The sequence below is a fragment of the Arvicola amphibius genome, chromosome 10 (genome assembly GCF_903992535.2).
Source record: "Arvicola amphibius chromosome 10, mArvAmp1.2, whole genome shotgun sequence".
Lineage (NCBI taxonomy): Eukaryota > Metazoa > Chordata > Mammalia > Rodentia > Cricetidae > Arvicola > Arvicola amphibius.
The window spans coordinates 98064769-98348698 of NC_052056.1; the positions used below are offsets into that span (position 1 = coordinate 98064769).

Below are 283930 nucleotides of genomic sequence, written 5' to 3' on the forward strand. Positions count from 1 at the left end.
TCTAGGAGCATGGGAAGGACCACAGTGGGGAATTGGGGAGGTGACTCGTTGATAAGGTGCTTGTTTAGTGTTCCTGAAGCCTGTAGATCAGGCTCAGCACCGAATAAACTGGGTGTGGTCGTGTGTACCTGTAGTCCTAGCACTGCAGAGTTGGAGGTAGGGAAATCAGAGGCCCGATGTCATCCTTAGCTACATAGTGAGTTTGAGGCCAGACTGGGCTACACAAGCTCCTGTCTAAACAAACAAAAACCAAAGTAATAAAAAAATTCTTAAAAATTTAGCCGGGCGGTGGTGGCGCACGCCTTTAATCCCAGCACTCGGGAGGCAGAGGCAGGCGAATCTCTGAGTTCGAGGCCAGCCTGGTCTACAAGAGCTAGGTCCAGGACAGGCTCTAGAAACTACAGGGAAACCCTGTCTCAAAAAACCAAAAAAAAAAATAATTTAAAAAAGAACACAGCATATTTTTATTTGCTTGTCGAAACAGGGTCTCACTATGTAGTCCTGGCTGGCTTGAAACTCGCTCTGTAAACCAGGCTGGCCTTGAACTCACAGAGATCTTCCTGCTTCTGCCTCCCAAGTGCTGGGATTAAAGGTGTGTCCCATCACCGCCCGGCTCCAATTCTTTTTTTTCCCTTCTTTTTAAATGGAAATACATAGAGACTATCTATAAATGTCCCATCAGGAAGCCATTCTCAGAGGAAGGGACAGAACATTCCAGAAGGCCCTTGGTTTTTCCTCCCCACGGTGTACTCTAAAAAGGATAGAAGTGTTCCAACTTCTATCCCAGGGTCTCATTAGGTAGCTCAAGCTGGCCTTGAACTCATGGCAACCCTCCTGTCTCGCCCTTCTGAGTACTGGGTTGTACCAGATACTCAGCTATTACTTTATTTCATTGTTTTTTTTTAAGACTGAGGATGGACCCAGGACCTCATCATGACAGACACAAGCTCCCCTTCTAAGCCCCACCCCCAGCCTTACCACTCAGCCCTGGGCTCTGTCTGCTCCGAATATAGCCCTGGTCTTCTTTGGCTTGGATTAGATGACTGGATGTTGAGTCTACGAGACTCCTGTATTCTGTATGATGTTGCAGCCAGTCCATGCTCACGGCTGTGTGGCCCACTCTGTCACGGTTCTGAACCGAAGTCTACCTCCCTCCGCCCTTGCTGCTCTCGGTCTGAAGCTATGATGGGTAAGTCTGTTGCTTGCAGAAGGTCTTCCGAGACTTGGCAGTGATTTTGCTCTCTGCTCTCTCTCCCCAATTCCTCCATCTCTGTCCACAGAGCTGACCTCTTTGCCCTTCCGCTCTATCCTCCCCTTCTCTTTTTGTCTCCCTTCTCTCCTCTCTTTTTCCCTCCTCCTCTTCCTCTTTCTCCCTCTTCTCTTTGCCCCTTCTCTCATTCACTTGTCCCCCCTTTCCTCCTTTTTCCCCTCCTTCTTGCCCGCAAGATCGAACAGGAAATTCTACAACACCATGAAGATGGACAGGCAGGAGGTGGGTCTTCCCTTGCAGGACACTGAGACACTTTAGGAGTTCCTACGACAGAGCCACACTATGACATCAGCACAGCAGACCATCAGGAGACCCCAGAGAGTCATCCCACATAGTGGCCACTGTCTCCTGTGGCCACAGAGCCCTGAGCCATGGAAAGTGGCCTTGAGGATGTGGATTGCATGTAAAATACATATAAGGCCACTTTGTATGTAGAAGTGTGGCCAACTGGGTTGATATTTTGACATGAATTGTATCTTCAAATAATCATATTTTGGATTCATTGTGATAAATTATTATTAAAATATTTGAATCAACTTCACCTACTTATTTGTAAATATTTATTTTATGTGTGGGAGTGTTTGCCTGCATGTATGTATGTGCACCAAATGTGTGCAGTGCCCACAGAGGCCAGAAGAGGGCATCAGGTCTCTGGGAACTGGAGTTATAGACATGTGGGTGCTGAGAACCAAACCCCATTCTTCTGCAAAAGCAAGTACTCCTAACCACTGAGCCATAGCTCTAACCCCTATTTATTTATTTATTTATTTATTTATTTATAATATGTTTGTGTAGTTCATGCCTATGAATATGGATGCACAGTTGTATGCATGTAGATATGGAGGTGAGAGGCTGTCATTGGGTCTCATCCTCAACTTCCCACCTTAGTGTTTGAGACAGGGTCTCTCAGCTAGGCTGGCTGACCAGTGAGCCCCATGGTTCTGACTGCTCTCGTCTGCTCCAGTACTGGGGTTATAAGAGAGTACTGCCTCTCTGAGATTTTTGCATTGTACTGAGGATCCAAGCTGAGGTCCTCATACTTGTGTGGAAAGTGCTTTACCCACTGGTCTGTCTCCATAGCACCCAAAAGGTGTTTTAATTAAAAAAAAAAACTAAAATAAGGTACTCTTCACATAAAATTTGGAATCTTAAAGTGCATTCTGTGACTTGGGGCATGAGTCTGCAGTAAGAGGCTTGCCTAGAATCCCCCAGTGAGGGTCTGGGATGTGGCTCAGTGGTAGAGCACCTGACTAGAATCCCCCAGTGAGGGGCTGGGGTGTGGCTCCATGGTAGAGTGTTTGCCTAGTTTGCAATAAGCCTTAGGTTCAATCCCCAGTATTTGTGATATCACAAATAATAAATAAATGAATGAATAAATAAATGTATAAACAAATAAATGAGTAGAATAAAAATAGAGAGCACAATATCAATATACAAAACACCAGCAGTATGTGCGCATACTACCTCTGTCAAGTTCTAGAACATTCTCACACTCCCCAAAAGTGGCCTTGTGACCATCCACCATCATTCCTCATTCCTCCTCCTTGGTCCCTCTGTCCTTTGGCGGCTACATCCTTAGAAAGGTAAAGAGTCAGGGAGGGCTTAGTGCAGAGAGATGGCAAGTCACCAGCTCTATGAAGGACTGGGTTTGCTCTATGAAGGACTGAGACTGTGTGGGAGCGGAACAGTGTTGGCATGGGACAGACTGTTCAGTCTCAGGCAGCTCATAGGAGGGATTGAGCTTGGTGTATCTGGTATTCAGCTGTGTTTTCTTGGGACTTTCTTACACTGCCCTCAACCTGCCTTGTGTCGACCAGCACTCAGAAGCCAAACCTAGGGAGAACAGCTGCCAGGGTTGCCTGAAGACGGCCAGGAACCACCTCTGGGAAGGAGAGACACTCTTATGCCCTGTCTGGGTCCCAGTTTATCTGTTGGAGAGGGTCCCAGAGCCCTAGGATGAGCTAGATGGTAACCCAGAGATGGGGGACCTGGCCACATGTCCTCCACGGTTACACTCACCTGTCGGGGCTTCAGGGCCTTCACATACTTTCCAGGCTTGGGCAGTCAACCCTGAAATACACCAAAGTTATGACGCTCAGGGAGGGGTGTCAGGACATGACAGGACACAGGCTACTTAGAGGCCACCTCAGCCTGGGTCACCTAGTTTGGGCAGATCTGTGCCTGGTCATCAAGTGAGTGCCAGCTGAGATGTTTGCAGCCAGCATGTTCTGGGCTCAGGGCCCCTCTTTGATCGTCATTGAACAACTGTCCGGCTTTAGCTCTGTGGTCAGGGTGATGGGGGTGTCTTGCTGGATGAAAGGGGAGAATAATCAGGGAGGGGTCTCCCAGGGTCTGTGGGGCCGGGATGGGCAACATGGTGCACGATGGGGGAGGGGAGGCCCCAGAGGACCTTTAGAACCGGCTCTTTTACCCACTCCTTTGTTTCTATGTCTCTGAGAAGTTCAGAATGGATATTTATGGTGGGAAGAAAGAACTGGATTAGGGTTCTGGCAAGCTGGGGAGGGAACTGTATTTCCCATTGAAGGGAAGCTCAGAGCTCTTAACAGATCGATAAGTGCATTTAGTTGATGGCTGTAGGGCTTTAGAGGGAGGCAGGACCCCCCACTGCCCCACCTTTTTCTTTCTTTTCAAGACAGGGTTTCTCTGTGTGAATTTTGGAGCCTGTCCTGGACTCGCTCTGTAGATGAGGCTACCCTCAAAGTCATAGAGATTCGCCTGCTTCTGCTTCCTGAAGTGCTGGAATTAAAGGCACGTGCCACTACCATTCGGCCTGCCCTGTCTTTTGGGGGTACCTCTCTGGAGACAGCAGGAGCTTGGGTCCTGGCTGCCTGGGACTTTTCAGTGGCGTGGGGTCTCAAGCTCTCTGCACCCACTGAGGAGAGAGTCTTCCAAGGTGGATGCAAGGTAGCTGAGATGTGCCCAGAGCCTGTATCCAGCTAGAGATGCCTGGAATGGTCACCCCCACCATGGCTCCACATCAGTTGTGGACAAAGATGGGCCGTGGACGGTCGACCACATGACAAATTGGTTCTTTTGGTAGAAAGAGGATTGTGTCCAGGGCCTCTTCCAGTTGACCTTCTAAGTCACGTCCACAACTTTTCCAGACAATGCTAAGCAGGTGCTCTACCACAGAGTCACACCCCAGCCCCTCACTGGGGGATTCTAGGCAGGTGCTCTAACACTGAGCCACAGCCCAGCCCCTCACTGTGGATTCTAGGCAGGTGCTCTACCACTGAGCCACACCCCAGCCCCTCACTGGGGGATTCTAGGCAGGGGCTCTACCACTGAGCCACACCCCAGCCCCTCACTGGGGGATTCTAGGCAGGGGCTCTACCACTGAGCCACACCCCAGCCCCTCACTGGGGGATTCTAGGCAGGGGCTCTATCCTGATCCACATCCCAGTCTCTCACTGGGGGATTCTAGGCTGGTGTTCTGTCACTGAGTATGCCCCCAGCCCTGTGTTTCCCTTTTATTTTGAGGTAGGGTCTCAGTGGATTCACTTTGTTACCTATGCATGGCCTTGAACCTTCTTGATCCTCCTGCCTCAGCCTCCTGAGGAGGTGGAATGACAGACCTATTTCTCAGAGGAAGTCCGAGGGCACCCATTCCAGACAGGACAAACAGAGACAACCCTAGACACACCTGTGCCATCTTGTCCACTAATCCACTTGGGGCTGCAGAATTCTCTGAATCCAGAGATAGAAGAATGCTCCCTTAGAGTTCATATCTTTAAGTTTAGTTTTAAAAACTGGGGTTAAAAACTTCTAGCCAGGCATAGTGGCACTCGCTTTTTTTTCTTTTCTTTTCTTTTTTTTTCTTTTTGGTTTTTCGAGACAGGGTTTCTCTGCAGCTTTTTTAGAGCCTGTCCTGGACCTAGCTCTTGTAGACCAGGCTAGCCTCGAACTCACAGAGATCCGCCTGCCTCTGCCTCCCGAGTGCTGGGATTAAAGGCATGCACCACCACCGCCCGGCGTGGCACTCGCTTTTAATCCCAGCACTAGGGAGGTAGAGCCCTGCAGGAGGATCTCTGAGTTGGAGGTCAGCCTGGTCTACAGAGTGAGTTCCACGACAGTCAGAGCTACATAGTAAGTAAGACCAAAACAAAACAAATAGCAATAACAACAACAAAAACTTCAAACAAACAAATAATAACTTCTCCATGACATACTGTCATGCCAAATGACAGTTCCCCATACCGTGTGAGGGCTATGTTTGCATCCAGCCGGGCTGAGGGGAACATGCCATCCCAGCTTTGAACCCCTCACACAAGAAAGATGTCAGATCCAGGAAGTGGGCTGGTTCACACCAGTACTTGAGAGATTGAGGCAGGAGAATTACTGTAAGTTTGAGGCCATCCTGGGCTACAGCATGAGACCTTTACCCCAAAAAGTAAAAATTGGGTTGATAAAAAAATAAGACTAGGGGCTTGGCTCAGTAGTAGAGCACCTGCCTAGAATCCCCCAGTGAGGGGCTTGGGTGTGGCTCAGTGGTAGAGCCCCTGCCTAGAATCCCCCAGTGAGGGGCTGGGGTGTGGCTCAGTGGTAGAGCACCTGCCTAGAATCCCCCAGTGAGGGGCTGGGACAGAGCGGCCAGGGATGACTATTAACATTACAGCATAGGTGTCACTGGTCACTGGTATGAGGAGCCTTGGGCTGGGAATGGGAGGCAGCAATGACACTGCCCTCTGAAGGGTACACAGAAGAGCAGAGCCAAGCATCAAGTGACCCTCTAGGGTCTCCCCTGCTGTGACACTGGCTCAACTGACTTCTTCCCACTTCTCTAAGTTGAGCAGGGGGGTTGACAATGTGCTGGAGGCAGATGAGCTCTGGCTAGCCCATGATCCGAGTGGGGTTCAGTTTCCTCTTCAGTCTAGGGGTACCAACCGACGTGAGAAAAGAAGTCACTGTCATAGACGTTGCTTGTCCTTTGTCAAACTATGAAGCACGGGGCAGTACCTGTGAAGGGATAAGCGGTTTCTCCACATGCAGGGTTGCCCCATCTTCTACTCTGAAGTTGGTTGAAGATATGGGCTGCCTGCCCAGCCGGCCTCTCAGGAGGACATGTGTCCCTGGCTCTGCTTCCCACAGCACTCAGAACTCTGTCTCTTTGGATGGTCCCACCATGCTGAGTCTTGCCCCTATCCCAGGGCTGGTCTATGTGCTGCCTGAGGGGTCAGTAGCCAGTAAAATCTGAGCAGAGCTGGATTCAGCAGGATGCATGAATGCGTGAATCGAGGTCTATCTCAACCACATAGTTGGTTGCCCTCCATAGACGAGTGGGGCTGACAACAGTGGGCAGTGGCCTTCTCCAGTGGACAGGGATCTAGCCCGCATTCTCACATGGCCCGAGTCCTCTGGGTGGGTGAGAATAACATGTACAGGCATCTATTGAGCAGTGGCGGGGAAGTCAGGCATAGAGAGACACACACAACTGCCATACTAGCACAGGGGTGGGGTGGAGGACTGAAACAGGGGAGGGTCCTGAGTTCAAAGCCAGCCTGGGCTACCCACTTAGACTATGTGTCAAAGTATTGATGGCTTGATGGTACAGTTTTTTTTTTTAACATTTTATTTATTTATTATGTATACAGTATTCTCAGTGCTCTGCCTGCAGGCCAGAAGAGGGCACCAGACCCCATTACAGATGGCTGTGAGCCACCATGTGGTTGCTGGAATTGAACTCAGGACCTTTGGAAGAGCAGGCGGTGCTCTTAACCACTGAGCCATCTCTCCGATGGTACAGTTTTGTAAACCTTGTACTTGAGAACCTGGGACAGGAGGATAGAAAAGTGGAGTCCAACTTGGACCTTATTTCAAATCACCGAGGGCCAGAGGTGATGTTCAACCAGGGAGCACTTGTCTAGCATGCCCAAGGCCCTGGATTTTAATCTCTAATACCATTTTAAAAAAATAAGGGATGGAGAAAAGGGGAAAAATAAGGAAATGCATGGAAGAGTGCAAATCTGGCTTACTAGGGTCATCAGCAGGTGTCTGAGGTGTTTAGGGCTTAGCAGCCTGCATTGCCTGGCCGCTAGCAAGAGCTCATGCCCAAGTGACATATGAGTGGCCCTCACTCCCATGTGCCTGCCGTGTGGGGCTGCCCCAATTAACACCTACTGTGTGTTGGCTACTCATTTTGATCTTGAGATAGACAATTCCCTTGTCCCCACTTCTCATGTGGGCAAACTGAGGCTTGACGGGTTCCATGTGCTAAGCAGACTCTTCTTCCAGGTCTCTGATGGGGCAAACATCCCTAGTCATGTTCTCTCTCTCTCTCTCTCTCTCTCTCTCTCTCTCTCTCTCTCTCTCTCTCTCTCTCTCTCTCTCTCTCTCCCACCTCTTTATTCTGTCCCACAGAAGCAGCATGCTTGGCCACAGGGAAACCAGTAGCCCTTGCCCAGCAACCTCATGCCCAGGAGCCTGGCTTCCTAGAAGCCCAGAGGAGCCAGACAGTGTGTTGATTGCTTGCCCTGGAGATGCCCACAGAAGCTGCCCCACCGTCCTGCTGCCAGGACAGCATGGACATGGGGGTGGTGGGGCTCGGGGAGCTTCTATTACTATATCGGGCCAGACTGGTTGTCATAATTAAATACCTCCCACTGTGGTTACACACAGGGCCGTACAGGAAGGTGAGAAGCTGTGGATCCTGTAGGCACAGCCAAGGTCTAGGTGTCTGTTCAGAGGTCGAGGGCATGCCTCTGAGAAGCCCCGCATCCTACACACTGTACTGGCCAGAGATCTTCCCATCTTTGAGTTGTGGCAGATCTTGCAGGAAGGATGACACAACCCTACCCTGGCAGGGCTGGTGGTATGTCCTCCTTCCTCACTCTAGGTCTTCTGTGCCCTTAGGATGCCCAGCCTCCAGGCAGCTTCCAGCTCCATTCAAAGCCAAATGTCCCCAAAGATGCCCCCCCCCCCATGTCAGCATCACCCATGCTTGTGAAGACACCAAACTGGCAGATTGGTTAAGAACAGGCCAGGGCTAGAACACAAGCCCCATTAATTCCATCTCTGGTCTAATTAGCCCTAATATCACCCTGATTCTCTCTGACACCTGGAAGTCCTCAGGCCAGCACCTGGATGAACAGCATCCTGCCTGCCCCTTCCGGTGGCCCCCCAACGCACCACCCACCAACACAGCCATGACTTCCCCATTGAAACGGGCAGTCCATGCAGCTAGCTCCGTGTCTTCTGCTTTTTTTTTTTCTGTTTTGAATTCTGGTAACTGACAATTTAACCTAAAAATCTTCTGTGTTTCCAGCTTGTACAGTGGTAAATAGAGATTGACAGTTTATTTTCGCGTTCCCCCGGCTGGAGGGGAGGGCAGCCAGGCGGAGGGGGAAACCCATTTGAAAGAAATACTTGCGGGTCCCTGACAGACTCCAGACCGGGCCGTCGTCGCCCGCCTTGGCAATCTGAGGGACCTGTCACACTGCGTGATCGGTCTTTTTACAAACACAAACGCCGCTGATTCCTTATCAAATGTAAAAGCGGCCCGGCTCTTTCTTAAACGGTTACCGCGAGCATGAAATTGACATTGTGAATCACGAGTGACAAGGGGCTGTCTGGGCTGTAATTGATCCGTGCTTAGGAGGAGGCTGGGCTGGCCCTGAGCCCTCCCCAGACCCCTGAGCCCCCCAGGCTGAGCCCCAACCTCAGATCTCTGTCAATGGAAGAAAACCTGTGATGATTCATATCCCGGACTTTTTTTTTTTTTTTCCATGTCTGCGATCCTCCGGAGGTGTCAATTCCAATTTCCACGGCCTCATCATTACCTACATCAAACGGCTGTAATTGGTGGCTACAGAAATTTATCCTCCAAAAGGAGAGTGAGAGAGAGAGAGAGAGAGAGAGAGAGAGAGAGAGAGAGAGAGAGAGAGAGAGAGAGAGAGAGCTATCTAGATCAGGAAAGGATATTTCAAATGAGATTTCAGAGGTTACAGTACTACCCTTGAGGTTGGCAGGGAAGAGAGGAAGATGAGGTGGGGGTCTGTCAAGGTGTGAGTGTCACAGAACAGCCAAACCCTGCTCTGGGGCAGCATTGCCATCACAGTGAAGGCTGACGACCCTGGAGATCTTCTTCTCCCTGCCAGGTTGCAGTTTGCACGGCTGGAGAGCATGGATTTCTGTTCCAGACAGACGGAGTCATTCTGCAGTCATGACTGCTTTATAGAAGGGGAAACTGAGGCCCAGAGAACGGCCTCCCAGAAGTTTAGGATCTCTTCCTTTAGGACATTGCCACTGCCTCTGGATTCCCCAAAGTCCCCCACCTGCTCAGTCTGCTGAGAGGGCTGTGCTGCGCTGGCTATACAACCTGAATTTGTTTCTCAAGTTGTAGAGGAGGGCTTGGGCACCAGCCTCAACCTGTCTCCCTCAGCCCTGTCACCCTGGCCTGGAGGGACAGACAGGAGGTCAGGCTCACCCTCCAACCTGGCCCAGCCTGCTTTGACTGCAATTCCCAGTGCCAAGCAGTGCCCACGCTCACCTCCCCTGGGTCCCATGCCCCGTCCAGCAGCTCCCTAGACGAGTGTATTTATGTCTGTTTTTTTTTTTCCATTTGAATTTTTCTGACTGATGAAACGATGATGGGAAATTACACACGCAGCGACCGTGCCCGCAGCAACCCGCAGCAACCTCCACGGCTCACAAGGCAACCCATACCACCGGGCACTATGCCAGCACTCCAAGCTCCTCACAGACACTGCAGGAAGTCACCCGAGCACTCCTACTTCTCCAGGTGGGGAACCAAGGCCACCCACAACCCTGCACCTCTTTACAGCACTGCGAAGCCTGAGACTGCCTGATGCACCCCTGGAAATCTATTCTGAAGGCAGAGCTTTGGCCAGAAGTTCCTCAGTCCTCTGAGACAGATTGTCTCGTTTCTCCAGATAGCCCGACTTTCTCTACCATTCATGTTGCCATGGATATACTAAAATGGTGCTTATCCTTTTTACCTTGGCCCCTTGGAAGCTCAGAGCTTGTAGGTTTTTTGTTTGCTTGTTTTGTTTGTTTGTTTGTTTGTTTGTTTCTTTGAAACAGGATCTGGCTGTCCTGGAACCTGCTATGGAGACCAGGCTTGTTTTCAAACTCTGGGATTTTCCTACTTGTGCCTCCCCAGTGCTGGGATTAAAGGCATGCGCCACACACCTGGTGTTTTTGTTTTGCTTTGCTTCGTTTTCTTTTTAAACATTTTTTTTTGTACATTGGTGTTTTGCTTGCATGCATATCAGTGTGAGGGTACCAGATTCCCTGCAACTGAGTTTCAGGCAGTGTGGGTGCTGGGAACTGAACTCCGATCCTCTGGAAGAGCAGTCAGTGCTCTTAACCTCTGAGCCATCTTTCCAGCCCTTTGCTTTGTTTTTTAATTGAGACAACCTCTCGTGTATCCTAGGTTAGCCTCAAACTTGTTATGTAGTCACGGATGACCACAGACTCCTCACTTTCTTGCCTGCCCCTCCCAAGTGCTGGGATTACATTCGTTTATGGTGCTGGGGACGGACTCCAGGGTTTCATGCATGCACTCTACCAATTCAGCTACACTCCCAGCCTCCGTTGTCTTTTTTACAATTTTGTAGGCCTCCCTTCCTCAGTGCTGGTTCACTAAGTGTCCTAAATCCTTTAGAAACTTGCATGAGGTCTGGGTAGGTGATGTTTTGTCTAGGGTGGTAGCATCACTAGGGGAGGTGACACCCAGCCATCTTCTTAGTGTTTGCTCAGCGTCCTGCCCAGGGATTCTGTGGTGATCCCTGCAGGGTGGGTGGGACGTTTTATGCTGGTGATGGGTGATGATGTGGGAGGTTCTGGGAAGGGTGACAAGGTGGCATGAGTCAGGGCAGCTCTCAAGAGACTGTCACAGGAACGGAGCGAGGGATTATTTTGCTCAGGGTCAGCAAATGTCTTTCATCTCTTTTGCCAGGTTTGATTGACAGCAGCTTTCTGGAGTATTGTGTTAAGAAGGATTCTGAGGGCTGGAGAGATGGCTCAGTTGGGTAAGAGCGCTTGCTATGCAAGCATGAGGACCTGAGTTCAAATCCCCAACAACAACAACAACAACAACAGCAACAAAGCCAGTTGTAGCCATGCACACATCTGTAACCCCAGATCTATCAATGGGGTTGGGGACCCACGACAGTCACTGGGATTTTCTGGCTGCCAGCCTAGCTTCAGGTTTAGTGAGAGACCCCTGTCTCAAGGGATAAAGGAGGACCCCTGTTATCCCACTCTGGCCTCTACTGTCTGTGAAAGAGGGGCATGACAGACAGGAGCTGCCATGGCTGCCATTGGCATTGCAGCCCTGGGGTCAGGAGTCGGGCTGCACCAAAGCTAGGCCATCAGAATGTCCACCATGTTGTCTTTTGTAGGTAGAGGGTCACCCAAGGGTGATCTCCGGGGACTCTGGGTTCCTCTGCAGGCTTGGAATGGGAACCCAACAGGCTCAGAGAGGGTAGCTGAGGACACCTGTGGTCCTGAAGCAGCACAGAGAGACACCAAACTTAGCCACCTGTGTTAGGCTAAAGCCAGGCAGAGTTAAGAGTTGGGGGATCCTGGGTAGAGCAGACATCTTTTACAGAGCTTCGGGTGAGGCACCTGGAGGCAGCTTCAACTCCCAGGTTCACAGGAATGAAGCGGTTTTTGTTGTCTGTCTCATCCCCGGGGCGGAGATAGTGTGCAGGGTGGGGAAACTGAGTCATAGGGAGGAGCTAGAGTCAGCATTCTCTGGAATCAGTCGAATTGTATCCTCTGTGGATAGCTCCACCCCCTGGAAGCCCCTCCCCTCCAGAGGTTCAAAGGTGCTCAGATGCCCTGGGTAGTGAGTACTTCCCTAGCCCAGACCGTGAACTGAGGGTCTCCTCATCCCACCACAGAGCTCCCTGGGGTGGGCCAGGCTGGGCTGGCATCTCTGAGTGAGTGGGAAAAAGGAGGGGGGGGCAGCCAAAACTTTAAGGTATATGAACTGTGAAATTAAATGGAAATACTCAAATAAGGAACGGCATAGCAACATAAGCAAAGATGTTTACCAGGCCTTGAAGTTAAATACAGATTTTTTTCATAAACCCCAAACACAAGAGGCAATAAAGTTCTGTGGAATGTTAAATATAATTTACAGTGGAAAAAAATGTTCCTTGCTGTCATAAACCCTCCCGAGGCATGTCACTTTGGGTCCCTGGGAAGCTGGGTTCTGCTGCCCTACCCCCTGCCTGGCACAGGTTTGCTGGACATCCTTAGCCCCCATAATGCTGTAGCCATCTGAGGACCCAGAATAGGTTGGCCTCGGGCAACTGTCATCATCACCTCCTCCCTGAGTGGCAGGTATTACTTGGTAAGGCAGCAGACTAGGATGGCAAGGACTGCCGAGTCCTAGAGTCCCGGTCCCTTCTAGTCTTGGCCTTGGGTCGACGTGGACATTATGGTGAGAACGAGCTTCTCCATTGCAATCCTGGGACAGTAGCCTTCCCTCTGTCAGGGCTGTGGATAGGATGGGAGACAAAGGGAGCTGCTTAGAGTAGAACCCTCCTCCAGGCTACATGTGGATAGAGATGGCTTTCCAACCTTCCAGGGCTCTGTGAGGAGCAATCAAGGTGAAGGTTCTCATGGGGGGGAAATCCCTCTGGGGCAGAAGCCCCACAGTCCAGAGGCATGGCCTCGTGTGTGTGTGTGTGTGTGTGTGTGTGTGTGCAGAGGGTTAGGTATCTGACTAGTACTGGGCCAGGAACCTATAGATTAATATGTGCCAATGTTAATATGTGGGACTATAAGTATATTCGTGTGTCTCTTGTGGGGGATCCATGTGAGGTCAGGGCATGTCCCCAGGCAGTCTCTGACTACTTGCCTGACCTATATGGTAGACCCTGATGTCCTAGAAAGTCTCATAGACAAAGGATCTCATTTTCACCATATTGTAAATGAATACCCATGTCTTTCTTCTTTTGGCAGAGCTGGAGTGGAGAAGGGTATTGGGGTGCCTAGCCTAAGGAACCCTAATCTGGGCCACCCTGAAGTTTTGTCCCCTGCCACCCAGACACTGGGGCTACAGAAGAGGGGATGTGGCACATGAGCCTTGCAGAGCCGGCCAGGCCCAGGCCTCTAAGCCACCTCCACATGCGTGCAGGTGGGTGTCCACTCTCTCTTCCCATTTGGTGTTGAGTTTCAGACCCTGCTGCTGGGAATTGGGGACCTCCAAGTACCAGGTGAGGCCCCTTCTTGGGGATGGGGTGGTGGGGCATGACACTTCCATCTTGCGGGATAGCAGGGAAGCAGCTACAGCAGCCAGGGCTGTGTGGCCAATCGATTTCTGTCTTCATCAGCTGGGCATCAAGGGAGGCCTGGCCTAAGATGGGCCACCTGGGTCCCAGGGCCTCAGGGTTCTCTTGGGACAGTGCTGTTGTGGGCAATGGGGAGGTGGTTCCCCTGCCTCTCCTGCTGCGACTCCCAGGGCCCTTGTCACCCGGTGGCTCCTTAGCAAGTACATTTCCACATCCCCAGCCTTCCTAATTTATGCACCTCGGTGGTGAGGAGCGTGTGTGTGAGGGGTTATTTTCTTTAAAAACAAGATGGCTGTGAGAAAAGCGACAGTGGCCGGAACCACTGGCTAGTTAGCTCTGAAGACTTGAGCTGTAGGCACGCAGCTGCAGAACAAAAAACAAACAAGCCACACGCAGTGGGGGCTCGGTGAGGGGCCCTCATGCTTGGGCAGGGGAGTTCCTGGCGACATAGCGTCCCACGGAGTCTCCTACAGCAGGCAACCTTCACACCCTCTGAGGGTGTGCGTGAGGACTCCTCCCTCTGGCAACCCTGGGAAAAGGTCCCTGGAAGGAGCCGGGGGTCGGAAGGCTTGTGGGAACCCAAATCCTGCCTAGTAATTTAAGCTTGCTGTCTCCCGTCCTGTCCCCTGGAAAGATGGGGAACAGCTGGTCACCCACGGCTTCTAATAAATCCCAGCAGTAGAGAAGGAGGGACATCATCTGGCTCAGGGATGGCCGCCCTACTGTCCCTAGACACAGACCAAAGAGCAAAAGCTGTGGACCTTTGGGTCTGCCCGGAACCCCTGGAGTTCTGTTCCCCAGAAAAAGAGGTCGCTGGCTCAGCAGCCTTTGTTTGGGGTGCACCGGGCTGTGCCAGGTGGGGAGGTCGGGGGTCTGGAGGTTGGGGGGGGGGCTTGACTCCTTTGTGCAGACAAGTTCTATGCGCTTTGTGTAGCACCGGGCGAACTTGCGCCTCCAGCCCGGGATTAGAGAAATCCGAGAGTGTTTTTTTCTGCATGCCTGCCCGCTCCCGGGCGCCCACGGCCTGCTGGGTAACTGCCTATTATCCTCTGGTTCCACTCCAGTGCCCTCCCCAATAAAACTTTTCATATCCTTATAAACGAACTCGATTGCCGTGTTATAAACATTTACACTGCTCTAACAGATCATCTCCGTACATCGGAATTGGCTAAATTCCCTTTTCCAGATGAATATATTGAAGGAGATTACAGATATGATAGCTTTTCAGGCTGCTGAACCCAGAGAAATTAGTTTAGTGAGCACTTACAGGGGCTAAATTGGAACCATTAAATAGTGGATTAAATTGATGGCGTTTTCATTGTCTGTCCTTCGGTACTGCTGTAAAATCAATTAGCCGGCACCAGCCCATTCTCCCTGCACAGCGATGGTCTCCCCCTCAGGACCCTGATGCGAAACCTACCAGCAGCGGAGGAGTTCGGGGACACACCTGTGAGGGGGGGGGGGAGGAACAAGATAGGACCACTTAGCCTGGATGGTGAGCTCGCCTGTCTCCACCTCACTTCGGTTGCAGGGGGCACCAGCAGTTGTCTCTGCGGGGTGCTTGGCGTGGTTGGGGTTAAGACTCTGCTTCTGTTCCTGGGAGACCCAGTGAGTAAGGATTTGGAGGGAAGTACAAATCTTGAAGGGCAGGGGGAGGGCATTGCAAAGGGTACCCCGGGGGAAGCAGGCTTTTTGGTGTTTGTTTTGTTGCTTTGTATGTTTGGAGACAGGGTCTTAGCCTCAAATTCATTACTTAGCTGGAAACACCTGATCTTCCTGCCTCCTCCTCCTCCTGAGTATTGGAATTACAGGCACCACCACACCTGGCTCTTTTAAACATTTTAAAAAATTAAATAAAGCCGGCTGGTGGCGGCACACACTTTTAAGGCATCCTCCTTTAATCCCAGCACTCGGGAGGCAGAGGCAGACGAATCTCTGTGATTTGGAGACCAGCCTGGTCTGTAGAGCTAGTTCCAGGACAACCAAGGCTACACAGAAAAACTGTGTCTCAAAATAAACAAATAAATAAAATTAAAACAAAAACAAAAAGAAAACAACACCCACCCCAAGAAACAAAAAAACAAAAAAACTAAATTAAAAAAATTAAGGTAAGATCTTTTGTAACTAAGCTGGCCTTGAACTCCCTACGCACCAGAATTTAGTAAGAATTTGGTCAAAACTAACAGCAGGGGCTGAGGATGTAGCTGCATTGGTAGAGGGCTTGCCTTGCATGCCGGAAGTCCTGGGTTCCATCCATAGCACTGCATAAACAGAGCACACAATGCTGCAGATTGGGGAACTGAACTCCTAACCTTTCCGTCCCCAACGCCTGAGTATTGGGATTATAGGTGCCACCATACTGACTCTTTTAAGTGTGCCAAAAATGATTTTTAAAATTAAGGCAATTTCTAAAACCACATTTATTTTTTGTTCGTGTGCACATGAGTCATGAGTTCATGTGCCACACTGCACTTGTGGAGGTCTGAGGACAGCTCGCCTCAGACTGGGGAGACTGAGGAGGACAACTTGACAGGTCTCTCCTTCCATCATGTGGGTCCCAAGGACAGAACTCAGGTTGTCAGAACCGACAGCAAGCACCTTTACCTGTTGAGCTATCTTGCCGACTCAAGTTAAAAAATTTTTTGGTCTCAGGTTGCTCAGGCTGGCCTTGAACTCACAATAAATCTCCCAGTCCTCCTGCCTCCACCCATGGAGTGCTAGGGTTACAGTCACATACACCACCCTGCCTGGCTTCTGCATTGCTGCAAATGGACCCTGGAGCTTTTTTGTATGGCTGGGCAAGTGTTCTATCCACTGAGCCACATCTCCAGACTTTGGTATTAGTTTTGACGGAACTCAACTTGTGACTCCTGGCTCCCCAAACAAAGCTGCCCAAAGGACCTGGGAATATACCTTATCCATGCAGGAGAAAGCTGGGGTTTCAGGATTCTGCCCTACAGGCTTCTGTGCCCCCTTTTACAATCACTTCCCAGGCTTGGGCAGTCCTGTGGGGAACCATGCTGGGGCCTGGAAGAAACCCAGCTCTCAACTTCAGGATAGAGAGGTAGAGATGAGAGATGGGGTGGGTGTGGATCTTGTGGGGTGGCTGCTGGGTAGCCCTCAGTGGTTTACAGGGTGCCAAGGGTGGGGTGGGGGTGGGCACATAGAGACGGGCATTTTCTTATCCACAAGCCTTTTGTAAGAACAGAGGATCTTCTACGAAAGCATACCTCTGTGGCAGAAGTTCTAGAACCTCTGTGGAGACCCAGCTCAGCCAGCAACTGCTCATCCAGGGGTCTCTGGGCTGGGGCTTCCATCTGAAGCTCCTGGCAGGCCTGTGCATATGTGCCATGCCTTTGCCCTCACTCTCAACAGCCCGGGTCATCAACTCCATTCACAGGAGAGAGTGACAGCTGTCTTCGTCTGCTGTGATTAACATCACGATCAAAAGCAACTTGGACAGGAAACGGTTTATTTCACCTAGCATCTTACAGCTCACCACTGAAGGAAGTCAGGGCAGGAACTCAGGCAGGAATCTGGAGGCAGAGACCATGGAGGAATGCTGCTGACTGGCTCGCTCCTTGTGGTTTGCTCAGCCTGCTTTCTTATAGAACCCAGAGCCACTTGCCCAGGGGTGGCACCATCCTCCGTGGACTGGGCCCGCCCACTGGGTCAGTCATCAGGGAAATGCCCCTCAGACTTCTCCTCAGGCCAATTTGATGAAGGCAACCCCTCAGTTGAGGAGGTTCCCTTTCTCAGATGACTCAAGTTTGTTCCAAGTTGACAAAAATGAGTCAGCTCGATGGTCAAGTTCACCCTGATACCCCCAGAGTATGCCAATAACAGAGCCACTGTCTCTGCGACCTGGATGGGCTCTCCCCTGGAGGCCTGGGGTGGGTCCTGGGGTTCTGAAGAGGAGGGTGGACAGGTAGGAAGGAGCACAGGGAAATTCTACTGTGTGTACATGCCCGGGCCTTCCTCAAGTCTGTGAGCAAGGATACTTGGGTACTTGCTACAGTCCCAGAGATATGGGACTAGGTCCTTTGTCCTGAGGAGTCCTGTGGGTATAATGTCTGGGTGTCACGGGGGGGTGTCATGGATGGGGCCTGGGGTGACTGGATTCCTGCTGTGACCTTTCCTCTACTGCAGTCCCCTATTCCCTCCTCCCCTTTCCTGCCTCACACCAACCTGTCTCTAGTTCAGCTGCTCCTGTCCCCGGGCGGGTCAGTCAATCCAATGGATTTCAGCCAGATGTACCTGTTTGAAATGGAAGACGGCAATGTGGACCAAGATGCAGCCCCTGGAAACGGGGACTCTGGTTCTGTGGACTCAGACTGAGCTGATGCTGGGCGCAAGCTGGGTCTTCCTCATGGTCTAGAACATCTGCCACAGAGACCAGGCGAGAAAACAGGATTGAGGGAACTCAACTGTAGTCGCTGTCAGGGTACTGGAGTGGCAGGGCGTGTGCGCGTGTGTGTGAATGTGTGTGTGCGCGTGTGTGTGTGCGTGTGTGCGTGTGTGTGTGCATATGTGTGTGTGTGTATGTGTGTGTGTGTACAATTCAGGGTAGATCTTTCCATGGGAGACTCATGCGGATGGCAGTCCCCAGGGCGTGTGTTTCACTTCAGGCCCTGCTGCCAAACTGGGACACCTTAAGTGCCATTCAGAGCCCCCACCCCGGCCACGTGCCCCATATTGATTTTGTTTTTAGGGCAATGGTGACAGCTGTGCACGAGGTGCTGTGCTGCACATCCCAGGCAGAAATGCGAAACCCCTGGGAGTAAGGAGGGGGCAGACAGAGCCCAGCTGAGGCTTAACGGGAAGGTTCGGGGCTCCCTCCTGCCGCTCCCCCTTCCTGTTCATGGGACTGGGATGCCAGGCAGATTATCAGGGGTCAGCCCCCCTAGATCCTGGCTCCTGGTCCCCCCACAGGCTCCCAGCACCTCCCTGTCTTCACCTTTCCTGACCCCTGACCCCTAATTGCTCTGAGAACCACAAGGCCCCAGGCCAGCCTGAGAGGTCCTTGTTATGGTGGATTAACGCCTTTGCCAAAATAAAAACACATGGCAGTTTCATGGGAGCCCAGCTGCTGGACAGTGGTCCTTAGAAGCAGAGGAGGGGACAGGACACAGAGGACAGGGGAAGGGAGCTGGGCTCAGTGCTGGTCAGGTGACAGGTACACAAAAGGGGCTTTCTGGGTACCCAGTAAGGGGCACAGGACCCAGGCCAGGGCAGGGCAGGACATCTGACTTGGGATTTCCCAGGTCCCCCACTGCCTTTTGTATCTTAGCTTCTTTGAGGCTTAGGACTTAAGACCCCATTCTATAGATGGGGAAACTGAGGCCCAGTGATGGTAGAGAAGGACCCAGGGTCCCAGGTGACGACTATACCGTCGTCTGGTTGTATTCACATCCTTCAGGCAGAAGAGTTGTGACTCAGAGATGGGGAGTTACCTACCCGAGGTCACACAGGAAACTTGGTGGCAAAAAAAGCCAGAATATGGGTGAGTTTCCCATCCTCCTGTCTGCCAGGCTCCTGGAGTGTCCTCCCACCCCATCCCTTCCTCTTGGCCAGGTTGTGGCCTGCTTGTTTGCCTATTCCCTGGGCTATGTGGATACGATTTCTAGCCAGCTGGGCGTGGGTTCTATGAGGTCAGGTGTAGGGGAGGGGCACGGCGGCAGGTGAGAAGACCGGCCATGGGAAGTTCCCATGGAGGATATGAAGGGGACAGAGTGACCTGGCCCACCCTTGGCCCTCCTCGTTGGGTCACTCGCCATGACGGCTAAGTCAGGCACTCAGCTGGGCATGTGTGGCCCAGATGCTAAAGCTGAGGCCTCCCCAGGAAGAAGTGGGGCCTCCTCTTCAGTAGGAGACTTGCAGCCAAGGCTCATGCTTCTGACTTCTGCTGCAGTTAGGTCTCTGGACACTCTATTTTCCGGGGACACAGTTGTCAGTGCAGCTGCGGAGCCCCCCAAGTCAAGGAGCAGTGAGGTCACTGAATGACTCCGAGCCTCAGTTTCTTCTCCGTGCAATGGGTTACGGCCCCACCCCCCACCCCTTCTCCAAGTTCTTGGGAAGCGGAGACAGGGCTGTAACCCAGGCTGGCAGAAGATGAGAAAACAAGGTGTCGCCCCTGCCACGCTTGTCACAGATGGAGTCTCATGCTCGGCCTCAGGGAACATCAGTGGCCCCCAGGGAGGGGCTGGGAGGGCCTCAGATCTTTTCATCACCCAGTCCCGATGTGTTCACTGGCCATGATGAATGGCTGTGGCTTTGAAAGCCAGAGGAACAGGCACAGGCCAGAGACAGGAGAATTCACACAGTGCTTCCGACTCAGCCACCGGACTATCTGGCAGCTCGTCCCCTGTCCCGATCACTCTCCCCTGCTACTAAATAAAGGCGGTGGTGGCTGGGGCTGGGATTCAGTTGGTGGAGTGCTTGCCTGGCGTGGGTAAGGCTCGAGATTCCGTTCCTAGCACTGCTTAAACAAGCCGTGGTGGCACACGACTGGAATCCCAGCGCTTGGGAGCTGGAGGCCAGAGGATCAGGCGTTCATTTCCACCCTTAGCTACTTAGTAAGTTTGGGACTAGACTGTGAAATGTGACCCTGTGTTGGGGTGGGGCACTCCACAGCGAAGAGTGTCTGCTGAGGGACTAGTGGTTAAGAGCACTGGCTGCTCTTCCACAGGACCCTGGTTTGATCCCTGCCACCCACGTGGCAGCTAACAACCATCTTTAACTCCAGTCCCAGGGGATCCAATGTCTTCTTCTGACCTCTGTGGGCACGAGGCATACACATGGTGCACAGACATACATACATGCAAGCAAAACATCCAGGCATATAAAATAAAAATATAAATTAAAAACAATATTGCCAAGTGCTCTTGCAGAGGACCCAAATTTGGTTCCTAGCACTCATGCCAGATGGCTCACAACTGCCTGTGATTCCAGCTCCAGGGAACCCAGTGCCCTTCTGTGGGACTCTGCAGGCACCTGTGCTATCCTGCACATACCACCCTACAGCCCCATGCACATAAATAAAAATATATCCCTTTAAAAAGAGGAAACGCTGCTGGAGAAATACAGCTGAAACCATTTGAGCTGACAGGAAGGAGCAAAGTCAGACTGGGCAGGTCCTGCTGCCTGCCTCAGACACACTCAGCAACAGGTCACAAAATCTAAACCCAGAGTAGGGTACTGGCCTGGAGTGCGCTAAGTCTCCCGACAGCCCCCCCAACTCCCCCCCCCCCCCGCTCCGCAAGGCGGCTGTGTGTTTGGTGGAGCAGGAATCACAGGGCAACGGATCCTGAGGGACTTGCTTCCACAATCTCTTTTTCAGGCCTGTTCCTTCTTCAAGCAAGAGGACTGTGATGACATACCTGTCCTTCCAGCTACTCAGGAGTCTAAGATAAGAGGACTGGGTTTAAGGTTATAGAGGAGTTCAAGGTCAGCCTACCCAGAATCCCCCAGTGAGGGGGAAAGGATGTAGCTTAGTGGTAGAGCCCCTGCCTAGAATCCCCCAGTGAGGGGGGCTGGGGTGTGGTTCAAAGGTGCTGTATTCCAACTTCATCACTGAAAGAGAGAGAGAGAGAGAGAGAGAGAGAGAGAGAGAGAGAGAGAAAGAGAGAGAGAGACACTAAAAAGAATCCCCCACATCGTGTTGGTGCTGGAAGCCAGGCTAGCCTTTCTAGAAAGTGATTTGGCAGTGTGTAATGGGCAGTGCTGAACTGCTCAGTGCCTTTGACCCAATAGTGCCCCCACTGGGATGCTCTTCTGGAGAAATCATCCAAAATATGGGGAGAGCTACATGCCTGAAGACAGACATTGCCACAGCATTTTTAATGACCAGGAAAAAATGATGCAGTTGAAATGTCCAACAATCAGGGAGTAGTTCAGTAAATTATGTTACACACACTCAAAGGAATACTAGACGGTCATTAAAAGTGATAATTACAAAGACTGGGTAGCGATATATATATATATATGTATATATATATATATACACATATATATATATGCACATCATCAATGTAATGTAGAGGGAAATGTAGAATTATGTGTACATTAAGGATGTAATGATGTAAAAAGCATATGCGTCAGGAAAAAGATGAGAACAGGAACAAGGGTTGAGATAATTTGTTTTCATGTTTTCTGACTTTTACAGAAAGGACTGCACTGTCTGGTAATTTCAAATGTTTTTTTTTTTTTTTTTAAATTGTCTATTGCCAGGCTGTGGATTAGGGGTGAATTTTGTTTTTCTTTTGTATCTCTCTGGTTTTTTTTTTTTTAAATACTCTCTAGTGAATATTTGAAACTTCTCCTACCCCAGGACGGATGGCAAGGTGGAGAGGCGTGGAGCTGGGCCCTTTGTGAGCTGCTCTACAGGAGAGCGCAGCCTCCGTGTCCCTAGGAGGGGGCAGGTGGGTGGTGAGAGGGCTGCTAGGTGCCCTGTGAAGTGTGTGTGGGGTGACAGTGGCCCTCGGGATGAGGCGTGGTGACGGCAGTGACGGTGGTGGTAGTAGTGACGGTGCTGGCGGTCACAGTGGTGATGGCAATGGCACCAACAGTAATGACCGCAGGGATGACGACGGTGGTTGCAAGAGAAGTGTTGGTGGTGATGAAGGTGGTGGTGGGAATGACGACAGCGACATTTTGACAGTGATGGTGGCGGTGGCGGCAACGATGCTGACGGCGGTTGTGTGGTGGGGATCATCACAGTGATGAAGGCGATAGTGGTAATGACGGTGATGGTGGTGGTAATGCTGGTGACGACAACGGCGGTGGTGATGAAGAAGATGAGGATGATGGAGGTGACGATGCTGACGGTGGTAGTAATTTGTCCAGGCTCTCTGTACCAGGCACTGGGCTCTTTGAAGATAAACCTTGCAGTGCTTGGTCCTGTTGTGCTCATTCTGAGGATTGGATGAACTTGCCCGGTTGACAGGACTGACATTTGGCCTCCAGCCTGTGAGATTCAGCACTAGGGGCAGGCTCAGTGTCTGTGCAGATGGACCTGTTCGCCCTCTGTGGAAGGAAAGCAAGTATGCTTGGTGCAGAGCTGGTGCACAGGGTGACATCCTGGGACCAGCGGCGAGGCATCAGTCTACCACTGGGGGACAAAAGACATGAAGTCCTGGGTGGAGGTGATGGGACCTGGTAAGGGGGTCCTTCCCAGATGGGAAGCTGGGGCCTCTAGAGGGTCAGACACGGGCCTGATGTTTTTATCGTCTGTATTTTATGTTGTGTGACACCTTGGAACCTTGCCACCACTGTCCTTCCCGTGCCAGTCAGTTCCTAGAGATGGCTATGACTGTGTCCACGTGAGAACCACTAGTTCAACTCTGTCTCTCCAGCCACCTCTTTTATAGGATTTATTCTTAAGTCAATGTTGTCCCTGCCCCAGACTCCCAGGACCAGGAACTGGGGACACATCAACATGGCAGAACCACCACCATCACTCAGTCCTCAGCCTGCTCAGTATGGTCTCCACCTCACTGGTATCTGCCCTCTGCCTGGGCAGTCCCTATGAGACCCAGTGGGGTGTGGCCCAGCTCCATTCTGAGGGCATCTCTACCTGTCACCTCATTGCTGTGTGGTTCCCCCCACCCCAGTAAGGAAACAATCCATCCCAGAAGGAGAGGAAGCCAGCAGGTCAAAGGAGAATTCCATCCAAGTTCAACTGGTTGAGTGCCAGGTGAGTGGATGAGTCTACCGGGTTCCTGACAGAAGTATAGAAGTCTCAGGAACCACCAGGAAGCCCCAGGCTAGTCAACTGGTGTGTGTGTGTGTGTGTGTGTATGTGTGTGTGTGGTATGTGTGGTGTGTATGTGGGGTGTGTGGGGTGTGTATGTGGGGTGTGTGTGGGGTGTGTATATGGTGTGTGTGGTATGTGGTGTGTGTGGTGTGTACGTGGTATGTGTGTGTGTGGTGTGTGTGTGTGTGTGTGTGTGTGTGTGTGTGTAGGCCAGAGGACAAATACCAGTGTTTCAGGAGCCATCCACCTTGTTTTTGTGACAGGTTCTCTCTCTTGTTTTAAATCTTAGTTAAGTATCTTTCTTTTTTATTGTTTTTATTGAGCTATATATTTTTCTCCACTCCCTTCCCTCCCCCCCACCTTCTACCCTCTCCCATTGCTGGTACCAGCATTGGAGGAGTGTTCCCCTTACTCCACATCCTCTCCAACCTAAGTTGTCATCAGTGTTTTTGATCTTGGCCATTCTTACAGTGTAAGATGGAATCTCAGAGTTGTTTTGATTTGCATTTCTCTGATGACTAAGGATGTTGAACATTTCCTTAAGTGTCTTTCAGCCATTTTAGATTCGTCTGTTGAGAATTCTCTGTTTAGGTCTGTACCCCATGTTTTTATTGGGTTATTTTTTTCTTTTGATGACTGGTTTCTTGAGTTCTTTGTATATTTTGGAGATCAGACCTCTGTCTGATGTGGGGTTGGTGAAGATCTTTTCCTATCTTATTGACTGTGTCCTTTGCTTTCCTGAAGCTTCTCAGTTTCAGGAGATACCACCATTTATTAATTGTTGCTCTCAGTGTCTGTGCTACGAGGGTTATATTCAGGAAGTGGTCTCCTGTTCCATTTTCTCTTCTATGAATCTCAGTGTGACTGGCTTTAGGTTGAGGTCTTTGATCTATTTGCACTTGAGGGGTTTTTTTTTTTTTTTTTTGGTTTTTTGAGACAGGGTTTCTCTGCAGCTTTAGAGCCTGTCCTGGAGCTAGCTCTTGTAGACCAGGCTGGTCTTGAACTCACAGAGATCCGCCTACCTCTGCCTCCCGAGTGCTGGGATTAAAGGCATGCACCACCACCACCCGGCTGCACTTGAGTTTTGTGCATGGTGATAGATATAGATATATTTTTATTCTTCTGCATGTTGATATCCCGTTATGCCAGTACCATTTGTTGAATATGCTTTCTTTTTTCCATTTTGTATTTTTTGCTTCTTTGTCAAAAATCAGGTGTTTATAGGTATGTGGATTGATATCTTGGTCTTTGATTCAATCCCATTGGTCCTCCATGACAGGATCTCTTGATGGTCCCAGGGATCCTCCTGTCTCCACTTCCTCTGGGATCATGTGCATGTACCTGACATTTAAAGAGTACTACATTTATGTATTTGTTTCTGTGGGGGTGTTGTGGTGAGTAATATGAACACCATGGCACACATATGGAGGTCAGAGGACAACTTGTGAGAGCTAGTTCTCTTCTGACTGAACTCACGTCATTAGGCTTGGCGGCAAGTACCTCTACTTACTGAGCCACCTCACCAGCCCCACGCTAGGCATTTTCATATGGGAGCAGGGGCTTGAACTCAGGTCCTCATGCTTTTGAGGCAAGTACTCTACTGACTGAACCATCTCTCCACTCACCACCACCCCGAGGTCCTCTCCCCTAATGACTTTCTCAAGTCCTATAGTGACAATTGAAATCCTGGGGATGGGACAAAGCCTTGAGTCTTAAGAACTCCCGTGACCCCTCCACAAGGGGACACAAGCTCATGATGATCTCATGCAGGTGATCGGAATTGCTCTGCTTCACAATGCCAACAATCATACCCACCCTGGAGGGAATAGCCATGCTAAGTGTATCAGCCCAGATTTCAACCCATCCTGGATGTGAATTTCAAGATGGCAGGGAACTCTTCCCACCGCCTGCATAAACTTGAAACAGGGGTAACCAAGCAATCAGAGATCACACGGAGGGCCTTTGAGGTTCCTGTGGACATGTTGAAGGACATGAGTTTGTTTGTCTGTGCGGCTTCTGCCCCCGTTGGGGAGCCAGGTAGGTGCCTGCCCACCTGAGGGGCCTCTTCCCTCTGTGACTAGAGAGAGGTTGTGCCACCTGATGCTGGATGCTGCTGGCTGGAAGCACTGGCTAAGAATGCTGGGTAGGGCTGGGGAACAATAGTGTAATACACTCGCTGTTCTTCTAGAGGACCAGAGTTCAGTTCCCAGCATCCATGTCTGGTGACTTACAATGGTCTGTGACTCCAGCTCCAGGGAGATCTGATGCCCTCTACTGGCCTCTGTGGGCACTGCATTCACAGGTGCAAGCACACACACACATACACACACACATAAATAAATAAATAAATAAGTAAACAAATAAAAAATTTAAAGCCAGACATGGTGATTTCAGTTTGTAATATGCTAGGAAAGACAGCCAGGAGGATCCCCGGGTCTCCGGCCTAGCCTAGATGATGAACCCCAGGCCACTGAGAGATTCTGTCTCAAACAACACAAGTTGGACAGTGCCTGAGGTATGACCTTTAGGTTGTCCTTCACATGCATGTGCACACATGTGTACCAGCATGTACACAAACATGTATACAACAGATATGCACACACATGCCCAAGCATGCTGAACTTCAGAGCTGACACAGGCCTGGTATCCCCACTCGCACCTGCCCCATCTTCATGAAGCCACCTAGGAACACTGAGTCTTGGTGTGTGTCCAAGAGCAGAAGCCAGAGCTGGGCCATGGGCAGTGGGTCCCTCTGCCAGGCTGGCAGGGTGCCTGGCCTTGGCAGTTTGTCCCCGGGCCTGCTGGCATAGCACATGGCCCCAGCCCAACCACCCCCCTTCATCTGGACCAGGCTCTCTCTGTCCGCTGGGCCATCCCCCTGATGGTGCTGGCCCCTGAGTGTGCTGCCATAGCCAGCCTGGCCTAAGCGACATTGAGGCCTCCCTCTGTAATTGGCAATTTTGTCATATTTATTCACAACAGATCGGATTGTCAGGAGTGCGCTGAGGCTCTCCGGAGGCCCGCCGTGAAATCGGTTTGAAATGGCGTGTCAGGTTTTTCTCTCCCTGCTGAAGCGACCATCTGGTTGATAGACCAGAGGCTGGGCTCATACGCTGACCCGGGGAATTGCAGCTAAGCCGCTCCCGGGGGTCCACACACAGGCTCTGCAGCCCCTCACGCCACTCCCAACCTGTCTCGTGGGTTCTGGGAGCTGGGCAGCTGGGAGAGGCCAAAGCAGGCAAAACTGGAGGCGTTGGACTGGCCTTGGGCTCTACCAGGGGCTGGTGCCTTCCAACCAGCCTGGTCCAGCTGGGAGGCAGCAGGATGAAGGACAAGAGGCGGCTCCTGCCAAACAGGTCCTTGGCCTGGCTATTGTTGGGTTCCTGTGGGTTTGGGCACATATGGTCCTGAGCTGTGGTCACATGTGTGTACATGCATGCTTAGGCCATGTCACCCAGAGCTACTTGAGCACCAGATCATGAGGCTAAGAGATGGAAGCAGCTGTAACCTCCATCTCCAGATCTCCAGATGAGCAGAGTCAGAATGTAACTTCTTTTGCAGTGCTAGGGAAGGAATTGAGGGCTTTGCACAGTCTAAGTAGGTACTCTATGCTGAGCCACACCCCAGCCCCTCACTGGGAGATTCTAGGCAGATGCTCTACCACTGAGCCATACCCCAGCCCCTCACTGGGAGATTCTAGGCAGATGCTCTACCACTGAGCCATACCCCAGCCCCTCACTGGGGGATTCTAGGCAGCGACTCTACTACTGAGCTACAATTCCATTCCTTGGATTTTTGAGACGTGACCTGGTTATATAGTTCAAGCTTGCCTTGAACTCACAATCCTCCTGCCTCAGCCCCTCTAATACTGGAACTACAGGGGCACTTCCTCTACCCACTTAAAGTCCAGTTTCTGAGTTACTTGCCTGTAGCCTCTCAGGTTGCTCTACTCCCCTCTCCTTCATCCAGGCCTCGGGCTCCTTCCCAGTTAGCCTGCCCACTCTAGTGTATAGAGTACCAAGGTAGGGGTGTGGAAAAGGTGAAGGAGGAGTGGGGGCTTGGAGGGGGAAGAATAGGAGAAATAAAAGGAAATGCCTTTGGCACACTATAGCTGATTGACTGTAGCTGGTCACATATCTCCCCTCCACATGTGGTGTGCCTCCTCATGTCCCTGTGAGAAAAGGCAGCTGGGATCTTGCTGAACAGCACAGACATGTGGGCCATCTCACCAAAGCAACCCAGAGTGCTTTTGGGTGGGCATGATAGAGACCCAGGCTGAGGGTTCACACTGGCCAGCGTTTGGTGTTTGGAATGGACCTGAGGAGGGGTGGTCAGTGGAGGACCCTGGGCCGTCTTTTCCCACTGGGCCATTTTTAACCCTGACAGCCACATTGAGAAGGTCCTGCTAGGCCACAACAGCAAGAAATCGATTGGTCTTGGAGCAAAGACCAAAAGTTACAGCTCAGAAAGGTTGTGGGAACCACAGGGAGACGTTTTGGTTCAGGGACCTCTTCCCACCTGTCCACTTGTTTGACTGTGGTGGGGGTGGGGGCTGGAGCAGAGGGGAGAGGAGGGAGGGTACAGGTGGCTTGTCCTGTCCCTTAAGGCTACTGCTCACTGTCCAGGGGAGCACTCGGAGTTCAGGGTCTCATGGGAGGTTCTGGTGAGGGTCTACCTCAAGATACCCAGGGGCAGAGGCTGGGGAGATGGCTCAGTGGATAAGTATGTGTTAAACAAGCATAAGGACCCAGGTTCGACTCCCTAGCTCTTACATAAGAAGCTGGGCATAGAGACTTTATGCCTTTGACTCCAGAGGTGTAAAAGCTGAAGGTAAAAGGATCACTGGGGCTTGCCAGACGTCAGCATAGCTCCAGGGTCAGTAAGTGATAGACCAGGCACCAGGTAGCCTTCTCTGACCTGTGCACGCACTCACGTGCGCGCGCGCGCGCGCACACACACACACAAGCTAGGTGGACCAGCTGAGGGTTCACCTCCCTTCTTCCGCATTTCCCCCCACTGGCTTTTGACCCAACTTTTGTTGCTTGTACATTTTTCAGACAAGGTCTCATAGTGTAGCCCAGGCTGCCTTTGAACTCACAATCCTCCTGATTTAGTCTCTTGAGTTCTGGGATTAAAAAGGCATGTGCCACCACGCCCAGCTTGGCCTGGCTTCTGACAGGCTGAGATATAGTTGTCCACACCTGGCTTCTACTATCTCTTTGAGGACCACATGACCCTAGGCCATGAAGCATCTCTTTGTGACCCTTGGTTTTGGTCCCCCCCCTCTCTTTCTGTAAAGTCTGGGAATGGAGAAAGCCTCTGGGGTATCTTGTTCATGTCGCTATCTCTTCTTGAGCAAGCTGGCCATCTGTTCCGAGGCACTGGGATGGGCCGAGAGCCCTAGCCACTGCTTGGGTGGGGACATGAGGAGAGGCCCCGCTGGCTTCTACCCACTGCCCGCCTGCCGTGTCTGTCTGGCACCTGCCCCAGCTGCCTGGGTGCGCTGTGGGTGAGGCTCCAGCTAGATCCTGGGGACCTGGTGGCAAGGGAGGGCTGGGCTCTGGCTCTGCCTGCTAAGAGGGGTTTGCGTGTCTGGGGCTCTGAGCCGGCCTTGCTATTTTTCTAAGGATTAAATGCATCCATAGCTCTTTACTTTGTGCTGGCCCTGGCTGGGACTCCTGTGCTCACTCAGCTTGCATCATGGAGGCTGCTAGCAGCGGGGCACGTGGGGACAGCACTCTGGTACCTTACCTGGTCAAAAGGGCTGTGGGTGGGGGCCTGGAGCAGATCAAAAAGAGACCCCTGGCCTATAGGTTGTGGGGCTGAGTTTTTAGGCAGAATCCTCTCCCAGATCAGCCCTGCTTTCCCCATCTGTATTCTCATCTCTGAAGTAGAGCCACCACTCTGGAGGGCTGAGAGAACGAGTGGAACACATAGCCAGGGGCTTCCCATCACCTGCCTATCCTTGGGGGTCCTTATTCACCCACACACAGGTGCATGGAGTAAGCAGGGCTGAGAGCTCTGGGTTGTGCATCTGAATGGGACCGCACTGTGCGCCAGAAGCACATGCCAATCACAGAGGGTAGGAGGAGAGAGGCAGTGCAAGGCATCCCAGCAACAACTCCGCTACCTTGACGACATGTTGACATGACAACACGCTGGACATTTGGAGCAAAATCAAATACAATGATTAAATTGTTGTCTGTTTTCTCCTTCCTCTATCTTTGTTGCTGTTTTTGTTTTGTTTTGGTTTGGTTTTTGTTTTGTGTTGGTTTTTTGTTTTTGTTTTTTTTGGGGGGGAGGCTGCTGTTGCCTTTTTAGGTGGTTTTGAAAAAAATTGTGTGTATGTGTGTGTGCACCTGTGTGAGTTTATATGCACCATGTGCATGCAGGTGCCTGAGAACATCAAACTCCCTGGAGCTGAAGATACAGGTAGTTGTGAGCTATCTGATGTGGATGCTTGGAACTAAACCCAGGTTCTCTGCAAGAACAGTGGGTCCTTTTTTTTTTCAAGACAGGGTTTGGAATCTGTCCTGGAACTAGCTCTTGTAGACCAGGCTGGCCTCGAACTCACAGAGATCTGCCTGCCTCTGCCTCCCGAGTGCTGGGATTAAAGGCTTGCACCACCACTTCTCAGCAAACAGTGTGTGCTTTTAACTGCACCTCAGTCCCTTGGTAATGTTTCTCTTTCTTCCCCACCCCACCTATTTTTCTTTTTTGTTCCTTTCTTTTCCTTCCTCCCATCTTTTCTTCCTTTTCTTTTTGAGACGGGATCTCATTAAATAGTGCTGACTTTTCTGGAATTCTCTATGTAGACCAGGCTGGCCTCAAAATCACAGGGATCTGCCTGCTTCTGCCTCCTGAGTTCTGGGGTTAAAGGCATGCGCCACCACCATCCAGTTCTTTTTGTTTTTTTTAAAGACAGGTCTGAAACTTATAGACCAGCCTGGCCTAGAACTCAGAGATACTCTTGCTTCTAGCTCCCAAGTGTCCCACACCTCACTGAGACTGCCACAGAGATTGTCACGTTGACATAAAGCCTCATCTTTCCCAAGGCCTTGTTGGTGATATATTATTTTATTAATTCTTAGAGAATTCCTTTCATACAACATATTTGATCTCATTCACTCCCCCACTCCTCCTCCTCCTCCTCTTAGATCCACTGCGTCCGGCCCCACCCCATAAAAACTTCAGGTCCTTTGTTTTCTGACACCCCACCAAGTCCAATCCATCTGTACTGCTCATACACTCCTGAGTGTGAGGCCATCCGCTGGATTGGGGACACATTCTAAAGAAAACTGACTCACCTTCTCCCAGTAGCTAGGGGTGGAAGAGGCTCATGGCTCCCCCACCCCCATGCTGGAATATTGCTTGACTTGAGCTTCTGCAGGCCTTGTTCAGACAACCACAGCTGCTGAGCTCACAAGTACGGTGGTCCTTGCCCCCGATTCACTGTCTAACTCTGGTCTGCCTCAACTTCTGGCCCTTACAATCTCTCTGGCATCCTTTCCAAGATGTTCCCTGTATGTATGTATGTATGGTGTATGTATGGTGTAGTGTGAGTGTGTGTTTTGTGGTGTTTGTGTGCATGGCATGTGTATGGTGTGTTGTGTGGCATGTGTATAATGTATGTGTGGTGTTTGTGTGTGTGGTGTGTAGTATGTATATGTATGTGGATGGTGTGGATGATATATGTGGTGTTTGTGTGTGATATGTTTGGATGTGGTGTGATGTAGTGTGGGGTGTGTGTGTGTGTGTGTGATATGGATGTCCATTTTGTGGCTTATTACTCCAAACACTTATTCTCTGTATTTTGACCAGTTCTAAGCTTCCGGTTAACCACTGTGCACTTTTTCAAGTTCTTGATGCAAATGGCCTATACATAAGCAAGGCTGTCATCCTATAAAACCAAGGACCACACATGCCCTTGTGGCTCTCCGTGGACAGCCAGGGACCACACATGCCCTTGTGACTCCCTGTGGACAGCCAGGGACCACACGTGCCTTGTGACTCCCTGTGGACAGCCAGGGTTTGAGCCTCCTCCCCTGCATCTGGAAACTGGCTCCACCCTTAGGACATAGTGAAGTGAAGCTTCTGGAACACTGAAAAGACTTTAGCCTCTTGGTTTCTGGGACTCCTTCACGGGCACCTGGAGGGTCCATTAACGGACTCTTGACTCCTCCACTAAATCTTATCTGGGACAAGGATTTCTCTTCATTTTAAATCTGAGCCTCTGTGTGTAGGTGTGTGCGGATGAGTGCAGGTGCCTGTGGAGGTCAGAGATATCCAATGCCCTGGGGCTGCAGCTGCAGGAGGTTGTGAGCCACCCAGCCTGGGTGCTGGAAATAGAACTCTGATCCTTTGCAAGAGCAGTGCGTGGTCTTCTTCACTGAGCCATCCCTCTAGCTCTTCTTTTTTCATTTTTTTTTAGAATTGCATTGCATAAATGAGGATTTGCCTGAATACATATCTGTGCATCGTGTGCATGCAGTGCCCATGGAGGCCAGAAGAGGGCATCAGTTCCTCTGGGACTGGAGTTGCAGATGGTAAACCACCATGTGGGTGCTGGGAATTGAACCCAGGTCCTCTTGAGAAACAGCCAGTGCTCTTAACCACTGAGCCATTGCTCCAGCCCTCTTTTTTCATTTTTAAGAATAATATTTTTTATTATTTTTATTTATGTGCATGTGTATGAATGTGTTGGTGTGAGTGAACGCCTTGTGTTTGCAGTGCCAAAAGAGGCCAGAAGAGGGCATAAGATCTCTCAGAACTGGAGTTACAGGCTGTTGTGTGTTGGAAACTGAATTTGGGTCCTCAGCAAGAGCAGTAACGGCTGAGCCATCTTTTCAGACCCCTTTTATTATTTTTTAAAGTGAATTTCTATTTAACCTTTGATGGTTTCACACACACACATACATGCACACACACATATACATACCTGCACACACACATACACACACACATACACACACACACACATGCACGTACACACAGTGTATTTTGATCATATTCACCCTATTTCCTTCTCTCATCTACCTCCATCCTCCTCCCTCTGGACCTCTTTTCCCCAACATGTCCCCCTTCTAGTGTGTGTGTGTGTCCCACTGAGTTTAACTAGGGTGGCTGGCAGGAGCACGGGCGGGATCACTTGCTGGAACACCAACAACTCACCAGTGTTTACATGAAGAAAATGGTACCTTCTCCCCTAGCAACCACTAACTGCCAACCACTCCCAAGTTGAGGAGAGGCTGGGTTTCACAAGCTCGCCCTGTTCCAAGATAGACTGTCGACTGGCTCCATCTCACGTCGGTCTTGTGCAGCCAACACAGCTGTTGAGCTCCTGAGTCCAGCTGTCAGCACTTCACAGCTCCTCTCCCCACCCTCCAGCTCTCCTTCCTTTCTGCCTTCTTGTAGAAGGAGCAGCGGGGCTGCATCCCGCCACCCGGCAAGCTTTCTACCCGAAATAATTACACAGAAACTGTATTCTTTTAAACACTGCCTGGCCCATTAGTTTCAGCCTCTTATTGGCTAATTAATGCATATTTAGTAATCCGTGTAGCACCAAGAGGTGGTCGCTTACCAGGAGAGATCTTAGCCTGCGTCCATCTCGGAGAGGAGAGGCATGGCGACTGACTATGGCGACTGCCTGAAGCGTCTGCCTTCTCTCTCCCAGAATTCTGTTCTGTCTACTCCGCCTACCTAATTTTCTGTCCTATTAAAGGGCCAAGGCCTTTATTAACCAATGAAAGTAACACATAGACACTCCTCTATCACCTTCTCTTCTGTGATGCTGCCTGACCCTTGAGGCCAAGAGTGTACTACAGATAGCCTATTTAGTGGTTTCATTTGTCCCCTGACCCATCCTGGGGCCATCAGGGACTGCTGGGTGAACTGAGCAGATGCCATGTGGAACTGAGCCATCAGGGGCTGAGGTTGGGATCAGGAGGGACTGTGGAATGGCTGCTCTCACAGCTGCTGAATCTGAGGGCAGCCCTTAGGGCAGTGGTGGGTAGCTGCGGCATGTTGGTACATCAACCCCACTTACTCTTCTTCTCCAATGTCCAGCAGTGTCCTTCCTGGTCAGATACACTTCCAGCCCCAGACTAGACTGATCATGTTAGTTCCACATCCTTCCATCTGGAGAGAGACTTCCTCTTGACCCTGGTACTCTTGAAGAAAGTGGGCTCACATTACCTGCTGATTTAATAGTTTGGCCGGAGTAGAGCGGATGTTTGGGAAGAGTGACAGCATGAACCCCAGTTCTGCCCCCCCAGCCACATCTCAGGGTTCAGAACACGTCCTGAGATACCCACAGCACCCAGGCTCACCCACCTGCCATCGTACCTCACATCAGGTTTGTAGCTGCCCGCTCTTGCTGTTTCTAGGAGTAGGCAACAAAGAACGGGGTGACTTCTTCCCTGAAGGCTGCCGGGGAAGAGGCTTTGTCGGAGGTTGGCATGTCTATATGGTAGAGGGGCAAACCAGCCTTAACCTGGGCCACGTTTGGCCCTGCCCCCAGGGATGCTAGAAAGTAGAGGAAGAAGTAACTAAGAGTTTCCACTGCCAACCTCAGTCTGGCCCAGAGAGGTTGATGTCTGGGCCAAGGTTGCACAGCCTAGGCGGTCTTGTCTGAGTCAGAAATACCTCTGCTCCTGTCTCACTGGGTCCCTTGCAGACAAAGAGTGGGAACGAATCATCCTGACCCCCTCAAGAGTTGCTGGGTACCAGGGACAAAGTCACACACCCCTCTCTGAGCCTGGACCCCCACTTTGGAGTACAGGCTTCCACAAAGACATTTGGACCTCAAGATGGAGGTGAGCTAAAGCAGCTGCCCCAGCCCGTAATGACACTGAGTCAGTTGCCCCAGCTCTGCCTCCTCCGTGCCCAGACACCCCTACTTCTCCTGGCCGTGGGCATTTTCTCCTGAGAGGTGCTCAGCCCTCACCTTCCCATTGTTTTACTTCCCATCCTGCAGACTTGGCCAGCAGCTGCTCTGTGCTCATTTCCTAGCGGGTAGAGACTCTTGGTAACCTTAGCCTGGCGGTGGAAAATGCTAGGTGGCCTTTCAAGGTTTCCTACGTCACTCTCCAGCCTGGGTCTGGCCAGAGGCATCCCTGGTGCCCACCAGCCCAGTTTTTCTATTCCAGGGCTGGCTTGAGAATGTAAAAGGGTCAGACCAGCTTGAGCCATGGTGGGCTGTCCCTTGCTCCCGAGGAGCCCTGCTTGGCCCAGCTCCTCAGGGCCTGGGATGTGGGGGGACCATTGATCTTCCAGGCAGGGGGCCGTACACACCAGGTAAGCCATAGCCCCATCGACCGCCCCATACGCCCGCTCCTTCCATGCTCTGCTAACGAGCCCGATGGGCAGGGCGGCACGTGCATGTCTGTCTGGAAGCCTGGGCCATGGTGCCTGCCCCACCCAGCTTGCAGTGGGGACCAGGACCATGCTCGGAGGAGTCCTGAAGGAGACACTCGGGGAAGACATCAACAAGGTCCTGGAACCCAAGAATGGCACCCTAGGAAGGGGCTGTCCCCCCATCAAGGAGCAGGTGGGAAGTCTCCCACAAGGGGATGGGGGTGCACAGAGAGGGACCTGGCAGCAGGGGGATGTGGTGAGGGGTCAGGGGATCCTGGTCCAGGAGATAAAAGAGGAGACAAGGTTTCTAGGCAGGAAGAAAATGGAGACCCCTGTTTGGGGATTATTTCCCTGTGGGAATGGGGTACCTCTGCTTCCTGGAGGACCATGTGGGGTGCTGAACTATCTGAGAAGTATCAGGTGGCTCATTTTGGGGTACAGGAGAGGCTCTGAAAAGACCCCACCCTGCATGTAGCTATTCCAACCAGCAGGTGGAGCTCAGGAATGTCCCTAAGGGCCATCCAGAACCAGGACCAAGAGCATGCTCAGAAACAGAAAGCTGGGCTCTTGCCAACAAAGATTCCCCAATATCCAACGGGACCCCCCATTCTCTGCAGCAATCCCTCCATCAACCTGTCCTCATCCCCAATCATCAGAAAACGGTGTCACCATCAAGTCCCACCACATCCTGAGCAGGCCCAGTTATAGCAAAACACGCAAGCCTGTTCCCGTGTGTGCTCCCAGCACAGCAGGACCCAACCAGCAGGAGTAGCCATAGTTGCTCCCGCTCCCTGCTCCGCACCCCCAGAATTCCCTTAAACACCAGATTCCGCAGCCTCCAGGGGCCCACAGCCAGCTTAAAGACAGCCAGAATGTCAGGGAGGCCCCACAAGGACATTTGGCCCTCAAGATAGAGGTGAGTTAAAGCAGCTACCCCAGCCTATAATGGTATTGAGTCAGCTGCCTACTCTGTGTCCAGAAACCCCTACTTGCTCCTGGCTGTGGGCATTTTCTCCTGAGAGGTGCTTAGGGCTCACCATGTCATAGTCCCATTCCCCATCTTGCAAACTTGGCTAGCAGCTGCTCTGTGTTCATTTTCTAGGAGGAAACTGAGGCCCAGCATTGAGGAAGAGATTTTTGGTAACCCTGGCCTGGCGGTGGAAAATGCTACACGGTCTTTAGAGGATCCCTACGTCATTCCTCAGCCTGGGTCTGGCCAGGGACACCCCCGGTGCCCACTGGCCCAGACAGGTGTGTGAGGCTGCCCTCTCCGATCGCGGCCCGGATGGCCTATAAATCAAGGGCCTAATCTTTCACCGTCCGCTGGCCTCTCTTGGGGCGTGATGGATGAGCGCCCGGCCGGCCGACTGCCGCGAAATCACCGAGCGGGCTGACAGCTCCTAAATTTGCCCGCTCGGAGTGTTGAAAGGAAGAATGTGTGTTTTCATAACCTACCTCAGTTACAATAAATATTTAAAATGCGCATTAAACATCCTCTCGCGCGCACAATCGGCCTCTGTAGCCCTGGCCGGCGCAGATTTAATTAGCTTCGCTTCCCCCGCCGGCCGCGCTCGCCCGTGGACGGAAGGCCCCTGTTTTCTTAAACTCTCGGCCCCCCATAAATATCAGCCTTGCACAGCTGGGCCCAAACAGAAGCTTTTTGTCTGGCTTCCCTTCCCTTCATCGGGCCTCTGGGTAGGCCTGGCCCTGGGGCCTCCAGCTCCAGGGCAGCCCCACCCCTACACACAACACCAAGGGACTGATGCGATTCTGGGCTCTGTGGGTGCTTTTGAGTGGGGCTGAGTCTAAGTGTGTCCTGGCTGTGACTTCCCTAGATCCACACTCACCAAGGGTTTGGGAAGAAGAGACCCAGCTGTGCAGGGAGAAACTGGCCACTCTGGGATGGAGCAGCCCTGTCTGGTTTTTTGTGCAAGGCCAGTGGTAGACCTGGGCTGGGGGAGGGGGAGTCTAAGTTACATGGTCCTGACCTTCCCCACATGGCACTGTGGAAGCTCAGGATGGGGGTAACCCCAAGCAGAGACACTGCTTTAACCTTTTAGCAGGGCTGGGGAGGTGGCCCAGCGGTTAAAAGTGCTGGCTGCTCTTCCTGAGGACCTGGGATTGACTTTCAGACCCATAAGGCTGCTTACAACCATCTGTAACTCCAGTCCCAGGGGACGTGAGCGCAGGTACCAGAAAAGCATATGGTGTATAAACAGACAGGCAGGCAGGCAGGCAGGTAAAGAAAAAAAAAAAAAAAACCTATACACAAAATTAAAATAGAAAATATATATATATATATATATATATATTTATATATATATATATATATTTTTGGTTTTTCGAGACAGGGTTTCCCTGTAGTTTCTAGAGCCTGTCCTGGAGCTAGCTCTTGTAGACCAGGCTGGCCTCGAACTCAGAGATCCGCCTGCCTCTGCCTCCCGAGTGCTGGGATTAAAGGCATGCGCCACCACCGCCCGGCTAGAAAATATTTTTAAGGAACCTTTTAGGGAGTGAATGAGATGGTTAAGTGGGTGAAGGCGCTCACAGTCAAGCCTGAGGACCTGAGTTCAATCCCTGGGACTCACACCTTGGAAGAAGAGCTCCAACTCCACAAGTTGTCCTCTGACTTCCACTTGTGCCCCATGACACACTTACACACACACACACACACACACACACACACACACACATACACACACACACAGAGAGAGAGAGAGAGAGAGAGAGAGAGAGAGAGAGAGAGAGTAAATAAATAAGAACATAATAATGAAATTTTTTTAAAAGAACTGAGGAAACTGGGGGGGGGGGTAAAAGTGGTTGGGGGGTCTGCTCCTCTCGGCCAGGAGCCCAAGACTGTAGAGCATCATTCATTCGGGCTGCAGTCAAGGGCGAAATCATGAGGGCCTGAGTTCAGATGCCAAGAATCCACATTTAAAAGCTGAGTGTGGTAGAATGGACTTGTAAGTCCAGTGCGGGGTGGGCACAGACAGATCCCTGGGGCCTTCCGACCGGCCAGCGTGGCCTGCTCCGTGAAGCTCCAGGTCAGAGGCCCTTTCTCAAGGTAACGGTAGTCATAATAAAATAACAAGGTGGAGAACACCTGAGGAATGATAGCAGCGACTGCCCTTTGGCCTCCATGCTCAGTCACAAGTGTACCAGCACATACCCACCCACCCTCCACACACATATAAATATGCATGCCCACACATGTGCACACACATACACAGACACACACATTCACATGTAGATACGTAGGCACATACACATGCATACTCACATACATAAACATGTGCACACACATACACATGCTCTCTCTCTCTCTCTCTCTCTCTCTCTCTCTCTCCCTCTCTCTCACACACACACTCACACACACACACACAAAAGAGCATCTAACCATTCACCTCCTTGTCTTTCCCACCTGGGTTTCCTCACTGAAGCGTCCAGAGCCTCTACCTCACAGGGCTCTTCCTAGACTCTCAGCATTCTCCATGGTTGGCCACAGAGGTACCTGAGTAAATCCCTAGCTGATCAAAGGCCTGGAGACAGAAGGGCTTTGCTGGACCAGGCTCCGGAGGGGCATTCATTGGCTGCACCTCTGGAAGCTCCAGACTGAACGAAGGGAGCTCTGTCTCTTGTGGGACGGCAAGAGGCAGGTAGAATTAAGAGAAGGGAAATGCAGGGTCAGGATAGCACGGGAGTCCAGGCATCCTCCGTGGAGGTCCCTGCATGCCAGTACTCCACACTCCACTGCGTCTGAGAGGCCCAGGATGCAGTAAATATTGCAAGTTAGTACTGTGGAGGCCCAGGCTCATGGCTGCAATCAGTGCTTCCAGCACATTTAGGGGGCCCAAGAAAGAGCCCAGAGTCTGCTTTCCACAAGACTTCCAAAGTAGAGAAACTGAGGCTGGGGAGGGCAAGCCCAGCCCACGGTGGCTGTTATAGATGAAATTGTGACCTCATGAAAGATGTGTATAGGTCAGGCTGGGTGGTGCACCCCTATTATCCTAGCTTCTCTAATGGTCTGAGGCAGGAGGATTGAAAATTCAAGGCCAGCCTTGACCATACAACTACGTTCTGTCTCAAAAACAAAAAAATGCCAGAATAATAATGGCTCCCACACTCGGGAAGTTAAGTCAGGAGGAGAACTAAGGATTCAAGGATAGCCTGGGTTACATTATAAGTCTCAGGCCAGCCTGGGCCACATAGCCAGACCCTTGTCTTCAAACAAAGATGAAGATGTGTTCAAGTTCGAGCTATGGCCCTGTGGCTGTAACCTTGTTTGGATGCAAAGTCTTCATAGAGGATAAATTAAAAGTCCGTCAATGCACACAAATTAGTCGGAGATGCTCCTGCATGCACTGGGTCCTTGCAGAGACTTGTGAGCAGTCAAAGTGCTGAGGGTAAGTGACTGTGGAGTGCTCCACCCTACACATCTCTAGCACAGCCTGCAAGGCTCAAGGAGCATGACGGGAGAGAGGGTGGAGAGAGCATAAGAACCAGGGGGTGAGAAGGATGAGAAGGAGAGCTGTAAAACCCTGCCTTCCAGACGGAACACGGTTGCTGCTCTCAGGAGCTCAGCTGTGGTTCCTGCAGGTCAAGCCCTGGACATTCCAGCAGGAAGCCGGGTGGACACATCCACCCGATCGCTGAGTTGAGGAGTTGGGGGCCAGTTAATGGCTGCTGGGAGAAGGGGAGTTAATGTTCTTCAGTTCAAGCCTCTGGTAAGTTGCCCATGCTTCTGTCAATGACCCCTTCCATCCATGCTTATGCAAGAAGCCTTAATGAAACTCAGTAGGTCATTTAAGAAGGCATGGAAATAGGGAAGGGGAACTTGTTGGGAAGAAATAAGGTCCAGAGGTCATGGAAGCGGGGGGGGGGGGATAAGAAAGGGTAATGGAGGTAAATTGATCAAAATACAATATATACATGCTGGAACCATCAAAGAGCCATTTGTAAATCTCCTGATCTACTGTTCTTGCAAGATTGGGAGATCTGGGGCTGTAGAGATGGCTCAGTGGTTAGGAGCACTGACGGCTCTTCTGGAGGACCCAGGTTCAATTCCCAGCTCACACCTGTCTGTAACTCCAGTTCCAGATGATCCAACACCCTCACACAGATGCACATGTAAAACACCAACACTCATACAATAAAAATAAATAAATTTTGAAAATAAAGATTGAGACCTGGGAGGTGGAATTTGGTGGTAGCGTGCTGGCCTGGCCTTCATGAGGCATTGGAAGATGGTCAAGCCAGGCACATTTGGAGGCAGGCAGAAGACAAAGAAAAGAAAGCAGGGGAGAGGCAACGGAAAGATGCAGTCACAAGCCAAGGGATGCCAAGACAGTTAGCAACCCAGGTACTGGAAGGCAGCTGGGAGCAGGGTCATGACCCTCTGGAGGGAAGATTAACTGAATCATTTGCACGGTCTTGATAAACCATATGCAATATGATAAATTGTATGGCTCAGTTGTAGAGTGCCTGCCTAGAATCCCCCAGTGAGGAGCTGGGGTGTGGGTAGAGCACCTTCCTAGAGTCCCCCAGAGAAGGGCATATTTCCACATATTGCATATGTGGAAAGTAACAGTTTTACAAGTTGTTTCTAGCATCCTAAGGCCTAGGATGTAGACTCAACCTGAGCACTGCCTGGGCTCTGTCATCCTGTGCCTCTCCTCTGATGTCTTCTAGGTGTCAACTGATCTCCTTTTCCCTTTGAGTCTCTACTCCTCTCCTCCCTTCCCCTCCCCTCCCCTCTCCTCTCCTCCCCTCCCCTCTCCTCTCCTCTCTTCTCCTCTCCTCTCCTTTCTTCTCCTCTCCCCTCTCCCTTTCCTTCTTCCCACTCCCCTCCCTTATTACAGTTTTAGGGATAGAAACCAGGGACTTGCATGTGATAGGCAGGTGCTCTACCACTGAGCCACACCCCAGCCCCTCACTGGGGGATTCTAGGCAGGGGCTCTACCACTGAGTCACACTCCAGCCCCTCACTGGGGGATTCTAATCAGGGGCTCTACCACTGAGTCACACCCCAGCCCCTCACTGGGGGATTCTAGACAGGTGCTCTCCCACTGAGCCACACCCAAGCCCCTCAGTGGGGGATTCTAGGCAGGGGCTCTACCACTGAGTCATACCCCAGCCCCTCACTGGGGGATTCTAGACAGGTACTCTACCACTGAGTCACACCTCATCCCCTCACTGGGGGATTCTAGGCTGGGGCTCTACCACTGAGCTACACCTCAGCCCCTCACTAGGCAGGGGCTCTACCACTGAACCACACCCCAGCCCTTCACTTGGGGATTCTAGGCAGGCGCTCTACAACTGAGCCATACAGTTTATCATATTGCTGTATCAGTATTTGAAAAAAAAAAAAAGAAGCCTAATCCCTCTATCCCTTTTTTCATCCCCTAGACTGTAGGCTTCAGTTTTTAAACCTGAGACTGACTTGTCATAGATGCTCAATTAATATCTATTAATTAGGGGATGGGAAGATGGCTTAGTCAATAAAAAGCTTGCCTTGCAGACACAGGGACCTGAATTCGATGACCAGAATTCACCTTTTAAAAGAGCTGGGTATGATAGCACCCTTATATGCCAGCCCTGGGTTGGTAATGACAAGCTGATTCCTGGGCTCTGGCCAGCCGGCCTATCCTACTTGATGGGCTCCAAGCCAGTGAGTGACCCTGTCCCAGTAACAAGGCGAGTGGTGCCTGAGAAACTACAACCAAAGTTGACCTCTGGTCTGCACACGCAGGTGTGTATACAGAAACACACAGCCTTGCATGCACAAATACAGAAGGATACATGAAGAGACACACTAACGTAATTCATACGGTGCTACGTGATGAATTTTTGTGTATGCATACAGTAACATATATTTTATGGTTCAGCTTCATCTTCTCTGAGGGGCCCCAACTGAAGCAGGTACCCTTTGCTCATCTCTTTACTTACTGATTTGTGGGGGGGGGGGGACACACACCTGTCCATCTTTCCAGTGCTGGGATTACACATGCACATTACCATGTCCACTTTTTGTTTGTTTGTTTATTTAACACAGTTTCCGGGGATCGAACCCAGGCTTTTATGCTTGCAAGGCAAGTAAGTGTTTCACCACCTGACTTCGATTCCCCAGTCTGACATTATCCATCTTATTCTAAGTTTGCAGCCACGTAGCGTGCCTGCACACCCTTAAGTTACAAAGAGATCTATCAGAGGGCTTTGACCTCCTAAGAGCAGCTGGTACCCAAGTAGGAAAGAAGCAGCTACCCACAGACCAGATTACTCCTGCCTCAGGAAGCCCTGGCTCTGCTATTAAAATCTTCATCAGAGGACCAGAGAGGTTGCTCAGACGGTGAAGTTCTGTCCAAGCTTGATGACCTGAACCATCTAAAAAGCCAGATACGGTGAGATGCAGCTGTAGTCTCAGCTCTGCCGTGGAGAGACGGGAGATAGAAGCCAGAGCATCACCTAGGATCTCTCAGGCTGAACTAGAATATGCAACACAGAAGAATAAGCAAGAGAGACCGTGCCTCACTCACAAGGTAGAAGGCAAGAACCAGCCTCCCAAGGTTGTCCTCTGAGGGTCACACATGCACTGGGGCATATGTATGCCCTTTCCCCCAAAATTAAAAATCCTCAGTTGTTCAGAATAGGTCCATCAGACAGTGCTGTGAAACAGTGTTTTTTTTTATACTATGAATATGCATCACTCTCATTGGCTAATAGAAAGCTGGCAAGTCAGTAACTGGGGTAACTGGGTGGGAAGTTAGATTGGAAAACCAAACTGAGAATGATGGGAAGAAGGAGGGTGGAATCAGGAATGACACTAGCCAGTGGTTGAACAAACAGGATGTGTAAAAAATAAGGTAACAAGCCATGAGCCAAGTGGCAAAGTATAAATAGAAATATGGGCTAAGTGTAAGAGTTAGCTAGTAATAAGCCTGAGCCATTTGCCGAGCATTTCTAGTTCACATTCAGCCTCTGAGTCAGTTATTTGGGACCAGGTGATCAGAACAGGAAGCATCAGTCCAGGCATCTCACCAGTTAGACACCTAGCTGTAGGTGTGGGTGCACATTGCCCTAACAACATCTGGATTAACAGCTGATCAACATGGGCATCACAGACTCAAACATGCTCTAAATGGTTCCTTGGAGGGCAACATCTGGCCTGGGCAGTTGTCCCTCACCCAGAAAGGCCAGCAGCCTAGGTGACTGGAGGTTGAGGAGAGGCAGAACTTGCCTTGAGGAGTCAGCAGGCAAGCACTGACGATGTCCCAGGATCCACACCGTATCTTAGAAGGAATAGGGAAGAGTGTCCAGGTGGGAAAGAGCTCAGTCTTCAGATACAGAAACCACAGAGCCTGTACCTCCATTGTCCCTGCAGGTGTGTGTGTGTGTGTGTGTGTGCGCGCGCGCGCGCGCGCGCGCGCACGCTCAGTCAGTAAGCCTAGCACCCAGGATGGGCAGAGAAAGAGACAGCACAGTGAAACCCGGGAGCTGCCCGCTGGCTGGGGCACACGCGTGTGTGCGTTTCCACCTGTCTCAACTTCCCACCTCTGGTGCACATGAGACACACTCTGCCTAGCTCCCAGGGGCCCCGCAAACTCTAGTGCCTGTTATATGCACCTTTCTGGGTGCACAGTCCAGAAGCTCACAGATTCTTGGGGCAGCAGTGACGCCAAATGTGGCAGACTTCCCGCGAGGGTGGTGAAATCTCGTGGGCCATTGTTCTCTGGTGTCTTGATGGGCCTGAGGCATGACCTTTGACCCTCCGACACTACCTTTCTTCCCTCCCACCCTCCCATATGCATTCTTAGTGTGTCAGAAATGTATCTCTGGCATTCAGTAAGGGCTGAGTAGAGGCTTGTGCCTCAGGTGGGAAGCCAGCCCTGAGCCAGACTGTCGTAATGCCCTGGCAAGAACCCCACAGAGCAGCGTGGAGCCTGCCAGGAGTGGGGGTGCACACAGATCCTGCGTAAGCGTGAACGCATGCTCAGCAATCCCCCCTAATGCACTGTGGGCTTGGAGTTTCAAGCACCCAAGTTCTACGAACACAGCTGAGGGCCCCGCTGACCAGCCTAGGGGCCCAGGTGGCACTTCATACTTTCTTGCTTGAGGCCACCACAGCCCAGCCAGATTCCAGGGAACAGGGGAAGACCTAGAAAGCCGGGATGAGAGGCAGTCAAAGCATTTGGTATATACTTTAATTGAGAATATGTTTTTTAACTTTGATTTTTCTTTGAGACAGGGACTCTTGTAGCCCAGGATAGCCCTGAACTCACTACATAGCCTAGGATGGCCTTGAACTTTTTTTTTTTTTTTTTGGTTTTTCGAGACAGGGTTTCTCTGTGGCTTTGGAGCCTGTCCTGGAACTAGCTCTTGTAGACCAGGCTGGTCTCGAACTCACAGAGATCCGCCTGCCTCTGCCTCCCGAGTGCTGGGATTAAAGGCGTGTGCCACCACCGCCCGGCGGCCTTGAACTTTTGATCGTCTTGCCTCCTCCTCCCAAGTTCTGGGATCACAGGTGTGAGCCACCACACCCAGCTTAAGTGGGCCTTAGGGTAGAACCCAGGCTTCGTGGATGCCAGTTAAACACTCTGAACTATACCCTGAACCCTGGAGCATGCTTGTAAACCACCCCAAAGGCATGACCAGTTAAATCTTCCAGACCAAGCACTGGCATGGAGTGGAGAGTGGAAGCTGATGCCAACTCTGCCCTGGGTGGGATCAGAGAATCTCCTATTGATGAATACTTGTGCCCAGAGCAGGAGAATCGCTCAGACTCACGGGTGAAGGCTCAGAGCCAGGGCTGGGACAAAGACATTCAGTGGGTGGAGGTCCTTGAGGCTGAGGTAAATCAGGAGGGCTTCTGGGAGTAAGGAACAGGCTGAGGAGCCCAGATTCTGACCCAGGACGTGTGACGGGTCCCTTCCAGCACATCCGGATGCCAGTCCCCCGGCTTGACCACTGGCAGCTTGCCCACAGGGCAGCTAAAACCTGGCGTATATGTGAGTGCGTGCCCGTATGCGAATGCGCGGGTGCACGCGTGGGCCTCCCTGACAGCCGATATTTCACAGGCGCCTGAGCCAACTCCAGCTCCCGCCCGCCTGTGCCTGTTTATGAAGCGGAGGGTAAGTATTTAATTAGTCGCCTAATTGCCTGGGTAATTGGGAGACGTACTCAGCTCTCCAAGTAATCAGTTGAAACAGGCCTCGAAAATATCTGGCCCGATATTCATTAGTGTGGCTCAGTCGCTAAACAGTTATTGTGTTCGCTTCAGGACAAGACCCAGCAAACAGCTGCGCACCCCGCAGCTGCCCACCAGCCCCTGCTGGGCAGTGGGACCCTCACAGATAGACTGACAGACAGCGGACAGTGCTGGGCCCTGCTGGCTGCCCCTCTCTGACTGCCCCGTGTCCTCCTGAACCCGAGGAAGGACCCCCCACCAGCCTGCCGGAAGACAGCATGAGGCTGGAGGAGAAAGGAGGGCAGGTAGCTAACCCTGAAGGAAACACCCCACTCCCACCCTCACACCTCCACCTCCGCACACGCACCACACTTTACAGTTTGCCGATTGCATTAATATTTATAGGTCTCTTGCTCGCTGTCCATACTTAAGGACCATGCAAGTGTCTGTTTTACAGGTGGGATTATAGGCAGGTGCTCTATCGCTGAGCCACAACCCCAGGCCCTAAGGCCAGAAGTACAGAGCAGCCTGGATCTCCCTGGGTTCAGAAACGCCTCTTTTACTTCAACCCAGAACCCATTACCCTGGGAGAGACAGGCCAGCAGTGGGGGGATGTCCATGAGGCCAGGGTCATGTCAGTGGGCCCCTGAGCTTCACATAGAAAAAATGGTTCTGCCAGCTTTGTCCCACAGATGTCGGTCACCACGTCCCCAGGAGACATTTATTCATTCTCCTCCTTCCTTCGGGCGGCAGACGCCGGGGGGGGCGTCCCGGCCCGAGGGAGGCCGACCTCCAGCCTCGGGCCCGCCTTCCTTCCTTCACGCCTTCCGCGGACTCGGCCCCTTCCTCCTCCCTCCATCCCTACTTCCTTCCTTCCTTCCTTCCCTCCATCATCTACTTCCCCCCTTCCCCTCTCTCTCCTTATTCCCCTCCCTTTCTCCCATCCCCCTACATCCTTCCATGCCTCCCTCCATTCACTGATTCCTGTTCTCACAATTACTCAAAGCTCTTCTAGGCTAGCACAGTGTGAAGCCGGCACAGCATTGAACAATCATATCTGCCTCCTCCCTGGTGCAGTCCCAGGACATGTCATGGAGGGAACTGTGCAGTGGAGGTCTAAGGAGGCCGCAAGCCCAGGCCAGTAGACCAGATGCCCTAGAAAGCAACACTGAACTGGAAGAGGTCTTGACCCAGTGACTTAGTGGTTGACCTAGTGAGCATTAGCGGTATGTGATAGGTTCACAATGTTATGCAACCAACACCTCGATCCTAGTAACAAAGCCTTTTCCCTAAAGGAGATCTGGGTCTCAAAGCCAATGCTGGGGGAGAAGTAACCATGGATGGAGCAGCCTGTGCAAAGGCCCTGAGGCAGAAGGAAGGGCAGAAAGTTGGGGCCTCAGTGAGTATGAGGGGGCTCCTTGGGTATGTGCGGTGGGTCCGGGAATGCAGGTGCTCACAAGGCAATGACCTTCTACAAGGAGGACAGTGAAGCCCTTGGGGAAGTCCAGCTGCTTTTGGAGAAGGAGATGCCAGCCTACAGAAGGACACGGTATGTTCCTCCATTCACCAGTGACTATGGGCCCCTAATTCTCTGCTCAGCTCTTGGAAGCCACCAGAGCTCTCATAGCTTTCTGGGGTTTGCCTATGCCAGGCACCCACCTGTGTGGTGGCAGGGTGGGGTGTGTCTCCCACTCGGGTGAACGTGTCCCAGGTTAACCCACACAGTTGGGTGCTGCATTCTTTCCTGCCTCAAGATCTTTGCACATGCAATTCCATTCCCAGGGGATTTTCCCTCTCCTCCCCCACCAGGTCGGTCCTGATGCCTCTTCTAGGACTTTGATTCAATGTTGTGGGACAATGCCCATGTGCCTGCATTTCTCTGTGTGAAGCCCAGGAACCAGATGACACCATCTGCTATGGCCGAGCCATATTCCACAACATGGATGGACTCCACCTGTCAGAGTTGGGTCCTCATCCTTGTCTACTGACTGGGAGCAGACTCAGAAAATTGTTCTTGTGTTCTAAGGTGATGGTGGGACCATGCAGATGTGATCAGGGAAGAGCACAAGTTCCAGGCCAGCCAAAAGCTACATAGTGAGACCAAAATAAAAAACAAAAAAATGCTATCTTTAGGCCTGCTATATAGCTTAGTATGACCTCAAGCCTCCATTTCCTAAATGCTGGGATTACAGTCATGCAACACCATGCCAGGCTTAAGGGTGTGTTGTAGAATGTGTGTAAATGTGTATATGTGTGTGCACGCATGTGTGGAGGTCAAACGTCAAAGTCCACTGTCTTCCTCAATCTCTCTCCAGGATCTCTCACTGAACTTGCTGACTCAGCTAAACTGGCTGGCCAGCAAGCCCCAGGGACCCTCTTGCCTACACTTCCCCAGTGCTGGGGTCACAAGCAAGCTCCGCCATATCTGGCTCTACATTGGTTCAAAGGGTCTGCCTTCAGGTCTCATGCTTGTGTGGCAAACACTTTATCCACGCAGCCATCACCCTGGCTCTGGGGCTTAGATATTAATCAACACTGATAACAATCTCAGACAGTTTTTGTCAATTACTTCCACTTCTCCCTCACAGGACACACAGTGTTGCTCTCACCCTCTCCACAGAGCTTGCAGATCCACGGTTACTATTTTGTTTAAATGGTCTATTCTCATGTACAGAGATTTAAACACGGGAAATGTGTTGATTTCTACATATTGAGACCATCTGGAGGGCCCTTCAGTCTTGGCAAACTTACATTTCTGCTGCTGTTATTTCTTCTGTGTGGAGGACCCTGTCTCGTTGTTCTTAAAGCCCAGATCCACGAAGGGCAAATTCTCCCAGTGGCTAACTTGTTGATGTTTCAGTTGCAGGTTTGAAAGAGACTGTTGCTGAGTGTATCCAGGGTCAGCGGATTCTCCAGTCTTTGCTTACCATCTTTCTGCCGAGAAATCTGTTGTTAGTCTCACCTTTACCCCTCTGTGTATTTGTCTTCTCTCTGCTCTTAAGATTATTGTCTTTATGGTGGGTTGATTAATAATCAAATAATAATTTTCCTAATGTCTCTTAAAATTGGGATATATTGAGATTTAGAAAAAAAGATGTTATTTATTTTTACTTATGTGTATATATGTATGGGAGGGTATATTAGTCAGGGTTCTCTAGAGGAGCATGACTTATAGAATATATATATATATATTAGAGGAGGGTATTAGACTGACTTACAGGCTATGGTCCAGCTAATCCAACAAGGGCTGACTACCAATGAAAGGTTCAAGAATCCAGTAGTTGTTCAGGTGAGGCTGAATGTCTCAGCTTGTCTTCTGCATACGCCAGAATACTGAAGGAGGCTCTAATGCCAGTGAAGGAATGGACTTGCTAGTGAGAGAATACGCAGGCAGAGAGCAGCTTCCTTCTTCTGCAGCCTTTATGTAGGCTGCCAGCAAAAAAAGTGTGGCCCAGATTAAAGGTGGATCTTCCCACAAAAATATCTATATTAAAGGTGGATCTTCCTGCCTTAAGGACTGAGATTAGAAGTGAGTCTTCTGACTTTAAATTATTTAATTAAGAAAAAAATCCTTCACAGGTGTGCCAAGCCATTTGCGTTTCAGTTTTACTTCTAGATGTAGTCAAGTTGACAGACAAGAATGTCCATCACAGGGAGTATGCACACATGTGCGTGTGAAGGTATCCTCAGAAGCCAGAAAGGGGGGTATTGCCTGGAGCTGGAGTTACAGGGGATTGTGAGCAGCTCAACACGGATGCTGGAAATTGACCTCTGGAGAATCAGTACATGCTCTTAACCACAAAGTCATCTCTCCAGCCCTTACATTGAGGTTTTAAGAAATCCTTTGTATAGATAAGGAAAATGTGGTACATTTACACAATGGAGTACTACACAGCAGAAAAAAATAATGACACCTTGAATTTTGCAGGCAAATGGACAGAGCTAGAAAACATCATTTAGAATGAGGTAACCCAGACCCAGAAAGACAATTATCACCTGTACTCACTCCTAAGTGGTTTTCAAACACAAAGCGAAGAAAACCAGCCCACAAATCATAATCCCAGAGAACCTAGAAAACAATGAGGACCCTAACAGAGACATCCATAGATCTAATCTACATGGGAAGTAGAAAAAGACAAGATCTCCTGAGTAAATTGGGAGCATGGGGACCTTGGAGGAGGATTGAAGGGGGAGGGGAGAGGCAGGGAGGGGAACAGAGAAAAATGTAGAGCTTAATAAAAATCAATAAATTTTTTTAAAAAAAGAAATCCTTTGTGCACTTGTGTGTTTGGTGTACGCATGTGTACATGTTCATGTGTGTGCCCACGCATGTGGGAGCCAGAGGTCCATGGCAGGAGTCCTCCTCTATCCTTTTCCACCATGTGTTTTGAAATAGGATTTCTCCCTGAACCCGGAGCTCACCGGATTGGCAAGACTTGCTAACCAGCGAGCACCAAGTATCCTCCTAGCTCTGCCTTCCCAGCACGGGAAGCAACAAACTCAGGTTTTCCTTTTTAAATTTTATGTGTATGTCTATGTTCCACATGCATGTAGGACCCAGAGAAAACAGAAGATGGCGATGAATGCCCCTGGGATTGGAGCCGCAGGCGATTGGCTGTCTGTGGACGCTGGGAACTGAATCAGGGTCCTCAGGAAAGCAGCCAGTGCTCTGAACTGCTGTCTCTCCTGTCCCACAAGCCCAGCTTTGAATGTGGATTCTGGGGACCTGAACTCAGGGCCTCAGGCTTGTGTAGCGAGCACTTTCCTGACTGAGAAATGCCTCCCCCACTGAGATTCCTATTGAAGAACTATTTGTCTCCGGCACATTTTTTTCCCACTATTAATCATCAACAAAATCCGTCTGCTCGCCGCACCCCAGGAACTTCTCAAAGTTGCCCCACAGAGAATGGTTGCTCTTTTCATTTTTAAAAAAGTCATTGTGCCGGGTGGTGGTGGCACATGCTCTTAATCCCAGCACTAGGGAGGCAGACAGGTGGATCTCTATGAGTCTGAGGCCAGCCTGATCTGCAGAGTGAGTTCTGGACACCCAGGGCCGCACAGAGAAACCCTGTCTCCAAAGAGAGGCATTGCTGTATAATTTGATTCTGAAGTGTCCCCCACAGGCATGTGTTTGAAACACTCAGTCCCTAGCTTGTGGCACCATTTTGGAAGACTGTGGAGCCTTTAGGAGGCGGGGCCTGGCTGGCAGAAGCGGGTCACTAGGGGTGGGCTTTGAACTGTGAGATCCACCCGTGGCTCTGGCCTCTCTCCCTGCTTTCTGCCCCATCCTGACGTGAGTGGCCTCTGCCACACACTCCTGCTACCATGAGCTGTTCTGCACTGGCCTCCTGCCATGCTAGACTGAAACCCTTCGAAGTCCACCAGCCAAAACAGACCCTCCTTTCCAGAAATTGTTTCTTTGAGGTATTTTGGTCATGGTGATACAAAAGTAGCCAGCCCAGCGGTTCCCAGTCCTCTGGTAGGGTCTTCTGATGTGTCTCACATGCTGTAGACTGGTGATGCCTAGGTTCACTCTTTTCTTAAGACATCGCAGCTTCACGCTCACAGGTTCAGTCGGGGTCTTTACTCTCTGTGTGTTGCATGCATGTGTGCAAGTGTGTGGGGGTGTGCTTGCATACACAGGTGCACGTGGGGACCAGAGGTCAACATCTGGTGTCCTTTACAACCATTCTCCATTTTAGTTTTTGAGTCAGGGTCTCTCACCTAGAATGCTCTGATTCAGCTAGACTGGCTTGCCAGCGATCCCCAGGGACCCATTTGTCCCTATCTCCCCAACACTGGGATCAAAGGCACATGCCATCAACCCTAGTTTATTAAAGTGGCATCCGGGCATCTGAACTCAGGCACTCACTCATGTTGTGCAACGAGCACTACACTGAGCCTCCCCACCCCCTTGGTCTTTTTTTTTCTTTCATTTTTTTTCCTGCCTTCCATCAGCTTTCTGAATGGTGTGTTTGTTTAATCACTTTTGCATAGCTGTGACCCAAGTCTCTAATAGAAACAGTTTAGTGGTGGAAGACTTTATCTGGGCTCACAGTTTCAGGGGGCTCCACTCATGGCCATCGCTTTAGCTTGTCTTCTGTCACTGAGATAAACACCATGACCAAAAACAACTTGGGGAGGAGAGGGCTAATTTCCTCTTCTAGGCTGCAGCTCATCACCAAGGGAAGCAAGGGCAGGAACACAAGGCAAGAACTGAAGCAGAGACAGTGGAGGAAAATTGCTTGCTGCTCCCATGTTCAGCAACTTTGTTGTTGTTGTTAGTTTTGAGACAGAGTTTCTTTTGTGTAGCTCTGGCTATCCTGGAACTAGCTCTGAGACCAGGCTGGGCTCAACGGCATAGAGATCCACCTGCCTCTGCCCCCTAAGTGCTGGGATTAAAAGGCATGCCCCACCACTGCCTGTCCACCTGCCTAAGTCCCAGCCTGCAGTGGGAGGGCCCTCCTAGGTCACCTAGCAGCCAAGGAAACCTCCCAAGGACACGCCCACAGGCCAGTCCGGAGGGGGAAATTCCTCGGTTGAGGTTTCCTCTTTCCAGGTGTGTCAGGTAGGCAAGGACTAGCCCCTCCCCCCCAGTCAGTTTCAACCATCTGTCTGGGTGGAGCATCACACTGACGGCAGTGTGTAGGGGTGCACCTCTTCACGGCATTGCTGACCGGAAGCATAGAAAGAGAGGCAGGATGAAACCAGAGGAAAATGCCCACAGAGACCCACCCCAGGGTCTTCCTACCTCAAGACAAACTCTGCCTCCTAAGAGTTCTAGAACCTTTCCAAGCAGTCCCACCAGCTGGGACCAAGCTCCCAACACGAGCCTCTTAGGGATACTTCCTTTCGGATATAACAGGCATAGGACAGTTTCAACGAGGGGGCGGAAGAGAAGACTCAGAGGTTAAAAACCCTTTGCTACTCTTCCAGAGTGTGGTGGTTTGAATGAGAAAAGCCCCCCACAGGCTCAAGCAGTTGATCATTGGGTTCCCAACTGGAGCCTCTGTCTGGGGAGGTGAGGAAGCCTTGAAGGAGGAGGGATGTCACTGGGAGCAGGCTCTGAAACTTGATACCTTCACTCCAGTTCTGCTTCTCACTCCCAATTGAGGATGTGACTCCCTCAGTTTCCTGTTCCTCCCCCCATGCCTGCTGCTCACTGGACCCCTCTGTCCTGAGGGATACTACCTCTGAAGCTATAAACTAAAATGACCTGGTTCTTTCTTTGTTACGGAACTAGTTAGGGTGTTTTATGGCAGCAACAGAAGAGTAACTAACTTTGAGAAATCCCGAGTTCAGTTCCCAGCACCCACTACAGGCAGCTTGCCACCATCTGTAATTCCAGTTCCAGGGACTCAGATGGCTTCTTCTGGACTCCACAGGTACCGACACTCATGTAGTATTCTCACACACACACACACACACACACACACACACACAGAGGTGCGCAAACGTGTGCATGCACACGTGCACACATGCATGCATAAAAGATTAAAAAGTACAGTTACAATGATTTAGTGTTCATGTCTGTATTTTCTAATATCTATGGCCGGTCAGTTCTAGGTCAATTCTCTCTCTCTCTCTCTCTCTCTCTCTCTCTCTCTCTCTCTCTCTCTCTCTCTCTCTCTCTCTTCTCTCTCTCTCTCTCTCTCTCTCTCTCTCTCTCTCTCTCTCTCTGTGTGTGTGTGTGTTGTGTTGTGTGAATGAGGAGCTCAGTGTCTTGTTTTTTGGGACAGGGCATCTCTGGGATTACATGCTTGTACAACCACAAACAGCTTTTAACATGGGTCATGGGGCTCCAAACTCAGGTCCTCAAGCTTGTGAGGCAAGAAGCAAAGAATCTCCCAGCCCTGCACTTTCTGTTGACTAAGTCTTCTCACTGTGGCTCTGCTCTGTCATACATACATACATACATACATACATACATACATACATACTAAAAACCGATTGGCTTGGATGCCAGTCTTTACATCATTGGTTGCTAGGTAACTTCGTGTTCCTGTGGCTACATATGAGGTGCTTGGATACCATGATCCTTTCCGGTCTCTCTGGTTTTAATGGCTTTGTGCACCTGGGACAGATCTTACTTAGTCTGGTGGGAATTATTTCTTCCAGAATATTCTTTCTGAGGCCTTGTGCAGAGTAAATTTCCCTAGCATTAGTCTATTGAGAGAGATCAGATGCCTCAGGATTTCACATCAGCAGTGGGCACTGCTCTCTAGCCCTTCTAGATGATTCTCTTCCAGTGGAGTTCTGAGCACTTAAGCTATGGACCCACAGAAATATCCAAGGGCCTCTCTGCCCAGCTTTCTGCTCAGATGTATGCTCTTTGTGTGGTTTTTTTTCCTACGAAGACCTGAAAAGCCATCTATTGACTCCAGGGAGGGCACCAAAGGATTCCACCCTGGTCCATCTTACAGAACCAGTGAGGTCATTGGGGTGACTCACTGGAGCCCGGGGGGGCTCCAAGAAGCTAGCTGTCCACTTGAACACACCCACACCAGTGTGGGCGATTATGCATAAAGGTGGCAACCCTGGAGTCCCCACCCCGGTCACCCTACCTCCTCCTGTGTTCTCTAGCACCTTCAAGACCCTGGGCAGCTGGGCAGGAGGGAGTGGAGGCTGGGGTAAAGGTCTATTGAGCCTGCTCCTCCTTCCACAAGGAAGTGTTGGCAGCTTTATTATCATCACCCATCTTGGTCAGGGCTTCTGTTGCTGTAAGAGACACCATGACCACAGCAACTCTTCTAAAGGAAGCAGTTGAGTGAAGTGGAGGCTTACACTTTCAGAGGTTTAGTGCATTGTTAACATGGTGGGACACATGGAGGCTGGGAGTATGGCAGCGTGCAGGCAGCCATGGTGCTGGAGAAGTAGCTGAGAGTTCTACATCCTGCACAGGCTACAGAAAGTGGTCTCAGATGTTGAATGTGGCTTGGGCATATATGAACCCTCCAAGCTCATCTCTACAGTGTTGCACTTCCTTCGACAACAAGGCCTCAGCTCCTAATAGTGCCACTCCCTTTGGGGATCATTTTCTTTCAAACCACCTTCATGACACTTTTATCCAATCACAGATACATAAGGTAGGTACGTAGATCAGACATTGCTAGTAATAAATATTGAGAAATTTATTTAAAACAGTCCTCTGGTATAAGCACATTTTCATCAATTATTAAAGACAACAAAAAGCAAAATTTCATACTGATGAGCTGGACATACTTGGTTTATATGAAGAATTAAGTTGTGGGGCTGGAGTGATGGCTCAAGGAACCTGGAGTTTGGTTCCCAGAACCTACACCTGGCATCTCATGACTACAAGTGACTCTAGTTCCAGGGAAATCTGACTCCCTCTTCTGGTTTCTGCTAGCTATTACACTCATGTGCACACACACACACACACACACACACCACGTATAACTCAAAATAAAATCAATCTAAAAATTAAATCTTGGCTAATATTTGATACTGCAGGGCACAGAGCATCTTCGGCACTTTTCAGAATTGGTGAAACTTTGATTTTATAATCATCAACAAGAGAACACCACTTCACATAAGCACCCAGCCCAAGCTGGCAGACACATGTTTAGAGCTGTTAGGAATTTATTGGAAAGTCTGTCCTAATCCCAAATCAAAGTTTATTTCATCATTTTTATTATGAAACTCAAGTCAGCAATTCAAATTTTTAAGTAAAAAATTAAAGATTAAAGTTTAAAGCTTTTTAAACTTAGAGTGTGTGTGTTGTGTGTGTATGTATGTATGCACACATGCAGTGCTCAAAGATGCCAGAAGAAGGAGCTAGATAACTTGGTGCTGGCATCACAGGTGTTTGTGGGTTGCCTGACCTGGGTCCTAAGTACTGACCTCCACTCTTTTTTTTTTTTTTTTGGTTATTCGAGACAGAGTTTCTCTGTAGCTTTGGAGCCTGCCTGTCCTGGAACTAGCCCTTGTAGACCAGGTTGACCTCGAACTCACAGAGATCCACCTGCCTCTGCCTCCCGAGTGCTGGGATTAAAGGCATGTGCCACCACTGCCCGGCCAGACCTTCACTCCTTATGACTGAGTAGCAAATGTTTTTAACCACTGGGCAATCTCTACAGTCCCAGCCCTGGCTGTCCTGCAGCTCCCTACGTAGATCAGGCTGACCTCAAATTTAGAGATCCACCTGCCTCTGCCTCCCGAGTGCTGAGATTAAAGATGTGCACCACCACGCCTAACCATGAATTCATTTTTAATCAGTGCACCTTTAGAAATCATTTACTATTACCAAATATTTGTGACCCAAGCCCCACCCTCAGTTCCAGGGCCTCACAGGTGGCTTAAGAACCTGGATAACTGACCTAATTACCACCAGATTGTTTTGCTTACTGTAATGTCATGACTTCTCACTTGTCCCTGCTCCTCTAAGAGACCCCTCACTCACACTCCTGCAAGGAACCCAAAACACTCATTCGTTCACCAAACTGGATGTGGGTGGTGTCCTTACTTTGCTCTGTCACTGGTGTCCTGTCTAGGGTGAGTAGATGCTGGTTCTCAGCTCTCCAGGATGCTGTCACAGGCCTTACTTACATTTTCTGTGGTGCTGTTTCAAACAGGAGCAAAAGCCAGGCAGTGCTGGTGGAGCACGCCTTTAATCCCAGCACTCAGCAGGCAGATACCACATTGGACTTTCTTTGTCCTGGGACTAGTTGCTTTCTAGAGGAACACAGCTGCCTGGGGCAGGTCCCTCCCTGATGGTAAAAAATGCTACTGAAGGGGGCTGGAGAGATGGCTCAGTGGTTAAGAGCATTGCCTGCTCTTCCAAAGGTCCTGAGTTCAATTCCCAGCAACCACATGGTGGCTCACAACCATCTGTAATGAGGTCTGGTGCCCCCTCTTCTGGCCTTCAGGCATACACACAGACAGAATATTGTATACATAATAAAAATAAATACATATTTTAAAAAATGCTACTGAAGATGGGAAGCAAATGTGAGGTTTGGCCAGGCCAGGTTAGAGAGACAGGGTAAGCACTAAAGGTGTGTGTGTGTGTGTGTGTGTGTGTGTAGGTCAAAGGTCAACTTTGGGTGTCTTTCTCAATAACTGTCCATATGATGATGATGATGATGATGATGATGATGATGATGATGACAGGGTCTCTCACTGCTCCAGAGCTCACCAAGTAGTCTATGCTGGCTGGCCTTCGAGCCCCAAGGATCCACTAGTCTCTGCCTCCCCCGCTCTGTGTTTGTGGCCATGCCCACCTTTTTTTAGATGGGTTCTGGGAATTGAGCCCAGGTCCTCACATTTGTGCAGCAAGCAGTGTATCATCTGAACTATCTCCTAGCCCGAGCTTTGCAGTTTTGACGCTGTAATCTGACCAGGTAAAAAGAGGAAATGGGTTATGTGGTTTGCACTCCTTACCCTCAAGATGTCTCTAGATGCTTAGAACAAAGTCCTGAGGTCCAAGTCATGGCTACACCTCTGCTCACTCCCTCATACCCATCACACTGTCTTCCTTTCCTTGCTGAAGCCCCATCAGCCCAGCCCCACCCAGGGCCTTTGCACCTGCTCTACCAGAATGGTAGGTCACTCTGTCCTTGACTTTATCCAGTCTGGCTCCAATAGTCCACCCTGAGGTACCCCAGATCTCCCATGGGAGTGGATTCACAGGGAAATCAGTGTTTTTTTTTTTTCCTAGGGGCCCTCAACTAGGGAGTGGACAAAGAGCAGAGTAATAGAAGAGAAAGAGCCACACAGCTTCCCCGAGGATCTCCATGACCCTACATCTTTCCAGCTAAGCCCGGACTGTAGGCCCACCTGCCTTAGGATGGAAAACTCCAGATTGCCAACCAGCTTTCTGTAAAATGCCCCCTTTTAGACGGCAAAACTGGGGAGGGGGGCAGAGAGGAAGGAAAAATAATTACTTCTCAGCCCCTAACCTTTCCGGCAAGTGACTCGGTAATAAATAACCAACACGTCCCTTCAGTGCGATCCATCAGCGGGAACCCCTAATTACTCTGGACTCGCAAGCAGCCGCGTCCAGGCTGCTTCAGATAAATAAAAGATTAACATGGCCGGAGCTCAGAGCCAGGTGTGGGGACCCCCCGACCCACCTCTGGAGAGGTTGACCTGACACGGGGGCATAGGGCCCTGGAGGAGAACCATGGTCCAAGAGACAGACTAGAGTCATTGTCGCTGTCTCCCACCCAAGGAAGCATCATGGTGTCTTAGTGGTGCCCCTGCCTCTGCAGGCTCCACCAAGACCCCATTCTGATCATGGGCAGTGTGGTCTCCGGGTCAGAGACCCAGGCCCAGCATGTGCAGAGTGCTGGCTGCAGCATCTGCCCCTTCCCACAAGCTCCTATCCCTACCGCAGCCTCAATGTGACCTTCCCGAGTTAGTTTGGGAGGTCACACGGAGACCCACTGCTGTGACTGCCCCTCTCAGTAGTCTGGCAACCCAGCTACCCAGCTGGATCTTTAGTCCTACACTAGGTCTTGTGGGACCCTGCTGAGCAGCCTAACTGCCCCCGGCACCAGGTCAGTCCTAGAGGTGACAGGAGTCTTCTCTGATGGTCACCAGATGGTACATGAGGAAACTGGGGTCAGACATTGCCCCTCCCATCCTTCCAGCTCTTCTCAGAATGTGCCAATAATTCTTTCATTTTAGGGGGAGGATGAGACTAAGAGCTTCACACATGTTAGACAAGTGCTTTATATAACTAGGTCATGCCTCTCCCAGCTTCCACTGGGGGATTCTAGGCAGGAGCTCTATCACTGAGTCACATCCCAGCCCCTCACTGGGGGATTCTAAACAGGTGCTCTACCACTGAGCCACACCCCAGCCCCTCACTGGGGGATTCTAGGCAAGGGCTCTACCACTGAGCCACACCCCAGCCCCTCACTGGGGGATTCTAGGCAGGTGCTCTACCACTGAGCCACACCCCAGCCTCTCACTTGGGGATTCTAGGCAGGGGCTCTACCACTGAGCCACACCCCAGCCCCTCAAAGGGGATTCTAGGCAGGGGCTCTGCCACTAAGCCACACCCCAGCCCCTCAAAGGGGATTCTAGGCAGGTGCTCTACCTGTGAGCTGTATCTCCAGTCCTCTTTTTACTTTTTTATTTCAAGGCAAAATCTGGCTAAGTTTCTCAGGACAGCCTGGAACTTACTCTGTAGAGCAGGCTAGCCTTGAATGTGTTATCCTTTTGCCTTGTCTCAGAAGTTGAGGGGATGACAGACCTGTACCAACAGGCCAAACTTTATCAGCAGGTCTACACCTGGCCTGTCAGGTCCACGGTCTTTCAGCCTTGGCTCTGAGAGCCCCACCCTGAGCTGATGGGCAGGTGGAATTCCCCTGCCTCAGCAGGGTCCAAACAAGGAAGTAATCTGGGCTGAGGGTGATCAGAGAGGTGACCTTTCCCTGCCCACACACTTTCCTTCCTGGCCTTGTAGGATTGGAGCAGTAAGGGTACAAGCAACCAACAGGCTTAACAGAAGCCTGGGCCAGTGCGGATGGCTTCCTGGGTGCAGTGGGATCGAGAGTGGCAGGGTGGGGGGCCCCTGCCAGACCCTCCACAGGAGAATTAATTAAAGGCCTCTCACTCTGCTGCTGCAGAGCGTTTTCTGCTGACCACACCAGGCTGATTAATATTGCATTAGCCTTTAGGAGGAAGGCACGCACTTATTAACCTGCTGTGCCAATCTGTCAGCACCCGGCTCCGACACACAGCATTCCTGGGAGCGCAGAGCAGCAACCGTTGTAGCTCTGTCCTCCGGGGGCTTCGAGGATGCATCAGCTGTCCCTTCTGCTCAGATCTGGCCCCACTTGTCTGTCCCAGGCCTTGGGATTTCCAGGGACAACAGTGATGTGTCCCCCATCCAGGGCTGCACCTGAAGCCTCTGGGGTGAACTTTAGACCATTCATCCATTCTGAGCATCTAACTAGGCTGAGTGTTAGAGCTATGGGCTATAATGTCACCTGAGCCATACATGGGTGACAGCTGCTCACAGCCCATGCCTTTGCCGACTTGGGGTGACAGGGAAATGGATGGGGGTAGTTTCATGATGATGCTCTGGAATACCTCAAGAGATGACCAAATTGGAGCGCTGTTGGCCTATGCAGCATGGTGGCAAATGAGCTAAGTGTGCAACCTGGACAATCTGACCTGGAAGCCTGCCACGCAGAATCCAGACCCCGGGCATGGACAGGCCTGACCCACACCACCAGCTGATACTGCCTCTGGAGATCTGTCAGGGTTTTACAGGAAGCCCAGCAGCACGTTTTATGTGAGACTGCCTTTTTTTTTTTCAATTCCAGTTTAACACAGGTTGTACGTGGAGTGAGCAACTTCATGCATGGCATGCCGTCAGCAAACGCTGGTGGGGTGGAGCCTCAAGAGGGGCTAGTGACAAGGGATGGGGCTGCTGAAGGGACAGGCGAGTCCTTCGTTACACACACACAGAGCCGTCCAGGAATTCTCAGCCACTGAAGGCCAAGCGCTTCCAAGAGACCACAGCACCTTTGCACGGGCCGCTGTAGTCCCTGAAGTTGGTGGTCGTGTGAGAGGGCTCTTGTCAGATTCTCCGCCTTCCCTGAAAAGCCAGCAGAACCGTGGGGGACGGGGGTGGAAGAGAGACCCTGACACTCTGCAAGCTGGGCAGAATTGGGGCCAGATGGTACTCCAGTGGACACAAAGTGGGCACAAACATTCCCTACAATGTGATGACCAGGCCAACTGGGAACCCATGGTGGCACTCTGCTGGTGCCTCAGTGGACCCATGACTCCTCAGGAGGCCAGTGCCAGGCACACGGGCCACCTGTGCAAGAGGACCGGATCCCCCATGTTGGCAGGCAGTAGATGGAACTTTTAGGTGAAAAACGAAGACTCTCCAGAGCCTTATCATGGGGGTGGGGTGCCTGGGTAATTGTATACAGACTGAATTGAAATTCACCCCTCTTTGTGAGCTCGTGTGTGTGTGCACGTGCTTGTGTGTATGCGAGTACATGTGTGTGCAGATGTGTGTACGTATGCATGTGTGTGTGTGTGCGCGCGTGCGTGTGTGTTTATGGGTGTTGTGGCTGAAGGTCAGCCTTGGGTGTTCTGTCTCAGGCACCTTTCATCCTATTTTTGAGGCAGGTCTTTACTGCCCTAGAGTGGATCAATTCAACTAGGCTGGCTGACTAGCAAGCCCCAGGGATCTACCCAGCTCCAAGATTCCAAGAGGGCACCATCATGCCTGCGTTTTTTAAGTGTGTTTTTGCCATGGAAGTCAGATCCCCGTGACTGTGCGGCAGGTGCTTTACTGAGTGTGCTGTCTCCCCAGCTGTCTCTAGACGCTTCTAGACAGGTGGCCTCAGTTGCACAGGGAAACAGAAGAGGGAGGGGCTTGCTTATGTCAGCCCTCAGTTTCTCTAGCTAAAGGGATAATGGGAGTTGAGCCAGAGGGTCACTGGGAGCCTTAAATGCAGAGTTTGCATGCGAAGGAGTCCTGCCACAACAGTCACTGCCAGAGCTGGAATCCTTGGTGCTGGTCTGACCTTGGTGGGGGTGGGGTGTCCTGGCTCCTGCACATGTCATCTGTGGGAGAATAGACTAGTCCCCACCAGGTGGCAAGGATCACACCATACAGTTAGGCCAGGAGCTGGGGCCTGTAAAACACGTCAGCCCGACTGGGTCTTGCTTCTGGAGAAAGTGGCAGTGGGCAAGACTTTGCAGGTTCCTTGGTGAGTGTGTGTGTGTGTGTGTGTGTGTGTGTGTGTGTGTGTGTGAGAGAGAGAGAGAGAGAGAGAGAGAGAGAGAGAGAGAGAGAGAGAGAGAGAGAACATGCCTGGATAAGGCAGCACAGGGACAAGGGCCTGGCAGTGAGAAAATTCAGTGGTCCAGAGATGACCAGCTGCGGGGAAGGATGAGGATGGAGGAGTGTGTTGCTCTTGGTGCTAGGTTTGGGGTCAACCTTAGGGAGGGATGGTGGCTAGTGACTCCAAGGGTCTTCTTCTGAGTACCACATGCAAGGCTTGGGTCTGTTCCCAACTCTCTAGCTAACCGGGCAGCCTCAGGCATCCCCCAAGGAATGGCTGGAGAGTCCAGAGTATATGGGCTGCAGTTGGAAGGGCCACCATAAGAGCTCATGGTTGGGGACCCCTGGGGTGAAGGTCTCAGGGGCCTGTCACTACTGCCTCCATAAGCTAGGGCCCTGGTGTAAGCAGGACTAAAGAGACGCCTGAGCTCAGGCAGAGTGGGAAGCTCAGCCTGGGGTCAAGGAGGGCACACTGTGGGGATGCAGGGGTGGGAAAGGACTCCGGGGGAGGGTTTGGTGGGGGTGAGAGTGAGAGAAGATGGGGAGAGGAAGAGAAGGGAGAAAGAAAAGGCAGGGGAAGGAAAGAGAAAGGCTAGAGAGAAGACAGAAAGAGGAGAAAGGAGGATGGGAAGGAGAAAGATGGAAAGAGAAGAGAAGGGGGAAAGGAAAAGAGAGGAGAAGAAATGAGAAAGGGTGGGTCTGTAGTGGTGCACACCTTTAATCCCAGCCCTGGGGAGACAGATGCAGGAAGTTCTCTGTGAGTTCGAAGCCAGCCTGGTCTGCAGAGCAAGTTCCAGGACAGCCAGAGCTACGCAGTGAAACCCTTTCTCAGAGGGAAAAAGAGGGGGGAAAAAGAAAAGAGAAAGGAAAGAAGGGGGAGAGGGGATGGAATGAGAAAGACAAGAGAGAGAGAGAATGGGGAGAAAGAAGATAGATGAAAAAGAAAAAGAGAGAGGAAGAGCGAAGAAGGAAGGTAGAGAGGGGCCTCTCTCACTACTGTATCACCACAGACCCCTAACCAGGTCACCTGTGAATCCAATTCCCAAGCCAGGGTAAGGGGCAGAGAGAACCTGCTGGAGAGCCAGGCTCAGGTCTCTCCTGGGAACTCTGCAGGGCAAGGTTAGACTGCTTATATCCTGGCCCTGTCTGCATGTGCCATGACACCAGCTTGGGACCCCAACTGTACCCACTCTCCCGCTTGCAACTGGTCCTGCCTTCTGCGAGCCACTGGTGGGGTGGCAACCCTAACTGGCTATGGGCTACTCCGGACTTGGCCTTAAGTGATTCATCTACGTCAGTCTTATTTTTTCCATCTGAAAAAGTGGCTTGGCAGATTTAGAACTCCCAGCCCTAACTGGCACCTCAGCGGTACCCTCACCCCAAACTCAGTGCAGGTTCTGAGTTCTCTTCCCAGCCTCCACCCTCAATGGTCCCCCACCCCTAGGCACAGACAAGGTCTTTGGATCCCAGAACCACCCTGCACCCATTCCAGCCTGTTCCGGCAGCTGCCAAGCTCGGATCATAAACTCCAACTTTGATCTGGCTTCCTTCCTCTGACCTGAAGAGACAGGGGTTCCTCCTACGCCCGGGGGTGGACGCAGCACAGGGCAGATGGCTCATCTCACTGCTCCCCACTGACATCTAGATCCTGGGTCAAAAAGGTCCCAATTCCCAAGAGAGGACCTGACCCTCAGCCCAGGGGTAGACTCTGAGGGAGGCCGGGACCAGCCTAGGAGAAAGATCTTCCTAGAGAGAGGACCCTGAGCAACGGTGACAGTCACTCCCAATCTGGACTCAAGGCCTGGGCTGAACACAAATGCAGGAGGACCCTGGACAATGATGGCTCTGATCTGTCATTTCCACCAAGTCCCCACCTGTGGGCCCTCAGGCAGGTGCCAGGGCAGGGACTCCCACCAGGGAGCTTGATCATCCACCACCCACAATCCCACTGCCCCTGTGAAGTCTGTCCCATCTCTGACTGGGAATGGTGACCCTTCAGCCCCTGTTATGGTTGGGATGTGAACTGTCCCTCACAGGCTCCTGTTGAAATCTGGGTGCCATGCTGGTGGCGCTTTTTTTGGAGGTTGCGGAGCCTTTAGGAGGTGGGGTCTCTGAGATAACTTTGAGAGTTATAACCTCAGCTCTGGTCCCTGCTCTTCTCTGCTTGCTGGTCCACCATGGTGTGGAGATACTTAACCAGACTCTCACCACCATGAGCTGGCCCACTCTGCCATGCCTTCCCTGCCATAGTGGACTGAAAACCCCAGAAACTGTGAGCCAAAATGCATTGGCATGACCAGGTTATATGCACACACATGCTCATACGTGTGTGTGTGAGTTTACACACTTGTACATGTGTGTGCACATGCCAGAACATGCAGAGTTGGTTCTGTCCTTCCACCATGGGTTCTGAGGGACAAACTCAGGTCGACAGGCTCGTGCGGCAAGTGCCTGTGCCAGCGGAACCACCCCCCTGACCACCTTATTTCTTTGAAGCAGCGTTTCTTGCTGAAACTGGGACTCGCCCGTGTGTCCAGATTAGTTAGCTAGAAAACTCCCAGACCTGTGTCTGCCTCTCCAGTGCTGGGTTGAGATCATGCTGACACCCTTGGCTTCTTACAAGGGTGCTGGGATCCAAACTCGGGTCCTCATGCTTGTGTAGCTGGACCACCTCTCAGCCTGATCCCCAAATAAATCTTCCCTCCCTCAAGTTGTTCCATCAGGCAGTCTATTCAGAGAAACTGAAAATTAACTAATCCAGCCTTTGCGCTCTCTCTCTCTCTCTCTCTCTCTCTCTCTCTCTCTCTCTCTCTTCCTTCCTTCTTTTCTTTCTTTTTTTGAGACAAGGTCTCTCTATGTAGTTGGAACTTCCTAGGTAGACCACACTGACCTCCAATCCACACAGATCCACCTGCCTCTGCCTTTGGAGTGCTGGGATTAAAGGTATGCACTCCCAAACCTGGCTTCCAATGCAATCTCGATACCTCCTTTAATTGTGCTTCCTCTAGAGCCAGTTCAGCTCCATCTGCTCTGCAACTCTTGCTCTTTAGGCTAGGGCGCTGCATGTAGGCTTCTGCTAAAGGGCCTCTCGCTGCCACCCCTATCCCCACCCCCAGTGACACACCTGTCTCTTCCCTGCCTTTCTTCCTCCACCTGGTGCTCCTATCCCGGTCACAGGGGCATGTGACCACCTCCTGAAATACATGGCTACGCAGGAGAGGAGGGGGGCTGCCGCTGCCTACCTTGAGACCCCCCCAGACACACTCTCTGCCGCTCCCTGCTTCCCCAGCCACGGTAATGAGAACAGCTTGTCCAGTCTCGCATGCATCAACCAGCCTGCCAGGGCTCCCCCCCCCCCATAGAAACCCTCTGAAAACCTGGGCCAAAACGCACCTTTCTCCCCTGCCGACTTCATCCCTACACCCCACTAGGTGACCCTGGGCAGGCCTATCACCTCTCTGATATCCAGACTCCACACCTGGAAACTGGAGGCATGGCACGCCTCCCTCAGAGGAGGGGCATGAAGTCCCCAGTAGGAGGTCGCCAGCCTGAACTGGAACCTTTTCCCACACATCCTTGCTCAGCTGTGGGGTACACAGTCCATGGGCACCAAGCGGAGTGATCCCCAAAACATCAAGGTCTCGGAAGCTGGGGGGACTCACTGATTACAACAGAAGCCAAACAGCATGCCAAGATACTTCCCCTCCCAGGCAGCCCTCCTGGGTAACCTAAGCGTTGCTTCAGTCTCCAGCCTGCGTGCTGTGTGACTATAGGAAAAGTGCTGCCCTCTCTGGGCTCTTGCTGCACCCGGGGCTGTGAGCTGTGAGGAAACAGGGCTGTGACCCACATTCCCTTCAGACTTCGGCCCCCCCTAGATTCCCTGGCTGCCCTCCTCCCAGCCCCCCCACGGCTCCGTCTGAAATCGACACACTTCCTTCCGAGACAGGACGCGTGTTTTCCCCGTCGGGTTTACAAATAACTTCAAATCTTACTGTTTTCTTTCCCTAATGAATTCTGCGAAAGCTGTTACAGGCTCTGCAGTAATGAAGGAGGGTGGAAGACGGCCACAGCTCTGCTGGGCAGCATTAGCGCTGGGCCCGCCGCCACCGTGTGCGCCTGATGGCTGAGAATCCATTTTATTGACAGTATCCACCTGGGCGATGCCTGCGTCAGGACTTCGTGCTAAACTGGGTTTGAAAGGCGTTCCTGACCCTCGTTACCTCTCTAACTGTGCTTAAGAATCCAGATTATTTCAGAAGTGAAGTCAGTGCTCCAGGGAAGGACATGATATACCTGGTCACTGAAGGCTCTGGATCTCTGGAATTGGCCAGGGTCCACAAGGTGCTAGCTCTGTCCCACACTCTGAGCCTCTGGGGATGATTCCTTTGGAGCTAGCTGCTGGGTCCCTCCGGATCGGGTGTGGGGGGACAGAGCAGGACATACATGTGTCAAGATTGTCATTTTTGTCGGTGAGAAAGTTGAGGCCCAGAAGGTGGGTAGATAGCTTGCTGTGCAAACATGACTTAAGTTCAAGTCTCCAGGACCCAGGTAAAAAACCAGGGATGCTCTCTGCTGTGTCTGTGACCTCAGTACTGTGAGGGGTGGAGACAGGAGGATCACTGGGGCTTTCTGGCTGCCAGCTCAGCTCTAAGTTCAGTGAGAGACTTTGTCTCAAGGGAATAAGGTGGAGGCCACTTGTAAATCGCTTGATGGCCTCCTCGGTCCTCATTATGCAGACACCCACACACATGTACCATACACACACCACATACGTATGCCACATGTGGCCCATGCAAACACACATCTGCCATACATACACATATACTACAACCACACATAAACACTACTAGGAATACATATATGTACACATGCACACACACAGAGAGACAGAGAGAGAGAGAGAGAGAGAGAGAGAGAGAGAGAGAGAGTTGAGACACACAGTCTCACATTATCTCACAACAGCAAGACTCAAGGTGAGTGTTGGGGACCCAGGTAGCCATTGCACCATCCATGGAAGCCCCCATGAGCATCAGGGCAAGGTTTTGCATGGTCTGCAGCCCCTTTGGTTTCTCTCAAACATGAAAGGGGTGGAGGGTCCTCTGTCCCACTCGTGCAGGTGACAGAGACTGAGGGTTCATGGTTGAGCACTTGTCTCTAGGCCATGTGATGTGGGAGCACCCCAAATCCAAGGCCCTCGGGGAGCCCTGCCTTCACCATACACCCCTGGCTCTGACAATTTGCAGGTTCTGGGAGTGTCCATTATAGTGAAGCACAGTCATTATGGAGGGAAATCAACCCAACACTTGTCTAGGATTAGTGAGGCTCCTGTCACTGACCAAGCTGGAACTTGATGCCAGTTGCTCCCTGACTCGTTTGGACAAGACCTTTCGCCTTTCTGGGCCTCAGATTCCCCACCTCAACTGTGTATTCTTGATACTGAGTTAGCAGGCCTGCTAGAAGACCAGACCTTCAGGGCATTTTTGGTATCCACACCCAGCACTGGGGATTCATGGTGGCCATTCCTGGTTCTAGGATTCCCTCCTGGATCTGCACACCCCAGGTTGGGGGAGCAGTGAAGCACCCACAGTGGGATATCCAACAGTCTACCCAAAATGCCCTTGGTGTGTTAGAATTGGGGTTGTGCCCTCTGAGCCCCAAAAGCTTCTCATCCATTTCTATATCATCCCTGAAGAAGTGTTCCTTCAGACACTTGACTCATTTAAGATGCTGGGTCAAGTGTTTGATTGGTTGATTGGTTTTGAGAGAGGACCTCAGATGCCCAGATTGACCTCAGATTCCCTGTGTGACTGAAGATGACCCTGAACTTCTGGTCCCTCTTCCTCTACCTCCTCAGTGCTGAGATTACAGGTGTGCACCACCATGCCTGGTTTATGAGATGCTGGGGATCAAACCCAGGGTCTGGTGCATATTAGACGAGGACTCTACAAGCTGAGCCACATCTCCAGCCCCTGTGTCATAGTTTCAACGCCTTGTCAGCTTGTTTCTTCCCAGATACACACACGGGGCCTACTGAAGCAGCAGAGTGGGGGCCCCATAGAAACAGGCCACTCTCAGCTCTGCAGTGCACCTAATTCAGAGCAAGCCCTCCCTCTAATAAACTCCCTCTGTACATTCCAGAGGGAGGGAGGATTTCCAGGGGATCCCTAAGTTTTCCCTTAACCCACAATGCTCTTCTCATATTAATTCTCCTCCTCCTCCTCCTCCTTCATCATCATCATCATCATCATTATCATTTGTTGTGCTCCTGAGCCACACCCCAGCCCCTCACTGGGGGATTCTAGGCAGAAGCTCTACCACTGAGCCACACCCCAGCCCCTCACTGGGGGATTCTAGGCAGGGGCTCTACCACTGAGTCACACCCCAGCCCCTCACTGGGGGATTCTAGGCAGGGGCTCAACCACTGAACTATATCACCAGACCTCTTTTAACTTTTTATTTTGAAACAGGGACTCATTAAATTTCCCAGAATTGCCTTGATGTCACATGTAGGCCTTGAACTTGTGATCCTCCTGCCTCAGCCTCTCTAGTAGCTAAGACGACTGACCTATACCACCAGGTCAGGCTCTAGGCAGTATTCAGAGCATCATCCCACCTGATCCCTTTCTTAATGGCTGAATAGATGGAGATTCCTGTGCTTCCCACAGTCCTCTGAATTCTGGGCTTCAGCCACCACCCAGGGGCCAAGACAGTAACCCCCCCCCCAACCCTGCCAAGTTATTTACTTTCCTTAATAACCAGTTATGAGGGTCCTTGAGTGGCTTGGAGGGGACAGAAGGCGAGTTGGGAGGGCATCCACTGGATGCGATTTTATTAATTTAAGGTCAGGCCTAAGGCAACTTAAGAAGTGACCCCACCCCTCAGGCTGCACCAACTCCTCACCTCTCCCCCTGCGCCAGGTGGAGGTGGCCAGCCTGCTTTAATTAAATCTTCCTGCCTACCTTGGAGGGCAAGTGGCAGCCTCGGGCAGGAAAGCTCTCAATCGAGCTCCACACAGGGGCATTCTCAGCCTCTGCCCTGCCTCACTCCCTGCCTGCCTGGCTCTGAATGGAAGCCTGGATTTCCTTCTCTTCCTCCTCATCTTCCTCTTCTCCTCCTCCCCTGCAGTCCCACTCCTCCTCCTCTGTCTCCTCTTTTATCTCTGTAGTGTCCTGTTTAGTGTGTGTGTTGTGGGGTGCGTGTGCAAGTGCTTCTGGAGGTCAGAAGTCAAGTTCAAGGGTCAGTCTTCAGAAGTGGCTTAGTTCTTAGTTCTGAGGCAGGGTCACTAACTGGCTTGGAGCTCACTGACTTGGCTAGGCTGACTGACCAGCGAGCCCTAGACCCAGGGACCAACCTGGCTCTGCTCTCTCCAGCCCCCACTGCTGGAATTACAAGCAGGCGCTTCCATGGGTGGCCTTTTTTTTGTTTGTTTGTTAACTTGGATGCTGGGGATTGACCTCGGGTCCTCATTCTTGAGCAACAAGTACTTGACTAACTGAGCTGTCTCCCCAGCCTTTGTTTTGTTTTTCCGAGGGGCAGGATGTCCTGCAGCCCAGGCTAGCCCTGGGCTCCTGATTCTCCTGCTGTGGTTACAGATGTGTACCACCAAACCTCACTTTTGAATTTTTTTTTTAAATCGGTTTCTCTGGGGCTGGGGAGATGGCTAGGTAGATAAAACTTTTGCTGGACAAATGTGAGGACCAGAATGATCCCCCACACCCCTGTAAATGCCAGGTGACAGTGGCAGTTCACCTGTATGGTGAGAGCTCAGAAGGCCGAGACGAAATCTCCAGAAGAAGCTGGCTTCTAGAGGAGCAAAGGGACAGGCTCTGAGTTCAGGTGAGACCTTGAGTTCAGTCCTCCTGCCTTGGTAAATAAGATGGAACGTGATCAAGGGAGAACACGTGAGCCCACACATGTGAACATGCATTTACGCATACACACACTCAGACACACTCAATCATTTCTGTTTAACCAATCAAAACCGACTCATTTTATTTAAATTGAGAATTATTCAACTGCATAAAGTATAGTTTACATGGGGTGTAGTTTATATATAGTTTATATAGATCATGACCCACCATAGCCAAGAAGAAATGGCTGTGGAGTCACATGTCATGGCTGAAAGCCACAGCTACTCAACATGTGTGCTGTGGCTTTTCCGACTAGGGGAAAGCTGGGCGTGAGAAGTATATGTGGAGTTTCCAAGACTTGGGCCTTGAACACTCTACCAGACCTCAAAATCTTCCTGCCTCAGCTTGCTAAGTCGTGAACATAGGCAAGGATGTGAAGGGGGTGGTGGAACAGTATCTACAGGAAAATCAGCCAGATTGCAAAGGTGTGTGCTTCTGCTTACATTAAATTACACAAGGTATTGGAGAGCTTTCATTTCAGAGGACATGGAGGGAAGCTGAGAATTAAGGGGACCAAAGAGATATGTGGTTGAGGACCCTGTGAAGGACCAGGGGACATGCTGTGACAACCCTGGGTAAGTGGCAGAGTTTGAGCATGTGCCGTGGAGTACAGGGTAGCCCTGGGGCTGGGGAGAGGAAACTCGTGCTGGGAGATGGCTCAATGGGAAAAGTGCTTGTCATAGGTCCTTGTTTGCTCTCCCTTGCTGTGATAAACACCAGGAACAAAAGCCACTTGGAGAGGAAAGGGGTTTATTTTACTTGCAGGTTAAACTCCATTAGTGAGAGAAGCCAGAGCAAGAACTCAAGGAAGAAACACCTGGAGATGGGGACCACTACAGAGACCATGGAGGAACACTGCTCACTGGCTTGCTCCTCGTGGCTTGCTCAGCCTGCTTTGTTATAGAACCCAGGGCCACCTAACCAGGGATGGCACCATCCAGAGTGGCCTGGGCTGGCCTGGGCGCTCCCACATCAACCATTCATCAGTCAAGAAAGTGCCCGGGGTCATGAAGATGGCTCAGCCAGTAAAGTGCTTTCCCAGAAAGCATAAGGACCTGAGTTCGAGTCCCTCTACCCATGTTTTTATTTTGTTTTGCTTTTAAAAAGTCAAACACAACAGTAAGCACCTATAATAATATAATGCAATTAATATAGTAACATAATAATGTAATATAATATATAACAGTTATAAGATATAATGTAATACTTATAAAACCTGGGGAGGTTGCGATACTAGGACCCCTGCAGCTTGCTGGCCAGCCAGTCTAGCCAGATTGGCACACTCCATGTTCAGTGAGAGACCCTGCAACACGAGGAGTCACTTTCCTAAGCCAATATTATTGCTTACCTGCATTCTAAATACTTATTCTCATATCCACAATAAATGTAGCTCTCACCCCTCATCAGAGATGCTTCTTGAAAGGCATGGTAGCACACGCCTTTAATTCCTGTCCTTGGGAGGCACAGTCATGTGGATCTCCGTGAGTTCCAGGCCAGCTAATATACATAGTAAGTTCCAAGACAGCCAGGGCTATGTAGAGAGACCCTGGCTCAAACAGTCAAAGAGCAGAAAAGAAGAGGAGGAGGAAGAGAGAGAGAGAGAGAGAGAGAGAGAGAGAGAGAGAGAGAGAGAGAGAGAGAGAGAGAGAGCTACAGACTTACCTACAGTCCAGTCCAAATGGAGACATTTTCTCAGTTGAGGATCCCTCTTCCTAGATGACTCTAGCTTGTGTCAAGCCAACAACAACAACAACAAAACTAACCAGCACATCACGTGAAGATGAGGAAGTGAGCTCAAGTAGCATGTCCCAGTAACCCCCCGACCTCCTACGGCAGATGTGAGCTGGCCACAGGAGAACCTGAGGAAACCAGGAGAACAGTCAGCCTGGTGTACACTTCAAACATGGTCGAAGATGAGGGCCAACACCTGAGGTTGCCCTCTGACCTCCACATGATGCTGTGGCACACATACACAGAGGGACATAGGGCTGAAAAGTGGAGAAATAAGGGGTCTCAGGCCACCCCAGTTCTCAGTCAGCTTTTTCCTTCCTTCCTTTCTTCCTTCCTTCCTTCCTTCCTTCCTTCCTTCCTTCCTTCCTTCTTCCTTCCCTTCCCCTCCCCTTCCCTCTTCTTCCTCCTCCTCCTCCTTCTTCTTCTTTGGTTTTTCGAGACAGGGTTTCTTTGTGTAGCCCTGGCTGTCCTAGAACTCATTCTATAGAGCAGGCTGGCCTCGAACTCACAGAGATCTGCCTACCTCTGCCTTCTGAATGCGCCACCACACCTGGTTCATTGATTATTGTTATTACTGTACTGGCTGGTTTCGTGTTTCCCCTTGACACAAGCTGAAGTCATCAGAGAGGAAGGAGCCTCAGTTGGGGAAATGCCTCGATGAGATCCAGCTGTAAAGGCAATTTCTCATTTAGTGATCAATGGGGGAGGGCCCAGCCCATGGTGGGTGGTGTTATCCCTGGGCTGGGTTCTATAAGAAGGCAGACTGAGCAAGCCAGGGGAAGCAAGGCAGTGAGTAACTCCTCTCTATAGCCTCTGCATCACTCCTGCCTCCAGGATCCTGCCCTGTTTGAGTTCCTGTCCTGACTTCCTCCAGTGATGAACAGCAATGCTGAAGTGTAAGCCCAATAAACCCTTTCCTCCCCAACTTGTTCTTTGGTCATGGTGTTTTCATCACAGCAATAGAAACCCTAAGACTATTTTTTATTTTTATTATTATTGTCATCATAATTATCATTATTGTGATTATTTGTGTGTGTTCTCATGTGCATGTGTATAAGATGGGGTGTATATGGGTGCATGCACACTACAGCACAGAGGTGGGGGTCAGGGGACAGCCTTGTGGGGTCATTCTTCTCCTTTCACCTTAGTGTGGGTTCTCAGGATGGGACTCAACTGTGAGGACCATCTCACCGTTTCTGGAACGGGACCCATACATTGTGACTTGACCAAAAAATGTCCTGGACAGGCATGGTGGTGCACGTCTTTAATTCTAGCACCCGGGAGGCACAGGCAGGCGGGTCTCTGTGAGTTTGAGGGCAGCCTGGTCTCCATGTGGAGTTGCAGGCTAGTCGGGACTACATAGTGAAAGCAGTCTTAAAGAAGAAGGGACAAGGTGGAGGGAGGAGAAACTGTGGTCGGGATGTAATGGATGAGGGAAGAATTTTAAAAATAAATAAATAATAAATAAAAAAGAAAGAAAAAGGAAAAAAAGATTGCCCGTGCTTTTGGAGAATATGTATTAGGTTACTGGTGCTGTTCATTTTGCCCGAAGCTGAACCTTAAAGGCGGTGATGATGACGGTGATGGAGATGAAGATGACGATGATGACGACAGCGCCCATAAATAATTAAAACATGAATGGCAAAGTGCAGCCCCCCCCCCAAATCTAGATAAGCATTAGTCATTATACCCATCTTGACATTTTTAAATCAGTTTTTAATTTTTCAGTGTTGAGGAAAGAATTTCAGAGTAGGGCTGGAGGGAGAACATGGTTAGAAAAATCTCATCTTGCGAGCAAGAGGTTGTGAGCAATTCCTCAGAACCCACGTAAAATAAGCCAGGGAGTAGAGCACACTTGACGTCCCAGAACAAGGAGATTGAGATAGGTGGATCCCAAGATCTCATTGGCCATCCAGACAAGCCTGAGCCATGGGCTCCAGGCCAGGGAGACCCCGTCTCAAAGAAGAAAATAAAAGTGGATGTTCTCTGAAGAACAACACTCAGCGTTATCCTCTAGACCCCCCCACACTCACTCATGTATGCACACTTGCACAAATACACACCAAAAGCCCCCTACCCATCTTCACACACAGAATACTGAGGAGAAGCCCAGGGCATGGTGCTCAGAGCAACCACTATAGGCTGACACACACACACACACACACACACAGTCCCTTTCCCAGTATTCTATATCCACACTCTCTGAGCTCTGGGAATATCTTGTGCCAGATGATGCCAGGGTCAGCATCTCTCATTGCCTCTGTTTCCCCTTCCTGTTCAGTCTTCCCCACAGCCCTCTGAGCAAGAGTTAGCCAAAGGCCCATGAGATGCCATCACTTGCTTAAGGCTGCTCAGCATGCAAGGGGAGTTGGAGACATTCTTCAGGCTCGGCTCCTGCCATGGCTACCTCAGTGGTGTGAATTTTGGCTCCTGTTGCCCCCCCCAGGACCTCTTGTTCCCACCTTCTGCTCACTGTTCTGCCCCAGTACTCCAGGGAGCAGCTTCCTGCCATCTGCAGTATCCCCGCCCTAGAAAGAGACACCAGCTATTTACCACGGACTCATTTATGTTGGTTAATTTTTAATAATATTGAAGTTTCCATGTGAGTAATTCAGGTAAATTATTTATTAAAGTGCAAGAGAGAGGGGTGAGGACAATTATCAGTTGCCAGTGTTGCCTGCAGTGTGGGCAGGCGTGGCCCAGATGTGTGTCCACACACCTCAGGGCAGCGCTGACACCCACAGCCTGCTGTCACTCTCTCGCAGCCTGGCCACCCTATCTTCCATGCTGGTGACCCGAGTTTTCTCCTAAGTCCTGTATGTCCACCCTCAGTGACGTCTGTGTTCTCACGTTAACGTGGCTCCTCCAATCCATCCCCAGGCCACTCAAGCTAAGCCCTGTGGCAGTGACTTCAGCTTCAGTGACCACAGCTTCAATCCAGCACACGGAAACCTCTGAAACAACTTCACAACATGCTTAATGTGTCCGGTTCCAACCACTCCTGTCCCCAGTTACCTGGGCCAGCGCCAGCCTCCTGCAATTCCCAAGAGACCCTTGAGAACACCCTCCATATGTGGCCATCAGAGGTGAATATTAAATGCCTGCTGAGCGCAAGGAGATCTCCCCCACATTCAGTGGGCATGTCCTCAGGACTCAGTGGGAGTTTCCCTGTATCAGTGGGAGTCTTAGCGTCAGTGGGCATAGCCCCATCACACAGTCAATATGACACCAGCACTCAGTGGGTGTGTCCCAAGAGAGGTGAGCGTGTATTTGTCACCTCGTGTATCCTCAGCACTCCGAGCATGCTGCTCAGGCAGGAATAGGGTTGTGGGGCCTGAGTTATGAGTAAGGCGCCCAGAGGGGCAGGCTGGTGGCACAGGACATACAGGGGAGGATGGACTTAAAGAACTAAAGCCTTGGAGAGGATCTAGGTACAGTGGCCTTGGCTAAGTGGGTGGGTCTCCTCTTAGCAAGGCTATGAATGGAGGGGGCTACTCTATCTCCTTCGCAGACCTTTGGTCCTTGGATACCACAGGGCCCCTTCGACCCCTTCACCCTTCTCGTCACCATGCATTTCTGAGGACCATGAATCCAGGAATCCGTCCCCGAATGTTGCTTACATTCTGGCCCTCTAGGGAGAGGTCGCCCTCATTTACTCAGTTCAGACCCATGCACCCCACCTGCTCCTCCTGCCATCCGGGGACTGCAGCTCTCCAGCACCAGGCTGTGCCTGCAATCACCACATCAGCACCCCACCCAGCTAGTGGCTTGATGCCCTTAATCACCAGCATCCAGGCAGCTGGGCGCACCAGGTGGCTTTACACTAATTAAAGCGGAGGGGACGTCACCAGCCCCCGCACAGGCACAGCAGGCAAGCCGGAAACTCTCAGCCCTGGCAGTTCCGGGTCATTCCTGAACTACAGAAGTGACCGGATTGATGACAGGCTGTGGCAAGGAGGCTGTTTCTTGGCCAGGCAGCCTGATGTCACCGGGAGAAAGAGGCCCAACACTCTTCTAAGGGGAAAACATGAGTCCTCGAAGGGACTATTCAAGGCTTAGGCAAACAAAATACTATCGTGAAGCAACATTGGCCCTACTGACTTCTAACGTCTGGCAGATATTGTGAGGTGTGGGGAAACTGAGTCACTGGGGTCCCTGAAGACCCCTGCCTGAGTCTCTTCTATATGATTCTAGACCATCAATCAGACCTAGAATAGAAGCCGACAACATAGACACCCCTGGACCCCAGATCTGGCTGGGGCTTCAGAGTCTCTCATTGCCCAGTCCAGACTTGAGCATCACCATGGAGACATTTCTATTCTCATCATATGGCCAGACGGACACTGGGTGGCAAAGCTGGCATCTGTGATGTTAGAAACGGGGAGGATTCCCAGGACCACACCCCCAGAAGAGCTGCTGAGGTGACAGCCAGCTGAGGAAAGATGTGGAAGCCATCTGGGCAGCCTGGGTGAGGATCTGGTTACCCTGAGCATTGGAAGCAACTCATGGGGACCTCTTCCTGGGACTCCTGCCTCCCTGCCTGGTCCCTGGGACAGCTAGTGACTAGTCTCTCCGCTTGATACGGGACTCCCTGCACCTGCTGAGCCCTGAGGTCACTCTCTAAACACTTGCAACTTGAGACTTAAGCTAGAGTGTCTCTAGTTTTACACAGATCCCTGATCCTCGGAGGACTCCTTACTCACAAGGTCCATATGGTGCAGGCTTTGAGTGGGCACTAAGTGCCCGGTCCAGGCAGTCCGTCTCTGCCCCATGAAGTCACTAGGGGACCCAGAGTCCTCCCACCCTGTAGCTGAGAAGAGAGCCTGGAGGATGACCAATAAGGCCTTGTCACCAACAAAGCACCAGAGAAGAAGTGTGGGTGGTCACAGATATGCCACTGACCCACTCACCCCCAGCATCCACCTGCCACCTCCCAACACATTATTTGGGGGGACAGAGGGGCCTTGACTGGCCCCTCCTTCAAGAAGTGTCGCTGTGGAAAATCGGCTTATGTGTTTGATTTAATCGTGAACCAATGATTTTTGCAAAGCGGGGCACGACCCCGGTCATTTCGTGAAAATGAATTGCCTGCAAAATGGAAATTGTCACTTTATTACGGGATTTAAAAAATTCAATCCCAATTGAATAAGGATGTGAGGAAGGCCAGCCTGTGTCTTTCCTTCTCCCTCTTATTAATGGGTTGGGAGCCATGGAGAGGTGGCTGGGATTGCTAAACAGTATGCACGTTCCTGCCCCAGTCAGGGTGGTCGTCAATAGAGGAGCATCTCCACCTCCCCACCTTCACTTCCCTTCCCCTCCATAGAGCATCTCAGACCTCAGCCCTCTTCAGGTTCCTGGGATACAGTACCACAAATCCTATCTCCATGCCTTTGCCCAGGCTGTTGCTGTCCAGAAAGGCAATCCCATGGAAGCCACAGGCATCTTTCCCTCTGGCACGCTCTGGGTGGAGCTTGGGACTGAGGGTACAGCCCTGTCCTGGGCAGGGTTAGGTTTGATGGTCCAACAATGAGGCCCCCACAACCATCACATCGGGGAGTTGGGCTCTCAGACCTGCTCTGTCCCATGGAGCTGGGCACAGAGAGGGTGATGGAGCCACAGGCTGGTTGCCAAGTCACCAGAGATGTGTCTATTCAGTCCTCCCCTCTTGTAGTGGAGGGCCCCAGTTCCAAGTGCCAATCAGCTTCCAAGTGATAAGTCTGATTGGCACAATGGGCATGTTCGTCAATCCGACATTCAGGAGGTGAAGACAGGAGGATCGGTAGCTCAAAGCTAGCCTGGGCTACAGAGGAAGACACTGTTTCAAAACAAGAAGGAAGGGAGGGGAAGGAAGAGGGAGGGAAAATTTGAAAAATGTGTACTAAATATATGAGTTTTCTTTCCCTTCCTCCCTCCCTCCCTCCCTTCCTCCCTCACTTCCTTCCTTTCTTCCTTTCTTCCCTCCCTCCCTCCCTCCCTCCCTTCATCTTTCCCTCCTTCATTCCTCCCTCTCTTCCTTCCTTCCTCCCTCCCTTCCTCCCTCTATCTCTCCCTCTCTCCTCCCTCCCTCTCTTCCTTCCTCCTTCCTTTCTTCCTTCTTTTGTGAGACAGGATCTTATGTAGCCCAGGCTGGCCATAAACTTCACTGTGTAGCCAAGGATGACCCTGAATTCCCTGATTATCCTGCTTCCACTTCCCTGAGCACTGGGATTACAGGCCTGCACCCCAACACCCGGGCTATGCTCTGCATTCAGGGTGAGCAGTCTATCCACTGAACCACATTCCCAGCCATAGATATTCCCTAAATAATACAAAATGACAGCTGTTTATAGGTCAAGCTTACTATGTGAAGGATTACAAATCATCAGAGATTATTTAAAATCTAAGGAGGGACAGGCCAGAGTTATATGCAGATATAAAGTCATCATGTATGAGGGCCTGAAGTATCTGGTACCCAAGGGTATTTTAGAACCATCCCACAATGACACCAAGTGCTGATGTATGTATATGCATGTGTGTGCATACTTGCATGTGTTTGTGTGTGTGTGTGTGTGTGTGTGTGTAATGTGATAAAAATATAGAGCACAAGTTTGTAGCAATGGCTTAGCAGTTAAGAGCACTTGCTGCTCTTGTAGAAGACCTAAGTTTGGCTCCCAGCACCCATGTCAGACAGCTCACAACTGCCTGCAACTCCAGTTACAGGAGACTCCTATGCCCTCTATGGACCTCTGTGGGTATTGCACCCATGCACACACATAGACCAACACAACAAAAAATAATTTTTTAACAAAGACTCTGCCTCCCCCTATTGTAAACGGAGGCTTTACTCTGTCCTGCCCCATCCTGCAGCCATTTCCAAATAATCACTCAGAGGTGTATATTAATTATAAATGGTTGACCAATGGCTCAGGCTTATTACTAGCTAACACCTACATTCAAATTAACCCATATTTCGTATCTATGTTTTGCAACGTGGTTCATGGCTTGTTACCTTATTTTCTACATGTCTTGCTTCCTTGGCGGCTGGCTGACATTTCTCAGACTCTGCCCTTCTTCTGTATCTCTGCTTGGATTTCCCACTGGCCTTACCCTACCTTGCCACAGGCCAAAACAGCTTTATTTATCAACCTATGAGAGAAACAGATATTCACAGCGCACACAAAGACCATCCCACAGCGCCTTGTTATATTTTTATTTACCTTGGAGATTATCCTATAGGACATACTTCCTTGTGTTGTGTCCTACTGTGAGATGTCACCTTATGCTTTTGGACAGGGTCCCCAGCCTGGATCCCCAATCTACAGCACCATTTCCTGAGGATTCTGAGTGGCCATGGGAGAAAGGGCTCAGTGGGAGAAAGGAATCGCTGAACAAGCATGAGGACCTGAGTTTAATCCCCAGCACCCCCATTAAATATATGGGAACAGTGGCCCACGCTTGTTATCCCAGACTTGGGGAGTGGAAACAGAATTCCTGGGGTTCACTGGCCAGGTTACAGTAAATAACACTGTCTCAAAAAACATGGTGGATGATGCCTGAGAAACCACCGAGGTTGCCCTCTGGCATTCTCTCTCTCTCTCTCTCTCTCTCTCTCTCTGATTAGCACTGGTCCACTGGGGAAAACAGTAAAAGTTCTCATGAAGAAAACAGAGGACAGGGGCTGAAGCATCTGGTACCCATTGGATTCTAGAACCATCGCACAAAGACACCAAGTGCTGATATATATATATATATATATATATATATATATGTGTGTGTGTGTGTGTGTGTGTGTGTGTGTGTGTGTGTCAGAAAGTGCATATGTGTGTGCATGTTTGTATGTGTGCACGGGAGACAGCTGCCCCTTCCTGTGGGGACTACAAACACATATGCTCTGTGGTAGCGAATAATAGCATACTCATTTCTGGCAAGACACCCCCAAATGGATGCCCAGCTTCCCTGGTGCTGAGGGTAGTCGACACCGACTTTGCTCCCCTCCTGGCATTAGCTCTTGCATCTGTAAAATGGGTTTGACTCTCAGACTTCCTCTCATTCTATTGCCTTCTCTTCCCCACCTACACTCACTTACCTCTGACCCCTGTCACCGTGCCCAGTTGCCAGGGACTGGCATTTACAAGGGTATCCTGGCCAGGCCAAGTTGCAGGGCCCCTCTGGGCAGGGCCTCGTTTATTGTTTTCCTGAGCGAGATATTCACAAGGGTCCCAGCAGTGCATACCAAGCAGAGCAGGTGCGGGTGGGCAGGAGGTGTTGCCATCAGCAGAACAAAATAATTAAAAGAGGATTCGGGGATCAGACAGACTGTGGCTAGGGGCGGCCAGCACTTAACTCTTACCAGGCTGGACCGCGGAAGGACCAGGCTACAGGCAGGAACTGGGCGGGATCATGCACTGAGTATCCAAGACCCCTGGGAAGATGTGTTGGAAGCCCCTCCTGTTATATGTTCACTTTGGCCAGTGTCCTGTGGGGTTAGTGCTCAACCCAGCATTTCCTCTGAGCTGCCTAAATGCTTGGGCTTCTCTGTGTTTGTTTGTTTAAGTACTGGGACTTGAACCCAAGGCTTGACACTTGCTATCAGACACGCTATCACTGAGCCACGCCCTCCACGTCTCACAGGAGATTCTGAGCAGGCAATCCCCTGTTGTGCCATGCCCTCTGGCATCTTATAAAGTGTTCTAGGCAAGTACTCTACCACTGACCTCCATTCCCAGCCATCTTTTTACTTTTTTTTTTTTTTTTACATAGGTTCTTACTCCAGGCAAGCCTTGAACTTCTAATGCTCAGCCTTGGGAAGCCTGAAACGGCAGACCTGCACATCAGCCCCACCCCCTCTGACCACTCTTGATTTCTGCACCATCTGCTTCATCTCCCACCCAGGGTGGACTCTGTCCAGCTATGGAGCAGACAAGAAAAGAGAGCATCCACCAGCCCAGCCAATAACCACATTTCCTGGGACTCCTTATGGGGACTGATGTGGTCCTCAACAGGTCCTAGCATGAGAACCAACATCAGCTCTCAGCTAACGAACAGCCCATGCCTGGCTTGAGCCAGCTCACCAGCCTTTGTCTCTAGCTAACCTCAGAGGGACAGAAAGGGACAAAGACCTAAGTCTGAACAGTGTGGTGCCCAAGTCTACCCAGCCTGTCCCTATGGAAGCCTTTATGAATTCAGGGCTACCCTGTCCCTCCAGCACACACCAGGGTCTCCAGCATCTTCTGGGTCCTCTGGAACCCACAAGAACACATGCAGGCCACAGCCATTTAAGGCAATGCAAAATACTGGGGGAAAGACCAATGAGAAAATGTGTCCCTGTATACACTGCTGGCTGTCACTCCACACCAAGCAGCGTCCATACAGTGTGCGTGAATTCCAACCAAGCGCAGAGTGGTTGGTTCCTCTCTGCGCCACATTATTGGAGACACAGTTACAAGCCTGGGCAGCCAGAGGCTGGTCACCTGATGATATGTCCCCCCACATTCTGAGACTTGACTTGGGACCTCACAGAGCCATTGGCTTGGGTGTCTGCTTGTGGCACCTTCTCTGGGCTGCGGGGGCTTCCTCATAGAATGGTGGGCAGCAGAACTCTGTGCACAAGCATCCAGGAGGATCCAGTACAAGCTTCTTCTGCCCTAGCCATGGAGGTCACTAGGCTGCTAAGCACAGGCTTGGTCGTGTGTGTGTGTGTGTGTGTGTGTGTTTGTGTGTCCACGTCCCTCTCATCCAAAGGAGCATCCCCAAGTCACAGAACAAGGAGACTAAGATGGGAGAATGGGAGCCTGCTATGAACGGTGGAAAGGCCCTCCAGAGGAATGACAGATGAGGGACAGCTTAGAGTCTGAGGGAAGGAAGTACCCCTAACGGCAAAGGCCTGAAAGGGTTCTGGGCTGGATTCCACAGGCCAGCATGGAATTGAGTCCTGGGGATGGGAGTATCCAACAGAGAGGATGGGGGAGTTACAGCTTATATGTTAATGGCATGCAGGTCTCCTGGGTGCCCATCATAAGCCAGCAAAATCTGTTCCCAACTTCACCATAATGAGCCACAAGGACCAGGCTATGGCTTCATGTCAGGTGCTGTGTGCTGCAAGGAGCAAGACACCTCCAGCTGAGTTCACTCATGATTGGAGCCCCAGAGAGGCAGTGGTGAGATGGGCCAGTGTCCATGTGGGTCACCGGACAGTCCCAGGCATCTTCACCACCCCAGGCGCAGTTGTGGCTTCCATCTGCCCCCATCTCACCGATGAAGAGACGGAGGCAGGCTCACAGTACGTGCCTGGATGCCTGGCTTCAAGCTTGCACCTAATCAGCCCTAGGGGAAGGTGGCCGGACACCCCTGTCCTAGCATGTAACCTCCATGGGTGTGGTTCCTCAAGGTCCTCTAAGCCCTTCAACATCAATCACCATGTGCTCAACAAGTGAGCCTCCCTGGGGACCAGAGAAGGATAAACAAGCTGAGGTGGCCCCTTGGGGGCTGAGCCATAGCAGAGTATCCGGGCCCTGCCTCCCACCTGCCCTCTGGAGATACCCACAGGTGCCAGGCTGGAGCTTAGAGACACACTCCCTTCCCTTCTGGCTGCTTCCCCTCCTGTCCCAGGTACTGAGGAATACAAAGCCTGGAACTGTAGCTCGGTCCTGACGCTTGCCCAGGAAGCCTGAACTGGTCTGTAAGCTTCGGCCTGCCTTGTGGGCCTGTCCTTCTGACCTTAGGGAAGGTTTTGCCCACCCCGTGCCTCCCCGCCCCCCATTTCATCCCAGATAACTGAGCTAATTGACCATGATGCAGAAAAAGACTAAAACTGAGGATGCCCATCTCCAGGTGGGGCCACAGAGAAGACATTGCTACCTCTTCTTGCCGCCCCATGCCTCCACCCAGACCTGGTGCAAGCACACCGCGACACAGTGGTGTGTGTGTGTGCGTGTGTGTGTGTGTGTGTGTGTGTGTGGTGTGCAAACTTCCTTGTTAATTGCCCTAGTAATGCAGTAACACATCTGGAGTTAGTTTTAAAACAAATCCCAGCCTCCGTATCATCTTGCTCATAAATACTGCAGTATACAAGAGGGGCTTTCAATAATTTTCCATTTAAATGATGTTGGCTTCTCCTACGATCAACAGAGCACAGGCTCATGGGGTAAACAGTGGGGAGAAAGGCTGATCGGGCCTCCCTGGGTGGGTTCTCCACTCCACGGCACCAGCTTTGCCGTACAGAGCCAACCCGGAACTTTCTCCTTCTCTCTATACACCCCAACATTTTTTTTTAAAGAGTCCCCGTGCTGACACCAGCTCAAGACGTATGGGTCCCCGACGGCTCTGGGGACACACCGCTGGTAGCTGTAATTTTCCACGGTTATAAACACTGTGCTGAACATCTTTGTGCGGGGAGACAAGGCGTGGTTTTCGAATCATCCTCCAAGGAAGGTTCCCAGACCTGGATTCCACCATCAAAGAGCCCAGCCCAGATTGCTTTCCAAGGAGATAAAAACACCATTCAAGAGCTCGTAAATCAACGGGGCCATGTGCTCCAACTCAGAGGTCACTGAGCATGGAGAATGGAGCTGGGAGGGGGCTGTGGAAGTGTGGGAAGACTTTCCAGCAGGCCACCACGACTGCCATGACTCCGTTTCCCCATCTGGAAAGGGGACCAGCACAACTCGCACTGTGGGTCGTCTCAAGTTTCCTGTCACCTCTGCAGATAAGGCTGTCCCTTACCCTGGGAGAGAATGGACAGTCTGCCATGCCCAGACACTTACTGTAGCCAGGGTTCCTTCAGAAGAATTCATGCCCCTTCCAGGAAGGGGGGTCACCCTTGTCTGGATGGATTAAGGTGTTTGTTGACCTTCCTCCTTGAGAGTCTCAATTTGCCCCCAGGAAAGGGAGAAGGCCTGGCAAATCCAAGTAATAGTTTCTTCTCTGTCTGCTCCTTCTTGGACTCAGAGAGGAGAAGCAACTTGTCCAAGGATGAACTGCTTCAGGTGTCCTCAGATCCTAGAGCCAGAACATGAGGTGTGTGAGCTAAGCCACCGGTCACGGCTGGTGACATTTGTCCTTGCCTTGACACTTGCTCGCAGCAGCCCTGTTCCACAAAAGGGGAAACCGAGGCAGGATATACCTAGTCTTATATGAAATTACCCAGCTAGCTCAATTGTTCTTGGGCCACCCCTTGCCTTGCCCAACCAAGACCCGAATTCCTGCCTGTCTCTGGGCCTCTCTGCTTCAACCCGGTTTGCTCCAGAGGCCAGATGAGACCGAATGAAGCTACGGAAGAAACCCAGGCGCGGAGACCTGGGGCAGGAATGCGGATGGAAGGAACCTTCCGCGGGAACACCTAAGCACGCACCAATGGTCTGCAGCCCAGCAGCGCCTCCAGGCAGGCTCAGGTACCCTTGCGGCTCCGCTGTGGCCGGGGTGGAGTCTCGGCGCGCCGAGCCAAGACCAGGCGCAGCGACGCGCAAGGGGCGCCCCCTGCCGACGGCGGGAGGGAGCGCAAACCCCAGACCCCACCAAGATCCCTCCAGAGTAGTTCTGCTAAGGCCCCTCCGATCACGAGTGAATCTTACACAACAATGACTCCGCCACAAGTGACCCAGCTCAACAGTGACTTCACCCACTGAGGACATCTGACCGCCAATGATCCCACCCATCAATGAGATTTTTATACCAATAACCCTATCAATGAACTCATCCATTTAGACTCTTTCCCATCAATGACCCTGCCCATCAGTAGCCCCACCTGAGCACAGCAGACCCCTACCTAATGATCCCTTATACTGTGGACCCCTTCCTACAATGACTGCCCACCAATGACCCCACCTATTAGTGACTCCGGTCACCTAAGAGATTATTCACCTATTCACCTAGACTCCACCCACAAACGGAACCTCAGGCTCACCTACATCCCGTCTTCTAGGGACCCCAGTGATGGTGCCCACTACAGACACATGACAACCAGTGACCACCAGGCCACCATGGCTGGCCTTCTACCACTGAGTGGCCCCCTCCCTCAGGGCTTCCTGGAGTACCCGGACCATGAGGGTACGAATTGGCTGAGTACACCACACTCACAGGCTGCCTGTTTTTCTGAGCGCTTGTCCCACCTTACAGACAAGCAACTGAGACCCATGGCGGTTACTTATTTCATCCTGTTTGTTCGGGTTGAGGGAGTGGTCCCGTTGACTACAACAGCATGGCATGTGATTGCCAATGAGAAACACTCACTCGGGGTCTTCGTTTGTGGGGTGCTATGGCAGAGGGATGCCTGACTGACTCGATGAAACAGCTATTAGGATGGGGTTACACAGGTGGGCTCTGGGACTTGAGCGCCCTCTGGTGGTCATCCTCCTGGACCCCCCCCCCCCCTCCAGGCTTTTGTCTGGGAACTATCCTGTTGGGAATGGAGGTGGCCTGGGATGCTGGGAGGGGGTAGACATGCCTCAGAGATGGGAGGAACAAGAAAGACTGGACAGTGCTGGGTGGCAAGCTTACACAGATGTCTACCAGTGTCTGTCTAAACGTGCCCATGGCTAAGCCTGTGGGCCAGCAGGGACCACCGTGAGACCAACATGGGGTCAGCAAGCCCTGCTGTGAATATCAGAGCCTGGATTTGAGTGTATCTGCTTGACGACAGGCTGACACACTGGTAGGGCCAAGGCTGCAGCCCAGGCTTGGGGACCCACAGAGCCAAGCTACGCACTGCCCAGCCTCGCTCAGCCTGAGGTACAAGAGTACAGTGTCCCAGCAAGGCTTTTGGAAGTAACTTGGACCTCTGACTGAAAGTTCCCACTTGTGGGGGCATTGTTACCCCTAGAGGTACCTCAGTTTGTCCCTGGGCAGTTCAGTGACTTGAAAGGAGTTTATTTTCTTGTTTTCTTTTGTAGTGTCAGGGATGGAAACCAGGGCCTTGTCCATGCTTGTAAAATACTGCCCTGCTTGGTCACATCCCCAGCTCCTCCCTGGGGGATTCTAGGCAGGGGCTCTACCACTGAGCCACACCGCAGCCCCTCACTGGGGGATTCTAAGCAGGTGCTCTACCGCTGAGCCACACCTTAGCCCCTCACTGGGGGATTCTAGGCAGGGGCTCTACCACTGAGCCACACCTTAGCCCCTCACTGGGGGATTCTAAGCAGGTGCTCTACCGCTGAGCCACACCTTAGCCCCTCACTGGGGGATTCTAAGCAGCGGCTCTACCACTGAGCCACACCCCAGCCCCTCACTGGGGGATTCTAGGCAGGGGCTCTACCACTGAGCCACACCCCAGCTCCTCACTGGGGGATTCTAAGCAGCGGCTCTACCACTGAGCCACACCCCAGCCCCTCACTGGGGGATTCTAGGCAGGGGCTCTACCACTGAGCCACACCCCAGCCCCTCACTGGGGGATTCTAGGCAGGGGCTCTACCACTGAGCCACACCCCAGCCCCTCACTGGAGGATTCTAGGCAGGGGCTCTACCACTGAGCCACACCCCAGCCCCTCACTGGGGGATTCTAGGCAGGTGCTCTACCACTGAGTCACACCCCAGCCCCTCACTGGGGGATTCTAGGCAGGGGCTCTACCTCCAAGCTGTGTTTTCAGTTCTATTTTTACTATTTATCTTGAGACAGGATTTCCTTAAGTTGTCCAGGCTGAACTTGAGTTCACTCATTAACCTAGGCAGGCCTTGAATTTTTAATCTTTCTGCCTCAGCCTCCCAAGTGTTGAGACAACAGCAGTACATCATCATAACTATTATGAACATTACAGATAAAAATCATGTAGGTAGATAAATAGGTAGGTTATAAACATACAGATCAATAGATAGTAGATGATAGGTAAATAGATGATAGATAGATAGATAGATAGATAGATAGATAGATAGATGATAGATAGATAGATGATAGATAGATAGATAGATAGATAGATAGATAGATAGATAGATAATGAAGATAGATGATAGATGGATGGATGGACAGAGGGGTAGATATGTGATTGACAGCTTGTCTCTGACTCTGTTGACCTCTGGTTATAGCATGGAGTCCTGTGATTATTGTGATATTCAGTGGGACAATAGGATAGAGAAAGGCGAGGCCAGTGCCCAAGACCTGCACAGTGACAAGAAAAGGAAGGGGACAGGAGGGCCACAGGGAAGTAGCCGCTAAGGGGAGGCAGACCTGAAGTGTGGAGCTGTGGGGTAATGTTTACAGTATTCAAGAGCATTGTCACACAGCAGTGTGGAGGTTACGTACCCTCTCTTGCTTATGGGTCTTGCCTGTAGGTCTGTCTGTCTGCAGGTGAAATTTGGAGGCCAGAGGTTGAAGCTGAGAGTCTTTCTCAATTTCTCTCCATCTTGGTTTCTCCCTAAACCTTCCGTTTCAGCTAAGCTGGCTGGCCAGCAAGCCCGGGCGGTTCATCTGTCTCCATCTACTAGCCCTGGGGTTACAGACTCAAGACGCCATGGCTAGTTTTGAAGACAAAGTCCGTGCCTGAATCTGTTTATTAGAGAGGTTGGCGCATGTGTTAAGGCATGTATGTGGAGGGCAGAGGACACCTTGCAGGAATCAAGTCTCTCCTTTTACCTACTGGATCCCGGGGATCAAGCTCAGGTTGTCATCGTGGCTGCAAGCACCTTTCCCTGCTGGGCCCGCTCCCTGGTTGTGACATCTGGACATCCTCGTGTGGCCTCTAGGGATCTGAACTTGGGTTCTCATGCTTCCTCATCCTGAGCCACCTGCTCTCTCCTCCTGCCTATTTTTACTCAGTTTTTGAGACAAGGTCTCACAGTGCAGCCCAATCTGCCTTCACACTCATATGTAACCCAGATGGCTTTCAAACTCATTCACAGTGGTCCTCCTGTCTCAGGCTCCTGAATGCTAGACTACAAGCATACTGTGTCACACCTGGCTCTCTCTGCTCTCTACTCCCCTCTTATCCAGCCAGATCTGTCACGTTTGTACTCACGCAAGAGACTCAAAGAATGATACAACAGAATCTTATTCAGATCCACTCGGCCAGGAAAAGCCAACCATGATAGGAACCAGTCAGTTCCAAGCTCTCCCAAAGAGGGTGACTATTGGTGCACATGGATATCCCCCAAGACAGTCACAGGAATGAGACAAGACATCGTCCAATACCGAGTCCCCCAAGGAGCATGAAGAACATTGAGGCAGTCACCATTGTAGAGCCAATGCCTAGGCTTTCCCAATCTGGACAGCTCAAGGACGTAGAGGAAGAGCCCTGGACGTGAGGTCCAGACCCTGCTCCCTGGAATTACTGCTAGGGGAGGAGCCCCATTTGTCAGGGATTCAATTAGTTGGAGAGTTGCTGTTAATTTTACAGGCTGTCCTGGTCAGAGAGGCTATACCGGGCGCCGATCCAGGGCGGCCCTTCCCTCACAGCTTGGGGTCAGCCTGAGTGGAGGCGGTGATGATGCTGGCCTGGGCATTAATGAGATGCCTCTAGGTGCAAATGCGAGTTTAATAGGTGTTACTTAACGCAGTACGCCTCCCGCACACCCGAACCTGCTGCACGGGCCTCCTGCCTCGTTAGAATAAGTAATTAGAGTGTAGGAACACTGGCCCTGACACTTTAATAAAGTGTCAGCCATCACCGATTTGGTATTTAATAAAATAAAATTAAATATTTATTGTATTTTGGGTCTGCGGCATACTTAAGACACACTCTACCCCCACGAGTCCCCTACCCACTTCTGAGGAGTCTCCACTTGAAAATGGGATGAGTGTGTGGCAGAGAGAGACCCAGAGGCAAGGGACAGAAGGGGAGGGAGACCGTGGGGATTGGTGATGGCTCCGTGAATGGGAGCACTCCAGCTAGGGACCGAATCTTTGTGTCTCTCTTCTGCTTTGTGTCCCCTGTCCCACCTCACCAACTTCCTGTGTCACATATATATTGTCCGCCAGCACCTCTCAGTCAGCAGGCAGTGCCGGCCCAGCTCAGCTGTCCCCAGGAATGTATCTCCAGAATGACACCCCTGGACACCCCAGTACAGCCCAGCTCAAGCCCCAGCCACTAATAAACAGGTAGCAACATAGGAGCTGGGACTGGCAATGTGTCCCCAGGGGACAGAATCATGAAAACTCCACAAGGCCTTGATACTCCTCCACCTGCCGTAGCTACTTCCCCTCCCCCCAAAGTGGGACCCCTGGTCTTTCACCTTTCTCTCCTGCCCTCCCAGATCCCCCAGCTAAACAGAGATCTGTCTTTCTGATTACAAAGGTGATATGCAGGAAGCTGGAGAAAAAGACACAGAAGAGAACAGATGCATCAGGCAGGGTACCAAGGCAGAGAGCATCACTGAGAGGCAATCGGTGATGGGGATGCAGGCCTGTCTTCCCAGGGCTAGGGAGGCTGCAGCAGGAGGGTCACAGTTTAAGAATAGCTTATGCTACAAAGTGAGACCTTCTCCCTAAAGGAAACGAGAAGGAACCAGAGGGATGGGGAAGGAAGGGAGCCGTCATGATGTGTACACCCATGGAAGGAATCCAGAGAAGCCTGGTGAGCAGGGAGATGAGGGCAGAAGGAATGGTCACCATCAGTCACCACAGGAGTCACTCAATCTGGAGCTTCAGGCCACAGAAGACAACTCTCTGCACCCAGTTGTGCGGGGAGCGGGGTGTGCAGCTATCTGGACAGGAACATGTTCACGGTGCAGAGCATCCTCTTGATGTATGACCATTAGAGATCTATACTAGGTCATTCTTCCTCTATCAGCCAGAGTGCTCAGAATTGGGAATAAGTCAGATATCATAGGACAGAGATGAAACACCCTTGAGTAGAATACTATGTGGCCACGAAAAAGCTTAGCCCTCCCTGCACAAGTCCCATGATCATGCCCCCAGTGAGGTGCCAATGCTGGCCTGTCCAAATATTCTCTGTCCTCTCCTTTATCTCTCTTTCTCCCCCACTCCCTTTCCCTTTCCTCACTAAACTCCCAGTCTGTACCGGAAAACCCCAGAACTGTGGACTTCAAGGACAACACTTGCAGGTCTCAGGCTCTGGGGTCTTTCGTGGTCTTGACCTTGACAGCATTGGAGCTAGGGCTTCCTGCTCCTTCCCCATCCCTGTCCTCTGGGAACTCATCCCCTGAGAAGCCAGATCTGCTTGTGGGGATGCCCCTGAGCCCCAGTTGCCAGGCAACTGCCTGGTGTACCCGGGCAACGAAGGTCTTGAGCCTCACCCCGGCAAGAGTGTTTCCACTGCATCAGCGCTGCTGGCCCCTAGAGTCACCTCCTGCCCTTGTCCCCAGGGCAGGCTGGACCCTGGTCGTCACAGCCTCATAGTCAGATGTCTAGGCAGGAACCCAGCAGTGACACCATGGAAGAACTCTTTTTTTTCCCAGGCCAGAGGGCAATTGCCACCTGTAGGGGGCCTGTCATCACATCTGAGATGGGGCCAGTCCTACGTGGGCCACCACCACCTTCTGTTTCTCTCTGGGGAAAGTGGTTTCCACACAGGCTTCTAGCTGTGTTGTTCAGCCCATCTATGGGGACACAATGGGACCCCGAAAGCTGTTGAGTGTCCCATGGTCCTGTCCCCAGTCCAGGGACTTGGTATCAACAGCTGTGGAAGCCCATAGTGGAAAACCCATCCAAACTGCGAGACAGCATCACGTGGGAACCGGCTGCAGAGAGCAATTAACACTTCATTAATAATCGATGAGTTGCCAATTTGCACATCGCCCAGGAACAAATGGCAGATCGGGTTCGGCTGTGACACGGGGGCTCTGGAGCCAGCAGCCAGGGGGCAGCCAGAGTTCCAGAAGTGATGGGGAGGGTGCTGGCTGGGGCAGGATACATAGGCATCTGTGGAGTGGCGGGGAGAAAGGCTCCCACTTGTGCGGGGCCGGTGTGGGTGGGGACCCTGCCTCACACGCTGCAGCGTTAGGTGGAGACAGAAAGTCCCTTCCACAGGAACAGCTGCGAACCATACCAGGAGCAGGGTAATATCACTCGCTAGTTGCCCGTCATGGAGGCCTGGGCCTAGGAGACAAGAACCACCCTTTCTTTGCCTGGGCAGTTGATCCTTTACGACAGGCCAACTGTGTCCACGCTTCCTCTACACATCAGGTGGGTTTCCCCACTTGCAAGGCAAGGGCGTCGGGTGCAGAGTAGGAAGCTGGGCTTGAGCTTGGACCTCCCAGCTCTGCCGTATCCTCTACCCCTGCACTCCCACCCTCAACCAGCTACAGAGCCTCTGCAGCCGCAACCTCAGCAGCCAAGGAGGGCTCTTGAGAGCAGGAACTCAAGTCTACCAGCTGCTTAGGCCTCCTTAGCCCTACAACCCAAGGTTCTGCCCTGCTGCTTCCCGTGTGCCCTCCTAGCTCAGCTTGAGCCAGCACGTGCTCAGGAAGGCATCCTGGAGCCGAAAGTCCTGCATGAGAGATAGAGGCACCGGAATGCCCCCAAGAAGCCGTCAAGAGCAGTCATGGCCATCAGGATGTACTGCCCCAAGGCTGAGGCCCCAGTGAATGTGATCAGAGAGGCTGCCAGGGTGTAAGGGATCTGGGAAAGCCAACCTGGAGGGACTGTCAGCAACCACATCAACATGTGCAAAGGCCCTGGGGTACAACGTGCAACCGGGGGAGGAGCCCACTGGCAGGTGGATCAGAGAGCAAGCAGGTGAGTTGAGAAGTCACAGGAGAGAGGGGCCACCACCACAAGGGTCTGGATTTTATTTCAAAGTCTTAGACAAGGACTGGAGGGTCTGGCCTGGACTCGCTGACTGTAGAAGGGTCCCCATGTCCCTGGGCGCTGAGGGCAGCACCAGATCAGGTAGGATATGACTGTGGGTGGGACAGGAATGAGTGGCAATTGAGTCCTCAGAGTCTCCAGTGCTGTTGGCAGGTGTAAGGTGACTCCCACTTGGAACCACAAAGGACTTCTCAATTTCCAGCCTGGGGTCCCCTGATCCCCTCTTGCCTCCCGTCTGCACCCGGCACCCTCGCCATGAGATTGAATTTACAACGGACGCCAACACATTTAAATCCATTTATTGCAAAATTACTTTTCAATAATTACATCACTGTGCCGACTGTGTTGCATAATGAAATTAGCATGAGAGACATTAGAGACAATATAAAATTATAAGAAATATTGAAATACCGCTTTCCCGTCTGTCTTCACGAGGCCCCGTAGCTTAACTGGAGAGCTGGTGAACCTCATCCATGGAACTGGAATGCACTGAGGGTAATTACATAATGCCTTCTGTATAAATTAATTATAACTGTTATTGCAGATTTGTGTTATCGGATTGAAATTTCCCTCCACCCGAGCTTATTAGTGGAGAATGGGACCCCAGTAGCCAGCGGTCCTGAGCTCCCAAGGGGCCCACAAGGTAGAGTGAGCAGAGGAGGGACAGGAGAAAAGACCCAGGCTCTGGGGTTAGGCAGACCAGAGTTCAACTTCTGTCTCTGCTGTGTGTCTCCAACAAAGTCATCCAACATCTCTGAGCCCAGATTTTTCTCAAGTCTGATACAGGTGGAAGATCCTTTATCCAAAGCACTGGAGACTGACAGTGTTTCAGATTTCAGAGGTTTTTTTTTTCTGTTGTTTTGTTTTGATTTGATTTTTGTATTTTGGGGGAGGGTTTGGGGTTTTTTTTGGGGGGGTGTTTTTTTTGTTTTTGGATTTGAGAATGTTTGTACAGACTTTATCTACGTTCAGCATCCTGATCTAGAAGTCCAAAATGCTCTGATATCTGGAAGTTTTGAGCACTGGTGTAAGATTTTAAACATTTCTGATCCAGAGAGGGGGAGTATAAATAGTTGGTTAAACCCATGAAGTGCTTGGCCTGTCAGCATGAGGGACAGGGTTCAATCCCCAGAACCCACAGAAACAAGCCAGGCATGGTGGTGTGAGCGTGTGATTCCAATGCTAGGGAGGCAGAGACAGGAGGATGCCTGGGGCTCACTGGCCGGCCAACCTGGCTGAATCTGTGAGTTCCAGGCTAGTGATAGACCTTGTCTTAAAAGGAAAGAAAGGAAGGAAGGAAGGAAGGGAGGGAGGGAGGGAGAGGGAGGGAGGGAGGGAGGGAGGGAGGGAGGGAGGGAGGGAAAAGGCTACTGAGAAATGATACCAGAGGTGGCCTCTGGCCTTCGTAGGCAAGAACACAGATAATTTATGGCTGAGCCATGAATGATCCCATTGCTCAAAGGCTTCAAGTGCGCTATCAGTGGTGGCCAACCATGAGCTTCTTGGGCTGATGAATTTAGAGGCTTGGGAAGTACTGGGGTCTGGGAATTCTCAAGGCTGTGTACTGGGGATACATGTCCCTAAGCTAGGCAGATGGGCACAAGGCACTGAGAACAGTACTATGCCAGCTGGCCAGCTGAGACCTAGACAGAAGGTTTTACAGACCTAGTACCCACAAGCCTCTCTCTGGGATCACCCCAGAGACATCCCAAGACCTGGCTGGGTCCTGGAGGTGTCAAGATTGTTCAGTCCTGCTTCTCCAACCAGCCAAGAACCCTGGCCACTTGTGGCTGACTGGGTGGGACAATCCTGGTGACTTCCCAGAGATGATATTTCAGTTGAGGTGATCAGTGGCAGGTGTGGCCACCAAAGAGCCCAATTGATGGAGCACAGAACAGTGACGAGCTCTTAAAGACAAGAGCAACTGGTTTCCAGTCCTGTCCAGCTGCCATAGCCCCACTCTCCCAGACACAGGCTCTATGGGTCAGGGACCAGGCAAGGCTCAGCCAGGTTCTCTGCTTGGAGGAAGGAACACTTTACGGCCAATCACAACAGCGCTCAGCAAGAGAAGGAGCTGCCTCCAAGCTGCTGTAGCTGGGACTAGATGCCTGTCCTTCCTTTTGCTGGACAGCTCCCCAGCTTCTTGGGCTCTTCGAAGACAAGGAAGCCACCTCTCCATGCCAGCCAGTACATGTCTACTGGCAGCGAGTCTCTTAAAACACCAATGGACCCGGCAGTCACATAACACAGTGGTCCCACATCCTGTGGTTTAGGGGTGAGGTAGGCATTCTGCCCATACCTGAGAGGAGGGCATCTTGCAGGATGTGAGCTCTGGGAAGCTGGATCCTGGGAGTCCTTGAGATCTGTCTGCTACAGGGGGTTGGCCCACAGTCACACAGCACAGCACAGCCAGGTTTGCAAGTCTCCAGCTGTGTTTTCTGCCCCTTGGTCAGGGGAGAGGTGAGACGCACACTCAGGTGCTGGGAGGTAAGATGTGATGGGCAGTGGACACAGGGATGAGGGGTGTGTGTGTGTGTGTGTGTGTGTGTGTGTGTGTGTGTGTGTCACACTCCTCATGGGCTTACTGCAGTCTTCTGGACATCTGGGATGGCGGGGGGGGTTGGTGGAACAGAGGCTCATCCATGCTCAAAGTTCAGGAAGACAGACCAGGAAGAAGACAGCATGCCATCACAGGACCTATAGTAGGTTTGTGCCGTGTTTTCCTGCCACACAGGGCAATCTAGAGTGTCTCATTTATTAATGAAGGTGGAGGCAGAAGTTGCATAGATAGGTCCCCAACCGTGTGCGTACTTTCAAGGCTCTCCCATTGCCATAGCCAACCACACTTGAAGGAAGTTCATAAATTAAATGGTGTAACTGGTAGAAACTGCATGCAGGAACCTGGGGCAGAGCCTCCCTGCCAGGTTGTTGCTGACTGAGGTGTTGGATAAAATTCTAAAAGATGCCAGTTTTGAAGGGCTGGAGAGCGAGCTCAATGGTTAAGAATCATACTGCTCTTCCAGAGGGCTTGAGTTTGGTTCTCAGCTCCTATGTTAGACACACCCACACACCAACACACACAATTAAAAAACTGGAATTATCCAGCCACGGTGGTTCAGTCCTTTAATCCCAGTACTCTGGAGGCAGAGGCTGGCAGATCTCTGTGAGTTTGAGGCCAGCTTGGTTTACAGAGTGAGTTCCAAGACAGCCAGGACTATGTAGAGGGGCCCTATAAATAAGCCATAAAATAAATAAGCAATTAAAAATGGAAATAATCTTAATTTCTTAATCCATTTCCAGGTAGCACTTCAAGAATCCTATAAATAGGTCCAGGGTTCTGCCCAGCTGAGGACAACACCAGTGGACCGTGAAAGAAGGGACCCACACGGTGATACAGACAGGAAAGCACTGCCCACAGGCCAGCCAGGTACCAAATGGGCAAGCCCAATGCCCCTACCTGGACCCACTCATCTTTTCCCCCACCTGGCCTCCATGCTGGGTCCTGGGTGAGTTTCTTCTGGGAGAGGGAATGGGAATGACCCCATGGGATCCAGTAACTAGAAGAATCTGTCTTTACCTGAGTCCATGCTGACCAACCTGAAAAGTGTGTTCAGATCCTGGCCACTGCAGCAGCAGATTCCTGGACCCGAAGCTAGCCCCTGACCTCCAAACCTGGAAGCCAGAGCCTCCGCATTCATTTTCAAAGTGCTTGTTAAACAATAAACATGGCCCCAACCCTTCAAGACTTTAAAAGTATAAAGGGTTAGTGGCATGGCTCAATAGTAGAGCACCTGCTTAGGATCCCCCAGTGAGGGGCTGGGGTGTGACTCAGTAGTAGAGCCTGTGCCTAGAATCCCCCAGTGAGGGGCTGGGGTGTGGCTCAGTGGTAGAACACCTGCCTAGAATCCCCCAGTGAGGGGCTAGGGTGTGACTCAGTGGTAGAGCACCTGCCTAGAATCCCCCAGTGAGGGGCAGAGATATGGCTCATCCATTGGCAGGTTCCAGTTCCAGTACTGAATAAAGAAGAGCAGCTGCCATGATGGTGACCCAAGCTTGTGTCCTCTGGAAGAGCATCATGCACTCCTGACTGCTGAGCCACCTCTTCACCACTCCTATAAAACAGCACTTGGAAGGCTGACGTAGGGAGATTGTTGTGATTAGAGACTAACCTGGGCTACCTAGTGAGACCTGGTCTCATATAATCCATAAAGCAGAATCACAATCAGCATCTGCTTCTGTATTAGCCTGTGAGGTTCAGGACATATTATCATACTGCAGGTCTGACCTTCATTCCAATGACCTTGGGAGACTCAGATCCCATCTTCCCACCTGCCACCTTGAGGGTAGACCACAGCAAGCTGCACCATTCTGGTTCCTAGCCAATCTAACCCCTCTTGGCCACGGTGGAAGCAGTTGCTGAGGTCAGGCTGACAGATCCTGGCTCACTCTCCACCTCTCGAGGTCCAGCTCAGGAGTCCACCTCCTCCATGAAGGCTACCCGGCCTCAATTTCCAGAGGAGAGTAGCCAGCTTACCACCCTGACTGAACTGGTCTCTTGTGTGTCTGTCACCTCAGGACTCTGATGAAGAAGGGGCAGCAACAGGAGGTCTCCCCTGAAAGCTCCTGAGAACCTGCTAATCTCTGGGCCTGAGTTTCATGATGTAGCCCAGGTTGGCCCAAAACTTAATCCTCCTGCTCAAGCCAGCCCTAGGTTCAGGGACCTGTGCCAATACCTGCGCTAGGAGTCATGAGTCACCTCCTTCTTCCACACCCAGCCTCGGTTTCCCCAGATGTTCAACAAACCTTCCCAGAGTTCCTCAGGTAGTTTTGGACCTCATCCTCCAGCCTCTGCTACCTGCGGAGTTGACCTTGACTTTGGCTTATTGTAAACCCCAGAGCACAGGGGAGCAGGCCAGGGTAGGGTGCAGCCTGGCACTGGCTCCTGCAGACCCGTCTGTTTGTTTATATAAGCGATTCAATATTTAAGAGCCGGCCAGCCGCAAGCTCTCCACTTCCCCCTTTCTTTGTCTCTGCTCCCTCCGCCTGCCTTGCACCCCCTCTGCCACACTGGGAGATCCTGATGGAAAATTCATTAGTGGCCCCGGCCCCCTCCCCTCCCTTCCCCGCCTTCCCAAGCAGCTCAGCGCGTCAGCCTCTCCATCCCCATTATCTAGAGACGCCAATTTCAAAGAGACATCTTAATAGTGATGTCAACGAATTAATTAGATGTGTTAATGAGCTAAAAGCAACCCAAATTAAATTAATGCAGTAATAAGCGCAGACAGCAAAATTAGCTCCAATTTCTCTAAATGGTTCTGAACTGTACACAACACCTCATCTCGCTAGAACATTACCACCCCCAAGCTAATCAAGAACCGGCACAATTAGCTGCTTAATTACAAACAGGCGCGTGCGCAGGCAGACAGGCACACAGGCGCACACACACACACACACACACACACACACACACACACACACGTGTTCATACTCAATAAGATGAGAGGGTGGGGAAGGCCTGGCCTGGGGCGGGGTAGGAAGCTGGCAATGCAGATCCCCTGAAAATACTGCGGTCACTGTCGCCTCCTCCTGCATTTTTACTAACATGCAAAGCAGAGAACAAGGCCTGCAGAGCATGGCCTCCGTCCAGGCACGGTCCCGTCTGCTCTGGGCCAGGCCCGGCAGGATGAAAGGAGGATGTGGGAGTTGCTGGCTGGCATCTGGGTGGGGTTGGTCCAGGTGGAGGAGCTGGAGAAGGAGGAGGAGGGAAAGTACTGGAGAGAGGTGGGGGCGGGGAGCGCTTGAGTTGTTTACGCATCAGAATCCGACTTGGAACTAAAAAGCTAATTGTCCGGCCCGGTTGATTTCCCACTGGACAGGGAGAGCTGCTAATAGCTTCGTGAGCGGCTCAGGTATCTGATTAGCTGTAATTGCAGAGCCTGAGACAGAGGGGGAGGGGAGGATGGGGGGGAGGAAGGAGGTGAAGGGAGAGAAGAGAGATGAGGAATGGGGAGGGGAGGAGGTAGGAGCATAGGAGAGAGTTAGAGGGAGAAGAGGAGGAGGGGACGAGGAAGAGGAGAGGGGAAAGGGAGGGGTAGGAAGGAGGAGGGAGGGGAGGAAGAAGTGCACAAACATCAGTCACAGGACCCCCAAGAAGCCGGGGGTTGGGGGGTAGGGGCAGGTATCCAGCAGCAATGAAGAGAATCAGTGTCCACAAAGGATATGGGGACAGACCATAAGTGACCAGGCAGCCCAGTCGCCAGCAATCCTCCCCAGGTGCTTCCACTCCCTAGGTTCATCTGGACTTGGGAACCCAGTCTGTCAGGAGCCAGCCAAAGGTACCCCACCATCACGACTAAGGGTGGCAGGAAGTCTCAGCAGCTACCCCTGGGGACATGAGTCCAGTAGGGAGTGAGGTCCAGGAAGTTCCAAGGATGGAGCACCCTCAGGACCCTGCTTCTGTCTAGTCCTCCTAAGTCAAGGATGAGTCTGTCCCTTTCAGGTGTAAGCTATTGATGCTAGAGAAAAGGGAAGAGGGGCTGGCTTGACCCTCCGGCGCCCACAACCCCCAGTGCCCCAGCTTCTGAGATGGAGCCTGGACTAGGGAGGCACAGGCTGTCCAGCATCAATCTATGTCCTCAGAGGCCTCCCCACTCTCTCCTGCACCTTTCCTTGTCTTTCCTTCTGCAATTTCTGTTCACATGAGGGTTCCCACACCTTCTGTTGAACTTAAGACTCAGTGAACACAGACTGTTTCTAATTCCAAGCTAGAAGCAACACGTGCCTCCCCCCGCCAAGATCCCACCAGCCAAAGCTGCTGCTGGTGGGCCATCTGCTCCCACTCCAAGGCCTCAAAGTGACCAGCTATGAAAGTCAGGGATCCTGCATTCTGGGAGAGCCCTATGACACTGTACCAATGATGGGGAACCTATGAGACTCAAGCAATGTAGGAGAATCCAATGAGAGACTGTGGGGGAGTAACCTTGCCATACCCAGCTTAGGTAGGTGGAGATGAGGGACAGGGGCATCACAAGGTGAGAGGCCTAGGGATGACCAAGAGACTGTCACAGGCTGTAATGCTCTGAGTCTCCCCACTGCAGTTCAGGCCAGGTACCCTTTACTCTTGTGAGCACTGGAGGGTGGGGTGAGGTACCAGGGTCCCGCATGGAAGGGCTTGAGACTCAGGGCCCACTCTATCCTGCCGTACACGCCAGGGCTAGCAAGCTGTGAACTCCATGGGACCTCCAGGGTCACACCTGCCAAATGGGAAAGCCATCGGTCCTGATGCCACCTAAGGCCACTCAGATCACTTGGGCAGAGCCTCTCACAGCATCAGCCATGGGGTTAGCAGGGCCAGCTTGTCTCTGGGTCTGAATGGCTCCATTTCACAGAGGCAAAGAATGAGGCTGAGACTCCAGGCTAGCATGACTCCATATGTCCGGCCTAGTACAGGCCTTTCTCATGCTCTTTGGATGTCAGGCTGGGGTGCCCTGGATGTGGCACACGGTTTTAGTCTCTAAGAATGGAAAGATTGTTTTGCTCAGGAAAGGGCTCCAGGGAGCTGGGCCCTGGGGACATGCCCTGGATGCTAAAGCTGGGAGTGGGCTCACAGCCTCTGCCTGTCACCCGGGTCCTTGGCTCATGGGAAGAGCCCAGGTCCATCATTTATGGGCAGACTGAGTGAAGGCCATGGGCAGGTCCATGGGCAGGGTCACAAGACCTAGCAAATGGAGGGCCAGCCATGCCACAGGGAGCCGTTGCCCTGTCAGGCACACACCTGGATTTCCCCAGACTCTCATGGCCCACGCCAATTACAAACTCACTTTGCAGTACTTTAATTTGTCTCTGGGGCTTTGGAAGGAAAATCATACGATTATCATTATTATTATTATTTTGGCTGGAAACTCCGGCGGCTATTATATAAATTACATGTAATTGAATACATCGGAGGCAGTTTCCTTTAAACAGGCATATCTTCTCCTCCCCAACATGGGGGCCAACCTCACCTAACAACTCTGTCAGCACTTCTTCTGAGAACACCCAGGCACTGAGAAGACAGAGGCGTGGGGTGGCCTGGTTCCCTCCACCCAAGGAAGGGACCAAGAAGCTTTGAGAACAATTCATCATGGGGTGTCACTGTCGTGCTGTGTGACATTCCAGTGGGCGGCATAACCTCTCTGAGCTCAGTTTTCTCATCTGTTATAGCCCCTCCCTCAGATAACCTCATAGGATCTCTCAGCCTTAAGGATGACAAACTGCCCGGTGCCTGCTAGGGACCATGGGCAAGACGCTAGCTGTGTGGGATCTTTCACACATCAAAGACACTCCTAGGGAGTCCTTGGCTCCAGGATCTAGCCAGGCCAACTTTTAGTGTCAGACATGAAACAACTGATATGGGAAGCTCAGCAAGTACCAGCAACTGACCCTGTGGGCACCCTCACCCCAACATGAGCCGAGAAGAAACCTAGGATCCAAAACATCCAAAACAAAGTTGCCAGGACACTCCTCCAAGTCCAGACAGGGAAACTGAGGCCAGGAGAGGCTCTGGAGCTTGTCCAAGTTCCCATAGAAAGTGATACTTTCTGATACCATGTCTGAGATCACACACGAAATGGGACGGGAGGAGTAGGCAGCCCACCTACGGCAGAAGCTGCAAGAATCAGAGGACAAGAGAAGGAGTCAGGAGACTGGTTGTGGGGGTGAAGGTTGAGACATCGGGGTTACACGTGGGGAGCACACTCCTCACATGGTATCAGAAAGTATCACTTTCTATGGGAACTTGGACAAGCTCCAGAGCCTCTCCTGGCCTCAGTTTCCCTGTCTGGACTTGGAGGAGTGTCCTGGCAACTTTGTTTTGGGGGGCACTTTCCCCACTCATGCCCTCAAGTTCATGTCGGAAGCCTGCCAACACTAGGGGGCAGCAAACACCTAAAGGCGTCAAGTCTGGGGTGGTAGCTTATGGTGGGCGTATGGGGAGTCCCCTGAGGCTGGGCATAACAAGAGTCCTTCTGCTGCAGGATGGCAGGTTCTGAGGCTTGCGCAGCCAGGTGCTCTGCAGTCACTGTGGAGAGACCCAGGCCTTGTGCCACCACGTGCCCCTCCCCGCTCAGCAGCCACAGCACTCAGACTGATGGTTGTTTATATCAAACGAGAAGGAAATATACGGTTCAGTTTAACCCCCGCCCTTATTTTTGAGACAGGGTCTCACTATGGAGCCTTGGCTGGCCTGGAACTTTCTATGTAGACCAGGCCAGTTTTGAACTCACAGAGATCCTCCTGCCTCTACCTCTGTTTGGAGTGTTGGGATTAAAGATGTGCGCCATTACATCCTGCAAATTATCTCTTTTGTCCTGTCTTAAGCCAGATATGGTTCCACGGGCCTGTCATCCCAACACTTAGGAGGCAGAGGCAGAGGGATCAGGAGTTCCATGCCAGCCTGGACTATGGACCAAGTCTCAGATGATAGAGCTCTTGCCTCACATACCTGGAGCCCTGGGTTCCATGCTCAGCATGGTATAAACCAGGCACAGTGGTGCACACTGCAACCCCAGCATTCAAGAGAGGGAAGGCAGAAAGATCAGGAGTTCAAGGTCATCCTTGACTTCATAGTCAGTTTGAGGCCAGCCTGGGTTGTATGAAGGTCCTATCTCAAAAATTAAAATAAAATACATTGAAAATAAGATCACATTCACTGGTTATTAGGATTAGGACTTTACTGCAGTTACTGTGAATTGATTAGACGTATAGCCCTTTCCTGAGCTGCACAGGCCTCTGTGGCAGCCAGGCCCTGTCAATAGTCTTGACTCCAGCCATGGAAACCTTCTCGGAGTAGCTGCAGTCTCGGGCCTGCCACGCGTCCTCCACCCCCAACTTGTAAAGTAACAACCCTGTCACGCTACAACCTCTTTGCGCCCAAACCACTCTCTGATCTGTGTAAACTGCGATTGATGCGGCGCCGCTTGATATTAATATCTTTTGTTTGTGTGTCTGGTTCCCAGAATCTAATTAAGGAGCGTCGCTGCGGAGCCGGGCGCTCCAACAGTCCCCTGCACACACCCAGCTGCTGTGCGCACACGCGGCTCTTTTCTCGGCCCGCGTCCCCTCTGTGCACTTGGGGTGCGCTCCGGGGATACATTCTGCAGTGTATACAAGGGCCAGTGCTTGTGGGCCTTGTAAATTCTCAGAGTACTGGGCCTGGCTATCCTGCTCAGTGGGCGGACTATCCTTGCGGTAGGCGGGGCTGTCCTGTGCTGTGGGAGGGTCCTCCCTTTGGTGGGGTTGTATGGAGCCTGCCTGGGAGTAAAGAGGACATGGCTAGGCTCAGTCCAGTCAGGAAAGAACACAGCGACAGAGCCTGCCGTTTGTCCTCAGTAATCTGCCACCCTAGTGGACAGGTAGAGACAATGAGACCAAGGGACGCTCGCCTCCCTAGGTGCAACAGAGCAGTTCTGGGCTCTTCCCTGGCCCTCCAGGTCCCACCCTGCACCCTTAAGAAGAAATCACTTATCGCCAGAGGGACGAAGAAGAACCAAGATCCAGTGTTCTTCTGTCTGAGGCCAGCAACTGTCCAGTACATACATTGGCAAGCGCCCACCCCTCCGACTTAGTTACTGGACATAATGGCACCAGGTACTTCCTGAAGTCACCGCTTGAGCCAGCGATGGGCCTCATCTGTAGACAAGCCTGTCAGTGCCCTCCTGCCAGGCCTCTCTCCTAAGGCCTCCTGGAGCCCAGGACACCAGCCCGGCCCCAGAGGAGACATGCCAGGCCTGGGCCACAACAGCCTGCAGGACGTCCTCAGGGTGGCTCAGTCAGGTGCCCCTGGACCGTCGTGCAGGCATCTGTGGGTTGGTGGCTTAGGGAAGCTTGCCTCTTACACAGACTGTGGGACATCGGCAGGGCCACCACCCCGCTGAGGCCAGCGCGCTTAGAAACGCCGCAGCGCCACCTGCCGGCCACGCTCGGTGGTGCTGCGCTGGGGCCCATCACTGAACCATCCTAAGGCTAAGCTTGTCACTTAGCCATTCATTCTTTGACTCTATTTTGCTGACGAAGAAATTGAGACGAGAAAAAGGTAGCTTAAGATGACCTCAGTAGAAAGCAACCAAACGGGTCACCCTTTACCCAGCTGCAGAATCTTAACTGCCGCCCACCAGTTAATTAAAATTATTTGCAGTGCTATACCCATGGCAGCCTCATGCCCTGTATCAGTATCCAGGAAGTAGCACAGACAGGTCTCAACCCCCAGGATCCTGAGCTGTACAAAGAACCTTCCCAGTCTGGGCACTTAGGAGAGGGTGGTGAGAACCTCAGCATTAGGAGGTTAAAGGAGCAAATGCAGCTGCTGGTTTGTGACGTTATGGTCTCAGCCTCGCTGAGTAGCATTCCAATAGTTCAAGACATGTGTGCCATAGTTTCCCCACCTGCACCATGTATGGGACAGAGGCCACAATGTCTGTTTTCTCAAATCCTCCCCACACCTTGGATGTGTTAGCGGAAGTCTCTATAGTACCAAGCTAGGGCAGGGCTGAGCTTGAGGTGGCCCTGTCCCTCATGGGGTCCCCTGGAGTCTATGGCTGTCACTGGCAGGAAGTCTAGTGTTTCCATCTACTGCTGCCCACGGCCCTCCTACACCCCACTGGCCTCACGGGAAAGGGGCATCTCAGATGGAGGTAAGGGACAGATGGTGCTGGTCCGGGTGCCAACCCAGCTGGATCCAGGCAGAGCCTGCTGTTGTTGAGAGCAATGCCAAGAACTGTGGCAGGACTGAACTCTGGCTGCACCTGGTGGGGGGGGGGTTGTGTGGGGACCTGGCTAGATGCTGTGTCTAAGCAGCGTGACCTTGGAAGGTGCCCCTCTTCTGCTCCACCCCGGTCTCTGCTGTCATGACTCTCCCATTCACGGAGCACTGTATCATCTCAGGACCCTGTTACACACAGCTCCCTTCACACCCAGGCAGTGCCACCAACAGACTCTGTGAGCTTCGGCAAGTGGCTTAACCTCTCTGAGCCTTGGGATCAAGGTTTTCATCAGAAAAATCTAGGCCTGGGGGCAGGACAGCGGAAGGGGTAACCTCAGAGGCCCACCATATGCCAGCACGGTGTTCATCCTGTTGTGCCACTCCATCCTCACAGGCAGCCTTCACAGACCCATTTTAAAGACAGGAAAACAGAGGCTTCAATGAAGACAGTTGAGAAGTGACTTCCAATCCATGAGTCAGCATAGGCAGGGATTTTAGACATGGCTCAGCTACACCTCATCCTCAGGTCCAGGACCTGGTCTTACTCTGGGGGGGGGGGGTGGAGCACACACCCCACAGAAGTTTAACACTTGACTGTGCTACCCCTGAGGGGAGCAGTTTGGCTGGACTCCTCGGTGCACTTGTTAGCCAACAGCTGAGGCTGAAATGAATCTGGGAGAGCCCTGTGCACCCCAAAAACCGCAGCAAGCTGCACACATTGCACAGACGGGCCACAGCCCATCAACACCAGTCACGCCTCAGCACCACGTAAGGTCACAACAGGATCGGGGGTGGGGCCTGCTCCTCTCCAGCTCCGGATAAGTGTGGTCAGCTCTGTTCCCACTGAGCATGACGTCCCTTCAGGCTGTGAGCATTTGCCTGGCGCTGTCCATACACACACACACACACACGGGGGATGTGTGGGCTCACACTTGTCACCTTGCCTGCTGGCTGAAAGTATGTTTCCTGGTTGAGCTCAGTCACACACCTGCACTTGTGTGTTCAGATGCCAGTTGACCCATACACAGGGTATAGGGAGATGGGGGAGAGAGGAGGCATGGAGGACCGGAGAACCCATGAGTGATATTAGGTGGAGGGATGAATTACTGATGGATCGACTGGTTGGTAGATGTGTAGGTAGTGGGTGAGTGAGTGGATGGATGGGCAGACGGATGGATGGGTGGATGGGTGGATGGATGGATGGGTTCATGGATGGATGAGTTCATGGATGGATGGTTGACATCTGGGTGAGAAGATAATGAAATAGAATCCTTGAAGGGTGTTGTATGGCTGCATTCGTGATCATTGTTTGCTAGTGAAAATGCCTCTGTTACTGAGCTCCATCATGAGATTAAGGCAGAAGGTAGGAAGAGACTATTGTTGGGCTTCTGGAGGGTCCCAGGACTCTGCCCTCAAAGAGGCACCTCCTGGACCAGGACAATGGTCTGCAGCCATATGGACCTTGGACTTTGGGTCTCCAAGCAGGGACTTCACAGAAGGCTGTTGGGACCCTCCTTCTCCCAAGGTCCATCCAGAGGCACGCCCCTCCTTCTCTTGCTGCCCCCCTGGCAGCTCTCCAACACTGTCCTCCAGCACCTTAGGGAGCCAAGAGTCTCATCCAATTCACTTCAGTCCCTCCTGACTCTGAGGGGCCAGAGACCCTGTGGGTGGCGCAGCATTTCATGCAGGCTGTGGAAAACTTTTTTTTTCTTTTAATCAAACAGGGACCTTCTTAGACGTTCCAGCAGGAGGCCTGATGACTTCATGGCAAGGCGGGTGGGGGTGGGGTGGGGAATAGCACAGAGGGTGGAGCTATAGATACCGGGCGCCAGGATTGGCCTGTTTCTGGTGATGTCACAGGGGGTGGAGCCACAGGAAGTGGCTTTACAGATTGGCCAGGCTCCTCATGATGTCAGAGCAGGATGGATTGATTGAAAGGTACCAGGCTGAAGAGAAACTCCGGGGCCCTGGCCACAGGGCCCTGGCCTGCTTGCTTCTGAGCAGGTTGAAACTTTTAAACCCAGAGAACTGGATGTACGCATGAGTGTGTGTGTGCATGCATAGTCCAGAGGCCAGTCCTAGGTATCATTCCTCAGGAGCTGTCCACCTTGTGTTTCGAGACGGGGGCTCTCACTGGCCTGGATCTTGCCAAGTAGTCTTGGCTCTCTGGGCATCTTCCTGTATCTGCCTTGCAAAGCAGGGATTATGGAAGTACATCGGCAGATCCTCCTCTTCACATGGGTCCTGGGGATTCGAACTCTGGTCCTCATACTTGTGCAGCGAGCACTTTACCCACTGAGCCATCTCCTCAGCTCCACTTTGGGCAGCCTGGCAGAATCCAGGTCCAGTGGTTTGTAAGATGCCCTGACTTGGTTCTCCTAAGGCAGTGGTTCTCAACCTAGGGGGTCACATATCAGATATTTATAACTCTTAACAGTAGCAAAAGTATAGTTATGAAGTCGCAACGAAAATCACGTAATGGTTGTGGGGTCACCACCACATAAGGAACTGTGTGAATGGGTCGCAGCATGAGGAAGGTTGAGAATGACTAGGTCAAAGAATTTTGCCATGGTTAGACTGAGGGTCTGAATGGAGGGGACCCAAGAGAAAAACTTACCTTGTGGCCTCACTAGGGCTCTGAAATGAACCTGGTCACCCAGCGTGGTGACTGTGGAGCAGCAGGAGGTGGGAGATGGGAGGAGTGATGGGCAAGTGCCAGCATCTTAGTCGAAGGGGGAGTATGGGGGGGAAGGGCCTGTTGAGGTGGGAGGTGATTCTGGGGCTGGACAGGAGCAAAGGTGAGGTGTGAGAGGGGCAGGTAGCCTGTCTTAGACCTCACAGGTGGCAGTCTGCAGTTGTTGGGGTGTATGGTAGACGGGAAGAGGACAAGGGGACCTCCATTTCTGATCTGGGTTGGCAGAGCTAGCTAAGAGAAAGGAGCAGACCTGACTGCAGGCAGAGGTGGCCGGGTGCTGTATCTGTTCCTTTCCCCAGTGTGGCTCCCTGACATGGAACTAGGTGAGGGCACAGACCTGAAGGTCACTCCTGCCTTCTGACCGCTGTCACCACACTGGGCCAGGGCCCAGAGGCTTCTGTTGGGAGCTGAGGTTCAGTCCAGTACATAGCAGGATCTAGACTGAGGTCCCCTCCCTACGTGCCCACTTACCCACCCCCACCCCCGCCTCTTTCCATAACCCTGATGTCTGTCTGTGCACCCAGCGTGAGTGGACTGCATTCTCAAGCAGGCTGCGAGCTAATCCCATCACTGACTGCTGGACCTCACTGCAGCACTTACCTAGAGAAGCCTTGGCAGGTACTGAGTATCCCATCCCCAAGAGGAATCAAACTCAGGCTGTGCTGGGCCCGATGGTGGGCATGTGGGAAGCAGACCTTTCTCTAGCCAGGGTAGGGATCAGGTTCTTGGTCAAGTCGACAGGGTGCCCACCCTCTGCCCTACATCCCAGAACTCAACTGCTTGTCACCAGGGCCAGGCCCTGCTGTCCTGCCGACTTCACCAGGCCACATGCTAGCCACAGAAGCCCCCATCCCTCCTCATCCTGCTCTGTGTGACCCTGGAGGCCCCACATAGCCCAAGCGTCAGCTTCCTCCTCTCATGGTGCTGACATATTATCTCCAGCCCAGGTTTGCGGTGGGGACAGGGACATTGCCACCCCTGCTTGTCCAGGACAGAGAATGACCCTGAGGCATGGAAATTAAGGCCCAGCAAGAAGGATGGGCCTTGCCCAGAGCCTCAGGAACAACATAGCTAGCTCTCAGTATCTCTTGAAAAAGCACACACACACACACACACACACACACACACACACATATGTTCTTGTCAATAAAGTCCACACACAAGAACATGTAGCTTGAGTACACACACACATACTCATGGTTGTGCATACACCAAGACTGGAGAGTCCCAGGCTCCTCCCGGGTCTCTGTTGCTTGTGACACACAGGTATATGTGGTATGGCAAATGTGTGACATGCTCCATGGATGTCCTGTGTCTGCCACAGGAAATACACTGTAATACACGTAAGTAACAGGCCCTTTGCCACGAGTGCATGACGGCAGAACCTACACATGTGTGGCTTCTGAGACATGGCTTGTTGAGCCCAGGGACTAGGTGCTATGGCATAGCTACTGGTCTGGGACCAAGGAAAACATCTACCATGTTAATCCATGAGTTGGCTGAGACCTACTGAGTACCAGACACTAAAACACAGTAGCAGAGAAAGGGGATGGCCCCTCTGTGATCCTGGGACTCATGTTCTGGGGAAGGCTAGTGACTACAAATAGCCAGATGTCAAGGTGAACTGAGGGGAGGCAAACAAGAGGAGAGGGGACAGGACTCCAAGGTAAAGCCAGACAGGGCCCCTGGGAAACTGACAGCCAGGATGGTGGGGAAACTGAACGACAGCTCCAAGCAATACAACCAGCAAAGGCCCAGGGGCAGGAGGCTTCTGGGTCAAGGGAAGGAGAGGAAAGCCTTTGGGCCTCCAGGTAGCAAGTTCCCCACTTAGACACTCATGGTCCTACGTCACGGGAAGCCAGGCTTCTGGAATAGAGGGTGTGGTGTTTTGAAATAGGAATGGCTCCCATAGACTCATATGTTTAAATAAGAATGCCAAGGTCACCAAGAAGTGGTGTGGCATTCTTGGAGGAAGTATGTCACTGGGGGTGGGTTTTGAGGTTTCAGATGCTCAAGCCAGGCCCGGCGTCACTCTCTCTTCCTACTGCCTGTGGATCTGGATGTAAAACTCTCAGCCACCTCTCCAGCTCTACGTCTGCCCGTGTTGCCTCATTGGTTCCCACCATGACATAGTGGACTAGACCTCTGAACTGTAAGCCAGCCCCAATAAAATGTTTTTCTTTATAAGAGTTACCATTGTATGTAGTTGGGCGGTGGTGGCGCACACCTTTAATCCCAGCACTCGGGAGGCAGAGGCAGGCGGATCTCTGTGGGTTCGAGACCAGCCTGGTCTACAAGAGCTAGCTCCAGGACAGGCTCTAAAAGCTGCAGAGAAACCCTGTCTCGAAAAAACAGAACAAAACAAAACAAAAAAAGAGTTGCCATGGTCATGGTGTCTCTTCACAGCAATGGAACACTAAGACAGGAGACATTAACCAGGACTGGGGAAACTCTGGGAACCCCACTGCAGGAGTCTGGCCCACCAATTTTGGAGGTGCCTATGATTGAGAATGTCCCCAGAGGATTGGCTGGCACCTATGGAGAGATGGGGGAAGGGGCAGCCAACAATCTTTAAAGTCTGAGCAACCCAAGCTCACTGCACTTGAGGGAAACTAGGCCAGAATGGAGAAGCCCCAGCTTAGGTCCTTCAGGGATGAAGTAATAAATTATTTACTGGTGACCCTGCTGCTACAACCAGATATTCCCTGTGAACTGGAACATTCACAAGGAGAAGCTGACCAAAGCCAGACCGCCCCTGTCAGGGATGCTTGGACCTTTTGTAGTGGTTAGATGAGAGGTAGAACTTACTGAGTTTGCTAGAAGCCAGAACATACTATAATCTTATAATCTTAAATAGCTAAGAGGGTCAGAGCTAAAGGAATTAGAAAAGCTGGTCAGATTCAAAAAAGGGAAACTAAGGCACAGAGCTGAGATGTTCCCGTGAATCTTGCCCAACTGAGGTCCCGTCTCTTCCCTCCAGCAATTCTGGGACAGCAGGAAACGTGTCCCAGGCTGGGCCAGATCGCCACCTGGCCTCACCTGCCCTGTCCCCACAGGAGCCATTTACCTTCCAAAGCCAGTCCAAGATATTAATTAAGATAAATCTCCTTCCATTCTGAGATCCCTTTATCATGTAATTTATCAAAATTACGTTAATTATTTCTTTAAGGCACCAAAATTATTACCTCTTTTGTGTCTGGTTTGTGTTAATATTCATAATTTAATAATTCAATATCCTGGCCATCTGGCCAAGGAGCAGGGTACTCTCCCTCCCTCTTGCCCGAGCCAAGACTTTGTCTCAGCCCCATGAGCTCTCAAGGACCTGGCTGCCCTGTTCCCAGTGCTTGAACCCCTCGTCCAGGCCCCCAGGACACTGGCAGGGCCCCTGCTCGGCAGCCCCCAGTTGCAGCACACAGGTACAGGGCACCCGCCACTGCGCTTGGCAGGTGAGGCTAGCTGAGTTGACGTTTTCCACACTTTGTGAGTTTTATGCTGTAATTTGACATAATTAATGCCTACATTACTGCTGATAATTTAGCTAGTTAATTAAACTCGGAGGAGATAATTAAGGAAAGGCTACTGCTTGAGTTGCTAATTGTTTCTGTCATTATTTCTAGGGGGCCGACAGCTGCCGGCTGAGTCATCCTATTCCATCAGCTGATGGGGTCATGTGATGCGGGGGGCCTCCCCTGGGACCCCACACACACACTTCCAGGGGAGGGAGCACACAGCCAGCTACCTGGCTGTTACCTGGAGCCTTGCCAAGTCCGGGGAGGCCTCAGGGCAAAGCTGGTACTGTCCCCTCCCCTTCACAGTACAGGGTCCCTGCCTGATAGCTCACCCACTGTGGGGAGGGGTACATAAAGGTTATTAGAGAAAGTTGAGAGGTAGGAAACACCCCCACTCCCACCCCCATCCTCATCCCCACCCCGACCCCCTCCACCACAGGCCAGCATTCAAGTCTAAAAGGGATGGAGTGGCCCCTAGCAGCAACACCTCAATCTCTTGTACTGGTCAGATAAGAGGTAGAACTTCCTGAGCCCTCCTAATCCTTCCAGAAGCCAGAATGGATGAGAGGAATGACAGAGAGAAGAGGGCGGTGGGGGGTGGGGGGCTAGCCACTCTGTCCCAGAAAGCATGAGGATGAGGATGGCCAACGTGCCCCCCAAACTGCAGCCTCCCTGCTTCATGGTAGTGTGGACCTGAATGACTCCTGGACAGTGTAGTGGGGAACCCAGAAAAAGCCCCAAGGGGCCATGGGATTTTGCGGCCAGAGTCAGGGCTCCATTTCTGGGGACCTCACAATGTGGTTGGATCCAGCTGGAGCCTAGGCAGGCCATTAGAAGTCTCCTATCAGGTACCTCAAAGAATTCTGGGTTCATTTCCCCTCCAAGCCAGAAGTCCACTTGGCAGAAAGTTCCAGATTATCTCCTCCACAGCTCAGGGACATGAGCAGGGTATCCACCAAGAGCGTTCCCTGTTTCTGCCCCGCCAGTCTCTGCTTAGTGGCTCTCTTAGCCCTCATGGTACCAATCTGGCTGCTGAGGCTCCTTGAGTCCCACATCCCACCAAAGCATTCCACATCCAGGGTGGTCTCCAGCTAAGGTAACAGGAGGTTTTCGGAAAGAACTAGATCCTCCAGGCTTCTTCCTTTTAAGCCTCTGAGTGCCAACCTCCATTGGTATCAGTGTTCGCACCAACTCACCGAGCCTTTGGCCAGCACAGGTGTTGGTTTAGACAGTGTTCCTGTCTGCTAGATCATAATTCCTCGAGTGCTCAGAGTGGCTGCCATTGACCAGCTCTCGTTTCCCTTCCCTTCCCTCTCCCCCTCCCTCTGCCTTTTCCAAAGCCACAGGAGGCAGCTAATGCAGACCAGCGAGGGAATATTTTCTACAGTTTCCCCAGCCTTGGTGAAAACCAATGTAGGTTTAGGTAGGGGGTTGCTGCAATCCCACCTGAGGCACAGGGAGTACCCCAAAGCTCTTCCTTGGAAATAGTCTTCTGCAAATGTCACTTCATGCTGCTATGTCCCTGTGACCAAAACACCATACAAAAAGGGGGGAAGGATGTGTTTGGGCTCATGGTTTCAGAGGTTCCCATCTATCACAGTGGAGAGAGTGGAGACCGATCACAGCATATTGGATCAGGAAGCTGAGAGTCAGGCAGGAAGCAGAGGTGGGTATCATTTCCAAGACCCATCCCCAGTGATCTACTTTCTGTAGGGAGGCTCCAACTCCTAAAAGCTCCAGGGCCTTCAAAATAGTGCCACCTGCTGGACACCAGGCGCTAAATCAGGAGCCTCAGGGGGACACTTCACATTCCACTCCTAAAAGCAAGGCTGGCTGGCAGAGGCTGTCCTGGATGTCACGGACCCCAGGCCCGTGGCTGGCATCCACACGAGAGGGCAACTTGGTCACACTGGTGCAGAGAAGAATGCCCAGAAGGAGAAATGGAAAGAAAACTAGGGAGGTAAGTCCACAGCCAAGAATTCTGCGAGCCACCCCACACCGAGCTAAGTAGAAAGAATCTCTCTCTGAGCCTTCCCAGAGCACCGCGCCTTGACTCCTACATCTCATACTTCAGGCTTCTAGAACTCTCCATTTTGAAAAAAAAAAAATGAGTTTTTGCTATTTTAAGCCCCCAAAGAATACTTTCATTCTTTTTCAGCCATGGGGCACATGTTTATCCCCCATAATTATACCCTGTCTTCTTCTAGAACGAAGCTATCCCAGCCCTGCAGTGAGGGCCAAAAGAGGACCACCCTCACCAAGTAGAGTAAGGCAGAGCCATGTGACTAAACTCTGACCAATGAGAAGAGAGCAGGCTACGTAGGCGGGTACTGGGGGTCATTTGATTGACACCATCGTGTTGCCTTTCCCTCTGAGGGTTCTGTTCCTTCCACAATGCAGCCAGGACCAGTGTGAGATGCCGAGATGCCGTGGTAACTCAGACACTATCCAGATTGAGCTGGGACGCTCCTTTAGCTGCTTCCATGATCCCTACGCCATCAGTATCGACAAGCTGACCACTCTGTGTCCTGGGACCTTTGTAGCAGCTCAGGCCTCGCTCGCCAGTGCATTTGACATCCTACTCCTCCTCAGGGCTCCACAGCCCCAAAAATTCCCTCATCGTGTCCCTGAGTGCCCCGGACTGCACGCAGTTCCCTTTTTACTCATCCGTCCTTGATGACTGGACCTTAGGGGTCTCTTCTTGTTTCCAGTTGAATTTGTACTAGCCAGCAGTTATAGATAAACCCTTTGGAGTCGAGCATGACACATATTTATTATCTTAGCACCTGGGAGACTGAGACAGGAGAATCATGGCTTTGGAGCCAGCCTGTGTTCCATAGCAAAGCCCTATCTTAAAAACAAAGCCACGCAGAACGGTGGTGGCACACACCTTTAATCCCAGCAATTTGGAGGCAGAGGCAGATGAATCTCTCTGAATTCAAGGCCAGCCTGGTCTAGACAGCTAGGGCTGTTATACAGAGAAACCCTGTCTCAAAAAAATAAGAAAGAAAGAAAGAAAGAAAGAAAGAAAGAAAGAAAGAAAGAAAGAAAGAAAGAAAGAAAGGAGAAGAAAGAAAAAGAAAGGAAGGAAGGAAGGAAGGAAAGGAAAGAGAAAGAAAGAAAGAAAGAAAGAAAGAAAGAAAGAAAGAAAGAAAAGACACAAAATAAAAAGACCTTCTAGAAGGACAGCCAATGGATGGCGTAAGGAAGAGAAAGGGAGTGAGGCTACTGACTTTACTGACATCAGTGAGACTGGCAGATACAGGACACACTCTTTCTGTGACAAGCTCCCAGGTGACACATGGCCTGGAGGAGACAAGCAGCTATGAAGTTCCATCTAACCTCCTTAACACAAGAGAGGGTCAGGAGATACCAGAAGCCCTGCCCAGGTCATAGGAGGCAGGGTTGGCACACAGGAATGTTCAGCAAGCAGATGCACCAAGTGGGGTTTGAACCTGGACCATAAGGGTGTGTGAGGGGACACCAGGCAGACACCACCACCAAAAGATCTCCGGTGACTCAGTGGAGTCACACATCTTACAGAAATACACAAGTGAAGAGCCACGTGTAGGATCTGAAATTCTCTGAAAGCCACATTTAAAAAACCAGGAAATTGGCTGACAAGATGGTTTGCCCACTAAAGATGCTGGCCACCAAGCCTGCAGATGAGTCCGACCCTTGGGACCAACAGAGTGGAAGAGGAACACTGACTCCCCAAGTTTCCCTCTGACCTCACACGCACGCCAAGGCACTTAAAGTGTTAGTATTTGAATAATTATGACGCAAAGGAAGGGCTAGCGATATGTTGTCTGTTTCTCTCTCTCTCCCCCTCTCTCTAGAGTGAGAGAGAGAGAGACAAGGTCTCACTGTGTAGTCTTTGCTGTGCTGAAATTCACTTTGTAGACCAGGCTGTTCTTGAACGAATAGTACCCTACCTGCCTTTGCTTCCTAGTGCTGGAACTGAAGGTGTGAACCACTATGCACAGATGCTGCATGCTTTCTCTTGAGTAGTCTCAAAAATCCCACATACAGCTGGGTGTGGCTCAGTGGTAGAGCCCCTGCCTAGAATCCCCCAGCGAGGGGCTGGGGGTGTGACTCAGTGGTAGAGCACCTGTCTATCATGGGTGATGCCCTGCATTCCAACTATAGCATCATAAAGTAAAACTTGCTTTAACTTCCAAACCCAGTCCTGGCAGCTGAGGACACTTGGCTGTCTTTTGACACGTGACAGATGACAAGGGTCATGCAGGTTAACCACTGCTGATGGGGAAACAGAATTCTCAATGCTCAGCAGCATGCTGCAATGGCCACTGGCCACAGGTGGCTGTTGAGACCTGAATTGTGGCCAGAGGAATAAAGGTGTGCAGGAGCTTTAAATATGAGGAACTGCCTCCTTTTCTTGATGTTGGGGATTGCACCCAAAGCCTCTGATACACTGGGCAGCTGTTCTAACACTAGCCCCTCACTGGGGATTTTAGGCAGGGGCTCTACCATTGAGCTACATATATTCCCAACTTGTTTTTTACATTTTTTAATGTTAGTGTGAGAGTTTGTGTGTGTCCATGAGCCATGGCACATGTGTGGAAGTCAGAGGAAACCAACCTGTAGGAGTTGCTGCTCTCCTCAGTCATGTGACTCTGGGGATCAAGCTCAGGTCTTCTGGCTGCACCTTTGCTCACCGGGCCATCTTACCAACCCTTCGTTTTACTCTGAGATAAGATTTCACTTACTCGGGGCTGGAGAGATGGCTCAGAGGTTAAGAACATCACCTGCTCTTCCAAAGGTCCTGAGTTCAATTCCCAGCAACCACATGGTGGCTCACAACCATCTGTAATGGGGTCTGGTGCCCTCTTCTGGCCTGCAGGCATACACACAGACAGAATATTGTATACTTAATAAGTAATAAATAAATAAATAAATATTAAAAAAAAAAAAGATTTCACTTACTTGCCCAGGTAGGCTTTAATCCAGTGGTTCTCAACCTTCCTATTTCTGTGACCCTTTAATGCAGTGACCCCTACCATAAAATCTTTGGTGCTGCTTCATAACTGTAATTTGCGACTGTTATGAATCGTAATGTAAACATCTTAGGACCCCTGTGAAAGGATCGTTTGCCCCCCCCAATGGGGTCACAACCCACAGGTTGAGAACCACTGCTTTACACTCTTGGTAGTGTTTCCTCAGCCTCCATAGTAGCCGGAACGAAAAGCCTGTACCGCAAGCCCCTACTCACAGGAAAATTCTTAAAACATCAACGCACCCATCCCAAAGTGGTCCCACTGTCCCCCAGTCCCTGACCTGCCATGGCACATGGACACATTCATCTTGCCTGGCACTTGACATCTCCATCTACAAACCTTTCTGGAAATTTCTTCCCCATCAATAACAAGACTAGAAATAGTCCATATTGGGTGTCTAATGTTTGAAAACCATTGATTAAGTTTTACACGACCATGTGAAAGTGAACATAAAGATTCTTGCTTTTTAATTTAAGAAGAGAATATGATGTAATTTCAATTTGAGATAAGATAAAGGTGTCCTCCGGGCTGCACCTTCAATTGGATTACATCCAGTGTGTTTTATAAAGTGCCAGCGGCTTCAGACGAAGGTGAGGGGATTTTCTTTATTGGAAGTTTAATGGGCCGCATTCGGGCTATCCATCTCCATCAGGGCTCCAATCACCTGAGAGATTAGTTAACGCAGAACCCCTGAACTCCAGTCTGGAAATGAAGGGAGGGCTGTACTTCCTCAGTGCAGCCCAGCCCGAGGAGAGGCCAGCTCAGCAGACCAGCAACAGGCTCCTGGCACATGCCACAGACCCCTGCTCAGAGATCTCTGGTGAGACATAGTGTGGGTAGCTGGAGAGGGCAGGCCAGGTGAGCTGGGCTCCAAATGTGTGGGACAGGTGGGAGCCAAAGCAGGCACTATGGGAAGAGCAACTGCAAGACGCAGAACCCAGAAGGGTGTGGTTGGTAAGTATCACGGCTGGACTCCTAACCCTTGCCTCCCCAGTCCTGGAAGGGTGAAGCCTTCAGGAAGATGAGAGTGACCATGGAATTCATTTCCACCCCCCACTTCACACTGAGCATCTCAGGGCTTGGAACATCCAAGCCCACCCCAGTGAGCCCTTGTATATCTCCCATGTGCCTCCCGTGCTGCGGTATCCACACCCAGCTATGGCTGAGCAACTATGTAGACAGCACTGAGTCACTAGGGACAGAGCTAAGCAAGCCCACAGCATCCTTTAGGCCTGGACTCCAGGAATGGTTCCCAGCTCAGATGCTCTCGGGGAGTCCTCAAGGGACTCTGAGTCACTTTCTCTTACCCTTCATCCTCCGCAGTTTGGCTCCAAGGAACAATTCCAGGTCCCCACTGCAAGATGGTACAGGACAGAGCTCAGCCAGTGTCTGTCTCTGTGCCAATGGACACTGGCTGCATTGATGCCCGCTGAGGCTCAAAAAGCAGTTGATGGTTCAAGACATAGGTCTTCTTCATCCATTCATTCATTCATTCATTTATTCAGAAAATATCAGAGGACCCTCCCACCCACTGTGTGTGAGGCACTATACTGGCACATGGGGTCCTCAGTGGGAGAGAAATGAATCCCCCTTGTGGATGTTTTTGCTCTTTTTACTCTTTTGGGAGGCCCACCATTCAGCTCCCAAATAAATCACACACAGAGGCTTATTCTTAAGTTATAAATGTACAGCCTTAGCTTGACTTGCTGCTAGCCAGCTTTTCTTATCTTAAATTATCCTGTCTATCTTTTGTCTCTAGGCTTTTATCTTTCTTATTTCTGTACATCTTACTTTCCTTCTTACTCTGTGGCTGGCTGGGTAGCTGGTCCCTGACGTCCTCCTCTCCTTGTTCTCTCCTGCTCTGTCTGCTTTTTCATCCTCATTTCTATTTATTCTCTCTGCCTGCCAGCCCCACCTATTCTTTCTCCTGCCTCGCTATTGGCTGTTCAGCAACTTACTAGGACCATCAGGTGTTTTAGACAGGCAAAGAATCACAGCTTCAGAGTTAAATAAATGCAGCATAAACAAAAACAACATCCCCTGACCTCAAGGTCATCCACCTTAGACATCAGGAAACAAAGCAACACCTGAATCTGGCTCAGGACTCTCCATGAAAACAGAAGGGCAGAGTTACCCAGAGGCCTGGGAGTAGAGAGCCAGAGAGCATGTGCAAAGACCCCAGGCACAAGAGCCTGGCAGTAGGAGGGGAAATGGGAAGTACTTCAGGGAGGTGAAGCCCTGTAAGACAAGGTCATGCCCATGTGCCCAGACACAGTATGTGTCTTCGTTAGTGGTGTAGGGGATTCTTCTATGTGTTGCTTTCATTGGTTGAATAAAGAAACTGCCTTGGCCTTTTGAAAGGGCAGAACTTAGATAGGCGAGTAAACAGAACAGGATGCTGGGAAGAAGGGCAGTGTGGCAGATACCATGGGGTCCTCAGTGGAAGAGAAATGAGGTAAGCCACAGTCAAGTGGTGATACACATTAATGAAGATGGGTTAATCAAGATGTGAGAGTTAGCCAATAAGAGGCTAGAGATAATGGGCCAGGCAGTGTTTTAATTAATACAATTTCTGTGTGATTATTTTGGGTGTATTTCGGGTGTAGGCTAGCAGGGCGACCGGGACAAATAAGGGGTTCTGCTCCCTACAACACATTAGGGTTTCTATTGCTGCATCAAAACACCAACACAAAAAAGCAAGCTGGGGAAGAAAAGGTTTACTTGGCTCACACTTCCACATTGCTGTTCATCACAGGACAGCGAACTCAAACAGGGCAGGATCCGGGAGGCAGGAGCTGATGCAGAAGCCATGGAGGGGTGCTGCTGTTTACTGGCTTGCTCCCCCTGGCTCACTCAGCCTGCTTTCTTATAGAACCTAGGACCACCAGCCCAGGGATGGCACCACCCACCATGGGCTGGGCCCTCCCCCATTGATCACTAATCAAGAAAATGCCTTACAGCTGGTCTCATGGAGGCATTTTTCTCAACTGAGGCTCCTTCCTCTCTGATGACTCCAGCTTGTGTCAAGTTGACACACAAACCCAGCCAGTACAATGTTTTACTCCTTACTCTCAGCTTCAGCTCCCCCACTTCTCCCTGCCTCAGTCATGGGAGCCCAGAGCCAGGCCCTAGTCCCAACTGTTCCCCAAAGCCCAGGACATCTTTCAGCATCCTCCGATCCTCAGAGCTGAAGACCAGTGTGGACATGAGTATAGGGGACACATGCCCTCCCCTAAGAACTCCCATATCCAAATCCATACTGACACAGGAATATTACTGTCCTGGGATAAGCCTGGAAACAGAAATGGCACGTACATTAACCACTAACTGTATACATAAGCAACAAAGAGCATCCAACTATGAGACCTTGATGCCCTCAGGGCTGACTCCAAAAGAGTGTCCATAGGACCCCTCTCATCCTTGTGAGCTATCCCAGTGGCCTGTGGCAAGTGGAGTCTGCAGTTGACTTGATTCCAAGCTGGGGGTGGCAGGTGAAGACAGCCCCATCTGTCCCCACAGGCCACCACAATGTTCCAGAGGCCCTTCATGCTCTGCCTCTTGACTGAAGGGGCTTAGCAGTCAACTCCTGTGCTCCAAGGATGACTTCCTGGCCCCCTCTGCCATTATACACTGTGGAGCAGCAGGCACTGGGCCCCTGGAAATAGCAGGGATGCCACACAGGCCTGGGCCAGATTCTGGGCCACCCTATAGGTCACCAAGCGCTGCTGGCAGTCCCAAGACATCTGAGGTCTATGGAGAGAAGCCAGATACAGGTTGGGGACCAGGGTCCTGGCCCCACTTCCACATACATAACCTGCTAGGTAACCATCCCATGGGACACATCCCAGGCGCTCTGATAGCCATCCACCTCTGGGTTCCAGTCTCCAACATGAGACTGACCTGCTGTGTGACTTCCAGGAACTGCAGAGCCTCTCTGAACCTCAGTGATCACCCCATTTGTAAAGTCAAGTTGCTCCCGGCACCTCCTGGCACCCCAGTCACCCCTACTGTGTGACAGTCTGCCTCCCCTGGAGATCAAGAGGCTGAACCGCAGTGGGTCCCTGGATGGTTTAAGGTGGGAGAGGTGGGGGTGGCTAACTCAAGGGCCAGGTAGGTCTGCCCAGGCCCCTCCAAGCCTTGTGCCCTCAATGCACAAAATTCCTGGAGCTCCAAGCTGACTGTGGAGCCCAAGACTCAATGAACAAGGACACACTGCTTAGGGTTTTTGTTGCTGCAATGAAACACCATGACCGAAGCACTCCGGGGAGGACAGGGTTTATTTGACTTACACTTCCATATTGTAGCCCATCACTGAAGGAACTCAGGACAAGAAGCTGGAGACAGGAGCTGATGCAGAGGCCATGGAGGAGTGCTGCTTACTGGCTTGCTCCCCATGTCTTGCTCAGCCTTCCAGGACCACCTGCCCAGGGATGGTACCACCCACAACGGGTTGCCCTCCCCAGTCAACCACTAATTAAGAAAATACCCTACAGGCTTGCTTACAGCCCAGTCTTATGGGGGCAGGGAATGGGAGTTTTAGGACATGGTTTCTGTGTAGTTCTGGCTGTTCTGGAACTTGCTCAGTAGAACAGACTGGCCTTGAATTCAGAGATCTGCCTGCCTCTGCCTCCTGAGTGCTGGGATTAAAGGTGTGCATCACCATGCATGGCATGGAGGCACTTTCTTAATTAAGGTTCCCTCCTCTCATAACTTTAGCTTGGGTCAAGGTGGGGCCAAAGAACTATCTAGCACAACTGGTCAACTTGAGCCACAAACACACTGCTGTAAAGCCACAGCCTTTTCTCCCTTATTCACCCCCAAGATCACACATTAAGTAACCATCACAATAAAGACCGTTTTACAGACAGAAAAAAGTCCTTCTGCCTTACAAATTCAAACGTTTTAAAAATTCAGTCTCTTTAAAAAAAAAAAAAAACCCTGGGTTTTTTCTTAAAGTCCAAAGTCTCTTTTAAAATAGAATGCCTTTCAACTGTGGGCTCCTACAAAATAAAATTAGCTATTTCTTATTTCAAAAGGAAAGAACCGGGCAAACAGCCACAATCAGATCAAAGTAAAACCAAACTCCAACAGTGTAAAAACTCAATGCCCAATATCTGGGATCCACTCAGGATCTTCTGGGCACCTCTGAAAGGCTTAGGTCACTTCTCCAGCTCCACACTGACCAGCACGCACAGTTTGACTGCTAGGCTCAGGCCGGTTCCACTCCACCCTCTGCTGCTGCTCTTGGTGGCCATCCCCTGGTACTGGCATCCAAATGCTGGGTCACCTGCTGCAATGGGGCTGCACTTTTCACCAACAGCCTCTATTAGGCTGTCACGGTGCCAAGCCTCAACCTTCTCCATGACCCCTCAATCCTGGGGCCTCCACTGCCACTCCGGCTGCACCTTCACCAATGGCCTCTTCTGGCCTCTCCTGGTGTCAGACCTCAGCTGCTCTCCATGACCCCTTTTCATGTCTTCAAAACCAGCATCACCTGAGTGACTCTTACACACGTCCGAGTTTAGCTGCCAGCACGAGGCACAACCTTGGCTGCCTCCAGAACTCAGCTTCTGTGTGCTCTCAGGAAACACTTCCCAGAAGATTTCACCTCAATGCTGCTGGCCTCTTCTTAATCACAGCTGATTCTTCAGCCCCAGCCGACCAGCATCCATTATCCCCGTAAAGTAAAGGTTTTACTTCAGTGGTTCCGCTCTCTTGTTAATCATTCTGATTCTTCAGCCCCTGCTAATCGGAACCATGGGTTCTTAACTCAAAATGGCAAACGGCTCTGGTAGAGTCCTTAGGGACTCGCAGACTTCCCTCTGAAACTTCACAAGCCAGGCCTCCATCATCGGCACGGCTGTCAATGTTCTTATCTTCCAAGCTCCCACAGAACAGCTCACTGAGATCTCAACACTCAATCACTCTTCTAGCTCAGTACTCCAAAGTCCTTCCACAGTCCTCCCCAGAACACATAGTCGGGTCTGTCACAGCAATACCCGACTCCTAGGACCAATTTCTGTCCTAGATAGGGTTATCATTACTGTGAGGAAACACCATGGGGAGGAAAGGGTTTATTTGACTTACGCTTCCACATCCATAGTCCATTGGTGAAGGAAGTCAGGACAGGAACTCAATCCAGGCAGGAATCTGGAGGCGGGAGCTGATGCAGAGGCCATGGAGGAGGATGCTTACCAGCCTGCTCTCCAATGGTTTCTCAGACTGCTTTCCTACAGAACCCAGGATCACCTGCCCATGAATAGCACCGCCCACAATAGGCTGGGTCAAGCCACATCAATCACTAATTATTAAAATGCTCTACAGGCTTGCCTGCAGCCCCATCTTATGGAAGCATTTTCCCAAGTGAGGTTCCCTCCTCTCAGATGACTTTAGCGTGTGTCAAGTTGGCATAAAACTAGGCAGCACACTGCCACACTTAGACACATTGCTAATGAACCAGCCATACCCATCCGTGACCTGACTCCCCCAGGCCTCTTTTACCCCGCTGGTCTTTCTCAAGCCAGTAGAGTAAACCCTAGCTCTGAGAAGACACATCCTCGCAGCTACTCAGGGGCCCTATCATCAACCCTAGACATCTTCTGCCCCAAGGCCACCTGTGTCCAGGACACAGCTCCCAGACCATGGGGGCATAATTATTATAGTGTTCCACTCTGTCCTCCTGTCCATCTGCACAGACAGAGAGTAACTAACATGTCCAGAGAGGGTGACGGTTACCTTTAACTGTCAACTGGGCATAGTCTAGAGTCTCAATGAGGGACCACCTAGATCAGGCTGGTCTGTAGGCACATCTGTGGGAGATTGTCTTGGTTGCCTCAATTGAAGTAGAAAAGCCCAGCCTGAAAGTGAGCAGCAGCATTCTGTGGGGGTGGGACCTGAATTATCTAAAAGTAGAAAAGCCAACTGAGCTAGGTGGTGGTGGCACACGCCTTTAATCCCAGCATTCAGGAGGCAGAGGCAAGTGGATCTCTGAGTTCGAGGCCAGCCTGGTCTCCAGTTCCAGGACAACCAGGAAGGTTGCATGGAGAATCCCTGTCTCAAAAAAAGAAAACTGAGCACTAAGTGTGCAGATACTCATTTCTCTCTGTTCGTGACTGTGGGTGTCATGTGATCAGCTGCTCCGAGGCCTGCCCTCTGTGACTTCACTGTGGTGACAGACGGTAACCTGGAATTGAGAGCTCAAACAAGCTCTTTCTCCCTTCAGTTGCCTTGTCCAGATACATCACCGTAGCAACAGAGAAGAAATGGGACAGAGGATGAGTGTCCACCCAAGCAGCTGGCACTCGCCCAGGGCTGGGACACAGGTGCCTTACCTGGCACAGTGACACACATGGCAGACGAGGGAGGGTCAATGTCTTTATTGAGGATACAGGGACTCAGAGTGGGAGTCATGGGCCCTTGCACCCCCAAGCATCCTTCTGGGGTCCCAGCACCAGTCTCTTCTTGAGAAGGGCCAGGGCCCTGGTGCCAGCTATGGGCAGCTCAGGTCTGCCCGCCTTTGCTCTTTGAGGACCAGATCTTGGACAAGCGGAACTTGGACTTCTTCCTCTGAAGGCCTGAGGGGAGGACAGAGCCATGAAGCTCCCACCGAGGTTCCTGTGTTTCCTTCCCTGACCACTCCACGGAGCTGCCACTCCCACAGGAAGCTCTGCCCCACCCGACCTGGGAAGGCCATCCTCCCCACCCCCTGCTGTGCACCCATCATTACCCAGGTTCTGGATCATGTTCTCCAGCATTTGGTCCTCTTCTTGTTCCCTGGAATGGGGACAGGGTGACTGTGAGGGACATGGGCCCTGGAGAGCTACAGAGAACATGTGTACACACACTCTTTCTGTCTCTGTCTCTCTCTCCCGCTCTCAGTCTGTCTGTCTCTTTCTTTGTCTGCCTCAGTCTCTCTCTCTCCCTGTCTCTCCCTGTCTCTGTCTCTGTGTGTGTGTGTGTGTCTCTCTCTCCACCCTAACACCAGAGTCAGCCCCACCCAGTCCTGGCTATCCACCCACCCCCGCCCTGTGCATACCATGAGACACTCCACTCCTCCCTCCATCCCCAGGCAGGTGTCTGCCCTCCCCAGCCCAGCCACTCAGCAGTGACCTGGGGATAGTAGATGGCCTGTTCTGTCACTAGCTAAGCTCATGTTGGGGTCACATGGAGTCCAGCTTAAGTTCAGCTTTGGGATGACCTTGTGTACCCTGGGCATTGGGCCTCACTGGATACTAGAGAGCCAAGCACAAGCATGGTGACATTCATGTCCCTCTGCTTGTGACTAGATCTGACATCACTAGCTGTCTCCAGTTCCTGTCACATCCAGGATCATGGAGAAGCTTTGCAGCTGCCAGGAAACATACAGCTACACATATCTGGTTAAAATAAAGTGCTAAGCCAGGCTTGCTGGTGTAGGCCTATCATCCCAGCTACGTCTTGGATAACATCCCAGCTAAGTCTGGGGCAGGAGGATGGAACTGAAAATCTACCTGGTCCAAAGAGTGAGTTCAAGGCCAGCCTGGGCAACTTAGTAAGACCACATCTCAAAATAAAGTAACATCAATGCTGGGGTTATGGCACAACACTAGAGTCCCCAGAGAGGGGCTGGGGTGTGGCTCAGTGGGAGAGCCCCTGCCTAGAATCCCCAGTGAGGGGCTGGGGTGTGACTCAGTGGTAGAACCCCTGCCTAGAATCCCCCAGTGAGGGGCTGGGGGTGCAGTGACAGAACACTTGCCTAGTATTCATGAGGCTAAGTTTAAGATAAAAGTAGCTTTAGGGGCTGGAGAGACGGCTCAGCAGTTAAGAGTGCTTACTACTCTTTCAGAGAACCCAGGTTCAGCCCCAGAACCCACATAACAGCCCACAACCACCTGTAACTGTAGTTCCAGGGGATCTGATGTCTGATTCTGACCTTGCACACATGCAGTGCACATAAATTCTCGTAGGAACCCGGGCACATGTATTAAAATAGTAAACAAATCCTTTTTCAAAAGTCATTTTAGGCTCAACTGTTCAGTTTCACAGGCCAACGGTCATGGTCTGTTAGCCACTCATGGCTGCCACACTGGACAGCATAGATGGCAGTCTATTCCTTCATTAGCTGTCCTGGCCAGTGCTAGTCCTTGAAGACTAGGGACCTGAGTGAGAAAGAGCCCCATGTGAGGATGAGCCTCCCCCAACCTGAGTCCTTGTGACATGCAACCTGGGTCCCACTGAGTAAGAGTAGCCTGCCAGCTGGGAGCAACTCTGACCCCAGTCTGCCCTCCCTGGGTCCCCTGTCCCTCACCGAAGCCGGTCCTCATCCAGGAAGTCAACGATGTCGCTGCGGTCATTAACGGTGTTCACATATTGACTCAGCAGCTCCTGTTCCCGCTGGCGGTCCTGGAGGGACTTCAGACCCTCTGTGGGGACAGCCTGCTGTCAGTAGGGGCCCCACTGTGCTCAGGGACAGGATAGGCACACTGCCTATGTGTTGCGGCTGGATGGAGGAACCTGATCCAGAGCCTGAGTGTGGGGCCTTTGGTCTCTATGACTTTGTTATACAAGGCTGAGGCAGGGGTCCTCCAGCCAGGACGTGGTGTGAAGGCTGTCCCCATTGCTCAAAGTACCCCTCCCGTGTCATCCCCTTGAACTTCACACTAGCTGTCAGGGGCAGGGCAGGGAGCACACTGTGGGGTCCTGACTTTGTCAAACAGGAACAGAACAGCTAGGGCATTAGTCCAAGGTCACACAGTCAGAAGCATAGGAACAAAAGCCAGAAGCCTCACGGCTTAGCCACAACCATATCACCTTTAGACTCTCATAGGTCAAGGCAGGGCAAATGGGGAGGTTGGTACACGGGCAGGTCTATGGCTCTCAGGCCAGGCTTCCCGGACACAGACACGTACCTGGCTTGTCCATCAGCTTCCGCAGCTCATCCTGGAGGTCCAGTTGCCGCTCCTCCAGGTGTTGGTCCTTAGACCTGCAGGACACACATGTCTGAGGCCCAGCCCGACCAGGCTGCTCCCACCACATCCGTGGGCTGGTCCCAGCAGGGCGCTGCAAGGCTCAGGGCTCTCACTTGTACATGAGTTCTGATTCGAGCCTCAGCAGCAGCTGCTTCTCATGAATAAGTCGGAACCAGTCCACCATGAGGCTGTCCTCCGCAGCATCTGTGAAGAAACACAGTTGGGGAAGAGAGGCCACAGCGTGCCTGACACCCCCTCTGGTGCAGAAAGTGCAGACCTGGGATGGGGGAAGCTAGCCAGAGGTACTCAGGAGGGCCAGTCCGCAACTAGCATGGGTGGAGCAGGCCTGTGCCAGTAAGGGGCATGGTCAATCTGCAACCAGTAAGGGGTGGCCAACCAGTGTGGCCATGGCCATTCAGTGTAGGTATGACCAGCCTATAGGAACATGGCCTACCAGTTGGGGTACGGCCAGCTCATGGGCACGGCCAGCTATAGCATGTGGTCAGCCCTCGAAGATGTGGTCAGCCACTGGGAGTGTGGAAAGCCAGTAGAGGTGTGGACAATCATTTAGGGGCATGGAAAACGTATAGAGTGTGGCCATCAGCCACCAGTGGGTATGTGGTCAGTTTTGCAGCATGGTCACTGGTAGGGGCGTATCCCAAGCTGCTCACCTCCCTCGGCTGCCCGCAGCCGCTTCTCCAGCTCTACACCCCTGAGCTCCAGGGCATCGAGCTGATTCTCAATCTCCTTCATCTGCCTGTGCAGCTCATCCTGGGGGATATAGTCGGGGTGCAGCTGGAGGGAAAGTGGGGCATGAGAACAAGCACAGGACCAAAGCTGAGTCACCCCCTAGTGCCCTGCGTACTTACCCTGACTGGGGAGGTCACAGTCTCACCATGAGTACTGTCCAGCACTGCAGACCGCTCTAGGAAACAGACAGATGACTGAGACCCTCAGTCTCAGGGCACCAAACCCAACAGAACAAATCCAAACAGGATTTGGCATGGGCATGACCAGACCCATCTATTCTAGGCCATGAGGCCCAGCAGGCACTGCCCCCTTTACTATCTTCCAAACCGAATGGCACCACTGGGACTGACCTCTTGTCCCCCAGGTGGGTGTTTTCTCCTCCTTCCTGTTCCTGGCCTGAGCTTCCTGCTTCTTGAGCTCTGGCTGGAGCCAGTCAGCAGAAACATCAAGGCTGGGAGGGACAGTTAGTTTCTTGCGGCGTGACAGAGAAGGAGAGGGGGCTGCTGGAACAAAGGTGGGGAGCAAAGATGTGTGAGACCTGCTGGCCAGAGCCCTGACACTGAGGGGAACCAGGGCTCTAAGCTCCTACTGTCCCAGAACAGCCAGCCTTGCAGTCCACGCACCTCGCAAGGTAGGACCCCTGTCCTGCCCAAACCGGCCACATCCACTCAGGGAAGCAGCATCCGAGAGACCCACAAGGCTTTTGACATCACAGAATGTGACCTGGGAAGTGGCCCCCAAAGGGCTCAACTGTGCTAAGAGCAAACTTGGCCCAACACCATATAGATTCACAGGCACACCTAAACATGCATGTGCTAACAAAACATACACACATATTCAGACTATGCCTGAACATGCCTCACACACATACATCCCATGCATGTACACACATGCACACATGTATAGGCCATGCCTTGCACACGTACAGTTCCATGTCTGAACATACATGAGCACACAGACTACACCTGAACATGCCTGGTACACACACACACCATGCATGAACATGTATTCACACACCCCATGTGTGAACACACATAGTCACACATATCTCTTATATCTAAGCATGTACATACCTGTTGATATCCCATGTCCAAATAAGTGTGCATACATAAATCCTGTTTCTGAACATGCATGTACGCTCATCCCCCATATACATGTCTCATATAAGACCACATGTATACACACACATATCTTGTGCCTGAATACACAAGTGTACATTAAACCCATCTAGGAACACACATGCACATACATAAGTAGCCCCTCTGGCTGAGCAGGGCCTCTGCCTGACCACAGACAGAGCAAGAGCACATACCCCCCACACACAAGGACACACCTGAGTTCCCACAGGCATTACCTGCAGGGCTGGTCCCGGAACCAGCCGGGCATGGTGTCCTCTTGTTTTGAACAGGAGTCAAGAAGATGTGAGCGCTGGGGCTAGAGCTGCTGGAGACTTTGCTGGGAGTATCCCCTGCCCTCGGCTCTGCCTGGACAGGTACTTCCTTTGGCTCCAGAGTTCTAGGTGGAAGATAAGGTGAGTCCCAGCCCAGATGGGGCCACCCAGGATGTCTCAAGAGCCATATGCCTATGTCCAAGGTCCACATGGTCTGAAGGAAGCCACCTGGCCAGGCCTGCATCATTCTGGTCTCTAATTCCAGGGCCTGCCCAGGGCACGGGGCTGTGGGCCTCCCCATGTGGGGCGGAGGGGGGGTGCCTCTGGCTTACAGAGACCAAATGGATGGACACCCGCCCCAAGCCAGGCTTATGGGAGCTGCCTGGCACGGCACACCTGCTGCTCTGAGTTCCCCACTTCCCTTAAGTCATCCCACTGGGATGAGGCGTCTCTGTCACTCTGTCCCCATCACCCGGCAGGTGAAGAGTCCCGGGACACTCAAGCTGGTGTGAACCAACTTTTTCTGTGGATACTGAAAGGTCCAGGTGTGTGTGTGCCTTCTGGTCACGTCAGTTCCTGGATGTATACTGCCATGCTCACTCACGCACTTCATTAGGCACCTGCTGTGTGCGGGCTCAGCTCATACTGCAGACCCACAGGCACGGGTGTGGCCCCGCTAGTGAGCTGCCACCTCCGCTCACCTCCCAGTAGAGTTTTTCTTATCCACAGGCTTCAGGCGGGCCCTCCATCCTTCTGGCCCCTCCTCCCGGCCTTCCTGAGAGGTGGAACCTGGTCCTGAGTGTAGGAAACAGATCAAGCAGGTGAGACGGGCTGAGACAAGTTGGCTACCCCTTCATAGCCATCTGTACCTTTTGACACCCCAGAGCCAGCCCAGCATGCAGGACAAAGGCAGGGCTTCCAGCCTGGCTACTGTGCTGGGTACCCTGAGGGAATCACTGCCCCTTTCTAGGCTTCAGTTTCCAATCTGTCAAATGGGTGTTGACAAGGAAGGGAAACCCTGTTCCCCTTCTCTATGGGGGTGACCTGATTAGCAATGAATAGGCACGGCTCCCTCCCCAGAGTCTCTCTTGGCGCACGCCTAGCAGTGGATTCAATGGTTCTCAGGCAAGGGGAAAGCTGCAGAAAGACAACTCTGTGGCACATCCTGAACCCTACTTCCCCAGGCACCCACGGAAAGGGCTATGTAGACCCAGGGGGTCTTGGAAGCATTCTTGGGGGACAGCAGGACCCCAGTCCCGGGCAGAGCCATTGTGAACGTGGACAGGGCCTCCTTCTGTACCCTGGGGGCACAGCTAAGGACAAAAGGCAACACGGCCTGGGCATATGTATGAATCTAGGACGATGATCATGGTAAGATCCTGGGAACACTGGTCACAGCCACAGAGAAGCAGCAGTTGAAGATCCATAGAGGACTATGGGGTTCTAAGAGCTAAGCCATAGAACAGCAGACACCTAGAACACCCTTCAAAAGAAAGGCAGCCTGGGCATATTGCAATACTTGGGGAGTGGCCAGCCCAGAGCCCTGCGCCTCTCCACCCCTCCCAATCCCATAGCCAGAACTCTTACCCTTCGGTATTGCCACTTCTGCTTGTGGCCTGGAGCCAGCACTGGTCTTACCAACCCCTGGAGATATACCCAGGCTCTTGTTGCCAGTCTGGAGTGATAGAGATGCCCATGAGGCATTGCCTACATTCAGGGGGATGGTAGGCTCCATCTTCAAAGCGGGGGGCTGGGGAGTGGTTGCATGTGATAGCTTGGGTGAGGGAACTTTTGGGGGTACTTCATTCTTGGGAAGAGAGATAGAGATAGAGGAAGTGACTGGGGAGGACCTGTGGAGAAGAAAGTGGGTATCAGGTGTGGGGGGATCCGCGAGTCACACACCCCCCACAAGAAGCTAGTTTCCTGAGTGACCCCGATGAACCGAGGACAATCTACCCCAGGCCAGAAGGCTCGTGGCATCTACTTGTGGCACTTACATGCACTGGTAGCTCTTTTATGCTATTAAATCTGGTGTCCACTGGGATTAAAATGTCCCCCAGATATACCATGCATGGGTGCAGAGCTGAAGGACCACAGACGGCCCTGGCTGGAGCCACAGGCTGGCCTGCACTTGCCCAGATAAGTATTAAGTTACTCATAGGATGGACGGTCCAACCAGGCACCAGCCTCCACCTGGGCTGTGTGGCTTTGGGTTACCTACATTCCCTTAAGCAGCTCACATCAGGTACACAGAGCCCAGGTAACATGTGGCACCACTCCAAGCTCTGCCAAGCCTATTCTGCAGGGCCGAGACAGAGGTGCTTATCATGGCCCAGAGGCAGCAGTGTATAACCCTCCTGACCCCAGCACAGGCCCAGGAGCCTCTGGGTACCAAATGGGGGTAGGTTCCGGCAGTGATGAGCCAGGAATGTCCCATCCTGAAATCAAGCACCAACCCAGGATTGAACCTCTTGACTCACTAAACAGCTGTAATGGGTTGAACGGGTATCTTAAAACTCAGATCTACTGGGGAACTTGATGTGTGGTCTTATTTTTTAAAAGGGGGGAAGGTGCTGGGTGGTGGTGGCACACACCTTTAATCCCAGCACTCAGGAGGAAGAGGCAGGCAAATCCGTGAGTTCGAATCCAGCCTGGTCTACAGAAGGTGTTTCAGGACAGCCAGGGCTACACAGAGAACCCTTGTCTTTAAAAAGGGGGCGGGGAGGCACAGTAGATGTGACCACATTACAATGCAGTCACACTAGAATACAGCGGCTCCCATTCAAAACCACTAACCTTCTAAGAGACAGATGACGTCAGTGTGGTGAGGCACACCTGTAATCTCAGCACTGGGGACGCTAAGGCAAGAGGACTTGGAGTTGAAGGTCAGCTGGGATACAAGAGACCTTGTCTCAGAAGCACAAGGACTGGGCTGGTGAGATGGCTCGGTGGATGAAAGTGCTTGCCATGGAAGCCTGACAGCCCGAATTCAACTCCCAGTACCCACATGAAGGCGGAGGGAAAAACCGACTCCAGAAAATTGGTTTCTGACCCCCACACAGACATTGTGACATATGCACTCTTCTCCATCATACATACACACATCATACATAATACATACATACATAAAAAGGACCTGGGATGTGTGGCTCAGTGGTAGAGCCCCTGCCTAGAATCCTCCAGTGAAGGGCTGGGGTGTGGCTCAGTTGTAGAGCCCCTGCCTAGAATCCTCCAGTGAGGGGCTGGGGTTTGGCTCAGTGGTAGAGCCCCTGCCTAGAATCCCCCAGTGAGGGGCTGGGGTGTGGTTCAGTGGCAGAGCACCTCTCTCGCATGTGGGATACCCTCAATTCCATCTCCAGCACGCTACACGAGAAAAAAAAAAAAAAAAAAAAAAAAAGGAAAGACAGAGGATAGTGGAGTCCATATATAACGGAATCAGAGATGGAGGAAGGTTGCTACCAACCAAGGGTTGCCAGGAACCTGCAGATGTTGGGATAAAAGGACTCTCTCCCCTGCAGCCCTGGTGGAGCGTGTGGCCTGCCACAGGATATGCTTCTGCCACTGAAGCTGTCCTGTGAGGGATGACTACTGCCCCCTCTACCTGCATCATATGGTCAGTGTCTAGTGGAAGACACTATAGGTGCCAGGCACAAAGGGATGCTCAGAACCCAGCTCCACTCACACAAATCATCCAAGGCATGGAGCCAGGCAGTGTGGCTTCCATTTTAACACCCCTCTTCCTGTCCACAAGACAAGCATAAAGGTCCTGGAGTACCAGTCTAGTGTGGGCCACCTGTAACCAGCAATACCTGTAGGCCCACCACACCCTGCATTCCTGCTTCTCTCTGGTCCCCCACCTCCACTTCCCAGATAAGGTAGCCAAGGCCACACAGTCACGGAGAGACAGAACTTCTCCACGTCCTGGTGGGCAGGTCACAGCCACACCCCACATCTCTCCCACCTACCTGCCTGACGTCTGGATACCAGCTCCCGTCAGCCCCGGCAGGGCCTTCCTAAGTACACTTAACGCTTGCTCACGGCTGCTCTCCTGGGCAGGGGTATCCACAGCAGCAGAGACCTTGCTGGCAGGGGCACTCACCACAGTGGAGACCTTGCTGGTGGGGGCATTCACCACAGTGGAGACCTTGCTGGTAGAGGTATTCACCACAGTGGGGACCCTACCATTGGGGGGATTCACCACAGTGGGGACTTTGCTGGTGGGGGCATTTACTACAGTGGTGGTCTTGCTGGTGGATGTATTCACCACAAAGGGGACCCTGCCATTGGGGGCATTCACCACAGTGGAAACCTTGCTGGTGGAGGTATTTTCCGCAGTGGGGACCTTGCTGGTGGAGGTATTTACCACAGGGGGGACCCTGCTGCCAGGATTGTTGTTGGATGGGGCTGGGGCAGGATTCTGGAAAAATTTCTCTCGGGCTTGCTGAGTCCTAGAGGCTGCGGAGGTCCAGGCTGGGGTGGCCGCTGTATTTGGAGATGCTGTGTTCAAGTTGAGCTGAGTCTTAACACCTTTGGAAGTTGCCTGGCCTTGGGGCACAGATGGGTGAGAGTCCAGAGTACTTGGGTGCACAAGGGGAAGGGAGTCGGTGGTCGCTGTGCTGCTGCTCTTGGCAGGCGATGACCAGCCTGTCGGGGAGCTATTAGTCACATGGGTGATGGTTTTGCTAGTCACAGAAGTAGTGGCCACTGGGCTCGTGGACAGCCTGGGCCCTGCAGGGCTCCCCACATGGACACGGGAGGTGGCTGGCCGGTTCAGTTCAGTCTGGACAAAACCTTTGGCAGTTGTATTGCCTACAGCGGGCTCCCAGGCTGCTGCCTTGGTCCTCAGCGGTGTCCCCTCTCCTAGCCCATTTGCTTCCTGAACTTTCTGTGAGGCATTGATTGGCCTGGTGTCTGCAGCAACAGCCCCTGGCTGTCTGGAGGCCAGTTTTGACAACTTGGGGCTCCCAGAGGTGACTTCTTGGCTGTGATGAGTACAGACAAAGACGCCCGGCTCTCCTGTGGCACGGTAGGCCCCTGAATGCAGTGTGTTGGAACACTGCTTACACCTGTGGGAGGAAGCCACCGACATAGATCCCGAGCCCTTGCTCAATCCCTCATGCATCCCTTGCTCATCCATTTTATCCTCCCAAAAGCACACGTCGCCATACTCCTGTATCCACGCATGCGGACACGGTTCATGCGACAACTGCTCATGAGTGACTTCCATCACTGTGAGCTGCGGTTTCCACTGGCACACTGGTCAGGGGTGTGGACACCACAGAAGGCGCTCAAATGTGTCAGCAGATGCATATATAAAGACCACAGAGTGTGCCCCACTTTCAGGAGTCCCCCCCCCCCCAAGCTTGAAGAAGATGGACATGAGATTCACTCCTTGTCTCCCAAATCTGGAAGCTTCGGGGAAGCAAGAAGGAGGTTACTAAGGATCACAGTGTAAAAATAAATAAATAAAAACCAACACAAAGGGTTGAGACAACAAGGGAGATTGAATCAGTGTGTCTAAAGGACAACCCTGACATTAAAGGAGGATATTAGGGTTCAGTAGTACTGTCCCCAGTGGAAGACAGATGCAAGGACCCAGACATGCAGTGTTTGGAAATCATACCTGAAGCAGCTTCGGTGGTAGAGCCGCCCATCAGCCAGGTGCCGCTGTACGAGGTGAACGTGTTTGCCACAGATCCCACAGATGCTGCTGACGGAGCTGCCTGCAGTTCCCAGAGCCTGCAGGGAAGGGTCAGGGGCTGCTGAGGGGCAGCTGACATCTCCAAACTCCCACCTCAGCCCAGAGGTGGCCAACAGATCCCACTTGATGGACTGGAGAGCTGAGACCCTAGGGAGCTGCTAGCCACAGCATGGGCATGGCTGCACACTCAGGACCTCTCCTGTCGGGGAGCAGGAGACTGATTTTGGAGATCCTAGGGACCCAATGTGGGGCTAAAGACAAATCTAGTACCTTCTGCTACCCCATCAGGCTCTGAGATCAGGCCAATCCCTGGGCATCCAGGCCTGCCTTGCTCTGCCATCAAGGAAGCTGCAGTAACCACTAAGGGACAGCAGGGGGCACTCAATTTCAGCACTGCAGGGCTGGCCAGGGCTGGCCAGGGCTGGTCAAGGTCCAACCCAGTGTCCCTTCCTTCAGCTCCATCCCACCTGGATGGCCTCCTGTGTCTCAGTTTACCCATCTGTATTATGGGAATTACAACTCTTGGCCACATTGAGCAGAGCCACCTCAGTGGGTACGGTGGATACAAAGCATGGGAAGGGGTACTGTACCCTAAGAGAAAATCCCACACAGGTTTATGTTTGGGATATACTTAGCCCTATAATGCCCACTCAACCACTCAACCAAGACATGCTTACAGCCTTTGGAGATGGCCTCTCTGAGCCACTCTCATTCCTCCGAACCACAGGGTTTGTCCTAGCTGGAGACAGTGGTGACCTCTGGGCTGGAGCTGGTGAGGGCACCTTGGCAGGCGAGGGCAGGACCTTCTTTCCAGGACATTCTTCAGTCGAGTCGGATGAGGGTCTCTTCACACCAGCCATGCCCCCAACTGGCATGAGACACAGGAAAAGGGTCAGGAGGGTCCTCTGAGAGGTCCTTGTGCCCACAGTGAAAGGCCTGGGCCTCCTAGGACAGCTGGCGGGGTGCAGAATTGGGAAAGGACAGCCCCAGGGCACATTCTTTCCAGCAAACCCTGACCTGGCCCTCACCCGGTCTCCCAGCCGACAACCCCAACTAGGGTCACGGAAAGGGACTTTTCTGTTTCCAAACCACCATTCCGGGCTGGCCCTCGGCCCAGGGGGATTCCGGAGATTTCTAAGAGGAATGTGGTGCAGGAAGCCAAATAGCTCCCCATTCACAGAGCTGGGCAAAGACCCGGCCTGTGCGCCCTGCCCTGCCTATCCCTGCCCGGGACATACAGCGTCCATGGTCACAGTCAAGCAGGGTCTGCTGAATGATTCCAGCAGCTGTCTAAGACCTTGGGGATCAAAATGGGCAAAGAGGGTGGAAAGACGAGGACAGGAGTCATACAGGAGCATAGGGTAGGCACAGGCCTTGCTAAGTGTCCCCCAGCAGGACTAGGTAGGGAACAAGGGAGCCCAGGGGCCTCACTCTATACTTGCACAAAGGCCTCTGGTCTCCTTGGTAACAGATACAGCTACAAGGACGCACATGAGTCGTCTCAGAAAGGTACCCTTCCTGCATCACTACCCACCCTTGGGCCCAGTGCTGTGGCGTGAGGACTGAGGGTGGGCATGGAGCCCAAAAGGGGAGACTGCAGCCTGGGCTGGTGGTTCTGACAGCCCCGGCAGTCCTGGCCATGTCGCTGGCACGGGAGCACGGGAGGGCCCTCCTGCACAGGGACTCACTTGGGGACCGGCCATGGAAGTAGTTGTAATACTGTGACACATAGGTGAGGATGCTCAGCCGGTCTGGAACCTTCAAGGCCACCATGTCCTCAGCGTCCAGAAGGGCTGGGATGCCCAGCTGTTCTTCAGCCACTTGGAAGGCCTGCAGAGAGGTTTAAATCAGCAGGGCCTAGGCTACAAGTCCAAGGACCCCTGCCTGAGTGACCTCCCAGGCTCAGTGTGTCTATTTGTAAAAAGGTTCAAAGTACCAACATCCCAACAGAAGTTCCTCAGGAGACCAGACCCAGAAGGCTAAGTTGTATGGGGGGGGGGCAGGTGCTATGAATTGAACCCAGGGCCTCCAACTTGCTAGGCCACGCCCCAGCCCCTCACTGGGGGATTCTAGGCAGGTGCTCTACCACTGAGCCACACCTCAGCCCCTCACTGGGGGATCCTAGGCAGGTGCTCTACCACTGAACCACACCCCAAGTACCAGCACTGGCCCTGAACTTGTTATCCTCCTGCCTCAGCCTCCTGAGTAGCTACGACAACAGGATTGTACCACCCAGCCTGGCTCTAGAAGGCTCTTGGTGTATGTGCTCACCCCACCCCTGGGGCTTATCACTCTAAAAACAGCCCTGAGGCTCTTCAGCCCTCCTGGGCCAAATATCATCCACTGAGAGCAGCTTGTCACCCTGTGATGGGGACAGGATGCACTGTGCTGGGAAGACCAGGAACCTACACATACAGAGCACCTGCTGCATGCCAGCTGGGCCGATGATTGACAGCTCAGTGTCTCTCCCACCTGAACTGTCTTCTGCCCACCTCCAGCACCAGAGTCCCAGGGAGGCTCCAATTACTGACCGATGGCCATGCTTGCCTTCCCCACTTGCTTCCCTCATCAAGTAATCCCCGATGTGGTGGATTCCCTGTATATTCCCTGTCCGCATCTGACTCTTGGCCTCACTGAGATACCCACTTGTGGTTGCTGATGACTTCCACCCACTCAAGCCCTTCTCCAATTGCCAACTGTGGCTGTAGGCATAGCTCAGCTACCTGGGAGGCTGAGGCAGGATGACTATGAGTTCAACAGTATGCTGGGCTACAGAGTGAGTTCAAGGCTACCCAGGCCTACTTCGGAATACTATCTCAAAATAAAAAGTAAAAAGGGGACTGAGACTATGGCTCAACCTTAGAGCTCCTGTCCAGAATCCCACAGTGAGGGATTGAGATGTGGCTCAGTGGTAGAGCCCCTGCCTAGAATCCCCCAGTGAGGGGCTGGGGTGTGGCTCAGTGGTAGAGTCCCTGCCTAGAATCCCCCAGTGAGGGGTGGGGTATGACTCAGTGGTAGAGCCCCTGCCTAGAATCCTCCAGTGAGGGGCTGGGGTGTGACTCAGTAGTAAAGTATGTATGCCCTAGGTTTAAGTCTCAGTACCGCAAAACAAAATACATTAAAAAAATCTAAAAAATGTAAAACTCTACCAGCTCCATTTAGCCCAGGGCAGAGGTCACTGGTGTCCTCATCCGGCCCCTGATGACTCACAGGGCTCTCTTGTAGATCCCTTCACTGAGGCTTCTCTTCCAGATGCCTGTGTGGCCTCCATGTGGATGCCAAGTTGGGGTCTTATACAGCTCGCACGTGTGCAGTTCCTTAGGGCCCCCATGCCACATTCATACCAAACCTCCAATCTCCTCTGACCCACAGAACAGGCTCAGGATCTGGCCACTTCCACTGAAGGCCATGTGTACCTCCCGTGTGACCTCAGCAGACACTCCTTTCTCCTGCAGAGTCTGGAGAAGGAGAGCCTCCAGGTCCATGCTTCCCAGGGGTCCACTTTCACTGGCTTGGAGAGAAGCCCAGAATCCTTTCTCCACCATTCCCTGCATCTGCCTCAAGACGCCACCCCACCCTGGCTCCTCAACTACGTGTCTTGCCCAGCACTCTGTAGCCCCAGAACCTTTACTCCACCCAGGATGACTTCCTGAAACCATCCATGGACCTGCCAACAAGGTATCCATGGATGCCAGCCTCATCTCCCATCTCACTCCCAGTGCAATTAGAGCAGCAAACTACAATGCAGCCAACACTGAACAAACTCTCTTTGGTGTGTGTGCATGTGCGTGCCCCTGTGTGCATGCGTGCATGCCTATGGCAGCCAGAGCGCATGGTCAGATGCTTCCCAAAATTGCTCTCTACCTTATGTTTAGATTTTTTTTATATGTTTGGAGGGGGGTATGTGCACACATGTTCAAATGTGCATGTGTGTATGTGTCATGCAGTGTGTGTGTACTATGTGCCCACACATGTAGAGGCCAGAGATTGACAGTAAGGTCCTCCTGGGTCACTCTCCACCTTACGTACTGGTTCAGAGTCTCTCACTTGAATCCAAAGTTAGCCAGCTGGGCTTGTCTGGCTAGACAGCTTGCTCTTGGGGTCTCCTGTCTCCACTTCCCATGCATCGGCACCAAAGACCAGTATTGGGGCCCATGCGGACCCTGCTTGGCTCATAGCAAGAACAGATATGCATCAGTCCAAGGAATAGTGGGGTATACCTTGTAGCAGGGAGACTTAAGTTGGCACAGGGAAGGGTCTCCCAATGGTAGTACAGAGCAGGTTTGGAATCAAGGGGCCAGGAAAGGCGGTCCTACCCACCCCTAGGACCATCAGGACCCCCCACACACAGCTTCCATGGGCCTTGCTCTGCCCTGGGTGGATCGGCAAGGCCATCCACAGGGAAGGAGTTTGGCTCCCTGGAGCCTCACTGTCCCAGTGAGGAAGAGAGAGGTCCGTGGGGCCTAGCCTAGGATCCAAGACCAAAAGTTGCTCTCAGAACACAGACTGCCCAGTTTGGGACTGGCTGAGAAGTTGTGGAGAGGCCAAATTCCCAGAATGGGACCCCTGAATAGCCTCGTGGAAGGTTCACTCCAGTGAGGTGCAGTGGCCCTTCAGGAAAGAGCTGGGTTGGGAGGTGGTGGCACACGCCTTTTAACCCCAGCACTTGAGAGGCAGAGGCAGGCAGATCTCAGTGAATTCAATGCCAGCCTGGTCTACAAAGCGAGTTCCAGGACAGCCAGAATGGTTACACAGAGAAACTCTGTCTTGAAAAACAATAAAACAGAACAAAACAAGGGCTGGGAGTTCGAAGCAAAGGGCTTAGAGGACAGGGCAGAGGGCATCAGCTCACCAACTCACCAGCTTGTTGTTCTCGTAAATGTTTTCCTTCCGGAGGGCACTGAAGTTTCTGGAAGATAAGAACACTTATGTCAAACCAGGTGTGATGGCGCATGCCTTTTATCTCTGCACTCAGAAGGCAGAGGCAGGTGGATCTCTGTGAGTTCAAGGTTTGCCTGGTCTTCATGGCAAGTACCAGGACAGGCAGGTCTAGGTAGGGAGACCTTATCTCAACAAAACAAAGCATTTATGTCCAAAGCCACTCAATTCTAAGAAGGAAGCGGGGCCTCAGAGGCTATCTTGCCCAAATGAGGAAACTGAGGCTAGGGCAGGGCTGTGAATTCAACAGGTCTTGAATCAGGCTGGTACCGGGTCTGGCTTGTGACCTACTCTGACCACAATGATGTCACCACCTCCTATCATCTGGGTGGTGTGGGCGGTCCTTCTGTATATGTGTTGCTTTGGTTGGTTAATGAATAAAGAATCTGTTTCGGCCAGTGGCTTAGCAGAGTAGAGCTAGGCAGGGATGGGGGGGGGGACTAAACTGAATGCTGGGAGAAAGAAGGCGGAATCAAGGAAAAGCCATGGAGCCGCCAGAGGAGAAAGACGCAAGTCGCCAGTCAGAACCATGTCCGTAGGCCACGAGTCTCGTGGTAAAATATAAAATAATAGAAATGGGTTAACCAAAGATATAAGAGCTAGCTAGCAATATGCTTAAGTGATTGGCCAAGCAGTGATTGAAATAGTATAGTTTTTGAGTGATTATTTTGGGTCTGGGCAGCTGGGAACAGACAGATTGGATCTCCCCTAACATCTGGGTACTGGTGACCCACAGTGGACCCCCAAATCATCCCTCGCCTCCAGCCCCTTGAGGAGCTTGAGCCCTTGCTCGCCACTCCTGGCACCATCAGAAGCAGCAGGACCCAAATCCAGAGAGATACAGATGCCAGCCCAGAGCAGTCCAGCTGAGACAGCTCAGAGAAGCCCCTTCCAATGGAGAAAGGACAAGACAGGGTGAACATGAGAGGCCCTAAGGCAGAGGACAAAGCCAACATAGAGGAATGGAATGTCACAGGGTTAGCAAGTGACTACCCATATATCAATCTGGTCACCACTTACAATTTTACTGCACTTCCTGCAGGGGGCGCTGTCTGACCCGCTCATAAACATACTTCCTGAATGTTCACAGGTCTTGTGGGCTGAAACACTTTGGGGGCACATGCAAGTCACTTCTTAGGAGGCAGGGCCAACCCCTCCATCTTTCATTCACGGGAAGGTATGACTTGCTATTCACCAGAGGCTCCACCTGGTCCCTGGACTTCAGAAATTAGTTCATATGTGACCACGTGGTCTTAGGAAATACCCAAGCTGGTGCCCCAAGCAGCCTCAACAGTAGAGCTTTCTTGGAGAAGCCAAGGGTGCCACCCACCCAGGTACCCAGTGGGCCCCAGACTCCATGTGCATGCCACAACATGCCTTGACACACCCCAACATGACACACCCCAACTCACTGAAAGTTGCCTTGCCCAGTCCCATGTTGCCAAGGGAAGTCAGCCAGAGCCTGCTGGCACCCTGGGCAAACTGGTTAAAGACCGACAACTGCCCATCTATCCACTTGCTGTCTGTGGGTCCCAGGAGGCAGCTGCTGCCACTTGAGTGACCTAAATTGTTCCAGAAGCTTCCTGGCACAGAGGAAGGGTCTCTGACCAAACACTGTGTCCTGTTTCTTAGTGTCTGCCTTGGGCAGGCCACTTCCCTTGGGACCCCAGTTTCCCAACCTGTGAGGACAGCAAAGTTTCTGAAAAAGACAGAATTCTCTTTCTTTTCCTTAGTCTTATTTTTCTATTTAAAATATTTGTTACATTTTATTTATTTAGTCAGTGTGCTTTTGCGTGGGCATGGGTGTGCCATGTGTGTGTGTGTGTGTGTGTGTGTGTGTGTGTGTGTGTGTGTGTGTAGGACAGAGTCGGTTCCCTTCTCCCACCATGTGGATCCCTAACTGAACTCAAGTCATCAGACTTGGCAGCAAACTCCTTTACCCATTAACTCATTTTGCCAGCCCAAGCCTAACTAACTTTTTTCTTTTTCTTTTTCTTCTTTTTTTTCTTTTCCAGGTGCTGGGAATTGAACTTAGGCCCTCACACATGCTAGGTAAGCATGTTACTATACTGTGCTATAGTCTCAGTCTTCTCTGTATGTGTGTGTGCGCACACTTAGTTGTGTGCAGGCGTATGTGGAGGCCAGAGGTCGATGTCACGTGTCTTCCTCAATAACTCTCCACCTTACTTTTTGAGGGTCTCTCGGGGAACCTGGAGCTCACTGATTCAGTTAGGAGGGCTGGGGACTCCGGAGATTCTCCTGTCTCCAACCACCACCACCCCAGCCCTGAGATTACAGATGTGTACCACACCTGGCTTTTTCATGGGTTCCGGGCCTCAAACTCAGGGCCTCATGAATGCACAGCAAATGCTTTACCAACTGAACTCTCTCCTCAGTCCCTCCTCCCCACTTCCCTCCTCCCTCCCTCTTCCTTTTCCCCTCCCTCCCTCCCTCCCTTTCCTCCCTGACATTTTGGGCCTTTACCCATACTAAAAACACCTCTTACCCCTGGGCTCCATCCCAGCCCCAAATTTGAGTCCTATTCCGGACACCACTTGATCAGATATGACAGCCATGTCCCCAGAACACAGGCTGTCTCAACAACCAAGCAGGAAGATTCTGGGTGCCTATAGCCACCTCAGCTGGAATAGCCTAGCTCTGAAGCCAGTCTGCCGGCAGAAGTCAAGCCTTGCCCAGTCTACATCAGGAGAAGCCTGGGCTGCAAGCCCACTTTATTATAGACCAAGTGAAATGAGACCAGTCAGTCCTGCAACATGGTGTGTGTGTGAGGGGCGGGGGTTGCAGTGTGTCCCCTCCCTCCTTAAAAATCATCCCCCTTCAGTTTTCAGTCCAGCCAGCTGCCAACTACCCAGCCCTTCAGGAAACTCTTGGCACTTCCGGCCAGGACCAGCTCCGATAACGCATCCCAGATGCCAAGACCACCCGCACAGTAAGAGGTGAGCCAACAGACAACAGGAACGGGGAAGGGCTGGCTCCAGGTCCCCAAAGTCTGGGTGGCCTCCACGCACCTATGTGAACACCATCCACCTGAGCCCGTCCCCAGATGCCAGGTGTTTCTAGACTGTCCAAGGCCGGGCATGTGGAGTGTCCAGCCCAGCACCCGACAATCCAGAGTCCTCCAGCCGCGCTGGTCCCTCCCATCCCCCACCCCTTTGAAAGCACACATTCTCCTCCAGCGCCCAGGGTCACTGACCTAAATGGCTACTGCGAGGAGGCCGGACAACAAGCTGTGTTTTGTTTCCAAACAGAGCAGGAAGAGGCGAGCTACCAGCCTCCTACTTTCGCCTCTGAACACCCAGGGGGCCCAGCCCCTCCCTGCGGCTCTGTTTTGTCATCTAGCCCACAGTTCCAGGTACTCCAAAGCCTTCCATGCCACAACGGTGCAGACACACTCTGAGAAGGGGCATGGGACAGAGATTGAGACTAAACATCCATTTCCAGCTGACGCTCAGGACCAAGTATAAACCGCTTCCCTGGGCCCAAAGGTTTCCGTGACTGAATGGAAGCACCCTGACCAGTCCCTCAATCACCACATCCTGCGGACACCAGGCCCAGCCTCGGCACCTCAACCCAAGCTGTTCCCTGCCTCTGCCCGACACACTGACCGGGGTCGCCTGAGGACACTCAGGTCCCAGGTGGACATGTATATGCCTTTGCTTTTCCCTTCCCTGAATTCATGTCCCCCGCTGGCATGGGATACAGGAGGTAGCAGTTCTGTCCCTCAGTTGCTGTCACCTGAGCTAGCCAACAAGGCGGTCCATCAGAACTCACCTTAGAACTCTTTGTCATTATTATGATTGCATGTACACATGACGTGGGGGGTGATATGTCTGCTTCATATGTGTAGACATCAGAAAGCGGCTTTAGGAATTGGTTCTCTCCTTCATTTGTATGTGGGTGCTGGGGATCAAACTCAGGTCACCATGTCTGTGTTGAAAGCATCTTTACCCCCTAAGCCATCTCTTTGGTCCTGGAGTTTCGTTGTAGCTTCATTTATGTTTGCTTTAAAGATTTATTTACGGGGCTGGAGAGATGGCTCAGAGGTTAAGAGCACTGGCTGCTCTTCCAGAAGTCCTGAGTTCAATTCCCAGCAACCACATGGTGGCTCACAACCATCTGTACTGAGATCTGGCATCCTTCTCTGGCGTGCGGGCATACATGGAGGCAGAATGTTGTAGACATAATAAATAAATAAATCTTTAAAAAAAAAAGATTTATTTACCTATTGGTCTTGGTTTTTGTTTTGTTTTCCCTGACACAGTTTCTCTGGGTAGCAGCCCTGGCCGTCCTGGAACTCACTGTGTAGACCAGGTTGGCTTCTAACTCACAAAGATTTGCCTACCTTTGTCTCCTGGGTGCTGGGATTAAAAGGCGTGAGCCATCACTGCCCAGCTTTAGTTACATTTTACGTGGATGGGTGTTTTGCCTGCACGTATGTCTGTCTGTGGACCATGTGTGTGCTGCATCCACAGAGACCAGAAGAAGGCCTTGGATACTCTGGAACTGGAGTAATAAACAGTTATTAGCTACCACATGGATGCTGGGAACCGAACCTCTGGCTGAGCAGCCAATGTTTTTTTGTTTTTTTTTTTTTTTAACTGATGAGCCACCTCTCCACCTCCTACTTACTCATTCCTGAGAGGCTCTCACCTAGCCCAGGATGGCCTCAGATTCACTCTGTGGCCAAGGATAACCCTGAACTCCCGATCCTACTGCCTCTTCCTCCCAAGTGCTAGGATTACAGGTGTGAGTCATGCCCTGGAGTCCTGACAGAGACCACCAGGGAAGGGCTGACCATCCCAGAAAGCATCTGGGACCCAGCATGGATCCAGCATCACATTCCAAACTGAGTACTTACAGCGGATACGTCGGAGCTAGTGTCTGAGGCCGTGTCTCGGACAGCCTAGGCTGAGCTCCCTAGGTGGCTGCGCTAGTTAGTTATGATGTCAACTTGACACAGGCAAGGGTCATTTGGGAAGCGGGAACTCAACTGAGACAATCCTCCATCAGATTACCTGGAGGCAAGTCAGTGGGACATTTTCTTGATTAATGACTGACGTGGTAGGGCATATCCCATTGTGGGCTGTGCACCCCACACACACCTTGAGCAGGTGATCCTGGGTGCTATTTAAAAAAAAAGTAGGCCGAGTAAGCCATGGGAGCAAGCCAGTTGGCTGCATTCCTCCGTGGTTTCTGCTCCAGTTCCTGCCTCCAGGTTCCTGCATTGACCTCCCTCAATCACACAGTGTGAACTGAAAGAAGCCAAATAAACCCTTGGTGGTTTGAATAGGAATGGACCCCATAGGCTCATCTATTTGGATGTTTGGTCTTTAGGGGGTGGTGCTGCTTGGCAGGGATTAGGAAATATGACCTTGTTGGAGTAGGTGTGGCTGTGTTGGAGGAAATGTGTCACCGAGGGGAGGCTTTGCGGTTTCAAATGCTCAAGCCAGGTCCATTGTCTCTCTTCCTGTTGCCTGTGGATCTGAATGTAGAACTCTCAGTTCATCTAGTGCCATGTCTGCCCGTGTGCCGCCAAGAGGACCTGAGTTCAATCCCCAGAACCCATGCAGAAGGCCAGGTGTGGTGGGGCAAGCTTGTAGCTCCAGTGCTGGGCAGGAAGAGAGACAGGAAGCTTTCTAGGCCTTCTGGTCAACCAGTCTAGCTCATTTGGTGAGCTCCAGGCCAGTGAGCAACTGTGTCTCAAAAAACAAGGTGGGGGGGGGAGGGTACTGAAGAAATGGTTCAGCGGTTAAGAGTACTGGCTGTTCAGGAGGTACTGAGTTCAAGTCCCAGCAACCACATGCTCACAACCATCTATAATGGGATCTGATTCCATCTTCTGGTGTCCTTGAAGACAGGTCACTCATATACATTAAATAAATAAATACATAAATAAAATAAATAAATAAATAAAAAGGTGGGGGCCGCAGTGATGGCTCAGTGGTTGAAAGCACTTGCTGCTCTTGCAGAGGGCCAGTTCAGTTCTCAGCACCCACATGATGGCTTACAATGTTCTGTAACTCCAGTTCCAGGGGATCTGAAATCCTCTTCTGACCTCCACAGGCCACCAGGCAGGCATGTGGTACGCAGACATATATGCATTCAAAATATTCATATACATAAAATAACATTTTTTAAAAAATCTTTTTTTAAAAAATAAAAACAATGTGGTAAACATCCAAGAAATAATAATATCCCGTACATGCACTGAAGCACACACATATAACACACACACACACACACATGCATGCATGCCTGTGCAGGGGCACACGTGGAGGTACACACTCACTCACAGTACCCCAGAACTTCCCAGTATAACTGGACTTAGAGACAGGGTCATCACAGATGTGATCAAATAAACATGATGTCATTGGGGTAGCCTGGCCCGAGGTGCCTGTGTCCCTATGCTGAGGGGAAACTTGAACAGAGATGCACACAGAGGAGGAAAGGCATGAGGACGTGACGGACCATAGCAGGCTGTACACAAGCCAGCAGAGATAAGCAAGGCTTCTCTCCACAGGCTCTGAAGAACGGCCCTGTCCTCCAGCTTCACTTCTCTCTCCAATACGGGGATCAACCCTAGGGCCTCATACACACTGCTGGTCTCTACCACAAAGCTACAATCCCCAGCAGTCAGCCTCATACTCACTGAGACTGTGTCTCCCTGAGCTCCCAATTCAGGCTGGCTTGGAACTTACTCCACCACTCAAACCAACCTAGAACTTAAGATCCTCCTCCTTCTTTAGCCTCTTGGAGCTGGGACCAGAGGCATGCGGCACCACGTGTATTAGATTCCTCTGTCTGAGACATCTTAAGGAAGATCCTGGCATTCTCTTCCCCTTTCTTTTGTTTTCCTTCTTTCCTTTATTTCATGTGTGTTTGTGTGTGCAGGGGGTGGGTCATGCGGGTGCATGGATGTGTGAATACATATGGAGGCCAGACATCGACTTAGGGAGCCGTCTATCCCATTTTCTGAGACAGGGTCTCTCACTGGGGCCTGGAGCTTGCCCGTAAGAACAGGCTGGCAAACCAGCAAGTTCTGACAGTCTCCTGTCTCTGCCTCCCGGGCACTGGGATTACAAGGGCACACGGCTATCCCTGGTTATCATACCACGATCACAGGGGTGCTGGGGAGCGAACTGGGCCCTCACCTCCCCACTCCCTACTGTATTTCGTTTCATCAGGAACTGAACAAATCAATAAACGGGGTAAAGAGTCACTTGCCAGTGTGTGGATGGCCGAATAGTCTGGGGCCTGAACAACCAGGCCACCACCCGTCCATGGAACACAATGGCCCTCTCCCTCAGCCCTATGAGCTTTAGCTGTGGAGAAAGCCAGCCTCCAGCCCCCCCAGCACCTCTGGGGGGCTCTTGGGAATAGTCCCCCCCTTCTAAATTCCCACATGGCTGACTTCGCATTCTTGTATTTCCTGGAAAAAAAACTCAACTATGCAGGGGTAGGCACCAGGCTAGGAGGGGAATTCCCAGCTCAGTGTTATCGCTAGGCAAATCCAGCACATCTGGAGTTAATCTCACTGGCAAGAAGGCAGAGAGAAGAGACAGCAAGAGAAGGGCCTGCGGCTCCAAAGTGGAGAGAGGGATTGAGGGTGAGTGTGGAACCAAGGGGACCAAGCAGGAGACCAGCCCCCCTAGAAGTCTGGGAATTGGGCACAGGGAACAATGCCTCTGGAAGGCCAGCACGAGGCTGGGTTGTCCCCTGGGAGGGCAGCAGCCCCCTCCCACAGTCCTGGACAGTTTCAGCCAGAGGCAGTGGCAGGGTCTGGGCAGCCAGCCTCAGGCTGGAAAACAGAAGGTCTCTATGCCCAAGCAGCTTCCCGCTGGCCGAGCCTGTGTGGGAGGGAAGGAAGCTGGCTTTGCCTCCCGGTCCACTCTCAGCTCTGGCCAGGGGTGCTTTGGGATAGAGCACATCCTGGGAAACCCCTGACCTTCAGCAGGACAGTCTGCAGTCTAGACAAGAGTCAGAGGCACCCCTCCCACAAGGGACCCATACAAAGGCTGCCTCAGCCACCTGCTGCTTCTAGCGGTGGCTTTGACATTAGCTTCCAGAGCTGCAGGGACCTTGAGGACCTTCAGGTCACCCCACCAATGACCAAGAGCAGGACGTTTCCACAGAACTCTGCCTTTATAGCATCCATTGTGGTGCATACCTATAATCCCAGCGCTCAATTGCTAAAGCAGGAGAATTGGTCCAAATCTGAGCCAACCTGGGCTACGCAGTGAGTTCTAGACCAGTCTGTCTCCAAATTCAAGTTCAAGACCTTGTCTCCAAATAAACAACAGAACACACCCACAAGCTGGGGGTGTGGCTTGCATAGAGCACGTGTGAAGCTCTGGGTTCTGATCATCCCTAGCACTGCAAAAATTGTGCATCGTGGCACACATCTGTAATCCCACCAGGAGATGGAAGCAGGAGGATTGGGAGTTCAAGGTCATCCTTGGCAACTAGAGAGTTCAAGGCCAACCTGGACGAGAGACACCATCCTCCCATTTCAACAAAAGAAAAAGACGCCAGACGTGGTAACACACACCTTAATCCCAGCACTTGGGAGACAAAAGCAGAAAGATCTCTGTGAGTTTAAGGCCAGCCTGATCTACATAGTGAGTTCCCAGCCTTCAGGGCTATATAATGAGACTCTGTCTCAAAAAGAAAAAGACAAAAAGAGAGAGAGACAGATTAGCAAGACAGTTCATTGGGTAAAGGCTCTTCCATCATACATGTCTGACAACCTGAGTTCAATCTTGGGGTCCCACAGGGCTCTCCTGCAAGAGGGGAACTTCCTTGAAGCAACCTCCCCCACCTCTTGGCTCAGACCAACAGAATACTAAGCCTCTGCCCCCATGGCCTAGCTAGAACCGTATGGCGGCTCCTGGTGAGGTCCAAAGGGAAGCCGGCCCCACCGTGGATCCCTACTTGGGGCAGGGCTGATGACTAGAGTGGACTGGGCTGCTGTGCTGGGTGGTTTCCCAGCTCTCACCTGGCAGCTGCGCGGTGGCTTCATAGCAGAAATGTCCTTGTGAGCAGGCACTCTTAAATTCTGTGGAAAACCCAAGCTCTGAGGCGGAGCAGGGAGGGACACGTGGCATGAGGCAGGGAGCTGGCCCAGGTGGCCTCACTGGAAAGCCTGTTTCCTCAGTCCTGTGGGCCTAGCGACGTGGGAGGGTCAGGGACGCCAGGGACACGGCACACGTGAACTCACTGCCTGCAGCCTGGCCCCACCTGGCTGGCTCCATGCCCAGGCTTGCTCCCTCACAGCTGAGCTCCACCAAGGGCCACAGGAAGCACACTCAGCAGGCAGGAGGAACAGACAAAGGGAAGGACTTCCTGGTGGCAAAGCTAGGGACAAGGAGACAGGATGTCCACCTTCCTGCTGCAAGAGGGTCTTGGGGTTAAGAAGTGAACTAGAGTACTGGGGAGCTGGGACCTGCGTCCCCCCCACCCCTGCCAAGATCTGACCTCAGGGCTCCTCAGAGAGGACAGCCCCTCTGTACCTGTGGCCCATCACACTTTTCTTCCCCTCCTGGTAGTCAGTCACCCAACTTTGCAGTGAGACATCCCCCACCCCCACCCCACCCACCACCTGCACCAGAGCATGGCAGGACACAGGCCGGGGGCTTTTTTAAACATGACATTTATTTGTTTGGAGGAGAGCACGCATGAAGCCCCGCACACATGCTGGTAAAACGACAGTTTCTGGGAGTCACCTCTCTCCTTCCATCACGTGGGTGAGTCCCACAGATCCAAGGCACGTCATCAGGCTTGGTGGCAAGCCCAACTCTGGGCCAGACCACAACACTGGGGGGTTTTAAGGCTTAGACGCAGACGGCAGTCCCTCCTCCTGCACTCAGCCACGCTTTAGAAGAACGGTTCTCAACCTTCCTGATGCTGCGACCCTTTAATACAGCTCCTCGTGTTGTCGTGACCCCCCAACCATACAACTGTTTTCACTGTTACTTCATAACTGTAATGTTGCTACTGTTATAAACTGTAATCTGATATGAAGGATGTCTGATACGTATGACCTGGGAAAGGGGTGTTTGACCCGCAGAGGGTTCGAGACCCACAGGTTGAGAACCACTGCTTTAGCCTCGCACCAACCACTGAGATTCTGCTGAAAGCCGCACTCCATTCCCACTGCTGCTATTACAGATGTCCACACCAAAGAATACGTGTCCTCCGATTCCCAAAGGCCAGGTATCCGGTGTCAAGGTGTCACAGGATCCCACTCATTCCAGGGGAGGGCCCATCTTATCTCTCCCAGCTTCTGGGAACTCCGGGGTGTCCCTTAGCTCATGTCTCCATCCCTGGACTCCCTAGAGTTCTGTCACCTCCAAACTCCTTCCAAATCCACAGAGGTTCCTTCCAAGGTTCTACCGCATCTACCGAGCTCCAGCGGCACGACCTTATCTGTGGGACTCCAGCGACATAGAGACAAGCCACTTCCAACTTCCACACAGCGTTAACTAAGAGACACCCCCCACCCCATCATCTCGAGCTCTCAGTTCATCTGGAACAGGCAGCAAGGAAGTCAGCAGGGTGTGAGATAACCCACCCAGAGTGGAACTCAGCAGGCGCCTCTTCCTCTAGCCTCCTTCCTGTCAGTCTCTTGGTTCCCTGTCATCACCTTGAGCTTCTGTCTCTGAGACCAGGAAGTTGTTCCCTGCACATTGGGGACTGAGGCAATCTTACACAGTATACAGCAGGCACTCAGTAACTGTCACTCAAATGAGCAAATATTTGGCACTTGCTGGTGCCGGCATATGTGTACACACAAGTACACAGGCAAGCACAAAGTACACCGCTATGTGTATGCCCCTCCTCGTCGGTGGGTACTATGTGTCAGGTCGGAGCTCATAAACCCCCTGTCTCTGAGCAGATGGAAACCCTGTATCTGCAAAGGTCCTGTCCCAGTCTAGTTACCAACTGAGGCTGCTAGGCCAGCTGAAACCAACGCCATCGTCTCCGCCATCTGAAAATCTGTCCCATAGTTCTCATCTAGGCTCCCTGCTCCGGATCATCACCCAGCCTCCCCCTGCACCACCCAGAGAGACCTGGCTACCCACATCCCGGTGTGCTAAGGCCATCTTCCAAGGTCCACATCCCTGGCCCGATATCCATCAAGGCTTTCTCCGCTTGCCATATCACTGATGACCCACTGAACTCATACCATCCACCTCCCTGAGGGTGACTGAGGCCATGGGGCCTCCCCAAGCAGCTCAGGGCACGGGGGTAGGGGGGACAGCGTATTTCACAACCATGGGGCAGAATACTACTTCTTGCTCAAGCTTCCCACTTCCCGAGCAGAGCAAGACTTGGCACAAGGGAGCCAGATGGTACCAGGCCTGGCTCTGTTTGCCATGCTTTGTAACCTGAAGAAGAGTTTTTGGTTGTTCGTTTGTTTTTTTTCTGAGCCTCAGTTTCCCTGTCTGCACAGCAAGAAGCCTGAATAAGGCTGGCTCCACAGGAGCTGCCTAGAGCCTCACCTAGCCTCAAGCCCTCCCTGAGAAACACTCCCAGGCCAGCGGCCCCGACTCCAGCTACCATGTCTCAGCACAAAGTTTTTCTCAGAAAAGCATGGGCTACAGGTGATCTTGTCCCATTCCAGGACTCTGGCCACCAGCCTAAGTTAGAGCTCTGCCAAAGCGTTTGCTAAGTGAATTACCGACAGAACACATTCAGCTGTGGGCCAAGGTCCCTCAGCAAAACCGAGCCAGCTTACTTCCCAAAGTCCTATGCCAAAGCCTCTTGGTAAGGGCTGTAGACTCCATCCCCTGCCCACTCCTGCAACTTCCAGGGAGAGTGACGCAGTCTCCATTGTCCCCCCCCCCCACCACCCAACCCTAAGATGCTAAAAGGCTTGGACTTCCCTCTTTGACTGTTTGCCCAAAGATGCCTGAACAAGCAGGGGAAGAGGTAGTATTTCCACTAGATGCTTTAAATGACCCTGATCTTGGGGTCAAACCTCAGGACAGTACAGGGTCTCAGAAGGTTCCCAGGAGCTGCTCCTTTGCCCTTTCCCAGGGAGCCGGGGAAGGCGGACGCTGCCCTGAGTCACCACTGACTAAGCCGGCTGGACAGCCCACGTCCTGGCCCCTGGCCCAGCTGCACTTGGTGGCCTGCACAGAGGCCACTTGACTGCAGCAGCATTGGGGACCACCGAGTGGACTGTGCCTGCAGTACTACTCTATCCTGTCCCAGGTGACCCATCAGAGAGGGGTGTGTGTCTGCAAACTCTGACCCAGATCCCAGGGCAGGCGTGGCCTCAGTTTCCCGTTTGCAGCGGCACCTCAGAGCCCGACTGAGGGGTCAAAGAGCACTCACATAAGGTCAGGCCGGTGTCGATGCAGGATAGCGCAGAAGGCCAGGCCATCGCGGAACGAGGTGGTCATGTTGGTGATGCTCACGTCCCGGTAGCCCTCGCATTGCTGCCGGCACCACTCTTGTAGGGCCTTGATGGCCGCCATGTGGGCGGCGGACCGGGCCGGCGGCTCGAGGAGCTGGCCACAGGCCCCGGTCGGGCCCGAGGCGCGGACGAGGACCGGACCCGCAGACCACCAACCAGCCTGGTTGGTAGAAGAGAACGCGACCGGCGCCCCACACTGAAGCCGCCTGCGAGGCCGCCAGCCCCGCCCCCTGAAGGCCCCGCCTATTAGGGTCCGCCCCTATATGACCACGCCCCCTAGAGGCCCGTCTCACAAACCCCAAGCTCCACACAGGCGCCTCTGTTCTGGCCGCCCCGCCCCAGTTTGCTCAGGCCACGCCCATGCCCCGGGAAAGTCACGCCCATAGAAGACCACGCCCCCTCCTTCCTGGGACTGGGAGAATAAAGGCCGGGTGCTCTAGCCTTGGCCTCCAGCCAGGACTCCCGGCAGAGGCGTTGGGGTTTTCTTTTCTTTCTTTTTTTTTCCTTGAGACGGGGACCTCTGTAGCTCAGGCTGGTCTCTAGCTTATTGTATAAGCAAGGCTGACCTTGAATTAAGTTTGAGATTGCCCTGCTTCCATTTGGTGCTGGGATCACAAGCCTGTCCGACTTACACCATTCCTGGTTTCCGCAGTGTGGGGGCTTCCTGCATGCCAGGCAAACATGCCAGCAGCTGAGCTACATCCACAGCCATGATTTTCTTTCTTTTCCTTTTTAACTTTTAATACTATTTTACATGTATGGACTTTGGCATACATATGCATCTGGACCACTTGTGTGTCTGGTACCCCAGGAGGCCTGAAGAGGGCCCCCGGCTCCTCTGGAACTGGAGTTAGAGTCAGTTGTGCTGCCATGGGTGCTGGAAATTAAACACCAGGTTCTCTGGAAGAGCAACCAATGCTCTTAACCACTGACTGATCTCTCCAGCCCAAACCACCAGTTTTTTTTTAAAAAGATAAAAAAAAAAAAAAAAAAAAAAGATTGATAGAGTCCAAGTTTCCCAGGCTGGTCTTGAACTAACTGTTGAACTTGTCATCCTCCTGACTCAGCCTCTGGAGCTAGCTGGGACGGCAGGCCTGTACTGCCAGGTGCCACCTAGCATCCCCGTGCAGAAGTGGAGGAAGCAGCCCGTTGACATATGGGAAAACAGAGGGGAGGATTAATGCAAACTTGGCGGAGAAGGAAGTTCCCTGTTTCAGGGTCGACAAAGCTGTCCGGTTTGGAGGCTGGGGTGTAGCTTGGTGGGTAGAATGCTTGCCTGTCACACACTGTCCTTGTTCCAGCCTCGGCCCTGCAGAAACTGTGTGTGTGGCTCACACTTGGAATCCCACACTCAGTGGGTCGAGGGTGGAAGATCAGAATGCAAGCTCATCCTCTGATATATATGGAGCTCCAGGGTGACTTGGTCTACCTGAGACCCTGTCGCAAACATTAAAATGCCGCCTCATTCCTCTTCACCCCCAGGGGTGCCAGCCAGCCAGAGTAACTCCTCATATTCACTGAGGAGGAAATTGAGGCTGTTGGGGACTCTCCCAGGGAGTTTTGGCCTCCTGCTTTCTTGTTGGCTCTGTTTTCTACTTCAAGCCTCTGTAGCTGATGGGGATGATAAGGAAAATACCTCTCTCAGAGCCTCCATTGGCCAGGTGGCTGCCCTCTATGTTTTTTTGTTTATTTATTTGTTTGTTTGGTTGGTTGCTTGGTTGCTTGGTTGCCTGTTTTTTTTTGAATCAGGATTTCTCTGTAGAGCCCTGGCTGCCCTAGAATCGCTCTGTAGACCAGGTTGGTCCTGAACTTACAAATATCCCCTTTCCTCTCCATCCAGTGTGCTGGGATTAAAGACCTACACTACAACCACATAGCTGTTTTTTTTTCCCCTCAGGAATCTGCATGTAGTCAGATGAACCAGACTAACCAACAATAAGGTGACACCTCCCAGCTGGGCCCCAGGGCTTGTCTAGGCAGGACCTTTAGGAAAGTAGGGATTTTCCAAAAAGTGGCATCTGATTTGGAACCAGGTGGCTTTTTTATACCTTTGACAAGGGCTGAAGACAGGTTTTCCATTCCCAAACCATGGACTGGCATCGAGGAGGCACCTGGGTACAGGCCGCAGGTGTGGGGCCCGTGAGAGGGCAGCGAGGTCCTTGTCCCACACAGTGCACAAGCCTGGGATTACAGCCCCAACCCTTGCCCAGTCAAAGCAGCTGATCCGCCTGAGGGTTCTCATCAAGAGGACAAAGTGCAGCATCACGCCTATTCAGCCGGAGCCTGGTCCCGGAACCAGGCTTTTCCCGACCTTCAGGGCAGCAGTTGCAAGAACCGGAAAAGCTGGTATAGAAGGCAACTGTCTAGAAGTGGGAAGAAAGGGTGAGCAAAAGCAAAGAGGGCCGTGCCAGAGTCTGAGTGCTCAACTCATCTCGAGGGTCACCATGTGACCAACCTCTGCATGCTCCCCACTCTCAGCTCCTGTTCCCTTAGTAGCTTGCGGACAGCATTTGTGACAGTCCCTTGGGGCCACCAGTGATGTCACCACCAGCACCTCACAGAACCTGCCTTTCCAGAGTCCCCAAAGCCAGAATACCCCAATGTGCCCACCACTACAACCTTCCCACATCTTGCCCCAACATGCCTCCATCCACCTTGCGGACCCCTGATTGTTCCAGATGCCCCTCCTGCCAGCTCTCCCTCTGAATAAAGTCCAGGAACCTTATCAGAACCTGCCAGTCTTGCTTATCGTGCCTCTGCAGGCCACACCCTGCCATGTTCCCTTTGGGCCTCGGTTCCCCAGCTGACCACACAGAGCATTCTCCAGGAGCCCACTGTCCAGCTCCAGAGGACCACTGACGTACCTGAGTGCCCCTCTCTGCTCCTTCCTGCCTCCCCTTCAGCCCTCATTCTCCCACTATAGCTGGTGCTTGCCTATTGGAAGCCTCCACCACCAGTGCAAATTCTGGCCCTGGTGGTCGTCTAAGAAAACTTTCCCCACCCCGTCGCCTCCACCCTGGTGGCACCTAGTCCCAGCTCTCATCAAGACAACTTTCATGGGTGATAGCCATTGTCTGGGGGAGCAGACCTATTGACCTGCCCCGGGGAGGTCAGGAAGATGGGTAGCAAACCCACTGCTTTCCCAACCTCCTGCAGCCTCAGTTTCTCCTGCTACAAAGGGAAGCACAGCTCTCCCCCCATAAGGGAGCATATGCGCAGTAGGTACTCAATAAATGCAGGGTCATGTGCTCACAGTCGAGTTTTTCTTGCTCAGATTGGTCCCCTGGGTGTGTGGGGAGGGTGGAGGGTGGGTTTCCAGACCACCCTGTAGGGCATTTTGCTAATTTCAATCTGAAAGTAACAGAGACATGGAGGGAAACACCTAGAGACAGAGCAAGACAGAAACACAGAGAAAGACAAAGAGAAAAAGATGCTGAGAGACTATGAGAGAGATGCGGACAGAGACTCAGGACAGAGAGAAATGCAGACTAGAGAGACAGAGCACAGAAGACTGACCAGTTCCCAGGAAAAGGCTAACGGGGCTTCTGTGACTCCGCAGCCGAAGCTGAAAGCATTTGCTGTTTCTGTAGAGGACCCAGGCTATGTCCGCAGCACGCGCACGGGGATTCACAACCATCCGTGACTCCAGTTCCAGATGACTTGGCTTTTTAAAAGTATGAAAAAATAATAGCTCAGTTGGGCAGTGGTGGAGCAGCCTTTAATCCTAGGACTCAGGGAGCAGAGAGGCAGGTGGATCTCTACTTCCCTGCAGGATGGGGTGTTTCCCGTCTTGGCGGAAACCCTACACAACAACACTGAATGCCCACGGTGCACATACATACATGTCGGAAAAACACACAGATACATTTAAAAAGGAGACAGAAGTGTCACCACTGCAGCTGCAGCAATGTCAGAGGTGAGCCTGCCCTCATATGCTCAGGGATTCCTGGCCCCTGTGCTCCCCATACCATTTTTACAGGATTTATGTCTTGGGTGACCTATTTCTAAGAGTTGGGAGAGCGGGAGGACACACCTGTGAGTGAGGTAGGCTGAGCCTGGAAAGCCTTGGGGAGGCCATCAGAGATGAGTCACAGGGCATGTGCAGAGGAGCACATGGGACCAGTCACATGGCTGCCCCTGGAGATGTGCAGTGTACATCCTGCGCCACTGTCCACTGTCCTACAGCTGTACAGAGAAGAATCGTGTGTATCGTGTGTGTGTGTGTGTGTGTGTGTGGTGTGTGTGTGGCATGTATGTGTGTGGTATGTGTGTATCATGTGTGTGGTGTGTGTGTATGTCTGTGGTGTGTGTCATGTGTGTGGTGTGTGTTTGGTGTGTGTATCGTGTGTGTGTATGTGTGGTGTGTGTGTGCGTATGTGTGTGATGTGTGTGTGGCATGTATGTGTGTGGTGTGTGTATGTGTGGTGTGTGTATGTGTAGTGTGCGTGTGTGGTGTGTGGTGTGTGTGTAGTGTGTGTGTATGTGTGTGTGTGTGTGTGTAGGGAGGCTGAACACAGGTTCTCATCCCACTATACTGTAGATGTCATTGCACTCAGAAATTGGGCTTCTCTGGAGGAATCCTTCGGGGACTCTCACCTTGTCCCCCTTATTCCAGCATGAGTCCATGGGCTCCGCCATCTCCTGCAACCACCCTGGGCTGTGACGACTCTCCTGTAACCAGGCCCTTCCAAGTAGCTCCCTCCCTCCAGCCTCCCAGATCCGTGGCTTCTCCCATCCCTCCCCTCCTTCTCCCTCCATAGCAAGACAAAGAGCAGTGGACCACACTGTCCCTGTCCCACCTCCATGTGCCCAGGAATCTGCTGCCCGAGGTCCCCATCCCACCACTTCTGCAGTCACTCAGGTAAGGACACCATCCTACTTCACACTGCAGCCTACAGCCAGATCCCGAGGCCACTGGTCCCACTCTCGAGTCCCTCCTATCCCACCATTGATTGCCTTCCCTCTCTTGTCCTTGGTGAATTCATGACAGGTTCTTTAATTGTTTTTTGCATGTTTGAGTCTAGGTATTGCTGTATAGCCCATGCTAGCCCATGCTCGCCTTGAACTCCTTCCTGGCTCAGTCTCCTGAGTACTGGGATGACAGGCACATAGCCACCACCAGCTTTAGTTGAACATTCTGACTTTTTTTTTTTTTTTTTTTTTTTTTTTTTTTTTTTTTTTTGGTTTTTCGAGACAGGGTTTCTCTGTGGCTTTGGAGCCTGTCCTGGAACTAGCTCTTGTAGACCAGGCTGGTCTCGAACTCACAGAGATCCGCCTGCCTCTGCCTCCCGAGTGCTGGGATTAAAGGCGTGCGCCACCACCGCCCGGCAACATTCTGACTTTTTTGTTTGGTTGGTTTGTTTTGTTTTTGGATTTTTTTGAGACAGGGCTTCTCTGTGTAACCCTAGCTGTCCTGGATCTAGCTCTGTAGACCAGGCTGGTCTTGAACTCACAGAAATCTGCCTGCCTCTGCCTCTCAAGTGCTGGGATTAGAGGTGTGCGCCAACACTGTCCAGCTTTGTTGTTGTTTTTTTAAGATTTATTTTTAAAGCTAGGTATAGTGGCACACACCTTCATTCCCAGCACTTAGGAGGCAGAGTCAGGTGGATCTCTGTGAGTTCAAGGCCAGCCTGGTCTACAGAGGGAGTTCCAGAACAACCAGAGCTACACAGCTAGATCCTCTCTTGAAAAAAACAAACAAAAATGTAATTTTTATTTATATTTACTTATTTCCTTGGGTTTTTTTGAGACAGGGCTTCTGTGTACCCCTGGTTGTCCTTGAAACCCCTCTGTAGACCAGGCTAGCCTCTGCCTCCTGAGTGCTGCTGGGATTGAAGGTCTGTGCCACCCCCCCAACTATTTATTTTTAAATTATATGTATGTCCGAGTGTGAGTTCGTGCATGTGGTACAGGACCCATAGATGCCAGGGGCATTGGAGAGCCATTGGAGTGGGGTCAAGGATGGTGACCGTGAGCCACCTGTCTTGGTGCTGGGAACCGAACTTCAGTTCTCTGTGAGAGCAGCAAGTGTTCTTAGCTACCAAGTGATTGCTTCAGCTCCTAAACTCTCATTCTTGCTGATGAATCCCAGGCATCTGCCTCTGGCCTGGGCCCAAGCATCCTAGATGACTCCAGGCAGCCTCACGTTTATTGTTGCTCAAACTGAAGGCCTGACTTTCTGGCCCAGATCCACGCATCCCAGCCCTACATAGCGGAGGCCACAACTCAGGTCAGCTGCTTGGATGACAGACAGGCGACTCTTGGACACTTTTGAGTCTAGCCTTCAGCACTGGCCCCTAATCTACCTGCTGTATATCACCCCGATGGCTCCCCTAGTTCTCACCTGGGATTCTATGGGGCCTGCTAAATGGGGCAGGCTGCCTGTCTCCTTGGACAAACCATTTCTGGTCCCATCCCTTTTCCTAAGCCCTGCACACCTCACTTACATCAGAGCATGGGGCTCTGCCCCAGTCCCTTCAGCATCCCCACACCCACTCCGCAGCTGTGCCTGGGATGCGGATGCGGTCCGACATTCCTGCCTCAGGACCTTTGCCCCCATGTCTGCTAGGTTCCCCCCTCACCTCCTATTGGCTGTTTGCTCAAATATCTCCACCACCCCTGCTTAACTCCAAACACCAAGTTCCTCTCATGGTTGTCCATCCAACCTGTTGTGATGCAGCCCCTTGTGACCAGGAAAGTTGTCTGCGGGTTCCCTGCTGTATCCCCCAGCACCAGGCATGCTGGAGCTTTTCCATCTGTGCTGTCTGGTGACTGCATCCTTACCGAGAGCAGGTGGGCATGGGTTTTAGTAAAACCACCCTTTTGCTTGGCTCCCTTAGGGCAAGTTAAGCCCTTACTACTTGCCAGTGGCACCTAGCAGTGTGTGTGAGTGGTGTGGTGTGTGTGTGTAGTGTGTAGTGTGGTGGTGGTGGTGGTGGTGGTGGTGGTGTGTGTGTGTGTGTGTGTGTGTGTGTGTATGTGGTGATTCCACAGGTAGATAGGACCAGGGTCCGGAAGGCTGGAAGGCTTCTCCAGGGAAAGGATGTCAGAACTGAGCCCTGAAGGAGGTGTGCATCAGCCAGGAGGAGGAAGGGCCAGAGGGCCAGGCATTCAAGGCCCTGGGGCAGGAATGGGCAGAAGTGCAGCTGGTGGGGACCAGAGGGTGATTTGTGAGAGAACTGGGGAGGGCAGTGGCCCTGGCCTGGCCTCTTCAGCCATCCTCACATTCCATTTTTTCACTCTGGCTGAAGAAAACAAGGTTCCAAGGCCAGCTCTGCCCCATCCCAGCATGGGGAGGGGTTTGGAGATCCAGCCAGTGCAGTGGTTTCTTTCTCTGTGTGGCCTTGCTGGTCTGGGACAGAACTTCCAGGTCAGCTTCAGTTTCCCTGCTTCCTGCTTCCATCTGTGTTGCATTGTCTTAAGGCAGCAGAGGCAGAGCTGGGGACCCGGAAGGGATAGAGAAGGAAGTATCGTTCACATTAATTCAAAAGCTACATGGTGGCCGGAGAGATGGCTCAAGAGGACCCAGGTCTGGGTCCCTAAACCCATGTGTGGTGGCTTACAATCACTTATAACTCCAACTCCAGGGAATCTGGTGCCTTTTTTTTGATTTCATAGGATACCTGCACACACACACACACACACACACATTTAAAAACTAGCTCAGTCCTATGGTCCACTTCTGTCCTGTAGCCTATAGGGTCTTCGGTGGTTCACTCTGGGTGGGGTACCTCACAGAGTGGACCCTGTAGACCTTCAGCTGGTGGGTGTGCCCCGAAAGTGGTGGTTGGCTCTGGGCTGATGAGGGGAGACAACAGGATGGTAGGAAATGGGCACGTGTAAAAGAAACATCGCAGCAAGACCCAGAGCAGACGGTTCCCTGCGGGACCTATCAGAGCCTTTACATCCTGATGCTGCCCAGAGATTCCCAAATGACTTTGCTCATGGATCTGTGCGGATGGCTGGGGAGGGAGGTACCCCTACAGTTCCAGGCAAAGGAGCGGACTGAGAGAAGGCTGTGGATCCCGGTTGTAGGCCCACTAGCTAATTGATTAGGCCTCGCAAAAGAGTACCAGCCACTGTGGGTACGTTAATAGCCTTGAATGGTCTTCTGGACATTCCCTCTCACCTCTCTTTGGCCTCCAGGAGATGGGAGACACTAGCCACTGCTGGAGCTTCGGCCATGGGCTGCTTCCAACAGCCAAATTTTACATTTCATTATAAATGGCTTTGCCGGGCATGCCCGTAACTTTTACATTTCCATCCACTTTATTATTAATGGCTTTCCTGGACTGTTGCAGGCCAGCGTTGCGCACAATGCATTATAAATATTTGATCCCGCATCTAGAGTCAGCCATTTATCATTTATAACGGGTTACAAAAACATTATAAAACATTTACCGCACATTTATAGATCATTCTCGGCTACCACAACGATGTGCTATAAATACATTATTAATCCTCTTCATACCATTGATAGGAACCCCTTGTAATAGGGCCCGACCCGCTACATGAACAGCAAACAGTACTCGGCACTGAGGGCAGCAGGACCCATGGATGGAGGGAGCCGACCTGTACTGTTGGCTGTGCGGCCTGTCAAATCACATTCCCTATCTGTTCACGTAGCACCAGAAGCTGTTCATCACACGCGCTATCCCACTCTTCCCCACAGCCTCTCTGCGGCTCAGGAATGTGCCTGAGAGCCCAGCCAGGGAAGGGAGAGCAGGCTCCAGTCCTGGCTAACAGCCTCTAGTGACACACCTTACCCAGCACACCCAGAGGTCTCTACCGGAGCCTTGTGGTCCCCTGCTGTACTGCCACCACGGATGAGGGGACCAGGGACCCAGCGCAGTCCCCAGTATTTCTGCTCCCAGGACCTGTAGCCCCAGCAGGAGCCCAGTGCAGAGCCACTGACGGACAGACAGCACAAGGCCCCTCAACTTAGAGTTTGGTGGGGTCCTGGGCACAGCAGAGATTCCTGCCCTGAGCCCGTCCCATTTTCTGGGTGGCCCTGACTTTGGGTGAGGCCAAGCCTTGCTGAGTGACATCTTCCTATCTCCAGGAGGGCCTCTCTCACCTCTGGGTCTTTATCTCCCTCCCTGGAGCCACGGGAACCAGACTGCTTCCTGTGCAAATGCCCACAGGGTCAGTGAGACTCCTGAGTCCTCAGCAGAAATCAATGTGTTGAAGAATTTCCCAGGGAAATTCCTCTTCTCTCCCCTACTCCCTTTTTTGTTGTTTGTTTTTTGAGACAGGGTTTCTCTGTGTAAGAGCCCTGGCTGTCCTGGAACTCTCATTGTAGACTGGGTTGGCCTCGAACTCAGAGATCCACCTGCCTCTGCCTCCTGAGATTAAAGGCGCGCACCACCATGCCTGGCTCCTCTTCATCCCTTTGATATACTACTTTCTCAGGCTTCTAGTAAGCCACCGGGCCAGCGAGCCCAAGGGGACCTAGAGCTGAAAAGCTGTCCTTTCAAATCTACAGCTATGCAGGCTGAGAAGGAACATCCAGGACTAGCTGAGCCTCCCTGTCCTCCTAGTAGGTCACCTCCCAGGAAGGAAGGAGCCACAGTCCTATGAGGCTTCCAGGCATAGCCTCGCTTGTAGATACTTGGCATGACCCTAGCCTACCTGGACAGGCTAACTGGGTCAGAGTTCCTGGCTGCCCTCAGGAAGAAATGGAGAGGGGCATGAGTCCCCAGAACCTCCCAGGTCTCAAGCACAACCTTGAGCCACCATGGGCCTCCCTGCTCTGTCTACCTGGCAGAAGAGATGACTGAGTACCTGGAACTCCCAAGTGTGGGGTTCCCAGAACTCTCACCTCATGTGAAGGTCACAGTTGCCCAGAATTGAAAATGAAACCCAAAGGCTTTTTTTATGGCAAGGAGGAAGCAGGTATGCTCATCACCATGACAACACCACACCCTAAGTCCAGGCACCAGCTAGCAGCCACAGGGAAGCAGGTGGGTTTGGGACACTGCCCTATATCCATCTCTTCTTCCTCCTCAGAATAAAAGGCTGAGGACTGGTCAGACCCTGGGCCTAGGTGGGGTTGCCTGGGGAGGGGGGGACTTCCTGCTGCCCCACTGCAGGAGGCTGACCCCAGACTCTCCACCCTAGAACATGGCTGTCCTTTACTCCAAGAAGTGCTCAACAGCAGACCTCTGGGGTTTTGATGGGGAAGAAGCAAAGCCTGGAGCCGGCACATGGGCTGTGTCAGGGTCCTGTGTCTGTTTTTGGCTGAGCTGATACAATACGGACCCTAATCCTTCCAGACAGCCCTCACTGGCAGGGACCCTGCAGCCATCCCACCAAGGACCTGCCCATGATGTCTGCCTTCCGTCTCAGCTAGGCTACACTGTGGCCCCTTCTAAATTGGGGACACACTGGGCTTCTTGTCCTCCAAGAATTATGGAAGTCATTGGTCTGGTGCATGCAGAGTCCCTGGACCCTGCCCTCAACAGCCTGGCTATAGTGTAGGGCACCCTTCACCCCATCCCTCCCCCAGAATGGTAGAAAAGTGTAAACACTCCCTTTATAATGAGGGGAAACTGAGGCCAGAGTGGCCTAGAGATGACCTCAGATCCTGCCTGTTTTCTCCATATACCGGGAGTACTGTACACTGAACTGGGCCATCAGCTTTCCCTCTGGACTCAGGTTCAAGGTCATGGCCGACTCTTGGACCCTTTCCAGCAGCCAGGCTCACGACCCTAAGCTGGATCTCATTCTCTCCTCGGGCTGGGCCCTGTTTAAGGTACAGTTTCTGCCACACAGTTGGACACTGGCCATCTCCCAGCTCTGTGCAGGGCATGAGAATACAGGCTCAAGGCTGCATTGGGGAGAATATGGCATTGGAGTGTGGAATGTAGGTGCCTTCCCAGAGGAAGTCTGGATTTGGAGGCTAGCGTGTGGTCTGCTGCAGGTTCCAGGCTAACAGCAGGATCAGCCCTCAGATTTATCCTGAGACCCAACAGACCCGGGGACATCTGCCCCTCTGCCACCAATATGGCCTTCGTGAGTGACGCTGTGCACCGTACACACCCACGTCCAGTACCAGGAGTTGCCTGCAGCCCTGCCTTGTCTCATGAGCTGTGAGCTTCAGCACTGGGTGTGGACAGACCTCTGCTCTTCCACACAAGCTACTAAGCTAGGAGCCCTGCTGTCTAGGATCCATTTCCCTACAGCAGGGGCACCCTGCCCTTGCCACCTAGCCTCTTGTGTATGGTAGATGGTAGAGGCTGAGGATGGACATCCAGATGCTGTTCACTGTAGCAAAAAACCTTCCCAGGCACCTACTTCTGGCCAACTGAACCCACATGGGCCCTTGGTGTTCATGAGTCTTAGGTCTCTGCTGAACTGAGTGTCCCAGGACAGCCAGGGCTACACAGAGAAACCCTGTCTGGGGGTGAGGGGGAGCCCCAGGCCTTGGCTGGGTGCTCATGTGGGAAGTGCCTAGGACTCCTGCACTTACCCTCAGAGGCAGCCGCTTGCTATTTGGTACCCATTGTTCTTTAAGCTACGGTTTGAGGAGGGGCAGATGCAGGCACAAGCTCCAGTCTCAACTCTCCCATCATGGCGTTCCCATTGCCTTCCCAAGCTCTAGGGGCAAGAAGTGGTAATTTGCGCTGCTGGGTAACAGGTTTAAAGGGAGGTGGCAGCGCTTGGATTAGAAATAAGTACATGTGCCAAAGGCAGTGACCCAAGGCCAGGATTAGGCACTAAGCAAGGAGATGGGATGTAACTGGTGCCATGTGCTGATTCCTGGACACGACGCTGGGCCCCACCTTGGCAGGGTAGGAAGTACACTGTGCAGTGGCCTTCAATGGGGGGGCCAGTGGCCTCCATTCTGTGCTGTGGACACCCTTCCATTCTTTCTCTGGTCTCTCATACATGGGTGGGACTGGCCCACACTGAGGAGCGGTCACCCAGCTCCAGGGGTCCTATTCAAGGTCCCCCAAGGGAAGAGCATAGGTACCACGAATGGCCCTGGAGGTAAGATCTGTGTGGAACCAGGTCTGGGTGGGACTGGCCCGCAGCAGAAGTCAGAGGGCTAGAGAGCAGTGATATGGGTGCAAGGCAAACAGGAACCTCCCTGTGTCCAGGTACCCTCAGCCATCCAGGAGGGCCATAACGGCCACCCCTACCTGTACACACCGAGACCAGCTCCTACGCATGGGCCTGGGGAGAACAAGAACACCCAAGGTTGCCTCCTGGTTTTCACTCCTTGCCCAACCTGGTCCTCCAAATCACCCCAGTATTCTACTGGGGACAAAGCCAGCCTTGGCCCATCGGAGCCCCTGCCATCGAACCCACATTGCTATGGAAAGACTCAGGATGGGAAGCAGCCAGCGAGTGCATCTGGAAAAGTGTGTGGGTAGGCAGCCCTGGCTCAGTGGATACCGTGGGCCCAGGGATTGTGGAGCTGAGCCTGTGCAGCCCAGGTCATCACCAGAAGCAGTATGACTTCTGGGGAACCTGAGGCCACAACTGGTTTCCTAGGAAACAGTGCCCTCTGGTGGCCAAAGCTGGAACAGTCAATCACCAGGACCAATCCTGCTAGGGCAGTCTGGGGAGATGGTGTGCTCCAGTAGGAAGGGCCCTTGTCCACCCTGAGAACTGTTCTGATTCTGCTGTGGAGAGCAGGAGCCATCAGAGACAACTGTCACTGCGGAATGGTCTATCCCACACCAGCTGCAATTTCCCCTCAGGAACCTTTATGTCGCCTGGTGGATGAGAACTGGTGGGTCATCTCTGGGGCTACCCATAGGGCCTGCCCAGAATTACAAGATACTAGGGCTATTCCTGCCTGCACCCCAGGGCTCTATCATCTGTTTGGGATGAGACCAGTCCACCTGGCTGATCTTGGGGTAGAGGACCCAGGGCCAAGCAGGTCAGACCACTGGAGAGAGGCGGCCAGTGTGGGTAGCCTGCAGGGTGGTCCATCAGGGAGGCCTCAGGCTCTGTCCCCACCAGGCCTCCGCTCAACCCCTTGGAAGCTTTGCACCAAGTACAGGAACCCAGACCGCACTGGCCAGGGACAACACAGGACACCAGACAGCACAGAGGGGCTCGATGCTTCATTTAAAGTGGCCCTCAATGTGCTTTGCTGACACAGCAGCCTCTCCTTGTATATCCAGTGGCCAGAGAGTTGGAGAGTACTGGGACTACCAGCACCAGCTGATGGCTGGAGAGAGCTGTTCTCAGTCCCACCCAGCCTCAGGGGGCTCAGGGATGAGGCGACCAGAGCAGGCTTGCTGGTAGAGCGTGGAATCAGGGTGAGCAGTAGTTCACATGACAGCCTCCATGTGCAGGATCTTCAGTGCCTCCGAGATCTGAGTGCTGGTGTCGATCTGGCCATACATGCCCACCAGGAAGGCTCGGTGCAGCAGCACAGCCGCGTGCTCTACGGAAGAGTTGACGTCAGACAGCTGTGGGCCAGTGGCACCTCCCAGGGCAGCAGGTGGGTGGCTTACCTTGGCAGAGCAGGGTGTACTCTGGTAGGTTCCTAAGGGCCGTCTGTACCACCTCAAAGTCCCGGCTGCCCAGGCAGTACATGAAGGTGGGCAGGAAGTCAGCAGCGATGCTGCAAGAGACATGCTCCAGTGGGTACTGCCCCACGGCCCAGGAGTCTTCCGGGTCTGGCTCAGCTAGCTGGGGGTGACAGTGCCCTCAGTGGGGGCTTACTCACCTGGGATTGTTCTGGATGGAGCGCAGCGCAAGGCTGAAGGCCAGGTTGCGGCAAGACTCCTCCGCCGAGCTCATCAGCCGCTGCAAGTTGGTCTGTTCAAGTGGGAGAGGAATGTCACTAGGCAACCATGGAGACTCAGCGCAGTGGCAACTGCATGAACTGTTCCCAAGGTGCCACCAGGGCAGTAGGACAGCCTGCTTGGCTTCCTGCTTCAGTCTGGGGCAGTGCCCGGCTCACACAGCAGCAGGATGAGTTCCTCCCAGCCTCACTCACCGAGAAGAAGCCCAGGACCTCGGGTCTCCGCCGCGACAGCTCGTCTATGTCGCTCAGCGCTTCGAGCACATCTGAGGACAAAGGGTCTGGTTGGGGCATCTAGGAGGACCTGGGGGGGCCTCCTACCCACCCCAACCAACCCAGAGACAGGAAAGGACAGTCCCCAGGCATCCCAGTCCTCCAGAGGCTCCCCAGAATGCACCAGGCACTGAGTGCCATGCCCACTAGTTGTCCTGACACTATGCCCTCCTTCCCGTTTGGCCTCACACTGGTCTCCACACTGTGATCAGGATGCTTGGAACAACCCCCTCTACTCAATCCCCGCTTCTCCTCTGAAGACGGACAGGCCTACCAGTCACCCTGCTGGGTCTTAAGCACCTCAATGCTTCTGGGGTCCATTGTGCTGAGCCAATAGAGCAGTGCACCCAGGGTGGTCTGGGAACAGCTGGCTCACTCACCCTCAACAGCCTGGCCCCGGGAGAGCCTCTTCATGTGCGGAGCTACGTCAGCTACAGTCAGTGGGGTGCAGAGGGAGACACTGACCAGGGGTAGGGAGCTGGCTGAACGCTCATCTGTGAAAAGTTAGCCAGGGTTAGGCAATGGCTGAACACTGAGGGCTCAGCCAGACTTGCGGACTCCATGGAAAGACTATGCCCATCCCAGAGGCACACTGACCACTACCAAATACGCAACAGTGTTTGGTACATGTGGTGTTCACGGGGTTGGGAGGTGTCATGTGGAAGGTGGCATTCAGGATGCTGGGCCACTCTGGGAGACACAGCACATGTTTTCCGTAGACCTACAGCCAGCCTAGGAGACCATTCTCTTGGTTCTGCCCTCAGGGTGCCACTCCACATGGGAGACTGGTGTCTGGACAGTGTGTCCTCTATGAAATACCATCTATGTGTGTTCAGTCAATCTGGCCCACACAGGCAGTAGAGCCCAGCCACAATCACTGAGCCTCTAGGTATCCCTGGCTGAGTCATCACTCACCCGCCAGTGACCATGTCGGCAAAGCATAGAGCCTGTGGGCATGTGCCACCATCAAACAAGCAAGGGGAAAGACTTGACCTAAGGACCAGCCTGCCCAGGAAGCATCTAGAAGGTTAATGTCTGACATGGGAGCAGAACCCGACATTCCCACAGGAAGGTTCTGTTCAACTTGGTCACGGTACCACCCAAGCACACGCATGAGAAGGTAAGGTCCCACCAGAACCCTTCCTACATTTCCCTCAAGAAGTCCTGTCCCCTCACCTTCGCCTTCCTCATCCAGGCCTTGTTCAGTTCTTCCGTCCCGGCTGGGCAGGCTGAGCCCTGCCAGCAAAGACTTCAGCATCACCAGGTCACTGTTGTCAAAGGACAGGTCACTGTGGAGAGAGCATGGGTTTACTTCAGGGCAGTGGTTCTTAACCTGTGAGTTGCGACCTCTGGAAAACCTTAGCCCCCTCCCCCCCCAAATATTTACATTGCGATTCACAACAGTAGTAAATGACAGTTGGAAGGCTGAGAACCACTGCTCTAGAGGCCAGGCAGGGAAGAGACAGGTGAGAAAACGCAGCAGGGCAGGAAAGACTGCCTGGGCTGAGGTCAGTGGGAAAGACAGAGGTAGGGAGGAGGAACGAGTGAGGAGGAGCAAGCGGGGATGAGGATGAGAGTTGCAGTCCGACCAGGACAGTCGTGTCTGGACTGTCCCTCCTGGCTCAAGTATGGGGCCACCAGCCAGCCACGGCAGGTGTAGGACTCACTGGAGGGGCTCTGCGTGCTTCTGCAGGAAGGCCACGGCTGCTGGTGCGCTGCAGGCCACGTACTTGTGGATGAACTGCACGAACTTGCTGATGAAGGGGGCCAGGTGACGGGAGGACTTCCGGTAGTTCTATAAAGAGGGCAGAGGCACCAGAGGCTTCCTCAGACCTTCAACGTGACACATGACCCCCATGATGACCTCGGGCCCAAAGCCAGGCAGACGGGGGCCCAGTGCTCTGGTTTTTAGATTTTACTGTATGTGTGTTTTGCCTGAATGTATGTCTGTGTACCATACAAGTGTCTGGTACCCGAAGTTCAGAAGAGGGTGACAGAACCCCTGGAATTGGAGTTTGAAATGGTTGTGAGACACCATGTGAGTGCCGGGAACCAAGTTCTCTGCTCGCTAATCACTGAGTCCTAGCTTCAACCCCTGGGCTTTTCTTCCTTCTTCTTCTGCTTTTTTTTTTTTTTTTTTTTTTTTTTTTGAGATATCTAACCTATATATAGCCTCACAATATTATAGCCAAGGTTGATCTAGAACTTGTAATCTTCCTGCCTCAGTCACCCAAATGTGCTGCTGCTACACCTGGCTGGCATGACTCCCGTCTTTGTCATAATATCACAGTAAAGATGTACAGACTAGGGCATGTGATGCCCACAAACAGCACACAACAGGGCTTACAGGGCTTAGCACCAGGGGTCTAGAATATGGGGTTCCCCAAGCAGGAGATGCTGGGGCTTAGGAACCTTAGTAAAGAGTTGGTCTCCAGACAGCGGAGGAAGAAGCCACTAGAGGGGTGGCCTGGCTTTGGCCCTCGCTCCAGATTCTCCTGTGGGAGCAGAAGGAAGGTCAAGCAAAGACAAGAGGGAGCATGGGTAGATGTCTGGGCTGAGGAATGCGGGGACAACCTGCCTGGCACCCACCAGGAGCAGGCGGATAAAGGAGCGCAGGCAGTCCCACAGAGCCCCCTGGTGCTCGTTTTGGAAGACACGCGGCTGCAGCAGCTCCAAGATGCCCAGTACATGCAGGAAGAAAGCCAGGTGGTTCTGCTGCCGGAACTCCTGGAAGTTCAGGTGTGTGCGGCCGTGCAGGAGGGCTGCAATCATGGGTAGGTGCCTGGGGGCCAAGAGAAGGGTACCCCTGGTCACATGTTCCCACCGGACACCCCAACCCCATGGTGTGCCCACTTCTGTGAGAGTAAGCACCTCAGCAGCAGGATGGGGTGGGCCACAGCCAGCTTCCGACAGGCCATGTTGGCATCAGCCACTCTACTTTCAGAAGACCGGGAGTCACTGGTGTCTGCCAGGAGCGTGATGAAGCGATGGATGAGCCCGTCGAGCTGGGGGGAGGGGAGACATGAAGGGGAATACTTGTCCATGCACACTTTGAATTCTATCCCACTCACAGCCCTGGATGCCACTGGGCAGCAGCATGCTCAGCATGGACTTTTAGAGATCATGCCACAGGCAGGACCACATGTGGCCTCTCACACAAAACTGAGGACACAAGCTGACCACCTACTGAGGTACAGTGGAGCACTGGCCAGGTTGTGTAGAAGGCAGGCAGGTTCAGGGACACTCTGGGGGTGACAGGGCATGCCCCTTCTGACGGAGGCCATGTTGTCCACATTACACAACGCATATGTACCACCCCTGTCTGTCCACCATCTGAGCACAGAGCAGGGAGGGGCAGTGGAAAGCACCCTTATGCACCCAGGCGGCTCTTCCAGGAAAGAGCCTACGACAGCACTCTCAGGGCTCCAGTGAGGTCAGGTGAGACTGATGGCACAGCCCCTCCTCCCACTGCTCAGGGGCTGTGTGCTGCAGGACTACAGCAGGCTGTGCCCCTCACCTTACAGATGCTGCTGCTGGTGGCACCTTCACTCTGCAGCAGGACCTCGGGCACGGGCACCCGGACCTCTGGCCGCTGCAAGTACAGCTGTAATAGCAGGTCTCGGCAGCGCTGGCCCAGCACACTGCAGAGCAGAGGGTAGAGAGACCGGGTCACTGGGATGATGTGGCCAGGGGAGGGCCATGTGCTGAAGAAGCCACAGCAAGGGGTCACAGTAGGGACTCAGGTACCTGTCCCCCCATTGTTGGATGCAGCTGGTCAAGTGTTCTGTCACTTTTCCAACGCTCTCGCTGTTGCCACGGCAGCAGCTAAGCAGCAGGGGCAGCCGGGTCTGGATGAGAGTACGTGCGGCACTGTCCCCATCCTGGCTCCTGGTCTCTGCCTCAGACAGGATCAGTTCCACCAGGCTGAGCAGCTCTGGGCCCTGGACATGGAGCACCAGCTCCTCTCGCCGCTTCTGTAATCAAGCAGCCACAGGTCAGCCCCAGGACATGTCGCCACCACCCACAGGGTTGAGACAACTTGAGACCTGCCTGTGGAGTACGCTGGTCCCGGCCCTGCCAGATCCGTGGAACATGGATGCAGGCCCAGAGGAAGTCCAGGGAGGCTGAAGGGTCGAGCCTGGAGGAAGCAAGCAGCCGCTGAACACAGAGCCAGGGCAAACTTCCTGGAAAAGGGCCTCTGTGTAGGGCCCCACTGTCTTTCTGGGGAGTCCCTGGTGCACAATGGGAGGCAACAGGGGTCTCCCTGAGCCAAATACTCCCTGTGTGTTTGTGAGCTGGGCACCTGATGACTCTCATGAGGAAACTCAAGCATAGGTTGTGGCCATAGGACAGGCCTGTCACAGCCAAGGGACCACGAGGCCGGATGGGCAGCTTCTCACAGCCCCTCTGCCTCCCATACCATGGCATGGAGTTAAGCCAAATTCTCCACAGATGAAAATGTGGCAAAAGACAGGAGAGGCCGGACTGTCCACACCTTGTTAGGAGAGGCCGGACTGTCCACCCCTTGCTAGGAGAGGCCGGACTGTCCACCCCTTGTTAGGAGAGGCTGGACTGTCAGCCCCTTGTTAGGAGAGGCCGGACTGTCCATCCCTTGTTAGGAGAGGCTGGACTGTCTGCCCCTTGTTAGGGGCTGGGCACCCAATCAGGATCCTGGCCCAGCAGTTGAGGGTATGCAGGTGCCCTAAGGCACTGAGCACACAGGAGACCCCTCAAGAGGTGCTTACTGCCCTGTAGCAAGGTGCAGGAACATAACTCATGGCTCCCAGAGATTTGGGGTTGGCCTCACCTCTGTTCCCGGCTCTTGCCTAGCAGGACACGGATGCAGCGGTGCAGTGTGGACCAGCTGGCCTGGTGTGTGAGGAGGGCGAGCAGGTAAGGGCGAAAAGACAGCACCTGGGCACTTATGTGGCCTTTACCCTGGAGAGGAAAGAGGTCAGGATGGTCTCAACTGGGCCCAGGGACAACCCGTTCTGACGAGTCATGTCAGCTGGCCACGCTCTGGTGGAGCTGCCCCGTAAACAGCAGCCAAGGGCTGGGCCTGGCACTATCTCATTTCCGTCGTGCCGGGCAGGGTCCCGGGGTTCCATCTTCTCATCTTCCCCGTCTTCTCTGGCTAACCTGGCTTCCTTAGATTTTAGGGTCTGGAGGAACTGTCCTTTCGCTCACCCCTGCTCCAGCCCCTGTCCTAGATGTGGCTACCAATGTCGATCCAAAGAGATATACACCACTAGGGCCAGGAAGGCCAGGCCTGGCTAACCTGCCCCTCCTCTGGGGCTAAAAGACACAAAGTCTGGAGTGGCAGCACTGTTGAAGGGATATATCCCTGTCACCTTTCTTCGTGAGAAGAGCAGCTTCCTCTGAAGGTCAGGGCAGCTACTGACCACTTCCGGGTCCAGCGTCTCCAGCCAATCCACAAGTAGCCCAGAGGCTGGTCCCAGGCGCATGGTCTCTGTGCTGCAGGCAGAAGGATCAGAACAGAGAGCACGCTGCAGAGTCACCACCCTCCCACCCCCTGGCCACATTCCTACCTACCCGGCACCCTCAGCATCCTGCTTGCTAGGGCCTAGGAGCTCATCCTTCTCCTGCAGCAGCAAGGAGCTCACCACCACAATGGGCCCAGAGGCCGAGCTTGGGCAGGAGGTCTCCGCAGTGGCTGAGAAAAGCGCAGTCAGCAGCTCTTCCAAGTGGGGGGAGCGCACCTCGATGAGGCCCTGGAGCACTGTGGGACAGGAAGCTGGCTAAATCAAGTAGGCCAACAACCCGGAGTTCAAGGCAGACAAACGCACAACTCAACAGGGTCCATGTGGGACACAGGGAATGGGGGACAGTACTGGGCCAGGTGGTACCTTTGCTAATGAGCTCAGGCTCCACAGTGCACTTCTCCCCAGACTTCAGGGTGGTAATGACAGCCCGCACAGTGGAGTTGGCCACCTCCAGGTCATGGTGGAAGCTCAGGGCCTCAGCCAGATGCAGGAGCCCGCTGCGCACTGTGAGCAGTGGAGCAAACCATGTGACTAATGCCAGGGCTCTGGTTTGCCCACACACTCTCAGCCTGCCTCTCTGAAGGCTTGCACCCCCGCACACCACCACCAACCAGCCCCTGCCCGCCTGCTGCCCTCAAACGCTCACCGTCACTGATCCTGCGTCTTGCTGAGTAGCGGGTAGCAAACAACTTGAGTTGGGCCTGCAAGGGCCCATCCTCCACGGCAGGGCTGTCCAGCCACTGCAGGATCTGCATAAGCACTTTAAGGAAGAGCGAGGAGAAGCCAGTGTCCTGAGGGACAGCACGCTGTGGGGACAGCCAGCCATGTGTGAGTGAGCACACTGGCAAAGGATTACAACAGCCCTGCCTGGGGACCAGTACCAGAGCCAGGACCCAACATCATCCCACTTGCCACTCAAAAGCATGTCTCTTAAATGCCAGGATGACCCTGAAAAAGTTTAAAGACCTGTCCCTTGGGGAGATGCCTCCACTAACAAATCATACAGCGAGAAGAAACACACGTGTGCACACATACACAGCACATACACAGATGCATGTGTGTGTGTGTGTGTGTGTGTGTGTGTGTGTGTGTGTGTGTGCATGCGCGTGAGCACATACACGGCAGACCCAAACCAGTCTGCAGACAGGATGACAGAGACCTCATTCTCCCTCCACTACAGGACCCCTGCCCGCTACAGGTAGCTGGCTTTTTGTAGTTAAGGACAGGGAATCTAGGCCTGCTGAGGAAAGCCTGCTGGGGACAGCATCAGGCCTGAGGTTGGGTTGGGAGATGCCCAAGGCTGTGTGCAGTGGGCAGAGTCCATGCATTCCCGCCCACCAGTCTCCCGCTGCCCTTCCCTCCCACCAGCTCATGTGCCAGTGTACCTGGTATTGGTAGAGCTGGCGCATCAGTGGGCAGGAAAGGAAGTGGCTGTGGTGCATAGCCAGAGCCAAAGTGCCACCATGTGGGGAGCTCAGCAGGGTGGCCATAGCCTGCAGGAGGCGCACTGTGATGCCTGGCACCTCAGGGTTCCCCTGGCGGATGTGAGCCAACTCTTGGCCTAGGGCTTGCTGCAGTGCCAGGGCAAGGGGGCGTGGGCTGGAGCTCTGCCACCGTGGGTCGGGGCTCAGTGGGAAGATCTGAAAGCAGAAGGTGTGAAGAATGCAGGGGCCCTGTGCCCCTGTGGCTCCCGTGTATACCGCTTCTCAAGTCCGTCTAATTTGGGCTCAACTGCATGAACTAAGGGACACAGGCTCTGTGCTGGAACAGTGGCAAAGGACCCCAACACCCCAGAAGTTGCTGTGAAGGGCAGAGATACCTAGAGCCCACAGAGTCTAGGCTAGAAGCCAGAATCAGACTTCATACTGAGAGCATGGTGAGTGTATAGTAGTAGCTAGACACACATGCCATGAGAGACCGGAAGACGCACATGTGCAGGGGGTACTGCTGGAGACCCTCCCACGACTGCCCTGGTACCTGTAGGAAGATGCCAGCCAAGTCATCTTCAGGGCCGAGCACCGGGACCTGTGTCCCTGCCCGAGTCCTGCTCTGGCCTGGTGGGGGATCAGGGCTGCTTTCTGGCTTAGGAGCCTCTGTGCTGTCTGCAGAGAAACAGAAAGCATGTGGCCTCAAAACTTTTCAACCAGCTCCTGGGACCATCCTGCCTGGGCCCACATGGAGGGTAGATAAAAAAATAAGAGCCCCACTGGTTGGAGGCTGGAACCAGCCAGGGAACAGCATGCAGGCCAAAGCAGGTCAGCCTAAACAGTGACGTGGTGGTGGTGTGTGTACGGGGGAGGGGGGTTTGTACCTCGTCGGGGTGGCAGGGAAGCCGTGAGGAGTGAGTGGAATGTCTGGCCTCCGGAAGCTCCTCTCTCGTGCTGTACCTCAACCAGGTGAGCCATGTAATCTGCAAGACAGCAGCCACGGGACCACTGGAGGTGGTTGAAGCCAGACTGCAGTCCCACAGAACAAAGGACCAGAGGCTGCCACACCACACCCAGCAAGTTCTTCTAAGACTGCAGGAGCTCGGTGGTGCACACCTGTAATTCCAGCACAGAGAGGCAGAGGCAGGGGTAGGCAGATCTCTGAGTTCAAGGTCAGAGTGAGTTCCAGCACAGCCAGGGCTACACAGAGAAACCTTGTCTCACAAACAAAACAAAACAAAGACTGAAGGAGCTGAGCTACAGATTCCCAGCAAAGGATCCAGGATTCCCTCCAGCCTCACAGTCAGTTAGGATGGGGCAATCTAGTATCAAGGGTTCTAGTACCCGCCTCAAGTGTAGATGCCCCCCCAACCTAACAATCACACCATCCAGTCCCATGGGCCCCCAGGACTTCTTACTCTTGTCCATGATGTTCTGCTCCAAGGTCTGGGGGTCCTGGGCCACTGCCTGGTCCAGGTACTGCAGCAGCTTGCTCATGCTGGACACAGGGATGCCAAAGGACTGCACAAAGAGCAGCAGCTGCTGGGGCTCCAGGTCCTGCAGGGCTGTGGGCAAGGCATGCTCAGCTGCCCACTGGGCCATTCCAGGTGGTCACCAGCCCTAGACTCGCAAGGGTAACCCTCAGGTGCCCCACCACAGGGCTTGGCACTCCCTACCAAGACTTTCATGAGGTAGAAGATATGATGTCACCAAAGACCCTATGGCTCACTGGTGTCCAGACTCTTCGATACATGATTCACTGGGCTTTTCAAGTTCCCCTGGTCACTCTGAAATTCCCCTCCCTGCCTGGCCAGACTGAAACACCCAAGCTGGACACATGCTCAGCCCCTGCTGGGATCCTCTGCTCAGGGCAGCTTGCTTGTAGCCCACACGCCCTCCAAGGACTAACCCGAGAGCCCCGACACCATCTCTTGTGTCTCTAGAGGCCGGGCCTTTTATAGCCATTTCTTCCCCAGCCCAGCCTCGCTGTACCAGCGTCCACTAGCCGGGGAACCTCGGAGCGGATCATCCGCAGCTTCAGCCAGTCAGGCAGCAGCAGGGCCTCCTCAGAGGTGTCCACCAGGAAGGCTGTGGGCAGGGGCTTCTTCTCGGGAAACCAGATGTCCAGCAGCTCATGGAACTCACCATCACCAGCTTCAGGGAGGACACAGGGAACAGAGGTTATCATCTGAGGAGCCATGAACCCAAGAGGGACCACAGACCACCAAGGGCTATACTTCTTGCAGTGGGGAAACTGAAGTTTTAGGGGAACAGAAAAGGCTCAAACACAGACAAGGACAGGGCACTGGGCCCAGGACTTCATGTTACCCCGTCTGGTGTTCGGTGGCCAACAGTGTCCTGGGTTTGCGGATGGAACATGGCTTCCTGCCCAAGGTCACCAATGCACTCATGTGACCACAAGAATCTCAGCACAAACTGCCTGTTCTCACAATGCCTTCAGCCCTGGGCTCTATGGAGCCCAGGAGACCCGACAAGATGAGACAGCTTAAATTCAACCTTCCCTGCTGTCCTTCCTCAGGGCAACATGATGACCAACCACCTGCATTCCCCGGAAGTCCCAGCCAGGGCATCCTTTACCCTTTCCACTCTCTCAGGCATAAATGGGTACCTCTGTGGAAGCTGCCACAGGGACCAGGACCAGAGGGAAGGCTACTGGCTAGAGAAGTTCCAGTCAGCCTGGGCTTACCAGGCTCTGGACTTGGCCACATTGAGTTCCCAGGCCAACCCACAGGACCAAGGGGGTATTGGGAGCTCAACTGTGCACAAGACACTCAAAGAATGAGCAAGGGCATACTCATGCTGCACTCAGCAGCGGTGGTGCAGTGGGCGGGGGCACACCCAAGCTAGACCACAGGGTTCTTCCCAGACCATCCTAACTAGAAGCTGAGTTTAGAAAACCCAGGACAGTCAGACAATGGTGGTGCACTCAGAACTCAGGAGGCAGAGGCAGGTGGATCTCTGTGTGTTCGAGGCCAGTCTCATCTATAAAGAGAGTTCCGGGACAACCAAGGCCACACAGAGAAATCCTGTCTCGAAAAACAAAAACAACCAAACAAAAAGCCCAGGACAGGCTACTTACTACGAGGTGGGCCCAATGTTAGCAGGATGACCATGGCATGGACCACAAGGATGTGCATGGTGGCTGTCTCCCCACTGGTCCATCGTAGGAACACTTGGTCCTGAGACTCCGACTGTGAGAAATGGCAGAGGGATAGACACCAGGTGGCTCAGAGGGTAGGACTGACCCCGGGGTGACAGGTTAGCTACCCTGTGCCCCTAGCTATAGACCGCCTGAGTTCACCGTACACCCTCCTCACTCCCGATGACCACCCTGTCTCCTCTCACCCACTGACTGGGTTGCTGCCCACTGGGCCCTCACCCAACTGTAGACCTCCTCGCCCTCCTTGCTCTTGCGCATGCGCCGTACATAGCGAGAAAACACGGACAGCAGGGCGCTGAGTACTGCATCAGATGCAGTGCTGCAGGAGGGCTTTGCAAAGAGGTGTGCCATGATGGTGGAGCGCTCCACGACCAACCGGGCTACATCCTGAGGGGGGTAAGGGCTGTCAGAAACTTCAAAGACTCCAGCCATGAGTGGCCCAATCTCCTCAATTCTCCGTTCACTAGCCCAGCCACCAGCCACAACATTGGCCCTGCCAGAATTCCCTCACCAGGGCCAGGTCACTGTGTGGGCCTTGCTCCTCCACTGGTGTGTGCTGGGACAGGTAGATCAGGTAGGCGCTGATGGTCTGGGGGTCGGTCTCCATGTGGATGGCCTGAGGAGAGGGTGCGGATGTCTGAAACGGATCCTGGCAGAGCGCGCAACAGCCCCTGCCCTCCAGGACTGGCTCTGTCCATTCCGCACCTGCTGTAGAGCCAGGGCAGTGCTGGTCCTCACGCTGTCAAACAGGGGCAGCCTGGGCAGGTCCCGCAGCAGCCACTGATAGCCCTGCAGCGCGTCTGTCTCCCCTACATCCTCCTCCATGGGTGGCTCTTTCTCTTCCTTGTCACGAAGACCACCCTCAGACAGAACCAGTGACAAGCCCTGCAGGTACAAACACAGAGCTACAACTGCCTGCCCTGGTATGCAGCAGGCCCACCTTATCCTCAGATGCACACCTGTTCCCTCAAGCCCCACATGGAAACAGGGCAGCTGTTTGAGGCCAGCCCAGCCTGGCCTCAAACTCACTAAGCGGTCACCTGACCTCAAAATGCCCATCTCAGCACCCTGAAGGCTGGGATTCCTAGGTTGCCCAACACACCCAACATAAAACATGTGCTTGGAGCTTTTCTCTTTGGTGCTAGTGATGGAACAGAGAGCCCGAGCCTCGGCCCAGTGTCCTGTGTGGTATGATATGGCAAACCGCAGTCTGTCCAACCACTCTCAGAGTATGTCCATCCAGGAAGAGCCACAGGCAAGAGAAAAAGGGCTCTAGTTCTTGCAGACTAGACTAGCAGCACCCGTACCTTCTGCCTAGGCAGATTAGAAAATAGGTGTGGGGAGCCAGTGGTTATCCAATACATACTCAGAGACAGGCTGTGTGGCTCAGTGGTAGAGCACCTGCCTAGAATCCCCCAGGAGGGGCTGGGGACAAGGCTTAATGATAGAACACTTACCTAGCATGCGTAGCTGTTAATCCCAGGACCCACCGCCACTCCAGCAAGTCTCTCATACACCAGGCTACACTCACCTTCATGGCCAGCACCCGGGAGGCCACCTGTGAGGAGCCCAGACGCCGGAGGAAGTAGTCGAGCACCTCACACGTGGTCTGCTCATCAGCTTTAGGGCCCAGCAGCAGATCCTGCAGGCGGCCCAGAAGCTGCCGCTGTTTTTGCTGCCTCTGTGGACCAAGAAGAGCTGTCAGGGCCAGTACCTGGCTAGATCCGGTTGGGGTAGAGAGCTGCGCACACATACCTGTCGCTTCTTGGCCTTCTGTTCCCGGCTTTCACCCTCCTCGTCCTCCTCCCCTGAGGCAGTGGCATCAGCCGCATCGTGTAACAGGAACTCACACAGGCACTGCACAGGCAGCACATCCAGCGAGCCTTCGCTGGACTGCACCAGATCCGCCAGCCACGGCATGGACTGAGAGGAGGCCTGAGTGGGCAGCAGGGAGACAGCTTATCAACAAGGCCCAGGTACTAGGCCCTGAATCCTCCGGCCTGCAGGCACTCAAGTGTGCCCTCTGTAGGACAAGTGGCAACCAGTGTGCATCTGAACCACCCATGGTGTCTGCACCAGCAGCACACATGGACACAGTGCATCCTGACACACTCTGCCTTTGGGAAAACCTCTGAAACCTTCCTGGCCTGTGGCCCCCTCCACCATTCTCAACGTAGGACCTACCTGGCGCTGGATGATGTGCAGGAGGAAGTCGGGGTTACGGCTGCGGCACAACAGGTGTCCGAGGCGCAGGGACTGGTTGAGGGCCTTCACCTGGTCCAGGATGTGAGGGGGTGGCCTCCGAGGAGGGCCTCTGCGTGTCATGGGGGACATTAGAGTCAGAAGACCACACACAGAAAACCAGAGTGCAAGTACAGGAGAGCCATACTTGTCCCCGCCCGGCGGCCCAGGGGTAGACACCTCAGCTAACCCTAGCACCCTAAGGCCTAACCCCAGAGATCCACACCATGGGGCAGCGTGGATAACTCAAGGCCAGCTCTGCCTGCTCGCCATCTGTCTTCCCTCACATCCGGGACTGGGGCAAGGAGGGTGGCTTACTGGGGGTCCAGGCTAGTGAGCTGGGACAGGAGGAGGCTGCTGCTCTCAGTGATGGTCTGCTTGGTGGAGGCAGCGGCCAGGTGGCCCTCAAAGGCCAGGATCTCCTGCTTCTCCCTCTGAGAGATCTGCAGCTCACGGTTGATCATCTCGGTCCGTGTCTCCTCATCCGTCAGCGTGCACGGTGGGTATGAGTAGTTACTGGAGAGCAAACATGCAGGCCTAGTACCCACCCCTGCACACAGGCAGCCGCAAGCAATGTTCAGGGTCAGGCACGCAAGGTTGCTGTTGCAGGAGGACAGTCCAAGCACTAGGCCAGCAATGGCACTGTCCAATAACTCCCCAGCAGCTCCAGGCTCCAGAAACTAAGCACAGAAACTTCACACAGCATGACTGCCACCTTCAGCATGGAATCTAGCTAGTGTCAGATTTCCAGTGTCAAGGACACCTGCTCTGCCACAGTATGTGACACCATATCACACCTCATGGGACCCTTGTTCATTATGACAGCCTCATAGAGACACACAGGTTTCTGTGAGGCAAACACTCCCCTTTCTTTTACATGCTCAAAAATTTGTCTCCTTGAGGAATCCCTTCCACAAGGTCCCATGTCCCATGTCTCCCAAGCATAAACTGCACACCTAGTATCCTATACCATAGCCAGACATCTGTTCCTCAATGCCATGGCCATACACACACCCAGTCCCCAATGTCACAGTCAAACACCTAGGCCTCAACATCATGGCCACACACAAGTCTGACCCCTAGAATGTCACATCCTTAGGCTGTGACCTAACGCCACTGCTGTGTGTGGTGCCTGCCCGGCTGGGCTGGACCAACTGCAGCAGTGATCCTCACTCTGACCCACATAGGCTTCAACGCAAGAGCCAAGAAGCTCTGTCAGCTGTGCTAACCATTGTGCAGGTCACCATGGCTGTGGACCTGCTGCATTCCCCGTGGGCCAGGCCCACATCCATTCTGCTCCCACTGTCTGCCTGGTTTGTCCTCCTCCCTGTGAGCAGTATGTGAGCTGCCCAGCTCGTGTGCACAGCGCTCCCATGGTGATGAACCACATTGCCCAGCCCTGGGGAAGGAGCTGAGACCAATGAATAACAGACTTGGCTTCAGAAACTGCACACAAGGAGGCAGACACCAGGGAGGCGGCATAAATAATATTCCTCTGTGCAGCCCACTCTAGGATGAAGAATGCTCACCCACTTACTTGGTCATCACCATCTCCATGAGCATCTTCAGGGTGGGATACTCCTCCCATGCAGCCAGGCCTAGGGAAGGAAAACAGGAGGTCGCCTACAGCATTTTCTCTGACCTCACATGTATGCTAGCCGGCACCTTGCTAGGCTCTGGCCCATGATCTACCTCCCATGGCCAGGACAACTCACCGATGTTCTCTGGGTTGAAGGCGGCAACAACCAGTAGTAGGGGCCAGGCCTTCCAGTAGAGGGTGGAGATGGCAAGGTTTGGGGGCTGATACCTGGAGGCAGGGGCACAAAAGTGTGAGATCAGTGCCAGGGCAGTTCTGCTCCCTAGAACCCAAGTAAAAAAAGCCAGACATGCTGGGCAGTGGTGGTGCACGCCTTTAATCCTAGCACTTGGGAGGCAGAGGATCCCTGTGAGTTTGAGGTCAGCCTGGTCTACAGAAAAGTTCCAGGAAAGCCAGGGCTACGCAGAGAAACCCTATCTTAGAAAAGAAAAAAAAAAAAAAAAACTAGACATGGTTGTACATGCTTGTAAATCCTAGTGCTAGGATCTGGACACAGATGGAGCCCTGGGGCCCACTGGCCAGCCAAACCAATGAGTTCTAAGTGAAAAGGTCAAGAGACCTCGGCTCAAAAGACAGGGAGGAAGACGATGTAGGGAGCAAGACTGAAGGCCTGAAGCCAATCCCCAGGATACAAATGGTGGAGAGAACTGGTTCCCATGAGTTGTCCTGACTTCCACACATGACCTTGGCACGTGTACTTTTACATGTACACACGCACACAAAATAAGTTAACTGAAATAAAACAGAAAACACCAGAAGTGCGCACACACACCTTAAAACAAACAAAGCTAGAGAAGATGGCTCAGCAGGCCTGAGGATCTGCAGTCGAATCTCAACACACACACACACACACACACACACACACACACACACACACTCTTTCAATAAGTAAAGCAAACACGTTAAGTTAAAAAGAAAGTCTGGGAATATAGCTCAGCGGCAGTGTTTGCCTAGTACATGCGAAGCTCTGGGTGCTACTGCTTGTTCTGAAAAAAATAATTTAAAGAAGCCGGACATGGATGTGTACGCCTTTAGTCCCAGTACCCAGGAAGCAGAGGCAGGTAGATTTTGATTTTGAAGTCAGCCAAGCCTACACAGTAGAGAGAGACGGTGCCAGAAAAAGAAAGGAAGGAAGGAAGGAAGGAAGGAAGGAAGGAAATGAAAGAAAAGGCCCAAAAATCAGAGACCCCAAAAAGAAGCTACAGGATGAGGAATGGCTCACACAAGAATGGTGGCTGGCAGCTATGGACCCTGGAAGCCAGCTTCGCCTCAGCCTTGCTGATGCAAGGCCAACCTGTCAGGAACAGGGCTGCAGACTTACCCCGGAGGCAGCTGGATATTCTCAGGGTGGTGGTAGGTACACAAATTCAAAACCGCGTCTATCAACTGGATCCGCTCCACCTTCAGAACTTCCACATCTGAAACCCAAAGGCACTGGGTTCTAGAGTCTGGCCCAGCCCTCGGTGGGCAGTGGGGAATAAGTAGGAAGAGAGACTGGGACTTTGCTCCAGGCAAGGTATGTGTGTGATTGGTACCATAGCATGGTGGGCCAATCCAGGGGAAGAACAAACAAGCAAGGCACTGGCTGTGTAGGTGGCAGAACCCTGGCAGCAGCCCACCCTGGGGTCTGAGGAGCAGTGCTGTGAGAACCCAGAATAGGAAGCTCCATGCTCAGGGTCCTTTCACCTCCATGCCAGGGTCCACCTTGTGGGAACACGGGTGAACTGCAGCACCTGCCAGGGCACAGGGGCACCTCTAGGTCCTCAATCTGGGCCCCTGACCTCCTGGAGAACAGTCACAGCTACACAGAGGGTATGAGACCCAGCTGGGATGGTGGCACCTCAGACTCATGTGGAGCGAGAGGCAAAGCCAGGGGTGTTACCATCAGCCTGCACAGCTGCGGCTCGCTTCACAAGGTGGTCAGCCAGTTCCATGGCATCGGCAGGGCCAAGAGGCAGCTCTCGGGACAGTCCGATGACCAGGATCCTCATCAGGGTGTCCTCCAGAATGGGAACCTCTGAGCAGAGGCGCAGGAAAAAGCTGCAAGTGGTGTTGGGAGACGGACGGTGAGGGCCACGGGGTCTCCGTGGCCAGTGGCCTGATTCCAGGTCACCTTTCCACAAATGCAATCTTCTTCAGTCGAGGGGCCCACGCGGGGAATGCACACTAGGTCCTAGCCTTTAATGGCTGGACAGCCGGTGGGAGACCACTGCCTCCTCTATCTCATGGTCACTCATCCAAGAGTGGCTGGTCACGCTGTATATAACCCCTGGAAAGCAGCTGGGAAATGTAGCAGCTAGGGTAGGAAGAGAGCTTGGGGTACAAGAGGACAGCAGTGTCTACTAGCTGGACTGGATAGTGGGGCGCAGGGCAGATATGCAGTTGACCAGTGGGTTACAAGGGATAGCCAGTCAGCCAAGGCAGTGCAGAGTGGAAGGGGCTGTGACCAGGGAATGGGGAAGAGGCAGGAATTGGGGCAGACACCACTGTAGGGTTGGCAGGTGCCCACAGGCTGCACCCTCTGGCTGCCCTGCCCACCCCAGCTCTCACTTGCGGTCGCTCTCCGGTGGCCAGTTATCCCACTTGTAGTAGGTCTCGGGCTGCTCGGTGAAGAGAACCTTGTGGAGGCTGCGGGGACAGAGCAGGTGTCGATCAGGATGAAGCTGGGAAGGGAGTCTCCACCCCAACAGTGCCCCACATGGACAACCCCTGGCAAAAGCCAGTGATGGAAAGTGCTCGGGGCTTCCTAACCCCAAAGCCACCCACCCACAGTGGCCACTAGTGAATGAGTGACATTGACGGGGGCTCTGTGAGGCTGTCTCATGCTCAGGGCCCTTCTGCTGTCGACCAGTGTCGGGGCTCTAAGGTCCACAGTCAGCGGCTGCAGCAGAGGTAACAAAGTGGCACCAAGCAGGTAGCACTGTGAGGCTGACAGGTGACCTGACTTTACCAATGCACGTAGTCCTTGGGGGCAAGCTTGCTGATGGAGGGGACAACAGTGTGAAGCCACCATACTGCGTCACGCTGGATGGCTGCAATCTGGTTCTGGAACGTGCGTAGCACCTCGAGGTCTAGGAAGGTGAGAGGCTCATGGGTACCCTTTGGCCATGGCTTCAAGTAGGCCAAGCCATTACGGAGACCACCCCTGTCCCTGTTATGGACATCCCATCCCACTCTGGGCCTCAAAAACCAACAGGATGCCTGCAGTGAGCAGGTCCCAAGCACCCAGGTGGGAGGGGGGCACTGCTGCTGCTGGAAGCCCCTCCACCTCCTCCTCCAGAAGCCATGCTGAGGCACCCTGCTCCCCCCCGCCACTGCCTCCAAGAGTCAGCTCAGCTTCAGGAATGTGCAATTGCGCAAGGCTTCCTTCTTTTTTGTTTGTTGTTTGAGACAGGGTTTCTCTGTGTAGCTTTGGAGCCTATTCTGGACCTCGCTCTGTAGTCTAGGCGGGCTTTGAACTCACAGAGATCCACCTGCCTCTGCCTCCTGAGAGCTGGGATTAAAGGCGTGCGCCACCAGCACCCGGCAAGGCTTGGTGCTCATGTCCTCGCCTGAAGACCCCCAGCCCAGCAGGGCTTACTTCTCTTCTCTCCTTTGTCCCAGGCGACGCCAGCCTCTTTCACCTGGGCTGTAATGCCCAGCATCATGGACACAGCCAGCACATCCGTGATGTGAACCACAAACCGCTCCTACAGGCAGACAGAGTGGCAAGGCTGGCATGACCAAGGGGCCTTCCCACAGGACCCACATGGCATAGAGACGCATGTGTGCATGTGCATAGCAGACACAAACACACAGACAGCATAGAGAGGAGGCCAGCATGTCTGCACATCTAGAGACAACCATGCTCAGATAACAGCTAGCAGAAGCAGGCCTTGGGGTCGAGGAGCTGGCCAGGATTAGCTGGGTCCTGATCAGGCTACTAGGAAAGGATTCAACCAACCGAGCTAGACAAAATCCTCTCCCCAACGGTAAACTGCCACCAGGGTGGACTGCCGTCCTGCCCAGGGCCTTGGAGATCTCCCAGCCTCCCTGCTTCATCTGCTCAGCAACACCTCCTCCATCTCTTGCTCTGCACCCCCAGTCAAGTAGACCTCTTACTAGGGTGCCCTGTCCATCCTCCCAGTCATTCCACACTCCTGCCAGCTGCAATGTCCACATCCATGTTGGGGTCACCAGCTCCCCAGCTTGGTCTGCCCCTCCTCATCCTTATGAGGGATGGAGCAACACTTCACACTTGGATGTGTGAACCACCGAGCCCATGTCTGCACATGAGCCTGGCATGTGGCCATCCCTATAACAGGGTAAACCTGTCAAGGCCAGGAAAGTGCAAAGTGGGCAGTGGTGAGCAGGGGCCCCAAGGCACCTTAAATTCCATCTCCAGGTACTGTGGCTCCTTGCGCTCCTGCATGAGTCCCAGGCAGAAAGCTTGGAAGTTGATCTCATGCTTGGTCTGCTTGATGATCTCGCGCAGCAGGGCCCTGGAGGCACGGAGGTAGTCATCCTTGTTGGTCAGCAGATCCTGGAACACCATGGCTAGAAACTGAGGCAGAGAAGAACCACAGAGAGCTGGGGTCAATGGCTATCTAGGTTCCTTTGCCGTACCCCACATCAACCTGGCAAGAGCTTACTGGGACCTGCAGAAAGCCTCCCCCTGGAGAAACACTCTCCAAAAAACTAAGCAGTTAATGTGGTAAGATTGGGCAAGTTCCCACAGCACATCTTGGGCTGCCTGTCCTGAGAAGAGAAGCCAGTCTTCCCTTCATGAATGTGAACTCTTAGGGGAGGAGGAGCATGCTGTATTTCACTCTCCTGGTAGCTGGGAAAGGGTTAACTGGCAGACACAGGGATGGGGACACCACACTGACCAGAAACCTCAGCCCACCCCACCTGACCCACCTGGACTCAAAGAACACCAAACACCAAAGATACCGATCAGATCTGCAACTACCCAATCATCTTAAAACACTGAGGTAGGAAGGCAGCCTCAGGTGTAGCCGGATGCCAGCATAGTACCCCACAGCCTGGCTTCTGCTAGGCATAACAGTGCTTCTTGGGTCCAGAGAGATGACAGACCTGGCACCCACGAGCCAGGACTCCAGACCAGGGCTGGAGATCTGTGAAGATGTCTGCTTGGTTTAGGAAGATCCCAACCAAGGAGGCTACACCAGGCTGGAGCAGGGGCAGTTGGGAAGCTCACTCAACACCAAGCGCTTCCTTCTCCACAATATTAGCTCACAAGGATGGTTCAGAAACCAGGAGCCAATGGGTCTTCCCACCCGAAGGCAGGAGTTCCTCCCTGTGCAGTTCCACAAGTCACCAGCCTCAGATAGACATAAACCTGTGGGCTGGCCCGTGCTAAGTGTCCGCACCTTGGGTGCCAGCTCAGAGCTGTGTTGCAGCACAGTGTAGAGAATCTGCATGTTGTTGGGGTTGCGAGCATTGGAGAGCTCGTTGAAGATCACAAACTTGATGGTTGTGCCCAGGTTGTCCTTGTGTGCGTTCAGTAGTTCCCTGGACACAAGAGCCGAGCAGGTGAGGAGGCACAGGCCAGGCTTTCCCCGCTCCCCACTGGCCTGTCTCCCCGGCTGTTGCCCCGGCTGGCCACACACCTGATGCAGAGCATGTAGTGATTGAGAAGCACCTTGGGCTTGAGGCGGATCTTGATCAGGTGGGAGATGGCATCCATGTCTTCTGGCCCATGCGAGTTGCAGTTCATGCACACAGACATCAACAGGTCCTGCGCTGGCCTGGTCAGCTGCAGGGAGGCCAGGAAGACCATTGAGCACACCACCACGACAGCCCAACTCCCCCCGCAAGGAGGGGCCCCCACGAACTCTTGTTTCACCAACACAGCGCACCTTGGGGTTCTGCAGCCACATCTCCAGCCGCTGCACGGCCAGCAGTCGCACCTCCTTGTAGCCACAGGTGGCTGTGAGCAGCCGCAGGAGGTTCCTGGACACGTTGTCAATGGGCTGGCGCCGGTTCAGCTGGTCACGAAGCATATCCAGAACATACTCTTCTACGCTCTCTGTGAGTTCATCGTACCTAGGCCAGAGGGGGGAAAGGGAGGCCAGGAAGGATGCCAGCTCCGGGGCCCCCACTTTGGTCTCCTGAGACTGAGGCTGTCAGCCCACCTACCTTGGCATGAGCTGCCCCTCCTGCTCAGGACTTAGTTTCTCCTCAGCAATCAGCAGTTCTGTCTGACTGTCCTCCTCTTCCGTCAAAGAGGGATGGGGGCTGCTGCCTGCAGGCACCATGGGAGCCAATGGGTAGCTTCTCCAAGGGATGTGGAGGGCGGTGCCCTTGGCCCCTACCCAACACCTGACATCTCTTACCTGCACCAAGGTCACCTCCACTGCGTGCCCCCTCTCCCTGTAGCAGTACACTCTTTGGGGGCATCTTGGTGTTGAAGGCTGTCTGGATGTTATCCACGAAGGTGCGGCAGTGAGGGCTATCCACCCAGATGCGCTCACCCAGTGAGTCCTCAATGTACACCTGCAGTTGAGTTATGTTTGGACCCTGCCTGATGCTGGCCAGGTACCCAGAGCAGGAGCCCTCGTCATCACCCAAGAGGCCCTCGTCAACACCCAGGGAGGAGGACTAGCACACTGGGGGCCTCCATTTGCTTCCCTCGCTTGTATGGATCTTCAGCATCCTCCCTTCCACAATGCTCCGCCTCCCTGAGTCCCTGGAGGGACGACTCACCTTCACGAAGATCTCAGGCCAGTTCTCATCCTCCTCGTAGGCGGCCATGAGGAGGTTGCAGGCCAGTACAGACACCAGGCTGTTCCCTTTGGCCTTGAAATTGACAGAGGCATCTCTCCGCAAGAGGCTGCACAGGGCCTGAAAGGACGGTAAAGTCACAGCTGTCATGAGATGCTCACACCACACAGAGACAGCAGCAGGTCCAAGGAAGGTGGGGAGAGCAGGCTGCCAGTCTCACCTCAATGACACCCTCTGTGGCAAAGATGTTGGGCTTGATCTTGGCCAGGTACATGAGGCTCAGGTAGAGCGTGCTGTCAGGCTTGGCCCGCGTCACCTTCAGCTGCTTCACGGCCCCACACAGCACTCCCTCTATCCTGTCGTCGTTGCCCTCCAGCTCAGCAGCTTCAATCTCGTCGAGCAGTACGGTGGGAAGAACTGACCACATGGGAGGTTCAAGTTAGAGCAGGGGTGGGGGCAGAGATCACACCCAGAGCCACAGGGAGGAGCAGACAACTAGAGGCAACACAGACGAATCTCACCAGCACATAGAGGCTCTGAGTTCCCAGAAACCACACACCCAGGGTTAGGGCTAGTGCCTTTCTTCCCAACCCATGTCCTCACAAATGCTATGCAGGCGCTTTATCATTGAGTCACACCCCAGCCCCTCACTGGGGGATTCTAGGCAGGGGTTCTACCACTGAGCCACACCCCAGCCCCTCACTAGGGGATTCTAGGCAAGTGCTCTACCACTGAGCCACACCCAGCCCCTCACTGGGGGAGTCTAGGCAGGGGCTCTACCACTGAGCCACACCCCAGCCCCTCACTGGGGGATTCTAGGCAGGTGCTCTACCACTAAGTAGCTGAGGTTGGCCTTGACCTTTCAAGTTACCTGCCGAGTCTGCCAAGCAGTTGAGGTGATGAGCATTCACCACACCTGGCTACTCTGAGCCTTTCAAATGACATCTCAGTAGCAAGGGGTAGTGTAGCTTTATGAGACACAGCTTCAAACATCTGCAGGACAGGATGCTTGTCCTTTGGGCTCTCACACGGAAGCCTCCTAGAAAATGCTCCGAGCAGGCATGCAGACAGCAGTGTCTGTTACTGGAGTGCTAGGTGCTCAGAGGCTGGCAGAGCTAGTGGGTGACAGGACTATGCTACTAGCATCATGGAGCTGTTATGAGTCCCTGAGCGGGACTGGGCTGCAGTTCAGAGGTAAAACACTTGCCTTGCATGCACCAGGACCTAGGCTCAAGCCTGGCACCATCAAAGAAGTCACTGGATAAGTGACAAGAAGCAGGGAACAATTAAACAGCTACACATTACAAGTGTTAGTAGGAACAGGGCAGTGGGCAGTTATCTCCCCTCTAAGGTCTCTTTGGTGCTATCAGGAAATGTTTTCCTGTCCCCGAGGGAGAAACTGTGGGGAAAAGATCTCCTCCTACTTGAGGACCAGGCTAGAACCACCTGGGTTCCAGCACACCTGGTGCACCCGCCCCAGCAGGGCTCAGAACAGTGTTGTTAAAGAGGGGCATGCCACACACATGCCAGAAAAACGTTGGAATGATGAGGCCAGAGCAGTGCGGCGCTGGGAGGCACATATGTGCGCAATGTCAAAAACAAGCCCACAGGAAGCCAAGACCTCATCACACCCACTCCTGCAGAAGACCCTGCCGTGCTAACAGACCCAGGCTTGAAGTGACCCCAGTGAACACTGGGGTGATGGACAGGATGAGAGACGCTCTCTGGGGAAGTTAGTGGTCTCACCTTACCTTCAATGGGTACCACGGATGGCTCCTTAATCGAGGGAGAGATGGCTCGTTTTTCTGCAACTGCAGCCTCAGCCAGACGTCCCAGGGCACTCAATGGGGGAGTAGAGGACAGTTTGGGGCGCTTAGTAAGGCCAGTCAGCGCAGAGGCACTAGTAAGAGAGGCTGAAGCATCTCTCTTACGCTCTGAAGGCAGCCCCGAAGGGGCCGGCTTCAGTAGTGTGGATGCTGTCTTTGATTCATTGGCCTGGCCCTTGGATCCCAGAGCGATAAAGTCTCCAGGGGGAGGATGCCCTGCAGAAGAAAAGAACGCCCGCTTTTGTGATACCCACTCTCAGAGAGGATAAACAAGACCCAGTGGAGACAAAAATAGAGCTCAAGATTACTCAGCAAGACCCCGCCAGGGCCAGCAGTGGCAGACACATATCCAGTGCAGACCTTAAGCTAAGCCATCTCTAAACTCACAAGTACCGGTCTACTTTAATTCTCAATGAGTTTCTTCAAAAGGAGTATGAACCTCACTCTACAAATAGACATGGCCAGGAGGTGGTGGCACAAATCTTTAATCCCAGCACTCTGGAGGAAGAGACAGGTGGATCTCTGAGTTCAAGGCCAGCCAGATCTATAGAGAGAGATCCAGGACAGGCTCCAAAGCTACAGAGAAACCTTGTCTTGAAAAACCAAACCTGCCTAAAGCAAAACAAAACAAATAAGACCCGGAGGTTAGGTAATGAATCCACTGTCACACAGTGAGCAAGGAGAAGCTCCAGGACTCCAGTCAAGATCATCTGGATTCAGGGTCTGTGATTCTGGTCAAGGCACACTGTTTTTTTCCAAATGTTCAGCTGAGCATGGATGGCCTTGTCCTTCAAGAGCCCCCAGAGTAGCTATGCCTTCAGGAACCCTGGATTGGGTGACCATGTCCTGCAGGAATGCTGTGTTGGATAACCATGCCCTTCAGTACTCCTAGGTTAACTGTGCCTCGCCGCGCGTGGGAACGCACCTGAGGGCTTGGCGGCCGCGCTGGGCCTCCGTACGGTGGTGGGCTTGGCTCGGTTCATCCTGCCCCCGGCCCTGGCGCCCCTCGCCGAAGCGCCGTCACCTGAGAGGAGGCGACGGGAGTCACTCGCTCGCTCAGTCATTCATCCCTCGCGCTGTGGCCACTGAGCTGAGTGCCCAGGGCCGCTCGCTGGAGTCACAGAACGGGACCGGGTGCAGGGCACACGCGGCCGGGCGCGGAGACGGATGTCACCGCAGGGAGTGGAGTTCACTTAGGTGCACGGACCTCTCACCTCCTGCACATCATATTGCAGGACCGCAGTACGGTCGCTCCGGAAGTGGAAGCTGATCGGAGCTCGCTCCCAGCACCGATTTTTTTTTCACATAACCGGAAGTAAAACAGACCCGAAGGAGCAGAAGAGACAAGAGAGAACTGCAGAACGTGCACAGTGTGTGTACCGCCCTCTGGTGGTAGGAGGCTGGATAGACCGTCCCCGCGCCGGTCTGAAAGTGACGCTAGAGGGCCGTAAATTCTCCTGCTTCTTTTGGAAGGTGAGGCTGGTCCTAGATCAAAAAGTCAAAATCCTACTTTCCTATTGGTCCATCAATGACATGCTCTGAAGTCAGAGATGCTAAAGGCCTCCTGCAATGGCCTCTGTATTTGACCTGCTTTGGGCACCTCCCTCTACAAGGAGACCAGAGCCTAAAGTCTTCCTCAAAATAGCTACTTCCCACTTCCCACCTCCATGGAAGTCCCAAGGTCTGACCATGTTTTATTCCCAGTGCTGAGTACCTGGGCAGGCTGCCTAGATATCGGGACAAGGACAAAATTCCAGATCTTTCTTTGGGACCAACATGGTTCTGAGATCATGTTTATATATGTATGCCTGTACATTTACATGTATACATATATATGTATATGTGGTGCATGCCTGTGTGTATGTATATACACTCATATAGATAGATAGACAGACGGACAGACAGACAGAAAAACAGATAGGTGGATGAATGGATAGGTATTCCAAAGTAGTAGAATTAGGATCGGGAGTACAAGACCAGGCACCATGTTGGCCAGCCTCCTTGGTGCCAACAGGCCCAGAGATGTATAGTAAATATTTGTGGGTGGGGCCGGAGAAATGGCTCAGAGATTAAGAGCATTGACTGCTCTTCCAGAGGTCCTGGGTTCAATTACCAACAATCACATGGCGACTCACAACCATCTATAGTGAGATCGGGTGCCATCTTCTGATATGCATGCATATGCATCGGTAGAATTCTGCATACATAATAAATAAATAAATAAATAAATAAATAAAATCTTTAACAAAAAAAAGTTTGTGGGCAAAGTAAAGAATGTATGTGGGGCCGGGCGGTGGTGGCACACGCCTTTAATCCCAGCACTCGGGAGGCAGAGGCAGGCAGATCTCTGTGAGTTCGAGACCAGCCTGGTCTACAAGAGCTAGTTCCAGGACAGGCTCCAAAGCCACAGAGAAACCCTGTCTCGAAAAACCAAAAAAAAAAAAAAAAAAAAAAAAAGAATGTATGTGAACACCCTGGCACTGAGGCAGAGAGCCCGGTTCAGCCACAGGAACATGCCTCCTGATGCCTGGCAGTGCCCACAGTTTGGGGGCTTACTGTCATGTCAGAGCTGCCGTAACCACCAAAGGCCAGCAAGATGGCTCAGTGGGTGAAGGAGCTTGCACAGCAAGACTGGTGACTTGAGCTGAATCTCCAAACACACATGAAAATGGAAGGAAAACCAACTCGACAAAGTTATCCTCTGACCTACATATGTGTACCATGCCATGCTTGCCCACACAGGCATACCATGCACACACATACACACAATAACAATTAAATAAAATTTAGATTAAAAAAAGATAAACCAGTGCGGTGGCGCACGCCTTTAATCCCAGCACTCAGGAAGCAGAAGCAGGTGGATCTCTGTGAGTTCAAGGTCAGCCTGCTGTACACAGTGAGTTCTAGAATTGCTGGGGCCACATAGAAAGTCCTTGACTCAAAACAAACAAATATAAAAATGAAAGGTCTGTTTACTCTACTAGACCCGAGTGATAATGTAGCCCAGTTCAACCTCTGAGTCCTTCTGAGGACTTCCTTGGGGGAAGGTTGGACAGAGGGGCCCCAGAACTTAGGTAAGGGTGCTGGAAACGACACAGAGAAGACCAGCAGCTGCTGCGGTCTAACTGCTCCAGTGGCAGGAAGCAGCTGTCCCCATCAGCTAGCCTGGGCCTCATACTGCTGGGCCTGGCAGTGGACAGTGTCCCCAGGGCTCTGTGGCTCCCTGCATGGGCCTAGTGTCTCCAGCCCAGCTTTGCCTGCATTACTTACAGTTACTCCCCTCTCTGGTGCCAACTTCAATGCCCACAGTTTTCCTTCCTTCCCATCCCTGCTGGAACTCCTTACCATGTGAGGTTCCACACAGCAATGCCCAGATAGGCCCTGCCAGAAGCCCTCCTAGCAGGGCCAGGGAGATGTAAGCTCTGGCATGTAAAGAGCAGATGTCAGGCCTGCCCTATCATCCATTCAGGGACATGAGAAGTAAGGACACCCGAGGATGAGGAAAGAATTCAGGAAGTCCAGACGTATGTGCTCAGCATCTCACTGAGGGCTTGGACTTCATCCTTTCCATCGAAAGTTAAGCTAATCTCCTCCATCAGGACCACTGGTGACGCCTAACCACGCCTATAGTCTCCCCTTCCTTGCTGGACAGCCAACTCTCTCTCCAAAAACTTTAGGCAAGTTGGTACATCTCTGCCAATTCAAACCCAACCCTTCAAGTGACCGCAAACCCTCATACATCAATCTGCCTTCCCCTCTGACCTGTGACCATAATCCACCAGGAATGAAGAATTTTCCTTTTTTGGTGTTTTGAGACAGGGTTTCTCTGTGTAGTTCTGCCTGTCCTGAACTCACTCTGTAGACCAGGCTGGCCTTGACCTCACAGAGATCTGTCTGCCTCTGCCTCATGAGTCCTGGGATTAAAGGTGTGTGCCCCCATGCCCAGCTAAAAGAAGATATTTTTTTTTTCGAGACAGGGTTTCCCTGTAGTTTCTAGAGCCTGTCCTGGAACTAGCTCTTGTAGACCAGGCTGGCCTCGAACTCAGAGATCCACCTGCCTCTGCCTCCCGAGTGCTGGGATTAAAGGCGTGCGCCACCACCGCCCGGCTAAAAGAAGATATTTTAAGGAGACTTGTGGCCTTCCTGTTGACTATCAAACTGTTGAAACAATGGGCCCTCAGAAGTTGGAGTTCTTAGGGAGTGATAGATCAGGGATGGGCAGGGACCATGCCTCGATCGGAACTGTTTAGCTACACATAGCCCCGCCCTCTGTTTAAATGTAAACCTCGTGGCTGATGAGATGGCTCAGCCACTAAAATACCTACATGGCAAGCCCGAGGACCTGAGTTCAGATCCCCAGCACCTGGGTAAAAGCCAGCGCAAGAGCAGGGTATGGTGGAGCATGCCTTTAATCCCAGCACTCAGGAGGCAGACACAGAGGCAGAAGTAGGCTGATCTCTGCGTTTGAAGCCAGCCTGGTCTACACAGCAAGTTCCAGGCCAACGAGAGAGATGGGACAAGATGGAGGGGTTAGAGAGATGGCTCAGTGAATAAAGGTACTGGCCACTAAGGATGACCTGAGTTTAATCCCAGGACCCACATAGTAGGAGGAGAGAAATGTCTCTAGAGAACTCTCTTCTGGGGCTGGAGATATGGCTCAGTGGTTAAGAGCACTGGCTGTTCTTACAGAGGACCTGAGTTCAATTCCCAGCAAGCACAGGGTGACTCACAACCATCTATAGCAAGATCTGGCGCCCTCTTCTGGCCTGCAGGCATACATGTAGACTGAACACTGTGTACATAATAAAGAAATCTTTTTTAAAAAAAAGTAGAAAAGTGGAGCTGGAGAGATTGCTTGGGGGTTAAACGCCTGTGCTGCTCTTTCAGAGGACCAGAGCTCAGTCCCCAGCACCCACATCAGGCGGCTGATAATCTCCTGTAACTTCAGCTCCTGGGACATCTGACACCCCAGGGCGTCTGTCAACCTCTGCACTCACGTGCACATACCCACACAGATGGAAATGTATATATAATAAAAATAAAAAAATTAAAAGGTAGATGAGCCAGGTGTGGTGACACATGCTTTTACTCCCAGTACTCTAGAGGAAGAGGCAGGAGGATCTTTGTGAGTTTGGGGCCAGTATTGTGTGTTCCAGCACAGCCAAGACTACATGTTTTGAAAGACACTAATTTAAAAAAAAGGTAGAAAAGCAATGGGAGAAGGCAGCTGATGTGGATCTCGACCTGTCCCCACCACACACGTGTCCCCACACCTATATGTGCCCATGCTTTTAACCACTGAGCCATTTCTCTAGCCCTTCTAGATTTGCTCTTGAGATAGAATCTCACACCACATGCTAAAACTTAGAATTCTTCTGTCTTAGCTTCCTACGGCTGGTGGAACACAAGTATGCCACCACAACCAGTTTGAAACAATCGTCATTTACTGTCCCCAGGCCACTGGGTCAGTGCAATCGCTATTCTTGGTTGTTAACTTGACTGCATCTGGAACAAACTAAAATCTGAATAGCTTGGGTACATCAGTGAGGGATTTTTTTCTTAATTAAATCATTCAAAGTGGGAAGAGACACTTTTAATCCAGACCTTTTTTTTTTTTTTTTTTTTTTTTGAGGCAGGGTTTCTGTGTAGGCCCATATTCTATATAGTGTGGCAGCCAGGCGCTAAAGCCATAGGCCCCATCTGAAGTGGTCACATAGCCCTGCAGACAGGCTGTCTCTGCCTAACAAAGGATCAGGATATTGTTGCTCCTTTCTTTGTAATTTGGAGGATGCCTTATAGAGATGCTGATTCAAGCCTACGTGACAGCTAGCATACACAGCAGACGGGTAGATGTGGATGTGACAAAACGCCATTCACCTGGTTACCTAGGAGACAGGTCTGGTGTATCCCCCCCCACTCAGTTTATGTGTTGGTATAAAAGCTGTTTGGGTAATAAATGTGGGAAGATCTTCAGGAGGAAGAAGCCAGATATGCTCTTCCATGATGACCGTGTAAATTGTGTCTGGTTATTCCTTGCGCCTCCGTACCGGTCCAGTTAAGGAAAATAGTTATCTATGTTGGGGCTCACAGGCTCTAAGAGGTTTCTGTGTGTAGTTGTCCTGGAACTCACTCTGTAGACCATGCTGGCCTAGAAGGCAGAGATCTGCCTGCCTCTGCCTCCCAAGTGCTGGGATTAAAGATATACACCACCCCCTGATCCCCGGCCAGCCTGGATTCTTATAGAACCCAGAACCAGCAGCCCAGGGATGGCAACAACCCAACGGACTGGGCCCTCCCCCACTGATCACTAATTGAGAAAATGCCTTACAGCTGGATTTCACGGAGGCCTTTCCTCAAATGAGGCTCCTTCCTCTCTGATGACTCCAACTTGTGTCAAGCTGATACAAAGCCAGCCAAAAACATTCAAGTTTCATCTTTGGTCTCAGTTTACTGACGTGTCAAATGGATACTTAGCAGTATTGCTGAGAGACCCCGGGAGAGAACTTCATAGGGGAGAGGCCTGGAATAGTGCCCTGGATGCTCTGGATGTGTGGATCCTTCCCCAGCCTCTCTGCCCATTAAATTTAGAATCAGCTTCTCTTGTCTAGGAAGCCTCTTGCTGGCTGGGTCTCAGAGCCTTAAATCAGCAACATGTCTGTGTCCCCCGAGAGAGCCTCTTGGTGCCCATCTGCAGTCCAGGGAAGTGTCCAGGATTTCCTCTGTGGAAGAATGTTCCTAACGGGGGCTAATTACATTCCCTGCTGCAATGTTCTAGTAGCAACAGCAGCAGCAGCAGCAGCAGCAAGCAGCAGCTTCAGGAAGCCCATAAGCGAGGCATGTCTCATGACTGATATCTCAGCACTGAAGGAGCTGTGGAAGGAAGATTTTGAGTTCTGCTCCAGCCTGGGCTACAGAGCAGGATCTTGTCTCAAAAATCCAAGGGCTGGGATAAAGAGATGGCTCAGTTAGTAAAGTGTTTGTCATGGCCTCAGGGTTCATATTTTTTCAAAGTATTTGTTAAATGATAATATGTTCCCAATTCTTCATGATTTTAAAAGTAGAGGAGGCTAGGGGGTGTGACTCAGTGGTAGAGCACCTGCCCAGAATCTCCCAGTGAGGGACTGGTATGTGAATCAGTGGTAGAGCCCCTGCCTAGAATCCCCCAGTGAGGGGTTGGGGTGTGGCTTAGTAGTAAAGTACTTCCCTAGAATATGCAAAATCCTAGGTTTCTATCCCTAGGACCAGAGGCGGGGCCAGGCAGCCATGGTCAAGCAGCCTCTGCACTTGACACCTGAGACCTGTCGTGCCGCTAGCCTCCAGCACTCGGCAAACTCTGACTGACAAGCGGAAGCCCGGAGAGCAACTCTGGCCAGGGACTGAGACCTGCTTTTCAACAATTGGCTGAAAATAGCCCAGGCAGCTCACGAGGAAATGAATCCTCGTCATGATCATGGGGAGGGACAGTGGGACAGGAAGAGTTATTGACACTGGCAGCACGCAGAGGAGGTACCTCCAGGCCTCCTGACCTCAAAAGAATCCTGTGCACTGGTTTATCAGCCCTGGATCCCAAATGCCTGGGGGAAAACAACTAAGAAATCAGGGATGTAAGGGGGGCGGGTAGTGGTCTCCCAGGGGAGCCTCTAGGGATGACACGCAATGTGTGACAGGACAGGTGGTCTGGGGAAGGACTTGCCAGGTCTGGGAGACATTTGGTCCTACCTGACAACGTGTCTATCTTAACTCACCCCTTCCAGGCCTCAGGCTCCCTTTCTGTTTGAGTTTTTTTTTTAAATATTTATTTATTATGTATACAATATTCTGTCTGTGTGTCTACCTGCAGGCCAGAAGAGGGCATCAGATCTCATTTCAGATGGTTGTGAGCCACCATGTGGTTGCTGGGAATTGAACTCAGGACCTTTGGAAGAGCAGGCAATGCTCTTAACCGCTGAGCCATCTCTCCAGCCCCCTCTGTTTGAGTTTTTGACCTGCATGTCTATCTGTGCACCACATGTGTGCCTGGTGCTCTCAAAGGCCAGAAGAGGGCATCAGATCTCCTGGAACTGGAGTTATAGACAGTTGTAATGCTCTATGTGGGTGCTGGGTCCTCTGCAAGAGCAGCAAGTGCTCTTAACTGCTGAGCCATCTCTCTACACCGTTCTTTGATTGTCATGTGCATATGTGTATACATGTTCATATGTACAGGTGCATGTGTGTGTACATATGAATGTAGGGACCAGAGATCAACGATCAACTTCAGGGTCATTCCTCAGGCTTCATATGTATGTATGTATGTATGTATGTATGTATGTATGTATGTACATATGCATATATGTATATATATTAAGATTTTGTTATTCATGTATTTTATGTATCTGAGTGCTCTGTCTTCCTTCATACCAGAAGAAGGAATCTGATCCAATTATAGGTTGTTGTGAGCCACCCTGTGGCTGCTGGGAATTGAACTCAGGACCTCTGGAAGAGAGTCAGGTGCCCTTAACCACTGAACTCCAGCCCCATCCTCCCTTTAAGAAAAGAAAAAAAGGTTTGGTGGCGCACGCCTTTAATCCCAGCACTCGGGAGGCAGAGGCAGGCAGATCTCTGAGTTCGAGGCCAGCCTGGTCTACAAGAGCTAGTTCCAGGACAGGCTCTAGAAACTACAAGGAAACCCTGTCTCAAAAAACCAAAAAAAGGTTTGTTTTGCCAGATAGTAATGGTGCACACATTTAACGCCAGCACTCAGGAGGCAGAGGCAGGCTGATCTCTGAGTTTGAGGTCAGCATGGTCTACAGAGCAAATTACAGGACAGCCAGGCCTACAGAAAGAAACCCTGTCTCAGAAAATGAAAAAAAAGAGTTGTTTTTGCTTTTATTTCTTAGTTATGTGTATGTGAAGAGGGTATGTGGATGTGTGTACAGATGCCCTCAGCGGTCAGAGGCATCAGACTCTGCTTGGAGCTGCTAGAAACCAAATTCAGGTCCTCTACAAGAGCAGCGCACATCCTTAACTGCTGAGTCTCCAGCTCCTGTCTTGTTTGTGGAAAACAGGGTCTTTCACTGGCCAGGAACTCACTGATTTGGCTAGACAGGTTGACCAGTGAACCACAGGGGTCTGATTGTCTCTGCTTCCCCAGAGCTGAGATTACAAGCACAAGCCACCGTCCTGGGTTTTTCTGTGTGTGAGTTTAAAACACAGAATTCAGGACCAATAGAACTATCTCTCCAGCCTTCTTTTCTTTTCTTCATAGAAAATTAAAAGCGCGCGCGTGCGCACGCGTGTGCGTGTGTGTGTATGTGTGTGTGTGTCTGTCTGTCTGTCTGTCTGTCTCTTCTCTGTGTGTGTGTGCGTGCTCAACACACACACACACACACACACACACACACACACACACAGAGGCATGTATGTGCCATGGTGCACGTGTGGAAGTCAGAGGACAGCTGTGGGAGTCAGTTCTTGGTTTCCGTCCTGCTCAAGCAGTGTCTTGCTATCATTTCTTCAGTATTGCCTACTCCAGGCTACCTGGCCTGGAGTTTTAGTTAATCCTCCTGTCTATTGCTTCCCATCTTTCCACAGGAATGCTGGGATTAAAGATGTGTACCGCTGCATCCAGCTTTTTACATGGGTTGCAGAGTTGCCAGGCTTGTGTGGTAAGTGCTTTAACTGCCAGAGCCACTTCACTTCTGTTTTGAGACAGGGTCTCATTGTGTAGCCCAGGCTGTCTTCAAATTCAGGTCCTGTGATAGCTATTCTTGCTAGTCAACTTGACTGCGTCTGGAATTACCTAAAACCCAAATGATTGGGCATATCTGTGAGGGATTTTTTTTTTATTAAGTAAATCATTTGAAGTGGGAAGACCCACATTTTTCTCAGGGAGGGGTTCATGACAGGTTTTCTCTCTGTAGCCCTGACTATCCTGGAACTCAATCTGTAGACCATGCCGGTCTTGAACTCAGAGATCTTTCCTCTGCCTCCAGAGTCCTGGAATTAAAGGCATGTGCCATCATGGCCTGGCCTGGGAAGACCCACTTCTAATGCAGATCTTTGAGGTGGGAGGATCCACCTTTAATCTGAATCACACTTCTACTGGCAACCTATATAAAGGACATGTAAGCACCCCCCATTTTACACACACACACACACACACACACACACACACACACACACACTCTCTATAGGCTCTGTTCCTCTAATTCAGGTCCCCTTGCTGGAATGACAGGCTCTTTCATCTATGAATAGCTCCAAGGCCACGTCACAAGGGGAAACAGAGGTTCAGGTCTCAACATGTGGCTCTGGAAGCTGGAAGGCATCAACATTTAGACCGTAGAAGGCTGTGGAAGGGATTCCTGCCAAACTGGACCGTGCAGAGACTAGCACAGCACCCCGGAAGTCAGAGCCGAGTCGAAGAGTTCAGAGGAGTCTTGACTAGAGTCAGACTAGGAATAGTGGGCATTGGAGGAGCATTGTCTGTCATCCCTGCATTCAGGAAGCTGAAGAAGAACTCTGTCGAAAAGGACTGGGATTGGGGACATAGCCCAGTCAGTAGAGTGCTTGCCTACCATGCACAGGGTTCTGGGTTCTAGTCCCAGCACTGCATAGACCTAGGGTGGTGGCACACACCTGTAATCCCAGAGCTTGGGAGGTAGAGGCAGGGGGATCAGAAGTTCAAGGCTGTCTGAGGCTACATAGTGGATATGAGGCCAGGTAATCAACCTTGTGTGTGTGTAGGAAAGATCAGGCTGGGAAAATCGTCTGCCAACCTACCAATCACCCATAGATGAAATATACTACGCTAGAACTCTCTAGATCTTTGACCCCTTGCAGAGTGATCAGCCCTGGTGGCTTCCTGTGTCACCTAGGTGAGGGGACTGTACCTCTCTGACAGGTACCCACTCCAGCTACACTGCTGAGATACCCAGGGCGAGGAATGTGGTCTCATAATGGTGACCACCTCTGGTCCACCTCCTCTGTGACTCACAAGAGTTGGGCCACAGGTCCTGGTGGAAATGAACTTGGACACTTTGACCTCAGCCACTAAGAAGGTGGTGGCCCTGAATAAGTGGCTTTGTCACTAAGATACTGAAACAGGGCTGGGGGTATTGCTCCACTGTAGAGTGCGTGCCTGACAAGCAATGGAGCTCTGGGAGCCATTTCAGCACCACGCAAGTCAGACATGATGGGTGGCTCACACCCATACTTCCAGCTCTCAAAAGAAGAGGCAGGAGGGTCAGGGGTTCAAGACCCTCCTCAGCTGCACAGAAGTTCCAGCCGGCCCCACAACAGACCAAAGTAACGACTGTACCGAAGTCCAACTTGGTAAACTAATCAGTTTTTCGTGGCAGTACTAACAAAATGTGTGTGTGTGTGTGTGTGTGTGTGTGTGTGTGTGTGGCGGGGGAGGGGTTTACTTATGGAGCAGGGATGCAACCAAAAGTGGTTGCATCATGGAAAAGTTCGCCCCAAACAAAGGAGACAATGCAGGAAAGCTGCAACCTTGGCGCTCTCTGCAAGATGCACAGGCTACTTGACAGCGTGAGAATCTGTCCCCGCTGTAGGGCAGCTGGTCATGTCACCTCACCCAGCAGTTATTTATTCCTTTTATAGAACTGGGGAGGGGTCTTCGAGATCCTTCCAAGTTTCACCTTCCTGGACACAGTGGCCCTTTGTTTACCTCCATGAGTCTCCTGGAGGGAATGTCTTAATGCCCAGGAAGCTGCCATACAATGGGTGCGGTAGCTCCCACTCAGCAGGCTGAGGCAGGAGGATTACCTGGAATCATAGGACAATCGCAGTGATTGTCATCTTAAAGTGGAGGACAAGGGCACAGAGGTGGGGACTACATGCCCAAGGCCATACAGCTGGACAAAGGCCAAGGTACTTTTGAAAACTAAGCTCTCCCCACCCCCTTCAAGCCCGCCATGCTCCCGTTTATCTCCCATATAGCACTAAGACCCTGTCTGCTGGCAGCCGTAGCCGGTCTGCCTTCCTTACCCCAGAAGCCATCATAGATTCCTGTAGCTCTCCTCCTAGCCTCAGCAAATGCCAGGGATGGGAGCTCACAACCCCTACCCTCCTGGGAGGGAACTGGACTCAGAGTTCATCCCTGAGGGCACGGCTGTGGCTAGACAAGTGGGTTGTATCGCCCACAGTCTCCATCTGTCCATTCATTGATTCCACCCTTACAAAGATGAAGAGGGCAATCCTGGCTAAGCATCCATCATCCGAGCAGGAGGCATGAACTTCCGTCTGCCATGACATCTGTCTCACAGGGCCTAGGCAGCAGACACTGCCCTATTTGCACTGAGAGGGCCATGCTCCAATGTCTAAGTGGAAACCACAGAATATCCTCTGGCCTCTCCAAGGATCTAGTCTCTCTTTTCAGGGAGAGTCTAGGCTTCTGGGAAAGGGGTGTTTAGGGTCACCAATGTCAGTAGAACCGCTACCCTTTTCCATCAGGCTGGTGCTAGCCCACTCCTGTCTGTAGCTTTATTACTTAATGACCTCTGATGCTAGCATCCCTTTTTCTAGCTTTGCCAGGGCCATCTCTTGCTCTCTGTAGGTGGTTTGGAGAGCATTTGATCCTCCCAGGATGCCCAGCCTCCCTATGGAGGTAGATTTCCCTCCCACTAGCACCAGCCCAGGACAGCTGGAATGAAGGGCGTGCCCTGCTTTAGCCTTGGGCACTGGTGGTGGTTACAGGACCCTTCCCAGGGCAACAAGGGACAGATTACCAGGGTGTAACCCACATCACCTATACCATAAAAGCCATCATAAAAAGGAGCATTTATCTGGGCAAGCCAAGCCATGGCCACCGGTCTCCACAACCACTCAGCAACTGAACCCATGTGGCATGGGTTGGGTGGGGCATCCAATCACCAGCATCCCAGCACTTAGGAGGTAAAGATGGGAATACCAAGTTTAAGGCCACATAGCTCAGGTTGTTAAACTCACGACCCCTCTGCCTCAGCCTCCCAGGTGTTATTACAGGTGCGCACCACCACAGCCAGCTGTGACTCCGTGTTTGTGTGTGTGTACACATGCGCGCGCACTATCATGTTGAGGCCAGAAGGAAAGCTCAGGTATTGTATCTGAGGTGCTACCCAACTTGTTTCTTCTGACAGGGTCTCTCGCTGGCTTGTCAAGTAAGCCCCAGGGCCTCATCTATCTCCCTCTCTCAGAATAACACAACATGCACACCAGCACACTTGTTGTAGTTGGGTTTTTTTTTTTTTGCCCAATATTTATTTTTTTTTTAATGTGAACGGTGTTTTGCCTTCATGTATGTCTGTGTACTACATGTGTGCCTGATACCCTCGAAGGCCAGAAAAGGGTTTGTGATCCTCTGGAACTGGAATTACAGGCAGCTAAGAGCTGCCATGTAAGAACTGGAAACTGAAGCCAAGTCCTTTGCAAAAATAGCAAATGCTCTTAACCATTGAGTCATCACTCCAAGCCGGGCGGTGGTGGCGCACGCCTTTAATCCCAGCACTCGGGAGGCAGAGGCAGGCGGATCTCTGTGAGTTCGAGGCCAGCCTGGTCTACAAGAGCTAGTTCCAGGACAGGCTCTAAAGCTGCAGAGAAACCCTGTCTCGAAAAACCAAAAAAAAAAAAAAAAAAAAAAGAAAAAAGAGTCATCACTCCAACACCCCACCTTTTTATTTGGGTTTTGGGGTCAAGCTCAAGTCCTCATGTTTGCCCTGCCCATTTTTCTGGATTTTTATTTTTGAAACAGGATCTCCATATGTAGCCCTGGCTCTCTGTATAGACTAAGTTTAGCTTTGAACTCACCTCTGCCTCTGCCTTCCCAATGCTGGGGTTAAAGGTGCGAGTCACCACGCCTGGCTTTTCTAGATCTTTTGCTTTGAAGGAACTAAGAAGAATAAATTATCCTAACAAAATCTCCACGAGAACAGAGTCGTGGAGTCAGGTAAATGGCAGCAAAACCATCCGACCTCTGGGAGAGTCCTTCAGAGAGGACCAACTGAGACAGGTCCAGCTGTGCATGGGGTCGTCATCCTCCTCATCTTAGGGGATAGATCTGAAAGTACCTTCGCCAGATGGGCGTTGTACAGATGCTGCTGTAGGCAGATTTGGATGGCTCCCTCTAGTGGTCAGTGCCAGAAGGACATTTAGGAGCAAGAATAGACGCGAGGTCAGCTGTCAGAGGTCATGGGGTCTGCAGCAGCATACTGGGCTACAGTGTGGAACTGACAACACAGAAAGCCAAGGACCTCCAGGTACTTGCTGCCGTTGCCCCAACATACGTCCAGAGTGCCTCACGATTCACACCAAAAAGTCCTGAGAAGGCTTGGTGAGTGGGTTTGAGAGCCTTGGTCACTGTTGCTAGAGCGGAGGCATGACTCCTGTTCATCCGGTTCTCGGCCCTGGGCATCACTTAGGTCTGAAAGAAGGATGTTAAAATGCATTCTGGGCATTGCCTTCCATCCAAGGGTCGCAGGACCACCACCCTCCGACTCTGTCCTTCCTTTGGGGCAGGAAGAGGGAGGATGGCTCCCATCTAAGGATATCTTGGTACTCCTAGCATTGGGCTGGAGTACAGAAGGCTCCGTGTGGGGCAGTGCTTTTGTACCTCATCAAGGCCTATAAAGGAGAGCCATATATCAGCGTATTACCACATTGGAGAGAAATAGCTTTTTATCCATTACTTCCAGAGAGAGAGAGAGAGAGACAGAGAGAGAGAGAGAGAGGAGAGAGAGAGAAATGAAGGCAGGCATTCTGTTGCATGCTTGGGATCCCAGCACTTACTCAGGAGGTGGAGGCAGGAGGATCAAGAGCTCCAAGACAATGTCAGTGAGATGGTTTAGTGGATAAAGGTATCTGCTTCCATGCCAGACGACCTGAGTTTGATCTCTGGAGCCCATATGATGTAAATAAAGAACTGACTCCCCAAAGTTGCCCTCTGACTTCCACACGTGCGAGGTAGCATGCGCACAACAGTCCACATACGTATATCTACACATATAAATAAGTAAAAAAACAAATGAAAGTTTTACAAGCATCCCAGGCCAGTCTGAGCTACATAGTTATGACCCTATGCTATCTGTCAGATAAGTCAAAAGGTGAGGGTATGGGTCAGAAGAGTTCGCTAGGTACCCCTTCCTTCTTTGTGGGGTGCATCTGCCCTGCAGACTGTGGTATAACGGATCCACTTCCCAGTGCTCAGCTCCTTTCGCCTCCTTGACCTGGACTTGGTGTTACCTCCAGAACATGGTCAACACTAGCTGGCCTCCACTCCCTCTGCCAAGGCCCCGGGAGGATCCAGCAGCCACGACCCCAGGATCATAGTAGGTAGCACAGACAACAGTAGGTGGCATAGAGACATGGTGGCCCGACTGAAAGGCCTGCGAAACATGGATCACAGACACCCCGGGTGTGTACCACGCTCGCCTATCATTCCCCACCTTGGGAAGGGCGCACTGACTCCGCCCCGGGTGTGCTGGAGGCGGACAGGGCCAAGGATTCAGCATTGAGACTACAGCACGTGGAAGGATCTAGGTGGAGTCAGCGACTAGGGAGGCAAGGGGCGTGGCCAACAGGGGCGTGGTGCCAACGCTCGGCTGGAGGGGGCGTGGTTTTAGAGTGTGAAGAGACGAGAGCAACAAGGGGCGTGATCGGATAGGGGGCGTGGCCACATGGGGGCGGGACGGTGACGCACTTTGACGCGCGATCCCGGAAGCGGTGTCAGTACTGGGGAGCCGGCGGCGGGCGGCGGGCGGCGGGGACTTGTTGTTCTTCGCCGAGTCGGAGCTTGGAGTCCTGAGCGCGCAGGCGGAGGCGGCGACTACGCGGAGAGAGAGCAGAAGCGCGCGTGGAGAGTGCGTGTCTACGGGGAGCCGCCGCGCCCGGCCCCGCGCGCGACCCGGGTGAGTGAGGGGCTTCGGGACGGGGTAGGGGGACCCCGAGATCGCGCACCTGAAGGCGGCGTTCCGCGGAGGCCGCGAGGCCCAGCTTGGGCCTCGAGCACGTGCCACGCAGGACCTGGCTAAGGGCCCACGCGGGACCCGCCACGTGTAGGAGAGCAGCTCCCGGGAGCCGTGCTCACCTGGCCACTTATATCAGGGTAGGTTCCCCCCGCCCCCCGCCAGCCGCGACCCGGCAGGGGCCTGGATAACTGGTGTCCCTTTATAATCAATCAGCTGACCGGCCAGCGGTGCCGGATGTGGAAGCTGTGGGTGGGGAGCGAGGCAGGTGACCGTCTTGGCCAGCCTATCGCTTCCGCCACTTTCTTCAGGTGTGGTCAGGGGCCAAGGTCTCTTCCAACTCTGAAGTGTGAGGCCCCCTTGTCTGGTGAGCGGATAGGTGTGTTAAGAGTGTGCAACGAGAAATCGGAAGCAAAATCTAGCAGACCACAGGTGGAGAAAGCCTCGTGGGTCCTAGGTGCCTGGCTTAGCTCCCTTTGCCGGAGAGACTCTTCTGGCGTTCTTAGACCCAGAGATGGCAGCCACTCCAGCCTCCCAGAGCTTGCCCTGTTCACAGGCGGTTGATGTTTGGGAGGCCAGGCTGCTGCTGCTCTTGTTTCTCTTGTGAAGTTTTGCTGTGCCCTGCTTTTCACACAGCTCTATAGCCAGCACAGATGCACTTTAATAATTCACCCGCCAACGGACCGACAGGCACTTAGCTTTTTCTTGCCTGGTGCCCTCAGTCCCAAAAAGCCAGTTTATGCCACAGCTGGTAGTTAATTCAAAGCGTCGCTTTCTGTGGAGTTACCAGAAACAGCTCTGGGACCCCAGGGTTGGCGCTGCTGAGGTCTTACTATGACAGCCACGTTTCGAAAGGCATCTGGTGGCTTGCACGTGGGTACTCAGTAAGGCATTTATTTTCAAGCCTGGTGTTTCTAGGGCCAGGGAGTTTTTGTTGTTGTTGTTGTTGTTGTTTTTTGAGGCATTGATCTAAAGCTGTTATATTATGGTGGCGACATACCTGTAATGCCCGCTCGTGCCCACTCGGGAGTCTGAGGCAGGAAGATACTGAGCTTGAAGTCAGTTTGAGTTTGATACTGAGTTTGAACATAGCTAATTCAAGACCAGCCTTGGTTACATGGTGAGACTCTGTCACTAAAAAACAAACTCAAACAAAAAGATATGGATTTAGGCCTGTGGATGGAGCAAGGAAAGCTGTAGATAGGCAGGCCATACCTACAGCCTGGACAACCTGTACGACAAAAGCTTCCTCGCTCCCCAGATAAATCAACTGGAGAAATGTCATGAGTTTGACCTTGGTAAAGAAAGTAAGTCGGTTATAACTTAAAACTAAACTTCTTGTGATTCTAAAATAAAACATTTTTTAGAGTCAAAAACCAAGCCAGGCTTCTCTGGAGTACATTCCCCTCTTGTTCTTGAACTGAGCTGGGCTTGCAGGGCCGGGTTCCAAGTTCAGGGCTGTGTACTTTCCAGGTAGTTGCTAAAAATGGGAATTGGACAGAGGGTCCTAGGAAGCCATGTTTCCCCCAGAGTTGGCTCTTTCTGTGTCCCAGCCCTTCCTCTAGCCCCTTCAAGGCTTCTTGTGAGACCTTCCTGGTCACTCTATCTCAGGGACCCTCAGTTTTCAGTCCCGGCTCTGCCAGCCCCAGGGTTTGTTTACCGTCTCTGGCAATTCTTGATCACAGTCTAGACCAAGAAGTTGTGTCTGTTTCTGCCCTGGCTGTTCTGAGTCTAAAGGTTTCTTGGAGTGAACTTTCTGGATCTCGGGTCTAGTTAGTCCACACGGGAAATGGAAATCAGGCCAGCTGGGAGAATTCTCTGTGTGGCCGATCTCGGGAGCTATAAACAGTGACTCATTCTCCCGCCCCACCCTCCCTGTCCCCCGCTCCACTCCGGGAAGATGCCTGGTCGCTCATATTTACTTTTGCTTTTTATAAGTCACACATGCGTTATAGTTCCTCTTAACTGCAGTTTCAGGAAACTGAAAGTGTTATCTGAAAATCTGTAGAATTTCACAGGGGTAGACCTGGGCCTGGTGATCATGCACTGCCTGGTATAGGGGAGGATCCTGAAGCCTACATTGTTTGCCTGATGGCATGGCCTGAGGTCAGAGGTCAGGGTTAGAGGCTAGGGGCTGTCATGTCTGGTGACACACCTGCTGGTTCTTCCATGAGACCATCTGGTATGGTGGGGCAAGGGCACACACTTTCTCCAAGGCTTCTTTCCCTGTCTGAATCCCCCCTCTGCCTATAAAACAGAACTTTTTTAGTATCTTGATACCCTGAGGGAGCTGGTGTCAGTAACACAAGTTTTCTGCTTGACAGGGAGGGGCTCATTGGACAACAAAGCTACTGGAAGAAAATTCTAGAACCAGGTCTAGTTCTGACACCCCAAAGAGCAATTAGGAGGACTTTCTGGAAGAAGCAGAAATTGAGGGTGGCGTAGAGACCCTGTGTCCTCCACATCAGGAGCCCTCACCAGCCAGAGCAGGAAGCCCAGAGCAGGAAGCTGAGAAAGGAACTCCACGACTGGGGATCTTTTGTACCAAGGAGAGACACTGAACCGTACTTGGGGCTGAGGTTAAGAGCTGGTTCTGTGATTTCAGCACTTAGGAGGTAGAGGCAGGAGAAGGTCAGTTCCATGCTAGCCTGGGCTATGTGGACCCTGTCTTAAGCAAACAGGTCTGGAGAGAGAACTCAGCCAGTAAAGTGCTTGCTTGAGCTCACATAAAGATGTTAGGTGTGGCCACACACTCTAATCCTAGTGCTGGGGAAGTAGAGACAGGAGGATCACTGAGCCTCTCTGGCTGGTCCACTGGCCTAGCCTTAGTGGTTAGTTCCAGGCCACTGAGAGACCCTGGTTTGAAAAAGTGAGGTGTGGCCAGTGAGATGACTCGGGGTAAAGGTGCTTGATATCAAGTCCAATGACCTGAGTTCAGTTCCCCAAGACCCACATCATGGAAGGAGAGAACAGACTCCCACAAATTATCCTCTGACCTTCACATATAATTTGGCAAGTATATATACACATATACATACAGATGTGCATGCGCGCGTGCACGCGCGCGCGCGCACACATACACACACACACACACACACACGCACACACACACACTTCTTATGTAAACCAGGCTAGCTTCACACTCCTGGATCCCAAATGCTAGGATTAAAGGTGTGAATCACCACACCCAGCAAATAAACGTAATTTCTAAGTTTAAAAAGAAAAACAACAGATAAACAATCTGACGAATGACAGTACACACATACACACATATGCAAATCTGGGCTTAGCTGTTCCCACCAGACATCCCCAGTGAAACAAGGAGCTTAGAAGGTGGCTGAAACCCGAGGACCACCAGGGACAGTATGGGAACCCTAACAAGGACCTGGTGGCAGAGAGGACTGCTCAGCCAGTCAGGGAGGGGAGGTCTGGGTGAGGGGCAGAGGGAGGGCAGCCACAGCTGAGGGGGCTATGCCATGCAGCCTGCCGTCAGCCTGGAAGCTGCTTGAGTCACCTCTGGATGTAGCTGGGATGACACAGCTTCCTGAGATTGCAAATGCAAGGTGACCAGACGTCCTCTAGGCCAGGCAGACAGTTGTGGCTTATGGGAGGGCGGCCAGCCAGAGCTGGGCGGAGGTGCCCCGCCATGCACTGTGGGAGGACGGCACAGTAAAAACTTAGTGGTCTGTAGTTGGAGGAGGCTCATTTGACCGGCTGTGGTGTGGTTCATCAGCATGTGCCCACTGTGTGCTGGCAGGTGATGCGTCAGCCCTATGTGCCCTTGGGGTCCTGGAAAGGGTACTTGACTCTGGGTACTTGTCAAAGGCTCCGAAGCAGAGGTGGCCACATCCTTAGTGGCTTTAGGTTCTGTGGCTTGCAGCTGTTAGAGGTTTGGGTTTGGTGGCCGGGGTTTGAACCTATTCCCTTGGACAGAATGGGTCTCCCATCCTCCTCCTCATCCACCCTGCTCCCTGCTCCTTGCTCCCTGCTCCCTTTCCCCATTTTGATAGACTGGGGACCTGAAGAGCACATATTCTTGTCAGCTGGACTGGGCAGTAGGAGCCAGGGTCAGGGAGCTGCAGTTGGTAACACCTTGTGGAACAGGGGGCATCATCTAGAACCCTCAACTGCAGCAGAGAGTGAGGTGAATGATCCAGGCTCCACATTACCTTGAACAAGATGGAGACCCTGTGAGACTGTGGGACTTTCTTTTCTGATCCACCATAGGCCTGGTAGCAAGGCCCCCATGGCTTCCTGTCTATTTTTCCATTGGACCTGGACATGGTCCTTCGAGCTGTGTGCTGTGTCCTTCATGCAGGGAGGGAGGTCTGAGGCTGGGCTGAGGGACAGCTAATGGGGGTGAGAAGTGGGTTGGGAGGTGTTATGCTAGCTTGCTCACTCTCTGAGGATAGTTTACTAGACTGCAGTCTACCTGGACTGCCTGCTATCCCTGGGTGCCCAGGCTGGATTCCCACGCTCTGCAATATGCCTCCCTGCTCTTTATGCATAGGGTCTTCTCCCTCAGTCCATCTTGAAATGGAAGATCTGGCCACCCTGTACCCTGCTGGCTGGCTGTGTTTATCAGAAGATCTATGGCAGATCTTCTTGGCTAGATGTGCCTAGCTTGGATTGGTGACTTAGAACTGCCAGCCAGGACCCCTGTCTTGATGGCCTTTTCAAATTGCAAAAGGCAACAGGAATGATGGGAGGGGGTCAGCTGCTTCTCTGGGGGTTCCTGTGCCTCAGCCTGTTGTCCTGTGTAGTTTGACTGTGGCTACCTAATCTCTAACCCCTGGCTCAGCAGGGAGGCCTTGAGGCTCCCCTGAGAGTTCATGGCTTACAGAAGCCATTAAGAGTAGTTTGTTTTTTGTGGGTGGTGGTGGCAAGTCTTTAATCCCAGTACTCTGGGAGGCAGAGGCAGAGGCAGAGGCAGAGGCAGAGGGATCTCTGTGAGCTCCAGGCCAGCCTGGTCTACAGAGCGAGTTCCAATACACAGTCAGAGCTACACGATGAAACCCTGTCTTGAAAAACCAAGAAAAAAAAAAGATTTGTTTTTGTTTAGAGACAGGACCTCAAGTAGCCCAGTCAGGCCAAGGATGACCTTGAACTCCTAATCATCCTGCCTTTCCCTCCCCTGTGCTGTAATAACAGGTGTGGCTGCTTTATTATTATTATTACAACAGGATCGTCCCCATATAGTCCAGGCTGGCTTTGAAATTACACCGAGCCTCTTGCCTTTGAGTTCTAAAGTGCTGTGATGGCCACCACGTGACTCGATGTTTTGAAATCATATTTGTCTTACAAACTTCTATCACGAATGCAGGGCTCTCTGCTGCCCAGGCAAGGCTCAGGGGTGGTCCAAGTCCTGGATTCTATCCCCAGCACCACAGGAAACCTCCAAGCAATACATTCCCCCTTGGGCCCCTTTACATTCCTTGATTTTTTTTTTTTTTTAATGATTCTGTGGATGGATGCATATACTAGGCACACAGTCTGTTACTGAGCTACAACTCCAGCCCTCTCTGCTTTTTATTTTGAGACAGGGTCTCACTAAGTTGTCCAGAGTGACCTTGAACACACTCTGTAGCCCAGGCCAGTCTTCAACTTGTGATCCTCCTACCTCAGCCTCCCAGGGTACTAAGATGAGAGGCCTGGCTTGATCTATGATGGATAGATTGGGATGATACCCATGTGCTTGATGTATTTGGGGCAGAGGCACCTTCCAGCACCATCCTAGCCACATGCTGAGTTGCTGAAGATCTCTGTTTCCTAGATTGTCCCCCATGATTGGCAGCAGGCAGAAGGGCACACCTCTGACCTAGGGTCAATGTGTGCCTCACCTTTCACCCGGACAGACTTCTACAGTGTTGGACATGCAGGATGAAGTTTGAGTTATCTTGACAGGGGTCCAGGTGTCCCTGCAGAGCAGGGGGTTCCAGAGGCAGAAACCTAGCTGGAGCAGGATAAGCTGGGGTGAACTTCGTAGCTCATTGTAAGTGGGGCTCCTCAGCCAGCATCACCGGCCATCACTGGTGCTGGTTCTCTCATCTTTTTTTCTGAGGAAGAGACCAGAGCATCGGGAGGGGTTGGCATTTGTCCATGGCCTCTTGGCTTCATGTTTCATCTTGAAGCCAGCTGAGGACTGAAGAAGGGTCCCTGAACTCAGACCCCAGCAGAAGCCCATGAGGTGGGTATACACGGAGAGAGCCAGGAAGGGGCCCTTCCTGCTGGCCGCGTGGACCCATCCAGTGGTCAGTTGATTCTCATGGTGTCACCTGGGGACAGGCCCCTGCCCTGTGCACATCCTGGCCACCTGGGTGTCACAGCGCCATCATCATGGGAGTGGAAAGACTCCTGTCCCAAGCTGAGCCCTGGCCTGTGGATCTCAGCCTCCGTGGTCTGAGTTGAGTCCCCCTTCTTCCCCAGCACCTTCCTTTTCCGCTGGCAGTGGCCCCTGGGGCCCGTGAGCATGCGGGTGGGAGGGGTGTCCTTGTGTGGGAATGTGAGCCGACTCTGTAAACAGCCCGTGACTCACCACATAGCTATGTCACTGACGCTGGGGTTACAAGTTGGAAGAGATGCCCAACCCCTCCTCCCTCTTTACGGAAAACTTTCTCAGGGCTCCTGGGGCTCCTAGGCGCCTGGTTCCTGCGAGTTCTTGATGGAGTGGCGGAAACCCGTGACTTCCCTAGTGCCACTGTAACCCAGCTGGAGCTGGAGGTGATCTGTGATTACAGAGTTTGCCCACGTCCCCATGTGGTCTCTTATCTCCATTAGATCACCCCACCAGCTCAGGTCCCAGCTCAGGTCCCAGATGGGTACTGTGTCAGGATGCATGCTGGTTTACCTGAGCCTCCTCTAGGATGGCTCTGTCCCTGTCCTGCTCTGCCTACTGCCATTGCCTCTGAGAGTGACCAGTGATGTCACCAGGGTGCTGGGTGTCTATTGCCAGAGTCAATATCTTGCCTCTCACTGATGACTTTTTTTGACAGTGAGGGTGGTGGGCACTGGAGACAGGACCCCATCAGAGGTGGGATCATAGGGTAGAGAAATGGGGCCTGAGGGCCCAGGTCTGTGGGGGAGGGGCAGTGGAGGTCACCCACTGTCTTGTTCATGCCTGTCCTCCACACTCTCCTTTGTGCAATTTCCCTGACGTCCCTTGTTCTGTGCCTATCATTGTCACAGTTTGAAATTCAAGAGATGGATGTGCATCCCACCAAAGGCCATCCCCATCCCTCTTGCCCCTTCCCCAGTTGTCGGGGAATGAATGGGTTTGTTTAGTGCCTGAGAACCTCGTGTTGTCTTTCTGCACAGGCTTGACCCACAAGTCCCGAATGCTTTTGGGCTTCTCCGTTGCCATGGAGACCATGGGGGGTTGGCTACATCCCAAGGTCGCCATGGCAACTATCAGAGGGGAATCATGCTTGGGATGCTTTGGCTGGCTTTTTCATGAATGATGAGGGTGTGTGACACAATGCAGACTGGAGAATGAGAAGGGCGGGCCAGGGGGCTGGCGGGCCGGCCACAGGGACAGTTCTTCGCCAGACAGCCTAGTGGGTCTGTCAGGTGGCCGTGGTTCTCTGCCTGTGCCTCTGGCTGGATCCTCTGAACCTGCTACCCACCAGTAGCCACCCCACCCCACCCATAGGGGCCTTGGGGTCACTCTGAGGGGCTGGGGTGGCTTGGGAGGAGTGGTGATGTCACAGCTGCAGTGTCCTTCACGGCGGTAGGTGTCCCATGGGTTGCTGGAGGGCAGGGCTAGGGAGGAGTGGCAGGTATTCAATACCCCATCTGTCTTTAGGAGTGAGTGAGATTTCAGGAAAGGGCCTTTCTTCTCCCTGGTGAGCCATCGTGGAGCCCTTGCTAAGGGACACTGTCCCAAGGCCCTCTTTCCGAGCAGAGTACCGCGGCTCTGCAGCTGGCAGGTCCCTCTGGTCTTGAGGATGCAGTACCTGGTTTCCCTCGGCTGTAAATATCTTGTCTGAATTCGGGCTGTGGGGACCCAGAGCAGAAAGCAGCAATTGCTCATGACCAGCAGAAACTCTACAGTGCTGATGGCTTCAGCACAAGCTGGGTTGGGGAACAGGACGGCAGCCCCCATTGACCTAGGGGGCCTGTCTGCTCTGAGGGCTGATGCTGGAGCATGAGGCGTGGTTGGGTCTCATGTCTGCCTGCTAGGCAGATGCAGACTGGCCGGGATGGCCCTGCCAGATTGCTTAAGGCAGTGGTTCTCAGCCTGTGGGACACGACCCCTTAGGGAATCAAACGACTCTTTCACAGGGGTTGTCTAAGGCCCTCAGAAAACATAGATATTTACATTATGATTCACAGCAGTAGCAAAACTAGTTACAAAGTAGCATTGAAAATAGTTTTATGGTTGGGGGTCACCACAACATGAGAAACAGAATTAGAGTCACAGCATTAGAAAGGTTGAGAATCATTATTGTACACCCTTGTGAACTGGATGGGGGGAACATGTTACTTTGTAACTGAATTGGGCTTGTTCTGAAACATGTAGCTTTGCTGGCCAGACATACTAGGACAGGAACACACACAGATTTACATGTGCATCCCCTTTGTTTTAGAGCTGGGGTTCTCTTGTTACTGTCTCCAGTTGTTGAGAGTAGAACTGTTCCCAAGTATTGTTACTAAGAGGCAATGCCCATAGCTTGCTGGGTCCTGACCCACACTGTTTCTGTCTTTCCAGCGACAGTTTCCTGGTGGTTCCGTCCTGGTGACAGGGCCCGGGTTATGACGACTAATCCCAAGCCGAACAAGGCATTGAAGGTAAGGTGGGCTGGGCCAGCATGGGCTGTGACTGGCACTGTCCTGGCATGGCACAGGGAAGACTCACCCTGTCCTGGCAGCCCCACTTGTACAGCACTGCCCCTAAAATGAGGTCAGCTTTGTCCTCAGGAATTGGTGAAGGATCCCAGAAGGAGAGGTGGTACAGTGGCCCAGAAGAGCCTGGCCTTGTTGACCAGGAAGGTAGCTCACAGGTGGAGGGGTGGGTGGTAAGACAGATGCAGCATAGATCCTAGCCACCTGAAGCTACATCCACAGGCCCTGCATCTGCCCAAGCTCATCTCCCCCCCCCCCCCCCCCCCCCCCCGTGCCAGGTAGGCAGAGTGGTATCCTCAGGTAAGCTGGTGTCCCGTCTGCCGGCCCAGGCCCTTACTCCCTTCTGGCCCTTCTCAACCTTTGTCACCAAAGGTGCTTCTGAGTCAGCTTTCTTGCCTCGCAGGCTTCTGAGTGCTGTGTGCTGGACTCCCTCCCTTAAGTGAGCCCTGACTAGCCAGATTCAAGCTTTGCACCAGTGGGTAGATGTCAGGGAAGAGCAAGGCCACTGTATCATTCTGTCCTTTACCTAGAAGAGCATCTGAGGGGAAATAGCCCAATTCCTTGAGTATCTAGAAAGCTTAAGTTGACCCAAGACCTTACTTCCCAAGGGACCGGCTGTCAGGTCCTCCTGTTCAAAGAGGGGTCCCAGCAACAGCAGTGAGGTTGTTTGTGGTACCCTGCCATGGGCATAATCTTGGAGTCCCATGCTGCCACCTTGATGTAGAATGGGAACATTACACAATAGGAGATGCACTTCTGGCCCTTTGTTGTACCAGATCCCAGTCTTTGGTGACTGTGTCCAGCCCTGTGGACCCTGTCTCCCCCATGCTGACTCTTGCTTATACGGCTCCTTAGGTTAAGAAGGAGGCGGGCGAGAACGCCCCTGTACTTAGTGATGATGAGCTGGTGTCCATGTCGGTGCGGGAGCTGAACCAGCACCTGCGGGGGCTCACCAAAGAGGAGGTGACTCGGCTGAAGCAGCGGAGGCGCACACTCAAGAACCGCGGCTACGCAGCTAGCTGCCGTATCAAGCGTGTGACCCAGAAGGAGGAGCTGGAGCGGCAGCGTGTAGAGTTGCAACAGGAAGTAGAGAAGCTGGCCCGGGAGAACAGCAGCATGCGACTGGAGCTGGATGCCTTGCGCTCCAAGTACGAGGCCCTGCAGACCTTTGCACGCACCGTGGCCCGGGGGCCTGTCACACCAACCAAGGTGGCCACCACCAGTGTCATCACCATCGTCAAATCTGCAGAGCTCTCCTCCACCTCTGTGCCATTTTCAGCTGCCTCCTAGTGCCTGCCGGGGCCGGGCAGGGCGTGGGCAGTGGCACAGCCCTCACGCCTCTCCTGGGCTCCCTGGTACAGATTCCTCATGTCCACTTGCCCACTGTGGACCCTGTGGGGCTGAGGGCAAGGAGAGCAGGGACAGGTGGATGCAGGATAAAAGGGAGGCTCTCATGAGCCAGTGCTACAAGCAACCCCCACTCACATCTCTCCCTCCCCCAGGGGTGTGGTTTTAGTTGCCGACAGGAACCATATGGGCCACCGGCATGAACAACTCCAGGCCCCTGTGGGAGGGAGTGAGAACTCGTCTTCCACTTCTCTGGTGCCTGCCTGTCAGTGCCATCAGTGCCATCCCCTAAGGGCCTACAGCTGGGGTGGACACCATACTGTCACTTTCTGGGCTCTGGCCTTGTCCTTATTAAGGGGCGCTACCACCTGCTTTAGCCCTTAGAGCTGAGTCCATGCCCTGGGAAACAGTTCCCAGTATAGCCTTGGGCAGAGGCTACTTCATGTGTTCCTGTGTGTACACAGGCTGTCACCACAGTCTGTGTGAAGACAGGAAGCCACTGGGCCAGGTGGCCACACAGGAAAGCCTGTCCAGTATGTGTAGTGAGGGTTACACGGATGTCCTGGAATGTCCCCGGGGGTCTGTTAGTTAAGGTTGCCCATTGTGGTGCAGGGGCCATCTGTCCATAGAGCCAGCAAACAGCAGGGCCCGGGTTCTCTAGGGCTTAGCAGAGAGGAGAGGCTGGAGGGGGCCGGTGAAGCCTGAGAGGTGTTGAGGGATACAGAAATGGCTGTTAAGATGTGTCTTGTTGCTGGGGAAAAAACAAAACAAAATAGGAATGAGGTGAAGTCAGGGTGAAGTCCTGGCGGCCCAGGGGATGCGGAAGAGGCCTAAGAGGCATAGATAGTATGGAGGGACAAAGGGTGCATCTGTAGGGCCTCGTGGACACCCCCTGTGGGTGTCAACAGGAGCCCAGGACAGACTATATGTGCAGATACTCTGCAACTTTGGTGCCCAATTGTTATCTGCCTATTCCTCCTTCATAGCGTTCTGGGCCATTGGTCATCTTGTGCTTTCTTACTGAAGGGATTATGTCCTCCAGGCTCTGAGGAGTATGGTGGACAAGGAGTCAGGGGCAGGCTGAGCCAAAGCCAAGCACTTAGGAAGCACTGTTGGAACCATTGCCTTGGTAGGTAATCCATATTGGATATCAATAAGGACCATGGGATATTTAAAGAGAGAGAAGATATATATATATATAAAATTATATACACATTTTATCGTACAGATTTTTTTCATAACAATTTTCTTTCCCAGTTTGATACTGTAGATCTTTTATTAATGCAGAGTAGGTTGGACAGTGAGGTGGGGAACTGGCCATGGATGGAGGTCCAGAGTGCCAGCAGCCTCCTTCAGTCTTTCTGTGGTGGCGTTGGGCATGCTTGGGTCACTGGTGAAGCTTGTTCCAGCAGGTATCACACTGAAGGCGTGGTCTCCAGGGTAGTCTCCAATGGTAGGCAGGTGACCCCTGGCTGTGGGTTGCTGCCCACTGCAGGCCTGTGGTGGTCTCCATGGAGGAGACTCCATACTGTTGGCCTGCAGGCTGGATGGGGCCTTCAATGCCACCTGGAGCGCCTGTGCAGGGTACCTGCCTGAAGGGGGCTGGGAAGGGTGTGAGCGTGCCCCGTAGCTCTTTGTCACTGAAATTTCATCATCACAATTTAATATATGGAGTTTTTATTTAAGATAAAAGTGAGTTTTCTGTCTTGTTCCTCTGACTTCTCAAAGCAAGCTTTACTTTTTCAAAAGGTGGCAGGGACACATGCTGACCACGCGGAGGCCTGGTGTCCCAGCCACCTACTCCTTGGCAGTTTCATTTCAATATTTATTTTTGTGCTTCCTCCCTCATGTTATAAATTATTGAGAAGAGATCACAGACTGTTGACCCCCTGTCTGTGCCCCGCCTCATGGCCACTACCTAATTTATTGCTGTACATGTCGCTGTGACTGCTTTTGTATCTTTGCAATAAAGAATTTCCTGTTTGAGATGCTTTCCGGTGTGTGGATGGTGATGTGGTTGGGAACCCCGTGTCCTGCCCTACAGCCTGGGCTGGCCCTTCCCTGAGGCCTAGCCTTCTACTCTGCACACTTGGGTGTTCTCCCCTGGTGGTCTTCTGAGCTACAGGGACTAAGTAGCACAAGGTGACACCTCCTACCTGCACTCCTGGCTCACCAGCACATATGTCTGAATGTCCAGGCTACTCTGGCAAGAAGCCTCTGATGTTGCAACTTGTACTTCATAGTTGGGAACCTCTGGGACCTGAGCCCCCCTTTCTCATGGGGTGGGCCATATCAGCTGCTTGGCCTCAGTCCCTGAGCAATGACAGGTGGGGTCTAGGATGGACATGCAGGGCACTGCAAGAGGGGCAGGGCCTAAGTAAGGCCCAGAGCAATGTTCCAGTTCGCTGAAGCTAATGAAATGCTCTCAGAAGTCTGATTAGAGCTTGGGATAGCTCAGTTGGCTTGGTGAAGTGCTTGCCTTGCAAGCATGAGAACCTGGGTTCAATCCCTTGAAACCACACAGAACAGCCAGGTGCATATTTGTAATCTCAGTGTTAGGGAGGCAGAGGCAAGTAGATCTCTGGGGCTCGTGGGCTGGCTGGCCTAGCCCGCTTGGTGATTTTTCAAGACAGAAACAGTCTCTAGCTAGGCCAGATTATTTCTCTACAGCTGACCCCTGAATCTTCTGGTCTTCCAGTCCCTGAGTGGTAACCAACCTCTGGGCAGAGACTATAAAAGGTCCATTCATGTGGCACACCCATACCAGGTCCGCTCCGGGGCTCTCAGCACAGTGTAAACCGCTTTGGATTTTACTTGGGCCACCTCAAACATGGGGACCAGAGGCCAGAACAGGTTCAAAAATGGCAAGAGCCCTTCATGGTGGTTCATGCCTATAAATCACTGTAGCTAGGAGGATGAGGTAGCGAGATCATTCCAAGTCCAGGGGTAGCCTTGGCTACATAAGAGTTTGAGGTTAGCCTTGGCTAGTGAGTTCCAGGCCAGCTTAACTTACAAAGTAAGACCCTGTCTCAAGGAGTGGGGGCTAGTGTGATGGCTTAGTAGAGTGCCTGCAGTGTAAATGTAAGACCTGAACAGATCCCCAACACCAACATAAAAAACTGTCGCATAGCCAGGCAGTAGTGGTGCACGCCTTTAATCCCAGCACTCAGGAGACAGAGACAGGTGAGTCTCTGTGAGTATGAGACCAGCCTGGTCTCCAAGAGCTAGTTCCAGGACAGCCAGAGCTGTTACACAGAGAGACCGTCTTGATAAACCAAACCCAAACAAAACACCTGTTACATGTGTGTAATCCCAGCAATTGTAGAGACAAAGACAGGCAGATCTTTGGTGCTTACTGGCTAGCAAGCCTAGCCAAAATGATGAAACTCTACATTCAGTGAGAGACCCTGTCCCAAAACCTAATGTGGAAAATAACCAAGGAAGACACCCAGAATTGACCCCTGACCTCCTTACAAATGCACACACACATGAAATAGCAGAAGGTTGTGCCAGGATCAGCACAGTTACTGCCTGGCAAGCTGTCCCTCCTTGGGCCCCATGGGCCACACTTGCAATTGGTCCTTTCACCAGAGGCGATGAGACCAAAGCCCCCCCCCCCCTACTCCAATGACTCTCCACTATTCTTTGAGCACCTTGGCCTGGTCAGATCCTTCTGAGTCAGTCTGCAGCCACATTCCACCAGAGCCCTGGGTGCCACATTAACCCTGGCCGAACTTTGCTTGGTGTCACGTTGGACTGAGGCATGTCTGAATGGGGGTGGAGGGGGAGAGGGAAGCAAGGTGCGGTGACCCCTACTGGTAGCATCCCCTACTGGCTCAGTAACTGCGGGCAACTTGTTTAATTTCTTTGGTTGGCACACCTTCCCCAGGACCAGGGTACAGAGGTTCCTGGTGCATGTGTGGGTGTTTAGTGATGTCAGATTGGCCTTCTCTCTAAAGTGCAGACCCCAGATACTGCCCAAGGCCTGGGAACTTACTTTGTGTCTGAGCTCCTGGGAGGCCGACCCTTCCTAGCTTGTCACTGCATATGGCCTCTCCAGGGCAAAGGAAGGCAGCCCCCTGCTGGCCGAGCCCTAAGCCTCCTCTCATATTTGAAGGCCAGCACTGAGCCTCTAGGGTGTAGATCTACCCGGGAGCATTGAGCTCCTCCCAGGTCTGCTGACTGTGGGCTGCGGGGGGCCACTCTGTGGGCCTGCCTGTTCCAGAAGGCCGATAAGTAGGTGTGGGTGGCTTTTTACAGTCAGGTGCAGGGAGGAAGAGAGTCTATCTTATCAACCCAGAGGGGCCAGGGAGAGGCCACTGACCTTGACTCCTCCTGTCTCTGGGCCCCGAGAACAAGAAGGCAGAAAAATGCACCCGCTTTGTCTGATACTGTGGGCTCTGGGAGCTGGCAACTGGGCAAAGTGATGCTGTTCCTGGGTGGTTTCCACCGGGCATTTCTGGCTGGTTGCTTGCCTGGACAGCTGGTCACTGACTCCCTACCCCTGTTACCTTTGTCCTCCGTGTTTCCAAAGCCAGTCTAGCCTATCCCAGACTCCCTGAGCACTGAACTGGGTGCACAGAAAGAGGAAAGACAGAAGGGGGCTCCCAGGCCCGAGTCCCTGTACTCGGGCATGCTAGGCTATGCCACAAGCCTTATAAAACACTTTAGGATCAGGCCAACCTGAGGTTCAGAGGGAGGTGACTGTCCTAACTTCTGTTGTGGAACAGAGCTGGTCATCTAGGGACAAGGTCCACACCCTTTGCCCTATACTGCTCTGAGCCACAGCGTGGCTCACACCTTGGCTGTTTCTGACACCCAGCCTCGCTCCGTGGGCCCCAGTGAACCCACTGCTTAGTGATCCATCACGCAGAAGACAAGCCCCACATGAAAAGAAAGCCCAACAAACTCTAGAAAATACAAGGAGTTTATCTATAAATAAGCAGTCAGTAGCTGGCAGGCTGGCGCACTGGCAACCCTGTTGTGCTGAATAGGCTAGGCTGCCCCTGGGAGGGCTTCGCCGAGTATCTGTACTAGAAAGCAGGACAAGGGGCCTTCTTCATACATCTAAGATAGCCACAGCCAGGCTGAGGCTATGTGGCTCCCCAGGCCTGAGTGACTGGGCCCATTCTCTCTGGCCATCTCTCTCTCTGCAGTGACACAACCTGAGATCTAACCATGCGCTTCCTCTGCCCCTGGAAGGAAGGGCCGACTCCCAGCTCCACTTGCAGGCTCTAACTAAGACATCTCACTGGGTCCTTAGGTTTGTCCAATTTGCCCAGGTGACCTTGCTCTGCGCGATATATGGAATAGAGAGGCCCTATGCGCCCCCCAGTGAGCTCTCAGAAGAGGCTGGGCCTCTGTCAAAAGAAATGCTGATGGGTGGGCCCCCAGCTAGGCTCCACACACCCCATGCCCCTACAGGTCCTCTGACGGAATCAGCATGCGTTTCTCTATGTTGCGACTCTTCTTACCCCCTCCGGAGACGCTGGTTGGGCCAGGGTGAGTGCTGGACGATGGGTGCCCACCCTGGCCAGGCCCAGGAGCTTCGTGTGTGGACTGCTGTGTATACTGCTGGTATGCTGGCGAGAAGTTATGGATGGCATCCTGGACGATGTCCTGTGGGCTGATGGTCTCCTTTAATCCACTGGATATACTCTGCATAGGAGCTGGCGGGGCTGGAATGTAGAACATGTGGGTCTGAGTCACAGGTCCTCTGGTCCATAGCACCCCACTTCAGTAACACAGCCCCTCAGCCCTGTCTCTAGGTCTGAGCATGTCCAGGCCTTGCCATTGGCTAGTAGGTGACCTTAGATACTTGACACTTGGATACTCGAGACCCAGCTCAACCCCTGCAACTATCTATCTATCTATCTATCTATCTATCTATCTATCTATCTATCTATCTATCTATCTATTTTTCTTTCTTTCATTTTTTGGGGGTTTTTTTGTTGTTTTTTTTTGAGACAGGGTTTCTCTGTGTAACAGCCCTAGTTGTCTGGAACTAGCTCTTGTAGCCCAGGCTGTCCTCTAACTCACAGAGATCTGCCTGTCTCTGCCTCCCGAGTGCTGGGATTAAAGGCGCTCCTGCATCTTAGCCTTGGTCTTGGGCTATCCTTGAATAGACCTCTGCCTAGGGGAAGCCCTTCACCTTGAGTGGGCAGGAGCCATGCAGTCACCAGCCATGTGGCCATTACGGCACACTCACTAGGCCAGCCAACCCAGCCACTCTTGACAGCCTCCGCAAGTACCGAGTGTTAAGAGAGTAGCTTCCTCTGTCCACATCTTTCAGAGTTCATAATCGCCCTTTGCTTGCCTGGCTAAGACCCCTCCAGGGATGGGCATCATGGCTGAGCCATTGCAGGTGCCCCTCAGTGGTGGGGCCCAGCTCACCTGGCGAGTTCTTCTTCTCTGAGTACACCTGACTGGGAAAGGCATAGCGCAGCGCAAGCGAGGCAAACAGCATCTCGATGCAGATAAGGAAATTCTGGTAGCCAGCGGCCAGGGTACCAGCCCCCACCCTGGTGCCATCCACGGCCTGGACCTCAGGGATGACCCCACACCTCTCCAAGATGGCCAGCAGCATTCCTAGAGACAGAGACAACCATTCAGGCCCCATCGTTGGATGGAAGCTGAGCCCTGGCAAGGTTCTTACTGAAGCTGAGGGTATGCAGGGGGAAAGGCTAGCCTTATCCCAGGGCTTCTTTGATACTGACCACATTGGTGGAGTGACTGGTTGAGAAGGGCTGGGTCCTTAGAGTCAGGGTTCCTGTTTCTCCCCCAGACATATCTAACTTGGGCCTGGGGATCCCTGCTTTTATGCTGCGGGCTGTGGGGACTGAGTTCTCACGGCCTGCTGGGGGCTTGGTGGGGACCAGGGTTCTGGAAGCCAAGGCTTCCTACTGTTGACAGATCTCACGGTCAACAGGCTCCCCTCCAGACTCTGCCAGCCCTGAGCTGAGCAGCTGAGTTATTGACTTTTCATAAGGTTACAGATGCCGAGGCACACAAGGTTGGGATAGAGGTCAGATCTGAACCCAGGTCCCAGGGATGCCAGTCCTGGCCCCACACCCTTGCCCAGGTTCACGCACCCTGCCAGAAGGAGAGGAAGATGATGGCTTTGATGGTGAGGAACTTGAGCACTGGCTCAAAGGGCCTCAGGAGGTCTCTGGTAGCGAAGTAGAAAAGGAACAGAGCGTAGAGAGCCAGGCTAACTGAGGCATTGTACACGAGGGTCACGTACAGGTAGCCGCTGTGGATGCTGGGTCAGAGGAGGTGCTGGTTAGACTAGTCCCTGTCCCTCATGACATTCTTTTAGCCTATCCCCTGGCTGGGCACCACATCCCCAGGACAGCTCCATCTAGATCCTCCCTCCAGGGCCTCAGACAGTACCAAAGGGAGTAGTGGTTGGGGGCCTGGGGTTACCCCTCAGGAACAGGGCATGGTTCAGGCGCCTTCCCTAGAGCTGCGGCCTATCCTCCTGGGCCCTCCCACAACCTTAGCAATGTCTTCGTTTGTTTGTTCTGAGGCAGGATTTCATGTAGCCAAGGCTGGCCTCAAACTCCTCAGATAGCCAAGGATGGCCTCCAGTTTGTCATCCTCCTCCATCAACCTCCCAAGTGCTGCGTGTCAAGTGTGCACCACCACACCTAGTTTATATGAAGCTGGGGGCAGAACCCAGACGCTCATGCATGCTAGGCACACACTTTACCAACTGAGCTACAGCCCACATAGAGGGGGAAGAAGGCCGCTTGAGGAAGGGACCTGTGGGGAGCCCTGACCCTCACAGCCCCAGTGAGACACCAGCTCATAGTCCCCCTTACTTGAAGTCCCCATCGTGGTATTTGTCGAAAGCCTGGAGGACGATGGTGGTCAACGCCATGACAGGCTTCACGATGCAGAACTGTAGTGTGGCCTGGAATGGGTGGGGGAAGGGAATGAGGCTGGGATGGGGTGGGTGGGGCGAGGGCATCGGGGTGGGGCGGGCAGGCCCCCTCACCTGTTTGCAGAAACGTAAGAAAGTGATGGAATAGGACATGCCACGGAGGCAGCAGGTCCCATAGAAGCAGCTGGACCTGCAGATGAGGAAGATGTCATTAAGGCCACTAGGAAGACAACTGGGGGTTCTACAGTGTGTCCTGGCTCGGGCCCCAGACGGGGCGGGGTGGACTCACCGGATAGGTTTGCCACGGATCTCAGCCATGATGGCGCTCTCTCCCCCCAGATACTGGAAGCACAAGGCCAGGAAACTGTAGATGACAAATGCTGCAGGGAGACAGGGGGTGACAGGGGGTGACAGTGAGGGTCACTCACAGAACCCCTCCACATGCAGGGGCCACCAGATCCACTCGGCATACCCCAGGAGAGGGAGCGAGCTTACTCAGACTGTGAGTCCCAGGCATCGAGGTTGCCGATTATTGCGCAACCCCGGAAGCAGGTCCCAGCTGAGACAGGGCACCTTGGGGATGATGGCAGGGGAAGTGTGTGCAGGTAGGTGCGTGCGTGTGTGAAGCTGAGGGTTCCCGCTGAGCTCCCGCAGGCCCAGCCTGGAGTATCACCTTCGTAGCAGTCTCGCACAGAGTCGAAGTAGACGTAGTATGGATGGCCCCCGAGGAGGAGGAGGCTGAGCCATGAGTCGAAGGCGTAGATGGGCACAATGAACAGGAGGCGGATGACGAAGCGCTGCTCTTGCGGGACGGTGTAGGAACGCAGGTGCGAGTAGATCTGTGGCAGAAGAGTTTCCGTGGTGCCTCTGTCCCTGCTCCTGGCCCTGTCGTCCACCACATGGGTGCCAGCTCGAATACAAGAGGAACCGGAGCAGGCAGAGCTCCAGGCTGCCCTCCCTACACTGCCTAACGTTCCACTGGGCACAGGATGAGTACAGAGAGTGGAAGCCGTGACAGGGAGGTTGTAGCATATATATTAGAGGAAGAGTCAAACCTGCTTATGACAGGAGCATTGTGGGTGGGTGCAAGACCAGTTGAGCATCCCTGGCTCCAACTAGAAAGTAGGACTGGGGAGGTGGCTCAGTTGGTAAAATGCTTGCTTTGCAAGCATAAGGACCTGAGTTCAAGCCAGACTTATGGACAAAAACTAGATACAGTGATGCATGCCTGTAATCCTAGTGCTGGGGAGGCAGAGACAGCTGGCTCTCTAGAACTCACTGGTCAGCCAGTACAGCCAAATCAGGAACTCCAGGTATCAGACTGTCCCTTAAAACCAAGGTGGATGGTGCCTGAGGAATAACACAGGAGGTAGCAGGGCAGGGGCCTGGCTAAGGTACAGTCGTTACCTAACAAGAGCAAGGCTCTGGATTCAATCCCTAGGACATGCTCCCTCAAAATTGAATACATGCTTAATATATACAAATATATATTAATTCTTTTCTTTTCAGTATAGCCTGATTCACTAGGTAGCCCTGGCTGACCAGGAATTCGCTCTGTAGACCAGGCTTGCCTTGGACGAATTGAGATCTGCCTGTCTCTGCTTCCCAAGTGCTGGGATTAAAGGTGTGAGCCACAGCCAGACTTTATTATTGAATGTAACCCCAACGCTTGCGCAGACTAAGTGAGTGGTTTCCCACTGAACCATATCTTCAGCTCCTTGAAACAGTATCAGTGGGCACGGAGTGTGGCTTAGTGGGAAAGCACTTGTCTAGCATGTGTGAAGTCCCAGGTTCAATCCCCAGTACCACCAAGAAAAAAAGCGTTTGCATTAACAAATAAAAACATTATGCATTTATAACATCTGCACTGAGGATATGACATATATGTGGGTGTCTATGGAGGCCAGAAGAGGGTGTCAGATCCCCTGCAGCGGGAGTTACAGACAGTTGAGAGCCAACCAATGCGGGTGCTCGGTCCTCTGCGAGAGTGTCAAGTACTCTTAACTGCTGAGCCATCTCTCCAGCCCCTCCTTAGGGGATCTGCAGGCACACGCTCTGCCACTGAGCCACACCGCTATTCCTCATTCACTCTTGAGAGGAGGGACAGAAGTACCTTCTGGTGTCATTCCTCAGACACCACGCTCATACTGTGGAATGAGATCTCATACTGAACCTGGAGCTCATGGATTTGACTCAACTTACAGCGGGCTGGTAAGTTTCAGGGATCTGACTGGTCACCCTTCCTTGGGGTTACAGATGTGTCCTGCTCTGCCTGGCATATTTTTTGTGGGTCCCAGAGATGGAGTTCTGGTCCCAGGCTTGCACAGCAGCTGAGCTGTTTTGACAGACACATAAAAGGCTGAGCCCAGTCAACCTCATGCCTTACTTGCTTCTGTGACATGGTGTAAAATCTTAAAAAAAAATCACTGTGGTTGCTTTTGAGAGAGAGTCACACGCTGGCCTTGAATGCATGATCCTTCTGCCTCAGCCTCCCCCAGTGGTGAAGTGATGAACCTATCTGTCACACTAAGCCTAAAATTCATTCCTTAGGCATTTTCAAACCTGTAACATATTTTGATGCCCTGTGGGGTCATCTTGAAGAACATTCCAGAAGTCAGGACACTCATTCACTCATCCAACAAGAGTTTCCTGGGTCCTGCTAAGCATCAGAACTCAGTAAGGAGACCTAAATGTCCCCTGTGGTACAAGTAGGCTCTCAACTTGGGGGACCGTGGAAGGCCTCTTGCTCTTTGACCCCTTCTAGGAATCTGTCCCTTTACAGAAATAAAGAGGAAAAAAAACTGTGTGCAAAGAGGTTCATCACAGTGAACCCCAGTAACGACTGCTTGGGCCACGCTCACCATGGGATGCCAGGCTCAGCCCCACAGAGCCTATGTGTGGAGGAACACTATATAGTCAGTAAGAACGAGGCTCCAGTGCACAGCTCTAGGGAAGTCCTCTGACAAGACAAGGTACCCGAGGTCAGAATAGGAAACCAAGCAGGTTCAAGTGTCATCTCTGCCTAATGAAAATGGAAGGAAAGAGCTGGGGATGTGTTTCAGTCGGTGGAGTGCCTGCCGAGCACGAAGGAAGCCCAGGGCTTCATCCTCAGCTCCACATCAACTGGGAGGTGTGTGATGCACACCTGTAATTTCAGAACTTGGAAAATGGAAGCAGGAAGATCAGGAGTTCAAGGTTATCCTCTGCTACATAGGGAGTTCGAGGCCGGCCATGCTGGGCTACAAGATGCTGTCACAAACAAACAAAACAAAACAAAAACCAATCCAGGAAGGTGATTATACTGTTCATTTTAAAGTTTTCTGAATTTTTTGTATTTTTTTCTACCACAAACAGAACAGGAACCTGCCCTACCCCCACCCCTAGTTCCAGGAACAGAACCTAGGGCCTTGTGTGCCCTCAGCCAGCACTCTACTTCTGAGCCATTCTCTTTCCTTTGTTTTATCTGGGGGTCTCACTAGCTGTTCAGGCTGGTCTTGAACACATTGTGGGCTCACGGAGGCCTTCTCTTGTGATCCTCTTGGGTCAGCCTGTGCCCCTAAGCCCCTCTGTACAGAGTCTCTAAGAGGAAGTAGGCTGGGAGTTGGGTTCCAGGCCACTGTGAGATAGACTCTTCGGGGAGGTGCCCTGTGGGGCACAGAGGTCATACTTTTAGACGGAGCTGTGTGTGTGTGTGTGTGTGTATGTGTGTGCAGGGGCCGTGTGGGGTGCGAAGGCTGTGGCGTCAGAGACCAGCTCCTTATCAGTCCCTTCCTCCCTCCCCAGCCTCTGAGGGAGGACAGAACGTGACCAGCCAGCAGGAGACCTTTCCCAGGCTAGCACTGCCTGGCTGGTGACCTTGACAACTTGCTGCTCTCTCTTGCCTCAGTTTCTCCATTTGCAAATGGAGGTGTTGATCCCCTCTCTTTGCCAGCCCCTACCCCTCCCAGAGGTCATCCTGCTGATCCTAACACGTGGCTGACACCTGCCTGGCCTGCCCTCAGGGCCAGGTCTGTATCCTGGTTACTGAGGCACACCTGGCCAGGTACCAGTCAGCAGGTGGCTGTCACAGGCAGAGGTGTTTGCTTAGTTCCTGCACACAGCTTACCTACTGACTCAGGCCCTCCCCTGGTGCCAAATGGGTGTTCCAAAAGGCCTGGGGCTTTCAGCTTTCAACACCAAATTCCAAGTCCTCAGCTCTCTGGCTCCAGCTCCCCAACTGCTCCCATATTCCAGCTGCCCATCTTCCTCCCCCAGCTCTCCACTCTGCCTGCCCAGCCCCCAGCCCCAGCTTCGAGTCCCACTCCCTCCCTCTGGGCTCACTGCCCTCAGCACCCTTACAGTTCCCATTCCTCTCGGTCCCCACTCCCCTAGCTCCTTCCCCCATCTTCCTGCCCCTCCTCCCCAAACTCCCGATGTCTGGCTTGAGGTTCTCTATATAGAGCAAAGTCCAAGCCCTGGTCATTCCGGGGGGGGGGGGGGGGACAGGGGAAAGGCACTTTCTCTCTCTTCCAACTGTGTGAGCCTGGGGAAGCCCCCAGTCATCTCTGAGTCTTAGTGTTCTTGTCTGGGACCTGGGACCAATCATTGACCTTGGTGAGCAGAGTGAGAGGCCTTAGACATGACTGGGGTGCCCACCCAGCAAAGTACCCTCTGTCTGGCAGAGACCTCCCACCTTAGGTTTGGCCCCTGCACATAAGCCCTGGACAAGGGCCATAGACGACACTATGCCTGGGGTGTCCACTACTGGAGGCTATCACTGGAGGTTCCATGATCCCAGTATCTGTCCATGGGGGTCCATCTGAGCCATGCTGGATCCCATAGAGACTGTGAGCCCAGCAGGGTTTTGGGGTGCTTACCTGGTGGCAGGTTAGGAGCAGAGCAGTCCATACAAACACGCCTGACACGCCTCGGGCCAATGCGCTGGTGAGGAAGAGCTGGGGGGGCCCCTGTGAGCCGTTGTCCACGCGCTCCATCTGCGGCCCGGCTGCCACTGTGGGCATTGCCGGAGGGAGGCTGGGTGGAAGCCAGGTCGCTGACACTAAGGGAGCTCCGGCTGTTTTCAGAAGGCCTGATGCATTCCTCATCTGCAGAAGCCAGCAAAGGAGTGAGCAGCCAGGGCAGCCCCCTCCCCTCCGTGGGAGTATGAGGGGCAGGAGGTGGGGCAGGAGATGGGCAAGGCCATGTGGGTGTCACCCAGGGGCCAGCTCTGCCCACAGTCATTTCTGCCTGCCTGGCTACCATCCCTAGGATCCCGCCCATATCCACGGAAGCTTCCCTGGGGGCCCACCGTGGCCACCTGTCCCCTTTGTGGGAGTCTGCCCTGGCTTTCCCATCCACTCTCCTGACTCTGGGTAGCCGTGGGATCCCACTTGAAGGACAAGGGACCTGGCCGCTTTACTGCCTGGAGCTCAGATCCTGGGTGGATGTTCTGGGAGGAAACCCCCTCAGGTTCCTTTGTGCTCTGGCCTCACTGACAGCTACTTCCTAGGAGTCCAGGTGGCGATGGCATGTACCTGTAATCCTAGCATTGAGGCAGGCCCGCTGCAAATATAAAGCCAGCCTGGGCTACCTAGTTACTCAGTTTCAAAATAGAAAAATATCTCCAAACAAACTCAAATTCAAAGCAAACAATAAATCCGAAACTTGTCTGGGAAGTGGGGAATCCACCTGCCCGGGACATTTGGGAGGGATGGCCAGTAATCATACCTTCAGGCAGGAGAAGGTGCTCCACCCCCACCTCCGGTGCCAGTCTGCCCCCACCCGACCCTTGCTTGCCTCTGACTCTGGCCAGATACTCTTTAGGGTCTCCACAAGCTCCAGCAGCAAGCAGTAGTGCACTTCCCAGCTGGGAGCCAACAACCTTGGGCCTCTTTCCTACCCTCGGTTGTCTGTCACGGGGGCGGGAGCCTACCTCGGTGAGCAGGAAGCTCTTTGGCCCGGGCCTGAGAGGCCTAGCCTCGTGGGAAACCTGGCCGGTCATTAACGCGGCCACATGGCCCCCACTGGAGGCCAAGCTTTGGTTTGGGGCAAGGCCGGTCTCTGGAGGGTAGCGCTAGGCCAGGAAAGGTACACAGGGCCTCACCTGGCCAATGGCCCACCTGGGCTTCGGGCTGAGGGAGGGGCAAAGGGAGGGGAAGCTAAGCCTTGTCCCCGCCCCTGTCGACACTCTATCCCTCCGGGGCTGTTTGCTCCGCAGCAGCTGGCTTCCAGGAACAGCCTGGCTGGCAGGTGCCTTCACCTGCTGGCACCAGGTTGTCAGGCAGTTGAGCAGGCAGGGACAGGATAGAAGAGCGTGCGTGAGCTGGGCCAGCTGGAGGAAGAAGGCCAAGGGGGATTCGCGGACATAGAACTTTTTTTGAGTGGTGAGGAAGGTCTAGAACTAGACAAAGTGGGGGCTGCCTATTGTGGGCATCCCTACTACTCCAGAATTGTGCGCTTAGAACTGGGCAGTGCTGAGGATGTGGTTTAGTTGGTGGAGTGCTGGCCTAGCATGCATGAAGCTCAGGGTTCCACCCCCTGTGTCGCATAAACCAGGGGTGCTGGTGTCCTACTGTTTTCCCAGCAGTTCGGTTAAAGGCAGGAGGGTTAGAAGTTCAAGGTCATTCTTGCTACAAACTGCTTTAGGCTAAACTGGGCTTTGTGAAAGCTTGTCCCACTGAATCAATCACTACACATATTCATGAATGAACATACAAATGAGTGAAAAAATAAAAAATGGGTAAATTTAATCAAACCTCATGGCACAGGCCTGTCATTCAGGCTACTTTGGAATCTGAGGCAGCACTGGTAATCCAAGACCAGTCTAGAATACAGAGTGAATTCAAGACCAGCTTGGGCAACTTAGTGAGACCCTATCTAAAAATAAAATGTAAAAAGTGTGCTGGGAATGTAGTTCATCTTTAGACTGTCTTCCTAGAATCCCCCAGTGAGGGGCTGGGGTGTGGCTCAGTGGTAGAGCCCCTGCCTAGAATCCCCCAGTGAGGGGCTGGGGTGTGGCTCAGTGGTAGAGCCCCTGCCTAGAATCCCCCAGTGGGGGACTAGGGTGTGGCTCAGTGGTGGAGCACCTGCCTGGAATCCCTACCATGTGACATGCCTGTGGAAAGAGGCTCACCTGCCCTGACTCCTGGAGTAGGTGGGGGCTCTGGCCATATCTCAGGCCTGTTCTGTATTCACATGGGCTTTACCACTGTGGGTGTGTTATGATGTCATCCATCCGGTCCTTTGTGCCACCTGACCCTACTGATGACTTAGACATGGCTTCAGGCTACTTTCCTTTTGGAGTTGAGACACGAACACTGGAGGCTTAGCTTGTGTCTGGGATACTCCAGGAGTACCCAACTGTACAAGGCTGAGATCTGTCAACCCCACGATCCCCTACTGCTCCATCCATGTCCTCCCATCAGGTACTTCCCATAACTGCACATGACATGGGAGTCATTCCCTGACTGCTTAGGCCATCTCTGTCCCTGACATACAGGCCCTGGACCATGGCTGCTGCACCCTCACCTCCCAGATACTGATGTCCTGGCCTCTGTCACTTCTAGCAATGTCTCCGCATCCCATTGCTAAAAACTTTCAGCTGAGATCTGTTTGGGTGTTTATTTGTCCTTCTTGTTAGGAGTTTCGGGAACCTGACGCTGTGCCTGGGTCCTTAATAACACAGAAGCCCTCCCCCCATTCCTGGGCCTCCAGATCATATCTCGACCTCAGCAGGCTCTGCCCCCTGCTGGAAAACTTTGGTCATCGCAGTGAGGTGGGAGAAATGAGGTAGCCATCTCAGTAATGGAGGCGATGGCACCCTTCTGGGTGGTGGAACTCCCTTTCTGGCTCCCTCTTCTGGGCATGTGAGATGGGGGCAGAGATGGGTCTCTGCTGGGTGCACAGTGTGGCTTTGGCACACACATCCTTGATATGGCTAGGGCTGGGGACCATCTTTGCTGCCTGGCTCTGGAACAAGGGAGGGGCTTGCCAAATGGCTCGCCTGGAGAGGGAGTCCACAATCTTGACAGAGGACCACATTCTGGGAGCCGAAGGAGCAGGAGCCGCTGTGCTGAGCTCAGATACAGCTGGAGAAGTGAGGGGTCACAGGGGAAGGCGGCCAGAGAGAGGCTAGCTTCTTGCCCTTGCTTCTTTGCACACTGCCGAGTGAGGCCTCACCAGAGGCCCGTATCAGAGGCCACACTCACAGAGGTTTGGACCCTGGCCACACCCATATGAGGATAGTCCCACTAGCCTACTGTTCACTGTGACCAGGACACTAGACTCCTGCCAATCCAGAAGGCTGTACTGAGAGAATTGGGTGTGGGGGTTTAGGAGAGCTGTTCTGCCTGTTCCTTGCTTCCACCCCAGTCTCATGGCCTCCACCTCTGATGCGGGCTGAGTTTTCCCACTCGGCTTCAGGCTGGTCTGTGGCAAGTCTCTAGCTGGCCATCTGGTCTCACTAGAGTAGGGGTCAGGGTTTGTTTGCCCCGGGATAAGTATCCTGCTAGTAGAACTCGCTGGCTGAGTCAACACATGGGGGGGGGGGGAGTCCTGAAGGGTGGGCAGTCGCCCCAGGCTGATCTCCAAATCCTCTGGATTCCCTGCTAAGTGTCCACTGGGTGTCGGGCAGCCCTTGTCAGTGAGGTTTGTTTCTGTCAGCGCTCTGGCCCGGATCCAGCTAGCACCCACACCTGAGGCGTGGCAGGGCAGAGATGAAGCCAAGAGCTCCCTGTGGGTCAAGGTGCTCAGGTAGGTTGAGAGGCCTTGGGTGTCTCTCTTTGCGGGTTCCAGGAAGTCTGGGTGATGAGTCCCAATTGCTGGCCTTCCGGGTTGGGGATCCCCACAACCACCCCTTCTCTCTGCCTGTGCCTCCTCCAGCTGAGACTTCCAGCATACCTGCCTAGAATACGAGTCTAGAATGCGTATGTAGAGCCTTCTGGTGACAGAGATGTGGCCCCTCACTTGGATAGACGCAGCCTTGAGAAACGTGTGGCCAGACAAGTCAACATGACCAAGCCTTGCCTCAGTTTCCCCAGGCTTTTTATCTTTCTGTTTATGGTTTCACAGAGGGTCTGGACACTCAGCAGGGGACTCGGGTTGCTAATCTCAGGTGGCTACAAGTCCTCTTACCAGGCCAGTGAGGACCTGGGACTCAGAGCCAGCTCAGCTGCCTTGGTGTCAGCTGACGCACAGGTGGATCCCTGACTTTCATCCATGCGGATGACTAGGGTCTGCTTGTTCCCAAAGTCCCTAGACCCCATGATGGGCCATCCTCGTGATGTCTGCCAACTGTGCCCCCTCCCTGCTCCTGTACCCATCTCCCTCTCTAGACCCGATTCTTTAGTCTTCAGAGAATCTGTCAGGGCCTGTCTGGGCTTGACTTTGCCCCACAGCCAGATGCCAGACTTGGGTGTGGACCTGGGGGCCCTTCCACTTGGAGATGGGCAAAGCCTTGCCCTGGTCCTGAGACCCTTCATAGTAAGGAGGGAGTCTGGACACAGGTGGAGAAGATTGGCTAGGGGATGGGATTCTCTGATTCTTGGCAGCAAGTGTGTCCCCACCGTGTTGGTGTCGTGGGGCCGCTGCTTGGACACCATTCTATTCCTGAGCCAGCCCCACACGCATGCACACTCACTCACACCCACACAGCTCACCTCCATGGTGGCTCTGGGCAGTTGGCAGGGCCCACTGGGCTGGTGCGTTGCTTTGGTTTCTCAGTACACACTCCACAGTTTCCGGACCTGAAGAGGTCCCTCCTCAGTGTGGTCTCCAGCTCTCTGCTGTCCTTCTTCTCAGCAACCAGGGAAGCTCAGGCCCCTTGGCTACTCTTGCTGCTTCCCGGGCATGGCTTCTCGGAGGCCCTGAAACTCCTCCCAGTCCTGCCTGGCCTGCCTTGCCTGCCCAACAGCCTCGGAGGAACACACCCTTCACCTGGCCACACCCTCTGTCATCCTGGATTCTGGGACCAGCCTTTCTTTCCCTGTCCTGGTCAATAGTGTTCACAGGCCTAGTCCTTAGAGCTGCTGATGGATAGACAGGCTTTGACCATGAACCCAGTGGGAGCTGGTCTCCACATCCAACATGGATTCTCAGGTAGGGTCATGATGCCAGTGAAATGTATGGACTTAAGGGCAAGGATGGTTTCCAGCTTCTCCCTCTATCCACGCAGCTCCCTCTCCTTTCATCTCTGAAGCACCTGAAGGCAGACATCACCTCTAACCTCTAATCAAGGTCACTGACATCGTCCCAGGATGCTGGCATCAGGAGACACAGGCTAAGTAAGTGCCTGCCATGCTTTTCCAAGGGCATGGAAGGGCTTTGAGAGTGGGTGGGTCAGAGTGCTACCAGAATCTTGGGGATTGGGACCAGTCGGATGGCTCAGGAAACAAAAGGGTGCTTGCCACCAAGTCCGATGGCCTGAGTTTGATCCTTGGGGCCTGCATGGTAGAAGGAAAAACTTTACTTCCTCACTATCCCCCACATGTATGTAATGGGACATGCATGCCCACACAAACAAATGTAAAAAAAAAAAATCTCGTTTGTCCTATTTCTTTGGTATGGCCTTGGGGAGTTGCAGCTGGGCCCTAGTTGTGAGGGACGCCCAATGCTTCTCATGCTCTGGATGGTAGGTACCACTGGATCTTTTTATTGAAGATCTCTCCCCAACTCCCTGCTTCTTCCAAGCACCCTTTATCCCCATGGCTTCATTTGTGTTAGGTCTTCTATCATGATGTCGGCAGCCTGTCACCCCCCCCACGTCATTGTGTCTGGTGGTGGGGCTGGGTTCAGGGCTCCACGAGGCCTTAGGTGCCGTGTTCACTCTGCAATGGGCTCTTCAAGCTGTGTTAATTGGGCTTGTATCTAGAGATTTCTCCCACTTGAGCAGGGCTCTGAGGTCTTCCAGCTTGTGGTCCTTGTAGAATCTGTTTATTCCCACTTTCAGCCGAGCCTAGCACTCTTGACCCTACGGACAAGCCCTGATGTGTGATGGCAAACTGTAAGTCATAGCAGTAATGCCCCTGCAGTCACCCTGTGCATCATGTAGGCTCTTGACCTCACTCACCATTGGCCCCCTGCTCCTGTTGCTCACTTAGGGCTTGTCTTTGTCTCTTTTGGTATGTGGTATGCGAGCATTTTGGGCAACTGCTTCATCTGCCTGGCTTTTCCATGGGTTCTGGAGATCTGAACTCCAGCCCGCAAGCTTGGTAAGCCTTTCATCCCAGCTCCCGGCCTCTTGATTTCCCAGTCCTCAACCTCAAGCCAGGACAGTTCACTGCCTGTGTGCTGCTTACTTGGTTATAGGGAGTAAGGTAGGGCTTGGTCAAGCTCCTGGAAAGGCTCCTGCAGGGTCCCCTGAGGATATATTATACCTTCCTAGGCCTCCCTTGACCTCTTTAGTGCCGTCACCGACTGAGCAAGAGCACCTTGTCCTAGCCACTGGGGAGGCTGCTTGCTCTCAGCAGAAAACTGCTAAATGACCTCATGGTGGCGAAGGCATAGCCCTTAAGGGGGCAGCCTGGCCTGTGGCACGTGACAGGCAGGGCAATCTGTTTAGGCGCGCTAGGAGTTGATTACAGATCTACCCCAGGTGTGTACCATGTGCAGTGCCTGTGTCCACAGAAACACTTTCCACCCAGAAATTGCTGGTGCTGTGGATCTCTTCGGGGCGACGTGGGTCTCTCCTGAGTTACGGTGGAAGCGGAGCACAGGGGACGCTCTGGCCAGGTCCCTTCTCCAGTAGAGCCTTGGCTGATTTACACAGCAGATTTGGGCCAGGGGCACTGGCTTAGATGATTAAGGCATTTGTTACGGGCCTGTGTTTTACGGCTACCAGACAGCTCCAAGCAGCTGTAAACACTGCCCAGCTTGGAGAGGGAGCCGGTTCAACTACAGGTCAGTTTCAGTATCCCTTCCCAAGCAGGCAGCCTCCAGCCCTGCAGACGAAGTGAATGAAGCTGCCTTTACGCCCCCAGCTGTCATTTATGTGGAAAATACTCTGTCACTGCGTTTTGGGTTGGTGGAGGACCCAAGGAGATGAATGGAAAGGAAACCGCCTGAACCGACCAGAAGCCTGGAAGCAAAACCAGCATCCCTGAGCCTTATTGGCAGATGGAGCTGACGTTGATGAACGGGCTGTTAAAGGGCCTGGTGGCTGGGAGCAACGGGTCAGGTGTCTGGGTGCTCCATCTGGGCTCGAATCCCAGCTCTTTTACTCGGGAGCAGCTGCTGCATAGCTTCTCTGGGGCACAGGTGTTGGGAAAAGGTTGGTGAAAGGGAAGTAATGGGTCACCCAATGGGTCAGGTGAGTTGTCTGCCTAGGGACCAAATCAGAAAACCAAAGCCACAAACCAGAACTTGGACCTGGCCTTGAGCTCCACCCAGGGTGCTCTCTATCTGCTGAGGCTAGGAAGCTGGGGTTTGCTGATTATTATCCATCTGAATAATCACAGAGCGATACCAAACAGAGACCTTTGGCCAGTGCCACCACCCTACAGGGCTCACCTGAGCATGCCCTGCCCTGGCTGGCTCTACCAGCTGTTTGTGTTTCACACCGGTCCTTCTCCTTTGTGGCCTGTGAGATTTCTGATGGCCCATACTCTCCAGAGGCTGGTGGCAACTGGGAGGATGGGGAAGAGGTTAGAGAGGGGACGCCTGGCTGGGAAGTGTCAGACTCCACTGTCAGTCTACCCAGGGGACATAAAGGAGAGGGGAAACCAGGGTCTGGGGAAGAATGGACAAAGGGCAAAGTTGTGTGGGAGAGCTGCCTGCCAGGGATGGGGGGGTGCAAGCACAGGGCTCTCAGAGGCTTTGGGACACCCCTGTTATAGGTAGCAACACCTCCTGGAAGTTGGGCACAACTCCCCACTCCCACCCCAGCTGAGCTGGTTTCAGCCTACAGCCGTCCCCAGCTGTCCCTGGACCTGCTGAAGCATCCAGACTTGGGGCTAGCTAGTCCCAACCCACTCTAAGTGAAAGTGGCCACCCAAGCTCACTGCCGTTCCCCGGACCTGGCAGGCACTCCTGAACCTTTGGCTCAGAGGCCAAGTCAGCAATCCTGTTCTTGTTTCCTGAGCACACAGGTGACATCCTGGGTCCCTGAAAAGGCACTGGCTTGCATTCCATCCTGGATTTCTATCCAGCTTCTCTGTGGCCTCTTCTCCACTGGTGATCGTCAGAATGTCATAGCAGATTCCCTATTGGACCTGAGAAATCCCCACTCAGCTGTGATCAGGGACCCCACCCCCTGCCCATCTCCTCCCATGGCAGGAAACCCCAGGGGTCCCAGGATGCCAGTCTTCAGAGGAATGGGCACCAACAGGCCAACTCTGGGCATCAATGCCAGCCTAATGTCCAGGCCTGATACTGGGCTCTCAATCCTTGCAGTGAGCCTTGAAAGTATTTCTAATAGCAGATCCCAAGTTGATTCAGAAGCCTTCCTCCTCTCTGAGCTCAGGATTGCTCACCTGCGCCCCCTACTTCCCCCATGGATTTCCCATCCAGCCCATCTTTTGGGACTCCACCTGCACGGCCACCCTTGCTCCGCTTGCCACATGGCCAGTCTCTGCACACGCTCGTCCCTCACTATATTATGTAATTTGAGGCTCTGGCCCATGCCCCCACATGCCTGGGATCTACCTCACACGCCAGCAACCATGCACTGTGCTTCTGCCAAACAGGAGGTTTTTACTTACAGTGTCCTGAAGTGAACCTTGACATACGACCATAATGTCTCAGCATTATTGACAAGGCTAGCCAAGTATTTTAGATTTATTTTTGATAAAAAAAACAAAGTCTCCCCACAGGTGCTGCTGCACACCGAGGGCTGCCAGTCCCCAAACTGGGCGATTTCCACTCAGCAGGTGCCTCTGCTGCAGCCCAGAATGGTTCCGGTGCACCAGGCAGAACATGGTAGCACACGGGCGAGTCCCAGGATCTGAATGGTGTTCCCAGCTTCAAGGGCTAAAGCCAGGGAATGAGCCTCTGCCTGACTGTCCTGGTGCTGGAAACATGGGTCACACAGACCCTGATGAGTGTCCACCGGATCCGACTGTCACATACTGTGACTTCAGGTCACCACACCTGGCACATCCGGATCACTTCCTTCAAGGCCTTCAGCCCCTCCATGCTCTTGTCCTTCACAGCCATGGCCAGGAGGACGGCTCTGTTTCCTGCTTCTTGAGACACAAATGCTACCAGGTTCTTTGCAAAGACATGGATGAGCGGCTGGGGAAGGGAGAAGACAGGAAACCTCACTTTTATTCTTCTTCTTCTTAAAGACAGGTTGTCAATTTCTGTAGCCCAGGCTAGCCTGGAAGTCAAATAGCCCAAGTTACTGAACTCACGGACATCTTCCTGCCTCAGTCTCCTGGGATTCCAGGTTCTAGGATTCCAGGCATGTGCTAACATACCCAGGTTTTTTTTTTTTTAAAGAGTGTGTGCACATTCATAGGTATGAGGAGGCCTGAAGACAATCCCAGACACAAATATATATGTTTTGTTATGTTTAATTATTCTATGTTAAAGTTAAAATCTTCCTTTTTATTAAGACAGAAATAAGGAGATGATGTGGGATTCCCCTTTATATGCTATGAATATGTTTTATTACCATTGGTTATTAAAGATATTAAAGAAGCTGTTTCAGCCAATGGCTTAGTAGAGAAAAGCCAGGCGGGAAATCCCAATAAAGATATAGAAAGTAGGCGGAGTCGAGGAAATGCCATGTAGCTGCAGAAGGAGTAACATGCCTGCACAGGCGATACATAGATTTAATAGAAATGGGTTAATTTAAGATGTAAGAGTTAGTCAATAAGAAATAGGCCAGTGTTTTAAAATACAGTTTCTGTGCGATTATTTTGGGTTTGGGCAGCCAGGAAATGAACAAGCAGCCTCTATTTATGTTTGTATGTGTGTGTGTGTGTTGTGTATGGGAGAGTGAGAGTACAACTTGTGGCAGTTAGCTCTCTCCATCCACTGTGGGTTCAGGGGACTGAACACAGGCTTGCAAGCCAAGTGCTTTACCCCCGAGCTCTCTCATAGCTCCCTGACTTTTGAATAGATGGTCTCATATAGCCCATGCTGACCTTATGTAGCTGGGAATGAAACTGAACTCCTGGCCCGGTGGTGGTGGCACACACACTTAATCCCGGCACTTGGGAGGTAGAGGCAGGTGGATCTCTACGAGTTTGAGGCCAGCCTGGTCTACAGAGGGAGTTCCAGGACAGCCAGGGCTACACAGAGAACCCTGTCTCAGAAAACAAAACAAAAAACAAATCAAACCCTGTTTTGAGACAGGGTTTCTCTGTGTGGCCCTGGCTGTCCCGGAACTCCCATGTAGACCAGGACAACTCACAGAGATCCACCTGCCTCTACCTCCCAAGTGCTGAGTGCTGGAATTAAAGGCATTTGCCACCACTGCCCTGCTGTATGTGTGTGTGTACATACATATTTACACACACACACACACATTTATGTGTATGGATATTTTGCCTGCCTGTATGAGTGTGGGCCATGTGTGTGCTGTGCCTACAGAGGAGGGTGCTGGATCCTCTAGGACTGAAGTTATGGATGGCTATGAGCCACCATGTGGGTGTTGGGAACCGAACCCAGGTTCTTTGGAAGAATAGTCAGTGTTCTTATCAGCTGAGCCATCTCTCCAGCCCTCTTTTTTGTTTCTTCTTAAGGGGGGAGGGGAGAGGGTCTATCCCTAGCTGGCCTCGAACTCACGATATAGCTCAGTCTGATCACAAACTCGTAACAACCGTTCTACTCCAGTCTCCCAAGGGAGGAGTACAGGCATGCACAACCATACCCAGCTCAAACACTATTTTCCTGAAGCTCTCCTTAAGCACCCATCAGGGATCCAGACCAGCTTCCCACACCTTCCCTAAATCACCTCCAGGGACACCAAGGCCACAGTGATTCAGAGCACGGAGTGGACCGCACACGGCAGACATGACCAACCGCTGACGAGGCATCGTTAAGATCGTTAAGATTTCCCTTGGTGCCTCTGTGTACCATCTCTGTGGTTACCCCTAACCCAGACAGACACGCCTGCAGAGGGGATTGCTGTCAAGACTCAAGCAGCAGCCATACACATAAAGCCTTCATTAGCAGAAAGCCACACGATGGGGTCAAATTGAGGAGATGGCGTTGTCACAAAATCAATACTTCCACTGAGCGTTGAGTAAAATGCTGACACGCCAGGAAAAGAATCATTAGGGGCAGCCAGGGCACCCTCAGATCTGAAAGGTCCTGGAGAACGCCGACTGTGTCCTTGGGTGCATACAGAGGGGCGTCTATCAGACACCCCATATCCTTCTGGACAAATGACTCCCAGAAAAAGATTGTTCTCCCAACCCCTTTACCTCGTCCTTCCCGAGGAGGACTTTTGTGGTTAGTACTGGCTTGGTGATGTCACTGGCCACGTTGCTGGGCTCTAAGGACACTAGCGTACCCATCTTCCCAAACTGGGTCACCACAACCAGGATGTGGCTGCTGAAGGCCGTGCAGATCACCTGGGTGGGCACGCCGCATACCACTTCTGTCTTCTGTTTAGATACTACCAATGGTTTGTCTTCCATGGTTGTGTTCTTCAGCGGGGGCTTCAGTCATAAAGGAAAGAAAAAGGGGAGGGAGCAGTCAGTCAGCTCCATCCTGGAGCTCCAAAGCAGAAATGCCAAGCAAGCCATTTAAAGTTGCAAGTAGTAGCGCATGCCTGTCATCCCTGCACAAGGAAGACCGAGGCTGGAGGACTCCGAGTTCGAGGCCAGCCTGAGTTATGTGGGAGAGACACTATCTTAATACCCTACCCCGACTCAAAACCGAGTGTGTGCATGCTCGGACAGGCTTCTATTCGTGTCTTTGTTCAGCCGCACTGCCTGCGATTACAACCCATCGCTCTCCCCGCTGTCACCTACTTGTAGATACCAGGGAGAAGAGAAACTACCGAGCTCACCGGTGACCCGACCCCGCAGGGCTGGGGACGGTTGGGGCACTACCGACTGCAGCCGGGCCCAAAACCGGCAGCAACTAGCTCTCACCGCATCAACCACGCCAAAGACAAAAGTCCGAGCACAACGGAGCCAGCTCACACTTAGCAAACGCGCCGGTAGAGAACTTCCGGTTCCGGTGTTTGGTCCGGTCCGTGGTTCGCCGCAATCCCAGAGCCTTAGGTTCCGCGTTGCTACGGAGACCGCCAGGCTTCATGCTCTGTACTGCCTCTGGGTTCAGGAGCTTCAATACCCTGTGGGCGGTGCTTGAACCCAGTGTAGGGGGCTTCGTGTCCCAGCTGTGGGGTAGGATGGCAATAATAGTTACTATTTCTTTTCTTTTTTGGTTTTTGGAGACAGGTTTTCTCTGTGTAGCCTCGAACGCAAGAGATTCCCTTACTTCTGCCTCCCAAGTGCTGGGATTAAAGGCGTGTGCCACCACTGCCCGGTTTATATTTATTTTCATTTGGTGTGTACCTGACTTTGACTGACTGACTGATTCTCATTCTCTCTCTCTCTCTCTCTCTCTCTCTCTCTCTCTCTCTCTCTCTCTCTCTCTCTCTCTCTCTCTCTCTCTCCCCCCCCCCCCCCCGTGTGTGTGTGTGTGTGTATGCTTGTTTTTTCGAGACAGGGTATCTCTATGTAGCCTTGTTGTTGTGGAACTCACTATGTAGACTAGGCTGGCTTCGACTTCGAACTCACGGGGATCTGCCTTCCTCTGCCTTCGGAGTTCTGGGATTATTTTCTTCTTCTTCTTCTTCTTCTTCTTCTTCTTCTTCTTCTTCTTCTTCTTCTTCTTCTTCTTCTTCTTCTTTTTTTTTTTTTTTGAGACAGGGTCTTAAGTAGCCTAGGTTAGCCAAAGGTGACTGTGAACTCCGGATCCTCCCGCTTCCACCTTCCAAGTTCTGGGATGGCAGGCATGCCCTACCATACATGGTTTAAGTGGTGTGGGGATAAAATCCAGGAGTTTGGCTGGATGTTGGTGGCACATGCACTTCAATCCCAGCACCTGGGGAAGCAGAGGCAGGGGGATCTCTGTGAGTTTGAGGATAGCCTGGTCTACAAAGTGAGTTCCAGGACAACCATGGTTACAGAGAGGAAACCCTGCCTTGAAACACCAGAAACCAAACCAAAACAAAAAACTCCAGGAGTTTGTGCAAACTTACCTACTGAGCTAAACCCCAGCCCCCATTTAATCTCCTTCCTCCTTCCCTCTGTTTTTTATTTCTTTCTTCCTTTCTTTGGGTATTGAGAAACAAGTCTACTCATTTAAATTAGGTATTGCTTATCGGACAGAATGCTTTAAAAAGTTAAACAGTATTTATTTGTTTATTTTTTATTTGTCTGAGTATTTTTGCCTGATCGAATGTATGTGTACCATGTACATGCAGTACCATCAGAGGCCAGAAGAAGAAGTTGGATTCCCTGGAACTGGAGTTACAGACAGTTGTGGGCTGCCATGTAGATGCTGGGAACCAAACCTGGTTCTTTGCAAGAGCAGCAAATGCTCTTAACATTGAGCCATTAAATTAAAACAATTTTTCATAAAAGTATAGATTTTAAATTGAACGTTTTCCCCTTATTCCTTCTACCTGCCCTTTCCTCCTCTTCCTTCCTGTTAATCCTCTTTATTTTCCCAAACAAATTCATTTCTTTCATTTAACACACACACACACACACACACACACACACACACACACACACACACGTTTTCTGTGGCTATGTAAAATCTAGGAACCGCAAGTGAGAGAATACATACAATATCTGTCTTTCTGAGACTGGCTTAATTTGCTTAACATGATTATCTCCAGTTTTGACTACTTTTAAGAATGGCATAACCTCATTTGTTTGTGGGGGTTCCTGTGTGTGGTGTGGGTGCAGGTATGTGTGGAGGTCAGAGGTCAATTTAGTTACTGTTCCTCGGGAGCTGTATTCTCCCCTTCTTTCTGTTCTCTCTCTCTCTCTCTCTCTCTTTCTTTCTCGCCCCCTTAAGACGGTTCTCACTATGTAGCCTTGGTTGGCCTGGACCTAATTATGCACACGAGGCTGGTCTCAAACTCAGAGATTCACTCACCTCCGCTGGGGTTAGAGGTGTGCTACCACACCCAGCTACACCTTGTTTCTTGAGCTAGGTAGGATCGCTGGTCCAAAGCTAGGGGGTGCCAGCAAGCTCAGGGATGTACCTGTCTCCCCTTCCCCAGTGCTGGGCTTTCAGGCTGTGCCAGATCTCCAGGCTTTTAGACATGGCCTCTGGGGATGGAACTTTGGTTTTGTGCTTGCAAGGTAAGAACTTCACTAACATCTACCTCCCTGGCCTCACCTCATTTTTTACGGCTGAGGCTCCACTGTGTATATACTTCACGTTTTCCTTACCCATCCCTTTGTTGTTATAGACCTAGATCAGTTCACCTTTTGAAGCTCCCTTAGAAACACCGTGAGCCCCTTTGAGAATAGAATGCTCGCATGCGTGGTCTGACCCCACCTTGACCTTCCCTGATGTTCAGCTTGATGCCTGACCTGGTTTCCTGACACTGGCTGAGGATACTTGAGCCTGGGCTGCTGACCCTCACCAGGTCCCAGCTAATTCCTCCTGAAACAGGAGGAAGCCCCTGGGTGAGTTTTGCATCCAAGCCAGAAAGCTCCCCTGCCACCCTGATGGAGATTTCACCGACTGGGAAAATCTTGGGCAGATACTGGGAAAAGCTGCAACCTTGAGACCCTTTCCCAGAAGTTGATAGCCCTGAAAACCCCACCTTGGAAGCCTTTCTGTACACTCTGCTGACTGCCCCAAAAAAGCCCCATTTCTGCTTACACACTCAAGTCCTTAGACAGCTCAGGCATTCTTCTCAATAAATTCCCTCCCTCCTTGAGTTAATGACTCCTTATCCAAGCTCCGTCGAGCCGTATGAAGCTTGCTTCCAAAATGATTTCTTGGTGGTGTGAAAGAAAAGGCATGCATACAAAGCATGATGGGAATAGACACAGATCGAGAGGAAACTTGTTTCTGAGCATTCTCGCGGTTGGCACGTGAAGGGGGAAGATTAGGGTTTCATGGCACTAATACTCAAGAGGCAAGGAGCGTATAGATTTCTCAGCAAAGTCTTTTTGTCGGTTCTAAATTTAAACACGCATCCGCCCACACACCGCAAAAGCAAATTGCTGGCGTGTTGCTTTGCCTAGAGAAATCTTCAAAAGCTTTTTATCCACCTTGTTAGACGTTCTCTCTTGGAGACAAAGGTCCAGGAACTCTGCCTCCCCAGCACGTGGAAGTCCTGGAAACTTACTGATCACCTTTGCAAAAGGGATATTGGAGAACAAGGTGGACGGCATTCTGGTCACATTGTTAAGCAGCTAGGTGAGGGGTTGACTCAGGGCTGGTTTGGATCTTGATCTGTTGATAAAGAACAAGCCTGAAGGAAAACAGGGGAAAGGTTGTGTCTGGCTGACGTGCTGTTGTTTCAGGGAGGAGACCTCCCGATAGCTTAAATGGATGCCTGGACGGGATTCATACAATCAATCAGGGCTCAGTGGGAAAAAACCTTTCTGTGCAAGCGTGAGGACCTGAGTTCAAATACTCGGAACCCATGTAAAAGCCCGCTGAGGTAATAATGTGTGCTTGTAATCCCAGTACATTTAGGGAGAGAGATGGGAGGTGCAGACAGGGATGTCCCTGGAAGCTCAAGGGCCAGCTAGTGTGGTAAGCGCAGCAGCCTCAAACAAGGTGGAAAGCGAGGACCAAAGCCCGAGGTTGTCCTCTGACTTCAACGTGTGCCATAGCAAGAGAGCCTCCCAGTCACACATCATCACACACACATCAGACTCAGAGATAACTTAAAAGGAGGAATCTCATTTCCTGTTTGGTTGTTCTTCAGTGTGTGTTGGAGGGGCTATTGCACTGGAAAGAAAGACCCCACCCCTTTTTGTTTTAGAGACAGGGTCTCACTATGTAGCCCTGTCTGTCCTGGAACTCACTATGTAGACCAGGCTGGCCTCAAACTCACAGAGCTCTGTCTGCCTATGCTTCCCTAGTGCTGGGATTAAAGGCGTGCACCTAGTGAGGTGGGGCTGGAAAGAAAAACTCTCAAGTGGACACTTTTGAAATAGCCGTTATTGGGGCTGGAGAGATGGTTCCGTGGTTATGAGCACTTGCTGCTCTTGTTCTCCGGAGTGTGGGTCCCAGCACCCACCTAGGGTGGCTCACAACCACCTGTACCTCCAGCTTCTGGAAATCTGATGCCCACCAATGGCATTCACACACACACAATAATAATAATAATAATAATAATAATAATAATAATAATAATAATAACTAATTTGAGTCTGTACTATCTCCTTTGTGCTCAGTAGGTGTCCTCCACCTTAAGGAGGTGGAGCCCAGCTGGAGGAAGTAGGTCACAGAAGGTGGGCCTTGAGGCTTTATGGACAGACTCCACTTCCCCTTCATGCTCTGCTTCCTGAGTATTGGATATATTGAGACTGGCCAGCATCCTACTTCTGCCACATCTGCCTGCGGCCATGCCTTCTCCCCACAGTGGCCTCTCTTCCTCTGGAGCTGTGAGCCAGAGTTCCCCTTTCTTCCTTAAGTTGCTTCTGTCTGTGTCTTTTATGACAGCAACAGAAAAACAAAACAAGACAACTATGGGATCAGTAGTGCCAGCGTGGGAGTAAGGGCATTGCTGAGGCCAAGTGCGGTAGGTGCATACCTGTATCCAGGCCTTGGGAGACTGAGGCAGGAAGATGGTGAATTTGAGCCTAGCCTGGGCTATATAACGAGACTCTGACTGAAAAGAAAATTGACTTGAGCTCCTGGGGATGAGGCTCTGTTGCTGGCATTAATAGAGGTCAGGTCTGATCCCTGGCATTGCATGAATGGAGTGTTAGCGGTGCATACCTGGCTTGCTGGTACTGGAGGGCAAGACAGGAGGATCAGGAGTTTAAAGACAGTGTGGGCCACAAAGTGAGCTCAAGGCTAGCCTGGGATACATGACATCATGTACAAAAAAAAAAAAAAAAAAACAGATTGAGATTGAGGTGGCCGGAGAGATGGCTCAACCATTAAGAGAATTTCTTGCTCTTCCAGAGGAACTGACTTTGAATTGCAGCACCTACAAGGCCACTAACAGCCCTCCACCTGTATTTCCAGCTCCAGGAGGCTCACTGTCCTCTTCCGGTGTCGTCATTCCCTAGGCAGGCATGTGAATGCTGCACAGACACACATGCAGGCAAAGCACTCATACGCATAAAAATTAAAAGTACAAAAATAATAAGAATAAAATAGACTGAGAGGTTGCTGTGAGGGTCTGGAGACACGCCTGAGCAGCTGGGAGGGCTTGCTGCTCTTCCAGGGAATCCAGCTGTGTTCCCAGCACCCATATCCCATGACTTACAACTTCCTGTAATTCCAGCTCCAGGGGATCCCATGCCTTAATCTGGCCCCTCAAGTCACCCACATATACATCGCATACCCTCACGCAGACACATACACATAAATAAAAATAAATCTTTTTTTTTGTTTTTTAAGACGGGGTTACTCTGTGTAGCCTTGACTGTCTTAGAACTCAACTCTCTCTGTAGACCAGGTTGGCCTCAGACTCACAGAGATCCACCTGCCTCTGCCTTCCGAGTGCTGGGATTAAAGGCGTGCACTACCACGGCCAAGTTAAAATAAATCTTAAAAATATTACTTAAAAAATGAAAGTTGTCTTGAAAATGAAAATTCCAGATACCACACATTTGTCTAATGCTCAACACATTTTGGGCTGCGGATGTAGTTCAGGTTAGCTGACAGAAATAACAAGGATTCCAGAGCTGATCTGTGTATTGGAAGGGTCACAATTTTTTTCTAACAAGCTGGATGGTGGTTTGACTATGATCCTCCTGGTGTGGGGGATTTTCCAATTCTGTAGTAAAGAGGAGCATGGTGGTTTTGTATTTATTTACTTTTTCTCAAGGGTGTTACATCCTCACTGAATACTCAAATCAAATAGCTTCTTATTGGAGCATCGTTTGGCTTCCTGTCCACTGTTCTCGATGCTTGCCTGTGTGGGCACCATGCATGCAGAGGTCAGAGGACAACATCAGGTGTCCTCTCTTGGGTCCCTTACAGGATCTATTGGCCTGGAATTCACTAAGTAGGCTTCTTTACTGAGCGCCACATCTCCAAAGTCCTCCGCAGCATGGCCTGTGTCTGTACTTCCTTCTTCCTTGATCCTGGCAGGGATTAAATGACATCCCATCTGCCAAAAGGCTTCCTTCTGGAGGGCCTCGCACACCTAAGAGACTTGCTAGAGCTTTTGTCTCTTCTCAGGTCAATAGAAACCACGGCCACATGGACACAAGTGGTGGAGTCACCGGCTTGCTCTCCGCTCTCTCCCCTCAAGAGTGTTTGTGAGTAAAAGCAGGGCGAGTCAGGCAGGTGGGCACGCCTGTGTTCCCGGAACTTGGGAGGCCAAAACATGAGACGCACGAGTCCTTTATAGTCTGGGCTATTTGGTGAGACTCTGTGCAATGGATATCCTGGTTGTTAATGTGAGTGGATCCAGGCTCAGCCAACAGGTAAGTCATTGGGCACAGTGTGAGGGACCGACCCATTTAATTGAGGTGGAAAACCCCATCATACCTGAGGGCAGTTGCTTCTGCTGGCAGCTCAGATACAAAGAGGTCTGAGAAGGAAAAGCTTTTGCCCTTTTGCCTGCTCGCCTTCATGTCCAGCTGACAGGTGCATCTACTCTGTCAACGGTAGCATCTTGCTGCCGTTGTCATCAGAACCCAGCTTCTTTAGCCTTCCAGCATGGGCCAAAGACCAATTCCTCTGCAGGAATCCTCTGCCTTCAGCACCGATTGGGACCTGAGACAGCCTGGGAATGGTCTAGGTGGCTACCAAATTCTCAGCTCTACAGTGTGAGACAGCCATTGCTGGACTACCCAGACCATATAATATAAGTCAATCTAGTAATCTAAAGAACCTTGAATTTTGTTTACAAAAACAATAAACATCAAGAAAACCATATCAATAAAAATAAAAGAAAGACAAGTTTTGGTGATGTGAGTAATGTACCTGCCTCTATAACTCCTGCCCCATGCTTGATAAGCCTGAAATCAGCCTCAGAGACATAAGAGCTCCACCCTCTAGAAGTTCTGGGGTGATGGCTTAGAGGTAGGTAAAAAAGAAGGAGCCAGGCCAGGGGAAGTGGCTGTCTTTGGAGCCTTCCCTACTTTGGCCACCCTTCAGCAGAAGGCTGACAGATGGGTGAGTGGGTAGTTGGGTGGGTGGACGGATAAATGGATGGATGGATGGATGGATGGATGGATCGATGGATGGATGGATCGATGGATGGACAGACGGACAGATGGATGGTTGGGTAGGTGGATGGGGTGATGGATAAATGGATAGATGGAATGATGGGTGTTTACAGGGGATGATGGATGGATAAATGGATGGATGGATAGGTAGATGGATGGATGGGTGCGTAGATGAATAGATGGACAGGTGGACAGATGGATGGTTGGGTAGGTGGATGGATTGATGGGTGGGTAGGCGGATGGATGTCTTCCTCCCTCCACATTCCTATCCTAAGCTCTGCAGTTGACACTCAGCCTCATCAATGCCCTTGCCTGCCTCCTGCTGGGTGACTTTCAGGGCTTCATTGAGGGTTCATTTAGTTCATTTAGTGTGTATGATGTGTGTGTCTGATATGTATGTGTGTGTTGTGTTGTTAGAAGTTAGTTGAGTGCGTGTATAGCGTGCACACAGCTCTGGGGTTTATCCCCAGCATTGGATGGAACAGTAATCCCAGCTCTCAGGAGAGAGAGGCAGGAGGATCAGGAGCTCAGTCCAGTTCAAGACCAAACAAATGAAATCCACAAGGAAGGAAAATCCCACAAAAGATATCCTTTATGTCAGTCCAGATCCCACAGTGGCACAGAATTGAGAGTTAGCGTGGCTGCTTGTTTGTGCCTGAACTAGTCAAGCTCAAATACGACAATCTTTCCCTTCTCAACCGACGCTCTCTGCCTTCAGCATGGATATTGGAAAGCACCACCTCATATCTTGAGCTATTTGTTTAGCCCTCCAAGAAATGAAAGCTTGATCCACGTGCAGTTGCTGGGAGCCTTTATTTCAATATTTTAAGACGCTATTTCCCCTGGCAAAGAAGCCCGCTCTCTCCTGTGCCTCTGTCAAGATCGTCGGTCTAAATGTAAGTGCCTTGCTGAATGTGCTTCCCCCCCCCTCCAGGAGAGATGGAGGGGCTGGGGTGTGGCTCAGCAGTAGGACAGCTGCCTAGAATCCCCCAGGAGGAGGTGGGGCCATAGCTCATAAGTTCAGCACCTGCTTAGAACTATGGCAATCATAGCAGAAACCTTGGGCCATCTTGCTATTTGTTCATTTCAAAGAAGAGGAAATAGAGGCCCTCAGAGGAGAGTAGAATTATTCTTGAGCCCCAGAAAGCGATGCCCAGGGCAGATAAGAGTGATGTGTCCACCATGCTTTGTCTCTCACCTTCCCTGCGCAAGGCCCGTAGCCTTGCAGTCATAAGCTGGCGCACCAGCATCACCTGTCATGATGGGGACTGAACCCAGGTGCTTGGCCTTCTAGGTAAATGTCCTATTAAGGATCCGTTCCTCTAGACACTTCCGGAGGGAACGTAGGCAGGTGACCTAGTGTGGAGTCAGGCACCCCGCCCCTCACTGAGGGATTATGGGCAGAAGCTCTACCACTGAGCTACATTTTTAGCCCTCTCTCTACTATTTTGAGACAGGGTGAATTGCCCAGGCTAGCCCTGAATCCACTGTGTAGTTCCAGTATGCTTGGAGCTTTGCAATCCTCTCGAGGAGCTGGGTGTACAGGCCTGGGACACCCGTTCTAACTGCAGGGCCGGTTTTTGTTTTTCCTGCAGGAGCAAAGCAGTATTTGAAAAGGGACGGCACGGTGTGGCTCTTAAATGCCTTATCTGTGTCACTGGGCTGGGGCAGAGGTTCGCAGGACAGCCGTGGAGGCTCAACACAGGGCTTTCTGGTCACGAAACTTCCAGGAAGGTCACCGAATGGAGCCTTGGGGGTTATGCAGATGAAGGACTCACAACAGGGATTTCTGTAGTTTGTGTGTTTGGAAGCCTTTCCCACATCTGAATATCTGCAGCTCGGCAAAGAGTCGGGAGGGCTTTCCCACATCCAAATGTCGACAGCTCTGCAAGCTAGAGGAGATCCAAACACTCACCACGAGACAGCTGCTGCTAAATCCTGCCGGCGCGAAACAAACGAGATGCTCAAGCCGAGCCAATAACGCCAAGTGCTGACAAGGGTGCGGAGCAACCGGAACACCTGCTATTGTTGGCAGCCACGCGAAGAAGTGCGGGCGCACTGGAAAGCAGTTGGATAACCAGCTTTGTTTTGTTTTCAGTGCTGGGAATTAAACCCTGAGCCTCACATATGAGGTAAGGCGGGGGCTCCATCGCTTAGCTACACTACCCCGCTTTGACATTTTTCTCTTTTTCAGTACTGGGGATTGAACTTAAGGTCTCACACATACGCCTTAGACGACGAAACTGGTAAAGATAGGCACCCTACCAACTCACTCCATCTCCAGCCTTCTAGAATAATCTTGGAGCTGTGCCTCTGGGCGTGCTGGTGCAGGATTATCTTGGAAGTGTTAATGGACGTGGGAAGACTTTTTAGCATGGTGGGCACCATTTCCTGGCTGGCATCCTCGGCTGTAGAGGTGGAGAAAGGGAGGCAGCCGAACGGCATCATGCCCTCATGGCTTTCTGGTTCCTGACTGTGGGTTTGATGTGATCAACTTCTTCAAGCTCCTTTATATCCAGCCATGGTGGACTGTACAAGCCAGAGTAAACCCCTGCTCGCTTAAGTGGCTTTAGTCAGAGTATTTTTTTCTCACAGCAGCAGAAAAGTAACTAAGGTGGCAAAGTACTTGCCTTGTGAGCATGAGGACCTGATTTATCTCTAGAAACCACACGAAAAAGCCAAACGTTAGCCGGGTGGTGGTGGCGACACATGCCTTTAATCCCCACACTCAGGAGGCAGAGGCAGGTGGATCTCAGTGAGTTTGAGGCCAGCCTGGTCTACAGAGTGAGTTCCAGGAAAGCTAGGAATGTTACACAGAGAAACACTATCTTGAAAAACCAAAACCAACCAACCAACCAGCCAAACAAACAAACAAAATACAGGGCTGGAGAGATGGCTCAGAGATTAAGAGCACTGGCTGCTCTTCCAGAGGTCCTGAGTTCAATTCCCAAAACCCACATGGTGGCTCACAACCATCTGTAATAGGATCTGGTGCCCTCTTCTGACCTGAAGGTGTACATGCAGAACACTTACACATAAAAAGTATAAATAACTCCATCCATCGCCAGACAAAGGTTCTATGGTGATATTCAAGATTTTCATCAGTGTGACTATGAGACAAGGCCAGTTCAGGCACCCTCCCCTCTACTGCTCAAGGACCTAGCTGGGGACATTCCCATTGACACCTGGGAACCCCTCTAGAGCCAAGTCTCTTGCCAACCCTAAAATGGCTCCCTTAATTAAGATATCTTCTTCCCTGCTCCCATATCTGCCTTTCTTCCATCTCAACCATCCCACTCCCCAAAGTTCTCCCCAATCCTCCCTTTCTCCCTCTCTCTCCTCCCTCTCCTTTCCCCCACCCCACCCCCACCCTCATGCCCCCAACTTTTGCCTGGCGATCTTGTCTGCTTCCAATTTCCAGGAGGATCTATATATGTTTTTCTTTGGGTTCACCTTATTATTTAGCTTCTCTAGGATAGCAAACTATAGGCTCAATGTCCTTTGTTTATGGCTAGAATCCACTAATGAGTGAGTACATACCATATTCATCTTTTTGGGTCTGGGTTATCTCACTCAGGATGGTGTTTTCTATTTCCATCCATTTACATACAAAATTCAAGATGTCATTGTTTTTTTACCGCTGAGTAGTACTCTAATGTGTATATATTCCACACTTTCTTTATCCATTCTTCCATTGAGGGGCATCTAGGTTATTTCCAGGTTCTGGCTATTACAAATAATGCTGCTATGAACATAGCTGAACAAATGCTTTTGTAGTATGATTGGGCATCTCTTGGGTATATTTTCAAGAGTGGTATTGCTGGATCTTGAGGTAGGCTGACTCCCAATTTCCTGAGAAACCACCACATTGATTTCCAAAGTTGTTGCACAAGTTTGCATTCCCACCAGCACTGGATGGAGATAGAGAGAGAAACCCACACAGGAGCACTGGACTGAACCCCCAAGGTCCAGCTGAAGAACAGAAGGAGGGAGAATATGAGCAAGGAAGTCAGGACCATGAGGGGTTGGTCTACCCACTGAGGCAATGTGCCTGATCTAATGGAAGCTCACCAAATCCAACTGGACTGGGACTGAATGAGCATATAATCAAACCGGACACTCTGAATGTGGCTGACAATGGGGGCTGACTGAGAAGCCAATGATAATGGCACTGGAATTTGTTTCTACTTCATGTACTGGCTTTTTGGGATCCTAGTCTGTTTGGATGCACACCTTCCTAGGCCTGGATGGAGGGGAGAGGGCCTTGGACTTCCTACAGGTATTGAAACATGTGTCTATAATTCTAGCACCGGACAAACAGAAATAGGAAGATCCCTGGAACTCATTGGCCAGCCAGCCTTGCTGAACTGGTGAACGCCAGGCCAAGGGAGAAACCCTGTCAAAAAATAAGGTCAATGGCACGTAAAGAATGACACCTGAGATTGACCTCTGGCCTCCACATGCATGTGCACACACGTACCCTTGCACACAGATGAGCACACACACACAATAGCAACAGGAGCTCAAAGAGGCATTTGCACACCCATGCTCACGGGTGCATCACTCACGGCAGCAGTGACTGAGCATATGGAAGAACAAAGCCACTCACCTCATTAGCCATAGGGCAAGGGAGAGGCGGGAGGCACTGGGGTTCCATGGTCTTCAAGGGCATGCCCTAGTGACCTGAAGGCCTCCAAAATGTTCAGTCACCCCCAAATAGGACCATCCTGGAGGCCAGGCTTTAACTCAGAGCCCTGTGTGTACTAATTATAGCAGTTACTGTTCTTGATGTGTGTGTGTGTGCATGCATGCGTGCACGCGTGCGCCTCTGATAGCACATGCTACCAGCATCTTCCCACATTCCCTTACCCTCAGTACCTCAGTTCACACAGGTCTCCTTGCTGTGGCTGTGCTCGCGCTTGCATTTCAATACTGAGAGCTTCCCTGGAAAGTGCTCAAGTCACTAACCCATCCACCTACCCAACCATCATCCATCCATCCATCCATCCATCCACCCACCCATCCATCCATCCATCCATCTATCATCCATCCACCCATCCACCTACCCAACCATCATCCATCCATCCATCTATCCATCCATCCATCCATCCATCCATCCATTCATCCATCCATCCATCTATCCAGCCATCCATGCCATCCACCCATCCCTTCATCCACCTATTACCCATGCATGTATGCATGTGCACATCAACACACATCAACACATCCATCCACCTGCTCATCCCTGTATCCATTATTCATCCATTCCCCCACCCACTTCTTCATATATACATACACCCAACCTCTCACCTACCCATCCTCCATCCATCTACCCACCCATTCACCTACCCACCCATCCACTTATCCCAGAAGAGAAACACTTGCTTAGCTCTTCATTTAGTAAGAACTGAGCCAAGGACTTCCTTGTGCAACCTCTCCCCTCCAGTGTTAAACGGATGCTGAGCCTGGAGTTATAGGTTCTGTTAGCGTGGGATAAAAACAAGAACAACTTACCCCCCCCCCACACACACACACTCATGCCACCACCATACCAACGGGCAACAACTTAAAAGGGTAGAAAGGATGGAGGAGACACACCTCTAGGCGGAGAGGCATCAAGAGGCCCAGAAGTCCCAGAGGGTGGGACTCCTACCTGGTGGAGAAGGCTAGTGGCGACATACTGCTGAGATTATTTGGGATTCACTGGGGGCAGAAATCAGGTAAGTCTTGGTTTCCATATTCACACATGTGTGTGTTGTGTGTCTGTTTGTCTTGCCAGATGTGGTGTTTCAGACCTGTGATCCTAGCACTTATGAGGTAGAGGCAGGTGAATCAGGAGTTCAAGGTCTTCCTCACTCCAGGAAGTTTGAAGGCAGCCTGAGCTGTATGAGACTGTGTCCCAAACCAAAAAGTCAATCAGGCAAATAGAAAGCACAAGACAAGGTGAAGGAAAATGTATTTAAAGCAGGAAGCAATTATTTTTGGCTCACAGTTTGCAAGAACACAGTCCATTGTGGTGCAGGATGGGCAGTAGCAGTTCTGTGGTGGTGACGACTGCCTTGAACAGGGACCCCATTCCTCTGGTCTTGGTGGGATAGCTACTGCTTCAATTTATTTCATAGACAGGATCTTACTATGTAGCACTGGCTGTCCTGGAACTTGCTTTGGAGACTAGGCTGGCCTTGAACTCCCAGAGATCCACCTGCCTCTGCTTCCCAAGCACTGGGGTCAGTGGCACACACCATCATGCAGGCACTAATTTATCTTAAATCCGAAAAGGAGAGAGAGGGGGGGGAGAAAGGTACAGCAGTCCTTATAGCCTGTGGATCCACCTGTAACCACCAGGCGAACAGGGTAGATTTGAGCAAGGACTGGGCACCAGGAGTATGCAGCAGGGTTGCCAGCCTCATAGAGAACATGTATTACCAGACATCATCTCTAGGGGGCAGCAGAATCCATAGAATACTGAAGCTTGCACGCCCAGGCCTTCTGGGTTGAGAACTGGCTTCCTTCCTCTCTCCTGGAAAGCCGTGAATCCCACTCCTTCCTCTGGGTGCACCAGGAAATTTTATGTCTTCTGGGAGGATGGGAGCCAATTCTGTCCCTCTGTCTCTTTCTCTATCTTATCTGATGTCTCTACATTCAGTCTCCTGTATCCCTCAAAGGTATGGGCAATTATACGTTGCAGACACCTGCTGAGCCGACGGTGGAGGTTAGAATGGAGTCTGTGCACTGTAGACACAGGCTTAGGCTGTTACCATCTGGAGAGAATCCCTGGCACACACAGATGGTAGGATGATACAGAGAAAGGTTCGGATGTTCAAAAGCAAGAAGCGTGTCTTGGAATAGACCACACGTTGGGGACAGGAACATAATGGAGACATAAAGTTTGTGTGCGTCAGACACCAGCTTACTCATGGTTATTAGCTCTAGGTCTCAGATGTAGCTTTCACTTCCCTGGTAGCCCTGGAAAACATGGAAACAAGACCAGGCACACAGGTTCCTATTTCCCGGTCACCAGCTGCCTAGAGAAAAACTGGGTTGTCCCCTCCTCTCTCCTCCTCTTCCTCCTCTTCTCTTTCTTTTTCTCCTCATCTTCCTCCTCCTTGTCTTCTTCCTCCTCCTTCTCCTCCTCCTCTTCTTCATCTTCTTCTTTTGAAAGGGTTTTAGGTTGGCCTCAAACTCACAGAAATCTACCTGACTCTGCCTCTGGAGTGCTAGGATTAAAAGCATGAACCATCATGTCTGGCTTTCTTTCTTCTCTTTAAAAGATTTGTTTAAAAAATTTATGTGTCGGGTGACGCGCACCTTTAATCCCAGCACTGGGAGGCAGAGGCAGGAGGAGCTTTGTGAGTTGGAGGCCAGTCTGGTCTACAATAACTAGTTCCAGGACAGCTAGAACTGTTACACAGAGACCCTGTCTCGAAAAACTAAAACATAAAAATTTAAAAAAAAAATGTATTGTGTTTGTACATGTGTGCAAATGCCCATGAATGCCTGAAGAGGGCGTCAGATCCCCTGGAGCTGGGATTAGAGGCTTCCTGGAGTCAGTGGAGTCAGGGAGCTTCCAGATGTTGATGCCGGCAACTGAACTTTGGTACTCTGGAGTGGAGCAAGTGCTCTTAACAGATGAGCGGTTGCTCACCAGGCCTTGAAGGGAGGTGTTTGAAGCCCTTTATGACCCTTCAAGTTCTCTCCCGAGGAATTGAGGTGTCAGGGCAGTGTTAGGTCCCCCTGGCATGTTCAGATGCCTGGAATGCACCACCAACAGGCAGGCAGGAAGATGTGTCACCAGGACTCACAAAACAAGGGGCCTTCTTGCCTGGGATTGGCTTTTTTCCTTTCAAAAGACAGTAGGTTTTACTATTTCTGTGAAGGTGTGTGTGTGTGCGCGTGTGTAGGTGTGTTTGTGTGTGGTGTGTAAACGTATGACATGTGGGTACAGGCACCTGAGTGTCCAGAAGTGGGGATCAGAGGCCTTGGAGCCTCTGAAAAGCAGGAAGTGCTTTTAACCATCTGCATGTCTCTCGCTTTTTGATGCAAGGACTCAGTAGTATAGCCGAAGTAGGACTTAAACTTAACATAGCTCAGGCGAGCCTCAACCTCTATCCCTCAGCCTCAGTTTCTCGAGCACCAATATCACTAATCTCGCTGCCATGTCTGTGTATTTGTTTTCTAACTAAAAAGAGGGTATGATTTGACACAATAAAGGCATTCTTTTGGGGTACAGCTGTATGGATCTTCACACACACACACACACACACACACACACACACACACACACACACACGCCTTAGGCTACAATGGAGATGTGGGCCTGCTTTGCATCTCCCCAAATCCAATCCCATGAGTCACTGCAGTCAGCCAGTCCCCGAGTCCTGTAGCCCCGCTGTGTTTTCTTCCTAATATTTATTTATTTAATGTGTGTGAGCGTTTTGCATGTATGTCCGTATGCCACATGTGTGCCTGGTACCTAAGGAAGGCAGAAGAGGATGTCAGATCTTGTGGAACTGGAATTTCTAATGGTTGTGAGCCACCACGTGGGAGCTGGGACCCAGACCCAGGTCTCCTATAAGAACAGCAAGTGCTCTTAACTACTGAACCACCTCTCCAACACCCTCTTCCATGTCTTCTAGTCTCCTTTTCCAGAATATTATCTTAAACAAATATGCTTATTTATTCCTATTATTTGCTTATTTATTATTTTAGTGGGTTTTTTGTTTTCGTTTTTATTTTTTTGAGAAAAGGTTTCTCTATATGACCCTGGCTGTCCTGGACCTTGCACTATAGACCAGGCCAGCCTCTAACTCATAGAATTGTCTGCCTCTGCCTCCCGGGTGACGGATTAAAGGCATGCACCACCACCACCTGGCTTTTTCACATTTTTTGAGACAGGTTCTCACTTTGTAGCCCAGGTTGGCCTTGACCTCGCAATCTTTCTGGCTCAGCCACCCAAGTAGCTGGAATGATGGATTCTCACCACCAGGCCTGGCTTCTCTGTTACTTTCTGGAGTGTGTGTGTGTGTGTGCGCACTCCTGCTCTTATAGATACGTTTGTAGGTGTGTGGACACAAAGGCCAGAGGTTAACTTTGATTGTCATTATAGACCTACACCCCTGCAGACACTGGGGACACTGGAGAGAACGGACTAGCAAAGGGGAAACTAACTGGGCTTATCAATCAATACCTTTAATAAACCTATAAAAATACACCTGGAAAGCAGGGTGTGGTGGTGCATGCTTTTAATTCAAGCACTCAGAAGGCAGAGGCAGGCGGATCTCTGTGAGTTCGAGGCCAACCTGGTTTACAGAACAAGTTCCAGGACAGCCAGGGCTGTTACATAGAGAAACCCTGTCTTGGAAACACCACCACCACCACAACAAAAGAAATAAACAAAAAAAGTGAAGTTCCATTGGGTATAGTGACTCGTACCTTTAATCCTAGCTCAGGAGGCAGAGGTAGGTAGATCTCTGCGAGTTTGAGGCCACTTGGTCCACACAGTGAGTTCCAGGCCAGCCAGGGCTACATCCTGAGACCCCGTCTAAAACAAATGACATTTCTAGCCTCTGTCCTTCCTCATGATCATGTGCCGTTTGCCGGTGCCCACCAGGAGAGAGCTTCTGCCTCCGTGTACCCATGTGGCTCTGGTAAAGTCTGGAGTCATGTGTCTCTGAAGTTAGACCTGCTGGACTCTCTGCTTGGCTTTCCTGACCCTGGGGCTGGTGTGCAGGAAGGTGTGTGTCTGTAAGGGTGGCATTCCTGGTGCCAGCATGCACACATTCCTTGGACATCGGGAGTGTCTCTGAACCCTCTGCCACCTCTTCTCTCTCTCTCTCCCCTTTACGCTCTCCTCACTATACCAACAGTTGATCAGGTTCCCCATTTGCAGACCCCCAGGGCCTGTGACTCCCAAGAGGCCTGAAGCCAGGGAGAAAGACATGGGGCTGGAACTTAAACTCGTTAAATCCATTGAATCTCCCACTGAATGAGGCCATTAAAATGTTGGACCTTTTAATCTCATTGGGGCTGGGGGTAATTTATTTAGCTGAGCTGATCAGATGGAGGTTAATTCAATTGGACTTGTTTTTTTGTGTGTGTGTGTGTCTGAATTTGCTAAGTGTCATGAAGGTGTATGAGGTCACTAATCTGGGGGGGGGGGACAACTGTCATGAAGGTAGCAGGGTGCCGGAGGCTTTGCGGGGTTGGGGCTGGGTAGTTCTAGCTCCTACTGCTTCTATTTCTATTAGCCTGTGGCTCTACCTAGACCCAAAGGAGTCTTGCAAGGCCTCAGGCCTGAAAGTTCCTTCCAGGCTTCTATATTTGTATCCACATATGGGAAGCCCTGCTGGCTTTCCTCTGGGGATAGCTGGGCAATCACATGGGCGCTGATGTCTCAGAGAAGGTGACTCACAGTCAACCAGCTGCTAGGGCTCAGGCAAGGAACTGGGATCACCTCCGGGCTGTTGCCAATGGAGGAGGAGTTGGCGGTCCACACAGGATGCTGAGGTGTGGACAACGTGCTCAGGAGCGTGCAGTCACTCAGCTGTCTGGGCCCCTTTCTGAGTACTGTGTCTTCCCAACTTGGTAATGATGCAGTGGATGGGCAAGGGAGGCTTGCCTTGGAGGCAAGGTGTAGTCATGACACCGCCCTCTCTTCCCCTGCCCTGCTGGTCCACATCCAGACCGGAAGAGGAGGATGAACAGAGGTCTGATTTTGTATGGGTCACTGGGGGACACAGCACCCAGAAGACCAGGCAAGGAAGGGTCCAGGTGGAACATCTGGGTCACAACTGTCTTAGGGCTCCTGCACTCGTGCCCACACTTATGGTCTTGATCACACAGACACCAAGGATGCCAGTCTCCAGTGCCGGCTGGGTATGGCCTCAGCCTGCAGGAGCTGGCCCAGCTTCCTGGTGTCTGAAGACCCGTGCAGATGCCTAGAACAACCTGAGGTTGCTCTCAGAGTGCAGCGCTGTGGGTGGAACCCAGAGACTTGCATGCTGGGAAATGACTGCCACTGGGCCATTTCTCAGTTATATAGGCTACAGGGAGCATTCAGCAGGTGCATATTTATTGCAGGATGGATGAATGAGGATCAGGCTGCTGTTCACTTCGGTTCTCCCTAGGGCCAGCTGCCTGGCAGTGAGTGTCCTTCTGGGGCTGTGGGTGGCACTTCCTCTCCTGCCACCACGCTTCCACATCCGCCCATGGAGCTTCCCACACCTGCCCTCCCTGTAGGCTTTCCGCATTTCTCTACCTTCCCCCAGCCTGCCTTTTCCTTGCAAGTCAGCCAAAATCTAATTCCCCCAAGATTCTGCCTCATCAAATATCCTTCGTCCTCATTACCATAATTTTGCATTTGTAGGTTAGGCCGCACCTGGGGTTTCCGCAGCTTGCTGCTAACTCTCTGGCACCCACAGAACTTCAATGCCAAAAGCCTCTCCCTCCCTGGCCTGCCCCTGCTCAGAGAGGTAGGAGGTGGAAGGGAAGAGAGGGTGTCAGGGGATGAGGTGGCTGGGAGGCCATCCCTGACCACACTGGAGTCTAAGGGAGATGGTAGTTTCTAGGCTCCTCAATCCCTTGGCAGAACTGTTTGCCACTGAGCAGTGGAGCAGAGGTCACACTATAGGAAAGGCAACTAACTACCCTCCTCCACCTGCAGCCATCCCTCCATCTTTTCAGAGACTGGGGCTCCAGAGATCAGTCAGTTGACTCAGATGAGAGGTTGCGGTCCTGAAAATCAGAATGGATCTATGCTTGGGGTTGGCATCTGGGCATCCCCAGCAGGAGGAAGGAAGCTTGGGAATGGATGAATCTCTGATTATTGTTTATTATTATTATTATTATTATTATTATTATTATTATTATTATTATTATTATAAGCAGGATCTCATGTAGCCCAATCTGGCCTTGAAGTTGCTATGGTGCCAAGGATGACCTTGACTTTCTGTTCCTCTTTCCTCTACTTCCTGGATGCTGAGGTCACTGGAATACACCACGGTGGTGTTTTGAATAAAAATGGCCCCCATAGGTCTGTAGGGAATGGTGCTATTAGGAGGTGTGGCCTTGTTGGAGTAGGTGTGGTCTTGTTCAAGGAAGTGTGTCACTGGGGGATGGGCTTTGAAGTCTCAGATGTTCAAGCCAAGCCCAGTGGTTCACTCTCTCTTCCTGCTGCCTGCTGATCTGGATGTAGCACTCTCAGCTCCTTCTCCAGCACCATGTCTGCTTGCACACCACCGTGTTTCCCGCCATGATGACAGTGAACTAAACCTCTGAACTGTAAGCCAGCCCCAATTAAATGTTTTCTTTTATAAGGGTTGTTGTGGTCATGGTGCCTCTTCACAGCAGTAGAAACCCTAAGACAACTGTTAAGCCTGTGATATGTAGTGCTGGGAATGGAACCAAGGGCTTTGCATATACTAAACCAGCACTCTACCACACATCAGCTTCATGTTACCAATATAGTTGGGAGGTCCAGCTCCATCCAGCTAGAAATCACAGCTAAACAGGGTAAGCTTATATGGGCTGGAGGCCAGTCTTAGGCCCTTGAGTGCTAAGGGTTTATGTGCTGAACTAATAGATTGAGGGATCTCTAGCTCCAAGCTCTGATAGATAGAGATGCATGGCTCCAGGCTCTAGAAGCTGGAGACTAATGGCTAGAGACTCCCAGATTCCTATGTGCCCATTACCTGGAGCTTGGCAGCTTTTATTTCTCAGTGGAGTAGTCAGCAACAGTGACAGCCCCAGCTACCATCACGAATAGGCTCTGGGTACTGAGATTTTCATACTTACAGGCCCGGGGTGCCCAGCTTCTTACATCTATGGTATCTAGACCCTGAGCCCATAAGGCTCAGCAGCTTTCCAATTGCTTCGCTTCTCATGACTATGACTGGAGCATATACGCTTTCTCTTCCTCTTCCTCTTCCTCTTCCTCTTCCTCTTCCTCTTCCTCTTCCTCTTCCTCTTCTTCTTCTTCTTCTTCTTCTTCTTCTTCTTCTTCTTCTTCTTTTCTTCCTCCTCTTCCTCTTCCTCTCTCCTCCTCCTCCTCCTCCTTCTCCTCCTTCTCCTTCTTCATTTTGGCTTCCTCCTCCTTCTGTCTCAGCTCTGCTTTCTCCTTAATTCCACTGTCACTGACGGATGGGGTTTCTGTGTCCTTGGCCTCTTGGCCAAAGAATTCAGAATATGGATTCACACAGGTTTGTAGAAGAAGCAAAATACTTTTGTTCAGAGTAAAGTGGCAGTGGAAGGTACAGAGAAGCCACACTGTAAATACTGGCAAGCCACACGAGTCAGAGTACTCAAGGGCCCCAGGGTATAGGCTGTGTTTCTATGGGACCTGAAGGGTGGAGGATCAGGCTACTAAGCTGTATATTGGGTAATTCTCTGTTTTGATTGATAGGTTAGGTCATATAATCATTCTCTACATATCCTTCCTCACAATGCGCCTGATTTTAATAATATGCATGCCCAATTATGCACAGGTATAAGACGGTAAATAGGGGATACTCCCAAAATGCTTTCCAGAGGGTACAAACTTTGCCTGCATTCAAAACCAGTTCAGGTCAGATCAGCCTTTCTAGTCTTCCTACCTGGAGAGCTGGTGAAACCCTTGAAGAGAGGCTGTCTCAATTCGATTGTTACCAGTGCCAGGATACTTAGACTGTGGAAGCATGAGCAACCTGATGCAGGTGTATGGGGGGGTGCATGTCAAAGCGATCACATGTACTGTGCATGTGAAGGAACTGGACCACCGAGTACTTTATTACAAGGACTACCCCAAACCAAATGGTGGGTGTCCTCTGCTCCTTATGCTTGCTTGCCTCTCCAATACCCTTGTCTTCATTTTTCTCCTGGATTTTGCCAAAGATGATGTCTTCTTCTTCTTCTTCTTCTTCTTCTTCTTCTTCTTCTTCTTCTTCTTCTTCTTCTTCTTCTTCTGCTTCTGCTTCTGCTTCTGCTTCTGCTTCTGCTTCTGCTGCTGCTGCTGCTGCTGCTGCTGCTGCTGCTGCTGCTTCTGATTTATTTGTTTGCCTACATGTGTGTCTGTTTGGGTGTTGGATCCCCTGGAAATGGAGTTACAGACAGTTGTGAGCTGCCATATGGTTGCTAGGAAATGAACCCAGGTCCTCTGGAAGTGCAGTCAGTGCTCTTAACCACGGAGGCATCTCTCCAGACCCTTGCCTAGGACCCTTTAGTCATTTATCCACTCGCTGCCGCTTCCTACACACAGGATGCTGTCATCTTGCTGTTGTTTTTCCTTATGTCACCAGCCTGCTTGCTCTTCTGAGCAGTCTGATGATTCAGGAGGCTTTTGTTGAGTCTAACGCTTTCAGCACAAGGTAGGCAGCTCAGGAGAGCGTCTCCTGGCTAACTGGAATAGTGAGCCAAACTCTCTACTTACATAGCTGGAGAAGTGGTGTAACAAGGATGTCTATACCAATCCCAGCACAGTGTTTCATGCAAAGGAAGGATCATATCTACACCAATAACAGCATAGAATGCTTCGTGCAAATGAAGGGATATATCTACACTGATCACACAGCACAGTGCCGCATGTGATTGAAGGCTTGTGCTTCTTGCACCAATCGCAGGCCTCCTGCTGAGCTTGCTGGAGAAGCCCTTCCCTTTTGGCATGGGTGGAAATGGCTTCAATGTGCTGGAGACTTCGATGAGGCAAGTATTGGCATCCAGCACAAACTGAACCGGTCATGGCTGGACAGCTCCTTCCGCAGTCAGTTGTGCTTCAGTAGCAAGCAGTTGTAGGTGCTGTGCAGCTTCCTCAGGGATCTGTGCTGTGTTCAGAGCAGAGCAGCCTACTGCTTGGTTGGTAGTCCTCAGCTCAAGATAGCCAGGCAGCAAAGAAAGGTCTAGAAACTATCAATTAAATAGTCAAATTGTCTGGACCCCAACATCTCGGCATATTTAAAGGCAAAATAAACATTAAAATTAACACTTACCTGATTTAACAGCATTGCACAGTGTTCTGCTCTTAGCCAATATTATTGCTTTATCTCTCTCACTGGTACCATGGGAAACTGTCATAAGGAGGAAGAGGACCCCTGAGGTCAGAACACTGCTGTTTTTTCCCAAGGTTCTCAGTCTCCCTTCTAGAAGAGGGTTGGGACCTCTGGCCGAACATGTTATTCGGCTTCCTTGGTCTCCCCATTCTCTCCTTAACCCCCTTTCCTTCATCTGTCCTTCCCCTTGCCTTCACCCTCCCCCTCTTCTTTCCTCCTCTCTTCTTCTCTATTCCCCTCAAACCTCCCCTCTTTCTTTTCTCCTTCTCTTCTCTCGCCCTCTTTACCCCACCTCATTTTCCTCCCTGTAACCGTGCCCCACCCAGTCTTTGCCTGCTCAGCACAGGGAGGCAGCTGAGCTGGGCCCAGAGGCACTGGGGTGAGCAAGTCTGGAATTTTCCCCAGTTCCATGGAGCTCTGCTCGGTGGGAGAGCGAGAAGACAGCAACACAGCAGCCCACATCCCGTCCCGTTCCGTGTGCAGTGAGAACTAAACAGTAAGCAAGCCAGGGCCGTGGGGACCCATTGGGATGGTGGGGGCAGGCCCAGAGGACCAGAGAGAAGGCACCCTGGCTGGAAGAGGAAGCTGGAGCCCTTCAGGCTGGGGGGTGGGGATGGGACTCTATGCCAGTGTTAGTTTATATGGAGGTCACTGGAGGCTGGCTGGGGACACAGCACAGGAAGATCAGGGCAGTGAGTGTGGTTCACAGCAAGTGTCCATTCTGTATGCCTCTCTCCATGCCTTCCCTTGCCAGACAGGGACTTGTCAGCTCATCTGAGTTTGGGAGGAAAGTGGCATCTGGGGAACGGAGGTTTAATGAGAAAGATGATCCCCTTCCCAAGTCACCTCCTGCTTCTCCAAACAGTTAAAGCTTATTACTCACCCAGGAGCCTGCGCTGGTTCCCAGACCCTTGGGGACTGGGTGTTATTTAACCCACCCTACAGACTCATTACTTCATTACTTCATTAGCGAAGTCACACGATGGGGACCCAGGGGCCTCTCCTCTGTAAAAGTCTTTGCGAACATCCATCATCAAAAATTAATTAAACACTTCCTTCTCTGGGTGTCTCGGAGCTGCAAGGCTCCCTGTCAGAGCCAGCCAGAGAATGGTCCAGTCAGTCTGCAGGCACTGCTTCCTAGCCCCAGCTGAATCTGGGGTGCCCTGGGAATGGAAATGGTTTATGACATAGCATGATGGATATCAGACATAGGGCTGAGCGGAGCACTGACTCCAGGTAGCGCCACTACTGAGTGCAGGTCTCCTGTGGAGGTCAGGTTTCCAGGCAGAAGGAATAACGTGAGGTCTTCATGCTTATGTTTCTGTCCCGGTGGCTCAGGGGCCTGTGAGAGGGGTCACACACTGCCCGAGGAACCAGAACCTAGTGTGTCCATCAGTCTCCTGAAGACCTGAGCCTTTAGTCTTTCTTCCAGCCTTGAACTGGGGTGCAGTTAACCCCAGTGTAAGCGAGTGGTGTGTAGGGCTGGAATGCAGCCCAGCCACCCTCTCTTCAAAGCCGTGAGTCTTCCTCTCCAGGGATGCTACCACTCTATCCATAGGTTCCATGTGTGTTCACTGCACACAGGCCCTGGGCAAAGTACCAGTTTCTAGAGATGTTGTACTTACCTCATTGCTAACAAGAAAGTGGCTAGGAAGGGCCTTATGACATCGATAAGTACCACATGACATCGATAAATAAACCATATAGGTACCAGTGAAGAAGTAGGGATTAAAAGTGCTGAGTGCACATAAAAGCACAGACCACACCAGCTTTTAAAAATGTGGGTTCCAGGGATTGAACTCAGATCCTCATGCTGGTGTGGGACGTAGTTTATTGACTGAGTCATTGACCTAACTTACTACTCTCCTCTTTTAACTTACCACTGCAATCAATATATCTTTATTTTATTTTACTTGTGCGTGTGTGTGTGTGTGTGTGTGTGCATGTGTGTGTGTATGTGCATGTGCACATGTATGTCTGTATACGTGTGTGTGTGGATGCCCCTGGAGCCCATAAGAGACACTGGATCCCTTGCAGCTAGAATTACAGGTGTATGTGAGCCTCCCTGTGTGAGCACAGGGATCTAAACTCTGGTCTTCTGATAGAGCAGTAAATGCACATAACCACTAATCCATCTCTTCAGATCCTCCTCACTCTGCCCTTTTTTGGTCCAGGGTCTTGAACTTTCAATCCTCTTGTTTCAGCCTCCCAAGTTCTGAGGTGACAGGTACAAAACTCCTCTCTTCATGGGTCGGCTCATGAGCAGTAACCCAGGATGATCCTTAATAACTGTGCCCAAGTAAGGGCCCAGGCATAGCTCAGGATCCAGACTCGGCACCTCTTTCTGGACCACATCCAACCCCCTGTAGGCAGTGGGTGCTTGATGCATGATGCTAAGACTTTCAGAGGCAGGTAATCCAGGGGCAGCGGGCAGAGCCAGGTTCTCCAGGGCAAGGGGCTGAATGTGAATCAACTTTAATTTCACATCTACGTCCACACCTTGGACTTGGCAGAGGCTGGCCCATCATTTCTTTCTCTAGTCAGAGGTTCTCAACCTTCCTGATGTTGCAACATTTTAATACAATCTCACATGTTGTAGCCACCTCCAACCGTAAAATTATTTTTGTTGCTACTTTACTACTATAGTTTTGCTGCTGTAATGTCAGTAGTTTTGGAGACAGAGGATTGCCCAAGGGGTTACAACCCCAGAACCACTACCCTAGATGAACAGCTCTGGCCGCTGTTGTCAGGGACAACGGCACAGAGATGGAGAGACAGATTGCAGGGTGGCCGGGATGAAGCTGGGAGCCAGAGCAAGAAGCCGGCAGCACTGAACAGGATGGAAGGGACTTGGTTGGACTCTAGGCTTTTTGTTTGGAGGTGCTGACCATTTTGATTTTTCTAAGGGTTGGGGATGGAACCAAGTAAAGAGGCTTTCTCCCAGCCTTCTGTGGGGCCTATGAAGGGTCAGGACTTCTCTGACCTTGTTGATGGGAAAATGGAGGAACCAGGAACCAAGCAAAAACAGAAGAAGAATGGTGTAGGGGGGGGGTGGAGTGGGGGCATGGGGATTCAAGAGGCCTGTGGGAAAAGGAGACCCCAGTGTATCATGGCAAGCCCTGCTCATTGAGTGGATTCTGAATTAGTCTGGTGGAGGACCCAGCTAGGAGTTCATGCATCTAGACCACAGTTGAATGAAAACTGACAGAAAGGTATATGGTTAGATGCAAGGCAGGCATGGGGGCAGATCGTCAAGAACTCTGTAGGCTGAGGCAGGAGGATTGCAACTTTAAAGTTAGTGATATTCTGCTTCAAAATAAAAAGTAAAAAGATGGCTGGGGTGTGACTCAGTGGTGGAGCCCCTGCCTAGAATCCCCCAGTGAGGGGCTGGGGTGTGGCTCAGTGGTAGAGCACCTGCCTAGAATCCCCCAGTGAGGGGCTGGGGTGTGACTCAGTGGTGGAGCCCCTGCCTAGAATCCCCCAGTGAGGGGCTGGGGTGTGGCTCAGTGGTAGAGCACCTGCCTAGAATCCCCCAGTGAGGGGCTGGGGTGTGGCTCAGTGGTAGAGCACCTGCCTAGAATCCCCCAGTGAGGGGCTGGGGTGTGACTTCTGTCAACAACCCCATATTTTACTCCTCCTCTCCAGTTCCTCTCCTCAGTGTATTTGCTCGCTCTCTGTCTGTCCTTACTGTCTCCCTCTACCTCTGTGTGTGTGTGTGTGTGTGTGTGTGTGTCGGTGTTTCTCCGTTTCTCAATATTTTTGCTGTCTCTCTCTACCTCTTCTTTGTATCCCTTTCAGTTGCTGTTTCTCTCTGTCTCTGTCTCTCTGTCTCTCTGTCTCTCTCTCCTCCAGATCCCTTCTCTCTCTGTAGCCCAGACTGACCTTACTTCACCAAAAGTGAAGCTTTCCCCACCCCACCTGACTCTGCTCTCCTTTTCCTTTACCCACGATCCAGGTTTGCGGAGGCTTAGAAGAAACTAAGCAATCCCACATCCTCCTTGCAGGGATTAAATGCCCGTCCTGACTCCCCCAGTGGGCAAAGAAGAGACTTAGTCCAGTTGCTGACAAGTGACTGGCCTTGAGACATGGCCCAGGGAAAACACAGCCAATGGGACCCAGGGTCCTGAGACTTCCCTTCTGCTGCTCCCTCACTTCGCCTCCGATGACGAAGGACACAGGACCAGAAGATGCCATCTACTTTGTGGACATTGTCCAAGAGGCTTCAGGACACCCTGGAGCTCAGGGGAAGGATGTAGGGGGCAGTGTCAGGACAGGGAGCAGCAGGGAGTGATAGGTCAAACTAGAGCATCCCCAGGCACCAGGGTGGGTTCAACATCCCACTCAGAGATCTACGGTTATAGAATCAGAGGTAGGGGCCGGAGAGAGAAGACTCGGTGGGGGAGATGCTCACTATCAAGTCATGGGAACCTGAGTTTGATCCCACAAACCCATGTAAAATTGCTGGGTGTGATGGTACACGCTTGTAAACTCAGCATTGGGAGATGGGAGAAGCCTGGAGCTCAGTGGCCAGCAAGCCTAGCCAAGCTTGAACTCCAGCCTGAGAGAAACCGACACTGTGGTCACTGCTTAAGAAACAAGACCAAACTGGGCATAGTGGCATATATCTTTAATTCCCGCACACAGGAGACAGGGGCGGGCGGATCTCTGTGAGTTCAAGGCCAGCCTGGTCTACAGAGTGAGTTCCAGGACAGCCAAGGTTACCCAGAAAAACCATGTCTCAAACAAACAAACAAACAAGATAAACATTGCCTTCTAGCCACTATACACGTACACAAACACATATGTGCACACATCTATTTACACAGGGAGTCACAGAGAGGGAGACACACACACATGAGATAGATAGATAGAGACAGAGAGAGACAGAGAGAGGGACAGAGAGAGGGACAGAGAAAGAGACAGAGAGAGACAGAGACAGAGAGAGAGACACACAGAGACAGAGACAGAGACAGAGAAAGGGACAAAGACAGAGAGAGAGACACACTCAGAGAGAGAGAGACAGAGACAGAGACAGAGGGACAGAGGTGGCCCAACGTGACAGCCAGTGCTAACGTTTGTTTTTTGTTTATTTGTTTTTGAGATAGGGTCTCTCTCTACCACCCTGGCTGACCTGAAACTCACTACAGACTGACCTCAAACTAACACAGAGATCCACCTGCCGCTGCAACTGTGAACATTTAAAGGGCTATCGTGGGAATGAAAAGAGGGGTTGTTCTGCCCCAGGCACTCCATCATGGAGTCGGTAAAATCAGACACCCCAGTAGTGGTGAGACCCAGTCACAGCCACACATGCCCGGAAATAGTCTGGCTGACCCTGCAGATAATAAGACCTTTCTCACGGGAGACATTCAAACACTGTGAAGACCACAGTGTGTCAGTGAGACTGAATAAGGTGGCTGCTGGACCCTCAATTCCTTAGATTTTTCTCTTCTGAAGGCAGCAAGAAAGATTATTCTTGGGTAAAAAAGCGACCCTGTCTCTGTCGTGTTGAGCCCCACAGTACCAGCTGCCGGGAAGCCTCGTTCGTACCTTCACGGAGCGTTCTTGAACTTGGAGTGCAAATTAACTTCATGTGATCTGAAATATAAAAGGTCGCTTCTCCCACAAATTAGAGTCTAGGAGATGCCAAGCTCGTGAGCGCCTGGGGTTCCGTGGGGACATCAGCCAGGAAGGGCTGGCGTCCACTCTGCTGCCTCGTTCCTGATGACTCTGTACTGTCCTTCCTCAAGGCCATTTACTCTGGTCACTGCATCCCCCGGGCTATGACCTCTTTCCCTTCCCCAGGTATCTCTTCTCTTTGGGTCCTTTTGGGTCCCTGACCTCTCTGAGATCTCCTGTTCATACCCTATTGGAAGCTAGCAGATCACCACCAAGGGTCCCAGAAAGAGATCACACCTGCCCTAGTTCTCCTGACTTTTCAAACCCTCGTTCTGAGCTCTACAAGCTCAGCCCTGTTTCCTTAAGCTGTGCTGGAGCTTTGCCCACGGCACTCTAACCTTGAGCCCAACCTCTGTTCACAGCACTCTTCAGTGAGCAGCTGCCCTGGGAGAGGCTGAGTGGGTTGACTAGGCCATGTGGGACTCTGGGAGCCTGGGAGCCTCTTGAACTCTGATCACTGGGTTGGTTGCACCATCCATGGAGTAATCCCCAAAGGCCTGAGTCACCTCCATCTACCCTACTCTCCTGTACCAAGCTCTTGGCCTTGGGCACTCCCAACTGGCTACCAACTTGGATCTTAGCCCACTGACACCCGACTGGAGGCTCTATCATCATTCTGCTGCCAATTCTGCATCCTTCTAGGTAAGGCTAAGCAACAAGGATGCATGAGCCTCATATACCACAGAATACATGCTCAAAGAACTGCTTCCAAGAGCCCCCAGTGTAATGGGTTAAGTAAAAATGCTGCAGGTTCCCGAATGGCTGCAGTGGCAGTGGGGCCATGAGACCATGCTGCAGGTCCCCAAATGGGAGGCAGGCAGTGGGCAGTGGGTGCCGAGAACAGCCAGTCCTAGGCAGAGACAGTGCAATTCCCCAAGTGGCTGCAGTGGGCCATGAGGGGCAGCAAGTCCCATGAGGAGAGACAGATGAATGGGCAGGCCACGAGACCACATCTCAGGTCTCTGAAGGTGGCTGGTCCCTGGCAGGGATCCACATGGCAGGCAAGAGACAGACAGGTAGGTGCACCATGCAGAGTGAGGTTGGATATTTATTTAGTGGGTTATGGAAGGGAAGGGGAGAAGGAAGAAGAACAGAGAGAGGGGCAGAGAGAGCGAGAAAGAGGGGGGAAGGGGAGAAGTGGGGAGAGACAGAAGCTGCCTCTTTGAGAGGGAGACAGAAAAGGAAAGGACTCAGGCTGGCAGCTGAAGATCAGCTTGCCTTAATAGATGGGGAAGGAGTGGGCGTGGCTTGTCTCTTAAAGGGACAGAGCAGACCATTACACCCAGTGTCCAGTGCCAACAAGAGGTCCTTCTGACTTGTATTGTGTGTTTGGGGCTTGTGGTGAACATAAGCCCCTCTCTAAGTGTCCACCAAGCCTCAGAGACCTGTATAAGTCAGTTTTCTCGGCCTAGGGTATGGAGCCACAAATGGCTGTGTGCACACCTGTGTTGATGCCATGCCCATACCCCCTATCTCTCTTGCTCCCTCCCACCAACTGTTAAAGTCCATTTTGCTGGTCCAGCTGGTACAAGGGAGTCCTGTAACCCAGTTATCCACTTCTCAAATGCAGCCTCTTTGAGAGCCATGGCTCCTGGGAGAGGAGAAACCAGGGGTGGAGTGGGGGCAGGTGTGGGAACCAATGATCTGGCAGATTGGTTGTGTTTAGCAGAGAGTAAGTGGCTAGATTTGGGGGATCATGATTAGGAGGTGGCAGGAAGTCACTCAGCACCTAAGAATGGACAAAACCCTGACTTTACACCCACTCAAGGTCAGAGAATAACTTTCCTTTGATGGTCCTGGGGATGGCAGGGATGGCAATGAAGACCTTTCATTTGATGGTGCTCCCGCACTGGGTCACATCCCCAGCCCTCGACTGGGGGCTTCGAGGCTGGAGAGAAGCCTTCTACAACCCGCAGCCACACCCCCAGAGAGCCCCAGTGTGGCTGGTGGTGCCCTGGATCGCTTACTCTGAGACCTACCCCACTTCCAACCACAGTGATATAGACAAGAGATTGGGACTCTGAAGCATCCTTGAGGCCCAATCAGCCCCTTCCAGGTGATCCATGCCATGTGGATGCCCCTAGCTTGTGCATGAGTGCTCCATCTTCCCCCTTCTTTGGCTGGACCAGTGGTTCCAGCAGAGCAAAAGGGGTATCTATCTACTTGTGCCTTTGTGTGCCTTTCGTGACTGGTCCCTCTCTGATGCTGTCCTTTGGTGCCAGGCAGCGATCCTTGCTGGTGCAAGAGTGCCAAGTGGAGCCCGATGAGGCTGAAGCAGCCTTTTTTTAAAAAAATTATTTGTGTTTGAGTCAGGGTCTCGCGATAAAGCCCAGGATAGCTTGGAACTTTTTATATAGGCCAGGATGGCCTCAGACTTGCAGAGGTCCTCTTGTCCCTGCTCCTCGAGTGCTGGTGTGACATGTGCGTGCCACCATGCCTACCTTTGATGGTGTTCAGAGCTTTGACCAAGAGCTTTCAGAGACTACTGCGCTAGGTGAGTGAGAAAATTGCCCTCTCTGAGAATTCGTTTATATCCTCCTCCTTCCATCCTTCAGAGATGGCTCCTTTAAGACACAGGCAGCTTGTTTGCACAGACCTGCTTTCCATTAAGGATGGCCATCCCCCTACTGCTGTTGGCCAGGAAATCATCTGAGCCTAAGGAACAGAATGGTCCCAAGTCTTTTTCATGGGCCTCTTCATGTTCCCCAGGCTCCCTCACAGCGTGGTGACTGTCTCCCTCTGTAATAACCTGCCTTGGATGTCATCTTTGGTCTATCATGAGTTGAGTTGTGTCCCTACAAGATCCCGTGTGATAGTCCTAAACCCAGACTCTCAGGATGTGTCTGCATTTCAGCCCAAGTCCTTATAGAGGTCGTCAAAAGTAAAATTAGCTCATTGGGTGGGCGCCAATCCTAACTGCTTACTGTGCTATGGGAAGAGATCAGGAGGAGTGCAATAGCAACCGCCTGGCAACCCAGCTACTTGGGAGACTGAGTCCAGAAGGGACACCAGTAAAAGACCTGAATGGGTTACAGAGAGAATTCAATGCCAGCTCAGATAATTTACTGATACCTTGTCTCAAAATGAGAAGTAAAAAGAGGGTGGGAGATGTAGCTTAATGGTAGAGTTCCTCTTGCCTAGAATCCCCCAGTGAGGGGCTGGGGTGTGACTCAGTGGTAGAGCACCTGCCTAGAATCCCCCAGTGAGGGGCTGGGGTGTGGCTCAGTGGTAGAGCCTCTGCCTAGAATCCCCCAGTGAGGGGCTGGGGTGTGGCTCAGTGGTAGAGCACCTGCCTAGAATCCCCCAGTGAGGGGCTGGGGTGTGGCTCAGTGGTAGAGCCCCTGCCTAACATGGGCAGGAAAAATCAAAAACATAAAACAAGAAACAAACAAACAAACAAAAGCCACCCCTTCCTCAAACAGAAGAACGGCTCTGTAAGGACAAGAGGGAAGACGTGTGTATGTGTGTTTGTATATGTGTGTGTTTGGTGTGTATGTGATGTGTGTGTGTGGTGTGTGTGTATGTGTGTGTTTGTGTGTGTGTGGTGTGTGTTTGTGTACGTGTGTGTGGTATGTGTGTATGTGTGGTGTGTGTGTGTGTTTGTGTGTGTGTGTGTGTCCAAGGTTGGGATGAGGCATCAGTAGGAAGCAGCCCGGACGCAGTGTGTGTGACCTTGCTCTCGAAGCCTCAGGACAGCAAGGTTCTGGGTCTGTGTGAACTCTGGGTCTATGACTCACGGTTATAGCTCCACAGCTCAGGGACCCGGCTGTGTTCAAACAGCTCGCAAGCTGCTGCCTGCAGTGGGGATATTTGTCGTTGGCCAGAGACTTGTGGGGCTGAATCTTGGAACCCTTCAGAACAGCTGTTTAATGCTGATCCCTTCAAGGCAGGAAGGCACTGAGATGTCACCTGTCCAGACAGCTGTCGTCACAGCCACAGTAATCCCATAGGCACTGTCCTGAAGCACCAGACTGCGGAGACAGGGACCCCCTCGTTCCTGCTCTCCCAACTTGGATGTCTCTCAGCCTTTCGTATGCTGGCTCGATAACTTCAGCACAGTGTGCAGGGCGGGCCTCAAGGTCCTGTGTCTCAAAGGGTTTTATTTCTCTCGTTATTTGTGTAATAGGCTGTTACTGCTGCCTCTGACAGCAAGGAGAGAAAAATTACACCTTTCTGGAGATGTTGTTAGAGACAGAGAGAGAGAGGTGGGAAAAGACCTCTCCATGGAGAAGGCAGTGCCCAGCTGAGGCCCCTGAACTACAGACGATGATGACCAAGTTAAAAGCCTATTAGGTATCCCAGGGTCATTTCTCAGTGTCTCTTCCAGCACCCACCCTGCCACAGGATCTCGGGGTGTCTGCCAAACCAGCATTCACCTTCAAGATGGCTAACACTGAGATTTCTCCTTTCTCTTGTCTGTCTCCTCTTCCCTCAGATCGCCCCATCCACCCATTAATTCAGTCATTCATTAAGTCATTCATTCACAAAGAGTCTACTCAGAGCCTCAGGACACAACTATGAATGGAAAACATTCCTAGTCTCCCAGGGGCGAACCTGTCCGACTCTGCCCTGAAGGACGAATTTCTGTCTCCTTGCTTTTATTTTCAAAATAAACTCCTTTGAAAGCAGCCTGGCAGTTAAACAGCGAAAGCCTGCACCCGCCATTCTGCCTCTAGGACATCCCTGGGAGCAATGGAAAAACTCACTTATGCATGTCCCTGACAGGCTAGCTCCATATTCACACAGCAGAGCTGCTGAGGCTCCCAGCTCAACTTGCCGTTGCTAGGACAAAATACCGAAGACAGATGACCAAGGGGGGGGGGGGGACAGGCTTATGTTGGCTCATAGTTTTAGAGCTTTCAGGCCGTGGTCAGCTGAGCCTCTTGCTTTCAGGCCTGCAGCAGGGCCACAGTGCTGTGGGTGCAGAGTGGGTGCTGAAAGCTGCTCACAGTATAGTACCTGGGAAGCATCCAGAGATAAAGTTATCTTTCGGAACCCTACTCCCAGTGAGCTTTTTCCTAAAGTAGTAGCATAGCAGACCTGCTTGTGGGGGTTTCTGTCCTGCCCAGTTTCCACAGCCGTTAGGTCCCAAAGAAAACCACACAGAGGTCTACATAAGTTATAAACTGATTGGCCCATTAGCTCAGGCTTCTTATTAACTCTTGTAGCTTATATTTTTAAAATTTATTTATTTATTTATTTATTTATTTATTATGTATACAATATTCTGTCTGTGTGTATGCCTGCAGGCCAGAAGAGGGCACCAGACCTCATTACAGATGGTTGTGAGCTACCATGTGGTTGCTGGGAATTGAACTCAGGACCTTTGAAAGAGCAGGCAATGCTCTTAACCTCTGAGCCATCTCTCCAGCCCCTCTTGTAGCTTATAATAACCCATTAGTCTTATCTATGTTAGCCATATGACTCAGTACCTTTTTCAGTGGGGCAGGTTGCATCCTGCTTCTTCTGTGTCTGGACAGGACTGGGGTGCTTCCTTCTTCCCAGAAGACTCCTGTTCTCATTGCCCCACCTCTACTTCCTGTCTGGTTGTCCCAACTACACTTCCTGCCTGGCTACTGTCCAATCAGCATTCATTTAAAACATAATTGACAGAATACAATTGTCCCGCACCAGTTTCCATCAGTTCTGAACAACTCTGTCAGTCTAGGGAGATGGCCCGGGGTATAGTGTTTGTCTTACAAGCATAAGAACTTGAGTTTGACCCTCAGAACCCACGGGAGAGAGTCAGGTGTGGTGGTTCAAGCCTGTAATCCCAGCCCTGAGGAAGAAGGCAAATGTGGATGCCTGGAGCTCCCTAGCCACCTTATAGCCTAGCCAGCTTGGTGCATTCCAGGCCACTGAGAGAGCCTGCTCGAAGGAGAAAGATGGTAAGGATATAAGGATGACCCCTAAGGTTGTCTTCTAGCTTCCACATGCATGGGCACACATGTGCACCCTCACACGCACAAACATTGTCCTAGTTAACATTAGCTGTCAACTTAGCGTGGCCTAGAATCACCTGGAAAGAAGATTTCAATTGCGTATTTGCCTTTATCAGGTTGATCTGTGGGTATATCTATAAGGGATAATCTTGACTGTGTTACCTGATGTAGCAGGGCCCAGCCCCTTGTGGGCAGCACTATTTCCTAGGCAGGTGGTCCTGGGCTGCTTAAGAAAACCAGCTGAGCATGAGCCAGCGAGCCAGAAAGCAGCCTTCCTCTAGTGTTCCTAACTTGAGCTCTTGCACCGGCTTCCCTAAGTGCTTGATTGTGACCCGAAAGTATAAGCCGAGGAAACTCTTCCCTCCCCAAGCTACTTCTGCTCAGAGTGCTTGTCATGACCTCAGAGAAGAGACTAGAACAAATATGAGCACACACATTTATCTCTACAGAAAAGCCATAGACTCCTCCATGAGTGAAACCATGGGTCAAGTCAGAGTCCTCGTGATTCAGTTACTTCTCATGATCCAGCTGCTTTCCCAGAGCTCACTTCTGACCATGCTGCCCTGGGAACACAGCCTGAAACACATGAGCATCTTGTGGGGGACACCCCTAGCATAACTGTTTCCTGTGGGTGGAATGTGACTGTCCCATATGGAAGCAGAGCGGCTGTGATGACACACAGGCTATTAGGTCCGTGAGGGCTAATACCCATCAACCCAACAGGGTACCCAGGAGGCTACCTCTGGTCATGTCTGCACTAAGTAGAAAGGAGAAAGCGAGCCAAGCACCAGCTTCCATCTCTCTCTGTTTCCTGACTGTGGATGCCATAGGACCAGCTGCCTCACGCTCCTGCCACTGTGTCTGCCCTGCCTTGGTGGTCTACAGCTCTTCAGACTGAGCCATGACAAACCCTTCCTCTTTAAGCTTCCTTTGTCAGGAATTTGTCACAGTAAACAGAAAAGTGACAAATACAGGCTCCATTAACCTTCCCTCAAGTGTGTGTAGGAGGTGGAGGGCGGAGAGACTCATATGGTTCACAAGATCCTCCCGGGGCCCCTCTACTCTTCAGGTTAGCTAAGGCAGAAACAATTGACAGGGGTGGGAACTACTCAGTGATGATGCCATTGTCCCTGAGTTACCTACGCTTCTGTAAGGTACCCCAATATACTCATTGGTTCACCAAGCTGGATTTGGGTGGAAGCCTTTCTTTGGTTTGCCAGTGGCCTCTCTGGGTGAACAGACATTTCTTTACATCTACCCAAGAGAGGGCAGCACACCTCCTATGTAAAACCCCCCATCTCTGATCACCAGGCTCATGGGCAAACAGAATGGGATCCACCCGTCGAGTGGAGTACCATTTGGCAGTAGGAAAGAATGCAGACGTGCTGGAATATGTCTGAGTCTTGTCAATATCATATGCTATGTGAATGGAGCCAGACACAAAAGGCCACATCTGAGACAATATGAAATGGGAAATATTCAATATGAAATACCCAGAAATTCTCAGAGACAGGAAATGGATGAGTGATGGTTGGGGCTGGGGCTGGGAAGGAGCTATGGCATGATGGCCAAGAGTGCCAGCTCTCTCTACGAGTGGATGGGAATGTTCTATGGGCTGGAGAAGGGGCCCAGTGGGTAAAGCGCTTGGCACACAAGCGTGAGGACTTGAGTGGGAATCTTCAGCACCCACATGAGAATTTGGGCACAGAGCTGCATTTCTGTGATAACAGCACCGGGGAGGCAAATGCAGGAGAGTCCCTAAACTCCCTGGCCAGCCCACCGCACCCAATTTATGAACTTCAGGCCACTGAGAGACTCTGTCTCAAAAAATAAGGTCAAAAGAGATTGACGTATATACCCAAAGTTGACTGCTGGCCTCCACACACATGCGTACACACATGAACACAGGCATGTGCGTAAAACACACGCATGCAAAGTATTTTCTTTTTTTTTTTTTTTTTACGGACTTTGGTTTATTGACACAAATTTAAAATCAATTTTTTTTGGCAAAGTATTTTCATATTGGTCGTGGTGATGGATTCGGGCATCCGTGGCTGTAACTATCTCTCCAATTGGGTGAATTGTGCAGCTGGGCATGCAAATTAGACCTTAACAAGCCTGTTAAGACACAGCGGTGCCAAGCCTACCGAGGGTTCTTAAGACAGTTGGTTGTTTTCTGTAAAATACTTTAAATATTGCCTGGCATAAGCTAAGTATTCAGCGAATGTTGGCTATTTTAAAAGAATAAATCCCTGATGGTAGCCCTAGCTAGCTGCTTGGGAGGCCAAGGCTGGAGAATCGATTCAAGATTGATTCAGTTCGGAGGTGGAGACAGGCCTGGCACCATGGTGAGACCCTGTCTCAAGACATGAAAATGAAACAATAATAAAAGCCACCCCTTTTTAGCTCTGGAAACCAGGACAGCAGCTGAGCCCGGAGGGAAAGCACAGCAAGGCAATAGCAGGGTCCCTCTACCTGCAGGCTGCTGGGACCTCATCTCTCTCTCTGTGTGGTCTGTGTGTGCATGCATGCTCGTGTGTGTGAATGGATGCATGGAGGTTTTGTGTACACACGAATGCAAGCATTGGGGTTGGAGGACAGCCTTGGATGCTGATCCTCACCTCTGGCCTTGTTTGATATAAGGTGTCAACATGCCTGCGTATGCCAGGAGAGCCTCTGGCCAATCTCCTGTCTCCACCTCCTATCTCGGCATAGGAGTGACGGAGTTACAGATGTGCATTACCGTGTCTGGCTCTACCTGAACTCAAGGGAGCTAAACACAGCTTTTCATGCTCATGTGGCAAGCACAGCACCCGCTGACCTATCTGCCCTTCCTCTGGTCTCTTCTGACTCTTGGGGCTTATGACACCTGTGAGGGCCCAGCAATGGCCCCTCTACCTCTTGTCCTCCTTTTGTCTTTCTCCTCTTCCTCCTCCCTACTTCTTCCTCTCCTCACCCTCTGTCTTCATCTTTTTCTTCACTCTCTTCCCCCTCCTCATCTTCTCCCTCCTTTTCCCTCTCTTCATTCTCTTTGTCCTCTTCACACACTCTCCACCCAAAAGCCCAACAGCAAGCATGCTCCCATGACGTTCTCCTTTTCTGGTCTTAAGAGTCCTGCTTTCCTAACACCCATCTGAGTCAGAGGAGGCCACGTCAGCAGGCATTGCCCTCTGACAGAGACATACACACACATGGATACACCTACATACATGCACACATACACACACACTTGGGCACACACATGTATGTACACACATGTGTGCACGGACACATATAAATAGACAGACACACATACTCACAGGCACACATACACATGCACACACATGCCCTCATGTGCATCTACACACATTTGGACACACTCAGGCACACACATGCATGCACACACAGAGATACACATACATATGTGCACACATGTGTGTGCGCGCGCGCGCGCGCGCCCACACACACACACACACACACCATGTTGTTGCCTGCCACAGGGAATATGGATGGCTGCCTATCACACTGACTTTCATCACCAGAGATTGGAGCTGGCTCAGCCCTGTTGCTACTGCCTTAGTGAAGTGTGCTGAATTCTGTTTTGGAGGGCATGTGGCAAATCCATCGAGGGAAATTTGTAGATGAAATTAAACTGACAGGAGGAGCTGATAATATAGGTGATGTTAAAACTATCCAATATCGTCTGAGTAAATTAGAAGAATAAAATAAGATTTATCCCCAGCAAAGCCGGAGCCATTTTAATGGAAGGGAGGAGTCTGCGTAGAAACAGAAGAACTTTGGAACAGCATCAGGAGAACTTGAGGTAACTCGGATGTCAACATTAAGCAAGGGGGTGAGACACCCAGTCACCCAGCGCCCCAGAGTCTCCAGTGTTACTGCATCTTCCTGTTTGAGGTTCTGTGACAAGAGACAAGGGCTCTCGGCCTTGTTTGGCTCTTGGTGGTCACCCGAGGCTCAGATGCGCAGGCTCAGCATGGCAGCTGCATTGGCTTCATCTTCAGCATCTATTGAGTGTCTACTGCTTGCCGAGCCCTTCATGACCTACTTTTAAGGGGCGGGAGAAGTGTCCCCATCAAGCATAGAGACCATGTTTGCTCTTCATCACAGGAAGGCAAGGTGTGGTGGTCCGCACTCGCAAGACTACCACTGAGGAGACAAGCAGCTCTCTGGGCTCCCTGCATGACTAGTCTAGCGGAATCTCTGACCTCGAGTGACAAAAACAGCACCTTTCTCAAAAAGCAGGGTTGTGGGCTGGAGAGATGGCTCAGAGGTTAAGAGCATTGCCTGCTCTTCCAAAGGTCCTGAGTTCAATTCCCAGCAACCACATGGTGACTCACAACCATCTGTTAGTGGGGTCTGGTGCCCTCTTCTGGCCTGAAGACATACAGACAGAATATTGTATACATAATATATATATATATATATATATATATATATATATATATATATATAAAGCAGGGTTGTGCCTGAGAGATGACTCAGTAGGAAGAAGTGCTTGCCAAACAATCCTAGTGACCTGAGTTTGAACCCCACAGCCATGTATTTGTGGAGGGAGGGAACCAACTCCCCAAAGCTGTCCCCTGACATCATACATGTATGCTGTAGTGTATGCGTCCCCACATGCCTCTCCCTCCTTCTCTACTCCTGGCTACCACTCTCTGAGAGAGACACACACAGGGAAGGTGGGATGCCTCCTGAGGAACAACACCAGGGTTGACCTCTGGCCTCCACTCCACACATGTACACTCCTACCTGCACACACAGGAACACACACACACACACACACACACACACACACACACACACACACACAAACGTATGTGCAAAGGTGTTGATGCGAACAGTTAGAAGCTGTGGCCGGGTTTCCAGACCATATTATAAGAGCTCACAAGGGCTCCCAGATGAAACTCTGCACTGGTTGCCCCTGGGCTCTGAGTGACCTAGCTGGTTTGCAGTTCAGCACTCCCAAGCAGGTGAGTGGCAAGCCTTCGTCTTCTCCCAGGGCTAGACACGTAAAGAATGCTGACCGCTGGTAGGTCCTTCCTTCCTGAAGCTGAGTCTCAGCTGGAAACGTGACCGCTTTAATGATGGAGGGAGAGGGAGAGGAAAGAGGAGGAAAGGAGGGGAGGAAGGAAAATAGGAAGAGAGGAGGGAGCCTGCCCTTGGTGCCCTGGCCAAAAACATAACCATTTTTCCAGGGTGGGGCCTACAAGTCCAGGGTCTCCCATCACCCACACAAAAGGAGTTAGGGCGGGTGCAGCTGGCTGAGGAGACAGAGAGGCGAGGTGGGGTGGGCAGCTGAGGCCAGGGCTCTGGGAGGGACAGAGCAGGAAGATGGGCCTTCACAGAGCTGCACGGGAGCATTAGTGACAGTCTGGTGTCAGACAGGCCCCACGGCTCTCCCCACACTGGTATCTCCAGCGGCCCCATGCCAATTAAAGATGAGCCGAGCATAGCTTTCGTTAGCTTCCAAATCGTCAAGAAGCCAATTAGAGGCGCCTTAGATCCACTTGACCGCGTCTGCCGATTGTCAGCCTTGGGGGACCGCTGAGGCGGGGTGGCCCAGTCAGGCTGGGGCTGCACTAAATTGGCCTGAGAAAGTGGATTTAGGCTTCGCTCTGTCTTCTGACGGTTCCAGTGTGGTCCTGTGTTTGAGAAACCATCTTCCTGGAGGGGGACGGGCTACCTCAGGGAGAAGTCCCTGAGAGGCGATTCTGAGTGTCACACACCAGAAGTGGCAGTCAGATCAAGTTTATAGTGGGAGAAGCAGAACCCTGAGGGAAAGGACCATTGTGGTACAGTCCTGAGGCTGGAAGAGACCGTAGGGGACACAGTTAACTAATCCGTGTGGCCTCTTGTCTATATAGGTGTTTGTTTCGTTTTGAGACAGGTCTTACTTCATAGCCCAGGCTGAATCTGAACCTATTGTATTTTAGCCCAAGCTGTTCCTGAACTTACGGCATCCCAATGTTGGGATTACAGGAGTACAGCACCATTTGTATGGCTCAAGGGACCTCTTGTTTGTCAACAGCAAAGGCACCCTGCTTTAAGGCTCGGCCTGTGCCTGGCAGAGTTCTTCCCTAGAATGAGGCTGAGACCAGGCTAGAACTTGGTGAGGTAAGAAGGAATATCCTGGAGGGAAATGTCCTGGAGATTTGAAGCACGCGGAGGGGCTGGGGCAGCATGCCACGGGCTCCATTGCATACCTGCAGCTCCTAGAACATGCAATCCCATTAGGAGCAGCTTTTCCTCTTGGGGAGGCAGGCTGCAGAGAAAGTGCCACACAGAGCTCGGAACCTCAGATTACCAGGGGAAGCTCTTGCTTCCGTTGCAAAAATCAGTCTGGAAAGTGCTGTGGTCAGGAGATGGCCAGGTGTTCATTGGAGGGACAAGTGGCAGATCTATGAGAACTTGGATATAGAAGCCAGGTGTGGTGGCCAGTGCCTGTAACCACACACCAGGGAGACAGAGGCTGGAAGAGCCCAGCCTGAGACTAGCCTGAGCCACATGGTGAGATCTGGGGGCTGGGGACATGGCTCAGTTCATGAAGTGCTTGCCAGACAGGCACAGGGACCAGGCTCCACCCACAGAACCCATGTAAAATGTGAGGTGTGATGGTGCATGGATGTAGTCCAGGGATGGGGAGGCAGAGACAAGAGGAACCATGGGGCTCACTGGCTAACTACACAGCAGAATCAGGGAGCTCCAACGCTATGGAAAACCTGTCTCCAAAGAAATGGTGCCTGGTGCCTAAGGAATGACACCAGAGATTGTCCTCTGGCTCCACACATACATTGACATGCACATCTCACACACATAGGTATAATATACCGCACACACATCACATACATATAACACATATGTCATATACATAAAGCACATACCTCATACACGTATACCACACACATACCCTATACACACATACAACACACACATACCACATACAGACACATACACACATGCACACACACCACAAAAATACATGCAATAACACAAAAACATGTACATGCCATATTCATAAAACACGTATACTATATACACACAACACACATACCACACACGTGACATATACACACCATGTACACACAACACACATATCACATACTACATGCCACACACATGTTACACACTCTGCACACATACAACACGTGCATGCAACAATACATACACATGCAACATATATAAAACTCATATACTTATCAAGCCAGCCTGGGCTGCATGAGATTTTGTCTCAAAAAAAAAAGAAAAGAAAGAAAGAAAAAGAAAGAATTGATTTAGATGGTGGTTTCTTGCTTTTTAACCAGCGTTGCCCAAGCCTGAGCCTAGACAGACAAATCATGCCAGAAAGCCAGAAACAAAGAGAGTCCAAAAGTAGCTGGAGCTTTAAAGACAAGCTCACACCATGCCCTAAGGGTGGTGGAGGGGCACCTGTCCACTCCAACCCCTGTAACAAAAGCCCGCAGACAGGGAAATTTATCCACAGATAATTGTTTCTCACAGTTCTGTTTCTCACAGTTCTGTGGGCCGGAAGTTCACAGCCACAGCGCTAGGTGGATTTAGTGTCTGGTAAAGGTGGTGCCCTGCTTCATAAGTGGTGTTCTCTTGCCAGGTCCTCCCATGGTGGAAGGGGACAAGGTTTTTGTGCATGTGTATGGTATTGCATGTTACATATGTATATGTGTGTTGTATGCCGCATGTGTGTATATGGTGTGTGTGTGGTATGCATGCAGTATTCATGTGGGTGGCATTTATAATATGTGTTGTATGCATGTGGCATACGTGTAGTATATATGTGCTGTGTGTGTTGAATGCATGTGGTGTGTATGTATGTGTTTGTGTTCTCTGTGTGTACATGGTATATATGTAAGTTGTGTGTGTGTGTGTGTGCCACATGTACAGACCAGAGGCCAACGTTGGGTGTCTTTATCACTCCTTCATCTTATTTTTCTAGACAGGGTCCCTCATTGAACATGGATCTCACCCATCACTGATTCATCCGGGCTGGCTGGCCAGTGAGCGCCAAGGATCCCTGTCTCCACCTCCCCAGTGCTGGGGTTACAGGCATATATACTGCTGTGTCTGGCTTTTTAATGTGGGCTATAGGTATCCTACCACTGAACCACACTCCCAGCACCTCAGTAGAGGATTCCAGGCAGGTGCTCTACCATGAAGTCACACCCAGCACTCTAAGAGTAAATCCTTATTGTAGGTAACTGTGTGGAAAACACTAACAGTTTGGTTCCGTACAAGTCGGGTATCAGCTGGGATTTTAAAACGTCTAGAACATATCCACTAGGGTCTTAGAATGCGTAGAATGTATCCCCTACCTATCAGGAAGGTGGAGAGGTTAGAGGCAGGTGTCCAGTGAAATTGAAACACTTCATTTTGGCTGGAGAGTGCCCCTGTGACTCTCAGTTCCCGCTACAGTCCTGCTGTACCACTTGGTGGGTTGGAGTCAGGGGTGTGATTTCTGCCTTCCTGAGTGTCACTGATGTGGCAAGCCTCTTTTTCACGGAATGTACCTTGGGTCCTTTTCCTGGACCCGCATTCGTCCTTGCCCATCCCCCCTCTAGTCTTCCACCGGGTTGTTCATCATTTTATTGATCTGTGGGCGTCCTCCACAGATCTGGGACATTCATACTTGCTCGGTTATGTGGGATGTAATCATCCCGCCTGTCTGCGGCTGCATCTGTCTTGTGGCTTTGTTGATGGTGCAGTTTGTCTTGCAAGGATTCTTAATTTTGCTCTACCGAGCCCTGCGTGTCTTCCCCTTCATGATTTGTGCCCTTGGTGCTTGTGGAGGAAGCTCCTCCTGCCTGGAGATGGCCGAAAGTTTGCCTTGCAGAAGCCTGCAACCAGCTGACTGTGTTTCCAGTGCTGTGGGGGCGGGGCTCCTTTGTGGGATGACCAGCGAACAAGCCTCAGGTGTTGATTCTCACTCTCTGTCTTTATCCCTAATTGTGACTTAGTATTATTCTCTGTGTATGATGCGTGTGTGGTCACACATCTGCCAACGTGCACGTGTGGAGTTAGTTCCTTCCTTCCGAACCCTCTGCATGGGTTCCAGACACGAGACTCAGGTCACTTGGCTTGTTTGGCAAGTGTTTTTCCTGCTGAGCCATCTCACCAACTCTCCAGTTTGTTTTTTGAGACACAGTCTCTCCCTAAACTTGGAGCTTGCTGTTTCAGCCAGGCTGGCTGGTCAGCGAGCCCCAGGGATCCTCCTGCCTCCACCTCCTCAGTGCTGAGATTGTAAGTGCACACCAAAATACCTGGCTTTTTATGTGGGTTCTGGGTCCCAAACTTAGGTCCTTGTACTTGCAAACACTGTACTGATCGAGCCATCAATCCCCAGACTTGGTTTTGAGTTTCCTGCTGGTTGGCTTCTAGCATAATCTATCTTTACCTCATTAGTCAGTGCTGTATGTTGGTTTGCAGTTTTCTCCACATGGAATGTGGCTGATTTGATATTTGGGGTGGTAAGTGGGGGGGTATCTTGGAGATCACAGAGGTGGGCAGTGGTGGGAGGCAGAAGGGAAGTCGAATGTTAGTGACTGGACCATGCGGAAGAGGTAGCTTCCTTTGTCGGAGTGGGGAAGGAATTCTGTCTTAGTTACCTGTTCTCGTTGCTGTGACCAAATATCTGGCAGAAACATCTTAAGGGAGACAGGTTTACTGAAGCTCACAGTTTGGGGGAAGATAGTTTATCATGGTGGGAAAGGCATGGCGGAAGGAGGCTCATGGCAATGGGAATGGGTAGCAGCTTCTTACAATCATCTTGATAGATCAGGAAGCAGACAGGGTTTGGCTTGAAACGGAGCCAATGTTAAAAAATAAATAAAACTAAAAACAAAAAAAAAAACAAAAAAACCCAACACAACCCCCCACAGCAGCCCACTTCCTCCAGCTAAGTCCTAGTTCCTGAAGGTTCCCTACTCTTCCAGGTGGTGCCACTACCTGAAGACCCAGTGTTCAAACACAGGAGCCTGTTGGCACATTTCAACAATCTTCTCTCTCTCTCTCTCTCTCTCTCTCTCACACACACACACACACACACACAAACACACACACACACACACACACAGACGCTTGGACACACACATGCTTGGACTCACACATGGGATGGGAATTGGGAGGAGTGGGAGGGGGAGAGGGAGGGGAGAGGAGCTGGGGGAGGGGGAGAGAGTAATAAAAACCTGTAGACGTGAGGAATGCCTACCCTCTTATCCAGCAGTGATAGCTGAGAGCAGTGAGCAGCTTTCTTTGCCTCTCTTCTGGTTTGAACATGAGATGTTCCCAACAGACTCATGTGTTTGAATCGCTGACCACCCAGCTGGTGGCGCTGTTTGGGGAAGTTGTGGAACCTCTGGTGTGTCATAACATGACTGGCAGAGGTGGGTCACTAAGGGTGGGTTTTGGAGGTTATGACCCAGTCCCACATCCAACGTGAGCTTTCTGCTGCCCGAGCCTCCAGTGTGTGAGCAGGTCTCGCTGCAAGCTCCTGCAGCTGCAGTTACTATGACAACCTGAGCTGCTCCCTCCTCTCCAGCTGCCATGACTTCCCTGCCCGGATCCCTGAGTCAAAGTAAGCCCTTCCTCCCTTAAGTTGCTTCTGTCAAGTGTGTAGAATTTTTTATTTTCATCTCGTCATCATCATCAACATTATTATTTGTTTTCTCAAGAGAGGGTTTCTCTGTGTAGTCCTGGCTGTCTGTAGAACAGGTGGGTCTTGAACTCAGAGATCCTCCTATCTCTGCCTTCCAAGTGCTGGGATTAAAGGCGTGCACCACCACTGCCTGGCTGTTCTCATTCTCTTTAATATGTGTGCATGTGTATCTTTGAGTGTATGTGTGGGTTTGTGAGTACAGGTGTCCATGGAGGGTGGAAAAGGTATCAGATCCCTTGGAGCTGGAGTCAGTTGTGTGCCACCTGATGTGGGTGCTGGGAACTCAACTCAGGTCCTCTGGAAGAGCAGTGCATGCTCTCAGTGGCTGAGCCCCGTCTGCAGCCCTCTGCCAGGGATTTGTCACAGCGATGAGAAAGGTGTCAAGTTGGGAAGCGTAGTCCTCAGCCCCTTGCATCTATCCCAGCCCCCAGGCCTGGTCTGGATTCCAAATTCCAGCAGGCCAGCACTCCCCAGGGTATTTAAATGAGTTCCCAAAAGAGGAACACATGGTCTCCCTTTTCTCCTGCTCCCAGTGGTCGCTTCCTGCGGCTTCCCAGTTCCTCCTTGGGGCCACCCGAGAGCACAGAACTTCCATTAAACCTGGATATTTCTTAATTTGGCTTGTTTTGATTCGGCCTGATTGGGAATTTTGTGTCGGCAGGGAGCTCGCATTAGGAAATATTTCTAACCAAAGGGATGAGCACAGTTCTTAAACTTTCCTAATGAGCTTAGGGCAGACACAAAGGCCTTACGATTTTCTGGGAAACACAGGACAGCGGCCACCACCAACGGTAAAATACCCATGATGCTCTGTCCAGCGTCTCCTCATTCAGCCACAGGAATTCAGGTCCTCTCCCCACAGGCATTTGGGGGTCAGGGCAGGTAACCCAGATAGGAGTTACAGACTCAGTCTGCAGGACAGTGGGGGTGTCTGAGGAATCAAGGGGAAATTTAGGGAATATCCCACAAGATCAAAGTGTGGACAGAATGAGTTCCACTTGAAGCTATCCTCCTAGGCTCCATGTATGTGTGTGTGTGTGTGTGTGTGTGTGTGTGTGTGTGTGTGTGTGTATGTGCGTGCTCACACACTTGCAGATGTGTACCCTTGTGCATGCAGATGTGGAGGTCAGAGGTCAACATCAGATGCCTTTCTTCATCTCTCTCCACCTTATTTTTGGAGACAGGGTCTCTCAATGAGCCTAGAGAACACTGACTTGGTTAGACTGGCCTGGCTAGAGAGACAACCCAAGAGACCCTCCCGCCCCTGCCTGCCTAGATTTCACATTTGAATCTGGGTCCTCATAGCTGCACCGAAAGCGCTTCACTGACTGCGCCATCACCTCAGCTTCCTTCCGGGCATCTGGACTCCTCCTTCTGTGTCCCACAGGGCCATCTCTCTTTGGTCTCATTCTAATCCCTCTCTTCATCAACAGAGTCTCTGTGTAGTGCCTGAGCTGCCCTTGAGTTGCCAAGCCCTCTGGAGGCTTCTACAGCCTTCCGTGTCTGAGCTAGATAACCTGGGCATAGGACAGCCGGCTGAGGAGAGGGTCTGTGCTGGGCGTGTCCCTCTGATTCTATGCCACCGCTCCCTGGTTCTTCAGAGGAACCTGAGTCTCAACCAGAGTTCCTGTTGTCCTGCATAGTATAGTGGCCTGGGTAGGAGTGGGCTTACCCTGAAAGTGTGTGTGTGTGTGTGTGTGGTGTGTGTGTGTGTGTGTGTGTGTGTGTGTGTGTGAGAGAGAGAGAGAGAGAGAGAGAGAGAGAGAGAGAGAGAGAGAGAGAGAGAGAGAGAGAGACTAGCCCAGGTTGTCCTGGTACTTGCTTTGTAGACAAGGCTGCCATTGAATTTGACTCACAGCAGTCTTCTTGCCTCCAAGTGCGAGGATTGCAGGCTTGGCCACCTGGCCTTGCCTAATCTCTCTTTTTAAAAGGATTCTCCTCCCCCGTTTATTTGCATAAAGGGCACAGTGCAGGTGTGGAGGTTAAAGGACCATATGAGGTGTCCTTTCTCACCTTCCCCCTGAGGAAGGGCCTTTTGTTTGCCGGTGTGCACTCCAGGCTAGCTGGCCTGACAACTTCCAGGTGTTTCCTATGCCTCTCATCCACTTGAGGAATGCTGGGATTACGGACACCTGCTACCTTGCCTAACTTCACAGAGGCCTGGGGATCCGAATTCAGGTCCTCACACTTACACAACAAGCACTTTATCCATCCAGCCCCTCCCCAGCCCCTAGACTTTTCTTTTAAAAGATTTACTTATTTTTATTTTATGTGTATGAGTATTTTGCCTTCATATAAGCCTGTGTAATGTGTGTGCCTATTGTTCACAAGGCCCAGAAGAGGATGTTAGATTCCCTGGAACTTGAGTTGTAGACAGTTGTGAGCCACTGTATGGGTTCTGGGAATTGAACCTGGGTCCTCTGTAAGAGCGGCAAGAGCTCTTAGCTGCTGAGCCATAGCTCTAGCCCCTAAATCTTTTCTCATAAGGACCCTAGTCAGACCCACCGGATGACCTCATTTCCTTTAATCACCCTATGGGATCCTGGGGGTTGGGACTTCAGTGTGTGAAATGGGGGAGGCACAGCTAAGCTTGTAATGTGGCAGGGGAGGGCACGAGGCCTCAGGACCTGGGGGAACTTCACCTCACTCACCACACTGAGCTGCAGCACAGAAAACCAGTGCCCCCCCCCCCCCCCCATATACTTAAGGGCTTTGGAACCCATTGTTTAGGGAGAAGGAGAGCCCAGACCCTATTTCCATTACAGTGAGGAAGGACAGGTGGGTCTTTGGGCTTCTAGAGAAGACTAGGCCTGCCATCTGCTTACCTGGTGCTTGGCAGAGCCAGTGTGGCCAGGAGCTCATGTCCCTTGTTCCCCCCAGGAGCCATTCTCCCAAACTACATCACCAAGAAAAACCAGTTCCCTCTATGCCATAGGAGGTACTGTGCACCATAACTGGTAGAGACTTATGGTGAACCCCAGCATCCCAGAGCCTGGGGCCCTCCAGTGGGGTAGTCAACTCCCGGAAGGTCTCCTGCTGACTGCTATAGCCTGGGGAGCTGGAAGGGAGCGCCAAGGGGACTGTGGAGGTTGCCAAGTTGGCTAGGTCTTTGGACTCCTGGCTTGAGGCCTCAAGTAGCGAGGTAGCCCCTAGGTCTCGTAGCTGGTTTGCCTGCCCAAGGCAAAGTCCCTGCTTCAGCCCTGAAGCAGGGACTTTGCCCATCCCCCTCCCCAGCTCTGTCAGCCCAGGCCACCTGCCCACTGTCTGGATTAGCTGAGCCGCAGGACCCGCAGTGGTTTAAGGCTGTCTGAGCCCTTGGGCTGTTAGGCCCCTCCCCTGACCTTGAGAGGACACTGAGCAGGTGTCCAGGCAGTGAAGAGTTGGTGGAAAGTGGGGCCACCTAATCCAGAGGCCCAGCATGGCAGGGGCTGAACGCTTTCTAGAGCCTTCCCCTTACAGTCCAGTTTAATGTCCTCTCTGCTTGCTTGCTTTCCTGCCTGTTCTCTCCGCGCTCTCTCCCTCCTCCTTTTTCCTTCTCCACCTCCTCTTCCCCATCTCCTCTTCTTCCCTTCTTTTTTCTCCTTTCCTCTTCTCCCCCCCACCCCCTCTCTCTCTTTGTGAGACAGGATTTCACTACGTAGCCCCGCTGGTCTTGAACTGCAGTCCAGGCTGACCTTGAACTTTGCCTGCCAAGTGCTGGGATGACTAGCATGAACCATCACGCCCAGCCTCTTCCACCTCCTCT

General features: G+C 52.0%; 5 protein-coding genes across 14 annotated transcripts; 1 reads left to right on the top strand and 4 right to left on the bottom strand.

Moving 5' to 3' along the window:
• Positions 1 to 120254: 120254 nt before the first annotated feature.
• Positions 120255 to 148250, bottom strand: Micall2 (MICAL like 2). Of its 3 annotated transcripts, XM_038346613.2 has the most exons (17): positions 147980 to 148250; positions 135542 to 135590; positions 132370 to 132511; positions 131359 to 131549; positions 130604 to 130719; positions 128946 to 130046; positions 126568 to 126830; positions 125682 to 125775; positions 124945 to 125105; positions 123941 to 124090; positions 123710 to 123765; positions 123512 to 123635; positions 122954 to 123044; positions 122781 to 122854; positions 122180 to 122294; positions 120620 to 120666; positions 120255 to 120467 (listed from the first exon to the last, which is right to left on the bottom strand). In XM_038346613.2, exons 1-17 carry the CDS (start codon positions 148120 to 148122, stop codon positions 120394 to 120396), a joined length of 2991 nt encoding a protein of 996 aa, XP_038202541.1. In that variant the 5' UTR covers positions 148123 to 148250; the 3' UTR covers positions 120255 to 120393. The 3 variants fall into 3 exon arrangements, with proteins under 3 accessions (XP_038202541.1, XP_038202539.1, XP_038202540.1); XM_038346611.1 differs by lacking the exons at positions 120255 to 120467; positions 120620 to 120666 and having other exon boundaries at positions 121659 to 122294; positions 123941 to 124093; XM_038346612.1 differs by lacking the exons at positions 120255 to 120467; positions 120620 to 120666; positions 147980 to 148250 and adding an exon at positions 144636 to 144742 and having other exon boundaries at positions 121659 to 122294; positions 123941 to 124093.
• A 12872-nt stretch (positions 148251 to 161122) lies between these two features.
• Positions 161123 to 185889, bottom strand: Ints1 (integrator complex subunit 1). 2 transcript variants are annotated; one of them, XM_038346213.1, is made up of 47 exons: positions 185527 to 185889; positions 184527 to 184817; positions 182996 to 183192; positions 182758 to 182895; positions 182388 to 182547; positions 182191 to 182296; positions 181911 to 182103; positions 181662 to 181807; positions 181422 to 181563; positions 180416 to 180592; positions 179630 to 179738; positions 179000 to 179120; positions 178600 to 178677; positions 177932 to 178089; positions 177371 to 177467; positions 176168 to 176259; positions 175990 to 176050; positions 174771 to 174968; positions 174396 to 174525; positions 173967 to 174146; positions 173743 to 173892; positions 172917 to 173096; positions 172723 to 172827; positions 172431 to 172598; positions 172131 to 172242; positions 171023 to 171184; positions 170449 to 170595; positions 169915 to 170013; positions 169581 to 169705; positions 168989 to 169243; positions 168250 to 168409; positions 167967 to 168107; positions 167653 to 167839; positions 167451 to 167574; positions 166907 to 167037; positions 166150 to 166237; positions 165847 to 166073; positions 165617 to 165740; positions 164971 to 165104; positions 164689 to 164881; positions 163767 to 163894; positions 163276 to 163388; positions 162480 to 162593; positions 162022 to 162092; positions 161749 to 161840; positions 161534 to 161643; positions 161123 to 161463 (listed from the first exon to the last, which is right to left on the bottom strand). In XM_038346213.1, exons 1-47 carry the CDS (start codon positions 185663 to 185665, stop codon positions 161348 to 161350), a joined length of 6669 nt encoding a protein of 2222 aa, XP_038202141.1. In that variant the 5' UTR covers positions 185666 to 185889; the 3' UTR covers positions 161123 to 161347. The 2 variants fall into 2 exon arrangements, with proteins under 2 accessions (XP_038202141.1, XP_038202142.1); XM_038346214.1 differs by having other exon boundaries at positions 181911 to 182097; positions 185527 to 185888.
• Positions 185890 to 200291: 14402 nt separating this feature from the next.
• Positions 200292 to 212710, top strand: Mafk (MAF bZIP transcription factor K). Its single transcript, XM_038344922.2, has 3 exons — positions 200292 to 200479; positions 209244 to 209323; positions 210233 to 212710. The coding sequence occupies exons 2-3, from the start codon at positions 209288 to 209290 to the stop codon at positions 210665 to 210667; spliced, it is 471 nt and encodes a 156-aa protein (XP_038200850.1). The 5' UTR covers positions 200292 to 200479; positions 209244 to 209287; the 3' UTR covers positions 210668 to 212710.
• A 2923-nt stretch (positions 212711 to 215633) lies between these two features.
• On the bottom strand, positions 215634 to 224749 carry Tmem184a (transmembrane protein 184A). Of its 4 annotated transcripts, none has more exons than XM_038344921.2 (9): positions 224692 to 224749; positions 223466 to 223693; positions 219283 to 219448; positions 218899 to 218989; positions 218724 to 218799; positions 218548 to 218639; positions 217816 to 217985; positions 217118 to 217312; positions 215634 to 216402 (listed from the first exon to the last, which is right to left on the bottom strand). In XM_038344921.2, the coding sequence occupies exons 2-9, from the start codon at positions 223691 to 223693 to the stop codon at positions 216143 to 216145; spliced, it is 1278 nt and encodes a 425-aa protein (XP_038200849.1). In that variant the 5' UTR covers positions 224692 to 224749; the 3' UTR covers positions 215634 to 216142. The 4 variants fall into 4 exon arrangements, with proteins under 4 accessions (XP_038200849.1, XP_038200846.1, XP_038200847.1 ...); XM_038344918.2 differs by lacking the exon at positions 224692 to 224749 and adding an exon at positions 224521 to 224685; XM_038344919.2 differs by lacking the exon at positions 224692 to 224749 and adding an exon at positions 224385 to 224660.
• A 7591-nt stretch (positions 224750 to 232340) lies between these two features.
• Positions 232341 to 235706, bottom strand: Psmg3 (proteasome assembly chaperone 3). Of its 4 annotated transcripts, none has more exons than XM_038345823.2 (3): positions 235631 to 235706; positions 234956 to 235192; positions 232341 to 232814 (listed from the first exon to the last, which is right to left on the bottom strand). In XM_038345823.2, the coding sequence occupies exons 2-3, from the start codon at positions 235169 to 235171 to the stop codon at positions 232662 to 232664; spliced, it is 369 nt and encodes a 122-aa protein (XP_038201751.1). In that variant the 5' UTR covers positions 235172 to 235192; positions 235631 to 235706; the 3' UTR covers positions 232341 to 232661. The 4 variants fall into 4 exon arrangements, with proteins under 4 accessions (XP_038201751.1, XP_038201748.1, XP_038201749.1 ...); XM_038345820.2 differs by having other exon boundaries at positions 235546 to 235706; XM_038345821.2 differs by having other exon boundaries at positions 235537 to 235706.
• Positions 235707 to 283930: the final 48224 nt, after the last annotated feature.

Coding starts and splice junctions, on each gene's coding strand:
- Psmg3 (XM_038345823.2), bottom strand. CDS start 235,171: ATGGAAGACAAACCATTGGTAGTATCTAAACAGAAGACAGAAGTGGTA. Junction 232,815..234,955: donor TCCTCCTCGGGAAGGACGAG/GTAAAGGGGTTG, acceptor TCCCTTCCCCAG/CCGCTCATCCATGTCTTTGC.
- Mafk (XM_038344922.2), top strand. CDS start 209,288: ATGACGACTAATCCCAAGCCGAACAAGGCATTGAAG. Junction 209,324..210,232: donor AGCCGAACAAGGCATTGAAG/GTAAGGTGGGCT, acceptor ACGGCTCCTTAG/GTTAAGAAGGAGGCGGGCGA.
- Tmem184a (XM_038344918.2), bottom strand. CDS start 224,589: ATGACCGGCCAGGTTTCCCACGAGGCTAGGCCTCTCAGGCCCGGGCCA. Junction 218,800..218,898: donor ATCCGTGGCAAACCTATCCG/GTGAGTCCACCC, acceptor CCTCATCTGCAG/GTCCAGCTGCTTCTATGGGA. Junction 218,640..218,723: donor TCTTACGTTTCTGCAAACAG/GTGAGGGGGCCT, acceptor CACCCATTCCAG/GCCACACTACAGTTCTGCAT.
- Micall2 (XM_038346613.2), bottom strand. CDS start 148,122: ATGGCGGCCATCAAGGCCCTACAAGAGTGGTGCCGGCAGCAATGCGAG. Junction 135,591..147,979: donor CGACACCGGCCTGACCTTAT/GTGAGTGCTCTT, acceptor CTTATCTTCCAG/AAACTTCAGTGCCCTCCGGA. Junction 124,091..124,944: donor TTCCGGGACCAGCCCTGCAG/GTAATGCCTGTG, acceptor TTGTTCCAGCAG/CCCCCTCTCCTTCTCTGTCA.
- Ints1 (XM_038346213.1), bottom strand. CDS start 185,665: ATGACTGAGCGAGCGAGTGACTCCCGTCGCCTCCTCTCAGGTGACGGC. Junction 181,564..181,661: donor CACTACATGCTCTGCATCAG/GTGTGTGGCCAG, acceptor TCTTGTGTCCAG/GGAACTACTGAACGCACACA. Junction 172,243..172,430: donor GCGAGGAGGTCTACAGTTGG/GTGAGGGCCCAG, acceptor CATTTCTCACAG/TCGGAGTCTCAGGACCAAGT.